Source organism: Rattus norvegicus, chromosome 1 (genome assembly GCF_036323735.1).
Source record: "Rattus norvegicus strain BN/NHsdMcwi chromosome 1, GRCr8, whole genome shotgun sequence".
In the NCBI taxonomy this organism is placed as follows: Eukaryota; Metazoa; Chordata; class Mammalia; order Rodentia; family Muridae; genus Rattus; species Rattus norvegicus.
The window spans coordinates 42,605,258-42,848,909 of NC_086019.1; the positions used below are offsets into that span (position 1 = coordinate 42,605,258).

The following is a 243,652-nucleotide window of genomic DNA, read 5'->3' on the forward strand; positions in this document are numbered from 1 at the left end:
GAGGGCTTGTTTTTTTGTTTTGTTTTGTTTTTTGTTTTTGCCCCCCCCCAAAAGACAACAGATTTAGGGAGGAAAAATTAAATTTCTTTTGCCTTAATTTGTTACAAAATCCCCAAAATGAGTGGTGTTCCTCTCTATACATAGGCACTCATTGTGTGTCGAAGTTACAGAATCAGCGTGGCTGACTGAGGCTGGAAGAGAACTGTTAACAAGAGCGAAGATTTTGGTAATTCAGAATAAAGTTAAGTTTTTGAGCAGTGGGTCTCAAACTTCCTAATGCTGCTGTGACCTTTAATATAGTTCTTCATGCTGTGCCCCAATCATAAATTATTTAGTTGCTACTTCATGACTGTAATTTTGCTACTGTTATTAGTTGTAATGTAAATATCAGATATACAGGATATCTGGTGTTTCACCCCTGAAAAGGGTCATTGTTCCCCACCAAAAATTACTCAATCCACATGTTGAGAGCCACTGTTTTAGGGGGCTTCGTGAGGTAGGACTCAGAAATTTAAAGTCAGGAAAAAAAGCTGGAAGAACACACACTGTTGAGAGCTAGAAATACATGGGCAAATGTGGCTATGGCAGAAAAAGATTTTATTTCTGTCCTTCCAAGGGTGAGATATATATATATATATATATATATATATATGTATATATATATATATATGTGTGTGTGTGTGTGTGTGTGTGTGTGTGTGTATGAATGATACAGATAATTCTGCTAGTCCTTAATTGATGTAAAATGTAATTTGAATATTTAGGGTAAATTCACTGAGCACACAACTCAACAACCAGTATATATCCAAAATATTTTGTTGGACCTTGCAGTGCAAGATTGCAATATCAGCACTTGGAACATTGAAGAAGAAGATCAGACTTTTATGAGCAGCCTGAGCTGCATACTGAGAATATATCTTTAAAAACAAGACAATGAACTGTTTACTCTTTTTTATTTTCTATTTTTATAATTTTCATGTTACTTATTTACTTATTTTAAAAATATTTTCACATATATATTTATATATCTTACTCTCCTCTCTTTTTGACACCCTCCTATTAGTATTCTTTGCTCCTCTAGATAATATTACTTCTACCTATTTATTATATGTATTTATTGTATTATATATTTAATGTGCATATATATGATTTCATATGACTATACAAAATCTAGGAATTACAAATTAAAGAAAATTTATGATACTCACAAATCATTATTCTTAATAATTCCTAACTGTATACTCTATTTTAGTAAATATTTTACTAGATACTTACTAAATATTTAGTAAATATGGACTTGATTTTATTGCTATCAGTGATATATGAATAAAATTTCCCTGGATTTCCTAATAAAGAGATTTGGAGAAAATGAGTTTGAGATACTTATTATTAATTAGCACATATCAGAAAATTCAGCTCAGTAGAATATTTTAGCAAATCAGCGAGTGTGGTCATTTTGCTTGAGGAAAGTATGTCAGAGTTGAATGATGACACCCTGGTGCTCACAGCAAGAACCTCCAACAGGACATGAACCCCTCAGGTCTCAGTTTACCAACACTTCCCTGTTACCATTCTGTTTCTCCTAGACCAAGCTTCATATACCTGCCAATAGATGCTCTCCTCTTTTATTATTAAACTCTGTTTATATTTCAGGTCCTTAAAAATGTCAATAACAGTATTTTTTTCCATTAAAAATAAACAGTCTGATGAGTTGGGGATTTAGCTCAGTGGTAGAGCGCTTGCCTAGCAAGCACAAGGCCCTGGGTTCGGTCCTCAGCTCCGGAAAAAAAAAAAAAAAAAAAAAGGAGCTGTAACGTCATAAAAAGTCACACAGATGACAAGAGCCACAGGAAAAATAAACAGTCTGGAGGGTGGCAGTTGATGAGATGGCTCAGTGAGTAAGTATTTGCTACACACACATGAAGAAACAAGCTCACATACCTCCTACCCATGTAAAATGTTGGGTATGGCACAGGATGGCTCAGCATGTGTTCAAGATACTTCTGGAGTTTGGGTGGAACACCTCTCTGTCTTGAATGAGGGTCTAAACAATGTAAAAAGTTCAAGAGACCCTTCTATCCTACCACCAAATAACAATAGACACCCCCTTCCATGTGGTAGCCTCCCCCGCATTTTCAATCAGCCAACTGACTCTAGAGGGTGTACTGATATTTGGTGGGGTTTTTCTAAACACATAATTGTTAAGAAAAGAAACATAGAGGTACTCACTCCCTTTTGCAAAGCCGATAGAGAAAATAGCTCCTCAAACACACTGTCAATGCCTTCCAAAAGAATCACTGTGGGAACAAACATTAATTTGTGAAGCACAAGAATAAACTGTCCAGCACGGCCTCAGTAGAATACCTTTAAGGCTCTTGTCATTGTTTAAATGGGAAACGTCTGTGAGAAGTTTGCATTTTAAGTCCATTCCCTGGCTGGGGAGGTTGTGGCATTTGTTTCTTTTGGTTTTTGTTTTTTAAGAGGTAGGGCCTGGCCGCTGGAAATGGCTCAGTAAGGCAGGCCTTTGAAAGTCCTATCCATTTCTGACCTTGTTCTGCATGTGAGCAAGTCTTCACCACAGGCTTCCAATGCCTTTCATCCAATTACTGTTGCTGCCTTGCTTTCTGTACACAAAGGGCCCTGTGAATCTGTGAACCAAAACGTTTTTCCTTTCTTGTTTCTGACAATGACCATGTTTCTGGACACTTGGCCTTTGCCTTCTTGGTTACCAGTGATGTGGAGTTTAGGTTCTTCTTGAACAAGGCAGGATAGCAGTGGAGAAGATTTGTATGTAGTAGGATTTCAAGCTTACTCTAGAATCCAGATTCCTTCCAGACTTCACTTTCCTCTAGCTGCTTTTAGGTTCAGCTGAGCAAGAGTTTAAGAACAACACACACTTCTTATTTTACCCTTTGCTTTGTGAAGAAAATACAGTTTGTACATCTTCTATCCAATCACAGTTTGGAGAGAAACAACATCCGGCTGAATCTATCCACCTGAATGCTATATTCAGTTGACTGCTCTGGGCTGAGGAGAATTTGAACACACTTCATCATACACACACTTGCTTTTTCTCCATGAGGCTTGTATTAAATACTTCCCTTCTAACCATGACAAAATCCATAACAAGATCAACTTAAGGAAGGAAGTGTTTGTTTTGGCTCACAGTTCAAGGGTACACTCTATCATGGCAGGAAAGTCAAGGCTGCAGGAGATTGAGACTGTACATTACCCATAAGAATCGGAGCAATGATTTTGGTGCTTAGCTTGCTTTTATTTTAGTGCAGCTCCAAAGCCCATGGAAAGGCGCCCCCACAGTTAGAATGAGACTTTGCACACAATTAATATTATCTAGGTAATCCCCCTCCTACATACCCAGAGATGTGTCTCCTAGGTGATTTTTTTTTTGACCCTATGAAGTTGACATATTAACAACCACAGTACATATTCCTAAAGTGTCACCATAGGCCCCTTACCATAAACTTTTACATGGCTAAGATACTCTAGAATGTACTTGTCTTAGAGACAGGGTCTCACTGCAGGCTTGGGTTGAACTAGCAACATTCCCATCTAAGCCTTCCTAGTGCTAGAATTGCAGGTACTACGGTTTCTAGAGGATTTAAAAAGGGGGAAGGGGTTAAGCCCCACACTTCTAAATTTGAAATTAAATTAGCTTTTTCCATTAAAAAAGTAGATCAATGTCACCTGGGCCTTCTCTGAGGAGTTCTATCTATATTCCAGGAGACATGGTTTTTCTGATCCTGCAAAATCATACATTCAATACAGTCACCATAAACGCCATAAAGGTTATCATCCAAAGTCATATAATTAAAGCATAGCATGATGGAGCCATTAAACCTGGTGAGGTTTGCAAACATCAACCCCCTCCTGTGCCTGGATGGGAGAATCTACAGCAGATGCCACTCTGGGCTTCACACTCCTCAGAATAGCTGAGTTAGTTGGTAGACTGGGAACCACCTGCAGAGCTGTGTTTGCATGCTGCTAGGCCTGGTGTAGCTGCATTTGGCCATACCAGCAAGCTTTCTCAGAGATCTGCCACTTCATGGATTACAGTGTCTGTCTGCCTTAATAGCTCTGTCTGAGGAATAAATAAGAAGCTACAGGAGACGTTTGATAATCTCAGAAAGCAAACACATTTCTTCTGGGCAGACATCTAATTGACAGACCTTCCTTGAGAGGAAACAAGGTATGATTTGAACATAGACCATGCCTGGGCTTGTCACTATCAGATCAGTCTAACTCTTCTGTTTCTGCAGCCCTCCGTTTCTGTGGGAGGGTGGGAGGCATGGACATGTTTGTGTGCAAGTTTTCCTGTGTGTGTGTGTGTGTGTGTGTGTGTGTGTGTGTGTGTGTGTGTGTGTTAATTGAAGCCCTTCTTTCATAAAAACTTTAAATGGCTTCTGTTTCTCCTTTTTGACCTTGACTGATACCAGAATATTAAGAATGCTTCCCAGCAAAAGACTTCTCCTGTTACCAGAAATGTTCCAGGAAAGCCCTTCCTTTAGTTCTTTTCCTTAAAGGGGGAAAAGTACAAGATTGCTAATATAAAATGCTCTGTGATAGCAGTCTTACAGCGCCTACATTCTGCTCCATCTACCCACCCACTCATCATCCAGCATCATCAATCTTTGAGTGTTGGGAGGGGAGAGTAACTGTTTGGGCACACATGGATGAATTAGACCCTCAAAAGAACAGTACAGGGGACCCAGGGGACACTGTTCTAATCATGTAAAGGGCAAGCAATATTTGCTTGAGATCCCAATGTGAGTTGGGTTCCTAGTCCATGCTTTGGCACACAGAATCAATGAGACTTTGTTGTTCTTTCTGCCAATTCCTGAATTCTGCCTCATTAGTAAACTGAGGCAAACAGGAAAAAAGAAGACTGAGAAAGAAATTTTATAACCATGCTATAGATACAGCCCCATAACTCAGAACTGTCACTCCCCAATGACAGTAGTTAGTTATAGAATTTGAAAGCAGAGTTTGTCTTGTCACTGGATTGGGATCTCCCACTGGGCTCAGACCTGCAAGGGCCTGAGAGGAAAGAATCAGAGAGTGGAGAACCCCAGCTTTGTTCCCTTCCTCTCTAAGTACCCCCCAGTACTCACCAAATGGCTTCTCTGAATCCTGGGTCTTAATAGAAGAATTAATGCCAACTCACAGGATTGATGTGGTATAGTCTTCCTGAATCCTGAATGGATATGTTCTAAAACTCCAAGTCAGTACCTGAAGTCAACCATATACAATGTAATATTTGCCATTCATACTTACCTACTGATGAGAAATAATAATTTATAAAGTATATTAAGAGAGTAGTGAGGGTCATTAATAAGATAGAACAGTTCTAACGATATACCATAATACAAGGCCTAAGTATCCTTACTCTTGGACTTCAGGACCATCAGTAAGTAAAGTAGGGGTCACTGAAACACTAGCACTGTGATACTATAGCAGCTGATCTGATGCATGAGACAGCTAACAGTGATTAATAGTGTATACAGTATATTTGTGCTGGCTTGTTTTACATCAAATTAATACAAGCTAGAATCATTAGAGAGGAGGAAACTTCAACTGAGAAAATGCCTCCATAGAATCCAGCCGTAGGCAAGCCCGTAGGGCATTTTCTTAATTAGTGATACGGAGGAGGGTCTAGCCCATTGTGGGTGGGTCCACCCTTGGGCTGGTGGTCCCTGGTGCTGTAAGAAAACAGGCTAAGCAAGCTATAAGCAGCACCCCTCCATGGCTTCCGCATTAGCAACTGCCTCCAGGTTCCTGCCCTACCTGAGTTCCGGCCCTGATGAACAATGATGTGGCCAAAAAAACCACATTCCCTCTGTGCTTTTCCTCCCCTCTTTGCTTTTAGTCATAGTGTTTCATGACAACAGTAGTAACTATACATTGGACAAAAGAATGACACCAAGTAGGGCTTTAAGAACGTGGACAATTTGAAAGATGAATTGTCTATTTATGGAAAAAAGTCTCACCCAGTACCATAAGAGTTCATAAAAGAAGCAAGCAAAGAGTGCATGGTTGTGCCTTACTAGACCTGGTGAAGCACAGGCACCTCTGATACACCTGTTTGAAAGGTGGCAAGTAGTATGACAAAGAACGTCACCGCGAAGGCACCTGTGGTAGAGATCCTGCTTTTATTGTCCTACCATATCCTTGCCTTTAAACATCTGGCTGTTGTAAAGATCTCAGCCTCTTTTTCCACTTTTGCTTTCTCTAATCAAAGGTCATCCTGTATGTTCTCTGCGGTGGTGGAGGTACGGATGCCTGAACTCAGTAAGCGCCCTTCTCCCCGTTTTTAGTGTTGCCACCCCACAAGCTAAAATGTGAAATTCAAGTTTGGATGCAAAGCAACCGTTTTTGGATCGGATTTCACAACGATCTAGGAAATGGCCAGGTCCAAGGCTTAGCTGTACCTGAACAGCCCGTAGAAGGGAAGAAAAAAGAGTGATGCATCTGTAAAAACAGTAGCAGGGATTTTTTTTTTTAAAGGAGAGAAGAGAGAAAAGAAAAGGGGGAAAAAGGAAAGAAACAGAGAGAGAAAGAGAAAAAAGAAAAAGAAAAGGAAAAGGAAAAGAAAAAGAAAAAGAAAGAAAAGAAAAGAAAAGAACCCCTCTCCTCCCCCAGAGGCTGTAATTTGATTGCTGTCTTTGGCAAAGTTCCAGAGAGCAAGCTTAATCTCTTTCTGAGCCTCCTCCTCTTCTGCCTGGTCCTCCCGCAGGGCCCCGTGGAGGCGGTCCGGGACGGCGACCCGCGGCAGCAGCAGCGGCCAGAGGAGCGGGGCGGGGCGGGACGCGCCGGGAGCGGAGTGGGAAAGAGGAAGTGGAGCCGGGCGTGCTGCAGGGCTCGGGGCCGCCGGAGCCGGCGCTGGAGCGCAGCGCACCGCGGAGCCAGGGCTCCGGAGCCGCCCCTCTCCGGTAAACGCGGCCCGGACTATTTCACGGACCAGACAAGGGAAACCGGGAACCTCGGCCACACGCGCTCCGAATCTGCAGGTGGGACCAGCGGGATCGCAGTGCGGGGCCCTGGGGTGGAGGGTGTCTCTGAGCGCTGCTCCAGGGAGGAGACTGATGGGGTCCCTGGCGGTGTTGCTCTCCGTCCCGGGAGTTCCCAAGTCCGCTCTTAGCCCGACTTAGCCTGGACCTGCTAGCCGGGCGCTCCAGCCTCTTGCTGCAGCCACCCGGGTTGCAGTTTGCAGCTCCGCGAAGTTTGCTCAAGCGCTCTGGGTACCACCCGCGCCCCCAAATCCAGCGGAACTGTCCCCAAATTGGACACTCTGGATCAACACCCCAAAAGCGGTACGGGCGCGAGGGCGGGGAGTGCTGTGTGGTCCAGTTAGGAGCAGCCCTGCGCGCGGGGGGGGAGGGCAGAAACTCGCGTGGGCGCTCCCAAATCAGCAAGTCAGGGCTTTATAGGAGTGAGCTGAGAAGTCTAGAACCTGTGCCCCATCCGACAACCGAACACAGGTTAATATCTAGCTGGGTACGATTGTGTGGACTCTTAGCCAGAGGAAAGGGTTGGTAGGGGTAGTAGCAGGCCCCAGGGTGACTGCTAGAGCAAGTCCCCTCTTTGTGTCCCCATGGAGTTTCAGAGCTCTACAGTCAGAAAAGTCAGGACGCCCAATGGATGAGAGGTGGTTGGTTTGCTCAGTTTCACAGCTTTGGTGAGAAACAATGATGTAGCTGATTGCCTTGGATGTGCTGTATGAAGTTGGTATGTGTAAAGCTGACCCTGTGTGCAAGCCAGGAATTTCATTAAGCTCTGGCGGCTCTTTGCGCTCTCTTTGTACCACCCTCAGGTGGCCAGAGCTACTGCACTTATTTTTGAAGCCCCGCCGGGGACAGCGATTTTATCTTCTCAGGAAGCCCAGTCACCCAGGGAGGGTTGTTTTGGGGATTTGGGGCACTCTGGATACAAACTGAATACACACTGGATACAAAACCCGTAGGATGCCAGGATGTTAAGTCTGGGTCCGATTTAACGTTTAATTGAATTCCAGGCTTAGATTGCGTTAAAACCTGTGGTCAGTTTCTGGAGTTTGCATACTTTCAAAGAATAGATGGATTTTTTTTTTTCCAAACTGTTGTAAAAACTTATCTAAGCCTGTCATGTCAGGGATCTAAAACCTCTCAACTTTAACCTTGCACTGTGGGACGTGAGCAAAAGCAATCCCGGTAGCTTCGATTCTTCCCTGATAAAGCAGTGTATATGAACCACATAGTTTTAACTGGTTTTACTCCTTCCTGTCCAGGGTATTTATTTATTCTACCGTAGTTAACACTTCTATACAAAACTGATGGGTTAGTGTTTGACCCTTTAACGTTTTTGAGTCTGGCTTCCTGATTCCTGACTTAGCTTTTTGTCCTCTTGGAATCATACCATGTCCAAGCCACTAAAACCACCAGGAAGAAACTTTATTTTCCAGAGTTCACCGACCTTCCTGGCTTCCTCCCCAAGTGGATCCCCACTTGGGGTCCTTGTGTGACCTTCTTACCATTTGCCTTTCGTGACAGATTCTCCCAAAGCCTTTTGCAAAAGGATAAAACAAAGTGAGAACTGGAACACCTGTTTGGTAGTCAAATTTGTGTCCCCAATCTGTCTTTGATAGAATTTTTCTGCGCCTGTCCTTCCCTTGAGTCCACGTTTCTCAATGCCTTTAGGTTAGACAATTATTAATATGTATCAATATATTATATTATATAATATAAATAATGTAATATATAAAATATAAATATAAAATATGTGTGTAAATATATTGATATATTATACAATGTATAATATATAAAATAATATATAACATATATAATTACATATGCATATATTACATAATACATTTCATATGTTTATGTATATATATTTTAAACTTTCCATGGGAGATTACAGCTATCATTCAAATGGTTTAAATGATCACATTGTAACCCATAGAAATTGCCAGCCTAATTTTTCAAAACCAAAGACAGCCAGTAGTATACTACTCTGCTCATTCACTGTTATGATTTCTTTTGGTGATTTAATTCAGCTTTACCAGTTTGTATGGGAAAAGAAAATGGAAAAATGATGGAGTAACCGCACCTTTTTGAGTTTTTATAGTAAACCAAAATGTTTCTGATCTATACTCTATTCTGGGTACTGCAATCCCCTTTGTTGACTTTTTCTTTTTTTTTAACTGCTGGTAGTTGGGTCTTTGAAACAATTGTCACCTTGTAATCCTGCTGCAGAGATGATTAGATCTCCAGGCTATTCAAACAGGACGGCTCTTGGATGATGTGGGCCAGCCTCTGAGTCTTAGAGATTTAGAATGATTAGGGACAAGCATTCTAGGATTAGCCCTTGATTGTATATGAAGCTACTGTCTGTGCCCCATGAGCTTGCAGACCAGGAGCCTACTATGGTTCTGAGCTGACATGGATCATTTTATGATGAAGGAAAGTAACAATTATATACAAACAAGCAACCAGACAAACATTATTTGGCTTTTTAAAACTCTTTCCTTCTTCGTTTTTGCCTCCTTTCTCCATATATTTCTGAAAGAATACCCCTTAGCTCCAGAGCTGGACTGAGGATTAAATGAAGTAATCCGTATTAAATATTTCACACATATGGCGAGCTTTGGAGATGCTAGTGGCTGATCAGCTGGTCCCTGGAGGTGGGGATTTTGCTCAACCCTGTTCATTGGCAAAGCTCTGGTTGAATTCAGCTGTGACTGACATTCCTCAAAGAGAGTTTCATGGGACACATTTTCCTATTTATAAACTGTTTGTTGTTTTCTTTGGGAGTTTTCTCACATTTTTTAAAAGATTTATTTATTTAATGTATATAAGTACACTGTAGCTGTCTTCCGACATACCAGAAGAGAGCGACAGATCCCTTTACAGATGGTTGTGAGCCACAATGTGGTTGCTGGGATTTGAACACAGGACCTCTAGAAGAGTAGTCGGTGCTCTAAACCACTGAGACATCTCTCTAGCCCAATCTCCTCAATTTTTTTATCTTTATTAACTTGAGTATTTCTAATTTACATTTCGATTGTTATTCCCCTTCCTGGTTTCCAGGCCAACATCCCCCTATCCCTTCCCCTCCCCTTCTATATGGGTGTTCCCCTCTCCATCCTCTCCCCATTACCTCCCTCCCCACAACCATCACGTTCACTGGGGGTTCAGTCTTAGCAGGACCAAGGGCTTCCCCTTCCACTGGTGCTCTTACTAGGCTATTCATTGCTACCTATGAGGTTGGAGCCCAGTGTCAGTCCATGTATAGTCTTTGGGTAGTGGCTTAGTCCCTGGAAGCTCTGGTTGGTTGGCATTGTTGTTCATATGAGGTCTCGAGCCCCTTCAAACTCTTCCAGTCCTTTCTCTGATTCCTTCAACGGGGGTCCTATTCTCAGTTCAGTGGTTTGCTGCTGGCATACGCCTCTGTATTTGATGTATTCTGGCTGTGTCTCTCAAGAGAGATATACATCCGGTTCCTGTCGGCCTGCACTTCTTTGCTTCATCCATCTTATCTAATTGGGTGGCTATATATGTATGGGCCACATGTGGGGCAGGCTCTGAATGGATATTCCTTCTGCCTCTGTTCTAAACTTTGCCTCCCTATTCCCTGCAAAGGGTATTCTTGTTCCCCTTTTAAAGTAGGAGTGAAGCATTCGCATTTTGGTCATCCTTGAGTTTCATGTGTTCTGTGGTAATTCAAGCATTTGGGCTAATAGCCTCTTATCAATGAGTGCATACCATCTGTGTTTTTCTGTGATTGGGTTACCTCACTCAGGATGATACTTTCCAGTTCCATCCATTTGCCTATGAATTTCATAAAGTCATTGTTTTTGATAGCTGAGTAATATTCCATTGTGTGGATGTACGACATTTTCTTAGCCATTCCTCTGTTGAAGGGTATCTGGGTTCTTTCCAGCTTCTGGCTATTATAAATAAGGCTGCTATGAACATAGTGGAGCATGTATCTTTGTTATATGTTGGGGCATCTTTTGGGTATATGCCCAAGAGGGGTATAGCTGGGTCCTCAGGTAGTTCAATGTCCAATAATCTGAGGAACTTCCAGACTGATTTCCAGAATGGTTGTACCAGTCTGCAATCCCACCAACAATGGAGTAGTGTTCCTCTTTTTCCACATCCTTGCCAGCATTTACTGTCACCTGAGTTTTTGATCTTAGCAATTCTCACTAGTGTGAAGTGAAATTTCAGGGTTGTTTTGATTTGCATTTCCCTTATGACTAAAGATGTTGAACATTTCTTTAGGTGTTTCTCAGCCATTCGGCATTCCTCAGCTGTGAATTCTTTGTTTAGCTCTGAACCCCACTTTTTAATAGGGTTATTTGACTCCCTGCAGTCTAACTTCTTGAGTTCTTTGTATATTTTGGATATAAGCCCTCTATCTGTTGTAGGATTGGTACATATCTTTTCCCAATCTGTTGGTTGCCGTTTTGTCCTAACAACAGTGTCCTTTGCCTTACAGAAGCTTGGCAGTTTTATGAGATCCCATTTGTCGATTCTTGATCTTAGAGCATAAGCCATGGGTGTTTTGTTCAGGAAATTTTCTCCAGTGCCCATGTGTTCGAGATGCTTCCCCACTTTTTCTTCTATTAGTTTGAGTGTATCTGGTTTGATGTGGAGGTCCTTGATCCACTTGGACTTAAGCTTTGTACAGGGTGATAAGCATGGATCAATCTGCATTCTTTTACATGTTGACCTTTAGTTGAACCAGCACCATTTGCTGAAAATGCTGTCTTTTTTCCATTGGATGGTTTTGGCTCCTTTGTCAAAAATCAAGGGACCATAGGTGTGTGGGTTCATTTCTGGATCTTCAATTCTATTCCACTGGTCTATCTGTCTGTCTCTGTACCAATACCATGCAGTTTTTATCACTATTGCTCTGTAATACTGCTTGAGTTCAGGGATGGTGATTCCCCTGGAAGTCCTTTTATTATTGAGGATAGTTTTAGCTATCCTGGGTTTTTTGTTATTCCAGATGAATTGCAAATAAATCTGTATAACTCTCTGAAGAATTGGATTGGTATTTTGATGGGGATTGCATTAAATCTGTAGATTGTTTTTGGTGAAATGGCCATTTTTACTATATTAAGCCTGCCAATCCATGAGCATGGGAGATCTTCTGAGATGGAAAATCTTCTGAGATCTTCTTCAATTTCTTTCTTCAGAGGCTTGAAGTTCTTATCATATAGATCTTTCACTTGCTTGGTTAATGTCACACCGAGGTATTTTATATTATTTGGGGCTATTATGAAGGGTGTCGTTTCCCTAATTTCTTTCTCAGCTTGTTTCTCTTTTGTGTAGAGGAAGGCTACTGATTTATTTGAGTTAATTTTATACCCAGCCACTTTGCTGAAGTTGTTTATCAGCTTTAGTAGTTCTCTGGTGGAACTTTTGGGATCACTTAAATATACTATCATATCCTCTGCAAATAGTGATATTTTGACTTCTTCTTTTCCAATCTGTATCCCCTTGATCTCCTTTTATTGTCTGATTGCTCTGGCTAGAACTTCAAGAACTACATTGAATAAGTAGGGAGAAAGTGGGCAGCCTTGTCTAGTCCCTGATTTTAGTGGGATTGTTTCAAGTTTCTCCCATTTAGTTTATTGTTAGTGACTGGTTTGCTGTATATAGCTTTTACTATGTTTAGGTATGGGCCTTGAATTCCTATTCTTTCCAGGACTTTTATCATGAAGGGGTGTTGAATTTTGTCAAATGCTTTCTCAGCATCTAATGAAATGATCATGTGGTTTTGTTTTTTCATTTTGTTTATATAATGGATCACGTTGATGGTTTTCTGTATATTAGACCATTCCTGCATGCCTGGGATGAAGCCTACTTGATCATGGTGGATGATTGTTTTGATGTGCTCTTGGATTCAGTTTGCCAGAATTTTATTGAGTATTTTTGCGTCGATATTCATAAGGGAAATTGGTCTGAAGTTCTCTTTCTTTGTTGGGTCTTTGTGTGGTTTTGGTATAAGAGTAATTGTGGCTTCATAGAAGGAATTCGGTAGCGCTCCACCTGTTTCAATTTTGTGGAATAGTTTGGATAGTATTGGTATGAGGTCTTCTATGAAGGTCTGATAGAATTCGGCACTAAACCTGTCTGGACCTGGACTCTTTTTGTTTGGGAGACCTTTAATGACTGCTTCTATTTCATTAGGAGTTATGGGGTTGTTTAACTGGTTTATCTGTTCCTGATTTAACTTCGGTACCTGGTATCTGTCTAGGAAATTGTCCATTTCCTGCAAATTTTCAAGTTTTGTTGAATATAGGCTTTTGTAGTAGGATCTGATGATTTTTTTAATTTCCTCTGATTCTGTTGTTATGTCTCCCTTTTCATTTCTGATTTTGTTAATTTGGACACACTCTCTGTGTCCTCAAGTTAGTCTGGCTAAGGGTTTATCTATCTTGTTGATTTTCTGAAAGAACCAACTTTTGGTTCTGTTGATTCTTTCTATGGTCCTTTTTGTTTCTACTTGGTTAATTTCAGCTCTGAGTTTGATTTTTTTTCCTGCCTTCTACTTCTCCTGAGTGTATTTGCTTCTTTTTGTTCTAGAGCTTTTAGGTGTGCTGTCAAGCTGCTGACATATGCTCTCTCCTGTTTCTTTGTCCAGGCACTCAGAGCTATGAGTTTTCCTCTTAGCACAGCTTTCATTGTGTCCCATAAGTTTGGGTATGTTGTACCTTTGTTTTCATTAAATTCTAAGAAGTCTTTAATTTCATTCTTTATTTCTTCCTTGACCAGGTTATCCTTGAGTAGAGCACTGTTCAACTTCCATGTATATGTGGGCATTCTTCCCTTACTGTTATTGAAGACCAGCTTTAGCCAGTGGTGGTCTGATAGGACACATGGGATTATTTCTATGTTTCTGTATCTGTTGAGGCCTGTTTTATGACCAGTTATATGGTCAATTTTGGAGAAAGTACCATGAGGTGGTGAGAAGAATGTATATCCTTTTGCTTTAGGGTAGAATGTTCTATAAATATCTGTTAAGTCTATTTGGTTCATGACTTCTCTTAGTCTGTCTGTGTCTCTGTGTAATTTCTGTTTCCATGATCTGTCCATTGATGAGAGTGGGGTGTTGAAATCTCCTACTATTATTGTGTGAGGTACAATGTGTGCTTTGAGCTTTAGTAAGGTTTCTTTTATGTATGTAGGTGCGCTTGTATTTGGACAATGGATATTTAGAGTTCATCTTGGTGGATTTTTCCTTTGATGAATATGAAGTTTCCTTCCTTATCTTTTTTGATGACTTTTAGTTGAAAATTGATTTTATTCGATATTAGAATGGCTACTCCAGCTTGCTTCTTCCGACCATTTGCTTGGAAAGTTGTTTTCCAGCCTTTCACTCTGAGGTAGTGTCTGTCTTTGTCTCTGAGGTGTGTTTCCTGTAGGCAGCAGAAAGCAGGGTCCTTATTGCGTATCCAGTTTGTTAATCTATGTCTTTTTATTGTGGATTTGAGACCATTGATGTTGAGAGATATTAAGGAATAGTGATTGTTGCTTCTTTTTATATTCGTGGTTGGACATGAGATTATTTTTGTGTGCTTTCCTTCTCTTTGTTTTGTTGCCAAGACGATTAGTTTGCTGCTTTTTCTAGGGTGTAGCTTGCCTTTTTATGTTGGGCTTCATCATTTATTATTCTTTGTAGGGCTGGATTTGTAGAAAGTTATTGTGTAAATTTGGTTTTGTCATGAAATATCTTGGTTTCTCCATGTATGTTAATTGAGAGTTTTGCAGGATACAGTAACCTGGGATGGCATTTGTGTTCTCTTAGTGTCTGTATGACAGCTGTCCAGGATCTTTTGGCTTTCATAGTCTCTGGCGAGAAGTCTGGTATGATTCTGAGAGGTCTGCCTTTATGTGTTACTTGACCTTTTTCCCCTTACTGCTTTTAATATTCTTTCCTTATTTTGTGCATTTGCTGTTTTCACTATTATGTGATGGGAGGAGTTTCTTTTCTCATCCAATCTATTTGGAGTTCTGTAGGCTTCTTGTATGTTTATGGGCATCTCTTTCTTTAGGTTAGGGAAGTTTTCTTCTATTTATTTTGTTGAAGATATTACTGGTCCTTTGGGAGTCTTCACTCTCTTCTATACCTATTATCCTTAGGTTTGATCTTCTCATTGAGTCCTGGATTTCCTGTATGTTTTGGACCCGTAGCTTTTTCTGTTTTACATTATCTTTGACAGTTGTGTCGATGACTTCTATAGAATCTTCTGCTCCTGAGAGTCTCTCTTCTATCTCTTGTATATTGTTGTAAAAAATAATAAAAATAAAAAAATAAAAATGAAACGGTAAATGTTTTTCTCTGGGTGTTTTACCCTGCCTGGGTTCCACACCTCAGTGCCCCAGATATCTGCTGGATATCTTGGCGGAAACACAGCCCAGCCACACACTTTCTTACACTGAGACTCTTACATATAAAAACACACCACACAATAATCTTAGATCCAATTGGTAAGATATAATTGCCCACTTAAACATACAAAGCCCGGTACCATCTATCCCTTGCACCTTTTATTTACCAAGTCTCCAGCTTCTCCTTCTCCCACAACCACTCCTTGCTTCTCCTCTCTCTCTCTCTTTTCTTTACTCACTCTCCCAAATATATCAACTCTTTTATTCTTTAGTTTCTCCTTCTCTTACAACGACTCCTAGCTTCTCCCCTCTCTCCATCTCCTGTCTCTTCTAACTCTTCTCAGTTCCCCATCCTATCTCTAAACCGTTCCCTTCTCCTCCCCTCACACTCTCAACTGTTCCATCCTCCCCCCCTCCTGCTCAGGTTCCACTGGCTCAACTGTCGCCAACTGTCCTCTCTAACCCTCTTCTCTGAATCTAGTCCCCCTCTTGCTCCTGACTTTTCCCTCTGTCCAAATCTCACGCTCTTGCCTTTATTTAACAAATTCAGAGAAAATTTCAAGGCAAACCAGAACATTTCCCCCTTTTTGTCCAGTTAAAAAACCTTTTCCCTATACATAGGTGAACTAAGCATTATTACCATTCTGCAATTTATAAAACCAACAATATGCTGATCACCCAGTCCATCAATTCTGTTCATTAACCATGTTATCTATATTATATCTTGGCAAGGCAAACCACAACACTTGTATTCTGTTTGTGATGCTTTTATCTATGGCTCCTTGTCTCTTCCTTTGGTTTTCTATATCCAGGGTTGTTTCCCTGTGTCCTTTCTTTATTGCTTCTATTTCCATTTTTAATTCCTTCAACTGTTTGACTGTGTTTTCCTGGAATTCTTTCAGGGATTTTTGTGATTCCTCTCTATAGGCTTCTACTTCTTTATTTATGTTTTCCTGCGTTTTTCTAAGGGAGTTCTTCATGTCTTTCTTGAAGTCCTCCAGCATCATGATCAAATATGATTTTAAATCTAGATCTTGCTTTTCTGGTGTGTTTGGGCATTCAGTGTTTGCTTTGGTGGGAGAATTGGGCTCTGATGATGCCATGTAGTCTTGGTTTCTGTTGCTTGGGTTCCTGCACTTGCCTCTCACCATCAGGTTGTCTCTGGTGTTACCTTGTTATGCTATTTCTGACAGTGACTAGACCGTCCTATGGAGTGCTGTAGACCTGTTTTCCTGTTTTCTTTCAGCCAGTTATGGGAACAGTGTTCTGCTTTCGGGCGTGTAGTCTTTCCCGTCTACTGGTCTTCAGCTGTTCCCGTGGGCCTGTGTCCTGAGTCCACCAGGCAGTTCTCTTGGAGCAGAAAAGTTGGTCTTACCTGTGGTCCCGTGGCTCAAGTTGCTTGTGGGGGGCTGCTTTTGAGCTGTCCATGAGGGCAGCAACCAGGAGGGCCTGCACTGCCTTTTCTGGGAGCTCCCATGCACCGGGGTCCCAGATGGCGTTAGGTGTTTTCTTCTGGAGTCAGAAATGTGCGCATAGTGTAGTCTTTTCTGGCTTCCCAGGCATGTCTGTCCCTCTGAAGGTTTAGCTCTCCCTCCCATGGGATTTGGGTGCAGAGAACTGTTGACTGTGTCCCTTCAGGTCCAGGCAGTGTGTTCTTTTCAATTTTCTTAAGCAAGTTTTCAGTATGAAGTTCACACTGGCCTTGAACTCACAATTCTGCCACTTTAACTGGGCTTACAAGTGAGTGTAACTACACCAGGCTGTTGTTCACTCTTTAAGGAAAAATATATCATCTTTTGATGTAGGGAAAAAAGTGATTTCTAATGCAAAGCATTTACATATTCAGGCAGAGACAGGGAAAAAAACACCAAAATAACTTTTTCTTTTTGACAGTCTCTCTATAATGTGCAGCAGGCATCTGAGGTTTTATCCCAGACCTCCTGTATCAATCTCTCTTGGTGAAATGAACATTTGACCCAAATCCATCGGACCATTCAGAATCATGGGCAGCTGTGCCAAGTAGAGCTCACTGACAGAAGAGGGAGCCCCACATGATTAGAATCTGACTGATGACATAGTTCGCAATGGATGCCTCAGCGAGGAGGCTAGGCATGCCTGCTGAGCTTCTGGCAGTGGTCCCTGGTTCATCGCTGCAGGGCTTGGCCCCTGGGAGCCTTAACGTGGCAGAACAACTTCATATGTGTCTGGCTAACCTTCTTGCCAGTGAATAAGAGTTCAATGGAACGCTAGCTCTCATCTTGGAGTCTGAGTATCTTTTCAAACTGTGTCCATAGGTTCCTAAATATTTTTTCCAATGACCTACAGACCAAGTAAAAAATTTCCCAACAACATCTTCCTTGGGTGACCAGAGGCGGCCTCTGTACCTGTGCATTTTTTCAGCCTTCGATAAACCCGCTCTTCACTAAAAGGATTTGTCTTTATTTCCAAAACACCCAGGGCCACAATGGCTTTGTAGCATTTGTACTGCACTGGATATTATAAGTAATTTAAGACATGTGAAAGCAATTTAAGGTATATAGGGAACTACAGAAACAAGTTGGTGGTTAAGGGAGCTCAATACTCTCGCAGAGAACTGTAGTTTGATTCCCAGCATCTGGTGGCTCACAGTTGGCTGTAACATTAGATTCAGGAGATCTCACGTTCTTTTCTGACCTCCTCTGGCACATGTATTCACATGCATGCATGTGTGTACACACACAAGTGCATACATACACACACTCCTAAAGTATATAGGAGACATTGAAGATGTAGCTCATTGGTAGAACATATACTGAATTCTCATTCTGGCCTGGGTTCAATCCCCCAGTACCCTTGGCTCTAAAATGGAAAATTTGTATAAACTGAAAGTTTCATTCAATTTTCTATAAAGGATTTGAACATTCATTGGACAATCCCATCAGAATACCAAAAAACATCTGTATTAAATTACTGTTTGACAGGAAACTAAAGCCTGCTAGATCCACGATTCCATAACCCTTCTCTTCCTCCCTCCCCAACAATCCAAGAAGAAAGTCAATTTGAAGAGAGTTAATGCCAGGGTAAATTTTTTTAAAAGAAATTCCAGCTACATTCACTTGTAATAACTCGATGGTGGTGGGGTGGAGGAAGAGCTGGGATTTTCCATGAGCCTTTAATTAAAAACCCTGTTTTGGTAGCTTTAACAACCACAGTGCTACAAGGGGCCACAGAAGTAGTTTATCAGCAGAAGCTAGGCTGACTATGATTTGGCTAAAAGTTAAGCATCCCTTTGACAGGAGGAGGGGGCAGGGGCATTCTTTCAAAATGTCAAAGGGGAAATGTTGGGTGAGTGTCAGTCTCCTGATAGCTAAAGGTTCAGAAGGAACAAGCAGACCCATGAGCTGTCATGCTATTGAGTTAGCTATAGCAATTACTATACTACTGAGGTTGGGTCACATGGGCACATGAGTGTAACCTGTGGCTAGACAGGCATAGATGAGGAACAGAAGGGCTGGATTCTACCTCTGCAAACTTTCTACACAAAGATAGCTTTTTAAGTATTTGGGGCTTTGAGGTTCATTAAGAGTCTCTGTCATGCGTTTCTAGGTTGGGGGGGATGTTTTGGTTGCAACCACCTGAAAAATGTAAAAACTGGTGGGTATAGGGGTTTGTGACTATAATCCTATATTTGAGGAGGATCATACAGAAATGTCGTCATGAGTTCAGAACAACTGGCTTGGAGTGAGTTCCAAGCTAGCATGGGATGCAGTCTGAAATTCTGTCTGAAGAAAGAAAATACATGAATACAAACATTTTTTCTTTTTTTTTTCCCCCGGAGCTGGGGACCGAACCCAGGGCCTTGTGCTTGCTAGGCAAGCGCTCTACCGCTGAGCTAAATCCCCAACCCCAAATACAAACATTTTTAAAAAGTGTAAAAACACACTTTGGCCATCAAACATATAAACGGGATATAGGCCAAGGAGATGTCTTAGGTGGTAAATTTCCTTGCCAGCATCAGTACTGGAGTTTGTGCGAGTTAGTAGATAGCACAGGCTAGTAGCAATCCCAGTGCTGGAGCAGCGGAAATGAGCTGATCCCTGGGGCTCGCCCTCCCATAAGCCTAACCTGCTTGATGACTTTCAAGCCAGTAAGAGACTATCTTAAAAGAGAAAGGAATGGAGGGAAAGAAGGAAGGGACAGGAGAAAGGAAAGAAAGTGGGTATATGGCACCTAGGGAAGATTACCTGGTATACATACACACACACACACACACACACACACACACACACACTCACACACACACGCACACAAACACAGAGGGAGGGGAGGGGGAGAGGAAGGGGGAGGGGAGATAGGAAGGGAGAGAGAGAAGAAAGGGAGAGAGGGGGAAGAAGAGAGAGAGAGAGAGAGAGAGAGAGAGAGAGAGAGAGAGAGAGAGAGCAAGCACAAGTTGTATTTGGCCTGTAGCTGTAATTTGCTAACTCTTCTGTATGAAATAGTTGATATTTTTAATATCATTCAATATTGCCATGGAGACACAAAGTAGGAAACCTCACAGAAACCTGAGTTGACGCAATACTGACTGGTATGAAATTGAGATCTTGTCTTCCCTCTGTCATTCTGTCTTCTCTTTACACTGGGGTTGGAAGTCGCTGCTGGACACTGCAGTCAGTTGGGACCTTGGGAATGGCCATGCTGCATTTCCTCATTCAGCCCTGAGTTGACATAAATGTGTGTTGTGCGAGGGTTGGTTGGGTTGAAATAAAGCTACATTGGACCCTATCATCAGTGACTCCATATGGAATATGAACCAAGCTCCTGAGCGTGACAGCCACCACTTGTGTACCTTCCCTTCCTTTAGCACCTTCCATGTATTCCTGTGTCCCCTTTAGTCAGCAGCACTTATAGAGCCCAGAGCGGGCTCTTCCTCACCTACACTGCAGCTTTTCATACACACGTAAGGGCGTGTAGTCTCTCCAGAGGCCTTGTTCATCACCCTAGACAAAGCTATGTATACTTTGTTTATCTCTCTATGCTTATGCAGAAGCCTGTAGTTGAAGAAGCTTTTAAGATTCCAGAAAAAATGGGATCCCTGTCGATAGGCACTTTATCAACGTTCTATCAAGACATTCTACCAAGCTAAGTCTTAACTCCTCCCTTCATTTGCTGTAATCTACTCATCTTTAAAACAAAACAAAACAAACCCCCCAAAAAAACCAGAGTTTCATGTAGCCCAGGCTAGCCATTAGTTACATTTAGCCACACTTATGCCTACACAGCTAAGGGTGGCCTTGAACTTCTCATCCTCTTGCCTCCACCTCCCAGGGGCTTGGATTTCAGGCATTCACCACACACTGGCTTTATTCAGTACTAGGGGTCCTACTGAGGTTGGGCACATGCTGGTCAGTCCACATTACCAGTTGAGCTAACCCTGTTTTCCCTCTCTACAGTAAGTGGCAATAGACTCTTGGTAGAAATGGGTGAGATTTCCTGCTGAAATGCATCTGTTCTCACATCAGGAGTTTATCAATCTCATGTTAGTAATGGATCAGCGAGTGTTCAGTTTTATTCGGCTCAGCTCCATTTATTGAAAACTTACCTATATCCTTACATCATTTGCTGTGCCTACAATCATGTCTGACCAACACAGACAGTCCCCATCATGTTGATGGTCTCCATGGAGATAGAATGAGGGTGATGGGAAATTCAGAGTGATGGATGGGCTGCTCTTTGTTGGTGGTCCGGAGTCCTAATAAGAGTTCTGGGCCGACACTTACTTTGGACCATAATGATAAAGAGTTCTAAGGTGTCTTTGGAATATACTGTATGATGTGCTGGAAATCAAAATGTGGGGTAGGCATTCCACCACTGAACTGGATTCCCAGACCCCAAATTACCATTTTCTATTGTTTTAAAAATTACTGTCCGTGTTTTGGGTCTTTGTAGGCGAAGGCAGCCTTAGACTCTGTGCCCCTTCCTACATTCGCCCCCAGGATCCTGCAATGAACTGTGGTTTTTATTTGTACCCTATGCATATTCATGGCTGCACAGTGACCCACTGACACCCGACATGGAGATGGAACTTTCTTTTCTGTCTCTTAGCTCTCTATGCTGACTCGGATGTGACAGAAAGTTCAACTCAATATTAACCTAGTAATTAAACATATTACACTACATCTATGACCTGATGTATATGTTTTAATAGTTTAAAAATTCACGTTGGAAGGGGTTGGGGATTTAGCTCAGAGGTAGAGCGCTTGCCTAGCAAGCGCAAGGCCTTGGGTTCGGTCCCCAGCCCCGAAAAAAAGAAAAAAAAATCATGTTGGTCTGGCCAATGGGTCTCAAGTGGATCCTTAAGTGAATCTGACCTACATGTAACTTGTAAAGGGTGAGGTTGAGTAGTTCCTACAGCAGCTGATTCCTTTGGCAGATGTCTGCAAATCCTTCCTGCACTGTAGCTGCCTCTCAAGCTCCAAAGGGGTGAGCTCCGAACTGCCTTTCTTCCATTTGTTTAGATTTTATTTAACACAAATTTTTATGAACACAAATTGTGTCTTTACCCCTCCCTATCCCAGGAGGCTCACTGTCCCTTGGACGGAGGTTTCTTTGTACAATCAAGCAGAGAAGGCTCTGCTTCAGCCAGGTCTCCTTCCCTGCCCTGGCAAGCCTCTGGGTTTACACACCAAGCTGACTTCCTTCCAATAGAGCTCCACCCTTCTCCTGGTGAAGGAGCCCTGTGCTGCTGAAATGTTTGTTTCTCTGACCACCCTCCAAACTCCCAGCCCTGGTCAGGACCTTTGCTCTCCACTCCTATTGGAGCCTGCTGGCTTCCCCAGTTCTCTCCCCAGCAATTGAGTCTTTGAGTCCCAATGAGCATGTGTATTTCCTTCCAGCTGTGATTAAATGCACCCTTGGGCTGGTTTGTTTTTCTTCTCAATAAGTTACCCAAGTCCCTAGCCCCCCACTGTCCCTCCTACCACTCTCTCCCAACCTAGCTGCTGATATCAGAGTGAAGTTTGCTTCTTGTGCCATGTCTGACAAGGAGGGTAGATCAGTGCCTGGCCTAGAAGGAAACAGAGTGCAGGTCTCTCTCCTCCCTGAGCCACCCTTGCCATGTGATTAAAGGTCCCATGTTCCCGGAGGCCTTCAGAACAGACAACCAGTCTGACTGAAATGTGAGTCTTTGGAAACAAGTAGATTAAAAACAGAAGTCACTCCTAGGCATTCGGGGATGCATGGTAAGCACAGTCCAGCCCGGATTGAGGTGACTTAAAGTTGTCACCAACCTGGAATGAGAAAGCCTGGGAAGAGCTGAGGCCACCAGGAAGAGAGAAGGGGCTGTGACTATAAGAGCTCAGCTCCCATGGCTGTGTGAATTACAGGTATCCTCCAAACCTGACATCGACACATCTCTGATGTGCTTGCTGCGAGAGAGTAAGACTGTAATCTGAGGCATAAATAGTCCCTTGAACCACATAACCCTGTTATTAGTCTAAGTATCTATATGGTGCTAACATGTTAGAGCTGCCTCAAAGAAAGAGACAGCTCCCATTCTGAACTGACTTAGTGTTAAAATATCCAGGGATCTCATACTCTTTAACCTTTGAGACCATTGAACACATGAATGAAGGAGTCCAAGACTGAGTCTAACTCAAAGATGTTGGAATCACTGAAGGGGAAGATATGTTGAGGGAATGTTTTGGGGGAGATGTAGGCTTTTTAAAAAAATGAATAAATTGTATCAGGGCCTTTCCTGCTCTATATAGGCTTAATGAGGACTAGTAAGGGTGGGGCTGTGACAGTAACGAGATAGTCTGGTGACAGATGGGACATGGGAATGTGGCAGGGTCTACTAGTATTGGCTCTCCTGAGGAAATTGCATTGGAGTTATTTGAAAACTTCTGGGACATATTTACAGAGGAAAATCTTGGTGGTCTTGGCTCTCGTCCACTTTTCCTTGCTATCTATATAAGATTATCCTCTCCCACATCATACGCATGAGGATTTAGAAACCAGAAGTCCGGAATTGATTGTAAAGAAGGCTGTTTGATCCTGGTCCTTCGTATCTGACCTCTAAATTAATACAACGATGAGAATAATATGAAAATGAGGACATCATGGCCCACAGGTGTGTCCTGCCACAAGGGCTCAGAGAGCTCGGGTGGGTTCTCAACAGTGTTTTCATCATGAAGGGCTCTTCCTTGTTCCTAATTGCTTCTGTTTTGAATTTACCTGAAATAGAGACAGATACTATGAGGTTATAAAAACAGCTAGAATGGGTTCCATAATTAGCAATGGCTTTCAAAATCCATAACACCCCCAGAGGGAAAAAGGAAGTCTCATTCTGTGTTTGTGATCTGTCATGTGTCAAAATTCTATCCAGACTAGTGCTTAAAGAATTTCTAAACTGGAAGTTAATATTACTTTGCTCCTGAAGTCTTATAGAACTAAGAAGGCTGTAGAGATGGCTCCTTGGGTAAAGTGATTTCTGGACCTGAGTTTGGATCCCCAGTGCACATGTAAAATATGTAAAAAAGAGAGGGAGAGAGAGGGAAAGAGAGAGAGAGAGAGAGAGAGAGAGAGAGAGAGAGAGAGAGAGAGAGAGAGAGAGGTGGGTCCCCAGAGCAGCATGACCAACTAGATTAGCAAATCAGTGAGCTCTAGGTTCAGTGTGTGACCCTATCTAAAATAGCAATAACAACAACAACCACAACCACAACACAACAATGTGGAGAGTGATTTCAGAAGACAAACAACATCAACCTCTGACCTCTACGTGTGTGTGTGTGTGTGTGTGTGTGTGTGTGTGTATACCTATATGTATACTTATACTTATGCAGGTATGTCCATCCATGCCTACACATGCATACACACACATACATACATATTTATACACAGAGAGAAAGACAGAGACAGAGAGATAAATAGAGAGAGATTCCTGCACTAGATATAGACATACTAGCAAGAACTATTCCAAAGTTATACTCAGTTTTAGGTTGCACATCTATGCAGAAAACACTTTGTAAATCATAAAAAAATAATCTTCCAGTGAGAAAATCCTTCCTACCTCAATGTTCACATCTAGTACCATTTTGCTTTATCTCTTCTTTATTGTGATCTAAATTATATGCTGCTTTGGGGTAATTCACCATGAAGTCACTACATGCATGCAAAATACATGTGTGTTCTCCTAATGTCTCAGTTAGAATTGGAATAAGTAACCTACTATATAACTCGAAAGGCCCATATGTCACTGGAAGGTTAAATGCCACCTAAACTAGAAGTTTATTACTACACAATAATGATTTTATGAAGCTGGACATGGTAACAAGCAGTTGAAATCCCAGCACTACGGAGGCCAAGGCAGAAAGAATCAAGGAGGCCAAGTAGTTCGAGGATAGCCTGGGCTACATGGGAAGATCCTGGCTCAAAAAATAGTAAAAGAGAAGAAGAAAAATAATGTTATGAGTTCTAAGTGCATAATAAACCCATGGTAAGGAGTGACTATCCTACTGCCTTTTCTGCACATCGTATTAGTTTTATGGTCTATTGCTAGATAGTTGGAGCAATAAACCAATGTGAAAATAACTAGGCAAGGCTATCTTGGTGTTATAAGATTATGCCTTGAGTTTCCTGAGGCAGCAGTCCACCTTTCAAGACAAGGAAGTGCGTTTGGTTTGTTGTGGTAGAGACATGATATTCAGGTTGCTAGTTTGCTCAATAGACATACTTTCTTAGTTCTGGGTATACAGTGAGCTGCAGAACAGACCAAGTCTGGGGGCTGAAAGGGTCAACTGTATATGAGTGCTTTAAAGGAAGTTGAATGGACAATTTGATGAAATGAAGTTTCAATTTGAGCATGGTGAGAAGGCTTAGTTGGAGGGTGCATATTACATAGCTGTTATTCTAACCATAGCCCAAGACAGTTACCTAAGAAGGTCTGTGATTGGTCAGCCCATCCCTTTGTAACCTCTGCTGAAGATGAGAGAAACCACAGGAGCAACATGTCTGTAGAGCAAAACCACTCATTTCACTGGGAAGCTAAACAAGCAAAGAAGGTTCAGGAAGCCTTAACACTTTCCTTTGAGGACATGACCCAGTTACCTAGCCAGCTCCCACTATCAGCCTTATCATATCACGATCCCATCACTTTCCAGGAGTGTCAAGCTGGGGCCAAACCTTTAACCCATAAACCCTTGGGAGTACTGTTAGTCACCTTTCCATCACTGTGACAAAATACCTAGGACCAGTAACTTATAATGAGGACAGGTTTGCTTTGGCCCACTGTGATTGGACTGCTGTTTCTCAGCATGTGGCAAGGCACCAAATAGTGGAACCCACTACAGGAAAGGCTGTTCACATTATGGTCACCAGCTAGCAGAGAGGGGGTTCCCCAATGTCAGCTGTAAGGGCATGTTCCCAATGACCTCATTTCCTCCAGCTGGGTCCTAATTTCTAAAGGTTCCATTATCTCCTAATAGCATCAGAGGACTGTTGGGAGACTTACAGACCCAGTAATTTAGGGACTAAACATCTAATACATGGGCTTTGGTGGGACACGATTATCCAAAAGGTAGCAGGGACCTTTGAGAGCTAAACCACAGCAGGGAGTAACCTCTGAGTCAAAGTTGAGTCAGAACAAATGAGAGATCTTGAGGTGATCTGAGAAAAGAATGGTCTAGGAGAAAAGGTAAGTATGGAGAATCTTATAGAGTGAGGGAAGAGCAGGGTAACTGTAAGTGAGAGACAACACTGAGGAGGGAAGCAGAGGCTAAGCTGTAACCATTTTGGGGATGTGCAAGATCTTTGCCGTGGTTCAGGATGTGACAGCAGGCTATGGGAGGGTTTGAAACAAAAGAGTCACATACCCTAGTTAATGACTAATTATTTCTTGGGCTGCTTTGAAGAAAACTGTATTAGAAAATTCTGGAGACAAGCAGAGCTGCAGTGATATAGAAGGAGGTCAATAGCAAAGGAATTGGTGAAGAGCAGGCAGCCTAGGAACTGAATGTTGTTCAAGATGGTTGCTCTAGTAGAGACTCGTGGGGTCATGAGCAGCATTGTCACTAGGATCTGCTTTGCCTGCCCAACTCAGGTTTCACTTCTGTTGCCCTCTGTCTCCACTACACAAGGTAACCAAAGTAGCATATGGTTGTGCATTAAGCTCTTCATGACACTGTAAGCAATCTCATCTCACCACCTACTCACAGGGCCAGTCTCTCTTTCTTTCTGTTCTTAGCTCTCTCTAGCCCATCACTTAGGATGTGGTTGTATATGTACATGTGTGTATATTTGTGTGGGTAATAAGTACATGTTCATGTGCACATGTGCATAGTAGACATGTAGTGGTCAGGAGAGAAATTTTGGTGTTGGTCTTTGGGTGCTTTTCGCAGTTGTCTGGTTGTTAGCTCTCTAATTGGCCTAGAACTTTGCCAAGCAGACTAGGCTCGCTAGTCAGTGAGCTTCCAGGGATCCTCCTGTCTCTGCCTCCTCTCTCCCATCTGTGGAGTCATGGCTACACACCACTAGACCTAGCTTTGAGCATGGGTTCTTGGGATTCAAATTCTGTTGGTCATGTTTGTGAGGCAGATGCTTGCCTTGCTGAACCATCTCCGCACCCCTTGTTGTGTCTATCTTGATGTCCATTTAATTGTTCATCTCTCTAGATGGCCAGCTCCTTGAAAGCAAATGCAAACCAACTCACTTTTCCTCCTACTAAGGAAATATTAGGAAAACAAAACTCAGTTTCTATTTCATGAATCATTTGAAGTCTGAGCAGGTAGCTAAAGATATAAATAAGAGAAAAAGGAGGAGGAAGAGGAGAAAGAGGGGGAGGGGAAGGGGAGGAGTGGGGGAATTAAGAGAGACAAGGGAGGAGGAGATGAGAGAGTAAAGAGAAAAAAGATGGAAAGAAAACTCACCAGGGAGATCCAAGCTCCCGGTTCATTAACAGTTCTTTAGAATGTGTTTTTGATCTACCAATGTTCTTTCTTTCGCAGGCGTGCTCTCTCAGTTTAAATATTTTGGTTTTCTATAGTAAAGGCTGTGCTTTGTAAGTGTGCCTGTTCATTGCCAGTCTCTCTTGTAGAACTCGGTCCTCTGGGCATGCTATGACCATTGCCATTTACCCACAAGAGACCCTCAGAAGGTCATGCCCACTAATAATCCCCCATAAAAAGGGGGAGGACACATGAGCTACACACAATTTCTTTCCCCTAACAATTGCTGTGGGGGAGTGAGGAAGACTTCCTCAGTACTCTAGCTCACCATAAATTGCACATGATTCTGTAAACAACCCTTAGTTCCTGGTCCTGTGAGTAACCAGCCTTCACTGATGCTCCTGTAACTGACCCTTCACTGGTGCTCTTATAACCAATTTCAATTAAACCCATTGAACCCATTGGTTTATCAGGCTAGCCTAAAATGAAGTCTTTTTTTAAATCTGTCTTTGACGCCCCATCTGTGAAATTTGTTCATCTCTCCTCAGGTTGTCATGTAAAACTACTTTTCCCTATCTTGCTGTAAACTTGCAAACACAACAGAGATTGCATTTATTCTGGAACAGAAGTAACCTCCAGAGATACTGTAGTGAAAAGAAATATTTCTAGTGCCCCAATCAACTGAGTGACTCTTGTACTATGAGAACTACTAACAATATCTGAATATGACACATTCCCTTTTGCATCTGGAGAAGCATCTTGAATCTTTGGTAAAGAATGTGTTTATTGGGACTTAGCAATCACTCCCAGTTTCTTCTGCTCACACCAGAGAGCAAGAGACTACCCTGTTGACCTTGAATCAATGGTTTGACTTGAACCGTCATATAGTCTCTGGTGGAAGTGTGTTCAATGGTAAGGTATGAAATAATATATGGTAATGTACAAACTGGAGTACAAGGTTCCTAACCTGTGAAAAGACTTCTTTTATTATTCTCAGGATCAGAATTAATCAGTCTTATTATAGGAAAAAAGTAACATCTAAATCAAACTGAAAAATGTTAAATGGTACAGTAATTACCCTATGATGTATAATCTCAGTTTGCAAAGACAGGTCTAAAATGCTTCTTCATATTTTTTTTCTTCCATTTTTATTAAATTGGGTATTTCTTATTTACATTTCAAATGTTTTTCCCTTTCCCAGTTTCCTATCCACTAGCCCCTAACTCCTCCCCCTCCCCTTCTATATGGGTGTTCCCTTCCTCATCCACCCCCCATTACTGCCACCCCCAACAATCCCCTACACTGGGGGTCCAACCTTGGCAGAACCAAGGGCTTCCCGTTTCACTGGTGCCCCAACAAGGCTATTCACTACTACGTACGAAATTGGAGTCCAGGGTCCATCCATGTATAGTCTTTGGGTAGTGGCTTAGTCCCTGGAAGCTCTGGTTGGTAGGAATAGCCTGATTCTAAAATAGGATGATCGAGTCCTTACTTCCAAGAAGTCAAAATAGGTGAACTTCTGATCACGCTTCTTCATATTAAAAGAGAATAGATTCTACTACCCTGGTTTTAATAATTATGTTAATTAGAAAAATTGCCAACTAACACTTCTGGAATATTCTGACAAACTTTCTGATTCAAGTAGTAAGTCTCAGTTGTGTTTTGAAATAAGTCAACAAAAAGAGGGAGACTCCGTGATGCCGTAGGTTGCCCTGAGCCTCCAAGCCCTTCTATTCTGATCTCTTCTGTGATTTATCTATCTGGCTTTTTACATAGCTGACTCAAAGTTACCCACCTAGAATTGGACTCGTAATCTCACTTCCAGACAGACCCCTAACTTCCTGTCCCTCCCCTCATTTTCCAATTATTTTTTAACAGCATCATAATCAATGGTTACAGCAAGGCATTTTTCTTCCCTTTCCTGCATGCTTTAGCCACTAAGCAACAACTTATATGTTCCTCAATCTATATTCACCCACCTGTGCCTGTTCCCCATCCTTTTAGAATCCCATCTTTTGCCCGGACTCTTAGAATACCTTCTATGGCCATACCAAAGGCTGCACCAAGACCAAATCTGAACAGTGAATGCATTTTCAGGGCTCTCTTCTGTTGGCTTAATTCCAGTGAAGTCTGGTGAGAAACATAAAGTAGATAGATCTAAAAGTCCCAGATGTAAGGCACTTAGGGCTTCTTGGTCATATCCCTCTCCTATAGCTGAGCCTTAGCCCATAAGAAAACACATAGGCTTTCTTTGCAAAGCCCCCAGAATCCAACTACTTTATCTGGTCTTCAATGATTTTATTTGGTAGGGTCACTGTCACCTCTCCCTAGGGTATTGCTGTAGGTCTAATTTGTCCTCTTGTTTATATATCAACTCTTTGTTTTCTGTACAGCATCAAAGTGACCCTGTTCACCGTTAGTTATGTCGACCTTCTCTGTGGGTCCCCGTCTCATTCATTCATAAGGTATTTCATAGAGCTTTGTAAGAGATGCTCCTGACCTAGTCTTATGTTGCTCTCATCTCATCTCATGTCATCTCATGTCATCTCCTCATCTCAACATCTCCTCTCCTGATCCTCTGTTGTACTCTCTATCAGCTTACCATCCTCCTTGTGACTCTCAGACATTCTAAGCTCCAGCCTCACACCATTTTCATGATCACTGCCTAGAACATTCTTGCCTACTTACCAGGGCCTTACTGTCCCTCTCTCTTGTTGGTTTCCTGCTTAGGTGTTCCCTTGCTAAAGAAATGCCTTCTCGGGGTTGGGGATTTAGCTCAGTGGTAGAGCACTTGCCTAGCAAGCGCAAGGCCCTGGGTTCGGTCCCCAGCTCTGAAAAAAAAAGAAAAAAAAAAAGAAATGCCTTCTCCCTTTTATACAATTAGAATTCATAAAACTCTTGCAAGCACATCCTTCTTGCTCCTACTTCATTTCTATGGCTACCTTTTATCAGCACGTGTCATAGGAATTGCTTGCCTTTTGTCTCTTCTTCAGAGCAGAGGTCTTGGTTGTTCACTGCTCTGTTTCCAAAGTTTTAGTGCAGCACCCATCATGGAGAGAAGGTTAAATGTTTGTTCATCAAATCGATGTTGCTTTGTAATTGATGTTGAATTACCATCTGTTTGGTATGTTTGGATTACATCTGTTTGGTATCTTCTGGTGCCCGATTCTTTTACATCATATTCTAGAACAGACACTAACGGCTTGGAATATTGTGCATGGTTGAATAGTAATGATAATGGAGGAGGTGATAATGGTAGTAATAATGGTGGTGGGTGTGCTGAAATTGGCAGTGATGGTGGTGACTATGGTGATGGTGGTGATGGGGGGTAAGGAGCTGGGTGTAGAAGTGAAACAGAAGATAGAGAACCCCTCTCCTGTGACTCCCCTTTCTCCATTCTTGGTCTCATGCTCTGGAGAAGTATCCAGAGGAAAACCTTGCCTCTATACTGGTGAGTTTACTCTCCATCCCATCTTATCTAGATTTTCTGCATCACTGCCCCATATCTGCCCTCTGTTCCATTCAGGCTCTGCCTTCTAGGTTCTCATCAAAACAAGCAGTATGAAATAAGGTGTGGTGGTTGAAGATTTCAACTCTGGACCTAGACCTAGGTTCAAAGCCAGCTTCATCATTCAGAGGTTCACTAGCCTTGGACAAAGTAGTCACCATGTAAGCCTAGGACATCTTACACACGGGAAATGCACAACAGCTTCCCTGGAGTTACAGTGGGGTCGAATTTGTCATCCTTTAAAATGCTTACAGAGCCCCGTCCTAACAGAGAAAAAGTTAAGTAAATGTCAGCCATTATTTTCTTCAAATTTCATTAAAGTAAATTTTATAAAATTCAGATTATCCTCTTATTTCTCAAAAACATATTTTTATTTTTATTGTTTCTTGGATATTAGCTGCTTACCTTAATATAGACTGTCAGCTTATCCATGTCTTATATTTGACAATTATATAGAATAAATATCATATGGATGTGCAAAGATTATGTTTATCTGCCCGCCTCTCGCCTCCCTTCTGTGATCTAATTGACGTACCATAAACTGCTATTTGTTTATTATCTTTCTAAGTTTCTTGGAGGGAGGAATGAATCCTCTAATTAGGGAAATTTCCAAACAGAGGTAAGCAGAGAACATACTGTAATGAACCCCCACATTCCCAACCTCAATGTTCAGCAATCATAAACTTAGTGCCAGTCCTAGTTCATCCACTTTCCCTCCCCTACTTTAAATGATTAAAAGTAAATACAAAGACTGGGGTGTAGTTCAGTACTTGTGTGTGCTTAGTGAGTGCAAGGACCGAGATTCTGTTCTCAGCCCACAAATACTTCAATTTCTGCCTGACACACTTTACTACCACTGCACAACTCTAATGAAAACAACCCAACTCCTTACTACCCACTTCTACCCTGTTTACAGTCTATTTGAATATTGTTAGAGCAAGATTGATCGTGTTTAGCTTATTGTTGGACCCCCAGCATGTAATAGGTAAGGCAATGATTAAATGAATCAATGAATGAACAGTTATATTCAAACCTAATTTTAGGAGATAGTGCTGTTTAAAAAAATAGTGCAAGTGATGCTGTGGTCTTGGGTTACTGCTTTTTGGTTCTTTGGCTAAGATGAAGGGGGACTGGTGCTGAATTGATGATGAAGGCCACAGGACTTGGATAGTGACTGAGGCTCAGCTGCCTTGTGTTGTTAACACCACAGAACAGACATCATCATCACCCAAGTGAGCAGATACTTTTCGAGTATTACCTTGGGATACAACATCCTTGTGCCTTGACTCAGGTGTAGTCCTGTCTATCTTCTCCATCTTGAATGGGGAACAAAGGTCACCTGGCTCTTGCTTTCTTCAGCTGGTTCAGAGCTGTGTTTTGCTCTGATCTGCAGTCTTATTAGCTGTTTCTTCACCCTCACGTCCGGGATAATTATACTGCTGGATAAGATTGTTCTGAGCACTTACCAATAGTGGCTAAAGTGTTCTAGCTTACTGCATGGCTTGAGCAGCGACTTAGTGAACTGTTATAAACATTATCTTATCTCGAAGCCACATGGTTAACAACATCCCAAGGCAAGAATTGTTGAGGCAGAGAGAGGGAGCCTTAAAGGAAGCTGTTGCCCAGCTGTGTCCTGCCATGGACTCCTTGTTCTTACATCCAAACCCTTTGGGGTTTCTCACGGTTGTAGAGGCCTGAAACCTCTACCTGCAACTATTATATCACCTGAACTGGATGGTTGCCTGGTATGGTGGAGTACTTCATGCAGACATGATCATACCAGCTTGTTGGGAACACATCAGCAAACCCTTTCCCATAGGTTTACACACAAGGTGTGTTTTGCCTTCCCATTGTTCACCTACCATGTAGAGATGCCCTTTCATCTTTTGAATTACTCACCTATATTTCCAAGATCACCCTTGAACTGAGGCAAATTAACTGCTATTTGAAACAAATACTGTGTTGGGTAATCTATAAACTCAGTCACCCTCTCCTGACAGGCAATTCCTGACCCAGATTATAGCACTACATCACATATCCCTGGACTGTTTCCCACATCACCTGTCTGAATCCCTTACATCAAAGAAACCCCAAAGGCCTCCCTCCCAGTGTTCTCCCTTGGCCTCACCTGCCCCTTCAGAGCTGGCATCTGCCATGTTTGCTCTCCTGCTAACCCTAACCCTAACCCTAACCCTAACCCTAACCCTAACCCTAACCCTAACCCTAGCCCTCTTCATCTTTCTGAATCTCCCCAGTAAGAAGCTTGTACTGTGCACTTTCTTAAATCCCTATAACAGCAAAATTATGTGTGTACATGTTTGTGTATATTTATATGTGTACATCTTCATGATATGTGTATGTATTTGTGTGTATGTATGTTTATATACCTGTATATATTTGTGTATATGTTTATACATATGCATGTATATGTGGTATGTGTGTATACATGTGAATATGTATATGTATGTGTAAATATATTTGTGTATTTTTACATGTATATATGTATGTATGCATGTGTTTATATGTGTGTATATATGTGTGTGTGTCTGTCTGTATGTCTATGTGAATTCACATGGATACCTTTGAGAAGAATGAGACCAGAAAGGGATCAGAGTGGGCAGGACCTACTGTAAAGAATAAACTGGAAGAGATAGGGAGACTGAAGAGACTAGGTATAGAGAGTCTGGAGTGAGAGGAGAGGGATGGCTAGGAAGTCTTCTCTCTCAGTTCCTGCTGGCCTGCTGAACATGGCTCCCTGTTGTACTAGAGAACAACAGGTACAGGATTGATGGACTGCAGGTGGGCATGGCAGTGATGAGAGGCTTTGCATGTAGTCATGAATTTCATGCTCATAAGCACTTTAAATATACACAGTCCATCATAGAGGAAGAAATGAAAGCACAAAAGTGTACATATGTGAATTCACAAAAGAAACCCAGATGATCCCCAGCAGTATGGATATCTGCATGTATCAGACTGGTCCAGATTCTGTGATCTTCCTAGATGTGATGCTGGGAGTTAAGGTGAAGGTGATGAGGAGAGATTGACATTTCCTCACAGGACTGAATTAGTTCAGGGCTAGCAACTGACCTCCACCTAAAAAATTCAAACTTCGCCTACCTGTCCTGAGAGATGACATGAGCAGACACAAACCAAGTTAAAATTCAGAGCTGTGTTATTGTGGACAGAAAGGGTGACCATTTGGAAGACAGTTTGTCTGGTAATAGAAGAACAATGAATCTTGTAAGAGGTGGCAGACCAGGAGGCACTGTGGCCAGAGTCCTTAGGCTAACCTCGTCAGGCTCTTATGAGCTGAGTCTTACAGACCTAGCTGACTACTGAGGTGTTTTCTCCTGGGTCAAAATTGTGTCTAAAATGTCTAACAGCTGTTGAGAGGCCATGCTTGAGGACAATTGAATAGTGTATGCTAGTGTTGACCTAAATACTGGACACGTGCAGCTAACACTTCACTGTGTTAATGACTCCCTATTGCCAAATTCAGCCTGGAGGGGAAACCATTGAAGATGAACCAGTCACCAGAGGCTTGCCAGTCATTCATGGTGACAACTAGAAGCACTTGAGAATCAATGTGGTGTTTCCCTCTTGGGTAACGTGCTATGAGGACAAGTTCATCTGAAAACAGCAGTCTAATACCCCGACAGTAGCTCTAACAGCTCCACATTTTAATTGACCTGATGAATCAGAGGCATGACTGAATATTCTCAATCTACTACAGTCAGAGCACCAATAAGGCCGATGTTTAGAATAATGGTTTGAATGGGGGAAGGTTATGGTTTGAATATTGAGAAGACAAGAAAGCAAATAGCCAAGATGAGAGAATTGAATTTTCACCGTGTATTTTCAGAAATGTTCATTCTCCTTTTTTCTTCTTTTGCACATTCCCAGTGAATTATGGGAAATCCTTGTAACAGGGTACCCTGGGTTCGGAAGGCTTGTTAGTTAGAAAAACACTCATTTGGTGGTATGCTTTTGGTGAACATGATAGAATCCATTACACTCCACTGATTCTGAAGAATAACAATCCATTTAATCACACTTGTTTTTGTGGTAGCCTTCAGAAGAATTGAGAGACTTCCTCTATGGAAAAAAAAAGTTTGTGTTAAAAACAGTACTTTTATCTGGTTAAAACTGTTGCTGCTATTGAAATTTCAAAATCAAATGTGATGTTCTAATGAAATTTAAAACTACTCAAGGACTTTTAATCAGTTAGTTAATTGCTGGCCTGGACAAAATTGACTCATACTTTCAGATGTACTTAAGTACCCCCAAATGTTCCTTAGAAGGGTGTCTGTGTTTTTATCGTGAACCTCTATACAGAACGCTCTATCTCTTTGGCAGTATTTTCCACAGAATCAGGTTTGGTCTGGTTTAAAGGTTATTTCTTTCTGAGTTGCCTAAGGAAGTTACAAATGGCAATGCAGACGGTGAGCTCTAAATGCAACCATCAGACTGGGTTAAGTCGGCCTGTGAGGCCAGGCAAGAGAGCCCTACCCATGGCTTGTAAATGCAGGGGTTTCCTTCCATTCTCTGAGCACGGACACACCCATTGCGCTCACGGGTGGTCATATAAGCAAGCATTGTTTCATGGAAGGCCTGGGGTGTGGGAACAGGTCTGCAGGGGACAGGGGCATACGTTCAAAGCCAGCAGCAGAAGAAAGTGGATGCAGGGTACAGCAGGCGTTAGGAGCAGGGTCTCTTTCTGTGATGTGGCGTGTCTGGAGGGTGGTTGTACACAGGAGACATACTGTAAACTACAATGACATGGAATGCAATTTTGAAATAATAATGAAAAGGGAGTGATTTTATGGCTATTTCTATTGATGCTTATTCAGCTTATATTCTGATTTGATATAAATAAGTGAATGTAATTTCAACATAAACACTGTTTTATATTTTCTTTTATATTAATGAGTAGGACAAGGAGCTGGGGACATAGCTTAGTTGGTAGAGTGTTTGTCAACTAAGCACAGGGCTCTGGGTTCCATTCCCAGCGTGGTATGAATCAGGTAGAGTGGCGCATACCTGTAATCTTAGCACTCAGGAGGTAGATGCAGTAGGGCCAGAAGTTCAAAGTCCTCCTCTGTTGTACAATGAGTTCAATCCTATCCTTGAGTACATTGGACCTCCATCTCAAAAAATAAAATATGGCAAAAGTGAGACAGGGAGGCTATTTTGAATCAGATCATAGTGTCCAGTGTAGTGTTTGATTTCTTCAGTGTAGCAGCTGCATATACTGCATTGTTTATGTTTAATCTGTGTTGTTGTTTACCCTGTTGCCTGCTGGGACATGAAGAAATCATGGGAGGATGCAGACCTGTGCTCATTCAGGTCTTTGACTGGCCCTAGTCAGGTGCCAGACATTTGTGGCAATCTTAGCCTAGCAAAAAAAGAAGTGGTTCAGTTCTGTGACTCCTGATCACGTTTAAGACAGATCTGGATAAGAGCTTGTTGCAGTCAGCTGGGCTGTCCTTTGTCTCTATCCCCAGTGCTCCTCCAGGATTTGTGCGGGAGTGGAAGGGTTCTGCATCAATACTATCATCCCCTTAGTGACCACTGTGCTTGCCCAGTCCTTCTTAACCTAAGGGGGGGTAAACCAAATATGTATCCTATCTCATGTGTTGTTATTTGTTTGTTCTATTTTTTTAAGATAATCTGGCTATGTGCCAGATTATGGTGCCATTGAACTCACAATCTCCCTGCCTTAGTGTCCCACATCAATGGCACCAGAGGTGTGGATACTGTACAGGTGACTTTTGATCATTTATGAAGTGGCCATCTCTTTTTCTCCTTGGCTTCCCTATGGGCTTTTCTTGTTTATTCCAGGGCTCAATCAATAGAGACAGATGCACATTTTCATTCATTAAATTGTCATATACCTTCTTATTTCTGTTGATCCATTCTTTGTGCTGGGTTCCTGGGGTGTAGGGCTGACTGAAACTGAGACCTCACCCTGTGGGGCTTATGTTCTGCAGAAGACCAGTTGTTTACAGAAATGATCAGGGCAGTGGAGAGTGGAGAGAGGAGTGAAGATTGGGGAAAAGAAAGCCCACCATGATGGTATATGCCTTTAGTCCTAGCACTTAGAAGGTGGATCTCTGTGAATATGAGCCCAGCCTGATCTACATAGTGAGCTCCAGGCTAGCCAAGGCTGCACAGTGAGACCGTGTCTTCATAAAACCAAAACAGAACCAACGATGATTAGGAAAGAAAGTTCCTAGATTTACCAATCCCACCATCTCATCGATGCTGAACCTCATCTGTTGGTGTGTAAGGTGGTCAACAACTCATTCATTCTGCTCCTGCCAAAACAGGAAAATCCCCAGACCCTGTGGATTGGATTTCTAATGCCTTTGTCACTTTTGGTCCCTTGGTTTTTTAATTTTAAAATGAATTTAATAATTCTGAACTCCAAATATAATTGACCTGTAACGATGCTCAAAGTATTTCTGATTTTGGAGCACTTGAGATTTAGGATTTCATAGTTTCAGATTAGGGGTACTCAGCTATTAGGAGTCATGCCATGCAAAATCCAAAATCCAAACAGCAGCAGTGAAAAAAAGCTTCCAAATCTCAAGCAGTTCTGGTCTAAGCATGTCAGATGAGGAATTCCAATTTGCAGTAATGAGTTTAAAGAGGCGCTAGGAAAAATAATGGAGTCAAAACCTGCAAGGTGCAGCCAGTGCCTAGTAAGCAATCCTCACACATTGATTCCAGTTATGAATGATAATGGTGGAGGTAACTGGTGCCTTTGGCTTACCCAGAGGCCTTGCTCCAGAATGGCCCATAATGACATTCTTCTGGAATCAGAAGAGCATGACAATCTCTTGGAACATCAGCTTCCTGCTGAAAAACGAGATCATACTAACCTACCTAACCTCAGACCTCAGATATTGTATCTGTGCATGCCTGTGTGTGTGCCTCTGTGTGTGTGTGTGTGTGTGTGTGTGTGTGTGTGTGAGAGAGAGAGAGAGAGAGAGAGAGAGAGAGAGAGAGAGAGAGAGAGAGAGAGAGAGCAGGGACCCAAACCAAGCAATTCAGAGACTAATTTCGGATGCTTTTCTTTACTTTGGTGCCCATTTCTGTTCTTGTGACATCTTGTCTGAAGAACATGTCATGATCTGATTCACAATGTCTTGCTATGTGGCATCCCATTCTGCCATGTGACTGTGGTTGACTTCACGTGGCTGATGGCAGAAGCATATTTGAATCTAGCTCACATTTCCATCTCCAGCCCTCACTACCTGCCTCAATACAACTTCCTGTCTACAGTTCCGGCTTCCTCTCGGATCTGTTTGCACAAGCCAGGCAAAGTTTCAGATTATTTGGGAGTGAACAGGCTAGTGAGATTATCACATGGCCAGAAACTGGGCATTGGTCAGAGGAACACATCTTGATAAAAGCCGACCACCGCAGGAGCATCGCTCTAGGTTCCATTCCAGACGTGGGAATGAATGTCCGCTTCAGCCCAGAGGTAAAGAATAACCAGTCTGTATGTTATACTACCCACCAACCCCCAAGGGAGACATTCCTAGTGACAGGCTTGTTTTCGAAATGTACAAAAGATGCAAATGAGGAGAGATGCCAAGCTGTGCTCGACATATGGGTGACTTAGTGAGTCCTCTGTCCACTGTTCACCCACATGGGTTAATCTTCAAAACCAAAGCTTTTCAGGCCCACGGAGCAGTACCCCAAGATTCCTCTGCTGTACTGCCACTTTGAGACAAGTGAGGGCTCGATCCTAGGGCCCACTACCACATAGACCATAAGCATTCCTGGCTTCCCCTTCTCATAAAATGGGTGTGGGACTCTCTGATCTGTCCCTTAGTCCCTCTCAACTAGTTTCCCTTCAGGAAGATCTTCACTTAAGGCATGTGCTGTGAGGAACACTCTTTCTCTACAGTCCCTGGTCACTCATGCTGCAGGTGCTCACCCTGACAGGAAACTGGATTCTCTTCCTTTAGACTGAAATAAGACATAAATTCAAGGGACTCACACATGCACACACTTCAGTGCCCCAGCCTGTGCTAGGACCTTTTATGGGATAGGAAACAAAGGGGGAATTTTAGAGGCGCACCTGATTCTCTCAAAGAGGAAAGCCTGGTTGCCAGTATTGTTCTCTTTGTGTCCAGTCGACACGGATTATTAATTAACATCTTTATTTTTCCTGTGGGAAATGAGCAAGCACCTTTCAGAGACTGTGTCTGTTATTTGTGTGAGGCATCCTGTGTCAGAACACATTCTCACAGTTTCGCTTTTCTTGACCCTGACCTTACTGCAGTGTCGCTCCTCAGATAATTCAGACGTCAGATCCATCCCATGCCATCGTCCTTTATGCCCCCACAGGAGCAGACAAAAAAAGAAAAACAAAAGGGGAGGCCTTTTGTTCTGTTTTCCAAGTTAAACAACCTTGACAGATCACCTGACAGCTTTGGAGAGCTGTGTAGTGAGGCCCTATGGCAGTCCCATTTGTAAGTAGGATTACAGAGTGCTGGATAGTTGAGTTCCTCCATTGCCTGCCTCTTCGTCGATGGAAGGTGGATGTTCATCACATGCCTAACAAATATTGCATGCTTGGCGTGTGTCTAGCTTGTCTACCACATTTTCCCATGATGATCTGGGAAGAAGAGAAGTAAGCTGACAAACAGTGTCTCAACATCAAGAGCCTCCTGGCCATGGCAGCCATTGCAAACATGACATCATAGCAGCTTTACTTGCCAGCACTGGGCCTGCACCAAACTGAGCCTGTCAACAGCTAATCACTGATGTGGAGGGGCTCTTAAGCCCCCTCCTGAACTCTGCTGTTCACACTCTGAATTATCATCAATGAGTAGATTCCAAGTAGGGAGAGGCTTTGCCTCCAGTTGTATACCAAACAGTACTGAACCCATCAAGCTGCAAGAGACAGTTCCAAAGGTGTCATGATTAAAGTCGGAGGGTCAAAAAACAAAACCAAATGACACAAATGGAGAAAGGAGCCATAGGGAGGGGGCGGAACTGACAGGGTAAACAGTAAAGAGAAAGTTCTATTATATGTGTACAAAACTGTCAAAGAACAGGCTTAAAACAAGTAAGCAAAGGGTGGAGAAAGAGGGAAGGAGAGGAAGAAGAGAAAGGAAGGGGAAGCAGGAAGGAGGAAGAAGAGAATAGAGAAGGATGGGGAAGGGGGAGGGGAAGGAGAAGGGAAGGGGGAAGGAGGAGGAGGCCAGGAAGGGGGAGGAGCAGCAGCAGTTGATTATCTTCACTTGTCACCTGGAGTGTGGCCCTCATTCCACTTGAGAAGAGGCAGTTCTATGAAGCCAGAACCACCCCAGGCCTTTCCTGTTTGGGTGTGCATCTGTTACCTCTGGCTTACTCTCCAGCCCTGCCTGCCTGTCTCCTGACTCGCTTTGCCTGGGAGGTGAGCAGTTTCCTGTCCTGTCCAGTTTGGTTTGGGGTGTTAGTGGTGTGTGTGTGTGTGTGTGTGTGTGTGTGTGTGTGTGTGTGTGTGTGTGTGTGTGTGTGTATCTGGGTATGTATGTGTCTGTGTGTCTGTCTTTATCTCTCTGTGTGTCTGTCTTTATTTCTGTGTGTGTTTATGTCTGTCTGTGTATGATTATGTGTCTGTGTGTGTCTCTGTGCATGTCCATTTGTGTCTATATGTGTCTGTGTCTATTTCTGTGTGTGTCTGTGTATTGTAAGTCTATGTATCTGGCTATGTGTGTCTATGTCTATGTGTGTCTGTTTGTGTGTACCTGTGTTTGTCTCTGTGTGTGCATCTGTGTATGCATCTGTGTGTGCCAGTATTTGTCTCTATGTATGATTGTGTGTGACTATTGTGCCTCTGTGTGTGTCCATGTGTGTGTCTATGTATGTCTCTGTGTGTGTCGATGTATGTGTCTCTTTGTGTCTGTGTGTGTGTCTGTGTCTGTCTTTGTGTCTATGTGATTATGTCTATGCGTGTGCCTGTTTGAGTGTGTTTGTGTGTGTGTGTGTGTGAGAGAGAAGGAGGGATGTTTGTATCAACAGAAAGGCATTGATTCAAAGACAAAAGCAGATTTTTAAACTTGCATCTTAACCTTGTCACTAAGCTGAGCAAAGTCAGCACAAACCACCCCAGCTGTTGAAGTGGATGGACAAAGCCAACCTCAGCGGTTTTCCTCTGAAAGGCCATGTATCCCCCGTGCCCACTAGTATCTATAGAATTTTTCACAAATGTCTCACTTGGATCTCAATCCCTAGGAAGAGACCCAGCCTTTTCTTCCAGAGCTTCCTTCCAATCCTGCCCCATCAAAGCCCCCTATATGTTCCTGGCATACGGCAGATGCTCAGGTCTTGACTCAAACACTCTCTGACTTTGCCCATCTCTCCCTCCTGTCCCCAGCCCCGCCAAGAATCTTCTGATCTCTCATCCCGATGCCTGGATCTCACTTCATTGCTTTACAATGTACACTTAGTATTATTGTGGAGAGCAAATTAGTTTCTAAAGTACACAGGACCATGAGAGACGTGAATCTTCATTGCCAATGTGGAAGGATTTAGAGTCACCATGGAAATGAATCCTTGGGCAAACCTGTAAGCATGTTCCCACATTAAATTTATTGAGATAGGAAGACCCATTACAGATGTGGCTGTACCATACCCTGGGTTGTTTAGAACTAAATAAAACAGAGAGGGAGCTGACTATTCATATCTTTCTGCTTCCTGACTGTGGTTGCAACGTGACCAGGCACTTCACCCTCACGACATCATGGTTTTCCTCTTGTAATGGACTCTATCCTCAACCTGTGAGCCATGTGAACCTGTCTTTTCTTAGGTAGCCCTTGTTAGTCATTTTGCCAGCTCAATGGATCTAACTCAATGTGAGCTCCATGCATGGCCCTCCATTACGATAAATGAAAGCATTTAATCATATGCCTATCTCCCGACTCCTCATGAACACACAGTCTTAAAGACTACTTCACAGAAGAAAAACCTCTTCATAGAAGTCTTATCCACCTCATGGTACCACAGTGTGGTTGTTGTCTGTGGCAACTTTACAGTGTAAATGAAAATTGTGTACAACTGTCATGCGGCCAACAGGCAGAATGGTCCATTCCTCATGGTAACTTCAAACACAATTTAGGATCCCTGTATAGGTTAAAGAATAAGATGGCAGTTACCAAAAATGTCCTGCCCACTGACACATCCATTTATTTGTATTTTTGTACTGCTTTTGCTTGCTGTCAACCATTGGCTTCGTTTCCATGGTGGCAGCCAGGAATAGCTGGTTTCTAATGAGAATGCCAAAGCCCAGGAAAAGGGAACTCTCTTCTGGGTACCTTACACCAAGGCAGGACTTCAAATATGAAGTGTGTAAGTCAACATTCACAAGACAGAGGGTTCTCTGAGGTGAAAGGGTCATTTGAGCCATCACAGATAGTAGGCAGAAAAGGACCAGCTTCTGAGACAGGGACCTCCCTAGGTAGTGGGAAAAATGCATTTCTTTCATGAACATTGGAGGAGGGAAAGCATGTGTGTGTGCAGGCCTGTGCTGTCTATGGGCAAGCGGTAAAGGGAAGCTCTGGAAAAGCTCCCCATCCATAAAAGGAGGGTCTTGTTGCTTCCAGCTTACTGGGGTTGGCAGTATAAATGTATGTAGGTTACCCCCATTGTCACTGTGATGGTATTACGTCAAAGGGACTTACTTTCAGGATTGTGAAAACAGTCTCTTGTTGGCTCCCCTACCTCCCCACCCACAATCTCTGGCTCTTACCAGTAATTTAAGATGTGGCAGATATTTTATTGCTATCAAAACCCAACTGGAATGAAATAAAGCCTGTGGATTTTTTTTCATAAAAACTAATGTAATAGATGATCTTGGACTAAATCTCAGACCAAAACTTTCACCCCATACCTGTAAAGTACCACCTCCAGTTTGCTATTGGTTCACTAGAGCCATCACAAAAAAGGACCAGAGGGAGGATGGCAGAAACAATCGAAATTTCCTTCTCACATTTCAGAAGGCTGGAACTCTAAGAAACATTGCTGACAGAGTCTGTTTCTTTGTACATCGCTCTGCTTAACTTAGCTCTTGTCTTTTTCCCCATCTTCCAGTAGTCTTTTCTCAGTGTTCTAATGTGTAAAATATCATCCAGTTTTCCTCCCAACTACTTAATTCCCAGAAATAGCAACTCTGAGACTAATCGCTTACTAGGTGCTTAAGCCATAATCTTCGGCTTGTTCTCCGAGTTGTTCTTAACTTACTGTCCTTTTATTCTAACCTGGGTTCAGCTATATGGTTGGTTTCCTCTCCTTGTCTTCTTACATCCACATCTTCAAAGTTCCTGGGGCAAATCTCTCCTTGCTTCTATCCTGGATTCAGCTACTAGCTGGTTTCTGCCCATCTCCTCCTCGGAATTTCAGGTGAAAATCTCCTTACTTTATCCTCCGAGTTTCTGCTTGATTCTCTCATGCCTCTGACTATTTCCCAGAATTTCCTCTATCCTTGTCAGATGTTCTACCTCCTATCTTCTGCCTCAGGTCATTGGCTACATACTTTTTTATTGACAAGTGATGTTTATAAGAGATTCTCTCTATAGTAATGTCTCCCTATAAGGACAGCACTTACATTGGACTAGGGTACCCTAATGACCATTTCAGTGGAGTCCCTCTTTAAAAAACCTATATTCATACAGTCATTTTCTCAACTAGTAGGGGAAAAGATGTTACATGCAAATTTTGGGAGACACAGTACAACCCAGGACAGACAGATGGTCAACTGGTAAATTCTGGACACAAATATTAGATGATAATATGGTGTAATCATGGATCGTGGTTCAGTAGGAAAGTGACATTTGGGTTCATGATGAAATGCATAGGGGGAGGAGGATGGAGAATCGCCCTTTGCCTTCAAATGTTCTCTATTAGCAGAACTATTTATGAGCACAGAGAAAACTGAAGTAATAGGATAGGATGATGGGAAGGTAATAAAACAGAGGTAACAGACAGAAATTATGAGAGAAGGGAGCATATATGTGTTTCCAGGAAGGAGTCATGTGCAAAGACACTGTGGGTTTGCTGAAAGGTGCTGCTGCTTCAGGGGGCTCTAGGCCGAGGCTCAGAGGGCTTTGACCTGTCTGTGGTCTCTCTTCAAGGCAGGCTGTCCATGCTGCTCTCCAAAACTGCACTGCTATCTGTGACCAGCAGTCAGTGAGCACTTGTGTGTCAATCTGAAGTTCGGGTTAGGGACACTCTGAAAGTCTCCTTCCCAAAGTTCTCAGGTGAAGGGACCATCCCCATGTTGAAACCGCCACTCTGACCCCATAGGGCTGTACATGTGCTTCACTGGTCTGTGTTTTCTTCTTTGGTGGTTTTGCTAAGCCTTATGGGCTAGGTAAGGAGGGGTCCAGGCAGAGGTGCTTAGCAACTCCAAAAGGCTCAAAAGCTCATGAAGAATGCAAGTCCTTTGTTTAGACTCTATAAAGATCAATAGCCCATCAGGTGTTATAGATGATCTTTGTTTCCTGAAACTGTAGGTATCTGTGTGGTTTATAGTTTTTACCCCAATGTAGGTCAAGGCTATGTAGAGCTATTTGAAGTTAACAATCCTTGTACCGGACTCTCAGCAGATCCAGGAAGGCTTATGAAAGAAAAAGTAACGAATAACTATTCTTTCTATTGAATGGAACACTCTGAGGAGAAAAGATGAAAAGCCATTGTCTAGACTCTGGGACATGGCCAGTTTCTTGTAATAGATCAAGGGAAGAGTTTGTTCTCAGGTTTCTAGAGCCATGATAAAAACTGGCTAAGTCAGTAAGCTTCTAACATTTATCTTTAACATTTCAAATTTAGGACAAAATATTTATTTAAAAGATAAAAAAATATCTAAGTCTTGAAAGATGTTTTTGTAACAGTCAGAGATGGAAGCGTTTAAGTCATCTTTCTTCCTGCCCTGTATTTATAAGCTACAAAAGCTGCTCCTTAAGGGACATGTGTCTGTGACAGGCTCCACTTGCTTCTTCATTTTCCTGCCTTTGTTCCATTTTCTGTTGTCACTAAGTGTTTCCCTTTGTTAAGAATAAGGGTATTTTGTTCTGTTAAGAAGAGTAGACCCTCTCAAAGTCTAGGGGGTTATCAATCTCACGGTGAAGAGAAATGAAATACAAATTAACAGGTAACAGTGCCTGCTATTATTTTCAAATTTCTTTATTTATTTACAAGTATGTATATGTGTGTATGTTAACGCCGTGTGTCAGAGCACCCAAAGAGACCAGAGATATCAGATCCCCTGGAGTTGAGGTTATAGACAGTTGTGAGTTAGGAATCAAACTCAGATGCTCTGTGAGAGCAATGCCTGCTCTTAGTGGCTGAACGATCTCCCCAGTACGCTGTATTATTTTTGTAAATTAAATAATTGTTTAAAAAAAACAAGTATTTCGGTTCCTTCAGAAAATTTAATGCTTTTATTTTTAAAACATTAATCTTAATTTTAAAAAGATCTTCATTATAGGCTACAGAGATGGCTTAGCCATTAAAAGTGCTTACTACTCTTGCAGAGGACTCAAGTTCAGTTCCTAGCAGCCTCGTGAGAGAGTTCACGACTTTAACTATAGAACACCTGCTGGTCCCTGTGGGCACCCACATACATATGGGCACATAAACACATGCACATTCATGCACATACAAAAAAACCTGTAAGTTTTTATTATCCTGCCTATAAGAAGATTCATTGTATCCAACATTGGCAGGTTATTTCAGTACCGTTACAGGGTTGACAATGGTGAATATGCATGAATCCTTCCTAAGAGGAACTTGTTGAGCCCCTTAGTGAAACAGGCAACTTTAGGAGAAAACTAATATTAAGACACCTCGAAAGCATCTTGTCTTTTCCTTCTGCGAAATAGTGATGAAATCTGTTCATGCCCAGAAATGTTTCTGTCGGCCATCTTTGACACAGTCAAAAGATGCCCCAAAGAGTTCCTGCTATGCTAAACTTTCAAATGCATGCTCTGTAGCCTTGAGTCAAGCATAAGCCAGAATGTATCCAGCATCTTTCATTCTTGGATTATGACTTTCAACTGAATGTGCTTGGGAATATAGTCTCTAACTCTGCGAATTTGGGAATGTGCCGGCTCTATGGTGTTTCTCCATACAAATATTTATGGGCTCTCTTCATAAAACTTTCCATGATGAAGGTCAAACCCCCAATTCAATACCCCCCATTCTCTCCCTACCCGACGCAGGGAATAAACCTATCTCCATTCATAAAAGAAACAATAATTTAAAAAAGGCCATTATGGGTCTGCAGGTATAAACTTAGATTTACTATAGCCTACACCACACATAGATTCCATCTTTTAGGCGGCGGGAAGTACATGTGTCTTGTCTGGAGAACTGCTTATAACGATCTTTGTCAACATCTGCCCCTGCAGTTAGGAAAGATCCCTGCCCCCTTCCTTGAACATTATTCGTGTTTATTGCCATCTGTGATCATTAGAAACTTAAATCCACAATTACAGAGATAATAATAAAGAACTTGCCCTCTTGGTTTCCAAAACATGTCTCCATGCAACATAAGGCATTTTATGGGCTGCGCGGCTCAAGCCTATGCTCTAAGAAGTGGTATAAAATCTATAAGGAACTACACAAAGATGGAATTTTTATAGAGAACCTGTTCTTGTAAAGGTGAGTGTCTTAAGTTTAACTCCTCCTCTGTCTGCCGTGTGGATAGCAGACCGAGTCCAAAACAAATGTTTTAGTTGTGTGGAAGTCCTGCAGGGGCCATCAGGGAGAACGAACAAACACAATTGCTGGGGTAATAATTTTGGCATTTGAACTACTACTTTCAGAGTTTGAATGAACTATGGCTCTAGTTGTAAGCTTCCCAGGGTGGCGTTGTGTGGTAAATTGCCACCACTGCTTTGTGTGTGTGTGTGTGTGTGTGTGTGTGTGTGTGTGTGTGTGTGTGTGATCCATTTCAAAAGGGATGTTGAGCTGGTTAGAAAGGCCCTGACTGTGGCGTTGTGTGGTAAATTGCCACCACTGCTTTGTGTGTGTGTGTGTGTATGTGTGTGTGTGTGTGTGTGTGTGTGTGTGTGTGTGTGTGTGATCCATTTCAAAAGGGATGTTGAGCTGGTTAGAAAGGCCCTGACTGTGGCGTTGTGTGGTAAATTGCCACCACTGCTTTGTGTGTGTGTGTGTGTATGTGTGTGTGTGTGTGTGTGTGTGTGTGTGTGTGTGTGTGTGTGATCCATTTCAAAAGGGATGTTGAGCTGGTTAGAAAGGCCCTGACTGTAAGAAGAGGGCAGAGTGGCAGCTTTCCACATCTAAGGCTTTTCTTTAGAGCCCACTGAGATCAGTTTTCACAGTGCTTTCAGCAAGTGGACATTTGTTTGAGGATGATATGTAGGTGAGAAAAACATGAAAACACAGACATTCAGACACACAAATACAGAGATGTACACACACACACACACACACACACACACAAATGTGTGCACATACATCATTGCTCTGCTATGTTGTATTATCCCCTCTCAGTCACAATTATGGCTTGACTTAGTCAATGGAATTCAGGGTTGAGTTCGCGTAGTTCAATGGAGTTAGATAATTTCCTGCCCTTACACTGGATGATATTATTTTTCAGGGAGAATAAAGCAGTTTGAAGATAATTAATTTATCCTGAAGGATAGCAATATGTACTGTAACAATATCCCCAGGTGATCAAGAAGCATCCTGGGGTGAAAGAAGCTGTGCCCTAGCTGTAGAGCATGGGCTGAGCATCATCATTATCTCTGTCCAAAGCTGCTGACGGTAGAGGACTGGATGGCAGCGGGAATGGAGATATCAGTCTGGGAGCATGCAAGAGGAAGGGAGAAGGGATCTGCTGAGAGGAGAGCAGGGCAGAGGCAAGCAGGGGACAGGAGAAGAGGGCAGTGGAGAGAACAGGTAGGAGGGAGATTTCTATTGAGACACTGGGATGAAGAAACTGGAAGACTAACCTCCTCTCCAGTGTTCTGGAATTCAAGCCTTGCGCTCACTTGCGTGTCTGTACACCTCTGGCACCACTTCGGAGCTCGTACCTTCAGCACATGCCAGCAGTGTTTACTGTGACCAATCTGAAAATAAGGGTTGGAGCTAGATTGCCTGGCAAGGTTTGAAGTAAAACCTTCTGGAAAACCATTTATTGACTTTTGATCCACTATTTTCATTTTGGGAAACACCCTGAACAAAGGAAATGTTGATACACTTGGTCCTAGTTATTATGGTTATAAGCTATCATAACATAGAAGTAACCCAAAGTATCAACACGAGAGGACAGGACAAATGTATGGCACATACATACACACAATTGTATGAATAATTGAGATTTCCTGGGAAAACCTTTAAGGTATATAAGAAAGTGTAATAACCAACAATTTTTCAAAAGTCATTACTATGTAAAACAATGATACAAAATTAACCCAAAATAGTAAGGAGACTAGTGGTCGTCTTTGGGATTTGACACTTGTTTTTGTTGTTGTTGTTTGTTTGTTTTTTATTTCTTGCTACTTCTCAGGATTTCCATATTATTCAAGATTTTTATGATCAGAGGAAAGTTACTTTATGTGTTCTGTACAAATTAAAGACACTATCTGGACAGCCTTTTCCTAGCAACAGTTCTTGGTACAATAGGCCATCTGAGAGAGTCATGGGTGCTATCTCTCTTCATGTGTAGGCTAGTATCCTTTAGCTGGGAGACAAGTGGAAGAGGGGTACCAGGAAACAGGTCCTGCTTAGCATGGCTTTGCTCTGGGTACCGCAGCCCTAGAGGAGCTGGAAGCCACCAGTGAGCATGATCTTGAATGTGAACGGAAAGCCACTGGCTTCTATGTGGTAGCTCCATGTCAGAGATACACAGGTATCCCTCAAGAGCTATTCCAGGAAGTGGGAGGTGGCTGTCACAGTCCAGAAGGGAAAGGATGGGAGCTCAGATCAGCAGTGGGAGAGGTTTTTACTGACAATGGAACCAAAAGTTTGTTGATAATCCAAGTTGTAGAAGATAAATAAATAAATAAATAAATAAATAAATAAATAAATAAATTGATCAAATTTAAAGAGGTGGAGCCAAGGATGTAAGCCTGAACATCTGAGGGCCATCAGCATTTCAGTATGTGCTGTTTGCTGAGGCTATAAATGTGGGAGAAAGACAGGTTCACAAGAAGTCTGAGTTAGTCATCTTGGCTCTTAAACAGGCCTTCGATGTGTGAACCCAGGATTTAGAAGAAAGTCACGGAAGGAAGTACCCAGGAAACTGTCAGCAAAGTGATATTTTCTATAACCCTGGCGATGATATCTCTGAGAGTCAGCACGGGGAGAGAGTGATTGATCCTAGATCACCTCCAGGGTGGGATGAGAAGGAAGACCTCATTCAGCAGAGGGGGGACAGAACCATCAGCAAGAAAGGAAAGGCCAGGAGTATGTTGAACTGCAGAAGCAAAGGAGAGGAAGCACACTGTAGCAGCTGAAGTGGGGAGAAAGGTGCAGGGAGCCAGCCATACACTTTGCAGCAATGAGGTCACTGGTGACCTGAATAAACCATTTCAAAGAATGCCAGGGAAGGATGAAAGGCTGACCCATTCCTCTTGCTCAGAAGAGGATGTGGAAATTCAAAACCCAACTAAATATTATGACCCAGAAAAAGAAGCAAAGAAGAACTCTTCTGTCCAAAGTTTATAAGCTTATAGCTTCTAGTTCCACCCTTTAGTGGCCACATCCTCAGGGTCCTAGACTCAGGTCATTGTCCAGCATGCTCAAACTAGATGTCTTCATGTCTGCATTTGTAGACACCTGCATTGTGTGGCATGATGATGGCAGGCCACCACACTATCTCCATCTAAGTAATTCTACTTGCCCTGAACCAGCCACATGCTCACCTGCATTCTGAGATGCTTCCAGATGATACAGAAGATTGTGAAGAGTGCTACAATGGGTGTTATCCCTATGCTCAAGGAATGTTAGAATGAAAAAGGCCCCACATAGCAGCCATATTGTCTTAGGTAGGGTTATTACTGCACAAAAACATGACCAAAAATCAAGTAGGGGAGGAAAGGGTATAATCGGCTTACACTTCTAGACCATAGTTCATCATTGGAGGAAATCAGGGCAGGAACTCAAACAGGGCAGGAACCTGAAGGCAGGAGCTAATGCAGAGACCATAGAGGGGTGCTGCTTACTGACTTGTTCCCCAAGGCTTATTCAGCCTGCTTTCTTATAGAACCCAGGACTACTAGCTCAGGGATGACCCTACCCACAGTGGGCTGGGCCTTGTACATTTGATCACTAATGGAGACAATGCCTTACAGCCAGATCTTACGGAGGTATTTTCTCATAGAGGGTTCCTTCCTTTCAGGCATCTCTAGTTTGTGAGTCAAGTTGACATAAGACAACACACACACCTTACACCCCATGTGGTTTGACCAAGCCTTGTGGGATGGACACTTATTCTATGATGAGGACATCATTAGGCCACCTAAGATACTCAATGTACCTGGAGAATGGCAGACAGTAAGAGTTCCAGAGAAATGCAAGTTCTAAGCTAGTGTTTAAGAACGCCTCTTCACCTGATATGAGGGAGTCCAGCACCCCTGCTCCTCCCTGCGCACTTCAGATAGATACTTCAGAGCTTGGCTAAAGGCTCCTGGAGAGGATTACATTGTTTGGATTTCTGTTACTCTAACAGATACCTGTGATAACTGACTGACATAGAGAAAGCTTCACTTGATTTCAGAGCTTTATGGATGTTAGTCCTGGTTAGTTGGCCTTGTTGCTTTGAATGTGACAGTATGGTACAAATAGTCAGAACCCATGGCAGGGAAAAATCACTTGTCACATAGAAAGAGGGAAAAGAGAGAGAGGCAGAGGAGGGAGAGAGGGCCTCACAGTGTCCCTCAAGAGCATCTCCAGTGACCTGGTGACTTCCTACTCTGTCCTACATCTTAATGTTTTCACCACCCCCTAATAGTGCCAACCTGCGGGTACCAACTCTTTAACACATAGACCTTTCAGTCCAAACCATAGCAAAGTGGGTAGGAGTGGGGTGGGACAAGGCCAGAGAAAAGAAAGCATGGAAGATGGAGGCTGCACAAAGAGTGCACATAACGAGAGATCTCTGGGACCTAGAATACAGAATGCTCTAAAGAGGAGCTTTAAGCAGGAGGTTTTCTGTCCCAGTTGTCCTAGGGTGGCCCTTCCCTGCCATTGTGCAAGCCTGCCTCCAGAGTTGTTCTGATCTCCTGCATCTGAGAATCAAGACAGTCCTACGGCTTTCAGAACTTTCTGGTTCTTAAGACAAGTATACCACATAGCTTCTTATGACGCTGCTTCCTGAAACAAGCATGTGGTATTTCTGACATTCTTGAAGAATTTCTTTGTTGCAAGTAGCAAAAGGTCAATAGTTGAAAGCTCTCTTGTAAAATTGCCTGTGCTACAATGTCCAGTGGGGGAAAAGGTCAGACAACAGCTAACACTTCAATTTCCATTATAAACCAATGAGAAAAAGTAGAAGGAAATTACCGAGGGATTAACCACAATCCTCTCATTTCTAGGTAGTGATGGCATTTTCCGGGTTTTCTTATTCTCTTGATCTTCTAGAGTGTGTCTATCTTATCATTTTGTTTGTTTGTTTGTTTGGTTGGTTGGTTGTTTTTGTTGTTGTTTGTTTTGTTTTATTTTTATAAGTTAAATGGTACAATTAAAGATTTCCTCACAGTTTGATTCTTTTTATCCAGCTACTATCTATATGCCAAGGGCAGCTCTTGAGGATCTTGAGTGCTGTGACAGGCAACCCAGAATGGATATGAACTGCACTGTCCTATAAAGGGTAGAATGTAGGAGGCTAGAGCTGTTGTACCAGCAGCAGCGGACTCAGAGACATCACTGCCCAGGATAACCAAGCCTGTTCCTCACCCCTTCCTCTGCCCCTTCCTTTTGTCCTCCCCTTATCTCTCCCCCATCCCCCAGCTCCTCATTCATGTCTTATTCCCAACAGCATGACCATGACAGGGGCATGTATTGACTGATGTAGAGGAAGTCCTGGGGCCATTTTTCAGTAGTGACATCAAAGCCAGGACTTATGTGGAATTTCTCATTCTACCTTCCAGCAGCCTGTGAAGTAGACAAGAAGGGTGCTCCTGCTTCTCAGTTAGGTGTAAGAAAGCTGACATCTGAGGGGTACCGCCTACTGTGAATTCAAAGCAGAGACCTATGTCCTGACCCCTTGTATGTTTATGATAATCAGCGATGGGTGTTTAATTCATCAACTCCACGTTGAAACCAAATTTTATATGGGAAAATAGGCATACATACAAAAATAAGTGAAGTTGAACAGATTGAGGTGGAAGAAAGAAATAAGGATTCCTTTCCTCTCCAAGGTGTTGGGTGGTGGACTCTTTTTGCTTGCAGATGCTTCAAGGAGCAAGGATAGAATCTATTGGTTAAAGCAGTTCAGCGAGACGAAATCAGAAGAGTAAGGAGTTAGGACAAAACCACAAAGTTAGGGGGCTTCAGATAAATTTAGTGATGGTGTCAAATAACCAGAGGAAACTTAGGCCAAGTTCAGCATTGTTAAACATTTTGGAGAGGTGAAAGAGGGTAGGGACCAAATAAGATGTGAACTTGGAATAAAAACAGGCCAGAGACATTGCTTAGTGCTTAAGAACACTGCTTGCTCTTCTAGAAAAGTCCAGGGTAGATTCTCAGCACACACATGATAGTTCACAACCATCTGTAACTTCAGTCCCAGGGTACCCAACATTGCCCTCTGACCTCTGCAGGTACCAGGCACACACATGGTGCATAGACACACATGCATGCAAAACATCCATACACATAAAATTTAATTTAATTTAAAATTTTTACAGAGGTCACTGTGAGTACTGGAGTTGTCTGGAATGGAAGGGCACTCTTCTTAAGGAAGTGATGGATCGGAGTGTGTGGATTTTTATGTTCTGTGCATGAGGACTCTTTGTCCCGTACATGTTTTCCTTGGAAAAGAAAGAGAAACAATTAGCTCAGTTAACGGGTGTTAAAAGAGTGTGACCAAGCATGAGGAATAATAGGGATGAAACTCAAGATGAATACTGTTTGAGCTACTTAATGAGAGTGAATGGGGAGATGAGACAGTGTAAGTTTTAACTGCCATGCTGACACAACCTAGAATCACCTGGGAAGAGAATCTCAGTGGGAAATTAGTAGATCAGGTGGGTCTTCGGACATGTTTGTGCACAGAGGGTTGGGGGTGGTTTTCCATTAAGTTAATTGGGAAGGGAAGCTCTGCCCACTGTGAGAGGTGCCATCCTGTAGGCATCTGTAGGATCCTGAACCACATGAGAGTTGAGAAAGAGAGTGGAGCACAAGTATGCATTCCTTGATCTTTGCTTCTCAGCTATAGATATAATGTGGTAACTTATCTTGAGCTCCTTTCTCTGATTTTTCCACAGTGATGGACTGCAGCCATAAGAGACTTGAGCCATGTAAACCTTTCTCTCCTCTAAGCTGCTTTGGCAAGGCAGGTATTTTATCCCAGCAACAGAAATACAACTATGAGTATATGCAAATCTCTGTGCTTTCAGAACCACTTTATTGAAGAGAGAAAGCCCTTCCTCTGAAAGGGTGTGTAAAGGTTCAGGCTTTGTTGAGGCAAAGTCCAGAGAATGCAGCTGAGGGCAGCACCTTCTCTTAACTCAGAGGAGACCACATTAATGGAAGGCAAGTACAGAGGAGGACACATACAAAGGTACTGAGGACCAGATTTCTTCCATGTGTTAGGAGTATTAGGTTTATCTGCTTGGGTTGCCATTGGGTTTTGTAGCTTCAGCAAGAGAAATTTACTTCTCATAGTTCAGGATGATGGCAGCCTGAGACCAGGGAACCAGCATGATAAACTTCCAGTGAAGGCCTCTTCCTGCCTCTTTTACTCTGACCTTTAGTGACACAGGCATGGGTGAGGGTGGGGGATGTGAGCCTTCTTCTTCTTGACCCTCTGAAAGGCTGAACCCAGGGCTTAGAATGATGGGGAGCTTCCTCCAGGGACCAGTCTGAGGAAACCTGATGCAACCTGAAGTGGGATACAACCTATTCCATTGTCTCTTCTCTGTCATTACTTTTAGAATGCTTTGTACAGTGCGTGAGTAGTGCAGGATGGTTAGATAGGGAGTTTAGAAAGATGGTGAGCCTTAGAGCAATTAACTCTCTTGTCAGAATTCCTTAAAACAGTTTGCTTTTATATCCTTTTAGATGTTTCCTACAAGCACATCTCCCCTCAGCCCCTAAAAAGTTTCAATACCATTCCGCAGCCTGCCTTTTATAATTAATAATGCTGATGAGCACACTGAATGTGTCATAGAGTCTCTGTCTTGACGTTAGTAAGTGGCTGTTTCATCTTGACACTCAGGGTTCTTTGTGATCCATGTCTCTCGATGTGTCGTCTGTGGAGAGACAAGAGAGAACCGAGATTCACCCTTCTTATTCTCTTTCAAGTGAGTGATGGGGACAGTAGAAAAACTAGTGATCAAAAGGCAAGGTGTTGAGGAATAACTTACCCTCAAGTTCTAATTTAAAGAATACTTTATAATTATACATATTACGCATTTCACTAGTTATAGGGCTTTAGGGATGTGCAGGTGGAGGTCAGAGGTCAATAGCAGCTGTCTTCCTCCATTGGCTCTCTACCTTAGTTTTTGAGACAATATTTCCCATTGAACCTGGATCTCTATCCAGTTTGCCACATTTCACCACCCATCCCAGCACTGGAATTGCAATATTTCCTGACAAACCTGGCTTTTTTGTGTGTAAGTTCAGGGAGGTGGAGTTTAGAGCCTCATGTTTGTACCAAACTCTACTGACTGAGTACTTTCTTTAGTCCCTAGGCATTGATTTTATTTACTAAAAAGCTTCAGGAGACCCTGGCTGAACTAGAAATTAGAGCGCATCAGGCTAAATGTCCCATACATTTCTAGTATGGATTCATTTGAATTCCTTTTTTTCTTCTTTCTAACCCAGTTGATATTTTGTTGAAAGTGTTTTCCTCTTTAGGGTTTTCAGCTACTCTGTGAAAATACTATCCAACACCTTTTGTGAGGGGTCTGCATGCTGTTATTAAGCTAAAAGGTAGGCTCTGTATCTGAAACAGTTGAATAATTATTATCTTCATTCAAAGACTCAAATTTAGTTTATCATATTTGAATGATGATGGCCCTGGACCCAGGGTCTAAAGCTGAGCAGTGGCTTCTGTCTTTGAGGATTTCCAGTTGCAATCAAAGAGGCAATTGTGGAAGGAAGCACCCTGCTCTTCCTTGTTGGGGCTGAGTCTTCCTTGTTGGGGCCAAGAATCAACCAAGTGGAGAAGGCAAGAAGATACTAAGAGTAGCATAGCACATCAGGTAGAGGCAAGAGTGGGATGGACTCCAAGGAACGGTTGTGAATGGGCACAACAGACAGGTCAGCACTGCAGGAGGAAGGGCCTGGGGCTTGAGGGAGTCATGAGTGCATCTGGCCATGATCAGGTAGAATAGGGCTTTGCCCTAGGCAGTGACTAGCCAGGAGCATGGCCTGGAACTGCTCTGCAGTCCCTGGGAATCCTTGACTGAAAGCTTTGGTTCAGGCTGATTCAGGAGGGGAGCCAGGTATGATGGATGCCCAGGAAGGAGAAGATCCACAATGGAATCCTTAAGAAGATGTGGTCATATTAGGAACACCATGGGAGAGTGTGGGTCATAGAGGTGTGGCCATAAGAGTTGCTGCTTAGGATGTCCTGTGGGTAAGCTAGAGCAAAATGTCAATGAAAGAGAAATTGAAGAAAATAGTATGTGGTTGCCCGCCCCATTTCTCAGTCCTCATCACCCCTTCCCAAACCTGGAATGAAATAAGAGAGCAGAAAGTCAGTGCTAAGACTCCCATAGCTCCAGTTGTCAAGAAACTGAGTCCAGCAGATGGCTTGAGGGCTGCCAGGAGGGAGCTTGAGACAAGCCCCGTGAGCTTATCCATAGAATTGAGAAGGAAGGGGAGAGAAGGGGGTAGGGGGAGAACAGGGAAGACAGAGGTGGGTGCAGACACGGAAAGTTCAGGAAATTGAGTTTCCTGCCACTGGCTTTACCTTCCTCAGCATGGCAAGAGATTCTGAAAGTAAAAGGGTTGGAGGATTTGAAAAAAGTGGAAGCCACTCCTGCTGCGGAGACAAAGTCTAGAAGGAGATGGATATGGGTAACAGCACAAGTTATTCAATTATCACCCAATAGTGACAGTTAATGACAGTGGCAACACGTTAATAGAGACTGTGGAAGAGCTTTAAAAACATGGTTGAGATTAGTGACCTGCACTTGTCCCAGTAATTTCATTCCGTGTATGTGGTTGGTCTAGAGTCTTCTCCAGCTGCTGAGATTATAAGTTAAAGCAGAGAAACAGACAATGGTCCAGCATTGTCTTTTGACATTTGTTTGTATTGGGTTCTTCTGGACAATTACAAACATACAAGGATGGGAAGAAGTGGGTCCAGACATTATTGTGACTGGTGCCTGGGGCCTTCAGATGCTAGGTCAAGTGGGAAAGGAAAAATGGCAGATTAGCCAAGAAAAGTATAGCCCACTAGAGGAAAGGAAGGTGGACAATGGGGGATGGGGGGCTGGAGAGACGGCTCAGCTGAAAAGACACTTGCCACACAAGCATGAGAGCAAAGTTCAGATGTCTAGCACCTGTATATATGCCAGGTAGGTGTGGTGGCCTGCTTGTAATATTAATACTGTAGAGACAGAAGCAACAGAATCAGGAACAAACAAGCTAGCCCAACTAGGTATATTGATGCGCTCTGAGATTAACTGAGAGACCCTGACTCAAAGACTAAGGTGCAGAGAAGTTGAGAAAGACTCTTGACCCCAGCCTCCAGCTCACCTGAACACACACATGAGCCCCCCTCACATGTGAGCATGCATACACACAAGGAAAGAAGGAAAGGAAGGAGTAAGATCAGGTGTGATAGATGACAGAGAAAGATGTTAGTAAGTGGCATTGTCAGGTTTTATGATAGCCATAATATATAAGTGTTCTCTTTTCTAAATTATAATACTCACTACAAATTCTACATTTTTATCAGGTAAAATGAGAAGCTGTCTATCTATGCTTCCAAAAGTAACAAAATTCAAATTAGAGGTACTATCCGTGAAATGATGAATGATGTCACTGGAAATTTTTGATCATATCATACCTGACATAGGTAGAAGGGACAGAAATTCCCACAGCAGGAAAAAAATCAAATCTCATAATCCCTTCCCTTTGAGAAATAGATGATGCTAAATTTCCATGAATCACATGAACTCACTCAGGCAGAGGCCTACTATGTGCAAATCACTGTGCCAAGTACAGGAACAAAGAGGGAAGAGAAAGACAGCCTAGCCTTTGTGATAATGGCTTCTATCTTTTAGCCAAACATAAAGCAGAAACCCTATGAATTTTGGATTTTCTTTCTTTAAAAATAATTGGCATATTTCAGAGATGGGACCAAAGTCTGGGCATGGAGTTCATTTATATTTTGTATGTATGTTATAGGCACAGCTTAAGTGTGATTTTGTACAATATTTTTGTGTGCTTGTGTTTTCACTGGCCTGTCATATGAAATGTGAAAATTTCCCCTTATGGCATCATGCAGATGCTCAGTTTTGGATTTTGTCATTTGGGTAAGAAGCGGTCTGTTGGCTAATGGTGCTGAGAGTAACAACGACAGAACATGTGGCCTAGGGTGGCCAAGAACTTGATGGACTTAGTGACATTTTAAACTGTAGCTGGAAATGGAAAGCGTGAGTAGTATGACCTCATAAGTTATCTAGCACCATACCAAAGGCACATAGTATGACCCATTAAGCTATCTAGCACTCTATCTGAGCTTTAAAAATTCATCAAGGTGAAGAACAGCAATGGGGAAAAGCTTCAGAAATGAAAGTGATTTTAACTTACAACAAAGAATAAATCATTTCTCCATCACCAGAGTAAATGGTTTCCATTCAGACATATGGAAAGATTTAACTATCAATCCTCAACTCTAGGCCTACTGCTGGGGCAAAACCCATTACAATAATGAAGTAATGAAACAATTGGACAGTAAACTTTGATTGTTGTGGAGAGTATAGAAAATGCTCGGAGGTATACCATCATTTTCATGCTTTCTGGTTATCCCAAACACCCGAGTCTTTGCCTGTGGTTTGTAACTGACTTTAGAGAGTGGATGGAATTTGTTGAATATTATCCTTCCAAGAACAGTTAGTATCATTGGGGTGAGTGGATGGGAATGCAAAAACTTAGTTTAGAGCATTTGAAGGACACTTCCCTGGAAAAATAACTGTCAAAATCCTGTCTGATCTGAGTACTGAACAGAGCAGTCACTGAAAACCAAAGAGAATGAATTGAGTGTGGGTGTGGCTCCTATCCTTCCAGCCCTCCCACCAGAAAGTTCCAGACTCATACAAATGTTTTACATTCCTTCAGCAAACTTACTCCAGCACCTTCCAATTAGTTTCCTGGAGAGCCAGTAAACTGTAGCCTTCACCAGCTTCTCTTTTTAATTCTGCGGCCCCCTTGCCCCACACACACTGAAGCTGTGGAATCTGCAAATCTTGCTTAAAATACATAGCAGAGAAGTGTCTTAACTCCCTGAAATAACGGAATGGGACTTTTAGTAGTTCATTCATTAAAATCAACAAATGTGGAGTCCATGGACAGACATTGTAATCCTGCTGTTGTTTCTTAAAACTCCAGAAACCGTGGCTCAATTATGTGCAATTCATGGTTGAGCACACTCACAAATAAGTGCTTGTTCTGTCTTGTTTCATAGTTTAAGGTTTTTAATCATATGTACCTATTTGTTTATTGACCTGTCTATCATCTATCATCTACTGTCAGTCTATCCTCTATGTCATCTATCTGTCTGTCTGTCTGTCATGGGGCAGGGCCACATGACACAGCTTACTCATGGAGGTCAGAGGACAACTTGTGGGAGTTATTTTTTGCCTTTCACCACATGGGGATGAAACTCAGGTTGTCCAGCTTCCAAACAAGTCTTCTTACTGGCTGAGCCATCTCACTGGTTCCCATTATTCTTTTCTCTCAGAGAATTATTTTAATTTTATTATATATAATTTATTTATATTTACATAAATATATATGAATAATAAAATTAAATTGTATATAACACATAAATAATAAACTAAAAATTGAATTATATATTAAATATATTAATTACATATTACAATAAATATATTAGAATATGTTGAATATAATACACACACATTTGCGTATCTGAGTGAGTGTACGTGCTTGTGTTCTGGGCCTTTCAGAGGCAAGGAGAGGGCATTGGATGCTCTGAAGCTGTAGCTGGAGTTACAGGCGTTGTAAGTCACTATGTGGGTACTGTGAACCAAACTATAGTCCCTGCAAGAGAAGCACGCCTAACCACTGAGCCGCCTCCCCAGCCTTGTGCTGTCACCCTTTTCTCCTTTTTAATGTCTGCAATCTGAACTCTCTTTGCTCCACTTACCTGCACTACAATTTCACAAACTCAAATATCACAGTTATCACCAGTCATTTACAATGAGCTGCATGCGTGTGTTTTCTTTTCCCTTCAGTTTGGGGATTAGCCGTGTGGGACATTTAAGATACACAATCGGTTTAACAGCTTTACAGGGAACAGAAGGGCACTCAGTCACACTAAATTTCATGTTAATTATGAACTGCGTAGTGCTTTCAGGTATGCTTTTAAGATATTAGGTACACCTTAAAATAAGGAAGTTTGATGGATGTCCAGTGATTTGGCAGAGTCCCATTGGTTTGTTTAATGTATGAGGGGCCAGCCATTTACGCAATGAAGGATACCAGGTTGGATTTTGATTATATGCTCCAATAGTTGGTGATTTGCAAAAGGCAAGACTGTAGCATTTTCTAGAGGAGATGTAAAATAAACATATCTCTGGGTGTTAACAGAGGGCAAGTTCAGGGAGAAGGCATAAAACAGTTATCATCTCTAGGTCTGAGTTATCATTTACAGATAAGCTGGTGACTTCCTGTGCAAACGACTGCTGAGTCAGCACACCTCTAACATTTATGCTGTCTGTTGAAGACACACAGAAAAGTCATCTATGAGTCCCTCTCTGGGGTCATTAGACTTCAGAGTGTTAAGGCTCATGAAAAGAATCATTACTTGGGGATTTTAAAAACTGAGAAGCACTTTAGCCTAAAATGGCATCCTTAATGACTGTCTTTGAAAATTAGACTAATGTTATAGAACTCTGAAATCCACACAGAGGGGTAAGGAGCATTGTGTACATCTCTGAGAAGCTTCCTCTCAGACAAACTCACGTTCTCCTAGCAGCAGTAGATCGTAACATGGTCTGGGGACCTGGTTTGTAGATTAACATGGTTCTGGGCATTACCGATGTCTTGCCCCTGCCCTTTCCTGTGTCCATCCACGGTGACGACTTACAAATGCTACCCCTGCATCATACAAGGAAACAGACCTTTCTGTCCTCGGCTTTGTTGATAAAGTTGTTTCCAAATGGGGTTTAGGTATTTTTTAATTCCCTATTGAATCCTTCCTGGTTAACTGCACATGACTCCAGTTTTGGAATATTCTTTTTGTTAGAAGTTAGATGCCTCACAATTACAAGTTGATTCTTCCAAACAAATATTTTGTTTTAAAGCTTGACGTGCACTGGGAAGAGATAAAGTCAAATGTAAAACCTCATTTTCCAGGCATACTCCCTGATGTTAATATTGGTGACAAGCATTTCTTCTTGAAAGCACCTACTGAACTCGGGTCAGACACAGGAGAATGCAGACATTGTTTGTTCTGTCTGGTTTGCACAGGACTTTCCCAAATTCACCTCTGAAGGCTCCCATCTGGGAACCCCCTGGACCCAGGACAGTCAGTCCATCTACCTGTGATACATCTGCTTCTTAAATTAACATGTTTTACAGTTCCACAGTGGAACACTGTGGCACTGGGCCATAGCTTTGATTGTGATTGTGTGCCATTTTGTTGGTGGTGGTGGTGGTAAAAAGAGAGAGCGTGATTTAAAGTCAATATGCAGATGACGTTTGTTGTCAAGTCAAAAACCCATAGGGCCTCTTCCTTAGCCACTGAATTTTGCTAACTCAAAATGGTTTTTACAGCTTGATTTCTTTGTAGACCAAGTTCTTCTAGTTTGGGGTTCTAGTCAACATCTGCTGTATCTTTTTCTTTAATTTCTTGTAGAATTATTTCTTCAGTATACTATTTCTTTTGAGTTATTTGATAAATAATTTGCCTGGGTGGCAGGCTCCTTTACCACGTGTTTGAAAAGTATTCTGCCCACTTGGTTAGTGATTTCAGTACCAACTCAAAATGATTGTTCTTTAGCTTTGAAGACATTGCTTCTGTGACTGAAGGCATTGCTTCTGCCACATGTATCATCTAGTGTAGCCAGTAAATCTGCTCTGAGAGTGACTCTTAAAACGTGTGTGTGTGTGTGTGTGTGTGTGTGTGTGTGTGTGTGTGTGTGTGTGTGTGTGTGCGTGTGTGAGTATGTGTGTTATGTGCAGTTAGGAGTTTTTTGAGACTAGGACTTGAACTTATAGTCCAAATTAGCCTTAAACCTATGTCCTCTTCTGAGATTATAGACATGTACAAACCATGACCAGCTAGGGAGCTTTGCTTTGGCCTAAGTTCTGAGATGTCTGAAATTTCACCATAGCCTATTCTCACTGGTCCTTTTTTTTGGATGTAGGGGTCTGCCATCTCCTTTAGATAAGGGTAATTCTCCACACTCATATCAGTGAAAGTTCAATCGACTCCAGGAGGCTCAGTCATCTCCTGGAATCGATTCTTCATGTCTTACCATTCTTCTTTTTCCTTAATTTTTGCTGTATATTATGAATATTTTTTCTTTTCAGATTAGATTTCGTAACCTACTGGAGGGGACTCTATCCTCGTAAGTGGTGTTAGTTCTCTGAGTCATCCGTAAGAGATCTGTTTGATGACCTCCTCATGCTCACTTCTCTTTCCAGGAAGAGGGCTGTGAGTGTCTTTGGGATTCATTCTAGTTCTTGGGAAAATACAGTTTCTCAAGGATGATCATGAGTTGCTTAGATGTGTTCTTTTCCAACATCAAGAACACTTATCTGTTAATTTTTACATAAAATGCCCTTCCATTGCCCTCACACACTCAGCTCTAAGAGCACAGGACTTTCTCCCTGCCTATGCTTTTTGTAGTCATTGTTGTTTGATATTCTTCCTGTCAAGCCCCCACCCCAACCCCTGCACAAGCTCTTCTGCTTCAGATTCATCTCCTTCCACCTCAAAGATTCTGGAACACTCCTATCAGCAGGTAGCCCTCTTCCCTCTCCTCTAACACCCACTGACCCTTGCTTGACCCTTTCTTGTCTCTCTCCCTCTGGCTGAGGGTCATCCCAGCTAGTTCAGATTCCTGAAATTAGGACAAATGAAAGTACTTAGAAGAACCATCTAGAATGTGATAGGGAGAAGAGGGGGATTTCTGCTAAGCAGGCAGCAACTCTCTTGCCAGGTATGTGTAAGAAAGGACTTGACGGCTTAAGTTTCTGCCTCTTACCTGGGAGTCTAATTTAATTGAGTTGGAATTTAATTTCTGAAATTATTTTATATTCCAAAAATTCTTCCAACAAGAATTAGTTAATCAATGACCAAAATAGAAGCTATGAAAAAAATATAGCAGGAAATTGAAGCATACAACCTGGGTGCATTCCTGAAATTTCACTGCGGTTTGGCTCCAGCAGATTACTACTTTACTTGCTGCTTAAACAATATATTTAGACTTAAGTTTTAAGCGTGGGAGCCTCGTGTCTAAACACCACCGAATACCATTCTTTTAATGGATGAAGGACACTGTTTTCCTGCTTCATTTCCTCTAGAAAGCCTGTATCTTTCGGGAAGGCTTAAACTCACATGGTACTCTCCTTAAAACATGGATGGTATTCACTCCAGCATATTTTAACCCAGCCACCAAATCACCACAATTGACACTCAGATCCCAATGCTAGAGTGGGCATGCTGTGTAAAATCTAGTCATCCACAACAGAAAGGCCCAGAAAATATGCCCTTCACTAATCCTGTAAGACCCAGAGTGCTGAGAGGGCCACCTTAAGGTTACAGATGCTGCTCGGTCGAATGACTTAAATGTGATGGGTTTAACTGGACCCTGAAGTAGCAAGAGGCAGCCCTGGATCCCACTGGCAAGGTGAGTGTAGGCACTGTAACAGGCAGCGTGTGAGAAACAGTATCCATGGTATTCTCACTCATAATGGGCAGCAGGGGCAAAGTGGTTTTTATGGTGGCAGGACTTGCATGGACCTTTGTTACTGGCTAATCAGTCATGGTGTTTCCGGGCACGAAACAGGTAAGACACCTACTGCTTTTGTTTGATCTGGTAGAAGCAGAAAAAATTAAAACAAATGAAAGAAAGCCTACATTTGGGTCCTGGCAAAAGGGAATCTCAGACTGTGAACCAACTTCTAGGCTTGAGTCAGTTTGCAGACCCAGAACCTCTTGAATGACAGCCAGGTCCTCCTGGGGAAGGATCTTTATAAAATATGTAAGAATTTTACTGTTAGCCTTTCCTACCCCAGTCCTTCTCCAGAGGGACCTACAGTGTTTTACAAAGGTAGCTGTGTACTGGGGGAAAGAAAACAACCTAGGTGTGGTGACATGTATGTAACTCCAGGAATAAGGAGGTAGCAACAGATGGATTCCCTGTGGTTCACTGGCAGGTCAGCCTGGTCTACTTCACTGTAGGCCAACTCCCTGCGTGACTGTTTCAAAAACCAAGGTGGGTGGTACCTGAAGAAAAACACCCCCAAGGTTGTCCTCTGACCTCCACACACATGCCCACATACAACATGCACACCTTCAGGCAAGTGTACACACACACACACACACACACACACACACACACACACACACACACACATACACACTTTATAGTAAATCCACTACAGTTAACATAGCCTATCTAAACTTACTATGCAGATAAGAGACAATTCCACCGGTTTCCTGAAAGAAATTAACAGCATTTTAGAGGAAGAATGATCTGTGAAGTTGGGGCTCCCTGACATATTTTTGAAATGATAATCTTATTAAATGTGGAGACTTGCTAAGATGAGCAAAACCACTGTGTGCTCACATGCCAGATGGAGAGTTTCATAGAGTTAACGATGCTTGGCTCTGGCGCAGGTTAAAAAGGCAGGGTTTTCTTGCAGTAAGTCCCTAGGTAAGTAAGTGAAATTATTCAAATTTAACATTTCCTTTCTTTTGGGAAGTGAAAAAAACTCATATTCACAAAGCCAGAGGTTTGCAGGAAGTCTTGGTGGCCCTGCAGCTGAAGGCCATGGGGATGAATAGTGACTGAGCAGTCACTGTGAAATGTGTTACTGGAAGTCAGCCCTTCCTCGCCATTCATGTTTCCTTTTTCTCCCAAATGCTCACTCGCTGAAATCTCAAGACGGATGTTAAATAAATACTCCATGATGGATTTGGTAGCTCACTTTTCCATCGCTAATATGTCAGAGCCTCTTTTCTTTGAATGATGTGGAGAGGTGGAGGAGGCCTCCAGGAGAAGGAAATTACCTTCCTTTCTATAACACTGGTGGGTGGTGGAGTAGACTTTCCCATGTGTTGCCTAAATCAGAGCAGTGTTTGTTCAGTCGCCTGCTTCAAATCAAGCCATCTCCTTGCTGTTAAATACACAGCTCTATGGGAACTTAGGTGGTTCCAGCCATTTCCCTGAATATGATTTTATTAAAGAACCATCACAGGCAATCTCTTTGCTGTATATAATTTATTTATGAGACAATCGAACTATTTGTGTTTCTGTACAAACACTGCTCTTATATGTGATATATGTGTATGTATGTGTATATATATGTATATATGTGTATAAATGCATATATATGTATATATGTATATGTGTGCGTGTATATGTGTGATATATGTTTGAATATATGTATATTTGTATACATATGTATATATGTGTATATATGTATATGTGTGTATATGTTTGTATGTATGTGTGTATATGTATATATGTTTATATATGTATATAAATATATACATATGTTTGTGTATATGTGTATATATGTATATATATGTGTGTATGTTTGTATGTATATGTGTATATATATATGTATATATGTATATGTTTGTGTGCATGTGTGCACATGCCTGTGCACATACATGTGGAGTCCAGAGGTCAATGCTAGTTGTCTCCCTCAACTGTTCTCTACCATACTCTTTGAGGCAAGGTCTCTCTATGAAGCTGCAACTCATCAATTTGGCTAGGCTGGCCAGAAAAAGAGCTTCTGGGATCCTCCTTTCTCTCTGCCTTGTTCCCCAACACTGTGGTTACATGTGCATGCATATGTCCCCTCTAGCTTCTTTGTGGGTTCTGGGAATCTGGAATCTGGTCCTCTGCTTGAAAAGCAAGAATTTGACCAATTGAGCCACCTCTGTGGCCCTGGGTCATTTTGAATACCACACCCAGCTGAATATTATTCATGATAAAGGAAATTCATGGTGTTCCATAGAGTGACTCCTCTTTACCACTTGGCTACAGAGGCTAACTTGCTTCACATTGTTGATCTAGTGAACTCTAACTCAGAAAAGATACTTCTTCAGAAGTGTGTCTGCTAAGAAAATGGCTATCAAGTTCCATGGCTTCCCCCATGGTATTATGTGTAGACTCTGAAAAAAAACTTCCCTTCACAACCACCTCCCCTTTCCTTATTTAAGTCATTCTTTGATCTCTTGGCAGTCATTTCTTACCCACAGTTCTCTTCCATTGCTGTACTACCAAGACCCTGCTTTTAATACTCTGGTTGCACTATTCTATTCTATGACACGTGGTTTCAGTTGCTTTGGACCTTGCCTCTGGCTAGAGGGTCCCTTAGAAGTACAGACTGCACATGGCTTAATCATGACTGTATCCTTAGTCTCTTCCTTGACAAACTATCAGTGCTCAAATGTTGGGGATTTTTGAGGTGTTTTAGGAGTCTGCCATGGGGTACAAAGACAGGAGACTTCCTGGAAGTTCTCAGACCAACTAGTTTGCCATCCATAGTAGGAGCAACCTGACTGAAACATCTGGGGGTCTCTGACTTTCACATGTGTGCCATGGTATGCAATCACAGACATTGACACACATAAGTGGATGTGCATGTGCATTCTCACACCAAACAGAGACAGACACACACATACATACACACCCACACACAAAGAAAGACAGAGACAGACAGACAAAGAGATAGAGATTGATTTTGCTTAGACTTTCCTTATTTGTGAAAATGAGAGGACCCTGCAGGGTATTTGAGGAAGGATTCCTCTACTGGAAACCCCAGTCTTCGATTCTGCACTTGAAAGAATAAACCCATGTTAAATCAGTTTGCTTACCATTAGTCCATTTTGCAAAATAAATAAAAATGGCAGCATTCTAATCCATGAATAGCATAGCTGTTTGATTTTCCTTTTCTTTTATACAAGCCCAGAGCCGGCATACCAAGAAATCTAACCCAGATTTGGGAAGCACCTCTATGTTCTCAACTTAATGCCATTTATAGAACCTCCATCAGTTCTACCTGATGCTCTTGAATGAGTCCATGGAAGCCAGGAATTGATATAAATTAGAGGCTGAAATTGCGTTAAAAGCTCAACTCATTTCATAAACATTATTTATGTATTGCATGCAGACCCTGGCGAGACATGCCGATCTGACACTTAATATCTATATTGAGTGGCTAGAACCTTCACTTTGACAAATTGTTCCTAATATATCTGTCAAAATGCCACAGAAAACAATCTAGTTTATTAAAAAACTGCTTGATATATGTAGGTTTTCTAAGAATACATCCACTGTCCTGGAGAGATGGACTCCTCAGAGATACCAGGCCCCACTGGACCTGGCACAATGCCTGGCACACATAAGGCATTCACTGCATAACTGGATGAAGCTAATAGATATCCCAGTTAGGAGAAATAAGAGCTCTTAAAAGGTTTCTCTGTTTTCCATAGTCTCACTTCCAGGTTCTAGATGGCTGGTAAGTTAGTGAGTCAGTTTGAAAGTGATCGAAACTCAGTAGGTTTCTGTCAAAAGAAGAACCAGACAGAAAAATAGAATATTTTTGAATTCTACTTATTTTTATAAGTTTTTGTTTATTTATTTTAGTTAGTCATTACCTTTTTAGGAAAAGCAGGATAACTTTTAGGTGATGTGTGTGTGTGTGTGTGTGTGTGTGTGTGTGTGTGTGTGTGTGTCTGTGTGTAAAGCATGAACTTGGAGCCTTGTGTATCTACTATTAACAGTGGGAAAATACAAATTTAAACCACAAAGACACCATTTTATTCCCCTCTAGATAGATGGAAATGAAACATTGTGGTATTGAGTGTTGGCTATATTATTTGATGCATAAGAACTTGCTCTGCATGGAATATAAACTGGTACAATCTGTCTAGAAAGGGGTGGTGTTCAACATGTGCAAGAACAATTCAGCCAGCGTGTTGAACAAGAACATCCAGGTAAGTGCAATATGGCATGTCCTGGATGTTACCACAGAGGACACATGTGGTACTGTTTACTTTGAAGAAACCCTGAAAACAATTGGAAGATCCCCAAAATAAGTATATACAGTCAGGTCATTGGAATATAGTCTACCAACTGTAACTAGGGCACACCCATCATCATAGCTATGGTATTGCTACCAGACGTGCTACCAAACATGATTGTGTGGTTCATCGGAGACAGAGATGTCATGATTCAGTGTTACTGTAAATAGATCTAGACTCTAAATTCTCTCTTGTTCACATCTATGGGGACCAGGGGGTATCTGTTTTCCAGGTGAGGCTTCATTGGCTTGAATTGGTCTGACTTGGGCAATGTAATTATCCATGAGCCAACCAATTACTGTAATTAAGGGGGTCAATCATAACTGATGGCATGTTGTGTGTAAAACTCTGTTACACATGGGCTAAGATCAGGTCAAGGAAAATGCTGGGTTTTTTTCAAGAACTATAAGAGGGTAGCTGGATGTTAGGCATCTGTAACAGCAGATAATATTATCCCACCAACCAGGTAAAGCATAGGTGGATATTTTATGGCCTACAAATGAAATAAAGTTGTTTGTTCAAAGGACACAGAGAAGGAAAAAACTGTTGCTATGTGCAGAGAGTGAGAGACCTTGGAAGGTTCAGTCCTAAATGAGATGAATTCATCAAACCCCTTTCCTCAGGTCTCAAGGAACTATGCAGAAGAGGAGAAACAAAGATTGTAAGAACCAGAAGGGACGGATGACACTAAGGAAACATTGTCTTCCAGACACAACAGGACTGACGAACGTTTGAACTCACAGAGGCTGGGGCCACATGCACAGGGCCTGCACATGTCCAAGCCAGATGGGGTCCTAGCACTGAGAGGAAAATAGACACAAGCTCCCATGCCTAGCCAAGAGGCTATCTCCAATTGCCATTCACTTGGGAGGAAAAAGATTAGTTTTCTCCAATGGAGTCCCACAGTGTACACAAGCCACACTAAGGCTCAATGGTAGATGTGCAACTCAAAATGAATTTAGTAGTATTTTTGGAGAGTGTGTGTGTGTGTGTGTGTGTGTGTGTGTGTGTGTGTGTGTGTGATTTGCTTTGTTTTGAGTTTTTTTGTTTTTTGTTTTGCTTTACTTTACCAATCTTTCACTTGTACATTGTACTTTCTGATTTTGTGTTTTATGGTGTGTGTGTGGGTGTGTGTGTGTGTGTGTGTGTGTGTGTGTGTGTGTGTGTGTGTATGTCTGTGGGTAACTATGTATGTGTGAGTGTGTGTCAATGTATGCATATATGTGCTTCTACTTTTCTTTGTTTCTTATTCTGATTTGTTTGTTTGCCTGTTTGTTTTCTAAAAAGAGAAAGAAAGTGTGCTATTGGATAGGTGAGAGGTGGGAGAATCTGAGATGAGACAAGAGAGGGAAAACCATGACTAGAATATATTATATGAAGTAAAATTTACTTTCAATAAAACATAACAATTAAATAAAGAAAGTGTTTCTATGTTGTAGTAGACCTAAAGTCCCAATATATCTTAGCAATGTTCCCAGATCTACAGGGACAGATGAGACATTTGTGAAATGGTACCCCAAGATAGCAGGCTGGGGGGAAAGCAAGACTCTAATCCAAACAGAAAGTCTTTGAAGTTTTCTGTGGTAAAAGTTTGTATCCCCTCAAAAATACTGTCTTTGTCTACTGGATTAACCAAGGTATTGGTTTAAAAATACTTTCTAGAAACTTAAAGGGCTATGGAGAGATTTTTTGTGGTCAGTTGGTCAGCTGGTTGGTTGGTTAGTTGGTTGGTTGGTTAGTTGGTTGGTTGGTTGGTTGGTTGGCTGGCTGACTGGCTGACTGGCTGGCTGGCTGGCTGGCTGGTTGGCTGGTTGGTTAGTTGGTTGGCTGGCTGACTAACTGACTAATTGACATTATCACCATTGCACTCTTCTGAAGCCCTGTCATTTCTGATAGATCCTATGAGTGTCCACCCCTGCTTCATTTCTTCATACATTGCTACCATATGTCTTACTCAAGAAAATAACAAATCCATGTCAAGTAAGTAATATCTTATGGCAAATGTGCATGCTCTAGGATTCTACACAAGAATTATTCTAATTAGAATCGATCTTGTTTAAGACCATGCATTGAGAGCTGTCTCTAGCAAGTCACATAACAGTCCTTTCATTTTGTCCTACATATAAATGCAAAGTTGGTTCCTTCCCTGGGCAATTTTGTCAGCATCCATTCTGGACTCTCTAGATTCAATCCTGTGTCTCTTACCACACAGCATTTCATCTCATGTCTGAATGTCACCTAAAATTAAAGGTGAGCTAGCTTATTTTAGACACTGGAGTTAAAAGGACGTGGTGCTATATTGGACTCACAGTTCCTCTTTATGAAACCAACCTTGACATTTTATTTATTTTTATACATGAACTCACATTACCTGCTTTTGCTTTTGTAACTTACTTTAAACATCACCTTGCTTGCCTTCCAGACTCTAAGCTTAGCATTGTGCTTTGGCCAAAAGCAATAAAATGAGACCCGTTTTGCTGCGCCTCAGCAAAGGGTGATCAGCATTTTCTTGGAACATATATTATATTGATGGCTATTTTATAACATTTGCCTAGCCTTCCTTCAGTTTTGGTTTCTTACATCAAATCCTATTTGTATTTAATGCCCTGAGCACACTCCATTAGTGGATTTTGCACTTAAGGTCAGATAATCAAATATTTTTGATTTTTTTCAAATACCACATTGAATTTATAGAGCAGCCAATGAGGTTCCCAGGTGTCCACCTATAAATAATCATGCTGCTCGTAAATGTCCCCTCCCCCACTTGCTTTGTATTCCTATCAGGCCGAAAATACCAGTGTGCTAGTTTACCTCATATTGAATTTCCTGACTGTATAGCACTGCTGTTATTTTGAAAAACAAATACATCTATACTTTTCTCCATTTCTCATGAAGAAACTAGTATTGAACTGAAAGAGCTCTGTTGCTGCCTTCCATGTGTCTTTTATGAGGGTAGTTTTTCTGAATAGTTCTCTTAGGAGATCATCTTCATTCTCAGTTGCTTGTGACTAGACTATTACTGCCATTGGACAAAACCCATTGTTTTTAGCATGTTCAGATTGTTGTATGAAACATCTACACTTATAAAGATATTTCTCTTGGAAGCCAGGCACTGTGATGAACCCCATACCCCCAGCATTTGGGAGATGGAGGCAAGAAGGTCAGATCAAGGTCATTTCCAGTGACATAGAGTTCAAAACCAACCTGGGCTATGGAAGACATTTTCTCACAACACACTCCTTTTGTGGAGGGCTGGGGCAGAAGATAATTTTCTCAGGATTGAGGCTAGATTAGTGGTAGAACATTAGCCACATCTGTACATGAGGTGCTGGGTTCCATAAAGTAAAGAAACTCTATTGTGCTAAATATTCAGCCTTGTCACCTATGGTCACCCATCTGCAAATTGCCTGTAACTGCTGTATAGTGGTCATCTATTCTTTATCTATATTTAAAGTGTTTTGTGAGGCTGTCAAATGCAGTAGCAGATACTGACGGAGCACATGATCCATCTGAGCTCTGGTTGTCTATTCATAACACACAGTATCTCTATATTTAAATATCTATAGAAGAATCTCTATAATGATATGACATTCATTGAAAACTGGACTTCTGAATGCTCTGTTTGGGATTCTTATGTCTTATTTAAATCGAGTGAGCTTTTTACTTTTCTTACATTGTACTAGATTTGGTGAGGAGGTTTCTGTTATGTTCGCAGAGTAAATTAGACAGCCTCCCTTTAAACTCTGTTTGAAAATCATCTGTTTTTTCAGCATTAACATTTTGGGTTCACCCAAACTCACCTCAGAAAACTGTTCTCTCTAAGATCTTCACACTGATTCCTGAAGATACTTTTCAGTACCCCTCTTGTTTAAATGTTTTGCAGGTCTGATGCATTACTTGAATAATTGTATTTTCGTGTCTTTAGTTTTTAAGGCTACATTTCCCGAAAACAAGTCTATGTAGTTTCACAATTTTCAAAGATGCAACTTTTAATTTTAACTGTATGCGCATACACATACACATACACATACACACACACACACACACACAGTACTTTTCTAACTTAAGTGAAACTAAATACTTAGTTCGTGTCTTTGCTTTCTCCAATTTAAAAAATAAACACCACCAATTACTTGATTCATAGACAAAATGGCATTGTTTTGACTTCTAAAATATGAAATAAAATTAACCTGCCCATTCCTTGTTTTTAATGATGTGAACTCGAATTTCAGTTTTTTCAAAGGTCTTACAACTTTACCCTTTTTTTGACTGTTCTAATAATTGTCATCCTTTCCTCCCACATCCTGCCTTCTGTGCTATTACTCACCAAGTACTTCTTCATTCTTACATTATATTGACACTTCCTTCATTCACCTAGGGCAATTTCTATCATGTTCATAAAAACATGGAATTGAGGACTAGGGCACTGTCTGCTCTTCCAGAAGATCCAGGTTCATGCCCCCATATGCACATGGTGGTTCAGAAACTTCTGTAACTCCAAAAAGAGAGGAGACATGATGTCACCTTCTGGCTTCTTCAGACACTGTACACATATGGTGCACATATATCTGTGTAAACAAAACACTATACATGTTAAATAAAAATAATTTTATTTATTAAAAATACACAATTGATGTTGTTTTTTCTTTTAAAAGTGACGATGGTGGCTTCAGTTGGACAGCACATGTATTGAATCTTCAAACATTGAAATGTTTACAGTTCTTCCTTTTCAAACACAGTGAAGAGATAAAACAAAAACAAGAACAAAAACAAAATACAAATTCAAAATCTTCCAGCTTACCTGTGGAAGATCCCACCTTCCAACTGCCTCACAGAGATGGAAGCTGGGAAGGATTTGTAGATAGAGACATGGAGAGAAACTCAAGGAACATTTGCCACAGTCTTGGGAGCTAAATCTTAGGAATGCAGCTTCTGAGACTGGCTGATGTCTTTACTCCTGCTCTATTTTAAGGCTCTGGGTTCATCCTTCCTCTACTAGGAGAAACACTTCCTGGTTTATGGGAAATGGTTGGGATTCTTTGCTTTTAGAACTACTGAAAGTTAAAGTCTTGAATTTTCTAAGACAAGGAAAAAAATCAAAGGTAGGTGGGCATTTATATCCTTTTAATACAGCATCCTATAAGATTTGTGGATTTTATGGTTATTTTAGAATAATTGTGACATTTTCTTGGGAAAATTTGGCCCTATGTCAGCTAACCTTTACCTTGCTGCTTCAAGTTTCTCATCCGTCTCATCCATGTCCCATTAAAAGAACATTCTAGGGCTGAGAAGATGGCTCAACATGTTAGTGCACTTGTACAGGTGTGAAGACCCCAATTCATATCTCTGGCACCATGTGAAAAGCCATGTTTGCCTCCAACCCAGGAGGATCACTTAAGGTTGCTGGACTCCTCTCTCAAAACAATGAAATGGAAGGTGATAGAGCAGGACATCTAGTGCCCTCCTCTGTACTGTATCCCTGTGCTCAAAGAACAGACATAGACACACACATGAATACACATATACACACACCATACACTCACAGACACACACACACACACACACACACACATACACACACCATACACGTGCACACACAGACATGAACACACAGGCATATACATATACCGTACATGCACCTGCACAGGCACACACACATACACCATACACAGGCACATATGCATACACACAAATATGTATAATTCTGAGAAATAGTATCTTTGCAAACTCAATTTATTTTTTGTGTTTCTACTATAGTTGAGGACCAACCTTGGGAGTCGTGGGTGAAGACATCAGAAGAGTGAGCTTCAACTTTAAAAGTAAGCTGTTTCCTTTTTTCTTTTTTTCCTAATCTGATGGGGCTTTTTGGCTACTTGACTGTGAAAGACACCAAAATATATATTAATACACCATAATATAATTATGTTTATTAGATATTTTATGAGTATATACTAAAGCCATTTTTAAATTCTCAAGTAGTTTTTTAAAAACTTTTAAAATAGTTTTTAAGTACTTTGCAATCCAGAATAACAACTATTGTTCTGAAAGTATATAAAGACAAGGCTTACTTCTCGATAATACACACATAGGGTAAAAATGGGGTCCAAAAGGAACCTTCCTAGCTAGACCTGCTTCTTCTGGTTAACCTGCTGTAAGCTAATGAGTTCATGTTCCTTTGAAGTGCTTTTCATTGGCCCGACAAAGTTCTGTTTGTCCCTTTAGCTTCCTTTTCTCAAGGTTTAAAAACCTCTCTTAGATGTTTTAGTGGTTGATGGTCCTTAAATGCTAGCTTAAAAGGTGAAGGGAGGGCCCATGCTAGTTTGGTCTAGGCACTTGTTTGACTGCTCCTTTCCATACTGTTTGAGACTATCAAACTCCCAAGACAATTAAGGCTACTTGTAAAGTGAAGAACACCACTCAGTACCACATTGAAATTCCATAAAATGATAGGAATGTATGAGAATTTTCTAAGCATTGGGTAAGCACAGTGTTCCAACTTTTGTGTGTGTGTGTGTGTGTGTGTGTGTGTTTATACTTTCAATTTTGTGACAAAATGAAAGAAGAAAAGAAACTGAACTTCAACAATTGCTTAGAGCAATGGTTCCTAGCCTTCCTAATGCTGCGACTCTTTAATACAGTGCCTCATGTTGTGGTCAACCCCAACCAAAAATTTATCTTTGTTGCTTCTTCATAACTGTGATTCTGCTACTGCTATAAATCACAATTTGGACAGTCTTAGGTAACCCCTGTGAAAGGGTCCATTCAATCCCCAGAGGGGTTGCAACCCACAGGTTGAGAACCATGGGGATAGTGCTTCGTGGTCTTAACCCACAAAGTCATAATGCTTCGAAGTAGTTGCACACAGTTGATGTGCTGAGCATTTCTAGAAGAGTTCAAAGGTGTCAGAAAGACCATTCTTCAAAGGAATCAAGCCTGTGTCTGAACTCATCACAGTTCATGAGGCAATGAGTTACCCCCTGCAAGTCTTCATTGTTGCCAGAAAATGTCCTATCAATTGCTTTGTTTAACTGTGTCTCTCTAGAAGACTCACTTGCTTAAAAATACAAGGGTTTGTGGTCCAAAATTGGTTTATTCATTAGCTCACAGCTACTTGTAGTAACCTATGCACATATTTTAATTTACTTCTTTAAAGTATAAGAAAAGGGGTTGGGGATTTAGCTCAGTGGTAGAGCGCTTGCCTAGCAAGCACAAGGCCCTGGGTTCGGTCCCCAGCTCCAAGAAAAAAAAAAAGAATCTGTTTTAAAGTATAAGAAAAATATAGTAATATATATTAAGGAATATATAGTATTGGATCTGAATTACATTTGTCTTGATACCAACATAACTAAGATACATCATTTCAATAATTTTTCTATGAAAGAAGGACTACAAGGGCCAATTAGGCCCAAAGCCTACAGGATCCATATGACCCCACCTGAGTCACACTCAGACACAACATCCTTTTAAGAGTTGAACATTTTGTGGTTTTGTTTGACATAGAGTGGAAATTTTCTTTAAAAATTATTATTTATGCACATGCATGTTTGTCCATGTAGGTTTATATGTACCATGTGCAACTGGGTGCATGTGGCGGCCAAAAGATGGCTGATCTCCTGGAACTAGAGTCACAAATAGTTGGGAGAACCTGAGTAGGTGCTAGGAACTGAATCCAGGTTTTCTCCAAAAGTAGTGAGTGTTCTTACAATAAATCTGTCTCCAGTCCCTTCATCTTTATCCTTGTTGTCTTCTTCCTCTCCTCCTCCCCCTTCCTCCTCATTCTCCTCTCCTTCCTCCCTTTCCTCTTCCCCTCCTCTCCTTCCTCCCTTCCTCCTCTCTTTCCTCCTCCTCCTCCTCCTCCTTTTTCTTTGAAAAGAGTATGTTCTCTGTAAATGAATCTGTACATTTTCTTCTTAAAGTGATACTTGGCTATGTCTACAAAGACAGAAAAAATGAAATATTGATACATTAGAATGTTGTGGTTATTCATTGTTTTCCTAAAATTAAATAACTATTTTCCTGTCTGGATATTCTTTGGTTTGTGATATAATGGAAACAGTAAGAGAAGAAAAGAGTGACATTTAACTTGGGGTCCCTTGGTTCCCCTTAGCTATATGGCACTGAAGGCTTATGCTCTGTGGGAACTGTTGGCCCACTGTGCCTCCTTGCTGCCATTTCAGGGAAGGGAGTCCAGAATTGCAGTTCTGGTGTTATGGATCTATATGACTAAGTGCAAGTACTTTTCAATGTCTGTGGCTCATCTGGTTTCATTTACTTTCAAAGACACATTCTGGCTTCATAGAAACTAACTTTGTCCTCACCTTTGGTGACTCCCAGTGATGCAGAGACCACCTCCTCAGAGCTGCTTGGTGACTCAAAGTAAGTTCATTGACTATCTGAGGAACCTGCTTCTCAAAGATCAGCTCCCTGAAGACCCGGATCTTTATGTGTTGTGCTGACTGCTCTAGACTTTAGGAAAAAACAGACATATAAGAGGAAGTCAAATGTTTCCTGGAAGAATGAGGTAATTTCCTGCTTTAGAAAAGTCAGGCCCTGCTCTGAAATAGCCTGCTGTCAAACTGGGTAGCGAAGAGCACTGGTCAGCCTTTGTTCTCTGATACTAAAGGGCATGCAGAAGTGTTTGTGGTCCCTTAGAAAAGAACAGGAACTTGGGAGCCAGGTACTTACAAACCACAGTGCTGCCCTCTTGGGGACTGACAATGTGGCTGCTACTTAAACAAACCAAATAAGAAGGGTCAGAGAATTGTAGATAGATGTTTTGCCTCTTTCTAACTACTGAAGACCAAAGACTAGGAATTAAGAAGACTGACCATGATGAGCAGGATTAGATTAGGCAATTCCACCATACAGAAGCTTCAAATGCCAGAGAAGAGTAGGTCTGGTATATATAAACTTAGAGTTTGTTTACTGGAGGAGAACCAGAAATGAATGTTCTTTTGGGTGGCATAATATGTATGTATGTGTTCAACTCAAAGACTACATTCTTTTTAGGTACCACAAAAAACAACAAAAACCACATATTTACTCCCCACCCCTTTTGTGTTATTTCCTCCGCTTCCTGCTTAGGGTTTCTCCTACCTAGGATATTTGATGAAATGACATTGGAGTCGAGGTGCTAAAAGAGTATGTTACTAAAGGGGAGCCTAAGGAATGAAAGCATGTCCCTTACTGTTGCAGGGTCACACCAGTTATCTTTTTTTCAAATATATATATATATATATATATATATATATATGTATATATATAGTAGCATCAGACACATCAGAAGAGGGCATCAGATCCCGTTACAGATGGTTGTGAGCCACCATGTGGTTGCTGGGAATTAAACTCAGGACCTTTGGGTGAGAGATAGTACTCTTAACCACTGAGCCAACTCTCTAGCCTTACCAGGCATCTTGATCAGTACTCGTCTGCTGGTATTTTCTGAGCCCCTTATACTATGGAGTCGAGCAACTGGTCAAAGAACTCCTTTTCAATAAAAGTGCTAAAGATTCTAGGTGATAGATTCCCCACATTAGTTAAGATTAAGTAACCAGCTGTAATGGTGATCAACAGTACCCATGATCCCACCATGCACCATGCATTGTCATTTCTTACATTTCTGTATGAGGTATTCCTCCATCAGGAGAGAGGGAGTACCACTCACTGAACCCACCCCAAGTCAGTAGCATCCACTGGGATACCTCAGTGGAAACCAATAATAGTTCTGCAGCTGATGTCTTTGTGGGATGTGAATTGTAGCACTTTAACCACTAAAATTTGCACATAGTTTGGTGAAAGTATGCTGGGAACAAAACAGACCCTGGATGCCTCACAGGTCTTGTAGGTGACCTTGCTACTGTGTTCCAAGGCCCTATCAGTATCTGACTCAGGGCTGATTGATTTGTCGGAAGTCAGCTAATAAAACAATAATCAGAGTCTACATCATTAATGATTCATATGATGAGTAAGTAACTCATTGTATCAGACTAGACATTGCCGATATGACCATCCGGTAGAATTCTTGGCAGACTGCTAGAGAACAGAAACCAGAATGCAGCGTGCAACCTTAAAAAGCCACCGAAGCACTTTCCTTCAATCTCGTCTCACAAAGCAAAATCTTCCAACTCTCTCTTGGTCTGACCTGACAGCATCATCATGATGATTTTTTTAAAGATATAAATATTAAAAGTATTACACAAACTAGATGTAGTAGATATAAAATTCCAGCAGAATTACATCATTCAGAAAAATATCCAGATTTAACTTTACCTACACAGTGGGCAAGCATCTCTTTTTCTTTAACATGGATTTGTAGGAACTTTGCAAGCAGAAGCTGGGGTTGAGCCCACTCTGCTGTAGACCTTTCAATTATGGCTGGGGAAGGATACAAAGTCACTGAATATTCTTCAAATGTAGTTTAAATTAGACAATTTAGGTTTAACATTCTCTGTTTGGTTGAACTTCAAATTTACTTTGAGCACTGTTTCTTTGCGTTGCCCGTTTCTTTCCTTTACAATGTTTGTCTTATCACTGGGCTTGCGGAGGAGTCATTCACTAGAAATATTGCTTAAGTGCTTGGGACTTTATGATGTGGCTTTATCATGTAGCTGATATGCACGAGGCCCTGGGTTTGAATCCCAACAACACCAAAAACAAAACACTTGCCCTCTCCTGAGAGGGCTATCTTCAGGGAGGGGATGCTAACACCTCTTGCTATCCTTGGCTTTGAGAATCAGCAATTATGGTGTTAGAAGTCAAGCTGGGGAGGGTGGGAAGGAATTTTATAATTTCATGGTCAAATGAGTGAAATGTATATTAAAATCAATCCCCTTTTCCGCCTTCTCTACCATGCTGCTCCGGACTGCTTGTGCTAAACAAGGAGGTGTTATAGGGAAAGCAGCTCACAATTCCTCAGTCCAGGCATTTCTCTCCTTTATAACCCATTTCAATGGCTCTCTGGGGAACTGGTTTGCTTGTTGCAATTCAAGGTCAGGCTCCAAACAGATCCAGAAATGTGCTCCAGGAAGAAATTGAGCTGAATCAAAGCAGTCACTGTAGGGAATAGGCATTTGGATGACAAAGCTCTACCTACAAGCCAGCTCCCTTTACTCTCTACCGGGCAACCAGTGATGGAGACTTGCCTTTTTACTCAAGTCTGACCTCGTGCTCCACATGTAAAATGTGAGGGGCATCTGGAAACACTTAGCTAAGCCACTGGCTTCAGCAGCTGTGAAGGGTGGCATTCAGTCATTTCAGAGCCTAAGAGAGAGTGTCCTCTTGCAACTGAAGTTCCTTCAAATCTGATGCCAATTCACAGAACCCAAATGATTTCTTCTTCAGCTCCGTAGGTAGAGATGGCGTAAAATTACTTGGCGTGAGTTGTTATGGATTCCATATTGTAAGTGACCTGCTTTGCGATTGTAAATTTCTTCTTTGTACTAAACACTGAGTTAAATATGAGAAAGATCCCAAGACAAGAATGATATTTTCCATCCACAGTGAGGTTAGAGAGTAAATCTGGGAAAGGAGCACATGTTCACACATGACCTTTCTATGATATACTATGTGATAAAAGAAATTAGAAGTTAATCAGAAAAGTAGACTAAGTTAAAACTTACCATCAACGGTGTTAGAAAGGAACCTGAAGAGTCTCCAGGCATGAGTTGTTTATTTATGAATATGCTTATGTCCTTGGAGATGAAGCAACTTTCTGTTGGTCTGGCCCAGAGCTGTCGGTTAAATCAGAATTGCTTTATCCTCATTCCTGACACGGAGATCTTTCTCTGTTTTACCTGCTATTCAGAAAGAGCCATTTATGGCTCTCCTTACATTAATAAACTGAATTTTCTTCTTTTTGTTTATTTTTCTCTTAACGCACTGTGAAGCTATCTTAAGAGTGAAGCTTATGAGTGTGCTGCTCATTCGTTTTAGACAGACACACGGTCACTGAGTTTTAGAAAGCCAGAGAGAATGTCATGACTCAGCCCTGCATCTGCATGGGATGGTGGTGGACCATTGGAGGTTTCCTGGTTTTGACACATGCAACCCATGTGACCTTACGTAGACCTGCTAGGGCCTTGATGAGGTGCCATGCTAACAGGCATGGAAAGATCATCACCCCAATGTCAAAAGAGCCAGATGCATCCACTGGAACCAGAAAGGAACAGATCCAGGCTCTACCAATTAGCCGTAACACTTGAAAAAACATGGTGGAAGCCCTTGGCCAGATGCAGATGTTCAAGAAAGCAATAAAACGAGATCACTACATGTAGCTTCAGGGAATCAAGGCCAGTGGTTTTGGCTCTGTGGAGTAGAGCCAATCTCACCTCCTCCTCTGCCGTACCCTTTCTCTTCTCATTCCTGAACCTAGTCATACCACCCCCAACTCCTGCCCCAACCCACTGTCCAGTGTCCACAAGGCATGAGGTTTAGAAATCTACAACTTGTTCCTCTCACCATCCCAAGCTTCCTGGGAGATTCCGAAAAGCTTGTTCTGTAGAGAAGTTAAGTGGTTGAAGAGGCCTTTGTAGAGTTAAAGCAAGGCAGCCCAGCCACCATTGTGATCTAAGTTAAAAAGACCAGGGGGATTGCAAATGATCTCAAGCCCGGAATTAAGTCAACTATTTTCTTTTAATATTCTTTATTTCTTCAAAATGCAGGATCTGTTCTCATCCAATGTTGTAACTTCATATGTAAACCTTTGATTCAGGAAGCATACTCATTCAGTAGGGAGTGGAGTTTAGTCATTTCCCAGATTCTCAGGGATGGAATATCAGAGCTACCGCTTCTTAGCCAAACCTTCACCACATCATGTTTCTCGGGTTTCCCCTTTCTCTCTAATCCCTGGGGTTCATTTCTAATCCTTTTTCCTGGTATATTTCACTGGAGATCTCTCAGAACCTTCTGGAATCATGTCTTCTTCCAGCTGCCTCACTACCCCACTCTCCTGTTGGAGGAAGTGAATATATTTTGCATAGCCTCATTGTTTAAGGCACATGGGCTCCTTCTTTCTCCCTGCCGCTTTCTACTCCTCCTCCCTATCCTCGAGACCAATGTTCCCACCAGATCTTACTAGATGTACCTCCTTCTCCTCCTTCTCCTATGGTTCCCAACTCTACTGCCTTCATAAAGGATAAAATGAGCATTTACTCATTTACTACATACTTGTTTGTGTTATCTGATTTGCGTCCTTTAGCCTTGCACAATTGCACTCATTATTGAATGATTACAGGGTAGAAGAGATTTTTGTTCACAGTATAAAATCAAAAGAAAAGTGACTGTGTGTGAGTATGTGAGTATGTGTCTGTGTGTCTATCTCTGTGTGTGTGTGTTTGCTTGAGTCTGCATGAGAATGTGTGTGAATATGTGTGTGTATCTGTGTGAGAGTGTGAAAGTGTGTGAGTGTACATGTGTGTATGTAAGTATACGTGAGTGAGAATTGTGTGAGTGTGTAAGTGTATATGATTGTAAATGTGTGTATATGTATAAGTGTGTGTGTGTGTGTGTGTGTGTGTGCACTCCCTCTGCGTGGGGGGTATATTGTGCCAGGAACGCAGGCGGCTCTGGGTACAGTTGGACCTGAATCTGTCTCTCTAACTCACTGGGAAACCTCAGTCAGATGATTGGCCACCCACATTCCCAAGAGCCTGATAATGAACTCACCTCTCCCAGTTGCAACAGGGAAGAGGGAACGTGCACTGGGGCCTGCTGTGGAAAGGACATGGCCTTGGCAGTTTCAATAGGACTGTAGATCAGCAGTAGTAGCTAGACTTTATCCTACCTTTCAGACTTGATCAGTTTCCTTCTCAATTTAAGTTGCTCTGACCTGATTTTATCTGCCCTGTCTCTAAGGTGCTGGATCACTTTGCCTCTGAAGGATTCACTTAGCAACTTTAATCACGAGTTGTCACCTGTCTCTAAAGAGCCTTAAATAAATCTTTCTTGAAATGCCTCTGAGTGGCTTCTTCCCTTCTGTCCTAATGGGCTCAGACCACTGGATGGCAGAGTGAGGCCTTTGGCAGGGCACACAGCCCAGTGCCTTCTGTGTAACTATTCTTAGCACATAAAATGTATTTTTAAATATCAGCTGGCACAAGACCATCAGGGGTAAAATAACTTGAAGCTTGGATGTAAAGGTGCCAATTATAAAGACATCCATACCCATATCAGTCTATATCTTAGGGCTTCTGTAAAACAGATTTTTTTAAAAATGTAGGTGTATATTTTTTTAAATTAATGTCATTTGAATCCATAAAAAATGTAGATCTATTTGTAGCCATGTGTTCTCAGGACCTTTCTAAATTAGGTAATGTGCTGGCTTTTCGTGAGTGTTATCTTCTAGGACTCAATTTCTTCTTCAAGTAAATTTCCATGGCTCTGTTTTGCCTCTTTAATCTAAAAAGGTTTTCTTCCCTCCCTTCCTAACAGAATTCTTTTAAAGAGTTTGGTGGGGAAAAGAAAACATACACGCCTGCAAAGGTGTACTTGCCTCTTTCACATCCAGCAAAAACGTAGTGGTGGTTTCATATGAACACAATAGTATTGTTCACTGTTGGGTTGGGTCAGGTCCCCGGCTTTGCTTAGGATCCTCACATCCAGAGGCAATGTTTAAAATTCCGACTCTCTTAATCAATTTAGGGATTTTCAATAAAAATCCGGGACACATGCTGTCATGTTTGTTCCTTTCTGAAGCCCATGGATTTGCCCAAAGTCTATTCTAAACAAAATACTTTTTATTAACTTAAAAATATTCTGTCTATAGAGAGGTTATTTGTTGAAATATTTGCCTGAGGAGAATGGAAGTCCCCTTGATCTGCCAGGCTTAACATTGCACTGTGCTGCAAGATCCTCCAAGGAGCCCCTCCCTAGGGAATGGTTTCCTTTCTTATTGGGGTCACGGAGGAAAGAGAAGCCCTATTCCCCATCTGTGAAAGGATGCTTTCCTCATGATGTATGAAATCCTTGAGTAGAGATCTCGGCAGACTGAATATCTGGTTGCTTTTTGTAGATCAAGTCTTAGATGAGAAAGCTTTAGGGTACCCTGGTTCAGCCTGAAGAGGCACTGGAGATCCCAAAGACCTGAGTTCGATTCCCAGTTCCCATCAGGTGGCAGGAGAGAACCAACTCCCAAGAGTTGTCTTTTGACTTCTTTTTTTTTTTTTTTTTTTTGATTTTTTTTTTATTAACTTGAGTATTTCTTATATACATTTCGAGTGTTATTCCCTTTCCCGGTTTCCAGGCAAACATCCCCCTCCCCCCTCCCCTTCCTTATGGGTGTTCCCCTCCCAACCCTCCCCCCATTGCCGCCCTCCCCCCATAAACTAGTTCACTGGGGGTTCAGTCTTAGCAGGACCCAGGGCTTCCCCTTCCACTGGTGCTCTTACTAGGATATTCATTGCTACCTATGGGGTCAGAGTCCAGGGTCAGTCCATGTATAGTCTTTAGGTAGTGGCTTAGTCCCTGGAAGCTCTGGTTGCTTGGCATTGTTGTACTTTTGGGGTCTCGAGCCCCGTCTTTTGACTTCTAAATGTGAGTTGTAGCATCTGCGTGTCTGCGCCTGCTCATAAGTAAATGAATGGATAAACAGATAGTAAATGTTTAAAAATGCAAACATTTGGGAAGCAGTTGCATATTCACCTTGAGAATTCTGTAGGGAAAACTGGGAAATGATAAGGATTCAGTCATTCAAACAATGTGTTTGCATACCGCCTAGTAGGTGCAGCCGATCTTCAGTGTGAGCCTGGGTTGTTTTCCAAAGATTCATTTGCGAACCATTTCAGAGTATATTAAAGCTGTGTGTAGCATGTCCTCTGACAAATTAAGACTCTTTAAACATGCCATACCTGAAGGTTGCAGACCCATGAAAGGGGGAGGAATGTGCCATTATTAATATCTCTCATTGTTCCATGGGCAATTAAAATGCTGGCATTTGTGGCCTTTTACAGTGTGACATTAATATGGCATAATGTGGCATAAGCATGTTATATTAGGCCCTAGATGTTGCCATTGGGACTGAGAGATATACTTAATACTTATTAGCTTTGACAATCAATAACATAGAAATGAACCTATGTAAAAATAACTCAAGAGAGTCTTAACCTACAAGTCCTTGGAATAAGACAGGCACTTTCTAATTACATAGCACTTAAAGTTCTGCAGATGTTGATGTGTTTTTCTAGTTTTAATTCTGAAACCCTGTTGAGATCCAGATGCAAACATGTTTATTTATGTAGGGGGGAAGCTGAAATAAACAGTAAGATAAAGCCCGAATCCTGACAAGAAGATGAGGGGACAATTGAAATGGCAGCCTCCATCCATCTTAGGGGGAAAGGGAGAAAAAATTAGTTCAGAGAAATGTTGTGTTTCTTATTAATGGGTCCTTCCTTGTCTTAGTTAGGATTTCTATTGCTGTGACAAAACACCATTATAATTAGAGTAAGTTATTACAGGAACTCAAATAAGACAGGAACGTGGAGGCAGGAACTGATCCAGAAACCATGGGAGGGTGCTGCTCACTGGCTTGCTCAGCCTGCTTTCTTGTAGAACCCAAGACTAGTAGCTTAGGCATGATCCCAGCCACAGCAGTCTGGGCCTTCCCACATCTGATCACTAATGGAGACGATGCCTTACAGCCAGATTGCGTGGAGGTATTTTCTAGCCTGAGGGTTCTCCTTTCGGGGGCTCTAGTTTGTGTGTTAAATTGGCTTAAGACTAGCCAGCACAGTCCCCATTCACAAATCCTGCTACTGTAGAGTCCTCAAATGTCACCTACACGTTTATGTGGTAAAGGCTTGACCTCTATAGAGGTACTGTCCACTGGGGGAAGGGAGCAGTGCAGAATTTAATAGGTGAAGCCGAGGTCTTTAGGACTGTGGAGTATGCTGTTGGAGGAATAGCAACATTCCAGCCCCTTGCTCCTCTATTTACCCGTGTGCTCTTGTTCATGATGCCTCACCACACCAAACCACACCCCTGAAACTGGGAGCCAAAACAAATGTGGCCCCACTGTAAGCTGAGTGTCTTAGGGATTCTCTGCATTGGTAGAACGTGAACCAGCATGTATTTCAATGGGGATATGAAAAAAGATGGATAATGTTAGTTTGAATATGATAAGTTGAGATCTTTGCCATTTTCATCTTGGACTGGTTATAGTTAACTGTTTAAGTACATTGTTTTAAAAGCATTGATAACTTATGGTTAGCAAGGTGAGGGATTTCTCCTCTCCCTCCCTAACCCCTCCACTCCTCCCACTCCCTCTCCCTCCCCCTCTTCCCCTTCTCTCTGTCTTGCTGTCTCTCTGTCTCTGTCTTTCTGTCTCTGTCTCTGTCTGTCTGTCTGTCTCTCTCTCTCTCTCTCTCTCACACACACACACACACACACACACACACACACACACACACACACACCACTGAAATCTGGAACACATTTTTCCATACAACCATTTCCTAAGAATCCTTTGGAACATTGTCCACTTTACAATTGATTCTGTCTGTGCTGTTGTCAAGAGAAACTGTAAAGAAAATGGTGAAGAGCTAAGTTCTCAGGGGGCATTTTGAGTTTTTCTTTTTTCTTTGAGATTCAACAAAGTCTTTTCCTACGTTGTTTATCTAGAGAGAAGTCTCAACTGTGCATTCTTTAGTAAACATTTTACAACTTTCAATACTTTGCGATTTCTTCTTACAAAAAGAGCTTTATTACCTGAGAAACTTGAAGCACTTATGAAAAAGATGCTTATGGGGTCACTTCACAGAGGAGAAGATAGTTGTAAGAGGTGACACAAAACTGTGTTAGGTTCCACTAAACTGTTGGGACATGTTAAATGTTATCATTTATCTTTCTTTTCCTCTGATGATCTTTAAAGACAGTAAGAAAGTCGTTTCTTCTGGTTAATTTGATAACTCTTCTGAAACCTAATTCAGACTTTTAATTTCAAAGATCATCCATGGTTTGTGAATACTGATTTTATATATCACAAATGTTTATGTGTGGAGAATTATCATTCCTATGATATTTAGGCTAAAGCCCTAGAGGAAAGCTAGTTTTATTTATTCTTATATACAAATGGTCACCGACACCATGTTTAAATGCATGAATTCAACCAACTGTGGACTGAAAATATATTTTTAATTGCAGTATACTATACAGAGCATATGCAGGTCTTTTTGGAGTTATTCACTGACAGTACTATATAGAATCTATGTGCATAATGTTTACATTAGGATGTTTAAATGTACAATGCACAAATGAGATAGTTTCAAGTGTATAAACAGGTTATATAGGCTACCTGCAAACATTTTTACATAAGGAACTTTATATCCTAGATATGAGTTCTCCAAAGATCTGAGAACCAACCCCCATGAATACCAATGCACGAATCTCTGAGCAAATGTTTTGTAAATGGACCAATGGATGTGGACTCTTGACTCAGGGAAATGTGACTCACAAGTAAACCATTTCAGAATCAAAGCATATGACATACTTGTGTTCTAAAGAGTTTTTGTGAGCTGGAGATGTCACTCAGTGGTACAATACTTGCCTAGCATGTACAAGGGCTTGCATTCTATCCCAATGCAAAACCCAAAATCAAAACAAACAAGCAAAACACATCCCCCACACACACATGCTCACACCATACATAAACACACATATACACATACACATATGCATATATACACACATACACATGCATACACACATCACACATCTACACATATAAGCATGCATATATACACTGCACATATACATACATACACACTCACCACACAAACACACACATATACATACATACATACAGATACATACACACATTCACACATATACACACAGACGCACAAAAATACACACACCATATATACACTTATATGTACACACATGCATATACATATACACATGCATACTCATATACCACACAAACACACACATATACTTATACATACATAATACATGCACATATTCACACCATACACATACACACATTTACAGACAGACGTGCACACACATACACAGTACACACATAGACACATATACACATACATACATACACACACACAAATGGATTTTATTTTCACAGATCACTATATATTCAGGAAGAAAAACTAGAAATATGGAAATCACTTTCTATCCTAGTAAAGTAATTTAAATTACTGCTGAGGAGATGGTGGAATGTTAGGTTCACTGATTCAGTGACTCACAAACATTATTTTCTGCTAAGCCATGCTTAGAGTTGACCTGTTCTTCTGATTGTCTCCCTTACATGGTCATACAATAGCTGTTGAACACAAATGAAATAACATATTCCCAAGTCCATCTTCACCAGGAAAAAGGAAGCCCTGTCCCTGGCCACAAAGTAGAAGCTCTTCTTTCAAACTGATAAGGCTGTGACTGTGAAGAAGCCATACACAGAGTGCCTTAAGCTAGTCACGATCCTCATAAAGAGCTGGGGTTGGTGTGAACCGCACTTCCACTATCTGACTGTGAAGAAAGGATGTATCAGGGAGGGAGTAGTGGGTTATTAATGCCACATGATCAACCAATGATGTCCATTAGTGTGAAGCCATTATATTTAATTGTTGCATTCTTTTTATTTCTAAATAAAACCAAATGTAAGATGATCTGTCAGTGCCTAACTCCCATCCCTACCTACTGTTGCAAACTCTCTGTTATATCTTATACTTTGATGGGGAACATGCCTCCTGTTATGACCAAGTATAATGTCACTTTTATCTTATGATCAAAGCATCTGCAGGCTCCTTGAACAGAAGGTACCTCAACGATAGCTATTACTGGATCCAGAACCTATTGTGCCAAGAACCTGGCCCAGGCCAGCAAAGTTTTTTTCTTTGTGGCCTGTGCCAGAGTCAACCTATATACCTTCTGAACAACTGGGATGCTTCTTCAAGGGAGAGCTAATGATAGTCACCATCAAAAGTGCTCTTTATTCATCTATTTTCAGGATTTGGGCAGGCTATGGGAACAAGGATAAAAGTCGGAGACAAATCATGAAGCTTCTGGGGTTGGTTGGAGGCTCAGATCACAAGGTAGAATGGGGTTGTGGCCCAGGACAGACTCATTACGGTATCTATGGCCTGTGTCAGCAGCTTGTGACCCTATCTTTCCCGTCTAATTCTTTGCTGATGGGAAGATCCATTCCAGACTCCAGACACCAAATCTGGACTCAGAGTGATTTAGGATACAGTCTTATGGGTTGGAAATTATTCAAGAAAGCATCAGTGTTTCACACTGGTTCATGAAAGGACAACATTGGTGTCTCCCATTCCTAATGATTTATATTATTAGATGAGAAGGCACTAAAAATTGAACTTTTCTTCCTGCCAGTCAGAGCTATAATGTGTTGGTTTAATCACTAAAGTTGAGGTTGGAGATTTGACTTTTCCTGCTATTGGACCATGTTATCTCAATTTCCTGAATGGACTCATAGACTAATAACAGAAAGGTTGTTGCTGCCCTTGGTTATAAAATATCACAAGCTGTCCAGCTCTCCTGGTATTAAGGTTTGGCAAAGGGACATGGACCAAGGTAGTGTGGAAAGCCCTACCTTGGAATTCACTGAATGGGCAAAAAGTACAGTTAAGCCTGAAGGACACTGAATACAGACTTCTCAGTAACCTGTCTGCTTCCAAGGCTGATAAAGAATGGTTCTCCAATAGGTGATCAGCACCACCCACCTTTCTTCCCTTAAAGTAACGAATGGTCTTACCTGAACAAAACTTTCCTATTAGAAAGCAAATATAGGGATTGAAGAGATGGTTCATCAGTTAAGAGCGGTTACAAACCTGGGTTTGGTTCCCAGTGCCCACATGACGGCTCACAACCCTCTGTAACTCCAGTTCTAAAGGATTCAATGCCCTTTTCTGACGTCTATGCACACGAGGCACACATGTGGCATGCATACAAACATGCGGACAAAACACTCAGGCACATAAAATGAATTAAATAAATCTCTTTTTTAAGCAAACAGTATAGCAGAGATCTGTGCTTCATTTGGAGTCTTTTCCCGATTCTAGACTTTGGTTATGTAAATAACATGCAACTTTCTGAACAGAATATATTCAAAGGTTAGATGGTTCACTTTCTACAAGTTGATGGAGTTGGCCTCTGAAATTAGCCAAGACACCCAAGTTGGACTGGTACCCAGGGAGGAAAGGGAGTTTAGAAACAAAGGTAAATTTGACCTTCTTCTCAAGCCAAGGTCATTAGAGGCTATTACCAGCTTCCAGCTTCAAGAGCCTCTGTGGTCTCTCTCTAATTGACTGTGCCTCCTCCTGTGTGTTTTGCCATCCTTTGTGCCTTCTAGTTCCCTCCATCCTCATCTGTGTCTGTTGGTCATCTTGCACTATCTTCCTTACTGGGGCCTGAGTCTTCCACCCTCCAGGCAACCTGTGAACTAGTGTATCTGTGCTTACCTCAGAGACAAGACCTGTCCCTAAACATATGCTACCTGTGAAAGAATTGAGATCTAGAGAAAATTAGTGACTCCATTGAAAAATGAACTGGAAAGAGGTATATGCAGCTCACTTTGTAGAGTGCTTGTCTCTGGGTTCAATCCCTAGAACTACTAGGCATTTCTGAGTGTAATTCTAGCACTTGGAAGGTGAAAGCAGGAGGATAAAGAATTCAAGGCTAGACTCAGCAATATAGCCAGTTCAAGTTAAGGCTTGCTACATCAGACCCTGTCTAAAATGAAAAACAACAACAACAACAAAACTGAACTAGAAGATAAAATTTCTAGCCTAGGACACTTGTCATCATATAACTGTATTTGTAAGATTCTCTCTAGTCTCCATAAAGGGAATAGAGAGAGTATACATCCAATGTGTAATATGTATGTGTCTATGTGCATCTGTATCCATCCATTACATATATTATTTAGTAGTCAGAAATAAAAACATGGCTATTCTAGTTTCATTTATGAAGCAGTGATATAACCTGGCATAAAGCAACCCCAGGGAGAAAGATTTGACTTTACTTCACAATTCCAGTTTCGAGTCCATCACTTTAGGAATTACAGCAGCAAGTTACACAGCCCAAGACAGCTTGTCACATCACATCCATAGTCAAAGGCCAAGACTGAATGGTTGTGCTCAGCTTGACTTTCCCACTTACGCTGTTCAGAATCTCTTTCTAGGGAATGGTGCCACCCACAGTCAGCTGGGTCTTCCTATATTAATTGACTTCAGTAAGCCCATTCCTCACAGAGATCCCTCACTGAAACTCTTCTCAAGTGATTCTAGGTTATATCAAATGGACAATTAAAGCTAATGATCACAATGGGTTATTTAAAATTGATTGACTACATCAGTCTGTTTAAAACTTGGAGTCTGAGAATTTGTGGAACCCTGGTGCACTGAAGCTCCCGGAAGGGGCGGCACAGGTCTCCCTGGTTGCTGCCGCTGCAGAGAGCCCCTGGGCAGCACCCCACGAGCGAACCTGAGCCTCGGGACCACAGGTAAGACCAAATTTTCTGCTGCAAGAAAGCTGCCTGGTGAGCTTGGGACACGGAAGCAGAATTTCTCTAGGAGGCACGGTCTGTGTTTACCGGAAGTCCCACACCCGCGGATCCCGGCCCGCAGCAGCTCTCTGCTCCCAGACCCGGTGAGAGAGAGACCCAACCGCCTGGTCAGGTGGGCACTCCTGAGGCTGCAGAGCGGAAGAGACCACCAACACTGCTCACCCCTGCCCACATCCCTGGCCCAAGAGGAAACTGTATAAGGCCTCTGGGCTCCCATGGGGGAGGGCCCAGGAGCGGCAGGACTTCTGCGCCTGAGACACCGCTGAAACCTGAAAGAAACAGACCGGATAAACAGTTCTCTGCACCCAAATCCCGTGGGAGGGAGAGCTAAACCTTCAGAGAGGCAGACAAGCCTGGGAAACCAGAAGAGACTGCTCCCTGCACACACATCTCGGACGCCAGAGGAAAAAGCCAAAGACCATCTGGAACCCTGGTGCACTGAAGCTCCCGGAAGGGGCGGCACAGGTCTTCCTGGTTGCTGCCACTGCAGAGAGCCCCTGGGCAGCACCCCACGAGCGAACCTGAGCCTCGGGACCACAGGTAAGACCAAATTTTCTGCTGCAAGAAAGCTGCCTGGTGAACTCAAGACACAGGCCCACAGGAACAGCTGAAGACCTGTAGAGAGGAAAAACTACACGCCGGAAAGCAGAACACACTGTCCCCATAACTGACTGAAAGAGAGGAAAACAGGTCTACAGCACTCCTGACACACAGGCTTATAGGTCAGTCTAGCCACTGTCAGAAATAGCAGAACAAAGTAACACTAGAGATAATCTGATGGCGAGAGGCAAGCGCAGGAACCCAAGCAACAGAAACCAAGACTGCATGCCATCATCGGAGCCCAATTCTCCCGCCAAAACAAACATGGAATATCCAAACACACCAGAAAAGCAAGATCTAGTTTCAAAATCATATTTGATCATGATGCTGGAGGACTTCAAGAAAGACATGAACACACTTAGGGAAACACAGGAAATCATTAATAAACAAGTAGAGGCCTACAGAGAGGAATGGCAAAAATCCCTGAAAGAATTCCAGGAAAACACAATCAAACAGATGAAGGAATTAAAAATGGAAATAGAAGCAATCAAGAAAGAACACATGGAAACAACCCTGGATATAGAAAACCAAAAGAAGAGACAAGGAGCTGTAGATACAAGCTTCATCAACAGAATACAAGAGATGGAAGAGAGAATCTCAGGAGCAGAAGATTCCATAGAAATCATTGACTCAACTGTCAAAGATAATGTAAAGCGGAAAAAGCTACTGGTCCAAAACATACAGGAAATCCAGGACTCAATGAGAAGATCAAACCTAAGGATAATAGGTATAGAAGAGAGTGAAGACTCCCAGCTCAAAGGACCAGTAAATATCTTCAACAAAATCATAGAAGAAAACTTCCCTAACCTAAAAAAAGAGATACCCATAGGCATACAAGAAGCCTACAGAACTCCAAATAGATTGGACCAGAAAAGAAACACCTCCCGTCACATAATTGTCAAAACACCAAACGCACAAAATAAAGAAAGAATATTAAAAGCAGTAAGGGAAAAAGGTCAAGTAACATATAAAGGGAGACCTATCAGAATCACACCAGACTTCTCGCCAGAAACTATGAAGGCCAGAAGATCCTGGACTGATGTCATACAGACCCTAAGAGAACACAAATGCCAGCCCAGGTTACTGTATCCAGCAAAACTCTCAATTAACATTGATGGAGAAACCAAGATATTCCATGACAAAACCAAATTTACACAATATCTTTCTACAAATCCAGCACTACAAAGGATAATAAATGGTAAAGCCCAACATAAGGAGGCAAGCTATACCCTAGAAGAAGCAAGAAACTAATCGTCTTGGCAACAAAACAAAGAGAATGAAAGCACACAAACATAACCTCACATCCAAATATGAATATAAAGGGAAACAATAATCACTATTCCTTAATATCTCTCAATATCAATGGCCTCAACTCCCCAATAAAAAGACATAGATTAACAAACTGGATACGCAACGAGGACCCTGCATTCTGCTGCCTACAGGAAACACACCTCAGAGACAAAGACAGACACTACCTCAGAGTGAAAGGCTGGAAAACAACTTTCCAAGCAAATGGTCAGAAGAAGCAAGCTGGAGTAGCCATTCTAATATCAAATAAAATCAATTTCCAACTAAAAGTCATCAAAAAAGATAAGGAAGGACACTTCATATTCATCAAAGGAAAAATCCACCAAGATGAACTCTCAATCCTAAATATCTATGCCCCAAATACAAGGGCACCTACATACGTAAAAGAAACCTTACTAAAGCTCAAAACACACATTGCACCTCACACAATAATAGTGGGAGATTTCAACACCCCACTCTCATCAATGGACAGATCATGGAAACAGAAATTAAACAGTGATGTCGACAGACTAAGAGAAGTCATGAGCCAAATGGACTTAACGGATATTTATAGAACATTCTATCCTAAAGCAAAAGGATATACCTTCTTCTCAGCTCCTCATGGTACTTTCTCCAAAATTGACCATATAATTGGTCAAAAAACGGGCCTCAACAGGTACAGAAAGATAGAAATAATCCCATGCGTGCTATCGGACCACCACGGCCTAAAACTGGTCTTCAATAACAATAAGGGAAGAATGCCCACATATACGTGGAAATTGAACAATGCTCTACTCAATGATAACCTGGTCAAGGAAGAAATAAAGAAAGAAATTAAAAACTTTTTAGAATTTAATGAAAATGAAGATACAACATACTCAAACTTATGGGACACAATGAAAGCTGTGCTAAGAGGAAAACTCATAGCGCTGAGTGCCTGCAGAAAGAAACAGGAAAGAGCATATGTCAGCAGCTTGACAGCACACCTAAAAGCTCTAGAACAAAAAGAAGCAAATACACCCAGGAGGAGTAGAAGGCAGGAAATAATCAAACTCAGAGCTGAAATCAACCAAGTAGAAACAAAAAGGACCATAGAAAGAATCAACAGGACCAAAAGTTGGTTCTTTGAGAAAATCAACAAGATAGATAAACCCTTAGCCAGACTAACGAGAGGACACAGAGAGTGCGTCCAAATTAACAAAATCAGAAATGAAAAGGGAGACATAACTACAGATTCAGAGGAAATTCAAAAAATCATCAGATCTTACTATAAAAACCTATATTCAACAAAATTTGAAAATCTTCAGGAAATGGACAATTTCCTAGACAGATACCAGGTATCAAAGTTAAATCAGGAACAGATAAACCAGTTAAACAACCCCATAACTCCTAAGGAAATAGAAGCAGTCATTAAAGGTCTCCCAACCAAAAAGAGCCCAGGTCCAGATGGGTTTAGTGCAGAATTCTATCAAACCTTCATAGAAGACCTCATACCAATATTATCCAAACTATTCCACAAAATTGAAACAGATGGAGCCCTACCGAATTCCTTCTACGAATCTACAATTACTCTTATACCTAAACCACACAAAGACACAACAAAGAAAGAGAACTTCAGACCAATTTCCCTTATGAATATCGATGCAAAAATACTCAATAAAATTCTGGCAAACCGAATTCAAGAGCACATCAAAACAATCATCCACCATGATCAAGTAGGCTTCATCCCAGGCATGCAGGGATGGTTTAATATACGGAAAACCATCAACGTGATCCATTATATAAACAAACTGAAAGAACAGAACCACATGATCATTTCATTAGATGCTGAGAAAGCATTTGACAAAATTCAACACCCCTTCATGATAAAAGTCCTGGAAAGAATAGGAATTCAAGGCCCATACCTAAACATAGTAAAAGCCATATACAGCAAACCAGTTGCTAACATTAAACTAAATGGAGAGAAACTTGAAGCAATCCCACTAAAATCAGGGACTAGACAAGGCTGCCCACTCTCTCCCTACTTATTCAATATAGTTCTTGAAGTTCTAGCCAGAGCAATCAGACAACAAAAGGAGATCAAAGGGATACAGATCGGAAAAGAAGAGGTCAAAATATCACTATTTGCAGATGATATGATAGTATATTTAAGTGATCCCAAAAGTTCCACCAGAGAACTACTAAAGCTGATAAACAACTTCAGCAAAGTGGCTGGGTATAAAATTAACTCAAATAAATCAGTTGCCTTCCTCTATACAAAAGAGAAACAAGCCGAGAAAGAAATTAGGGAAACGACACCCTTCATAATAGACCCAAATAATATAAAGTACCTCGGTGTGACTTTAACCAAGCAAGTAAAAGATCTGTACAATAAGAACTTCAAGACACTGAGGAAAGAAATTGAAGAAGACCTCAGAAGATGGAAAGATCTCCCATGCTCATGGATTGGCAGGATTAATATAGTAAAAATGGCCATTTTACCAAAAGCAATCTACAGATTCAATGCAATCCCCATCAAAATACCAATCCAATTCTTCAAAGAGTTAGACAGAACAATTTGCAAATTCATCTGGAATAACAAAAAACCCAGGATAGCTAAAGCTATCCTCAACAATAAAAGGACTTCAGGGGGAATCACTATCCCTGAACTCAAGCAGTATTACAGAGCAATAGTGATAAAAACTGCATGGTATTGGTACAGAGACAGACAGATAGACCAATGGAATAGAATTGAAGACCCAGAAATGAACCCACACACCTATGGTCACTTGATTTTTGACAAAGGAGCCAAAACCATCCAATGGAAAAAAGATAGCATTTTCAGCAAATGGTGCTGGTTCAACTGGAGGGCAACATGTAGAAGAATGCAGATCGATCCATGCTTATCACCCTGTACAAAGCTTAAGTCGAAGTGGATCAAGGACCTCCACATCAAACCAGACACACTCAAACTAATAGAAGAAAAACTAGGGAAGCATCTGGAACACATGGGCACTGGAAAAAATTTCCTGAACAAAACACCAATGGCTTATGCTCTAAGATCAAGAATTGACAAATGGGATCTCATAAAACTGCAAAGCTTCTGTAAGGCAAAGGACACTGTGGTTAGGACAAAACGGCAACCAACAGATTGGGAAAAGATCTTTACCAACCCTACAACAGATAGAGGCCTTATATCCAAAATATACAAAGAACTCAAGAAGTTAGACCGCAGGGAAACAAATAACCCTATTAAAAAATGGGGTTCAGAGCTAAACAAAGAATTCACAGCTGAGGAATGCCGAATGGCTGAGAAACACCTAAAGAAATGTTCAACATCTTTAGTCATAAGGGAAATGCAAATCAAAACAACCGTGAGATTTCACCTCACACCAGTGCGATTGGCTAAGATCAAAAACTCAGGTGACAGCAGATGCTGGCGAGGTTGTGGAGAAAGAGGAACACTCCTCCATTGTTGGTGGGATTGCAGACTGGTAAAACCATTCTGGAAATCAGTCTGGAGGTTCCTCAGAAAATTGGACATTGAACTGCCTGAGGATCCAGCTATACCTCTCTTGGGCATATACCCAAAAGATGCCTCAACATATAAAAGAGACACGTGCTCCACTATGTTCATCGCAGCCTTATTTATAATAGCCAGAAAATGGAAAGAACCCAGATGCCCTTCAACAGAGGAATGGATACAGAAAATGTGGTACATCTACACAATGGAATACTACTCAGCTATCAAAAACAACGAGTTTATGAAATTCGTAGGCAAATGGTTGGAACTGGAAAATATCATCCTGAGTGAACTAACCCAATCACAGAAAGACATACACGGTATGCACTCATTGATAAGTGGCTATTAGCCCAAATGCTTGAATTACCCTAGATCCCTAGAACAAACGAAACTCAAGACGGATGATCAAAATGTGAATGCTTCACTCCTTCTTTAAATGAGGAAAAAGAATACCCTTGGCAGGGAAGGGAGAGGCAAAGATTAAAACAGAGACTGAAGGAACACCCATTCAGAGCCTGTCCCACATTTGGCCCATACATATACAGCCACCCAATTGGACTAGATGGATGAAGCAAAGAAGTGCAGACCGACAGGAGCCGGATGTAGATCGCTCCTGAGAGACACAGCCAGAATACAGCAAATACAGAGGCGAATGCCAGCAGCAAACCACTGAACTGAGAATAGGTCCCCTATTGAAGGAATCAGAGAAAGAACTGGAAGAGCTTGAAGGGGCTCGAGACCCCAAAAGTACAACAATGCCAAGCAACCAGAGCTTCCAGGGACTAAGCCACTACCTAAAGACTATACATGGACTGACCCTGGACTCTGACCCCATAGGTAGCAATGAATATCCTAGTAAGAGCACCAGTGGAAGGGGAAGCCCTGGGTCCTGCTAAGACTGAACCCCCAGTGAACTAGTCTATGGGGGGAGGGCGGCAATGGTGGGAGGGTTGGGAGGGGAACACCCATAAGGAAGGGGAGGGGGGAGGGGGATGTTTGCCCGGAAACCGGGAAAGGGAATAACACTCGAAATGTATATAAGAAATACTCAAGTTAATAAAAAAAAAAAAAAAAAAAAAAAAAAAAACTTGGAGTCTGAGCATTTAAGTCATCATCATGAAAGCAGGGCCTTATTAAATACACTTTGGAGTTGGTTTATGTTTTCTTTGGTTGCCTAACTCCTAGATTTCAACCTTTTCACATCCCCCAAATATTTTAGGACTGTAGCTTTTCAATCCTGTGTTTCTATAGACAAATGAGATTCTTTTGATGAGTGATCAACAAATGGTACCAGGTTGTGTTGTGTTGTCCAAACAGGACCCTTAAAGGGAGTTTGAGATAGAATAGGCTTCTGTTTACAGTATACACTCTTTAACACACTCATGAACATTTCCAAAAGAGCATTTTCTTTTTTTATTTTTGTAATTATATTTATGTACAGAAAACTTAACATACATTTAACCCAGTTTAGTGGCCAGTTCTTTAGCCTTTGCCTTTTCCAGCTTGGCAATGCGAGCCACAGACTTAGGACCCAGGACATTGCCTCCCCAGTGGCGGCGGATCTCGTCATATCTGTCATTATAATTGGTCCTAATAGCTTCCACCAGCTTAGCCAGAGCACCCTTGTCTTCCGAGTTAACCTGTGTGAAGGCAACAGTGGCGCATGTCTTCCTGTGGACCAGGCGCCCCAGCCTGGCCTTTCCCTTGATGATGCAGTAGGGCACCCCCATCTTTCAACAAAGAGCAGGCAGGAAAACCACCAGCTCAATGGGGTCTACATCATGGGCAATCACCACCAGCTGAGCCTTCTTGTTCTCCACCAAGGTGGTGACTGTATTGACCCCTGTTCGGAGGACAGGCCGTCTCTTAGTTGGGATGTTCCCTTTGCCAGCAGCTTTCTTCTCAGTTCGGGCCAGCAGCCTTTGCTTCTTCTCCTGCTTTGTCTCTGGCCTGGACTTGTGGGCAGGCTTAAGCAGCTGAGTTGCTGTTTGCCTGTCCAGGGCCTGGGTGAACTGGTTGATGGCAGGAGGTACTTTGAGCCGCTTATAGAGGATGGCTCTTTGCCCCTGCAGCCTGATGTAGCAGGGCCATTTGACAAAGCGTTTGAGATCGCTTTTGGGCTGGATGTCCTGCCCAGTGCCGAAGTTCTTAGGCCTTTTCTCAAACAAAGGATTGACCACCTTTTTGGCCTCTTGTTTCTTGACCACAGTGGGGGCCAGGGCCACCTTCTTTCCCTTGGCCATTGGCCATCTGTTTCATTTATCTAGCTAAATGTCCACTTATTTCTAGAAGACAAAAGTATTTTAATCTTTTGATGACAGAGAGTCCACATTTTCCCCACCATTCCTGTTTTGAACAAAGTAATGCAAGACAAACCTTCTTTCCTTTGGGCATCTTGCCAAAAGAGCATTTTCATGATGATTCTTAGCCTAATCAAGTTGACAGTGAAGATTAAATGACCATATCCAATTGCCTGTTTCTATAGCATAAAGAGAAATAAAAGGAAATTCTTAAAAATTGCTTATATACAAGGATGTCACAAGGCTTTCTAGAGAGGTAAAAGTGAAGATTGTTGTTGAATGCCTATTTTCTGTTTTTTAAGTGAATTCTATTGGGTGTGGGAGCTCCTGTGTTCTAGGTGTGCCCTGCACACCCAGGTAGCACTGTGTCTTGGTGCCCATAGACTGGATAACCCTCATTGTTGTTTGCATCTGCTAAGGCCAAATGGAAATCACTGGCTAACCTATCTGTATTTTTTGCAAACAAAAAGAAAAAGTGTGTGTGTGTGTGTGTGTGTGTGTGTGTGTGTGTGTGTGTGCGCACACACACACATGTGTGCATAAAAATGGGGGGGGGGAGAAACAGAGACAGATACAGAGAGACAGAGAAAGAAAGAGAACATTGGAAAGCCCTTTGTGAGTTCTAGCATGTCTATGTGTGCATGGACACCTGTGATCTTCCACAATAAACTTTAATGGTCCTTTTGAGAAATTGTGCCCATATTCAGCCTAGTTTCTATTATTGGGAAGTCTGAGGCAATTCTTGAACACTGAACTGTCCTTTGATCTGTAGAAACACTGGTTTCCATGGAGCTGTGCTGGCTAATGATCAAGCATTCCAATGAGCTGGGTTCTATTTTCCTACCCAGGCCTGCCCTGAAGGATTTGCATAAAGACTTTAAAGTCATGATGTTTGCATGAAAGGAAGTTGGAAAGTGAGAGCAGAGCAAACCATTGGCCATCTGTTTCATTTATCCAGCTAAATGTCCACTTATTTCTAGAAGACAAAAGTATTTTAATCTTTTGGTGACACAGAGTCCACATTTTCCCCACCATTCCTGTTTTGAACAAAGTAATGCAAGACATACCTTGTCTTATTTGACCTTAAATGTAAGTAAAGTGAAAGCCAAATTGTCATGACCAATATATTCCCTACATCTGGCAATACTCTTTCTCAGAGCAATTGTTAATCCCGGCTTATTTTTAGACATTTTAGGCTGAGCCTTCCTCTCTAGTCTTCTTTCTTCCCCACCCAGTTTTGCAGAACAGCCAAAGGAGACTGCCAGCCCCACCCCAATGGTGTGTTAAATTCACACACCCGTACAGCCACACTATGGCTTGAGGAAGGACAAGGAGTTCCTGACTTGACAGCTTACCCTGATCCAGGAGAAAGAAAGTCTTTTAAAAAGAGAGAGAGAGACTTGTAGATAAGTGGGCCATGTGCCTATTGCAGTTAATAAGGTTAAGTAGGAGCCAAGAGGAAAGATGACGTTTGCCTGGGTGGACTGAAGCTGCAAACGCTTTGGAGATGACCTTTGATTTCTACAAAACCCAATCTATGATTGCTGGATACTTGGCTCCCTCTCCAGAACATCTGCTGGGATCCAGAGGTCTTGGGCTATGGGGACATTAACCCCTTAGCTAACATGTAAAGCAAATCATGAAATACTCTCTGGGGTCAGTTATTGTTTTCTTGAGACAGTGTTGCTTTGTATCCCAGGCTGGCCTTGAACCTCTAACACTCCTCCTACTTTGGTCTCTTGAGTGTGAGTGAACCACCATGTCTGGCTTTAAACTACATGTTTACTATTTGCACCACCTTCCTTGATATTGCAGTCTGTTGTTTATTTAATCCTCTTGGCATCGAGTCAGGAAGCTGGGAGACTCCCAGCCTGTAGTCTCTCACCCTACCCTTTCTTCGTCATGTAAATGTGGCTTTAACCCAGGTTGTGATCCGAAGATGTAATTCTGATTTCCATGTAAACCATTCCTGGAATAACTGAAGGGTTTGCATTCAAGGAAAACATTGACATTATTTTTATCTCTGATCCCTTAATGAGATAGTTATTTACTTTTGTTCATATATCTCATAGCTTTTAATGGAAGAAAAATACTGGGTTTTCCCTTGCATTTTTACACATGTTTATGCTTCCAAAATAAATAAACAAGGAAGGAGCAAAATCTGTTTTCAAAAACTAAACAGTACTCTGTGGGGAAGCTCTAATAAAAAACTGACTTAAGTAGATTTTCTTTTCATAGAGGATCACTTTTCTTACACTGACTTCATAAGGGATATGATCCCCTAAGTCATGCCTTTAAGATATGTAGGATAAACTTTAGGTTTGTAATAAAGAATATCTCATATATAAAGATGCATAGATGCTATCAAGGACCCACTACTTGTATAATTAATAAAGAAAGGATTATAAGAAGTCTTTATCTTAGTGTGTTTACTTTATATCACTACCTTTTAAAAGCCGTGCTGGGAGACCTGGATCTGCAGAGAATAAGAAAACCTGACTCTACACATGGATGCCTTAATGGTACCAAGAACTGAAACGTGCTCTGTCAAGTCTCACTGTCAGTTGCTGCCGTCCTCCCTGCTTTTTCTGATTTCCCAGGAGGCACCACGGGGGTTGGTTGTCCATTGTTTGCACAGACATAGAGATTAAAGATGATTCTACTATGGCTTTAGAAGTTCCATCCTTTGGGGAGGGACCTTATTAACTACTTAGTGTAACTACAAACGAATAAACTGACCCTACTTCACCAATAGTAGGTTTTAGGGGATATAGGAGAGTATCAGAATTATTTGATATTTGAAGATATGAAGAAAAGGGAAAGATGGTTCTATATTGTTTCTTTATAGATGTTTAAATTCCTTGCTACATTGTGGGGGGTGCTGCAATGTAAGAGGAGGATTCTTTTATTCACAGTAGGGAGGAAGACTGTGCATGTGTGGGTGCGTAGGTATTTGTGGAAGCCAGAGGTCTTTCTTCAGTCTCTTCTTTACCTCTTTTTTAAAGACAAGGTCTCTATTAAACCTGATGGTCACCATATTGGCTAGCCTGGCTGACCAGCAAGTTCTGGGATTGCCCTGTCTCTGCCCATCAGTGCCAGGGATACATATGGTTACCTACATGCTCCAGTTTATATACTACTGGTGTTGTAAAGATCTGAACTCAGGTCTTCATGCTTGTAGAGCACACTTTACTCACTAAGCCATCTCCCTGGCCAAAGAAGTCCTCATTTTCCAAGTTAGAAGAGCACCATGTATGGATAAAAGGAAGACAGCAGTAACTAGAGTAAGGAGCCCCTTTGACTACCGTCCTTCCAGCGCTCCTGCATCCCAGCCCCTCAGCATATCTGCTTCCGAGCACTGCAAACTAAGTATTTTAGCCCTTCTGCTGCATGTTAACTCTGTACTTATCCCCACACCCCAAATTACACATCCTGGCAAGATTTGCACTTGTAAAGCATTTAATTATTGTGTTTGGCAGTCGTGACTGGTTGCATTATGTAAACAAATGGCAACTTCAAACACCTAGGTTGATTTCTTTTTTTTCATAGCCTGCCAGAAAGCGAGACTATTTGATGTGCATTCTGAGGCTCTGTTTCTGGTTCCATAATATAGGTGTGGGAACAGGAATCTGGCTTGCTTCTGAGGTCCTAATGCCACAGAAAATTAGCTTTTAGCATCCTCAGCAGAATTGTAAATCACCACAGAGACATGTTCCAAAGACACTCTCGTTGTACGCCCCATTCTAGTGAAAGCTCTTTGTACCGTTTAACAATATAGACAAGTGCTGGATTATTTTCAGATCTTCTGTGTCGTTTGTGGACCCTGCAAAGTGTAGCTAGCATGCCACCATCTTATGGAAAGATTCCCAAGGTTTCTATGGAGGTGATGGTAGACACAGTTCATTATCTCCTCCCTATCTGTAGGCACTGATTGCTATATAATTTCTCAATATGATCAAGAGCACATCTCAGCTCAGTTGACTCTAAGATATGCTACATTCCTACACAGAGCCCTTAATGAACTAGTGTTGGAGGAGGGGTGCTGGAGCAATGAATCTGTAGGTAAAGTACATTTCCCATAAAGTCTTGAATTCAAACTCTAAAGGCCATGTCAAAAGCCAAGTGTGAAGCATAGCCATCATCCCAGTACAGCAGAATCAAACACAGTAGGTCCTCTGGAACCTACTTAGCCAGTCCAGCCAAGTCAGCAAGCTTCAAATTTACTGTGTCAAAAAAATGAGGTAGGAAGTGGCATCGATCACTGACATCAACCTGACGTTGACCACCAGCCTTCACACATGCTCATGCACTTACACACGTGCACCTACACGTATACACATATGCAAAAGAACTATTGTTTGGTCAACTCCATTGATTTAAAAAAAAGCATCCAATCTCCTCTCTCCCTATGCCCTAGAGTACTAGCCAAGAGGACTTGATTTATAAAAGAATTAAGAGACTACTGGGCTCTTCCACCTGTCTTCTTGGAGTCCAGTGTAGACTCCTTGTTCATGGAGCTGACCCTGAGGCTGAACAAAAGTCTGAATCATCACAGGAAGATTAAATTATAGTTCAGATACCATGCTTACTTATGGAGGTGAGAACTTCAATGACCCAGTTTAAAGAGAGAGAAAAATTAACAAGAGTTGAAAAGGAGGTTTTATGGTAACCCTAAAGTTATGAGAAGATTTAGATAGGCAGGTCCTCTCATCTCTTAATGTATCTGAATTATTGTTGCTTTACCATAATAGTGATGACTGAATAATCTCAGAGCATACCTTCTCTCCCCTCTGACTTCCTCAGTACCAGCCTGCTCCAAGGAAGGGAATATGGAGTCAGGCTTTTACCTGCTAGAATGGAGGTCACCCGCCAGCCAGGTTCCAATGCTTACTATCTAAGGTTGTATATTGGTAGGTTGGGAGGGGCCTGGTTTCACTTTTATTTCCAGTTGGAAATGCTAGACTATGTCTCAGACCCTCCTATAGAATGTGCATACAACTTGGGAATGCTTTACTGTCTGAAAATTCTGTGGCAAACTCAAAACTCACATATAAACGGACATAGTAAAGTGAGGTGGTTATAAAAAAGTGCAGGTGGCATGCTGGGTACTCAGCACATGTTAGTCAACAAAGGGAGGGGAGTCCTTTGTGTAAATCTAATCTGACCCATTTTCCCTCTCCCATCTGATAGCAACAAACCCTTGGTGAGGTCCTCCATTCTGCCTTACCCATTTATCACCTGCCTCATGGTACCATTTACTAATCCACAGTGGGCAAGGCTGTAAGAGTGCAGAGACTTATCCATGGTGACACAGCATGAGCAGCAGAACCAGGACTGGAGGGTGTGACACATAGCACACATGTGACACACAGTGCCCTAGCTGTTCAGCATCTACAGTGTGGTGTGGTGAATTTGGCAACATCGCAGCCTCCCCTTTTGGGTTTTAACTTATAGGATTGCAGGGGGTCTTGAATTGCTCATTCTCTTCCTAGCATAGTTTTGACCTCTTGTCTCTAAAGATAAAACTTCATTTTTCTAGTGGGAAATTAAGCACTGAGAATTACTCAAATAAGTTAATGACACCAGAGATAAAATAAAAGAGAACGTATCCAAAATTGAGACTGCATGTCATGGGCTGGATGCATGTGTGTGCGCTCCATAACTCCAGGTGTACACCCTTGTGGGGAAAACTGGAGTAACTGAAAAGGTGGTTCTATATTCTGAATTAAATTGTTTAGCCTGTTTAACGCCTCCTCAATGAGCCACCAGAATGATATCTTCTTTGATTATTCTGTTAATAGCAATAGCTACAGACAGAAAAATGTCTATATTCACCTCCATCTGGATGCAAAAGTTAGAACAAGTTTTGAGGACTGATGTAGCCAACGCAGAAAAGGAAGGAGAGGAGAGGCATGGACCACTGGAGTCACAGCAAAGTTCTTATAAAAAGGGATTTGCTCCTGTCTGGGGTTGTCCAACTTTGGTTTGCTAGAAAATTCCTAGCCAGCTGTCCATAACAAATGGACATTTAAACAGGAGTAAAGGGAGACTCCTCATACAGGTTTTCAATTTATTCCCATGCCTTTAAGTGATGAAGGTTGCTATGTGTGCTTACGGCTGCATTAAGACAAAATGTAGCCCCTCCCACCAACAAAAAGTAAATAGGGTTTCCACTCTTTGCAGACAAGTGTTTTTTAAACCACCCCCAAGGAGCCTAAATTGTCCAGCGTCTAAATAAGCTTTAGTAATCCCAGAGAGCAAGTAAAGAGACCAATTCCTATGCTTTACCCTCCACACATAAACAGGAGATCCTTCTTAACAGACTCATGTTAACTTCAGATGCACCAGCAAACAGGGTTTTTATATTAAGTTTAGCCTAAATTACCCATCTTGACCCAGTCTAATTGTTGTAAGTGGTAGGAATTAATTTTGTGCAGGCAAGGATGAAGGCTAATCCCAGTCAATCAGTGCCTTGTAATTAATCCACATACTCTTAAAGGAGAGGGCAAAAAGTTGGCACATTCTCTGGCTTACAGTTCTCTACCAACCTAACTCGGGGTTCCTGGGTTTAGTAGGGTTCAAATTTCAGGGTAGAATTACAATTAACAAAGGTTTTGCTAGAGAGATGGCTCTTTGCAGATGCCAAATATTAAGGTGTTGACCAAAATCTGTTCTAACCATGAGAGCCAAAGCAGTATTTGAACCAAATACATTTTCAGATGTCTTTGAAATGTAGCCCATTTGGGGACATCACTGTGGTCTCTGAAACCCTAAATCACTGAATGCCACTGAACTATAAACCAACAAGAAGTCTTAACCCACCACCTTCCATTAGTGTGAAAATAAGGAATAAACATCTGAAAAAATAAAAAGGCAAGCATATTATGAGAGGCTTCCTACAAAAATCAATATGTCAAACAAGTTCTTCCTAAATTTTATATATAAGGGAAGGTGATCTGATATGACACCTTTGATCTGTGATTTTCCTTTGATATGGCAGAGAAAATGAATGGAAATAATTTTGTAATATAATATTTTAAGGGTTGGGCTTTGAGATAACTCCATTCATACCCTTTAATTCTAAGTTTCTGTGCCTTTTAAAAGGTATTTACTTTTATGTGTGTGTGTGTGTGTGTGTGTGTGTGTGTGTGTGTGTGTGTGTGTGTGCCTGCATGCGTGTATGTGATGTGTGTTTGGTGTATGTGTGCCTGCATGCATGTATGTGTACTTTGTACATGTAGGTGCTTACAGAGGTCGGAAATGGGCATTAGAGTCCCTTGGGACAGCATGACTGACAGTGATGAATTATCTAACATAGGTGTTAAGAAGGATGTCTGGTTCTGCTTTGAGAACAGGACGTATTCTTAACCACTAAGCAATAGTTCTAACCCACTGACATTCTTCTTCCCTAAGATGAAAAGTAAACAGTTCTTTCATGATTTCATCTTTGATACTTTGACGTTAAAATGAATATTAAGCCACAGTTAGATTTCACAGACTCTATGCCTGTGTCCATAGCATGTCTAAGGACAGAGAAGATGCAAATATTCTACCCAAATTGGAGATAAATGTAAGCATCTCACACCTCACCTCAACTCTCTGAGGAAACCATAAAATAAGGAAACATCATCAAACAAATCATGTTTTCACATGGGAATGATTTGATAATTATGGGCTTTCTTTACCAGAACTTAGTATCTAATTATAAACAATAGTATGTTTCTTTTAAATTACTATAGGATGATAAAAATATCTTATTCACTAATTATACTAGTCTCCCATGCATAATAGTTGTTCATTCATTCATTCATTCATTCATTCAACAAGTTTTCATTGCATAGGTACTGAACTCCAAATACCAGTCCACAGTCTGGGGAAATTATGGGAAATAAATAAATAAATGTACACTCGGTGTCATTAGTGTATGCTAGACTAGAGGGTAAATGACTAGAACCAAATAGTTATTAGTTTCTAGGGGGAAAAAGTCCTCCTCAAGTGAGGAGGCAATGTCTGAGACGAATTCTGACAGATTAGCAGTAGCTAATGTGATATGGAGAGACCATGAGCCCTGGAGACTCTTAGAGAAGAGTAATGGATGTGGAGAGTCTTTGGATCAAAGCTGGGAAGATTAACGAGAAGGAATGGGTTGTGACACATTGATGGTTTTGATCATTATCCAAGAATCAATGAAAGGGCACAGAATCATGTCCAGGGTGGGGTGACATCAGGTTTGCAATTTGGAAGATCACGGTGCAATTTTCTGTCCCATTTAGGAGACAGGTTACTAGACCATTCTTCTAGTACAGGTGCAAGAGCCTGGTAGAGGTTAAGCGACAGCCGAGTAACAGAGAGTTGAGAAGTGAAAAGGTTGGGTGGAGGTGGTAAGGATTTGACTGGAGTGAAGGAGTAAATGTATGGTGGGTGATTCTTCCTGCAGACAGAGACCAGGTGGTGCCATTCTCCACCTGGGACGACTGTGTTCCATTGTGAGCATATTACATTGTCTTTCGCTACAAAATCTCAAAACTGGGATATGGGGCAGTCACGTGGCTATCCTGCCTCGCTCTCAGACAGTTAAGCTGAGAATGGCTGAGTTCCAGGTTGATGCTGCAAGGGAAATGGAGAAAGGACGTCAGTGGAGGTAGGAGGAGAACCAGGTTAGAGGGAAACAGTGGCCAAACTTGTCGGACGCTGCCAAGAAGTTATATGAGAAAGAGACTCATAAATACCAACTGGATTAGGCAGCAGCATCCACAGAGAGCTGTTGCAGTGGGAAAGCCAGGCGGGCTGGAATTAGATAGAGAAGTGCTAACAGCTGGGAGAAGAGGCCCCGAGTCAAGGGGAGGTAGGGTTAGACAGAAAGCTTGGATGGGCACACTCTCCCACCATTCAGGCAGTAGGAGAGGAGACTCTGGTGAGCACAACTGAATAATGCTTATCTGTGAGAGAATCTAAGGGAACTTGCAAGTGATTTTCCCCCAGATTGGTTTATGTGAGCAGAAACTTTTTGCATGTGTTCTTACCTGCCCTGTTTTTCTCCTGTGTGTGGCCATTCCACACTGAAGACCACAGTATGCTGGGCCTGTAGGAGGTAGTGTAATGATCAGGTGGACTTTGCACAGCAACTAATTCAGAACAGCTCAGCCCAAGCCGTGCCTCATATCTTTCTCTGATTTGAAAATGCTGTGTTTTCTTCTCCTCTCTTCATATGTGAGAACTATAGGCAGACAAATAGTTGTACATCTTGCTTTAAAGACGGGAGTACTTCCTAGACCCTGGAGCATTTGGGGACACGTGGCTATCATCTCTATTCTTTGGAGCAGTCCTTTGCCCCAAAACCCATTGCCAAGTCCAGGACAGAACTGCATTGAGAGAACTCAGCAAGACAGAGGGATGTGCAGCCCATTAGGCAAGGAAACTCACTGCTGTGGATGCGATTTCATTCCCCCTCAGTTTCCTACTGGCCCTGAATGCAGAACTGATTCCATCACTGTCCAGGCAGTTTGATGGATGGGGCATTTGACACTTAAAGTCCGGTGCTTGCTGTCCTTTGGACAGGGCTTGCTGCCCTGCCATACTGCCCATCCCTAGCATCTGTAAAACCCTGTCAAAATCAAGTTTCTTTCTTCATGACTTTCTCACAGGTAATGCTTTGATGGCTCTCTATTTGCTGCCCAAATCCCATAGCAGCATAGATCGGGGCCACCCAAAACAGCTGGAAAAGCCACCTGAGTGTCCCAGTACTAGGCCATACTACCCTTGTGAAACCACCAGTGCTGTGCTTACAGAGTAAGGCCTAAGTCCTTCTTGGGAGAACTTTAAAACCCATACAAGACTCTCAAGCTCATCATTCATGTCAATATCATCGTAAGCTAAATCCACTAGGAAAGCAAACACTGCACCTGAACTACCCACAGGCCACAGCAGAAGCCAGCCGCTAGAGTAGAAAAGCTCACTGTAACATATAACTGTTCAACATAGATTACCATGGGAAAAGCAAATGGCCCATGCTTACTAGACAACCTCTGCCAGAGGCATTCATCTTCTGGAGTTATTGTGTTCCTCAGATACTATGTCCAGAAGCCAATCTGTCAGGTGCTGGGGTCTGGTGTCAAAGCAGCAAAGACCTTTCCGTCTAATCAGATTTTGACCCAATTGGAGCACTGGAAACACAGAAAAAGTAAGGAAGAGATTACATTCCTACCTTTATTTTTAACTTTGACGGCCATGTCTTATGATAGGTAGGCATCAACATACTACTCATCCAGTAGGCCAAGCAGGAGTGTGACCCCCCCCCCCGCCTCCACACAGGAAAAGAACATTAAGAATTAAATCAAAGTGTAAAATGAAAACTAGTTCCCTGTTTTACATACACCTGTCCAGCTCTTGATTGCGGCCTCTAAGGTGTGGGGGAGAGGAACAGTTAAATAGAGACCAGGAACTCATATAGTACCAGCCCAAGGGAAACAAAATAAAATCAGTACTGGGCTAGAGAGATGAGTGCTTTTCGGGAGGACCCAGGTTCAATTCCCTGAACCCACGTGGTAGCTCGCAGTTGTTTGTAGCTCCAGTCCAGAGGATCTAATGTCCTCCACTAGTCTCTACAGGCACTGTACACTTGTAGTACACAGATATACTTGCAGGCAAAATGCCCATTCACATAAATCATTTTTAAGAAATCAGTACTAAGGAAGAAATATACCCACACACACACAGTCCTGCCCTCACTCCAGCAACTTCTCCAGAAATAATAGGAGGTCAAATATTTGCTAGAGACAGCAAGTCTACTTAATTCCAACAGCTTAGTTCATGTTTTTACAGTTGACAGCCACCTCATCCTGGCTGAGCCGGCATGCCTTCAGTCAGCATTTACCAAGTGGCCTCTGGTGCCCAGAGTCACAATAAGTCCTAAGGGATTTCCAAGAAGTACATGGCCTGATTCAGCCCTCATCCCCTGCAGAGGGTGAAGCGGTACTTAGGTCTATAAATCTAAAAGAGTGTTAATAGCTCATTATCACCATAGGAAATTACAAGAAAATGCCCATGTACATATACATTTGCATGTGCGTGTATGCACACATGCATGCATGCACGCCTAAATGTGCTCGCACACACACACACACACACACACACACACACACACACACACACACAAGCATCTGTTCATAAAAGAAAACAGATCTGGGGGGAGCATGATCTCATGTCCTTGCCCTATATCTTGGTGGAAGAACTCAGCTTTCCTGCAGTGTGACCTGTTTAAGGAAGTGTGTTTGTATGGACTGGGAAGGGTGGGGTTGACCTCCCATGCAGGATATTACCCTTCTTCCTCTTCCTGCCCTGTTTCTCACAGCAGTCATGGTCATTATCACTTGACTTCCTGTGGGGCAGATTGTGGATACTGAGGGTCTATTTGCTGCCACAAGCAAGTAGAGGACAGCATACTGCTGAGAACTGAGCAGTTGTCCCTATGGGACCCTTCCCAGTGGTATCGAAAGTAGCATTCCATGTGGAGGTGGAAGAGGTGGGACACTGTTGACAAACTGTGCTCTGGGATAAAACATCACAAGAATGGGAACCATGGGAAATATGAGGGCATGTGGAGCAGGGCAAAGACAAGTGATGCTAACAGATAGCACCTGCCACTGGGGTAACACCTAAGGAGGAAGCAAGCAAGGGCCCTAGAGAGATAAAGGATGGATGTAGAGAGACAAGAGCTCCTGCGTGTCTGGGCTATGGAATGGAGTCACTTCACACAACATAGCATGTGCTGGCTAGAGACATTATGCTGGACAAAACATTGATAAAGGTGATAGGCCCCAAAGTCCTGAAGATATTGTGGACCTCCTGGCACCATGTCAGACCATGTCAGAAGGAGCCCTTTTGGGGAAAGTCCTGAGAACCCTGTGAAATCTTTCTGAGGCCCAGCAAGGCTGGGGACGAACCAGTTGGTTGAGGCTGACCAGACGTAACAGCAGTTAACAGTGAGCCCAGCTTAGTGTTCCTGAAGTACTGTGACTGGATCTCTGAAGATGAGAACATGGGAGAGAGAGGGAGGTTAGGTAGGGTTAGAGAGCTGTTCTTGTCACATCCTCTGGCCTCGTTAGCTGCCTTCCTCATGTCCTTCTCTGTCCCCTCTGGTGACTGTCCACAGTGACTCTGCAGGGATCTAAATGTCTGAATTTGAGCAGTTTGCTATGCTTTTAAAAACAGCTTTGGCCACAAGCCCTCTGTATTCTCTGCCCTTTGGAGAGGAGCTCCCAGTGATACAGCAGCAGTGATGGTTAGAGAGGAGGCTCCTGGGAGCAAGTTAGTCATGCTCTCTGGGCTTACAAGTCAGTCATGCTCTCTGGGCTCACTACCTAGTCCTTTGCTTTTATCTCTTCCACCTCACCCTAAGGAGGGCAAAGGTAGCACCTCTGTGTATGGACAGTCTCTCTGTAGTGCTAACAGCTCCTTTCCCAGCCTATTCTGTCCCTTACAAATAGATCTGGGACTACAGAGAGATATATCTCCGGGTAACACACAGTCATGTTTCTGCCGCCTTACCCTGCCCTCTAATGAGACACTGGACCATGCCTCAGGGCCTCCACTGATGACCATCCAGGAGGCTCTAATGCCATTCTTCTCTGGAGGCCACCATACTTGTGCAGGTTGTAGCCCCATCAGAAGGCAGGTTAAGCCTGTCTCTGTGAGTCTGGGTGTGGCAGGAACTGAGATCTGTGGAAGCCTCGTCGCCCTTTTCCCTATAGGATAGGTAACATTGCCCTGTAAGTAGCTCTCTCGGAACCCAACACAGCTTAGCTCAGCACTCTGTGGCCAGAGCTGTCCATAGACCAGGGGATACCATCCCACAAAGAAATGGAGATGCCCACCCCAGGAGGATCACAGGAGGACCAGGACCCATACCTCCTATCCAATGTCCCTTTCCACCCCACTCTGAGACCTGGTCTAACCTGGAGGTTGAGGTGTGGTGTGAGTAGACCCCAGAGCTCCTTCTGTTTTGCATGCTGTCACAAAATGCCATCTTCCATTTCTACTGTCTTTCTATACAAATGATGCAAACATTTTATTACATTTTGGAAGGATGACACAGAAATGGCACAGCAAGGATTAACATATGTTAGTGATTGCAATGAAGAACAGGGCAGTATTGGATGAGAGTAAAAATAGTAGAAAACTGTAAACTAACTAAGTATGAAAACTGCACATGTAAAGTGTGCTCCCTTAAAACACTGATATGTGGTTATGGAAATACTGCCTTTAAATGGACAAACAAAGAACAACAACAATAAAAGCCCTCTGGCAAGTTCAAGGGATTTGTGTAATTTACCTATCTTCTGAGAAATCAATCCTAAGCTTATTTAGATTAGCTGAGGTGTATGTCGGAAAAGAAGAAATGTGAAAGTATGCATGGACCCTTCCACTCCTTAATCATAAAGGTCATAATGACACTAAACATCAGTACCTTTTGTGCTGCCCACATTTAATTTAGTCTTAGTCCTTTTCCACCTAAGCTGAATGAATATAGGGTCCAGAGGTACTTAAAGGATTCCAAATTCTTCCGGAACTACTTACCTGGTCCCTTCCTCCCAGCTCTAATGCAGTTTTGTTTTCACATCTGTGTGCACCTTGCATATTGACCAGTAGGGGGCACCTGTGTCAGCATGTGGTATTAGCATGGTCTCAGTACTCCGTAGGAGGCCACCCACCAGCTCATAAAAGGAGATCATCAGTCCATTGCAATGAACTCACTTTTGAAAAGGCTTTGAGAATATACATGGCTATGAACCACTAAACCTCTTAACCACTCCATCCTAAAAGACCAATATAATGCTTAAAGGAAACACTCAGGTTGTAAACCAGCTATGTTGTGGTGGAAGGATGGCCCCTTGGAGAATGGCTTAGATGGAAGTGATTCCAGTGTGGTAGAGAAAGATAGGCTGAGGAAAACTGGTAGAAACTCCACCTCACCTCTCACATAGCCAGTTTTCAATGTTGAAAATGTATTTACTTGTAAGGGGAAAAAAATCAAAAGTAATTCCATATCATACATACAGATAGGCACTTCTATGTGCTTGCCTCTGTTCCTAAGTCTCACTTTTAATTTTGGCTTATTGTCTGTTTTTTCTTGTCTCCGCTCCCATACTTTCCCTGAGCCTCCTGAGAGAGGTCTCATGACATGAGCAAGATGCGGATGTGGGTGGAGGACAGAGGTGGGAGGAACTGCCCAGGCCTGTCTCCCTTGGGTGGAGCACCTCTCTGGAGGACACAATACGATCCTCCTGCTGGTGGTAGCCTAGGAGGCTGCCCTTCACCCTAGCAAGACCACAGGAACATGTTGTCGACCACCATGGTGGGCACACTGGTCAGAGGGTGGAGGAATCGGAGCTCCCCTAGAAGAACAGAATTGAAACCACCCACCCCACAGAGACAAGGTGGAATTCGGATTCAGGGTATGTGGTTAATACTTTGATGTGACTGGGTAACTTTTTAAAAGGGAATTCAGGAGATGGCCACAAGCTTACTCGTTTACAAGTAATAGTTCTACAGTCTGTTTTTTCTTGGCTTATATAAATTCAGATAAATTACTCAAGGACCAGTGTATTTCTTTTCCTCATCAAAGACCAAGGGTCTTTCAGAGGGTTCAAAGCAAATGCTATTTATTCCTGTGCTTGTTTGCTTCAAAAGCTTCTATTTGAAAGTGGAACTTTGTTCAGAGGTCTGAGCGAGAAGTTATGGTACTGGCTTCCGGCAGCTTTTAGCCTAAATTCTATTCCATCACTACTTCTGATATGGGAAATGGACAAAGTGCTTAGCTTCAAGTTTTCCCACTAATTATCTTCATTTTCCATTTCATTACTATTGTTCTGGGGCAACAATAGAGCAGATGACAGAGATGCAGGCCTTGGGTTAACCTGGTTCAAAAGGTTTCTGCGGTTCTTTCTGAAATGAATGTTCACACACACACACACACACACACACACACACACACACACACACACACACAAAATGCTTTTTGAAATAAATACCTGACCTCATTCTATTCTGTCTAGACCTTGAACTTCTAAAGATGCTTACTTAGAACTCTCTGGTCTTGCTGGCTGACCCATGGAGAGACTCAGAGCCAGCAGCGGAAAGGAGTTGGCACCCAACAGTAACAAGCTCCCAAGAGCTTTCAGAGCTGGCTGGCTGCCCCTTGAATGGCTTCTATCTGACCCTGAGCCCCAGAGCTTCCTAAGCAGTAAATGGACTGACTCTGTTATCCCGGCACGTGTTGAAAGCGAGGGATTTCCAGATGTTTTTCCTAGATACGGTACAGTCTTGATCTACATGGCCCCTCTTCTCGTTTTGTTTTAGAACGAGTCTCTTGAAGTTACTAGCTAGCCCAGGCTTGTCTCAAATTCAAAATCCCTGTCTGAACTCCTACCAATCCCCATCCTCCTATACTGGGATTACAAGTGGGGACCATCAGATTCTATTTAACTATCAATTTACAGACATATAAAAACGAATTCATATAGTTGAGACATCGGCTTTGGCCCATGTTTCTTAGGGTAAGTATCTGCAAGAAGACTCAGACCAGGGTTGGGAATGTTGCTCAGCTGATAGAGTGCTTGTATAGCCCTGAGTTCAATCCCCCACACCACATAAACCAGGCACGGTAGTATATCCCTGCTATCCTTGTGCTTGGAGAGTGGGGTAGAAATCTTCCACTAGTTCGATGCCAGCTTGGACCATATGAGACTCTGTCTTAAAAAAAAAAAAAACAAAAGAACAAAAAAAACCCCCCATTTTTAAAAAATAGTCTAAGTATATTTATTGTAAGAGAGAAACTAATTCACTAATTCACTGTTTTAGCCAGATATCCAGAAGGCTAGAAGGCCAGTCCACATTCTAAACAGCTAAAGGGGACTCATTAGGAGTAGGAGTGTGAGTCACGGTGGTGCAAAGGCTGAACACCTGCCTTTGCTACTTTGTTTCCCAGCCTAGGAAGCAGAGCTTAGGGGAGGAGCCTTGGGAACTTGGCCTCTTTACTGGCCAAGCAGGCCCTGATGTAGGTTCCCATGCTCTAAGGCCAGCATTTTCTCTCTTGTACCAAACTCTCTTGACAAAATTTGCTAACTTTCTGTAATAGTATTCAGAGCCTGTGCAGCAACAAAACATGTCAGGGATGGAGATTTTTTTAATGAATATGTAAAAATATTTAGCTTTCTAAATATATAATTGTATATATATTTATTGGTAGCATGTGATGTATTAATATATGTGAGTAGTATACAATGGTCAAATCAGGCTGCTGTATTGTATTAATACACACAGGTAGTATATAATTGTCCAATCAGGCTGCTGTGGTTATCATTTCCAATATTCGTCACTGCTGTGCTGAGGACATTCACAATCCTCTCTGCTGGCTATTTTGAAATCTGCACTTATATGTTGTCAATCATAGTCGCCATACTGAACGTAAAACATTTACACTTTCTCCTCCCACCCAGCTCTGCTCTATACCTGTTTGGGTTTGGAGTCTATCTGAGGCATAACTCACTACTCACCCATTCGGAGTCACTAGCTCTGGTATGTGACATTGCTACTTTTGGGTTGTTGTTTTTTTTTTTTTTAAGTTGTTATGGAACACATCGAAAATATAAAATTTGCCATCTTAGCCATTCTGTGTGTATGTACAGTTCAGTCCCACAGCACCCATTATGTCCACAATAGGGTGTGACTATGACTGTGATTTCCCAGAGTTTGCCAATATCCAGGGCCATTCATCAATCCTGTCTATTCTTAGCTCACTGTGCCTTGGGTAACCTCACATCTGCTTCTTGTCTCTGAGTTCACCTACTCTATATACTTCATCTAAGGATAAGTGTCCTTTCTGGCTTATGTCACATAGCTCAATGTTTCAGGTCATCCCCTTGTCACAGAGATCCCTTCTTTTTCTAGCAACATGAAGACTCATTTAATCCACTTGTTTCATTCTTCCCCTTTAACGCCCATGCTGATCCCAACCCCCTAAATCCACTGATATTTTTATATTCAAAATATAAAGAGGCTCTTAGGTCTTTATTTTCAGTGAGTTCTGTAAATAGCCATGGATAAATCATTCTTCATGTGTGCTGGGGTAGGGGAGGGAGGAGCAGGGTGCACACATGTGGAGCTGGTGGATGCTAGAGGTCAGTGGTGAGTGTCTTTCTTCATCACACCTGACCTTATAATCGGGGATAGGAGTTCACTGAACCGGAGCTGAGCTAAGTGGGCAGCAAGCTCCCAAGGATCTGCTTGTCTCTGCTGTCACCCCCTAGGGCCACTGCCACACTGGGCTTTTATGTAGACTCTGGGAATTAAACGTGGGGACTCATGTTTGCAGCAAACACTCTCTCTGCACCACCTCTCAGCTCTATAAATCATCTCTTAGAATCTTGTCCTCTCTAAGGCATGGTCTAGATTTGGCAATATATTCCCTTGAGATAGATTGATTTTTTTTATTTATTTTTTACTTTGTTTTGCTTTTTTTTAAGACAGGTTTCCCTATGCAGCCTTAGCTGTCCTGGAACTCACTATGTAGACCAACCTGGACTCAGACTCACCAAGATCTGCCTGCTGAGGTTAAGTGCTTGTACCTCTATGCCTGACTAGATAAATAAATTTTAAAGTTTCTCTTAGATGCCAGGAAAGATATTTTAAATAAATGTGAATGTGCTCTTTATGCTTCAGTTTTTCCTAGAACAGAGATACTTTCTTTTGACATAAAAATAGAGAATGGTCATTGCTTTACACTACATATAAGAAAGCCCTGCGTTGGACTGGAGAGATGTCTTAGTGGTTAAGGGCACTGACTATGCTTCCTAGAGGTCCTGAGTTCAAATCCCAGGAACCACAATGTCACATGGTAGCTCACAGCCATCTGTAATGAGATCTGATGCCCTCTTCTGGTGTGTCTGAAGACTGCTACAGTGTACCTAGATATAATAAATAAGTAAAAAAGAAAAAGAAAGTCCTGAGTTCTGCAATCTTTCACTGTCGCAGATCAGAAGTTGATCCAGGATGGAGCAGGGCTTACTGCTCCTGCAAATGACCTTAGTTGGGTTCCTAACACACAAGCTGGAAACCCACAAGTTTCATAGCTGCTTGAAACTCCAGGTTCAGGGGGACCGGATGCCTCAGTCCTCTGTTGGCACCTGCACTCGCGTGCACATGTACAAGATACACACACATGCACATGCATACATGAACACACACACAGATATAAAACAAATCTTAAAAGGTTAACCCAAACAATCTGTCAAGCCTTTGCTCATTCCTTTAGGACAGTGGTTCTCAACCTTCCTAATGCTGGGACCCTTGTGTTGTAGTGACCCTCAACCATAAAATTATTTCATTGCTATGGCATAACTGTAATTTTGCTGCTATTAAGAATCATAATGTAAGTATCTAATATGCAAGATAGCTGATATGTGACTCCTAAAGAGGTTTTGACTTACCGGTTAAGAACAACTGCTGGGTGGGGGGGGATGATGGGGACGTCCCATCTGCTAAACTGGGCCACGTTTGACTTGCAGCAAGCTCTTTCAAATCCTGCTTGCACCTGGCCCTGTGTACTGGTGGTTCTTTTCTCAGTGTTAGACTTGGGAACAGTCACATTGAAACAGAATCTGCTACAAGTTCTGGGAGCCTTTTGAAACTCCTGGAATAAGGAGACTTAAAGCAATACTTCAGAAATTCTGTCTTCTGTCCTCCACATACCCTCTTCCAGGACCCTGACTCCAATGAACACCCAAGTAGGTTGTGGGTTCTATTGCTCAATATTAAATTCACCATATGCCGCTTGAATGACTTAGCCATCCTGGAGTGCCCCTTGCTCTATCTAGCTGACAGGTCCAGCCAAACCTCTGTGGCTTGATAAATCCACCATGGCCAATGCCCTACACAGGTGACATTTGAGAGCAGCCACTTCAGGACTGTGAGATGTGAGGGGGTATAAATCCAGGGTCCTGGGCTACATAGATGACCTGCGTAATCGTCTTGATGCTTTCTGAGTCACAACCAGGCACTTAAGTTATTATGGCCTTTTACATTTCAAAGGCTTGCAGACTACCATCAGCCCAAATATAAAATAGTCATTTCTGAGCTCAGAGTTGTATACCCTGTAGTCAGAAAAAAGCCCTTCCTTCCTCATTTTTTTAGTGACAGCCTATAATCATGTTGGAGTGATTTTCCAAGCTTTTTTTTTCCCCCTCTAAACCACTGTTTGCTTGGCAGCTGGGAGGAGTTTTCCCCTTGAGTCAATGGACTGGTTCTCCTTTCCCAAGCCCAGCCACCCACCTAGGGAGAAGGAATGGCTATAAATCTCAGCTAACAATTACACTAGGAAGAAAGTCAGAAGATAAAATCAGTTGATCCCCAGATGTTTTTTGAGGACCTGGGAGAAGATCTCATTAAAAGAGTGTGACTGAGCCATCCTGCATTCCTCCAAACCTCATCGTTTCCTTCAGTTCCAGGTAGGCTTAGAAGAGCTAGGAGGCGGGCGTGGTCTGGGTTCGTGTGCAGCCAGCTCTGGCCTACTTCCTTCTTCAGGCCTGGAAGCCTGAGGTAGCCCACTTTAGACATCCACAATCCAACTAGAGCTTTTATTTTCTTTTTTAATAGATGTCTGGGAACTTCAGACACAGGTGAAAGAAAGACAGAAAAATTATGTAATTACAAGCTGATATTTGGCTTGTTTCTAGGCTAGAAGAAAATTTTTTATCTTTGTAACCCAAAAATTAAATTAAATTAACCCTATTTTATAATTAATGGTAATGACTAAATGTCAGAATAATGCTTCTAAATGATTTACTATATCTATTACTATTTTCTGTTGGAATTTAATAGACTTATACTCTGACCTGTACTTATTTTAATTAGTTTAAGCCTAGTTGTATAATTCCTTTCCCATATGTCTCATAATTAATTATGTAATTACCATTTGGTAAGAGCCCCTTACTTTAATTGAAATAATCATGGGACTCAGATTCAATAAATATTCACTGAGCAACTGCTAAGGTAAAACTAATGAGCCAGAAATAAAAGGGTCCCTAAGGGTTACTATACTATTGACCTCACAGACCCAAACCTCATGTTTGGGATCTAGAGAAAGCAAATATAAAGATGCACATATGAATATATACATATATTTTAATTTAAAAATATATTTATAAATATACATGAATACACATGTATGGACATGTATACATCTATTAGATGAGTAAACAATTAAATTAAAGCTAAATGGATATCCAAGGAAGAAATTATTTTTTAAAAATTGTATTGACCTTCCCAAGCAAGTAAAATTTGAATTTGGTGTTTCCAAACTACTGAGAATATTGTCAAGTCTGAAATTAGAGCCAAGAGAAATTACATATTTGCTTTTGTCTCGCTCTCACTAATTTTTCAACTCATAAAGGTTTTTAATTCTACTGAAGATTTATATTGTTTGATATTCTATTCAATGGTAGTATTCAGAAATCAACACGTTCACAGATTCCAACTAAGTGGGCAGCACCCACGTTTACTGGGTGTTGGTGAGTTCCATATTTACCAGACATCTTTGGAACAGGCAGTGTTGTGAGCAAAGGTGTGGAGGAGTGAAGACCAGAGGGCATTGGTGAGGAATGTTGAGTTATAGTTCCAGGTCAGAACCTTGAAGGTCTCAGCACTAATGTAAGGAAGGAGCTTGGACTTGATCTCTAGAACTCATGAGCTCCATCAAACCTTCCTAGCAAAGCAACTCACATTCGGAGTATAGGAAGGCAGGGGTGGGGAGTAGTGGCTTGCAGGGGCAAGAGACTGGACTTGGCAAGTCTCAGGGAGGAAGCAGATTCAAACCTGGCAGAAGTGAGGATGAGAAGAAAGGAGGAGTGGAGGAGGCAGAGACAAAAGTGGGCTCTAGTATCGGCTTAAGAGAATGGTGTTATGGCTATTGTTTATTGTCTGCAGGGCTCGCATTTTCGGAGGAGATCGAATAACAAATGGAGACATTACTACTGCCTTTGAAAGATTTTATTATATTTCTCAAGAAGATAAACCATACCATACAATACCACACGGTCACATTTAGATCCCAGTGTCAGTAAGGAGGTTGGGACCTAAGGAAAAATTCTACCCAGCCAGAACCTGTCCTGGGGCTTATTAGAAAGGCATGGTAGGACAAGTGTACAACCCTACAGTTTGGTCATTAGGTCAGAGCAGGTGTCGGTTGTCTGAGTCCTGGCTCTGGGTTCATTTAAGGAAAGGATATACTGGCTTGGGGGTGAGATCGAATCGGGAGAATTTCAGGGCTTGAGCTGTGGGTGGCAAGGGAGTTGGAATTCGTTTGGATATGACTGTGGCTCTTCCATTATATGCACCAACTAGACAAAAACAAGCAGAAAGCTGTGTCCTGTGTAGTCGTCTGGGAGCTTTACATGCCTCACAGTGATCCTCCCAGCCCTCTGGTCAGTATTAAAAGTCCTGCTTTGCCCTCAGTCACATCAAAGGTCTGTCCAAGGTCACAGGAGTAACAGTGATGCTTGGAACCAAGATTCCAGCTTCTGGAATAGCTCATGACGCGTCCCAGTATTAGGGGTAGTGACTGGTGCACTTGGCCTTCTCTATTTGATTATGCTCTTCCATCTAGACACCTATGAGATGGAATAAGCTGGTGGAAACCGGTAGAAGCCTTCCAGGGTTTCCAGGACTAAGGAGCACGTGGTCTGCTATTTCCCTGAAAGTCCTCAGGTTTCTGCCTGCTTTGTCAGAAGGGCATAAAATGTATGTAGATTCCGTGGTCTTTGTTCAGTGTGTTTTAAGAACCAGAACAATAAACTATGTGGCTTAACCCCCATTTCCTCTTAACTTCTGGCTCCCCTCTTTGATTATCATAACTCAGGGACTTGGATGCTCTCGTGTCAGCAAACAAAGCCCAAATTACCCATGCCTCTGAGCTGCCTGGAAGAGACCCTGAATTCCTGCATCCGTGACCACCCTTCTCCTTGGTCATTCTCCAGTGTAATTCTTTAGTTCATGCCAAATGGGGCCCTGCGTGTTACATGGCCTCTGCTTGGGTTTTTGTTCTCTACATGTGACCACCTTTTAGCTCTGCTTTCTGCATATATTCACTAGTTACTTCTTCTGAGAACCCACTCAGTGCTTAGCCCCTTCACTCCATGTGGTATAAATCACATATCTGTGCCTAGAGAGCATCTATCTGTACAGAGCTATGAGGATTCAGAGTCATGGGGATCCCAGCTCAGGGCTTCAGGGACCTTGTAACTAGCTTGAGAGGCAGATGAAAGGTGCAAACAGCACTTCAGGAACATAGACGCTATGGTATGTGAGAGTTTGGAAGTCACTCCTGGCCCTATGAGTTTTGAATCTTTTTCTAGATTGAGACCATTAACTTTGGAGGATCCTCTGCCAAACATATGCAGCAGAAATTCCTGTTTTATAGGCAATCACTTGTGAAGTTCAGAGCGGACAGCTTCTCTCCTTGCCTGAAGGGCTTCACTAGAATTCCCTACAGAGCCCTCTGAGGTTTAAGAGCTGAACCATCAGAGTTCAAATACCAGTGTCACCACCTACTAACCAGGAAAGGTTCTTCCTAGGTCATGCATGCCTTTAATCCCAGAACTCAGGAGGTAGAGGCAGATAGATCTTCTTGAGTTTGGGGTTATCTTAGTCTACAGACCTAGTTCCAGAATAGCTAGGGCAACATAATGAGACTTGTCTCAAAAAAAAAAAAAGTACTTCCTATTTAGTGTCTTGTCTTTCTCAAATACAAAATAGGGATGACAGTAGCACCTGCCTTTGGAGATTCCTGTGAGAATTAAAATGAGCTCATGTAAAAGGGAAAGCTCAGAATAATTCTGACTTTGTAGGAAGTACTCAGTCCATGTCGTCAGTGCTGGCACATCAGCCTCGGTCCTTTAGGTGTTTTTCTGGGTAATTCCTAGCAACTGGAGCTGCCTTGCCCTTGTAAATTACTATGTATGTATGTATGTATGTATGTATGTATGTATGTATGTATGTATGTATGTATTATTTTCTCCAGTTTTGGGGATCAATCCAGAGCCTCTCCCATGCTCGGCAGGAACTCTACCACTGAACTGCACCGGAAGCACTAGCTTAGACATTCTGCTTGCATGCTAGTGAAATGTGCAGCATAAGCAGTTCCTCTGGAAGTCTGAGGCCAGGGTTATTTTATTATCCCTGCTCTGACATTTTAATAGCCGACAATGGCTTTTAAAAGAATTGGGAAGATGCACTGGCCTGTTGGTCTGCACCGTGGAGCCCTGTTGTACTCTTGTTTCCATGTGAACCATGGTAGTTGTTGTTGTTGTTGTTGTTGTTGTTGTTGTTGTTGTTGTTGTTGTTGTTGTTTTAAGTCTATCAGCTTTTGGCTCACATTCAGTGAAAAGTTTCTGTTCCAAAGAACAGTTTCTGGCTTACTGGAAAATCAGTCCTGGTTTCCATTTTTTTTTTTTTTTTTTTACAAAATGATTATTCAGTGCTCTAGGCTTCTGGGCCTTAAATTTAGCTTTTACAAACCTTCCATATTTGATGGTTCTGGAAACTTCTGAAAAGGTTTCAAATACGAAATGACCAATAGTTTGTCCTTATTTCAGTAAGGATGTAGAATACATTGGGAATTTAGTGGAGATATACCTTAGTCCTTCAGACTAGGAGCCCCCAGGGCTAAAGGTGTTTCTTCCTCATAGAGAAAGTGTTGGTCTGGTGTCCCTGACACTTTCAAATATAGGATGGTAGAGGAGGCAGATTTGGGTTGTGTACTGGATCCTCTGCTCAGATGGTGTAACCTTGAACTTGTTACATAGCTTTCAATTGCGCATCTTCACAATGAAGACTTTCTTCTGAGGACGGGATGAGTCTCTGTGTATCAGCTGCTTGCCTTGGTGCCCACAAAACTCCAGTTCCCAAAAGTTCTTTAGTATCATTTTCCAGAGTTCTGAAACAAAAGTTTCTATCATAAAGATAGAAGTATCTAGTCATTGCAATTTTATCAGAATAAAATGTGCCCACCTCGAATACAGGAAATTTTGTTCATAAATCCATATAGAGATTAAGTATGTTTCTTTACTAGGAAAGAAGGAAGAAATTATGAACATAATGCAATTTAGAATCGTGGCCTTGAAATGTAGATTTGTCATTATCCTTAACTGTGTTCCCAGGAGGTCAGCAGAGGTCCTTTTCTGTGTTAGTTCTGCTGTGAGTACAAAAGTTCCTGTCAGCCTAGAATAATGTCCGGTGTTCTGGCTGTACATGAGGTTTCAGTGCGGGAGCTCTCCGGTCACAGTGTACTGGAACATGCCTTTCTTCTACGAAGATGTTTAAAGTCCATGTGTCCTTTAAATCACTTCTTTGACAGATGACATGGGAAGTCCTAAGACTCCTAGCAGAAGCTTTTAGTGAAATGAAGGATCAGACACTAATGCCACAAACGTGAGTGGAGTGAGTGCTTCTGGCTGCATCATTGTCTCTGTCCCCAAAACCCTACCTAAGTCAGGGGGTGGCAGCTGCCAGCTCAGGAATAAAATCTTCCAGTTTTAATTCAAAGCCATAGGATGCTATTGAGACACTTAACGATGCCCTAAACACTTTGGACATCTAATTCACATCTTGTGAATGTGCCACACTTACTGCCTTAGGAGGTTGGTAGCTCTGGGTACAGTGGTGGCCTTTTCCCTGGCCCCATTAACCTGGCTTTGTGGCTGTGTGTCTGAATAGGAATGTCTCCATGTCATGTACACGGTATGCCTCTCAAAAGTTGAGGAATGAGTAACTGAGTCATGAGCAGAGTTTTGCAAATGCCTCAAGTTCAGACATAGCTAGAACAAGCCATCTAGGAAGAGTCCCAGAGTTTCTCTGTAGGAATGAAACTGAGTCCTCTGAGGGATTATTTACGTATTATGCATTCAGTAGAAGTCTTCACTGTATCACCAAGAAAGTATGAAAAATTATGCTATGGATAATAAAAAGTTTCTTGGTTTTAATTATATTGGTTTTATACATTTATATATATTTTCTACGTCTAAATATATATTTTCTATGTCTAAAATGCTATACACATATATACATGCATATATATGCATGAATTCTATACACATATATGCATAGACATATATACACATACATATATACATGCACATATGTATATGAATATACATACATTCATATTCACACACATGTACATATGTGGTAGAATGTGAGAACATGCTGCCTCTGGCTAAAGGTTGATTGAAAAGGTTGTAAGCCTATCCCCATGAGAAGTACTTTTTTAAATATGTGAATATTTTTAATGCTTTCAAATTTCTCCAAACATTAAAATAGAATACATGTGCTTATTTGATTCTGAAAATTAGAAAACGTGGGCCAGAGAGAAGGCTCAGTGTATACAGGCACCTGCCATACATCCTGCCAACTTGAGTTCAATCTCTGGAACCCACCTGGGGTAGAAAGAGGAAACCAACTCCACAAAGCTGTCCTCTGACACCCACATGAGTTCCATCTGATCATACACTTTCCCCTATTCCCTCCCACAGTAATAGCTTTTTTTTTTCTTAAAAGAGTACAAACCAGTACAGACAATTTGTAGATTCCTGACCCTAGAAAACAAAAATGAGTCTAGCGGTAAAATTTCAATTCCTGAGGTCTGTAGACGAGTTTGGTCTGTTGTAAGCAATTCAAAGTTTGCTGAACTTGGGCATGGGATAGCTACTCTCTCTTCTTTAGCCATGGGTGTAGCTTTCTTAGTTTCCTGGGAATCTTTGTGGGGTGGCCCAGCATAGTACATTTGACCTAGAGAGATATGAGTGGGGACAAAGAGTGGGGGTAGGTCAGAGGACACTCACATGGGTTGTGCTGTGACTTTGGTCCCTAGGGTTTGGGGAGGGGGCACACTATTGCCCAGAACAAATTTCTGTTTCAAACTCTTGCCTGGGGCTGGCCCTGGGATGGAGAGTCCTTTCATGAAAATTGTTCTTGGTCATTGAGAATCAATCCAAGTGGCCCCAGCAGGGTTGTCAGCTCTGTGTACAGCTGGAGAGGAGGTTGGCTTCTCCACCTATTGAGACATGTGTTTACCCTGGCCAGCCTCACTGGAGGGAGAGGATGCAGACAGTCCCCTAGAGTGTAAAGGAATGGGGCCATGTTTTGTTTTCTAATACCGGGGCAGCTTTCTTATAAGAAGGATCAAAAGTGTAGGGACATTTTTGATCTGCTTAGTGTCTGCTTAGGAGTGTAATCCTAGACCTTTTTATAATAGACTCTTAGGGCTTGTTTCTTGTGGACATTTGAGGTTCCTCCAGTTTTCTTTTCCCTTTAATATAATGTTATAAGTAAAGACCAAATGTTGGTAATGCATCAACTGGAATTCTGTGTTTCAGTAATTGGAATTTTGTTATTATAGCCACTTTTAAATCTATAAATTGTTTCTAATCATCCTTACTGTCTCACAATCAAGAATCACATTCTCATATAGATTCTTTTTTAGTTCTTAGAGAAACTGGAGATCAATTATGAGCGACATTATCATCAAAGCTATCAACGTTGATCATATTATGTCAGTGATGTTCATTAAAAAATCATTAGCATATTAATGATTTGACTCTTTAAGTTGACTATATTTTATGAAAATAAGGCATACAGTAAAATATTATGTATTCCAGCTCATTAAAATACCTAGCTTTATTATTCTCATATATACACACACAGATTCACAAACACACAAGAGCACATGTACACACACACACACACACACACACACAGGCAGAGAGAGAGAGAGAGAGAGAGAGAGAGAGAGAGAGAGAGAGAGAGAGAGAGAGAGAAAATGCTCCAGGAAGCATGTCTTACACAATTTTAGGAAGTTGGTTAAAAAAAATATGTATGCAAGAAGAGTAATGGTAATTGTTAAAGATTACTTGGGGGAGTGTAATAACATACACGCGCCTGTAAATGCCACTAGAAGTCAGACAATATGCAAAGTCCTAAAGCCACTTAATTTGCTCTTCCCTGACAATTGTGTATGATTGGGGGTGGGAGTAGGTGAGTTCTGATCCATGTGTCAAACTTGGGTTCAGTTCTTTGAAGACATGAAATGATTTCACTAATCACTCTCATTCCTAGAAGTATCTTGAAAACAAATTTATTTGATTAAGATTTGGTCATTATTATCAAGATCAGTCTCCTCCTCTGCCCTCCCCCCAAAATAAGTGTATTTTGGGCAATCTTTTTCCTGTAGCTGGCACAATGATACCGTTCAAAGTAATATCAGATAAGAAGGTGGTAATGCTGCCTTCTTCCCATTACATGTTCTTGTCATTACTCACAACCAAGGTGCAACTGGCATCGGAGCTGGTGGAACAGGAATGTGCCCTCTGAACTGGGTTGTTACCAATGTCTGCCATCATATGTTAGCTCTGTAAGCTATCACACTTGGAGAAACTCAGTGTGGGGTATAGGAGATGCTCGTGCATTTTTGAGTTGGTTTCATGTGGTGACAGAGAGGGTTCCGTGATTTATACTTATTTAAAAATGAAAGATACTCATCAAAAGCTATTGCCCAGAACCTGAGGACGTTGGTGCCTGGAAGATATTCAAGAAAAGATGTTGTAAATCAAGACCCAATGACGAGCATTCAGTGCCTGGAGGCTTCTGTATAGGGGGGAGCTTACTCCCTGGTAGGTGCTCCCTAAGTGTTCTGGGATGCTGCTGTTTCCAAATCCCTTCACCCCACTGAAGGAGAGGTTTGAAGTTATGATGTTTCTCGACCCAACTTGATCCATACCATTTGGCTCCTTCCAATTCACCCATGAAAATACCCAAGCCCTAGCCAGTGAATTCTGTCAGCACTTCATATGTGCTAGGCTCGGCATATATGCCTTCTACTCAGTAAGTCACTGAAGCCTCAGAATATTCCTTAAGCCCACAGAAAACTAACCAAAGTTAAACGTGGCAAGCCTAAACAATAATTAAAGCATATATTAATTAAACAGAAAATATTAATATAGAATAGTTGGTATTTTTAAATGTTAAAAATTAAAAATATTAAGATAATATTAAAAGTATATATTAATAATTAAAGTATCCCTGTGGATATTTTATTAAGGATATTAACGAAGGCAACAGGCCCTCACAGCTAACCAAATAAGCAAAAAAAAAATTCTTTTGATTTCTAATGTAAATAAATGAAAACTTTGAAACTGTCTAATTTCCTCCCCTTCTGGGGCGGATACTGGCATCTCTCCACAGCCCTGCTAGTTCTGCTAACTCTAATGTTTGGCATTGGTAGAGCCAAATTTTAGATCACAAGTTTTGATAAATAGCTCACAGTGAGAATAATATTTATCCTTGACAGTGAGCAGGTTTTTATTGTCTCATGTAGGCCACGTGCTGGGGAAGATCCAGAGGGTCTTGTAAAGTGTTAGATTGGATCATGGGACAGCAGACCAGAAGATGTCCCATGTGTCTCATCTATGGGAGAAGTCACTACACTGAAGTAAGCTGGCTCTTAAAGGTCTTTTTTGCTTAGCTGTCTCCTTCCCATGAACATGGCTGCCACCCACCTTCTATCTAAATGGTCCCACTGACTACGTTGAGTCTCAGAGTGCACCCTTAGGACTACAGGTGCAATCGGACTTTGTTAGCAGTTCTATCTCAGCCCAGTCCCTTGGCATTGCAGGCCCTGGAGTGAGACTATCTGTCAGTCAGTCAAATCTTGCAGGACAGTCTGATGCCAGCTCAGGGTTAAAAGGGGGATCCTTTTGCCAGACTTCAGTTTCCATTATAAAATGAAAAATGGATAGTAAGAAGGTTCATCCTATGGCTAGAGAGATGGCTCAGCGGTTAAGAGCACTGTCTGTTCTTTGAGAGGTCTTGAGTTCAATTCCCAGCAACCACACGGTGGGTCACACGCACCCATACTAGGATCTGATGCCCTCTTCTGGCATTCAGGTGTACCCACAGATAGAGCATTGATACATATAAAATAAATCAGGAGGAGGAGGAGGAGGGGGAAGAAGAGGGGAGGAGGAGGAAGAGGGGGAGGAAGAAGAAGAGGAATAAGAAGGAGGAAGAGGGGGAAGAGGAGGTTCATTTTAAACATCCCCCTCCCCCACAGCCCTATGGTTCATGCCCCAAGGTCTCAAAATCTACCCATCCATGGTGCAAATTACTTACCTGGCAGTGTCACACAGTAACTGAGAAGACAAACTCTGAAATCCCCCTGCCTTTGTTCAAGTTCTTTTTTTCCCTTGCTCTGCAGGTCTTTTGCTTATATACTGCGGTTTCTGATTTTGGGTTTTTATGAGATTTCTGTGTTTGCCGGTGTGTGAGTCTCTGTGCTATGAGTGTTTCTTGAGCTTTTTGGGGGGAGAGTTGTTTGTTTTTATCTCCTCCACCCCCTCCTCCCCCTCCTCTTTCTCCCCCCCTCCTCCTCTAGGTTGTTATTTGTTTTTTAATGAGAGGGAGCAAGAAAAGATGTGGATTTGGATAATGGGGAGGTGGAGGAGGATCTGTGTGGAGTCGGGGGAGGGAGAACCACAGTCAGGTTATACTCACCATCTAAAGCTGCTATGCACTGAGCTCTTGCTAATTAAAAGCAATACTTCCTATGCCTAAAGACGACAGTGAGGAGTCTACAGCACCCAGAGCAGAGGCCGAGCATTCACAGTCAGCTGGCTGCAAAGGTGCCTTTCCCTAAAACATTCTGAAACTTCAGAGATGGAAACTACATTGTTTACAGCTTCATTTCACATGCTTTTGTGACACATTTTAATACATATTAAGGGCTGGGAGAATTGGCTCAGTAGAGCTTAAGATTATCTCTTCCCCTTGTAAAGGATTCAAGTCCAATTCCCAGCACCCACCAGGTGGCTCACAACCATCTGTAACTCCAGTTCCAGGGGGATCTGACTTCCCCCATCCGCCTTGAGATGAGATCTCTCAGTGGCCTGGAATTTGCAAGTAGGCTAGACTGGCAGGCCCAACAGTCCTTGGGGATCTACCTGTCTCTGCCTCCTCCGTGCCTGGATTATATGCCTGTGGATCCAACTGCCGTTCTTACATTCACTTTACCTACTGAGCCAGCTAACTTCTTATGAGAATAGCAGTCCTGTTGGATTAGGGCCCCCACCCTTGTGACGTCATTTAATTTTAATTACTTCCTTGGGTGTTAGGGTTTTGGCAGCAATGATTCAGTCTATTGAGGGTTAGATCATACCTGGAAGAAAAGCTGGTGGGAGTGCATGTGTGTCTGCCATTGGCAATTGCATTCATCAAGCATTTGATCTGCGGTACCATTTACAATAACTGACGTAATAAAATAGGTTAAACTCTAAATGTCTACAATAGAATGGAATGCAAGGTCCATTTTGAAGGTACATTTGAGGGCTCATTTTCACAGATTATAAGTGGTTTAGCTCATCTTCAAAATCACAGTGATATTTATCCATGTGATAGATATAAAGAACTCACCAGCCTGTAACTTTTTCTTGGCCCCTGGGTTGCCCTAAGGCATCTGAAGAGGGAGCATGTGCAGAAGGCCAGGCAACAGTGCTCCAGCACTCTGAGTGGGCCTATCTACCAGTTGTTCCACTTTTGTCTTACTGTATAAGAAGGAGGTGCGGGGGGGGGGGGGGCACTGGGGATTTAGTTCAGTGGTAGAGCACTTACCTAGGAAGCGCAAGGCCCTGGGTTCGGTCCCCAGCTCCGAAAAAAAAGAACCAAAAAAAAAAAAAAGAAGGAGGTGCCGGGGGCACCCGAAGGAGATGGCCTGGAGCCCTGTGGACTTTTTATAAACCTCAGGATTGGGGAGAGAAAATGCATATGCTGTAAATAGTCTGAACTCAGACTGGTTTGATCCACAGAAGCCCAGAGAAGCAAGGGCTTAGATCTCTGCTTTTTTCTTTCACACCAGCATTAGGGGAAAGTGGTCAGGTTTGTTTGTCTATCCCCCTCCTACCCACCCCCTGAGCTCCTGAGGGAAGATATCACATATCAGAGAGGGCCCTATGTCTGAGAATCCTCTCGGAGGCCTCTGTGCATTTGGATTTTTATCTTCAGAGTTCAGAAAGATATAAACACGGGTATGGGGGACAGCACAGGACTTTTCTCCTCTCTAGGAAAAAACGTAGATGATGGACTGGTGCCTCCAGCCACCCTCTGAAGGAACTGGAGACGAGACTGGCAAATGTTCTTCCAGCCCTCTCAGGCCTCCTTTCTCCTTGCCCCAAAGCCCAGTTGTGCAACCCTGTTTGTTTTGATGGGATTAAAATCTCCATTTCTAAGTCCCTTCTTCAATCTGTTGTTTTTCAGAAGGGACCAGAGACTGTTGGGAAAGGAAAGTGATGTGCCGATTCTGGCGTTTACAACCAGTGGGTCTTGGCTTATTTTTCAGAAGAGCAGCAAAACCAAATCCCCCGTCTAGTCCTGTGTCTGTCAATTGTGTCTACAATGCTGCTTCCCTCTCCCTGATTTTCATAGGCCTTTTCACTGTTACCAGGCAAGCTCCTTGGCAGCCTCACTGGACACAAACGCCCACACAGAATCTATTATATGCGCCTAAAATTAAAACCTGAATATGACCGTTAGATGTTGAGAGGATTCTCTTTCCAGGGGACATCTTAGCCAGGTCCCTGGAAAGCCAGCTGCAAAACCAGCTGTAGAGCAAGAACAGCTACAGAGCTTCCAGTCTCACTCATACAGGGCACCTTACCACATATCACAGTGACTTTGTTCTAACTATTGCGACTGATGGGATGGGAGTACAGACACCCTGGTATGGACTCGCTGGAGGACTTTGAATCAACCACACGCTATCTTCTGAGAGCATCAGTTCTGGATTGTAAGCTGCATCTAGCGCAGCTCCAAGGACAGACCTGACTGGGGAGGCAAGGCCGTGAAAAAGCCGTGGGACTGGGTGAAGTGGGCTTTCTGACAGAGATGCTGCAGTCCCACTGCAAACTCAACATGTTTGTTATGTGCAGTTGAACAGGGAGGCAGGGTTGCTTCCTATGGCTGAACAAGGAGGTGGAGTTATTGCATACAGATAAACAAGGAGACAGGGTCATTATGTACGCTTGAACAAGGAGGCTGGTTTAGCTAATCTCCGTAGGAGGAGACCCTGTAGGAAGTCATCTTCAGAGTATTAAACACCAATGGGGAAATGTGGACATTCTTTATACCCACTAACAATATTCACACCCCTACCAGGAGTGAAGGATTTGCCATTCCCTGAACCTAGCCCGGGGAAGGCTTTGCCATTTTCCCATGAGTCTTAGGCAATGGGGTCCTTGATATGGCCGTGCCCATGTCATTAAGACACATTCACTGAGGGATGTATACTCACTCAGGGCTTCCTCTACTCTGTGCATTTGTTAAGGTTTACCATGAGCTATGGTCGCCCAAGCTGGCCTCATGGCTCAGCTCTCTGAGGGTTCATGAGAATAAATTTTACAGATGTATCGTTGATTCAACTTCAGTTTTTTTAGATTTATTTGAGGGTGGGGTGCATGCCACATGTATCAGGGTGCCTGTGGAGGCCCCAAAAGGACACTGGATCTCCTGGCTCTGGAGGTACAGGTAGCTTTGAGCTGCCTGGTATCAGTTCTAGGAGCCCAGCTCCTGTCTTCTAGTAGATCATCAAATGCTCCAACACCACTCAAGCCTCTAATTAGTTCAGCCTCTGTATTCCTGCCACCTCAGGGATCTATTACAGCAAGTACTTGGTTGGGAAGTAGCCACAAATTATGACAATACCTCTGTGCTGAAGTGAGCCTCTTTTGCTAATCCTCTTTATTATTTGGCTTTTGGAATGCAGTTCTGTAGACAGTTAGATGATGCCAACGAGCAGCCAAACCACGACGTGAGAGGCAGACACAATAGATGGTCAGTTGATGCTGAAGCCTTGGGAGGGTGTTTTGCTGTTGCTAGGAGTTAAATTAGGATTTCCACTTCCTGCTGGGCAAGGAGTCATGGGTACTTTAATCCAGTCTCTGTATACCACATATCCCTGACTCAGGCATCAGCCATGGTTACGGATGTTGGTGGGACCACTCTTAAGAGGTTCAAGTTGTCTTAAAGCCTGAAGGAAGATAGTCTGTGGCACTATCAAGTAGGTCATGATGCCAACACATCACCCAGAATTGTGGGATCTTTGATTCCTACCTTTGGAAATGTGGTTTTGAAGGCCAGAAACTCCAGCTCTCTTGTCTTAGTAAGTTGAGGTGGAATCTAGATCAAAGACATGGCAGCCACTCAGTCAGGATGACAGACATGTCCAGGAGACCTGGGCTCCACACATCCCAACCCCTGATCTTCATTTCGTACCTCTTTTCATGTGCAATAAACTACAATGTTGTTTGGACAAAATAAATTTAGCTTTGGGGATGTTTTGTGTTACTAAATCAGTGAGGTGATAACTGATAGTAACAGGGGAAGCTCAACTCCTCTTTACTTTTGGAGTGGCTTAATTCACTGAGCCTCACCATTTTGCTATGGCTAATTCATTTAGACCATTAAGTCTGTGATCTGTCCAAACCCATATTAATAACTGGGCAGTTATCTCTGGCTTCAGGTCCCATAGCACAGGTGACTAACTAGATACACAGGATCACTTTATGTGGTCCCTAGAAGCGTCTAGACAAAATGAGTAGACTGACCATCTACCAGTACATTCCTTTGTGACTCCTTCTCTTTAAATCAGTGATGTTCATTTTACTCTGAAAGCACTGGGTAGGGAAATTTGAGGTGCGGTATATAGTTATGAAAAGACTCTGTCCAAGTGGTCAGACAATAATAGTCCCGGTTACTGTCTATGCAGCTCTGCCCAGTGTTTAGAATAGAGCACGAGCACACGCACACGCACACACACACATTTGGAAGGACAGTTTCTAAAAGAGGAACTGTTAGAATAAGCAGTGCTTTTAATTGTGCTGTGTAACTGCGTGATATGTACACACAAGGGGAAAAACCCAGCTTGGGTGATCACCATCTGTATGAATATCCTGTGCCTACGGTAAGTACGGATCCTTACAGACGGACCTTTTCTCCCTAACTGGTTCCTCTTACCTGCTTCTTCTCAGGTTCAGATGCTGGCTCACACATCTCTTCCTCTGGAAAGTCCCTCCAGATTTCTTCCAGCAAGCCCCGCCCCTCCTCCCATGCTCCTGTGACCCCTGTGCCTCTTGCACCAGATGCACTTCTCATGAGGTCACCTGCTCAGATGATGGTACTGAGTCTAACTCCCTGGCTGAACTCTAGATCGGCAAAAGATAGAGTATTTATTACCTAGATGGGCCTTAAAAGTGGTATCTTCTGTATTTTATGGTGGTAGGTTGGCCTGAAGACTGAGGCAATTCTAAAGTCCTCTAGTTGGAAGCAATAGGAAGCCAGAGTCCTGAGGCATGGGGAGAAGGTGGAGTGAAGAAGGTAGAAATGGTAGCCCAGGCTCCCCAGAGCCAAAAGGTGCAAGTGTCCTTCTTGCTCTTTGCCGTGAAATCCTGCCTCCAGGAGAGTTTGTAGTAAATATTTGTATCCAGAAGTAAAGATGCATAGAGCCCTGAAAGAAAGTCTCTAATAACTAAAGAATCACATGGGAGAAAAACCAGGGTTGTTTTGTGTTTTCCTGTCATGGTGGTTGGGCATCAGTCCAAGGTAAGAATAAATACTATGAAGGCTAGGAAGGTGCTTAGTCAATAAAGTGCTAGCTGCCCAAGCGAGAAGATCTGAGTTTGGAATTCTAGCATCCAGTAAAAAGCCAGCACGTAGCAGTTATAATCCTAACATTGAGAAGGAGGACATAGAAACATCCATACACTTTTCTTGCGAGCTGATTTTGCTGAACCAATACACTCCAGGCTGAGTAAGAGACCTTGTCTCAAAAACTAAGGTGGATCTCAACAGAGGAAGACACTCAAAACTCACCTCTGAACTCAACACGCTCGCATGCACACGTGACCGCGTATGCGTGTGTGTGTGTGTGTGTGTGTATGTGTGTGCACACACATATACACACACCCAGTCTCACACACACACACACACACACACACACACACACACACACAGTCACACACAAACACACACAACAGGGTCTGAAGGGCTTTGCAGGTAAAAGTACTTGCTACCGAGCCTTGTAGGATGGCTCGGTACCAAGAAAGTAGAAAGAAAGATTATCTCCCGAAGGTTTTCAGTTTTTTTTATCTGATCTCTACATCCTGGTGTGTCTCCACACACAATCACACACGGTTTTTCAATATGAAAGAGAGAGAGAGAGAGAGAGAGAGAGAGAGAGAGAGAGAGAGAGAGAGAAAGCAGCAAGCGAAAGGGAACCACAAACGTAGAACTCTCTCCGAGTGGGCAGGTAACCTGAGCCTAGGACATAGTAAGTTCCATGCAGTAAACTGCATCCTCATGGTGAGGTGTAAGTGGCCATCCAAACCAGATGAGGAATTATGTTAGAATACCTCAACAGTACTTTTCTTATACTAATAGGATATGATCAAAGGATTTTGTTGGTCTGCCTGTCTGTGTTCTGCTAGAAAGTAAGTTTCAGGAAGGCAAGCTTCTTGGTGCTTTATTCTCACCTATGCCTTTAGAGCCTGATACTCAGCCCATGATAACAACTCAATAAGTACTGGTAAGTAGACATATCAGTGGGCAACAAACATGAAATACATTTGTGAAATTAAGCATTTATTTCATTAACTAGACTCAAGCAAGTCATAAGTAAGAAACACTACCATTTGGCATTAGACCTCAGAGTAAAAACCCAAGGATGATATTCTGAAGAAGCCCATGAGCACAGTCTGCCTTTGGCCTTTCAGACCAAAGATTCCAGAATCAGTATGTCAGGCCAGCAACTGCAAGACACTGGACTCACACCCCTGGCTTGCAGGAAGGGTTTAATGGCAATTTTCTTCTTAAAGAAGTAGGAGTGGCTAAGGGAACCTAACCAGAGATGCAAACAACCCACTGGAACCTTAGAGGAACCAGAGAATAGCATCAGGTAAAGAGAGCCCCAGCGAGGAACTGCTCAGATGCAGTCATGGTTGAGCCTCAGACTCTAGATCCACAGACAGGCGGAGGAGATGCTCCTGTTCCCCTCTCTTCTTCCAATTAGTCAAACCTGTCTGGACAACAGAAGGGAAGGACACGTGTCCAGCCCTAGGGACTGAACAGGGTCATGGAAAGCTAGGGCTGGCATGCAACTGTGTTCAGCACATAAAGTTTGCTATTGTGTGAATTGACTTTGTCCCTTTTGTATTATTGTCACGCCCCAAACCATAGTCATTAACAAGAACAACAACAACAAAAGCAGAGATAACAAGGGAGAGATAAGAGTTGGCTGCTTCCACAGCCAAAGGTTAATGCTTCTGTGTGGTCTCCCCCACCCCTTCTTTTTCTCTTCTTGTCTTTGCACACATCTGATGGGGTTTTATTTAAGATGAACCACCATACATTTAGCTACACTTGTTTTGGGACCTAATTAAGATGGACCTGTGTTGGAACAGAGATCTCTCTCTCCCGTCCTTTGTTCTGTTACTGTAAACAAGTTACTTCATGTGCCCCTGTGGGAACTGGGATTAGGCAAGCACTAGGGCTCCCTGAGACTTTCAGCAGGTTTGAGTCTCAGCGTGGATCCCAAGTCGTTAAGAATAAGATGAAAGATGAACCCGACCAGTCGGGTTTCCTCCGTGAGGCTGCAATGGGAAACATGCTCCAAGGCAGCCAAAGAGAACTGGATTTTATTGTCCAGAGTAAATCTTGTCTCTCTCTTTCAATATTAAATGAAGGACAGCTTGAGAACATGAGAGAGAGATGAGCTAGAAAAACAGAGCAGATAGATCGTGTGTACAGTCACGATCTGTTCTATCTGCGTTCTATCTGCGGCAGGCTCCACAGCTGGCTCTCTGCTGCTCATTACACTTGTCATTACGGATTTGAGGCTTGTCCCGTCCTGCTTGTCAAGAGCTTCCAGGAAGGGGAAACGGGTGTCCAGGAGCAGCCTCCAGTGTGAAACGTAGGGCTTAGTGGCTGCCTCTAAGTGAAGGCCAGCGAGGGACAAGGCTGTTAAAGTCAAGAGAAGGGGTTCTCAAGCCGTTGCTATGTACTCTACTCTGCCATCATCAGGGTAACGCACGGGTAATTCCGATTGCTGCAATCACAGGCTTCGACCTACGGTCCTCATTACCTTCGTTAGTTGAAAACAAACTCTCACACACTTTACTCTCTCAGGAGGAAGGTCCACTTTTCTGGGGTACATTATGTTTCTGGCCAGGTATACATTTTGCCTGAGTGGGATTGTTTTCATGGTCAGAATGAAATGAACACATCCTCCAACCATCCCTCTCCAGTCCTAGAAAGCAGGTAGTGCCCCATGACATTAATTCATTTGCTTGTAGGCCATTCATCGAACTACAACTACCCTGTGTCATTTGTACTTTGGGGTTGGTTGCAGGTCTCTGCTGCCCCGCCCACCACCCCCACCCTCGATCCCACCCCCACCCCAGGAGGTGATAGAAGGGCAAAGGGCTTGAATGGGATCCTGCACTGAACTTTGTTCCAAGCAGCTTGCCTGTGTCACCCGGCAAGCTTATACCCTCACCTCTGCTGTTCTGGTAACTGTCTCTGAAGCTACCTTCAATGGGTTTATGCAACAGTTGGGAAGCAGCTGGCCATGGAGTCTTCCTCTCACTCCAGTGTACCTCAGGGAGCTGTGTTGGCAAGGAGAGGGGGAAGCTAGCAAATAGGGGCATGAAGTGGGGGCTTCTCTGAAACTCTACAGATTCTTTTTAACTTGAGTTTTGGAAATAAAACTATAGGGTTTCGGCTGCACACCCAAGCCCCTGCTCAAGTTCAAGTACATTGTGTCAGTGTTTGCAGAAGGATAGATTGTATGGAATGCCTCTGGCTCTGAATGGGTTTGATGTATGTTATCTCCTGGGACTGGGTGGGGAGGGATGTGTCTAAAAGCCAACTGCATTCTCCAGGGATAGTTCTTCCATTGTGCTTTGTAGGGCGAGTCCTCCAGAGGTGTTGTCCTTAAAGATGGGCCTGAGAGATGACTGAAAGCAAGAAGCTATTTGTAACATATTTGCTTACTTGCTATCTGAAAACTGCTTGGTTCAGAAATAACTAAGACTTTATTTCAATGCTCTGGAGACTAAAGGACAATGTCCTAACAAAAGGAGAATGCAGGGTAGCGCCTTAGCTTGTCTTCAGCCCAGAGACAAGAATTTGTCCAGACACCTGCAACAGAGCAAGATTTGAAATTCCAGAAGCAAAGTTGGCCACCACATTCCCTGCATAGCGGATCATGGTAGGAGTGGAAGGGAGAAACTAAATCCTAAGTCAGTTGGGAGGGTGGGCTGTAAAACCCAGTGTTTGAAAAGAAGCGGGTGCTGCAGATTTTGTTTGCTCGATGTTTGCTTAGTTTTGTTTTTTGAGACAGGATTTTTCTGTGTAGCCAAGGCACGACTAGACCTCGCTCTGTAGCCCAGGCCAGCCTGGAGCTCAACAGACATCCACCTGCCTCTGCCTCCCAAGTGCTGGGATCAGGTGAGTCCTCCAGAGATGCTCTTAAAGATGGTGCAATGGGAATTTGGGGGAAGGAACTAGACTTTTCCGTTGATTGACGTAAGTAACTAATGTGCGTGGTTCTGTTTCTCTCAGTGGATTTAGTTCTCAAGCGCAAATAGAAAAAACTTTCACATTTCTCCAATAGGCAGATGCTTTACATCCATATCTTCTACTGAGAGCAAATAATTCAAAATAGGAAGAAACAAAGTCAGATGCCATTTCAACTTACAAACAGCCCTTTGGAAAGAAAATTGCCAAGTCGCCCTTTGTTTGATCAACTATGTGGTCAAACACACCCGTGTAACCACCATAAGGCAGATTCATACCTGGGGATATTTTCTGGGCTTAGAATGTAGGCAGAGTTTCTGCAATGCACAGGGGGTGAGTTCACTGCCACTCGCCCTCAGGATAATGTTGGTGTACTCTTCAAAAGGACTCCTAAGCAGATGTGGGCTGTTTGGGAGATGCTGTTGACTTTCATGTTTGTCACATTTTTTTTTCTGTGATGTATTCAGAAAACGTAAAAATATCTACTTTGCCTGTGTGCCGAAGAAAAACTTCTAATACACTAAACACAAATTGGGGATGCATTGTGAAAGCCCGCACTTCAGAAAGAGTTGATTTCGTTGGCTGTCTTAGAAAATGGGGAGATGGTGGTAGTATCTAAAACCAAAGAAGGTTCTTCCCTGCAAACCTCTCCAGCATTCGGCTGTTATGCTTTATATAGCAACTATGACATATGCTTTTAAGTGTCTGCTGCAACTTCCGGCTGCTTTATATCTGAAACCATGATGCAACTTTATAAATTTTTCTGACCCTGTATGGTTTGAGACCAACTCCTTTCTTAAGCCCCCTTTTCCTTTCCTGGCGTCTCTGGAGCATCCCTTTTCTAGCTTCTTGGCACTGTTAGCTGGCTTCAGAATTTGCAGTGTTTCAGTGGGGCCAGCCTTGAAGCCTTGCTGGCTATACTGCAGGCATACTTTCTCTCGTTATCCCAAATAACTGACAAAACCACTGTAGTCTCATTGCTAACACCCCAGGGTAGTTCTTAGTAGAATGGGCAGGCTAATTCTTGGCACAGGGACAATAACTCCATGATCCTTTCCTACAGGAAGCCTTAGTTTTCGCTCATAGCTTTTATCTATACTAAGAAAGACTTGAGATATTTCTTTCTCTTTTTTATCATGTGCATGCATGTGTGTGCGTGTGTATGTGTGCGCGCACATACACACACATGTTCCTGGATGAGTCCATACACATGTGGATACCAGAAGATCTCTCTGGGTGTCATTTCTCAGGCACCTTCCTACCTTTTGCTTGAGATAAAGTCTTTTATTGGCCTAAAATTTGAGGAACAGACCCGCAGCTCACCAGTGAAGGACAGGGCCCCACCCACCTTCTCCCATCTCATATCACTGAGATTGTGTGCACGTATCATCCCCGCTAGAGACTGAACTCAGTTCTCATACTTGCAAGTAAAAGACTTTACCAATAGAGCCATCTCCCCAGCTCAAGTCTCAATTTCTAGCATAGGTTATATACCCTACTCTGAAATCCTGACTCTGAAATACTTGGAAGTCAGAAGAAACAGGCAGATCTCGAAATATTTGGACTGTTGACATGATGTCACAAATGGAAAATTCCAGATCACAAAAACTTCATCTCCTGCACCAAAGTATGACAAATGATGTCTAGAATTAATTTCAATCTATGCACGCAGGTGTATATGCTATGAAAATGAAAACATTGTGTCTGTGTCCATGATAGATAATGTATATATGAACACTTCAAATCCAAAACATTCTGAAACCCTATTGATCCTGAGCATTCAGGCCAGGAATAAATCACCTTGCAGTGGGATGGATTCCAAGCTGTGGCAAACTCTAGGAAGGGTTTTGTATTTTTACTGATGGAGGACTTTCTCACACTGCTGACTTTCAGACCACCTGCTGGCCCAAGTGTTCCTTTCTTGTGAGCTTATGTTCTAGTTACTCTAGATATGTCCGTTTTGTGTGATGAGTCTCCATCCCTCATTCCAGATGACAACTTGGAAGAGTCCCCTCTTCCTGGTTGCACCAGTGCTAGAAGTGCAAAAATGTGTCTTTATCCACTAGGGACGATACATGTGTATTAACATGTGACTAAGCTCACTGTGGCTGGAGAGAAAGTTTGCTGAGCAAATCTTACCTCTTCATTTGGTGGTAATGTTCACAAGCGAATTAAGCAGCAAGAATTGGCAAGGACAATGGGATGCCTTCTTTTCTTGCTATGTGCACAGAAAGCAGTGACAAGATAGTAATCTCCTTCCTAGAGCTGTTACCAGTCTGGCTAACTGGTAAGTGCACTGGGAGCTGGAATGCAAAGCCTTTGTTCGAGTGGAGTGCAGCTAGACTGTAAGAAAATGGGATCAAGGGGTGAAAGATGAGAGGTGAAAGGCCCCTGACTCTCCAACCTTAAGATGTGACTTTTTCCGATTTCTTCTTTTCCTCTCTGCTGTTATCCATTCTCTGGCCCTATATGCTAGGAACCTGTTAACTTCATTTTGCAAAAGATTGTGATCCTGGGATAAATAGAAAGACACAAACTGTGTGGCGGTGTGTGTGTGCAGTATGTGCGGTGCATGCATGCACGTGTGCATGTGTGTCTTCAGAAAACAGGAGTTGTTGATAACTTAGCTCAGGACTGCCCCATAGGAGTGGCCTGGCCTGTACTTTCCCTCAGATCTGTCACTTGTCCAGCAGGTGAATGTAGCAAATTGCCTATTGGGCACACACAAAGCAGCTAGACTGTAATGTTTCCTTGTAACTCATACAGCAGCTCTTAGAAATATTAAAAACAGCAACATGTTCAGGGAAGGGGAAGATCCAAGGGCAGGAACATTCTTTTGGAAGATGGAAGTCGTTAATTTGATACCTGAGTCTACACACAGACATCTGAGCCAACAAACACCTCTGTATATTTCATCTGTCTAAGAGTTTAGAATCTACAGGATGGGAAAATCACCTACTTCCCTCAGTTGTGACTGTCCAGGAATGGGAGAGAAGACAAAAAATGATTAAATCCGAGACTATGCAAAGCTTACTCTGAGTGTAGTGAGCAGCTGTTCGGCCAGGAGGAACCACACACAGTGAGGGTGGCTGTGGAGACTTAGATAGGAACTTAATTGTACGAAGGAGGAGGATTTGGCGAAGTGGAAAGGAGGATGTATCTGGGCTCTGGTGTGGGTTCGCAAACACTGATAAGGACAAAGAGACCACTATGGTGGTCAAACAAGGAAAAGTAAGGCAGCTTCCCCAGGTGGGGTTGGGAGAGGGCCCTCCTCTCACCAGATCTCTAGCATCCGGGCTTCACGATGTCGATGTCAGTTGGTCTGGTTAGATGTGAGAGAGCGAGCATCCCACTGCAATGTCTTCCAGCTGTCTGAATCGATGGAGTGGAGAAGCCTGAATGCACACAGACCCATTCAAAGGAAACAGGCATTAACACAAATTATCCTATTATGTCGTTAGCTCCAAATCACCTAATAGGCACGATAGAAATTGCTGTATTAGAGATGATCTTCAAGTGCTGGTTCTCATAACCACAGCTTTCAGTGGAAAGTGCACTGAAAAGCGTGTGATCGTTTTAGGTTAAGTATGAGATGAACAAGATCCAGTTTTGAGTATAAATGTATAAATATAAATATAAATATAAATATAAATATAAATATAAATATAAATATAAATATAAATATAAATATAAACTGGCATTGGAGTTTTATCTCAGGCTACACATAACATTTTATTTAGCTTTATTGTATATATGTGTGTGTGTGTGTGTGTGTGTGTGAGAGAGAGAGAGAGAGAGAGAGAGAGAGAGAGAGAGAGAGAGGTAACATTTTTAAAGACAAGTGGCCCTAGGGAAATTTAAAAATCTCAAATAAGTCCAATTTACTGAAGTGTGGGAATTAAATTATTCTGTATTTATTACTTAGTATTTATACATATAATAGAATTTAACTTTTTCCAAAAAAAAAAAACAACCCACTCTGTGCATTTTGATTTTACGCATTTGCCTACAGGCAGAACCTTTAAAACTCTTGTTTAAAGTCTAGTGCAAATGTATCCCAGTATAACTGCTGACTGAAATGTATGGGATATTAGCTAGCAGACTAAGGTTATCCAGGGCACCCTGAACTGGGTGCTAGTCAGCCCTGAACACCCCTTTTAAAAGCTCTGTTAAAGTTGCATGATTCACTTTCAAACAGGCTTGTAAATCAGGAAATGAACTTGAAAAATATCTGACCGCCAGAACTCCAGCTCATTTTAATATGGGGCTTGTGGAGAACTGTGGCCAGAGCCAGAAGGTAAAAGCCAAAGGGCTTTCAGGCTGTGGGCTGCATTTGATGTGCACAAAAGAATGGAAGCCGTAGGGTGTCTCTCAGAGAAGTGTTCAGTTTTCGACTTACCCACAGTGGGTGTCTATTGTCCTATTTCTCAATTGAATGATGTCATGTTTCATTTAAGGCTCTCTGTGATGCTGAAGTCTGTGGTCTATGCACGATGGGGGGAAGGCAGCCAGAAAGTTGCGAATCAGGTTTTTTGTAAAGCCTTTGTGTGTCGGGTTTGAAAGATAAAAGCTGACTCATGCAATATTTCAGTGCAAGACGGTGCACAGACTAGTAAGGGCTTCTTGTCTTACCTGACTGAGCGCCCAGTGCAGCCGCTGCACCAGCTGAAGACAGCCGTGTTCAGCCTCGGTGGAGAGCAGGTAGGTGCTTGTGGAGGTGTTTGCAGGGAACTAACCCCAGTTTCTTCCCTCTCTGAGCAGCTGAAGCAGCAGCCACTGCAGAAAGGGGAGAAACTCTCACAGGGGGGGCTTTTTTTTACAACACTGTAAGGACAGAAGCTTTGGGGTATGCGGCACACATGTCCCGGTGTAAACACCATGCATGCCCTGAAGTTTTCTGACAATGGAATTCATCCAGATTATTCTTCTCCCACCCCTTTGCATCTGAACTGAAGTCTGTGTTCAATTGTTTTTGCTTGTTTGGGCTTAGTTTGGCTTTGATCTCCCCTTAAAGTTAGTTTGAAATAACTGAAGAGCTCATGTTCTCGACTCAGAGGAGAGACTTCCAAGCGTGCATTGAATGCTACACACGCTTTAATATCCTTTCTTACTGAGGTTCTGGTGAGCCGAGCTGGAGGGGATAAAATGAATGCTTGCGGACTTTATGCTTTGCAGCTGCAGCAGTGCAGCTCAACCTGAGGCACAAGGCAACCAAAGTGAACGATGGAGATGCAGTTTGTTTTTGAGTGTTCTATTGGTAGGGAAAAAAATACAGCTGGGCTTGTATTCAATGTTATTATCTGGAATTAACTTTATACGGTCCTACTAATTTTCTCAACTTTGTGATGTCAACGTGTTTAATGTGTACAGGCTTAGATTTATCATATTTTTGCATATGAAAATCAAATTGTTTTCATTTAAAATGTTCATATATTTGATACAGATGGGGGCTGTGGTTTTAATTCCCTTAAGTAACTTGGGCAGATTTTGGAAGGTTATTTGAAAGGTTATTGAAGAAAAGAGATATTTTTAGATAAACAGTCAAAGAAAAGAACGCATTTCTACTTGGGAAAAGTCATGTTAGTATTTTACAGTACATCCTTTTTTGTGGCAGTAAGTTGGTATCTAAAATTTAAATTTCAGGTCACATTAATAAACCATTCATCTTTCCTTGGCCATGTATTTTGAATACCCAGCGTCCTCTCCCTTTAAGGAACACAGAGGACCTGACATGTAATCATTTTACATTGTGCTGTCTGTAAGGTTTCTTTACTCTGACCCCTATTGTTAGGAAGTGCAATCTCTCTTCCTCCTTTTTCGTGAAGAAAGTGTTTAATGTACTTTGGGGAGGGATTTATTTGCCAAGGGCTATTGTCAATCCCTTGGAATTCCATCCTTCCTCCTCCTCCTTTAAGAAAATGTTATTTTGTTTTGTGCCTCCTTGCAAACAACAGCAATGTTTGGGGACAGAAGTGTGCTCCATGCAGATAAGACTGGTGTATGGTGCTTGTTCACTTACTGCTTGAGACCAGGAGTTCCATGCTAACAAGAAAGCGCTGTTCAAAGTGAAACTGGAATTTTTTTTCTTTTCCATTGAAATTAAAAATAGGGGTTGGTGGTTTGTTTCGTTTTTCCACAGCAAAGTCAGCAATAAACTTGCCTGGCCATATAGCATGTTGCTAACATGAGGTTTTTACTTGTGCCTGACTGCAGTTAGGAATGGACAATGTGGGCATCAGCTAGTGACCTTCTGGTTACTTCCGTGTTGGAGTCACACTGAGGAGGTCGTATGGGACTAGGGAAGGCCACCTGTCCAGCTACTTCACTATCAGGGAACGGAACCAATAATTGTGGTCAACTAAAAGGACATTGAACCAGAGCAAACACACGCATGCTCTGACTGGAAGAAAATATGCCACGATTCAATTTTTGTCCTACTGTTTGATCTTTATCTGTATGTATAATAGGAGATAGATTCATACATACATAAATATGTACACACACATATTGCACATACCACAAATACCAAACACATATGCATTCACACACACATGCACACACACAAACACACACACATGCATCCACACACATACACACACACATACCACACATACCTCACATATCACAAATACCAAACAAACACATATATCACACCCACCACATATGCACACACACACACACACACACACACACACACACACACACACACACAATGAAAGCCTTCTGGGTACAGATACCAAGTGCTTTAAATAAGTAGCTTAGGATGTGTTCTCTATTTTCTCACCTCCAAACTCCTTTTGCCCTAATAGTTTATGAATCCCTGTGGCAAACTAGAAATCAGACTGTAGTCTCTGTTTCATGGTCCAACTATGGTCACTGTTGAACCTAACCTCTCTGAGGTTGATTCAGTTCTTACTCTATCTTTATGAAACCTTGTAAACATGATGAAATACATAAACTTCGAGGATTCTGTGGGGAAGGCTATGGGCAATCTTGACGTATAGTTTTTATTACAGCAGGTGAATCTACTTAGGTAATCTCTACTATAAACCAAATCACTCCCAAACCTCGGGAGTTAGAAACAGCGATAGTCGTTTATAACTCTCAGGGTTCCTTGAGCTGAAAACTCAGGAGACACTTTGCCAAGTGCTTTCCTGACTTGGGTTCTGTGGGGTTGTTCACTGGACATGGTGGGAATGCATGGGCTTCTCATTCACTCCAGAAGCTGGGACTGGAGCAGCGAGGGCTTCCGAACACCCCTGGACTTCCCAGCGTGTCTCACTGCTGCTGCCCCCAGCATGGCAGCTCTAGGAAGTGAGCTTCTTCCTATGGTGGTTTGGAAGCTCCAGTTCCCTTCCTGCTCACCATGCTGGAGGCACTAGAGTCATTGTGCTTACATCCAGAGTTAGCAAGCCTCCAGGACCCTTACAGATGCTTCTCCCACAACTACTACAAGCTCACCAGAAGATGCCTGGCCATGACCGTGTGGGTAAAACTGGTTTATTTCACAGTAGTAATGGCCAAAAGATCAACTGGATGCCCATGAGTCAAGTTCTCCAAACCTGTCTAATACTAGTCCTCAGTTTGCGATTTGGGAAGAGAATGAAGCTCCAGGAAAGAAAGCAGAGTGGTGTACACATGTTACTCTTTCATTCAAAGCAGAGATTCCACCTGGTTCAGTTTGCCATGGAAAATCAGCCACTCCACTGGGTTCAGAAGTTTTCGCTCCCTCTCTTTCTCCTTACTCCTAACAATATTTTACATGCATGAATACAGTCATAAAGAAAAGGTTCCCATCATCCCATTCACTGTTATCTGAGCCATGGATACGCATATAAATGTAAATCTTTGAATCAGTATAATTTTAAGTTATGTGTATGTGTGTCTGTGTGAGGTTATGTGCACATGTGTGCAGATGCCTACAGTGCCCAGAAGAGGACATTGGATCTGCCAGAGCTGAAGTTATATGCTGTAGAAATGTTGAATCCAGATCCAGGGGTTCTACCCTGTCTTTGATCATTCAGTTCTTGAACAAAAGATGCACAACTTTATTACTTACAATAAGGCTTAAGAGCACAAGAGCAGAACAGAGATCTGCCTGTTTTGCCATTAAAATCTTTTTCCTATCTATAACCCCAAGTTATTACTTACTATGTTTCTCATCTGAGGTACTCAACTACAATCAGCCAACCCTCAGGGCCATGCTTCCTTGACTCACCTAACTCATTCTTTCCTCCTCCTCCTCCTCTTCCTCCTCCTCCTCTTCTTCCTCTTCCTCCTCTTCCTCTTCCTCCTCTTCCTCCTCTTTCTCTTCTTCTTCCTCTTCCTCTTCCTCTTCTTCATATCTCTCTCCCTCCCTCTTCCCTCCCCCCCTCCCCTTCCCTTTGTCATTCTTTTATGGTTCTTCTCCAACCCCATAAGCCCAGTAACCCTCAACCCTTGTGTCTTTTCTGCCCAACTATTGGCTCTTGGCATCTTTATTTACCAATCAAAAATATTTTGGAGGCAAGGTCACATAGCACAGTTTGGACTCTCTCCTCTCTGGGGCAACCAGGTCCTGGGGGCCCACACTTAGCATTACAATACACAGCAAACAAACCCCACAGTTACCCCTGGCTGTGAGTTATCCAATGTGGGTGAGGGGAACCAAATTCAGGTCTTCTGCAAGAGCAGTATGTACTTCTAACCACTGAGCCTCCTCTCCAACTCCTAAATCTTACATATTAATGCAGTTATCTAGATGATTTCAACATAAACTTTGTTTGATAAAAATATGCACAGGCTATTCATAGGGTTTAAAATTTGCTAGTAGTGACATTTACAAAGGCAAAACGACACCGGTAAAAGTTTAATAAGATTATTAAAAGTATCTCACTATTCTAAAATACCATTTCAACAGATGATCAAAATTATTAATGAAGAATTTGATAATTTTTTTCATATTGATGTTTAAATCCAACATACATTCAATATGTTCTGCTCACCTCAATTCTGGACTACCGGGGGTTGGGGATTTAGCTCAGTGGTAGAGCGCTTGCCTAGGAAGCAAGCGCAAGGCCCTGGGTTCGGTCCCCAGTTCCAAAAAAAAAAAAAAAAAAATTCTGGACTACCCCATCTCCAGTGCTCAGTGGTCCCACAGAGCTAGTGGCTATGTTGAGCAGCAGAATTTTATAAATCTTAAATCATTGAAGATTTACAATAGAAAGAAGAATCCAGACAAAAGAGATTGTTGATTATTTTGAGGGAGGTGAGAGCAAGACGAGACAGTTCTTATGAGGGATTTTGCCTTAAATGAGAAAAACTATAATTACCTTCTGAGCCATAGTCAACATAAAAGATGCTGCTCATTAACAAGTACAGCCTCAAATCACATGCTATTATTTGGGCTGATTTTAAATTATTTCTGTCTTTGGGAGCTTTGGAAGATACTTAACCAAGTAAGCTTGGCTGAATACTATAGATATCTGCAGGATTCTGTTGTGTAAGGTATCTCACTAGCAATTACACAATAGGCTGGTGCCAGGGGCTTCGGTGGTCTGGTTTAGGAGCATCCTTAGACCAGGACCCATTCATGTGTCTGTTTAAGAATGACCGAGGAGCAGATATATGTCAGCCTCATTGTCACTTACCACCTTTTCCTACCTTTGAAAATGTCTCAAAGGTGCTCCCATCCATAGTGGCACAACTTAGACTCCAGAATCAACTTTATCTCTGCTCATCTCTCAGAGTGATAGTCAACAAGGGAAATGATAAGAAAGAAATAGGGTTCTCTGTTGTATTCATTCATCATTCATCCTGTTAACATAGTGGTACGTGTCCTATGACTATGTTAAAGACTGGTTTCAAGACCAGGGAGAAAATGATTCTTGCCTAGTTAGTAAGTGGGGACTGGCCCTGAAAATCACCCCTTCTCATCTAGAGGGGTCAATTTTTTTACCTAGAACTTTCCAGATGTCCTGACCTTTGGTGTTGAACATAGCCAATTTATATAGACTCATAGACTCATTGGACCTTTGGGACCTTAATTTCTCAAAGAGAGTAGCCATTCCCTACAGTGGGATCAATATCAGGGTCACAATTATGATAGATACCATTGAAAGAAATCTGACTGCATCTACAGTTTGTAAGTATAGGAGTGTGTGTGTGTGTGTGTGTGTGTGTGTGTGTGTGTGTGTACATGTGTCTGTTTGTATGTGTGACTGTATTATGTGTTAGTGTGTGAATGTGAGTGTGGTTTATATGTTTAAGTATGCATATGTGTGTTGCCTGTGTGTTTGAGTGTGCGTGAATGTGTATGTGATGTATGTGTGTGTGTGTGAGTGTATGTGAATGTATAGTGTGAATGAGTGTGAATGTGTGTGTGTGGTATGTGTTTGAGTATGTATATGTCTGTCCCTGTGTATGTGTTTCTGAGTGTGTTTGACTGTAGTGAATGTGTATGAGTGTAAATGAGTATGAATGTGTGGTGTCCGGTTAAAATGTGTGTATGTGTGTAAATATGTGTGTTTAAGTATGTGTATGTGTGTGAATGTGCATGCACCTGTGTGTATGTTTGAGTGTGTGCATGAGTATGTGTATGAATGTATATTTGAGTATATGCATATGTGCCTGTGTGTGCATGTTTGAGTGTATGTATGTGTGTTTGACTGTGTATATTTCTGTGAATGTGTGTGTGAGTTTGGTATGTGTCTGTCTGTCTGTCTGTCTGTCTGTCTGTCTGTCTCTCTCTCTCTCTCTCTCTCTCTCTCTCTCTCTCTCTCTGTGTGTGTGTGTGTGTGTGTGTGTGTGTGTGTGTTTGAACCTGCACAGGCCAAGTTAGGTGGCCTGCAAATTTACAGAGACCCTTACCTTCCATCTCACTATAGGATCTTGAGTGTTATAGACACATACTACTGTGTCAAGCTTTATGTGGCTTCAGAGATTCAAACTCAGATCTTCATGCTGGCACAGTAACTGTTTCTACCCACTGCACTATCTCCCCAGCCTATCACATTCTAGATTTTCATAGAGCAGCTCTGAACTTTGGCAAGTGTACTCTGCAACAAGTGTGTCTGAATGCATGGCCACTTCTTGGATCTTCGCCACACTCAAGTTGGATCAAGCTTTTTGGGTCAAGTGCATTTTAACTGCAAACCAATCCATATTTTATGGGCTATAAAGTTGTTACAAAGCAAGCAGAAAGCATATTTCAAAATCTTTAAAAATTCACAGCAAACTCACACCATGTGCTGGCGGCCATACTGCATGTGTTCACTGCCTAGGTATTTCTTATCGTTCCTTGGTGTCAATGAAAGTGAGGACCTTCGGGTTGTATTCGCAATTTTAACATTTGACTTTGTGAGTTGGCACTAATATCTTCTGTACACATAATCTAGAAAAAAAATAGGAACAAGAAGGACTTATAGTCTTAAAAGATTGATACCAGCTGTTTGATCTTTACTACAGAGTCAAAACAAGCTCACATTCCTATCAAAAATGAAGATTGATCTTATTCTTATATATCTGTCATGCTATAACCTTTCCAGCATAAATCTCCACAACCACTCTCCTCAGCGCCACTCTCATTTCTAATAAAACCTCTAAGCTAAACAGGGATTTTTGTTAGTGAGGTGACCTGACAGTTTCATTATCAATCAAAACCCTTATCCTAAGTTGCAATCACATTAATATGAGGCAAAAATACTTTTCCTGTCTTGACAGCTGAAAAAAATCTGGATTCTCGCATGTTTTATAAGAATGATTTTTGGAACGTCTAAGTTCAGGTACAGCCCATTTTGAACCTAGGATAATTCTTCTGTACCACATATATTGACACCTCTCCGTTTGGCAGATAGTCTCACCTTATGCTGTCTCACAAATGGTAACAACCCAAATGTGCTTCATGTTGCTAGCATTTAGTCCCTAACTTAAAAGTGTTGTTTTATGACTTTGGTGTGTGGGCTGCCGGAATTATTCCAATAGCTCTTGGATATTGTCACTTGAGAGATGCAACAGGACCTTGTCTGTTTTTCTTAGGTTGGCCAGTTTTCTCATGACACGTTTATTTATTTATTTATTTATTTATTTATTTATTTATTTATTTATTTACATTTGAGAGAGAGCGCACACTATAGGAAGAATGATACAGTGAGGTGCCACGTGACCATTTTGAAAGCATCTTCTGGGTCAGTTGGAAATGTGAGACAACTTGCAGAGTCAGCTTTCTCCTTTCTTGTGATCCTGGGCATCAAAGTCAGATTGTCCATTACCAGGTGATCCTTACCAGCTGACCAGCTAGCAGGCCTAAGCACCCTCATTTAAGAAGGGCTTTTAGGTGAAGGGTCTGTTTTGCAGAGTGTCAGTGGTATTATTTAGTTTGGGTTGTGTGTGCGTGCGTGTGCGTGCGCGTGCGCACGCGCACGCACGGGTGCCTTGCTATTAGAAAAAAAGAGCCCCGAATCTCTATTTTCAGTGCTGAGATGGAATGAAATGTGTGTCAGTCAGTGTCACTTAAACCAAGTCTCCAGGACCCAGGCCCCTTGCTTTAAAATGGTGAAATTAAGTCTAAAACAACCTTTCTCAAGATTCTGTAAGACTGTCTTCTTTCTCTGCACTTAAGAACCACTCGTGATATTAATTAAAGTTGCCTGTTCTTCATGTCCTGACGAGGAGCCTTTAAGCCTGTACATCTGGACTCACCTGCTTATATAAGTCAGTGCAGGTGGTCACACTTAGACAGAGGATGCTGTGGATGTCCTGCTTCTCACCGTCTTGGGCACCCTGGCTCACTCTGCAGTCTGTTAGGTTGCAGATTCAAAGTCAGGAGGTCTGGGGAAGAGCCTGAGGCTGCCTTTCCAGCAGCCTCAGAGGATGCAAGGAAGCAGAAGCTCTCCTCAGCATCGCAGTCTGCCTTTCCCACTTAACTTGCTGCCTCTTGGTAATGATGCTCTGCGCCTGGGGTGGGTTTTACCCTCCTTCTGTTGAGAGGACGATCACTGACCTTTCTTCTGTCTTTTCTATCCTCCTGCAACGGAAGCAGATGGGCACCGCCGTTTGCAGCTGGAAGTACCATCAGCTGTAAGTCGAGTTCCAGATCCAAGGACCACAACTGAACCCTCTCAGTGCCCAGAACGAAAAACTATGGAGCTTTCCGACAGTGACCGACCCATCAGCTTCGGCTCCACCTCATCCTCGGCCTCCTCCAGGGACAGCCATGGTTCCTTTGGCAGCAGAATGACTTTGGTTTCAAATAGCCACTTGGGCTTATTTCACCAGGATAAAGAAGCTGGGGCCATAAAGCTGGAGCTGGTACCAGCGCAACCATTTTCCAGCAGCGAGCTGCAGAAGGACAACCCCGCCGGGCCACCAAACATGGATGGAGTCGGTGAGAAGCAGCCCAGGGCTCCGTGGAGAGTGGACACGAACGGCACACCGCAAACCACTGCAGACTCGGCCACCAGCCCCAAGCTCCTCTATGTGGATAGAGTTGTACAGGAAATCCTGGAGACAGAGAGGACCTACGTGCAAGATCTAAAAAGCATCGTGGAGGTAAGGCAGACTCTAAAGACTTGTAAATTTGTCAAGCAGGAAAAATAGGCTTGCAAAAATATAGAGAAAAGCAAAGAATTGCATTTGGGTTGGGAGTGATGTCTTCTATGATGCGGGAGGAGGACTGTAAAACAAAGGAAGAGAAACCTACTGTAGTCACCTGGTCAATGGAGCAGTTAATATTTGCAGAGCAAACCAGCAGTGTGTCGGGAGCAATGATGATGATGCTGTGCACGTAGTCAGCCAGCATACTGTTCCACAAAATTCCACCCCAGACATCTCAGGGTACCTCTCAGCTAGACGAGCAGATGATAATTAAAGGGAGGGGACCCCAAGCTTCTAAGTAGATGATAGATGTAGCTAAACTCAACTGTTGTCACCTGTACCACAACTGTCTGTGTGTATCTAGAAGTTTCTGAAACTACTGATAGCTGGATTCTGCGCGCACACACACACACACACACACACACACACACACACACACACACTCCAGTTGTGATTTCTGTGTCCTGGAGTGTGGGGCCTGCAAGGTAGGCCTTGCAAAGCCCCCCCCCCCCAGCTGATTACATGCGTTACCTAAGGCCATTGTTCTGTGCTGGGCCCTCATTTGCTTGGAGTTTGGAGGAAGAGAGTGAATGGGGAAAAGAAAAGTCCTGGGACTTGTCTTGTTTTTCTTTTTTGTTTACCTTTTTTGCATGATTTTACATAAATTATTACCATATGAATTATTCAAATAAATTATTCAGTGGGAACTTAGCTCAATTATATGGCAAATCACATCTCCTGGAAATTGTTATTAATTTGGCTATGAGTTACCATTCAGACTCTAGGGATAAATATTAAATAGAGTTCAGATGTTATCTCATTGTTAGGAATATTAGTATTTCTAGGGTAATTCTATGTATTACAAAGTTACTCGTTTTGCTGCCTACTGATAGATCAAATACCTTCTTTTTTCTTTTTTTCAGTACCTAAAGCCTGTTTTAGACTTTTTTTTTTTCTGGCCTCAAACTCCTGATCTGAAACAGTCCCCCGCCTCAGTCTCTCACACTGGCACTTACAGGTGTGTGCCACATGCTAGCTTCTGGTTTAGACTTTCAATCAAAAATATGCTTCAGAATATTGTGGAATATTTGCCGATGAGCACATTCTCCACCAAATACACACATGCTTCCAGCTTTAGAAAAAAAGACATTCAGAAGCGTGATCGTGTGTCAAGTTCCACAGATGACAGAGCCAGACACTGTCCTAAAAACAATTATGACATCACTCGCAGTAAAAATAGAAAGTCAACTAATGTTCAACCAGAACAATATGTGGTACCAATGGAGACCAAAGAGGCTCAATTTCTAACTTTCAACCATGATGTCATTGGTACAGTACCTCTGAAACCGCCAACAATTTTACAACCTCTGGGGAAACTTAGTGTGATTAAAGTTGTTATTGGTTTGTGCTGGGTTTATTTTTTTTTCTCTTCTATCATTTTCCTAGTAACTTTCCCATTTAATCAAAACTCATCTTACTGGGAGAGAAACCTGGAGTTTACTCAACTATCATTCCATGAAACTCTTGGTTTTGTTTTCTTTTGTCAAGGTTGCTTGATAGAACAGGGAGAGAAGAAATTAGATACAGATGAGCAAGCAGACAGGGAGAGGTGTTTTTTCCTATCCAAGTTTGACCCCGTCAGTGCTGTTTGAGGCAATCCAAGCATTCTTGCCTCACCTCTGCAGACCTTAACCCTCTCTGCACACAGCACGACACAGGAAAGAGGTTCAGCTTTTTGAACCCAGCTTACATCTTGTACTCTTTTCTGTATCATGAATCAGTAGCATGCCCAGGTGAATGAATTTTTCTGGGGCTGGGTACATGTTAGCCGTGTAAACAGAACCTCTACAACTCACATGTAGGTTTTCTTGTTAAGATTTGTGAACAGGGGAATTTTTGTGAACATCATTGATTCGGACACTGCTTTAAGAGACATTCGCAGAAAGCAGTTAGATTTGTCCCAGCTAAGTGATTTCTAAGAAGAGAACCTTCTAACCTGGGTGGTTGGGTTCTACACGCTGGTTATATAGACAATACCTTCTGTCCCATGTGCAGAGACATCGTATTAAACTAATCCAAAATACATAGATGAAATTTTTCCTTCTCTTACCAGATAGGGACTCAGTCATGATGACCTCCACATGTCATTACTGAATCCTAAAGCTTTTGGAACATTTGACAACATGCGCCGGCCTTCTCTCCCTATTATTTATTCCTTGCATTTTTATTTTCTTCATGACTCTCTGGACCCCTTGCCATTGTCCACAGTGACTGCCTTATCCTCTGTGGCTTTCCTTTCGGCATCTTAGCCATTTCATGGCTAGCATTCGAAAAGGCAATATGCGATTTTGACTGTCACCCGTACTCTAGGGTGCAGTCGATGGTTCTTCCCATCCTATATTTTCCTATATTTTCATCAGTCACCAATGAAGTGAGAAAATAAACACTAAAACAAGTTGAAAGGAAAATAGCCAACCGTACACCTTGTGGAGAAGTGGACTCCATAGCCAGAGAGTCTCTTTCATGTTTAATGCATCTTTGACTGACTGGTCAAAGGTAGGATTCTTTTAATCTTTCTAAATGATTTATAAAAGAGCCTTTGAGGGCCTCCTGAGATTAGACCTCAGATAGAATTCACAGCCTCTTTCACCCTTTTGGTGAATTTTAAAATAGTTCAGGATGTTGTATAATGCTGGGTAATTGGGAGTCACATCCCCCTACCAATGGTGTCTTTGAACTCTAAGGTGACAAACTAGGTCATCTCTGGGGATGTACAAAGACATGCATATTTAGTGCGAGGTGGGAAGCCGATAAAATAAGTATAACCTTTTCCTCCTATTATATACCAGAGACTTAAAATGCTTTTCAAATACCTTTATCTGTAAAGTATGTTAAAAAAAAACTTATTACAGCTTTAATGTCCAAAATGTTAACAGTCAAAGCCTTGGAGTATTGCTTGTAAGGGCTGGTGAGATGGGTCCAACAACCTGAGTTCAATCCACAGGACCTACATAGTGATCTACTTATAGTGGACCAACTTATACAATATGCTATTGATCATATAAACTAACAGGTTTTACCATGACCTTTTCATACTGACATAATAATAATCTTCTTCGTTCATATTTGTTCCCCATTACCCTCCCTTGTCCGCCTTCCTTTCCCCCAAATAGTTTCTCTTCTGCTTTCACGTGTGTACATGGGGGCAGGAAATGGGAGAAAGAGAGAAAGATTGATTCTGCATATAGAAAAATTGTGACATTTACCTTGGTGACTCCAGCTATCACTTAGCATGATGATCTCCAGTTCAATTTCCCTGCAGATGACATCATTTTATGCTTTTTGTGCATATATGATGATGTATTTTCTTTTTTTTTTTTTTTGTTCTTTTTTTCGGAGCTGGGGACCGAACCCAGGGCCTTGTGCTTCCTAGGTAAGCGCTCTACCACTGAGCTAAATCCCCAGCCCCATGATGTATTTTCTTTATCCATTTATCTGTCGGTGGGAATGTGGATAACAAACGCCACAATAACTTGCATGCTGTAGGTATCACTAACAGACAAAGCTTAAGAATATCTTCATTGGAAACACTCAGCCTTGCTCAATGGCTGTACCTCAGTGGGTAGAATATGAGCCTAACATGCATGAAGCCCTAGGTTCAAGCCACATCACCACATAAAAGCAGATGTGGTTACATATGGCTGTAATCCTAGCCCTTGCAAAGTAACGGCAAGAGAATGCAGATTTCAAGATCCTTCTTGGCAATGTAGTGAGTTCGAGGCCAGTCTGGAATTCATGAGATACTGCTTGAAAGAAAGAAAAGGAAGAAAGGAAGGGAGGAAGGAAGGAAGGAAAGGGAAGGGACGGGAAGGAAAGGAAGGAAGGAAGGAAAGAAGAAAAGAAAGAAAAAGGAAGGGAGGGAAGGGAAGGGAAGGAAGGAAAGAAAGAAAGAAAGAAAGAAAGAAAGAAAGAAAGAAAGAAAGAAAGAAAGAAAAGAAAAGAAGAAAAGAAAAGAGAGAGATAGGGAGGGAGGGAGGGAGGGAGGGAGGGAGGGAGGGAGGGAGGGAGGGAGGGAAGAAGGAAGCAAAGCAAAGAAAAATAGAATAAAGTAAAAAGTTTTAGCTGACCAAATAATTTTCCAGAGTCAACTTTTACTTATAGTACATTTGTTTATTGAGTAGATAGTGTCAGGACACATAAAGAAGGAAGACTTATTTCCATATCGTACTGACAGCAGATTCATGAAAAGCTACTCTGCCTGGCACTGTAGCTTAGAGAGAAGTATTAGTGGTATCACATTGGTCAGAAGGACAATGAATAGCACTCCTTTCTAGTTTAGACAGAATGAAAGAAGAAACCCAAGCCCAGGCCTGGGGAGCTTGTGTAGCACGCTCTGTCCAGATGCTGTGCTCTGGGCCTTTCGAGGCATCTGTAACTGGGACAAATGGAATCTGAGATGGCCCTTGTTCTAGGACATCCTGCCCTTAAGGACAACAGTGTGTTATAGAATCTGGAGACAGTTTCTAACAAGGCTTGGCTCTAAGTGATCCAGGGGAAGGCAGACTTATTAGGTTTGGAATGGCATGGTCTGTCTCTACCATAATCAAATGGCTGTGTGGGAATTCTTTGGAGCAGCCTATGCCCTACATAGACCCCAAAGGAGAAATGGCTAAGGACTGAGGTAGAAGGCTGAGGTAGAAATGGTAAAGGAGAAATGGCTGAGGACTGAGGTAGAAGGCTATCCAGAAAGGCTGTCAGAGCTTTCCTTGTCATTTTCTTTGCTTAGGTTCTTTTAGGTTGGAGTCTTTTTGAGTACTGAGGAGGAAAATCTGCTCCCTCCTAGACAGTAGAACCTAGAAGGGATAATGTTTTTTTAATGAAAACCTATTTTGTGGGTTGATTTAATAAAGAACTTGTGCTGTAATACTTGGCATAATCTCATCAATGTGATGTTGCTTAATGTGGTATCTGAGTGCCTTCAGGTGGGTGCCTCTTTTCGATCTGTCTTCTAAGAACTCTCCTCATAATGAGTGCATGGGGTCTTTGTTAAAATCAGTTGAGACTCATGATCCTTTAGAAGTGAAGCTAACCATGCCCTGCTTGTGTAGAAGATACTTCTTCAGTGGTATTTGTCATAGAATGTACTGCACACAGACTGGACTTTGTGTCTGTCCTTCATTATTGTCACTGTCATCTGTACTATTGTGAGAGTTGACTCATTTCTGAAAGTAATTTGTTTGCTTAGAAATACAAATAATTTCAGGAAAAGTTTTCTTTTTGGATGGATTTGCCCAATTTGGCTGACTATTCTTGGGTCAAGTACAGTCTTTCCTGCCTCAGAAATTGTTGGCACACCAGGAAGACTAAATTTACCCATGAACTTTTGATAATCAAATATTTCCCATATGTGAATTCAGAAGTAGATGAACTGAAGGAAAAAACAGTCATGGGAAAGTAGACATTGAGAGATGCTGTACTGGTCTCTGATATAACTGAGACATTCCATTTGCCCAATTAAGTGCTACACAGTGATTACAACTAAAAGGTCCCTTTCTACTAATATGTCTGAGCCTTTATTTTTGAATTTTTCCCTGAAATGAAAAGGTATCTTAAAAACTTAAAGTAATGCAGGCAACTGAATAGCCGCTTTTACTGGTCTACGAAAGGGTCACTCATTTCAAAGTCTGCCTATGGGCAAAGCCCTACTGCAGATCTGCTGAATCAAGTCCTTTCTATTGGACTAGAGTCGTGCTACCTTTCTGGGTATGTGCCATCTTGAATATTCTGTTATAGTGAGTAAGGGAGAAAATTATAAATTTCAGGAGATTACGTTCTGAATAAACCAACCTGCCTTTGGCTAGATGGGTCTGCCAAATAAAATGTGTTGCTTGCACCTGGTGAAATGAATTATGGGAGAGAATTCACCCAGCTCATAAGAAAGAGCTGAAGACAGTGCAAGTGGCCAAGCAGCCCCACTCCATAACACAGACCGGCTTTGTCTATTATGTGTCTTGTCTCTCATCTAGGTGCTTTAGCATTAACTATTCTCATTTCGTTTTCAATACCTCCCTTCTCCATGAAGCTCACTTTACCACTTAAAACCAATGATGCCTTTCGACTCCACATCTTGAATAGAACTGCTAAAAAAAAATCATTTTAAATGTTAAAATATAAACAAAAACCCTTTTGTATACACTCCAAGTACCTGAGGGCGGGCTAAAGGGAGAAATGGCTTATTTTGGCTCACAGTTTTCAGAGGCATTAGTCCAGCATGGTGGGAGAAGGGGTGGCAGAGCAGAGCCACTTAGAACCAAGTAGAACAAACTAGAAGCAAATGCCTCATAGGTACCCGTTAAGGTGAGCCCTCATGAAGACTCATGAATGAAGTTTCCCAGAAGCAAGCTATTTTTCTTGCTCAGTTCTCTATGCCTCTGGCATTAACAAAGAAACCATAGAGCATGGATATGTGAGAAAGAGTTTGCTGTCCTGTCAACCTTTAGTGAGCAAATCCAGACTGTAAGGCAGAGGAATCCATGTTTAGGCTCACTCCTACCCCAAGGTGAGGCAAAAGCAATCCACAGACTACCCCTCCCCCAATAATTCTACTGTAGGTCACTTTTGAAGTGAAAAGTTACCTTTCCTTCCCCTACAAGACCAGGTCTTTCCACTGGCCAACTAGCTGGTCCCTCTGGAGACCCATTTTTCAAACCTCTATTCTGAAATGGGAGCCACCTGCCAAGTCCCAAGTCCTATTTAAAGCAAAAGAGGACAAGAAGGACTCTGTTAGAATATGGAAAGTTACCCGTATCCAAACCATTCAGAATGCTCAAAGCTGACGTTGTGTCAGTCCCATTTAGAGAAAATTCCCACTTCAAAAACAGGAATTAATCAAACATCATAATGACCCTTCATGCGATGTGGGCAATTATTGGTCATCAGCTAGATTCATACCTGGGATAAAGAGCCCTCATAAACAGTTCAAAGGGGCTATTACTTGAGCAATTAAAAACTATCACTTGAGAAATCTGGCTTGGAGGAACAACAGAAACCTAGGCGGGGTTTTTCTAGTACCGAGGTTGCTCAGGAGGACCATGGAAGCATCCTAGCTCCTGGCCCGACGAGAGCTGCCGCTGAGACTGATGGGATACATCCGTGAGGCTGAGGGAAGTTTTCCTTGATGGTCCTCATAGTCCAACAGTCATTCAGCATAGAGGTCCGTGGTCCTTGGGAGATTGTTGTTGTTGTTGTTGTTATAGAGCAAACAATAGCTTTTAAAGGCAGTATATAAATTACCCCCTCATCCTCATGGAGTGCAAAAAAAAGAAAGAAAAGATAAAAGCACAGGCTTTCAAAGCTGCCAGAATGAGGTTGACCCTTGCTTTGCCACTTGCCAATGGAACCCACAAGTTGCCAAGAGTTTTAAAGGATTTTTTTTCCCACCTGAAAAATGGGATCAGGAGTATGAAATCCAGCATGTACAATGCTTACACAGTGCTAAAAATACAATCAATATTTTAGATAGAGTCATCATTCTCACTAAATTATTAGTCATGCAATTAGTTCCTCTACAAAGTCAATTGTTTCTAGTAGACTTTAGAGATTTGTATATCTATATCAAAATTTTCACTAAGAAAATTATCTTAAAGCCAAGCCTAGTGGCCTATGCCTTTATAATCTCAGCACTCTATAGGCAAAGGCAGATGGATCTCTGTGAGTTCAAGGCCAGCCTGGTCTACATAGTAAGTTCTAGGGCAGGCAGAGCTACATAGTGAGGCCCTGTCTCAAAACAAAGCAAAAATCTTAACTTTATACTTTAACTTGTGTGTGTGTGGTATGTGTGTGTAGAGAGGTCATAAAATAAGGAGTCTCTTCTCTTCTTCTGCTTGGTTCCCAGTGATCAAACAAACTCAGGTCATCAAGCTTAGCAGCAAGTGCTTTTAGCTGCTGAGCTATCTCACTGACCCTTAAATTTGTACTTTAAAAAGGGAATGTTATATGGGCTGGAGAGATGTCTTAGTGGGTAAGAGCAAATACTGCCTAGTATCCACACTGGGCAGACTACACCTGCCTATAACTATAGGTCCAGCAGATCCAACGTTCAACTTCTGTCCTTCCAGAGAACCTGCAGTCACATACACATACCTACACACACATAAACACACACGCACGCACACATGCGCATATACACACCGTGTACACATACATACCAAATTAAAATTAAAAGTATTTTTAATTACAGGATACATCTAGTTTGCTGTACTTTTGCATATACCTAACATACCTGTATGTAATTGGAATTCATTTCTAACAAATGAAAAGGATTTCATAGTGAAATGAATCCTTTCTTTCAGGGTTTTGACTTGGGTCAAGTCGAACTGGGGTTGATTTAATGGACAAAGCTCTGGTCTGGACTCCAGGCTCATGTGACAATCAGCTGTGTGTCCAGAAACAAATGGCCAGTCTGATCTCAGCCTCTTCTTCCATAAATGAGTCTAATTCAGAAAGCCCCAATCTACAGATGACTGGTGATCGCATCCCCACCAGCCTCAGCTCTCAAGAATGCAGCCCAGACACAAGTGTGTCTTTTGAGCTGCCAAAATAGATATTTCAAACACTAGACAGTAAACCCTGTGTCTTTGCCCAAGAGGCCCAGGCTGTCACTAAGAGCCCTTTTACCCTACATGTCTAAAATAAGCTTAATTACTTGGTTTCGTAGCCTACGGCAAGTAGAGAGATGTGCCAGCACCAACAAGCCAGGGGAAAGACTTCCTCAAATGACTAAAGTAACACTCTAAGGTAGAGCTTCTCAACCTCCTTAAGGCTGCCACCCATTAATTCCATTCCTCATGTTGCGGAGACCCCAAACCATAAAATTATTTTCACTGCTCCTTCATAACTGTAATTTTGCTGTTGTTATGAATCTTATGGACTGGATATAAAAGCACCTTGATAGTTTTGATGAATTTTATTAGAGAATTAAGGCCCAGATATGACTGGACTTTTTTCTCTTTTTAAAAAGAGTTGCTTGTTTTATTTAATGTGTATGAGTATTTTGCCTGCATCTATGTATGTGCACAACATACATGTGTGCCTCATGCCCGAGATATCACACCATGCCAGTGTGTTAGATCCCCGGGAACTGTGTTGTTGTAAAACTATAAAAAATAAAACAAGTAAGGTTGTCTTTTATCCCCACTAGGTCCGGCACCACAGTGCCCCAAGATATCTGTTAGATATCTTAATTCTCAGTTAGCAAAGTGTCTCACCCGCTCTGCTCCATCCCATATCACACTGCCGAAGGCCTCTTTCTGAGCCTGGCAGAAATCTCTCTACCTGTCTAGTTCCCAAGGCAGGTTTCCATGCCAGAAACACACATCCCAACTCTGTGGCGGCCCAGACCAGCCGCCGCACACTATCTTACATTTAAATTGCTACATGAAAGACTACACAACACAGTAACCTTTGGCCCAATTGATATAATTGCCTACCTAAACAAAGAAAGCCCAATCCATCCCTTAAAAACATTCATAATGACTTGTAAAGGTACAGCGTGGAATCTTAACATCACCCGCCATATTGTCCTACCACGGCTTCTCTCCCTGTCCCTCCTGCCTCTTCTCTTTTCCGTTCCAGTCTCCTTCTCTTCCTTCAAACTCTTCTCCCAACCATCCTTCATTCTCATCCAATGACAGGCCTCCTTCTGTCCTGTTACTGCCCCTCACCTGTATTTTACAAATTCAGTGGGGAGAAGGTTCTGGTGAAGTCACCTGAGTCCTGAGTACATGACATGGCAGCTGTCCTTGGGGCAGCGAAATTAGCATCAAAATACAGATAACTCCAGGGCAGACCACATCCATAACTAGAGTTATGGATGGTTGTGAACCACCAGGTGGGTGCTGTCAGCCACACCCAGGCCCTCTGCAGGAATAGCGAAAGCTTGTAACTGCTGCCATCAACCCAGGTCCCATTTCTGATAGAGAGAAATAGCAAGAAGCAATGGCTGCAGTGTCTAAAATAAGTTGTCTGATGTTTGTCTTACATAAACAAAATGAGTCCTTTAATTAACTTTTTAGAAGACTCTTTAGTGCTAGTAAAGTAGACACACCCAAGTGTTTTATCCACACACACACCCATGACAGCAGTAAACAAGCTTACAATGTCATGTGGACATCACTACTATCCATTTCCAGAACTTTCCTCTCATCCCAGCCAGAAACTCTGGGCCAGTTAAACAGTAACTCCAGAGGCCGAGGTGTCTCAGTAGGTAAGAGGGTTTACTCCGAGAGTATGAGGACCTGAGTTTGAATCACCAAAGCCAAGCACAACTGCACATGCCTGTAACCCTAACACAGGAAGATGGAGACAGGAAGATCCCAAGGGCTCTGCAGCCATTGGAGCTGAAGTAGCAAGCTCGAAGTTCAGTGATTGACAGAAACAGTAAGAGTGATCAAGGAAGTCACCCAATAGCCTGCTGTAATCTCAAAGTATACATAGTACATGCATATGTACATACATTCATATACATACACATGTATACACATATACAACACACATACATAAATATACACATACAGACACATACATATGTACATACATACACACATATACACATACAAACATGTATACATACATGCCATATATACATGTATAAATGCACATACACATGTAATGCACATATATACACATATATTTGCATGTATACACATACATACACACAGATATACATATATACATGCATATACATACATATATTATATATAGATGCATACAAATACATACATATTTACATACATACACACATACATACAGATAATCAGACGGGCAGAAAATATGTTATGTATGTGTGTGCGTGGATGTGTGAGTGTATGTGTAGATGTGTGTGTGTGTGTGTATGTGTGTGTGTATGTGTTTGTGTGCATGTGTGTATGTGTTGTGTTTTTTTTGTGTGTGTATGCGTTTTGTTTTTGTGTGTGTATGTGTGTGAGTGTGTTTGTGTGTGTGTGTTTGTGTATGTGTGTATGTGATGTGTGTGTGTGTGTGTGTGTGTGTGTGTGTGTGTTGAGTTGGGAGAGGCCACTCTTTACACTTTAAAATATTTCCTTTTGTTATTTTTAATTAACACAGACAAACAGTACCCTGCTGCTGTAGATTATGCTTTCTGCATCACAGGGGTTGGTGATGTGGGATTGGAGCTGTAAAGTCCTTGCATTAATATTAATCTTTCTGGAACTAATTTCAAATAGCATTTATCATGAAAATAAAGCTACCTGTATTTTAATCAGGAGGATTAGTGAAACTTGTTTAGAGGTTAAATTTTTTTTCTCTTTCTGTGTCAACAAGAAAAGCTACCGAATCTCTTTTGTTTTTGAGCAGGCCTTGCCTTTGTGATTGCACCCAGGCCTCCAGCAATCTGTAAGTGGGCGGAGAGTAAGGCGGGGTCTATGAGCTAGCCCACGGTTAATGCTGAGTTGCCCAGCCCAGGGCCCCTTTTGTTCTGTTTTGCACAAAGCAAGGGATAAATCACTCCCCCTGGGGTCTGTTTAAGGCCTGGACAGCAGTGTTGCAAATGCAGTGGAAGGGTGGGAGTTAATCTACTTTTGATTAGAAAAGCATTTCTTTTCTTGCAAGAGACAGGAGTTCCGCCAGTGTGGGGGAAAGTTAAAAAGGAGGCTAGCAGGCTCTGTTATCTGCCAAAGATGGCGTAGTAAGAACTGTCCACTGTGACAAAGGAGGGAGAGCAGAAGGAATGTTGAGCTGGGTTGAAAGTCCATGCAGCTCCTGACACTGACACAGAGTGACACCCCCACCCCCGCCCGCCCGCCCACCCGCCAACCCTTGCCTGTCTGGCTCTCTTTATCCTGGTAGCACAGGCTCACATTACAGAGACTAATTCTGTCCATCAAGGTGGGTAAGCTGGAGCATGGTTCCTAGCATTGCTCTCATTATTCTGTGAGAGACTTGCTAGCTAGCTCTCCTGAGGAATGTCCTGGAACCACTAAGGAGAAAATCCAATCCACTGAGATACCGGAGGAGGATGGAGGATTCCTGAAGATGAGTTAATCCTGAGTTAAGTATTTTAGTAGGCTTCCTCCTATTGCTGTGATAAACACCAAAAACTAAGTAACAAAAGTCAGGGCAAGGACCCAGCAGAGTCCACAGAGGGATGCTTGCTCACTGCCTCCTTCCTCAGGCTCACATTCAACCAGCTACGTCTTATACTTCCCAGAAACACCCATCCAGTGTGGTGCTGCCCACAGAGGGCTGGGCCTTCCCACATCAATCATTAATTAAAATAAGTAATTGATTGATTGATTGATTGATTGATTGATTGATTAAAAGCCCCACATACTTGCCTGCAGGTATCTCAGTCCTTAGAACTTAAAGAGACAGAATGACAGAGACAAACAGAGATGGTGAGAGTGAAGGGCAGATCTGCTCACAGGACAGGGTTCTTCTGAGTGATATTTTGAAAGGTTAGATGGACATCTAAAGCACTAATTTATTGTTTGTTTGAGCTGCTGAGGACTGAACCCAGGGCCTCGTGGGTGCTAGGCACATGCTTTACCACTGAGCCATTTTCCTGTCTAGCTCTATTCTCTTTTTGTGATCTGAGCAAAAGCAGACTGCATGCTTTTCAGATAACTATAGTTTCCATCTTTTACAAGACAGGAGATTTATGTGAGAATGAAGGCCAGAAGGTGGGGCTCACTATGGAAGGTCCTGCTTTGTGTGGGTTCCAGGTACTATGTGATGCTTGCACACCCACCCACCAGTCTCATCTTCTGAGTCCTGAGGTATGCTGCTGACTAACCTCACATAGAGACTCCATTGCTTTAGCTCTTTCGTGGGAACTATATAAAGACAAACCTTCCATAACTGACCACTGCAGCTCTGTTCTAGGTGTCTGGAGTCCAGTACCAGACACTCCGCATCCATGCCTATCTGCAGTAGCTCTAAGTTCAGTCTTCTGGCTCTCAAGTTCCTCCTCAAAAACACTATGAGGTAGGACAAACCACAGCCACTTTTCGTTCAAAAGCTAACAAACTCTATTTGCACATTGAAAATTTCTAGTAAGCTCTGCCCCACCCTCTCTTCTGTTACTAGTGCCAACAGCAGTAGTGACATACTTGCTGTCAACCATCTCTGGTAATACAAGGTCCTGTCATTATTGGGAAGACACAGCATAAAGAGCCCTGTTACCATCTGTGTGCCTCTGTAAGTGGAAAGTTGAGCTATCCTCTTCCAGATTTTTCCTCTCTCTAAATAATTTTAGTCAGATAGCCCCAACTTTGGTGGCCAATTGAAACCTTAGTTTGTGTCACAGAGTTCCAAGATATTTAGCACTAGCAACATGAGTCTTTATTTCTTTTTAAGATTTATTTATTTATTTATTTATTTATTTATTTATTTATTTTGTGTATATAAGTACACTGTAGCTGTCTTCAGACACACCAGAAGAGGGCATCAGATCCCATTATATAGATGGCTATAAACCATGTGGTTGCTGGGAATTAAAGTCAGGACCTCTGGAAGAGCAGCCGGTGCTCTTAAGCACTGGGCCATCCCTCCAGTCCACGAGACTATATTTTTAAAGCCTGTTTCTTCTCCATCAGATGAACCCCGAGAGTGTGCTCTTGGAGAAGCAGCTATGTTGCTATCACAGGCTTTGTAATAGTTGGGAGGTGTTCTAATATATGACATAGCTGATGTGATTCATCACTAAGTTAAGCATGTGACCATTGGTAACATATATGTAGGAAAGCTATATACCTCTTTGAATGGGCCATTACTTGGTCTCTTGATTTCAGTGTTTCCAGAATTAGTGTCTGGGTAGGCGGTAGGTCATTCTTGGATTTGTGACATGGGAATATTTTTGCTTCTGGAATCCCTAGTCATTTTTCTGGCTGGTGAAGCTTTCAGGCCACCCATGTAGCAAAGTGATATGCAGAGCTCTTGAAGGGAGTTGGAACACCATGAGAGAAAATATGAGAAGGTGTTGTACGCAGTCTGCATTCCACTGAGAAGTTTACGGCATCTGTGTGCTCCTATGTGACACAGTGCAACACACCAGTACACGGTGGCATGATGCTTTTGCATGCTGGTTCTGAGCCCCATATATACCTGTCCACTTCAATATGGCAGCACCTCCTTTTGGCCAGAGCTTTGCTTCCAGTGGTGGCAATTCTGTCTTTGCTCTGGGAATCTCTGAATCTTCAAGAGGAAAGCCTAACCCTCCAGCCTCAAGACACAAGAGTTTTCGGGCTCTTATAGAATCTTAGAACTGTTTTGGTTGGTCGGTTGGTCTCTTGGGGGTGAGGGCTTTGGTGTTTTGTTTTGAGACTTGAAAATTAGCACAGTGCTGATACTGTACTTGGTAGGTAGAGGCAGCTGTATGTTGTAAAGGAGTTGAGAGCAGTCATGCGAGCAAAGGAAACAAATGTGTGAGCCACTCTGAGGACACAGTAGAACCTGAATGGTAAGTGGTACGGAGCACAAAGCAGATTTGGTGGAACTTAGCTGATGAAAATTCATACCAGGAATGAGTGTATATGAACATCTGATAGCAAAGAGTTGGATGCGTAAATGGGACTGGCAGTAATGTCTTACAGTCTGTAGTCATTTCAGCACATGACAGCTGGCTTCTAAGTGAAGGTGGTTGTGTCTGGTAGATTCCTAATAAAAACTACATTTAAATCCTAGAATAAACCAGTAGCAAACTTCCCTCTTGCTTAAAGATATATGTTAAAGAATAAAGCCTTTGACATGGGATGCAGGGTGTCAGTGCTTGGCTGGTCAGTGAATCCTAGTGTCCACATCACTTCAGTCATTTATTCTCTGACTGACTGGGGAAAATGATGCTTCCAGAGAGAGGGGGTGAATACTAGCATCCACTGGGATGTGGTGCAGAGTAAATGTAAAGACATATGTAAAGTAAGGAGTCAGTACCTAGCAGTAAGTCTGAGGATACTGATGATGATCTTAACCAATAGCCAGGAAGGAAGCTAAAGTTTAATTATCTTATAATGCATTCTTATTTACTGGTGTGTAATTTTTCTACACTATAAAAATCCCTTTTGAGGAATTTGTTTACTTTTCCCTAAGTACCATTATAGGGACAGTTCTGATGCTAAGATCCTGTTTCCCAAATAGTTCTTGATCTATCAGTAAAGAAGTCATGGGCCAATTGCTGGGAAGGAATAGGCGGGACTTCTGGGTCCCTAGAGGTAAAGAGCCAAATGCAAAGGGAGTTTGCCATGCTTTGGTGAGAGAAAAACCAAGCAGCCATGTGAGGTCTCAGGGAGGAATGGTGGCCTGTAGGTAGGGTGGTCAGGGATGTTAGCAGGGACTAGATGTAACTAGGCACTAAAGATTAGGGCAAGCAGGAATGAGGAGCTAAGGGCATGCTAGCAGCAGGAGTTTAGTAATGCCCAGCAATTGTGCCAGGAAGGCAAGTTGAAAATGAACAAGTGTATGTGTGTGTGTGTGTGTGTGTGTGTGTGTGTGTGTGTGTGTGTGTGTGTGTGTGTGTTTCTGTGGATTCAAGGGAGGCTGGGTCGGGGCTGGTTGGGCCACCCATTCCTGGAGCTAGGCAAGGTAGCTGAAGCTACAAGCAACGTACCATGATTCAAATAATGCCAGTTGCCCTCTGCTTGTGGGTAAGACGAGTTGGCTTTTTATTTTCAGATACTTACAGGTATTGCCAACACATTCATCTTTCCTATATGTCCTTGGGCAGCCACACTTTCTCTTGTTCGGATGTAGCCTTTTCTAATTGCATCTGTCTGTTTTCTTATGTAGCTCGGTGTTGAGAAAGCCAAAAGCAGTGTAAAAAAAGATGCTATGTGAAGTCAGCCAGGTAAGGAGGAAAGAAAGACACAAGAAGGGAGAATCAGGTGGTAGATGGGAGGCAGAGGCAGGTGGATCTCTGAGTTTGAGGCCAGCCTGGTCTACAAATCAAGTTCTAGGACAGCCCAACACTACATAGAGAAAGCCTGCCTCAAAAACAAACCAACCAACCAAAATAAACAACAAATAAATAAATTTAAATAAAATGAGAAGGATGAATCCTGAGATTGTAGTCACTTAGCTTCTCTGTCAAAAGGTGAAATTATAATAAGCTTGCTTTGAGGCTCTTAATTGGTTTTGATTTGTGCAGTGAGAACCAGCCACCACCTTATTCTATAAAATGGAAAGTGTTTCTGATGAGGTTGCTTTTATAGACAAGAAAGGGCTGAAGAAAGCAGAAACAGAACAAAAGCAGGTTGTTTCAAAGTTACTGCCCTCATGAATTCAAAAGACCAGTTTGTATCATGTGCGCTGGAGATCTCCTGGTTCAGTGGGAAGCTGGGTCTAGCAGGAATGCCTCCACTCTGGTCTGGTCTTACCTACAAGTGACTAGGACTGAAGCATGTCCTGTACAACAGCTGCCAACAGATGTGTTCTAACACCTGTCTGGTCAGTGCTCACAGGGTACTGGGTCCTGTGCCTTTTCTTTAGGGAGTTTTACTAGACATTCTGGTAGCCCATTTTGAAAAAAAAGTTTCAATGTCATATTAAACTCTATCCAAAGGTATATAGACTGTCTAGGAAAAGCTTTCCTGTTTTGCATTGGTTTGTTCTGTTTTTTTGATTCAGTCATTAGTAGGTAGAAATGCCAATATGATTAAAAAGAATTGTAGTTTGTGGATATAGAGGCTGATTGGCTCTTCAACAGTATTTCTCCAAAGTGCCATGTGTCTACCCTTATATTAACACATGAGAGTGTGGTCCTTGCCCTTTGAAAACTTTTAAGTGCATTTTAGTCAGGGAGAGGGGTATTTACATGTTCACATATGTTTTTGTGGGAAGGAAGGTGCATACATGTGCTTACACATGAGCCCAGGGATCAGCATCAATGTCTTCTTCAATCACATTTCACCTTTTTTTTTTTTGATCAAGGACCTCTTACTTAATCTAGAGATTGTGAATCTGCTAGACTGGATGGCCTGTGAGCTCCAGTGATTCTGCAATGGTCATAAGAGGCGTCCATCCTGAGCATAAAGAAGTCTTAACACAGACAGAGCCAGCCGCACATTGTATCTGTAAGGTGCACTGCCAGGGAGGCTGAGGCAAGAAGATTGCAAATTCCAGGCCAGCCTGGGCCGTTATCCAAACTGTCTCAAATGCTACATGAAGAGATGAATGGTTGAATCAATTTTTAGAAACCTTGCTCTGTGGACTCAGTTCTGCTTAAAGGCTTTAGGAGAAAACCAATTCAAACATTCCTGGCTCTAGTAATTGTCCTTCTTCTCAACAGATCTGTTTTTAACAAAATCCATGCTCTTTCCCCCTTCCTGAAACTTCCGTTCTGGGGAGAGCTGCTGGCTCCCTTACCTGCCCACTCCCCACTCCCACAGGTCTGGTGTCTGGTGTCCTCACTATGAAGAGGCCTTAGCAACCATGTTCAGGAGGATAAAGGGAGACAATAGAGAGCCCTGAGCAAGCACTAATCATTTGTCAAAGCTTGACTAGAGGGCCATTCCTTGCATTTTTCACTGGTTTTGTGTATTGAAAAATCTTTCAGAACTTAAATGAGGCGAAACCTCAGAGTTTTTTATTCTTTTATCAAAACATCTCCGAGTCCTTAACAGAGGTCCACATACTGTCAATAGGACCAGCCTCTGTGCAATAGATTAGGAAACCTGAAATAAGACCTGAGCTCCTGTCAGCAGGAGGACGAGCTGCCTCTAAGTCTAATGTTCTGTGTGACATCCCCCCACTCCCTCCCTCTTTCCCCTTTCTACTCTTTCAGTCCCCCATTTTTGTCTTTCATTTTTCCTGTTTTTCTTTCTACCACCCTCTTCTGCTCCTCTTTCTCACTCTCTTCCCTTTCTTTCTTCTTCTCCTCTCCACCCCCTCCCTTCAGAGACACTTATAGAAAGATCTTTGAGGTATTCCCTGACAACAGCGCTTAAAGCCACCCTGTTCTCTGAGGATGTGTAGCATTGTCTCCATAGTGCCAGCTTTTGTTTGGGGCCTGATAGGGCAGCTGAGAACCTACAAGCTCTCAGCTCCCATTCCTTTGACAGTGCCCTCCTCCCACAGAAGCATTGGATAGAGAAAGCAATAGACAGACATCAGCCTCCATATTAGAACTTTCAGACTTTATCTGCCAACCACTGCAGGCATTTTCGCTCTAAGATTTCAGTGGTTTATTTGAAGAAAAGAAGATTAAAAGTTTATCTACTTTGAAAATGGTTCAACACCTTGTAAATAATGTTTATCCCACTCAAATTGCCATACCCGTGACCTAAATTTTAATTGTTTGTTTTCCTCCTCCTCCTCCACCTCCTCCTTCTCTTCCCCCTCCCCCTCCTCCTCATCTTCTTCCTCCTCCTTCCTCTCTCTCTCTCTCTCTCTCTCTCTCTCAGGATATACTGTCATTTCTGAACATTCTTCTACCCCTCTACACAGGACATAAAGCACAGCATGCACCCCCAAGCCGTTACTGAGTACATTATAATAGAGTTATTATACATTATAATAGAGTTATGGGTGGCATCTTACAGTTTCAAGATTCTTTTTCCTGCTTCCTCCTATGTCAATTAATCTACTACCCTTCTTCCAAATTGATCAATAGCCCCTTCTAGGGTTAGAGTTAGACATCCATTCCTACCCAACCTTCCTAAGATTGTTTCAGGGATAAGCGAGAGGCATCATGGGCAGCTCTATACTTTAAGACCCTTATAGTCCAGGGAATCACCTCTTCCTCATCTTTGCCCAGGTCCTGGTCTCCATCGGGGTGTGCACTGTATTCACCGCTACCCAAATTCTTGCATCTCCTTGCTAAGCCTCTCTTTGCAGGAGCTACAGTAGCTATTCCTCCTATGGTAGAGGATGCCTGGGTGGCTCTTTCCTGCTAGTGTAGAATGCTGGTCTGCTGAGCTTGGAGTGTGCTGGCCCTGTGATCCCCTTAAATCACTTAATCATAGGCGGGCACTTGCTGTGGTCACTGACCCTGAAACATAGGATAAGCATTAGCTCCCACTTTCTATCAATAGATTGTCTTTTAAATGGACCTCAACTCTTCAGAGATGAGCCAGAACTCCCTTGGCCAACTATTCATGGGTCACTTCTGTCCTGGTGATCCCTCAGTGATGTCCTTCGGTCACCACAATCTTAACAGGTCCAATGTTGGTGTGTTATCTCTACCCCTAGGCTAATGCTACCTTCCATTCCATTCCCTTAGGAACAGAATGCCAAGGTGACCAAGTGGGGATTCAGTCAGAGGCCTGAGGTTCTAGGCTAAGCCTTAGCAGGCATAGCCATCCCCGGGCATGCTCTGCAGAGGACAGTGGCTACAAAACAGAAGCCCTATTCAGAGCTTGGCCCCTGATAGGGGCAGACTTACAAGACTGAGATACTCAAAGCCCTACTGTCTACTTGTGACAAGTCAACATAGGCTGTCTCCTTCCACCACAAATCCTCAGAGATGTCACAGAAAGATCGTGTTAGAGTGGGGAAATTTCCAGCCTGTCAGAAAGATCTATAACTACTTACTTTGGCCTCTGCAGGCTGACTACCTGACTAAAACTAAAAGGGAAGAGGGAAGATAGTGGGTGCCTAGGCCCATAGTCCAGCTGACTCCTAGCAATGACCCAACAAAAGAGGAAGCCATGGATCCTGGGTACTCAGTGCCTTTCAACCCACCTGCTACCTCAGTGGACAGTGAAGTGTCCTGTAGGGAACCAGTAGAATTGCTCATTCCTCCTCAGTGACAAAATGTGGAAAAAGAAATTAAATCCTGACTTCCTCCCCTGGAGACCAGCAACTGCTAGGCCAGTTGATCAAAGCCTGTCTCTCACTGGACACACTCCCTACCCTCACCCCCATCACTTGTTAAATGCCCCCCCTCCACTGCTCTCAGGTTTGAGTAGTGCTCCCACATGTACTGGCTCTGGTCTACCAGCCTTCCTATGGTTGCCGTTTTGGCACTGATGCTGGAGTATTTATCTCATTGCATCCTCCGATTGCTACCACTGTTGTTAGAGAATTTGGAGTGGGCTCTTTTGGATTGTTTGTCTGGATAGTTTTGCTAATAAAAGAACTTAGAAGTAGACTTGGAAGGAAGCTCCAGGACAATTTTATTAGTGTTTGGGAGGAAAACCAAGACAGGCAAGCTGTAAATCTCAGCAGCTGCCAGGGAATCGGAGACAGAGAAGAGGAAGACAGGCATGCCATTTAAGTTAGGCCAGTGCGTTATGCAATGGAAGTCAACAGGCAGCTGCCTGGCAGAAGCCAGGTGTATATGGCACAGAGAGGGCAGCAGCCGGAGCTTCAGAGGACAGGTGGGGAAAGCCAGGGTGCCTGGGAAAGTATTCTTAGACTTCTGGCAAGCATCCAAAAGAAAAAGAAATCAAAGGAAAGGAAAGGGAAGAGTTACAAAAGAAGAAAAAGTTAGGACTTGGAGGGGAAAGAGGCTCTGTACTGCTGCCTGATGGAAGTGAGTTTGCAGCAGGGGGTTTTGGTGGCATGAAGTATATGTATAGGTATATATGTATGTACAGTATATGATATATATGTGTATGATGTATATGTATATCTCCCTATCTCATATTTTCTCATATATATAACCATATGTATGTATGTATGTATGTACATACACCCAATGTATGTACTCAACCCCAGTGTGGAATTCTGGTACAAGCTTTTTCCTTTGTCATCCATTATCTGGTAGCACAAGTGTCTCTCTTTAAAAAGATCTTCTCTCCTCCCAAGGGCTACAATCCCTTCCTGGAATGGACCACTTCTGCCTTTGCCTGTGGTTCCTTCTCTACTGAATATGTAGGTCCTTCTCTCCTGGACATTTACTGGTCATTTAGCATTTAGTTGCCTTTTCAGCTAGCCAAGGAGTCAGCTCCTTGGAGGAAGGAACCCTGTGTAATTCAGTTTGTAAACTTCTAGCTTGTAAAATAGAATTTGGCACGCCCTCGGAAAAGCAGGAGGAAGACTGGCTGAGTGGAAGGGAGTGTGCTTCAACACTGTAAATCAGTATATAAATGTAAGTCACTCTGGTTTCAGTGGCATCCCAACACAGTATCAGATGGTGACCATTCTGCAAAATGGAGAAGATGCTCTCTCCAAAAAAAAGACCTTGACAGGCCCTAAGTTAGACTGTACTTTGATACTTTCAAATAAAAAGCCATAGGAGGACAGTCATGTACACGCCATCCAATGAATCTTAGGCACATAGACTACTTAAAAACTAGATGCTCTAAAGCACATTTTACAGTTTCAATAGGGAAACTGAGTGGTAGGAAGTTCTCTTTCTGAGTGACTCTGTCAGTTGTCTCCTGTCTCAAGTACAGTGAATTCCTTTTTAGCCAAGAATTCTTTCCTGTGCAGACATCTTGTGTGGATTGGTGATGAGCTGTGTGATGGCCATAGGTGCTGACATGAAGCCAGTGAAATTAATAGGCAGTGTGATGGGCTCTTGGAGGGTTTACTGATGTCCCCACTCCGTCATTTGGGCAGAGACTGAACTGTTATTAGGCTGAGTTTCCAGTCTCTCATTTTGGCTGTATGATTACAGCTACCAGGACAGCACACGCTACACTAGTTTCCAGTAACTGGTTCAGGGTTAATGTCCCCTATTTAAAAGACTTAATTTTGGTCAGAACAGGGAACCAGTTGTAGCCAGTAAACTTTGATCTGTTATCTAGAGTGACCTACAAAAATGTGGACTCCTAGTGGCCTATTTTCTCAACAACATCAAAAAAGCAAGCAGCTCTTAAAAATACGGGGTCTCTGCCATGGACTCTCAGGGTTTCAAAGCACTTTCCTTCAGAGATCTGATGAAAGACTTTATCTATTATAACCCCGGTGAAGTTTTTCAAGGCTCTTGACTGGGTTCTTCATTCACAGCCTACAGCAACCATTAATGGAATCTAGCAGCTCAGTCGCCATCCCAGCTGTGCCTCTCAGCTTGATATGTTGATAGGGGCCACATTCTCTAGTTTACCTTCATTTTACATGCAAACTGCCCCCTTTAAAATGTCTAATTAGTGTCTGGAAAGGTGGCTCAGTGGTTAAGACCATTTACTGCTTCTTCAGAGGACCCAAGTTCAGTTCCTAGTACTCATGCTGGGCAGTTCACAACTGTTTGTAACTACAGCTCTAGGGAGATCAGATACATCTGGCTTCCTTGGACACTGTGTGAGTGTACACACACACACACACACACACACACACACACACACACACACAAATATAAAAATAACAAAGAACTTTAAGTATCTAATATCATACTAAACTACTATCAAATGTTTATATTTTTAACATATATAAAATTTTTGTTTGTTTTGTTTGGCATCTATTGGAGGAGGACCATGTGCCATGGCCTGAGTGTGGAGGTCAGAGGAAAACCAGCGGGAGTTGCTTCATTCCTGCCAGCATCAGGGTTCTGGGGAGGAAACTCGGGTCATCATGCTTGTCAACAAGGGCCTTTACTCACTGACCCATTCCAGAGCTCTCAGTGAATGTATTTTGGATGAAGTTCAGGTTGGACCTGTTGTTCTAAGTGTACTGTTAGGTCTGTCATGCTTAGCTGCTCCTGGCTCTGCACATACACAACTTTTACCACTGTCCCATTTGTGATGGTGACAGCAAGCTTTACCTGAGGAGTAGGGGTTGATGCTAGCTACACTAAAATCGTGTGAGCCCGCTTTCTTATGAGATGTTCCAGAAAGAGAGGGAAGGAGAGAGGAGAAAAGAAAAGCCATTACCAATAAAGCTTGCTTTAAAAGATAATAAAGGTCATGTGTGGCCACACTTTTAGGAGGAAAGAACCAGAATGAAAACCGATGGGGGTAGACAGCGATCTGTGCTCCTCCAGGAAGCTAGCAGCACAGCCTTTGCTTTTCAAGAAAGGAACAAAGACTAAGAAGGAGCACGGCTTAGGGAAAGAGATAAAAACCGAGAATCAGATGCGTACAAAGTCACAGCTTCTCCTTCCATGGATTCTTCTGCACAACATCTCCTGTGTTGCTGGGAAATGGGATCCCTGTCACTTTGTGATTGTGTTGCAGCCCACCTGCCCCCAATACTTGCAGATTACATCTGGTATGTGGGAGGAAGTAGAGCTGCAATATAGTCTTGGGGAGGGACTAGTTTTGTTTTTTTTTTTTTTGTTACATTATTTCAACTGTTCTCACTTTTTTCTGTACTCTGTCCCTGCTTCCTACTGAGTACATTCTTCAGTAATGCTGAGAGAGAGGAATACTGAGTTATAAACTCTGGAGCATACAGTTTCCTTTTTCCTGGCAATTCAAACAGCTCCTGGGATATGTTGATTTAACCCTTGGGGGTCTAACAGATGTGGAATATATCTGAGAAACATTTAAATGCTAGACATATAAATTTATTTCCATTCCCAAATCCATTAATATAACTTAAGACTTAACGAAAGTGAGTAACATGCTGAGTTTTTAAACTTTCCTAAATTATCATTTGAAGGAGAATCATGTCCTATATATAAGAATCTGATGCCTTTATATCTTAAAGACTTGTCTAACATAACGCTATCGCACTTTGATTTTTTTCATTTCTGATTTCCCATTATATGCGTACTGGCTAGGTTTGTGTGTCAACTTGACAAAAGCTGGAGTTATCACAGAGAAAGGCGCCTCAGTTGAGGAAATGTCTCCATGAGACCCATTTGTAAGACATTTTCTCAACTAGTGATCAAGTGGGGAGGGCCAGCCCACTGCGGGTGGTGCCGTCCCTTGGCTGGTGGACTTGGGTTCTATAAGAAAGCAAGGTGAGCAAGCCAGGGGAAACAACTTACTGTAACATCCCTCTATGGCCTCTGCATCAGCTCCTGCTTCCTGACCTACTTGAGTTCCAGTCCTGATTCTTTGGGGAAGAATAGCAATGTAGAAGTGTAAGCTGAATAAACCTTTCCTCCCCAACTTGCTTCTCGGTCATGATGTTTGTGCAGGAATAGAAACCTAAGACAGTATGAATTTCAAATGTGTTTGAGAGTGAATGGGAAAGCCAGAGGTCAACCTTGAGTGTTGTTCTTCAAGTTCTGTCTGCTTTGGCTTTTGAAACAGTGTCTCTCATTAGCCTGGGACTAGAACGTTAGACTAGGCTGGCTAGCCAACAAGCAAGCTCCTGTCTCCAGTACAGTACAAGCATGGGCCACCATCACAGAATTGTTCATGCTGGTTCCAAGGCTTGAGCTCAGATCCTCATGTTTGTACAGAAAGCACTTTCCAATTGAGCTATATCCTCAGACCCCCTCGAGGTTTTCTTAATCATGTAAAGACACAGGAAATGATATCCTGCCCTAACTGACATTATCATTAACTGGGATCAGCCTCCACAGAGGGAAGAAAGCTCTGGTGGTTTGGGGTAGGGTGAATTCTTTAATGTCTGCCACATATTCTGCTTGTACTCCTTAATGGGAGAAAATTTGTTTGTACCCCAAGATGAGGTAATAATTGTGTTAATATCATAGGTTATTTAAAATAGATGTTGATGTTCATCTCACATATTAAAGATGTCTTAGAGAAGACCAGGAGCCCTAAGGATCCTTGTTCGTTGATTTCACAGGATTACCTGGCATGCATCCGGGACCAAACCAAACTTCCCCTGGGGACTGAAGACAGGGCGGCTCTTTTTGGAAACATTCAGGATATTTACCACTTCAATAGGTGAGTTAATACACAAAATGTCATTCTAACATAAGAACACTATGGATTTCTCTCAGGTGAACACACCGAAGAAATCTTCACCCATAGTCTTTGATTCAGTTTCACAAATATTGTCGCTGTCTGTTCTACTGGCTCAGAGAGTACACTCATGTCCCTGGTAGAACATCAACCATCTTTTGCCCATAAGAGAATGCAAGCTGGGTATCCAAGTATCACACTAGCTTGGTCTCCAGAATCTACCCCTATGCTGGATTTTCAACACGCTTTTTTCTACCAATTATTACAATGTTCTTGAGTTTATTTGTGGTGTCTGTCTTTGTTTGTCCATGTGTGTGTGTGCACGTGCGTGTGTGTGTGTGTGTGTGTGTGTGTGTGAGTGTGTGTGTGTGTGTGTGTGTGTGTGTGTGTGTGTGTATGTGTGTATGTGTGTGTGTCTCAGTGAGAGAAAACTTGCAGGAATTGTTTCCTTCCTCCATATAGGTTCCAGAAAAGTAACTTTGGTCACCCGGCTTTGGCGGCAAGTACCCTTTCCTGCTGAGCCATCTTGCAACCCCCAGTTCAAATAACTTAATTCGCATAAGTATTAAGGAGGTCCTGGGTGGTAAACATGAAGCTAGAAAGTTATACTTGTAACCAAGATTGGAAGCTGCAGGGGATGGAAACAGATATATAAGCTGTTGTAATAGTTTGTAGCACAGCTTAGAAGACACAGAAGTCAGACTAAAAACACAGGTACTGGTGTTTGTCATTTCATCTGGCCCATGGGAGATATCCACACTTTTATGAACAAAGATTCAAATACTAGGAAATGCCCCCTCCTGTGGCTGTGGTGAAGCTCTTAGCTGACATACTTAAAGGAACAAGTCCGTGTCATCGTGGAGCAAGCACTAAAACATTCCCACTGGAGGTGTGCCCCTTGACACAGTGAACTGCCACTATACTTGCCATTGCTCCCTTGTTCTGTGACTCAACTGTACTACAAGCTAAGTCCTATCCCTCTTTGCTTATTTGGACCAATAAAAAGCTCCCCAGAGGCAGGATCCACCCCCATCCCCTTCATCTCCTTTGTTCCTTGATGTGTAGCACCAACCTGGCTTGTAGGAGACAGGATCCTCCCGTTCTGACTATCTAGTTCATAGGAGACACCTGACCTTGCAGACTCTGAAACCATTTTGTGTGTTCCTGAGCCACCCACTGATGCATCTGGGAAACTCTCTTTAAAAAGCACAGTGAGGGTAGTGTAGGGTGCTTGCCAAGCATACCTGAATACCTGGGTTTCATTCCCAGCTCCAAATAAAAACATAGGTGATGGACTCATCTGCAGAGACAGGAGGATCAGAAGTAGAAGGGTCATCCTCAGCCACACAGTGAGTTCAAGGTCAGCCTGGGCTCCTTGACACCCTGTCTCAAACTAACAAACAATATCTGGCCCTAAATGGGATCATATCACTTCTTTAAAGGCCCCAAGGTTTATAAAGGGGAACAGAGAGATTGTAAGAGCAAGAGGTGGTGAATGACCATAAAGAAATAGCACTTTCCAGACACAGCAGGGCTGATGCACATAGGACTGTGACTGTGCTCACAAGGTCTGTGCAAGTTCAAGCCAGACAAAATGCCAGCATGTAAGGGAAGTGGGCACCATGTCCTGCCCTTAACCAAGAAGCTATTTGAAACTGATCGCTGGTGGGAGGGGCAAAAGTTCAATGGAATCTTCAATAAAATGACATTAGGTATATCCATCATACTCCAGGGTGGACCCAGTGCTCAGGAGTAGTCAACCGACACAAATTGGACTGTGGGGCCTGTTGTTGTTTTTAAGAGAGAAAAAGCAAAGTTGAGTGGCTAGGGAGGTGATGGGATCAGAGAAAAGTTAGAGGAGGGAAAAATGTGATGAAAATACACTGTATAAAATTCTCAAAAAACATGATTTTTATTAAAGGCAATATCTGCATCCTACCCATAGAAATTGACTCATTAATCTGGGATGGGGCCACAGCATAGAATTTTCTAAAAGGCCCTCGGATTTTTATGATGTGGAGACACAGCCAAGAAACACTATTGAAACACTATCTAGATAAATCAGCCCAGCAATAAGATGGTGAGAAAGACATCAAAAACTGCAGAAGCCACATGCTCATTAGTGATGTGTTGGTTTTAATGCAGGCCCCTATTTAGCAATTCCACAAGTCCCTGGATAGCATCAGTTTCCAGAGCCCACTAATGAAACTGTGACCCAGAAAGATGCTAGATGCTGAGAGGCCCCTGGCCTAGCTCTTCTGTGGTTTGGCTGTAGATTCATGATGACAAGAACTTGTGGAGTGTTTCCTTTGTGCCAGAGGCCGGGCAGGTTTAGAGGCATCATCCCTTCATACACGTCATCAGGGCTCACTCAGCCATGTGCCCTCCCACACAGTAGGACCTTGTGCTTCAAGCCCTTAATGCACACCAGGAAAGCGTGGCTGAAATCAGGAGAGAGTTTTCACTCCTTGAAGTTTAAATGTTCATGAGTCTCCTAGCCTAAGGAAAGATAAAGGAAAGTTAGCAAGAAGGCACTTGGCAGTGAGGACCACTTTGCCTAAGCTTGATGACTGGGAAAAGCTCTCTGTTCTCCAGTTTGTTCTTTGTTCTTTTCTGTTAGACGTCCATTGACCATGAAAGTCATTTCTGTCTAAGATATGCCTGGGTCAGAGTGAAGGAATACCCTGCTGATGATGTTAGACAAGGCATAGATGAGGTCACACGGTGGCAATCCATCAGGTTCATGCCAGGGGCTGTAGTGATCACATTTGTGTAGTCACAGTTCATGCAGTGCCTTTATCCTTTTAGCAGCTCTGCAAGTTGGAATGAGTGCAACAAGACACACCAATTTCATACATGACGAATCAGCCTTTCAGACCAGGAAGTCCTCTGCTCAGTAGCCCTGAGCCACTTTGGATATTACTTTTGCTAATTTCTAATATATTCCTTTGTTTTGAAAAGAATATTTGTTGTTTAACTTTACTGTCGAATTGTCTGGGTTTTGCTTGCTTGTGTATTTGTTTGGGACAGGGCCTCACTGTGTATTCCAGGGTGACCCTGAACTCACTAGGTAGCCCAGGCTGTCCTCAAACTCATCGTCTTTGTGCGGTAGCCTCCAGAGTGCTAGGGTTGCATTGCCACACCCAGCTACATACAGAAGAACCATTGCTTGCTTTGTCCCCATTTGTTTCGATTTCCATGTTCTCAGACCTAGAATCTATATTTATAGTTGAGATGACCCTGTGGTTGTTAGAGTTGGTTAAGTAGGAACATTAATGCAACCTTTTATGTCATCACTCATGCATCTTTAATGGTCCTCCAATTGATTTCCAAGATGCAACCATCCATCGGCAAACTGGTAAATCATGATGGAGCTTTAAATAACAGTCTCCAAGGTACACTTGTTAGCTTAATTCTAGGTTTTTCAACATCAAATTGTAATATGGTGTTTAAGTAGGTAAACAAAAAGTCTTCTGAATTAAAGGGCTGGCTGTATTAGCCTGAAATTTTTCAGCTGAATTGGTTCTTTTTTTTTTTTTTCCCAAGACATACAGATTGAGCATCCCTTAAACCTGAAAATCCAAAACGTTCCAAACTGGAAACTGGAACACTGTGGCTGATGTGTTCCTAAAAGGATAAAGAAAGGAGGAATATGTTTTGTAGAGGTGTGGTTAGGTTTGAGGGAAAGATGTGCCCATGCTGAGGCATCCCTTCCCCGTGAGGGACCAGCCACACGATGGTATAGTATAGAATAGAGCTTATTCAGGGTATGGGGAGGGGAGTCAAGAGGGTAGTAGAGGCTGGCCATGAGCACACGGAGAGAGAAGGGGGAAGGGAATGGGGAGAGGGAACAAGAAGGAAGGAGCAAGAGCAAGAGGAGGGGGCAAGCAGCCCCTTTTATAGTGAGTCAGGCATGCCTGGCTATCACCAGGTAACGGTGGGGCGGAGCTTAGACAAAATGCTAACGGTGGCACCCCTGGAAAATTTCCACATCTAATCTCATGTATCATAGACCTAACACAGGTCTACTGAAAACTTCAAGATTTCTTTAAAGCTACAAGGATAAGCTGCAGAGGAAACAACAGAATTTTGTGTGTCATACTTGAGTCTCATCTCCAAGATATTAATGCACCATGTCTATGCAGAGATTTCAAAATCAAAAAACACTTCTGGTCCCAAACGTGTGGGTTAGGGAACTCTTGACCTGGATTTATATATATAAAACAAACCCAGCTTCTTCTAAGCTTTTTTGTACCATGTTTACTTTCTAAATTCTTTCCATTATAAAGGCATTAAACACCTCACTGAAAACCTTTCATGTGTCCTCCCATGTCATTGTGCACTGTGTAGAACAGACACACACATGCTGGAGAACCAGTTCTCTGGCACAGCATCAGGAGAGAAATCTGGACTTGACTGTGATTGCCGGGTTCTGTGACACAAACACTCCTATCATGTATCATCCCCTCATATATTAAAAACCAGAGAAACAAATGTCTTAGATATCAATATTCTGTGTCATCACTGAAGGAAGAATGGGAAAGAAGCATGACCAGTTACAATTATACCAGTTTTTCCTGGATCCATGTTTCATTGTAATTCACTATCCAAGCTGGGTTTGTTTGTTTTCCTGGTTTGTTTTCCTGTGGTGATAGCATCCTTGTTTCTGGGGATGGTACCCAAGGCCTCACACACAATTACACATATGTGTGCTCTACCACACATGTGGTAGAGGCCTAGGGGTAGAGGGTTTGGAGTCATCAGATGTATTTATTTGAAATACATATGCTTTCCCTTGGCTCAGACATGGCATAAATACTCTTCCATATTTCTTCCCACTCAACATCAGTTTTGAGTTTTAATGCTCTAGTTTGTGTGACCGCCATTTTTTCCCCCTTGCTGGCCACTGAGATTTCTTCTGTGACTTTCCTGGCCGTATCCATCACCTGTTCTCATGTTAGACTTTCTTCTCTCCTCTCTTGGCCTTAAAAGAGTTGTTGATAAATTCTGCGGACCATGGGTGTGGCAAGTATCTCCTAGTGTGACACATGCCCTGAAGGGGCTTCTCAGTAGACGAATCACAATTCACAAACAAAATACACTTTCAAAAGTAGGACACTTTGGGGTTGGATAATAAAATTATCTCCTATTCTTGGGTGATAAGCGCATTCTTTTTTTTTTTTTTTTAGACTTCTAAAATGGGGGGGGGGGGTTACATTTGTTTTTAATCTGCCTGAAACTGCTGGTGGTGGACTGTTTGATGGTAGACCTAAGCTCTGATTTCACATGCCTAGGCAATGGTCCCAACTGATTGAAATACACAAACTCTCCACACTAAGCTGCATTTCCTGTTCTGTGTATGCCAAGTTTACATGAATGTGTGGGACTGAGTTTGGGCACTGAGTCCTCTTTAGTCTCCTTTTCCCAGTGTACTGGTTCCATGCTACCTTTGATGGCAAGTCCTCTTTGCTCCCTGTCAACTCTGAATTAATTTCTCTTGCCTTAGCCCTGTCAAGTGGTTTTGTTACTGTCTGTTAGTTTTTCAAAGTTCATGCAGTACTCCGCTGGAATCTTTTTAAGTCTAATATTTAAAATGACAACTTTACATGACCCAGTCATCACATCTATAGCCATGTGCCTCTTTGACCAGTGATTTATTTACTTACTTATTTTTGAAACAGAATTTCATGTAACCCAGCCTAGTCTAGAACTCACTGTACAACCAAGGATGACCTTGAACTCCTAATCCTTCTGCCTCCATCTCCCACATTCTGGGATTCCAGATATTCACTGGGTCCCATCTACCATTTAAAATGTCCTCTAAGAACATTTAACAAATTTTCTCCCACATGATAACATGTAGCTTTAAAAATCCACTCCTAGAGACCTTAAAATGCTAACATTTTGATTAAAATGTTTTTCTATTTTTTTAATTAATTATATATTTTCAACTAGGTGCTTTGGATTCTTATTCATGTTGTCATAATCAAAAGAACTCTCCAGGCTTCCCTGTGAGGTCTAACAATGGCTTGTAGATGCTTCTAGAATTCTATGCTGTCCTTCTGAAAGTGAGGTGACATATTTTGTGTCCTTGTTCAGATCTTCTTCCCGTTGTGACCTCTTCCTACCCCACTGCTCTCAATCAACCGTCTCCCACAGTGCCACCTCCTTGTCTTCATCAGAAACATTTCTCTACTTATAAACTAAGCACAATGAAACTTAGAGAAACACCTCTCCATTTTTCTAGTTTCAGAAATATTGTGGGTATTGAATATTATTAAATGCAGAGTTTGGCTTTAATAAATAGCATATTACTTTACTTCTGTGCATATTGAGTGAACTTCTTTGGTAGACATTCTGATTTGAATCATGCACATGTATCATTACTAGAATAAACTGCACATGCCCATGATGCTTTCTATGTTCGTATACTGATGAAATATTTTATGCTTGCGTGTAGATGATATTTTTGTTCTTTTGTTGTATCATGAGATTTACACTTTTATATCTCTCATTAAGAAATCTAACTGGAACCATTTTGATCTACTTTTTAGTGGCCAGATCTCTTACTGTACAAACTTCCCCACCAGCCCTGAAATTTAAGCCTCTAGTTTGTTGTCTGGAATAAATCTCCAAGTGGACAGAAACTGGGTTAGTTAAAAGAAACCACTTGGCCCTAAAATCCCAAAGCTTTAAAAAAAAAAAAAGTATTCCCAACCAAAGAAAAAATGCCAGTACTCTTGGAATAGAGAAAAGTTGTCTGAATTGTAACTTGAATCTTTCCTTAGGATAAATCATGAGGAAGTGCAGGCAGTTCCTCCAAATTGGGTTTTTATGTCTGAATTGATTCTAGGCAAATTAAATCATCAAAGCTCAGAGTGAAAATTTCCTTGCTGCCTTGATCTTTGACTTCACTCAGTGTTACCTGTGCTGAGCCTTTACTTCATGCAAAAGGCAGGGCTGGGTCTTACGACTCAGATGTGAAGGGTGACACCCATGTATAGAAGGGCAGTAAGCCATATACTCCAGGAAAGAACAGGGTGCTCTGAAGGAGCTGAGGACCATGCAATTAATTTTGTTCAAGGGTTTAGTGAAATCTTTGAAAAGTAATCTAAAGGTGCGTTAAGTTCAAATACTTACCTTTGGCTATGCTTCCTTTTAATGTAATTTTAATGCTACATAATGATTCATTGGAACACATAACAAAGCAGAGAGAGCTGGGACAATTTCCATTTTAGTACATTTTTTTAAATGTTTTTTATTGGATTTTTTGATTTACATTTCAAATATTATTCCCTGTCCTGGTTTCCTGTCCATAATCCCCCTACCTCATTCCCCTCCCCCTTCTTATAAGGGTGTTCCCCACTCCAACCAACCCCCCTTCCCGTCCTCCCCGCCCTGACATTCCCCTAAACTGGGACATGGAGCCTTGGCAGGACTAAGAGCATCTCCTCCCATTGGTGCCCAACAAGGCCATCCTCTGCTACATATACAACTGGAGCCATTGGTCTGTCCATGTGTACTCTTTGGGTAGTGGTTTAGTCTCTAGGAGCTCTGGTTGGTTGGTATTGTTGTTCTTATGGGATTGCAAGCCCCTTCAGCTCCTTCAATCCCTTCTCTAACTCCTCCAATAGGGACCCTGTTCTCAGTTCAATGGTTGGCTTCGAGCATCCGCCTCTGTATTTGTCATGCTCTGGCACAGCCTCTCAGAAGATAGCTGTTTCAGGCTCCTGTCAGCATGCACTTCTTGGCTTCATCAATATTGTCTAGGTTTGGTGGCTGTATATTTATGGGCTGTGTATGTATATATATATATATGGGCCCTTAATGGCCTTTCCTTCAGTCTCTGCTCCAAACTTTTTCTCTGTATTTCCTCCTATGAATATTTTTGTTCCCTCTTTTTTTTTATTTAGAGAATACTTTATTAGTTTTTGTAATCAAACCCACGTAGATAAGACACTGTATTGTGCGTTACCCCTGTACAAATGGAAAAAACTTAAGTTCAACATTTCTAGACCAATATGGCTGTTAATTTCTGTACAGTGCCAACTCAACACAGTAAACGGGGATACTTTTTTCCAAAGTTGACAGCACAGCTAAAGTTTCCAAAAATTCAAATTATATATCTGTATATATATATTTATATTTATATAAAAAGACCAATAATAGCAGTGTGTTATGCATCAACAGCAGCAACAGCTTTTCCAGGTTCTGCAGTCATCTGAACAAAACTGTAGAGACATCCAGCACACTCCATTAAAAAAAAAAAAAAAAACAAAGTAAAAAAACAAAATCCAGAAAACAGCACAGTTCTGTTACTCTTGTGGTACCTGGCACCATTTTTTTTAATTAGCTTCTCAATCATCATCTGGAAAGAAAACATTCTGAGCAACATCATTAAAAACAGCTCTGATAAAGCACGGTCACTACTATGTATCATAAAGCAGGTACAAGCTATTTTACATCCACAGAGGTATGATACAGTTTGTTCCCTCTTTTAAGAAGGACTGAAGCATCCACACTTTGGTCATCCTTCTTCTTGAGCTTCATGTGGTCTATAGATTGTATCTTGGGTAATTTGAGCACTTGAGCTAATGTCCACTTATCAGTGAGTACATACCATGTTTGATTTTTTTGTGATTGGGTTACCTCACTCAGAATGATATTTTCTTTATTTTTTTATTTTTTTATTTTTTTTATTTATCATGTATACATCATATAGCTTTCTGCCTGCATGTATGCAACTACAGGCCAGAAGAGAGCACCAGACCTGATTATAGGTGGTTGTGAGCCACCATGTGGTTGCTGGGATTTGAACTCAGGACCTCTGGAAGAGCAGTCAGTGCTCTTAACCACTGAGCCATCTCTCCAGCCCCAGAATGATATTTTCTAGTTCCATCCATTTGCCTGTGAATTTCATGAAGTCGTTCTATTTGGTTGCTGAGTAGTCCTCCATTGTGTAGATGTACGACATTTTCTGTATCCATTCCTCTGTTGAAGGGCATCTAGGTTCTTTTCAGCTTCTGGCTATTATAAATACGGCTGCTCTGAACATAGTGGAGCATGTGTCTTTGTTGTATGTTGGAGCATCATTTGGGTATATGCCCAGGAGTGGTAGATCTGGGTTCTCAGGTAGTACAATGTCCAGTTTTCCAAGGAACCTCCAGACTGATTTCCAGAGTGTTTGTACATTTTGAACAAGCCACCTCAGTGACTCTCAGCATTGTACACTGGTGGGAATCCCTTTATGGGCAGGCTTCTTTTTGGTCAGCTGGAGCTAAAGACTAATGTATCTAGCCATGAGTTCCAGGACAGTCAAGGTTACAAAGAGAAACCTGTATGTAAACAAAACGAACAACAAAGCCTAATGTATCTGTGAGCAATTTTCCATTCCTATATGCACATAAGTTCTGTGGAAGCCACACATTAAAGCAGCTTAGTAGGTAGTGGGAGAAGGATGTGTCATCTGGAATCTACGCCAGATGGAAGAGTCAACCTAAGTCAGCATGACCTTGAAGTCACAGTTCCTCCCTTCAGGGTCAAGCAGAGGTCAGAGAAAGCACCACATAGAGTTCTCTCTTGAAAGAGAACAAAGCTATTGCTCTTGTCTACTAGGGCAAGTTCAGAGGCCTGAGCTCAAGAAGGAAGTAATAGCATTTTCTTGTTCTGATCCCATTCAAAAGAGAGAAGTGATTCAGAATAATTAATTACTCAGGGTAAAGAGAATGGATTCAGATGATGAAAGCAAGGTGGCAGCAATCTGAATTTAATCTGAGAGAAAACTCTGACAATCCATCCATCCTTTGCATGTTTCATTGACCACTGCTCTGCTGAGGCCATCTCTATGGTCATTGACCTGGTAGGCTATAATTCTGGGTGGGCAGTTCTGTTCCTGGTGATTGATCCTACTGCACTAAGACACACACACACACACACACACACACACACAGTATCCCACAGTCTTTCTCTTCTTCCTCCCAGTTACCTGTCTCCCTGAATCCCCACATTCTGGCAACCCCTGGCCACAGCGGGTTCCTTTCTATATCTTACAAAAGAACATTCCAAGCTCATTCTGTCTTTAACTTGGAGCCTGATTTCTTAAATGATTTCTACATGCCCTCAAATATCAATCACCTCAGAGAATAAACTTTATGAGCCCCCCAAACCCTCCCCCAATTCTCCTCCACTTCAGCTTCTCTCCTTCATTGACTTCAGTTAACATCGATCACCTACAATCAGAAAATAGGCACATGAATCATAAATAGGACTTTTGCTTTGTCTTTTTTACCTCAGCACTTCTCATCATGCCAGACAGGGAAGTCTCTCAGTCACCCAGATAGACTACAGAAAATTGAACTCAGAAGTAGGTAAGAGAACCCAGCTGGAGTTAGATATGAGAAACAATCAAAACTGTAAAACATGCTCCTCTGTTTTGTATAAATTGCAATGAAGGAATATTTATATTAATATAATTATCTTCTGTATAAGTTGATTATGATCAGTTTTAATTTCTGGTATATATGTGTGTATATATAACATATATACAATCCACTTTAAAGATATTTCAGGGTGTAAATAAGTCATGTTGCACAAAGTATTTGAATACCCTTCCCTGAGACTGAGGGTCACTATGTGATAAGCTTTATCTTTGCACAGAGATTGTCACCAACATCACGGTGTCCCATTTGCTAGTATGGGTATAGAAGAGTCACTACTTCTAAAATAAAAAACTACTGTAACTAAAAGCTACTCGGGGAGACAGGGTTTTGTTTTTGTTTTTTTCCTTACATAACCTGTCTACTGAGGAAACCAAATCAGGAACTCAAACCAGTTGGGTTCCTGGAGACAAAAGCCAATGCAGAGGCCTCCTTACAGTGGAGGGTTGCTATTTACAGGTTTGCTATCGTGGCTTGCTCAGCCTGCTTTCTTATAGAACCCAGAACCACCAGTCCAGGGATGGTCCTACCCACAATGGACTTGGCTCTGCCCCATCAGTCAGTAATTAAGAAAATGCCCAACAAGCTTGCCTACAGCCCATTCTTGTAGAAGTGTTTTCTCATTCCCTCAGATGACATTAGCTTATGTCAAGTTGACATAAAAGTATCCAGGACAAGGAAAAATTCCCAGAGGTTTTTTTTTAGGAGAACCATTGAATGGATAACAGAAGCAGAAATCATCATGCAGAGGAACAAGAGCTCAGCACAAGACAAAGAACAGCCAGGAAATGTCACCATCATCACCTCCATGAGCAGCATCAACATCTCCATGTCCTTGTACTGCCTAGCAGAATAGTCTATGCTTGAGAAATAGGAGCAGAAGCATAAACATCCAAATAGCAGGTTCAAACAAGGACAGCCCCAAACCCTTCAAACTCGAGTGTAGTGGTAGAAATAAAAAAAAGAAAAGTGTCAATAGATGAGAAATGAAGTTAAGATATCCTAGGAGCAGACTACCAGCAACAAGTTGAGAAAAAGAAGAGGAGAAAATGAGAAAAATTAGAAGATCAGACCAGCAGATCTAAAGTGTGAGTAGAGGGACCTCTGCCAGCCACCGGCAGAGGGACAGATGCATGGAACACATGGTTCCAAAACAGTAGTCTCTAACTTTTGGTCCCAGGATCCCTTACATTCCTGCAGGTGGTTAAGACCCATAACATACTTGCCTGCATTTTATTATGTTTTATTTACCATGTTAGGAGCTAAAGCTCAGAAATGGCCAAAGTACCGATTTATTTTATAAAGACGATCATAAACCCAAACGACTTTATGACTTTATGCTTCGTGATTTTGTTTGGGAACCATTCTACATTTTTGAAGTTCTCCTTGCTATTTAACACCATAGCACACACCGGCATCCCCATGTCTGCTCCTGCTTTCTGTGAAGCAAACCAAGTCCCACAGCCTCTGGCAAAACTCACTGTATTCTGAAGAGAAGATGGAATGGAAAGCAGTGTCCTGTATGTGTCCTGAAGAAAGGAACTTTCAATGCTAAAGCTCAAGATCAATCCAAACTAGCTATGTACAATAAGGGACCAGACCCAGAGCTGACCCACACAGAGCCTCGGAATTATGTTAGCAAGGACAAAATTCTAAAAACCTTACAGAAAAATAAGAAATCATATAAGGGATCAGTTGGGGAGAAAGGTGGCACTAAATTATCAACAGCAGTATTTTAATTCATGGGGCTCCATGAATGTTCAAAGAAATCACTCCAAGCAAGAGTCCTGTGTCCCAATGCCATTTTCAGGCCAGTTGAAAGGAGGACATTTACTGACTCAGAACATAGACATCTGGTCACCCTCACTTAAGAAGCTTCCAGAAACTGCCTTCTCTAAAAGGAGAGAATCTGTGGGAAATGGTAGGAAGTGAGATACCCAACACAGGAGGCAAACCAGGGTGATGGATCACCAAGAGAGTTGTAGAACTGCGGAGCAGCAGGACAGAGATCCATGTTGGCAGAAAAGCAGACCACAGGCTCCAAGACAGAAGGCCCCCTGCAACACAACACCCCAGAGAAAATGTTTGCTTGCTTGAGATTTATCATCCTCACACAGTTTAGCAGGGAATTAGAAGGAGACATGTGGAAATGAGAAAGTTTTTGTGACTTTTTTTTTCCAAATGATACAGGTATGAAGAGGTAACAGGTCTCCCTTTTCTTCAACCATGGGTTTTTTTCCCATTCATCTGCATAGAAGTAAATGATTTTATTAATGTCATACCTAATGATATAAAAACAAGTCATCAATTCTGGGAGAGATTATTTTAATTCCAGGGAAATCACAGTTCTACAAGAAAGGAAAAGGAATCCTGGTACCTGCTAATGCTAAACTAGGAACTTTATTTCCATAGTATTCTCATTGTCTTAGTGATGTAAATATGGACATTTAATCTAATCAGATTGCAAAAGACACTTGGTTAAGAAAATTACTGGTGGGAGATTAATAAAATGAAAGAAACAACAGCTAAAACTGGAAAGATGACAACGTATCATCAGCGCACGTGGAAACAATAAATACTTCTCAGCAGAGGCTGTCGAGAATTTGAAGTGCAAAGCATGAAACGATTTTAATCTAATTCCTGTAGAACTGTCTTTTTCTTAAATATATGGCATATACCATTTAAGAATAAGCACCTGCCTGGCATTAAACTACACATTATTATAATGTATGAGGACGCAACTTGGAAATGTGTCACTAAACCAAGAATATCTAGTGAACAAGCAATTCCACTTTCAGAATTTTGTGCAATGTTGGGAGATTAAATGGCTGAACAGATAGCCATGCAGTGCAATGGTCCTGTCACCAGAATGTGATGAGTTTACCTTTGAGCAGTGATAGCTCCTCTCTTGGTGTATCTGTCCTTGGAACAGTCTCCCCGTGAACACTTCCTCTGTTGGTAATTTCATTGGGGTGATTTTTAGAGCATCGTATTTTTCAAATGCATCTAATTCATTGAGACAGGGGTCATGGTGTATGTGATTTTTTTTGTACCTTAGACTGCATGGGTACCTAAGCATTTCTTCAATGGATAGGTGTGTGTGAACATGTTGACAACTGGTAACAGATGTTCAGGATACTTAACTCTTATGCAGGCCTTATCTCTGGTGGGAGAACTACTGGTCCACTCTGTGTCTAAACTCTTATTTCACCCATGACCTTGAAAACTCTTATCTCAGCCTTGAACACAGTGACAGTAGACCTGTGACCGTATTGCCTGATTCCTTGTAAATACCGATGGAAAGGTAAATTTTAAGTTCCATAAAATGTCCTAAAGACTACAATCTGATACTTACTTGCTGTGTGTTTTGTTTTACTAGCGAACTTCTTCAAGAGCTGGAAAACTGTGAAAATGATCCTGTGGCCATAGCAGAATGTTTTGTGTCCAAGGTAAGCAGAAAAATTCATCTTTTGGGACAAACCAAGGCAGAAAGAGAGTACAATTTGTTTTCATTTTAAAGTTAGAAAAATGATTATTCAACATTGAATTAATCTAGCCAACTAATCATGCACGTTTTTTGTTTTGTTTTCATAGGGGTGTGTGTGTCAGCATGCACACACACACACACACACACACACACAACTGTAATAGAGAGGAAAGAGGTGGATATTAGCTCTAGTATGCCTAGAGTGTGTACAGTAGTTAAATAATGTTATTCATTCTTTCCTTGGAAAGACTTAAAGTTTGAGAGGACAAATCCAGACTAGAGAATGTAAAGGAAAAATATCTGTATAACATACCTCTAAATCCATTCTAAAAAATAAAAATAAAAATCACAAGAAACTACATGTTCTGAGTGTGATATGCGTGACACCAGAATAGTCAGTCACTGCTGTTACCTTTCAAGGAGTAAAGAACAGTAAAGCTAACTCCCTGCCTCTTAAACAGCCCAGAGTCTCCTATATTTTTCTTACCTGTCATTAGTAGTTTTAAAAAATACAAGACATGAGTCTGACATGAAGCACATTCATGCTCTGAACTTGGAAGGCTGGCATTCTGCGATATCCCGGGCAGTAGGCATTGCTGCTGTCTGACACACACAACACCCTGTCTTATTCAAGTTTTGTTTTGGGGCTCTGGAAAAGCTCCACCTAGAAGAACTTGTCTTGCAGAAAAACCTCATGTGATTTCTGGGAATGTAGGAAGGTTTGAAGGTTTGAATGGACCGGGTTGAAGTAGAGTTCATAGCAATGCTTTGGAATCAACCATCAATCAGCACCTCATTTAGAGCCCTGACGTCCAAGATGAACTAAGATGTTGCTCCATCCATTCCTGGCTCTACACTTGTTCTACATGGTTGGTTCTAATGGCCGCAGACCTATCCACGTGGCTGGGAATTCAAACCTATCAGCTCCCTGGGTTTGATGGAAACCACTGAAAGTTAATCAGCAGGCCTGTATATAACTCCTCCTGCTTTTTTTAGAGCTGTGTGTGTGTTCCCATGCATAACGTTGGTGCAGACATGCTTACACATGAAACTACATGTGTAATGGATTCTCATATAGGGTAGGGATTTTTAAAAGACAAAGAAATCGGAGAACGGGAAAAGGGTGTGAAAACAAAGAGATAGGCTGAGCATTTCAAAGGTATATTAAAATAACTACTGCGCATGCACAACATTGACAGCACATGCGCAGCACTGACATTTCAGAAAACTTTCGGCTTTACTACTAACTGTAATCACAAGCTGATTAAAGAGGCTCCAGTGCTCGCTTAACTCTGGCTTAATTATTCACATAAAAGTTTGTTTATGTACATCCCTGCCAACTCCCAAATCTCATTTTTCATTGTAATATTGCCAAGTTTAATTAGAAGACCAACTTCAGCACTCGGCACTTTCACATGGGAGCTGGAGTCTGGAGGGCGTGCCAGGCTCTGCACTGCCTGCTTCTCACTCAGCACCCTGACATTTAGATGAGGTTACATTTTGCTGAACTGCCACCAGCTGCTCTGCTCTGAGAGGAATGGAAAATTGCTTTAATTGAGAGGTCATTAGCAAAAGAGGCTGACAGTTGATTTTTGCTGAATCGCTGGGGCTCCCACACACAGAGTCATCTTTGACCTGGGTTACTTTTATGGTATGTGTAGGCTAAGGAAGTCCCTAACCTACGAAAGAAAACAATGTTTTGCCTTACTGACTGTTTCTACATGACTTGAGGAACAGAACGAAGTATTCACTACTGGGCTTGATACCCCGTGTATACTGATCTATAATCAGGGCTCTGGAAGCATCTTGAAAGACTTGAGTCTGTCCTCAGATTGCCTCTTAGCCACCCTCGTGCTCATACCTCATTGGACTGTCAGTAGGGCTTACTCTGGGCAGCATGCAGGAGAGAGTGAATAACTTCCCCTTAGCCTCTTCTCTCTCCGTGCCCAGTCACCTCCCATGAGGGCTTCCCTTCCTTCATAACTGAGGAGAATGAACACATATACACAGAAAAATGCAGCAAACACTCACTACACATAAATACATGTGTGTACATAGACGACAACACACACACACACACACACACACACACACACACTCACCACATATTGGAATTATCATCAAGAAGTTGCTAGTGTTGAAAACTTATGTCAAGCCACTGTCACATTCCCCATGTGCTACCTATGTACTGTGTCCAAGAAAACATCCTTGAAGTCAAAGACTATAAGGGAGAGAGTGATTGGTGGCAGAAAAGCACTAAAATCCCAGAGACATCTTTTCTCTGCCACCCATTCGGCAGCCAGTGGGTGTCTTGGGTGCTCTCTTTGGCAGCCCTGTACCTTATAGCTTGGGTTTTTGCATAATTCCCTCATTTCTGCGTCCTCTCTAATTAGAATCTGATAAAAACTAGATAACTAGAAAGTGGTTACTACTTTTTTCTAATCTGTATAATATATTCCTATAAATGCATCTTTAAAAGGATTTGGGCCAGCATTATACAATGACTAATGACATTTGAGCATTAAACAGGCCTAGGAACTATTGGTTTGTTATTGTTGTTGATGTAGTTGTTGTTTTAATAAAACCATTGTTTTTAAGGTGTGCTGATGCTTGCATATCTAAGCTCAAACCTGCATTTAATCCTCAGTTAAGGATATGCTACAGATGGAGAAATCTCTAGAACAGGAACATAGTCACCTGTGACAAAATTGAGAATTCCTATGGCCTTATTAGGGACTAGAATGTACAGGTTGATTATATGACTGTATGCAACGTATCTTTATGAAGGCCATTGTTTTCAGTATGACTGTTCCATGATCCTAAATGTCTCAAAGTGTGAGGAAAGGTAGCTGGATATTCTTCTATCCCAGAGTGTAAAAAGACCAGAAACTCTGAGTCATCGAGGACCACTGGAAAACTCCTGTCTACTGTGCACTTGCAGAAGGACCTGGGCAAATCTCTTTGCTTTTCTTATCCCTGGAGCCAGGACTGTCCTGCACAGTCAATAAATGTCTAACTTAATATCTTGGGGTTTCCATTGCTGTAAAGAGATACCATGACCAAAGCAACTCTTATAAAGAACATTTAGTTGGAGCTAGCTTTCAGATTCAGAGGTTCAGTCCATTATCATCATGAAAGGAAGCATTTCAGCATGCAGGCAGACATGGTACTGGAGGAGCCAAGAGTCCTACATCTTGATCCAAGGGCAGTCAGAAGGGGAAGGCTGTCTTCCAGGCAGCCAGGAGGAAGGTCTCAAAGTGACACACTTCCTCCAACAAAGCCACACCTACTCCAACAAGGCCAGACCTCTAATAGTGCCACTCTCTGGGCCAAGCATCTTCAAACCACCACACTCAATGTGGAGGAGCCATTTAGAGGGTACAGGTGTTTGCCATGTCCTGCAGGTCCATGGAATCTGTACTTTTTCAGGAGAAGCAAAAAAATCAAATTATTTTTCCAGTGCTTAGAAGTTGACAGCTGACTTAGAATTTGTAAAGTATTATACTGGAAAATGTTCTGGGTTTAGAATGCTGTTTAGGCTATAAGGAAACAGATTCAAATTGGCCCAGAATCTCTGAAGAGGAATCTGTCCAAATCTAGTTTTTAGAAATAGGAATTTACCCAGTCACCCACCAATCCTACTTCCAGAAAGCTACCCATAGGATAAAATATCAGTCAGTCTGATATGATACTTGGCAGTACTAATTGATCCTCCAAGGGCTAGAGACAACATAAACAAAAAGCTGCTTGAATAATCTTTTGTATATTCAAGCAAATAATGAAGTACTGTGGAACAGTGCAAGCCAATGAGGAACACCTCCATAGACTGCCAGGGGGGAGGAGCAGTTAAGTATGCCAAACACAAGCTTCTGAAAGCACTGTCCCTGTACCTGCAACACCAGCATCACAGGGGAACTGGCTAGAAACACTTGCAGCCAACTAACTGAAAACTCAGGGGCGCCATCCAGAAGTCTATTTTCATAAGCCTTTCAGTGGGGTCCACTGCAGTTCACTCCTACAGTGTGATTCCCTTAGCTGATGAAGGAATGTCTGTGTTTAAAAACAGGATAAGAGATAAGATAGAAGGACACCGGTATAGGCGTGGGCCGGCGTGTCCTTGGGCTAGAGAGTGGGACGTCTGTCCAAGAGTCTGATCATTTGTGATGTTGACCAGCCCAGACCGAATTTAAAATGTGTGATGTTGAAAAAGGCAAGAAGATTTTTGTTCAGGAGTGTGCCCAGTGCCACACTGTGGAAAAAGGAGGCAAGCATAAGACTGGACCAAACCTCCATGGTCTGTTTGGGCGAAAGACAGGCCAGGCTGCTGGATTCTCTTACACAGATGCCAACAAGAGCAAAGGCATTGCCTGGGGAGAGGATACCCTGATGGAGTATTTGGAAAATCCCAAAAAGTACATCCCTGGAACAAAAATGATCTTTGCTGGAATTAAGAAGAAGGGAGAAAGGGCAGACCTAATAGCTTATCTTAAAAAGGCTACTGATGAGTAATTCCACTGCCTTATTTATTACAAAACAAATGTCTCATGGCTTTTAATGTATACCATAATTTAATTCATGTTGGACAGCCCCGATTTAAGTAAAACTGACTTGTCATAAAGTGGATATGATCTTTTTTAAAGTTAAAAAAAAAATCGGAGAAAGGAACTGGATGTGGTAATGTGAGGCTGAAATTCCTGGAGGGTCAGCAGTTCAAGGTCATCCTCAGCTACATATCAAATTTTGAGGCCAGCTTTTGTGCTCATAAGACTCTATTTCAACAAACAAAACAAGCTGAGGGAAGGAAAGAATCACCCAGAATGGAACAGAATGAGTAAACATCTCTTAATATGTGTTTATTTGGAAAACCAGCTCTGCATCTATATAACTGAAGGCTCAAAAAACAGGCTGTATATACCAAGAGAAACGTGAAACAGACACAAAAAGGTGTTCATACAGTTGGTAGGCAGCCATGCAATGGACATTTTAATTGATTTGGAAGGTGCATGGTGGCCAAAATACAGCCAACACATTTTTATGGTGGCATTTCTGTTCTTCTGTGAAAAACTATAATGGAGTGTGCTGTGGGATAAAGCACTGAGGTTGCTGCCCTTGAGAAGTGAAATTGTTTAAGAGAAATAAACTATACAAGCAGAAATGCCGCGGACTAAATGTTGTAGTCCACATGTTACCCTGATTCCAAACACGCAGGACCAGAAGTATGTCAGATGGTTTTAGGTTTTGGGACTTTTCATATATAATACAGTGTCTTGGGGAAGAGACGCAAGTGTGAACACAGAGTGCAGGAATGCTTGCATGATGCCTAGGCTAGCAGGAATGCTTGCATGATGCCTAGGCTAGCAGGAATGCTTGCATGATGCCTAGGCTAGCAGGGATGCTTGCATGATGCCTAGGCTAGCAGGGATGCTTGCATGATGCCTAGGCTAGCAGGAATGCTTGCATGATGCCTAGGCTAAAGCAATTCCGTACAGTGTTCTCAGTGCAACTCAGTGAGTCCACTGGGTGAGTTCAGGTGTGAGGTCTCCTACTTGTTGCATCATGCTCATTCTCGAAGATTTAGATTTTTAGCATTATGGGTTTTTGTATTGTATCAGTATATACTGTACTAGTATGAACCAAGCCTCCTTTAAAATCTCTTAGAAAAGCCTGGCATAGTGGCATACAACTTTGATTTCAGCACTTGGGAGGCAGAGGTGGACAGATCTCTGAGTTCCAGGCCAGCGTGGTCAGCAAAGTGAGTCCAGGACAACCAGGGCTTGTTTCACTGAGAAACCTTGTCTTGCAAAACAAAACAAATAGTGATATTTTGACTTCTTCCTTTCCAATTTGTATCCCTTTGACCTCCTTTTGTTGTCTGATTGCTCTGGCTAGGACTTCAAGTACTGTATTGAATAGGTAGGAAGAAAGTGGACAGCCTTATCCACTGCCTGACTTTTGTGGGATTGCTTCAAGTTTCTCTCCATTTAGTTTAATGTTGGCTACTGGTTTGCTGTATATTGCTTTTACTGTGTTTATGTATGGGCCTTGAATTCCTGAACTTTCCAAGACTTTTAGCATGAAAGGGGTGTTGAATTTTGTCAAAGGCTTTCTCGGCATCTAATGAAATGATCATGTGTGGGTTTTTTTTCCCTTTGAGTTTGTTTATATAGTGAATTAAGTTGGTGAATTTCCATATACTGAATCATCCCTTCATCCCTGGTATGAAGCCTATTTGTTCATGATGAATGATGGTTTTGATGTGTTCCTAGATTTGGTTTGTGAGAATTTTTTTGCATCAATATTCATAAGTGAAATTGGTTTGAAGTTCCCTTTTAGTAGTGTTCCTTCTGTTTCTGGATTAATTTGAACAATATTGGAATTAGGTCTTCTGCACTAAACTCATCTGGTCCTAGGCTGAAGTGCTTGCTGACAAGAGCCTGAGAGGCTCTGCCAGATGCAGATGCTTACAGCCAACCATTGGACTGAGCATGAGGACCCCAATGGAGGAGTTAGGGAAAGGACTGAAAGAGCTGAAAGGGTTTACAACCCTATAGGAAGAACAATACCAACCAACCAGACACCCCAGAGCTCCCAGGGACTAAACCACCAACCAGAGACCAGCTGCATATGTAGCAGAGGACGGCCTTATCTGGCATCAGTGAGACGGAAGGCCCTTGATCCTGTGAAGGCTTGATGCCCCAGCCTAGGGAAATGCTAGGGTGGTGGGGCGGGAGTGGGTAAGTAGTGGGGAAGCACCCTTGTGGAGGGAGAGGGTGTGGAATGGGGCCTTTTCAGAGGGGAAATTAGGAAGAAGGATAACATTTGAAATGTAAATAAACAAAATAACCAATAAAAAGAGTAAAAAAGAAAGAAAAACAGAAAACCTCTTAGAAAAGCAATATTTCTAACTTTATCCTTTGAAAAGCCCTAAAAATAATGATTAAGCCAGTAGCTAGAGCATCACTTAATACCCAGACTCCTAGACTGGTCTTCAATTACTGCTTCCTATTGAGGATCATGAGTGTGGGTGGTTGAGAAATACACAGATGGTAAGGAATGTCTTATCATACATAATACATGGAGCTTCTGGAGATGATAGGTCATGTCACAGACATAGAGAGGCTGGTACCAGAAGTGGTACCTACTAGACAAGATGGTGGCAGTCATTTGAACACCAGACAAGCTGGTGGCTTTTCTTGGTTGTCAACTTGACCACAGCTGAAATGAGCTATAACCCAAGTGGCTGAGTACACCTGGGAGGATTTCTTTTCCTGAGTTAAATCATTTGAAGTGGGAATACCCGCTTTTAATCCAGATCTTTTGAAGTGAGAAGATCCACCTTTAATCTGGGCCACATCTTCTGCTGTCAGCCTATGTAAAGGATGTAGAAGAAGAAAACTTGCTTTCCTTGCCTGCTTGCTCTCACTCTCAGGCAAGTCTATTCTTTCACTGGCATTAGAGCCTACTTTTTTGGAATTCTGGAGTACACTGAAGACCAGCTAAGACATCCAGCCTCATGGACTGAATAACTAATACATTTTTGGACCTTCTGTTGATATCCAGACAGCCACTATTGGACTAGCTGGACTGAAGCCTGTAAGCCATTCTAATAAATCACCTTTTAATAGGTAGATCGGTAGATAGATAGGTAGGATAGATGGATAGATAGATAGATAGATAGATAGATAGATAGATAGATAGATAGATAGACAGACAGACAGACAGACAGATCCATTCTATGAATTCTGTTCCTCTAGAGAACCCTGACTAACACAACCAATAAAGCCAGTTAATTGAAAACAACTGAAACGTTTTAGATAAATATGTTTCTATTTATGAATTTATAGTGGCATTAAAAATCAGAAAGGCTCATTATAGGCTATTAAGAAACCAACATGGGGTTGGGGATTTAGCTCAGTGGTAGAGCGCTTGCCTAGGAAGCGCAAGGCCCTGGGTTCGGTCCCCAGCTCCGAAAAAAAGAACCAAAAAAAAAAAAAAAAAAAAAGAAACCAACATATTATTCTGAGGATAATGAATAAAGAAGGAATAACTGAAATAGAAATATCACCATTGGTAACTCCCAATAGCAGACCTATGCAGTAATCACCAGCTTCTGTTGACATCACAAAAAAGACATCAGACTTTGCAGCTCCTGATGGGAGCATAGGACAGCCCTATGGTGCATCTTGCCAAATTATAAAACCTCAATCTGAACAAACCTCTGGTAACGCTCAGGAGTACAATGGACAGGATGTAGAAAATAGACCTGTGTCACCAAGACTCCAGAGACTACGACCATATGGGCTGAATGAATGATCTGGTTTCTCCAATAACTAAATCAAAAAGGGAGAAACAGTGAAGAGGATGAAAAGCTCAATGGAGGGCAAAGGATTTGCCTGGGACACAGACACTCCATCCCAGTGCTACAAACCAAGCAAGGAAACACAGTCAAACAGTTGATCATCTTTGCTTTGTGTGAACCTTCTTTGGGCTTCAAATCAAACAGTGAAACATGAAAGGAGTAGAAGTCAGGAAGAGAAGGGACTGTCAGTAGTTACAGGTAAACTTTATATCATGGAATTAAGTGTGATCATAGAATTGTGATGCCTATTGATTAAAATGCTTAGTGAGAGAGCGATGGCTCAGGGGTTAAGTGCACTGGCTGCTCTTCCAGCAGACTACCCCATAAACATCTGTAAATACTGTCCCAAGGCAGATCAGGCCTGCTTCTGGACCCCAGGGGCACCATGCTCACATGTAGTTCATAGACATCCTTGCTGACAAAACACCCATACACATTAAAAATAAATAAATCTTTTAAAATGCTTAGAGACATGTAGTAAAGCATTTATAAGTGGCATTGATATGTTGTCTAGAATTTGTTTCAGAGTAACGGTGGTGAGGCAAGAGGAACAGGTAGGATATAAATCTCAAGGTAATTATTGTCAGGTTGGACAGTGACTACCTGAACAGTAACCATGCCATCCTCTCTAATCTTCTATATACTTAAAATAATAACTCTATATATGCTTAAAATAATTTCCACAATTAAAAAATATATATTGACTTAGTCCTACTTGGGTTTAACAGAGAAGATTCTAAATAGATACCAGGATGAAAAATTAAAGGTAGCAACACCGGAAATATTTGTCTTAGAGATGCCTGTGAATCCTGCATGAAGCAGTTTAAGAAGTTTGGAAATGTGGATTTCCAGCTCTTGGTCAGTTTTTTTTTCTTCAAGGTCCCAGGTCAAATTTTATTCCAGTCTTTGGAATCTGAGAGGCAGACACCAGGAATGGCCCTGAGAAAGCCTAGGAAGCCAACTCCCCAGCCGCAGTTAGGATGGGCAAGACCTAACATGTCTCTGGCAGGAGTCCCTCCTGCAGCGGGGCCTGTCTCATGGCTCAGTGGCCGAGGACCAGGTTCAGTCAGGAGGGTTGCTGCTTTGACTCTGGATGAGGCCTGTCTTCTTGTGGGGGACACTGAGGAAGTTACTCTTTGGGAATGGGTGGGCTGGTCAGCGATGGAGACAACAGTCTTGCTTGGCCAGGTCAGCGTCAGGGCCGGTTATACAGATCCCAAAGAGAGCAGAGGAGTCCAGGCCAGGTAGGTAACCCCCTGCCTTTGCAGAGAAATGTTAATCCTGTGTGCGATGCCAGCTGCTCCAAGGACCCTCCGAGTACAAATGCAGGGTCAGGGTCCATCTGCTTTTCTCTTCTGAGGGGACACTGCTGCCCTGGCCTTTTTGATGGCTGTCCAGTCTTCCAGGATGCCGATCTCCTGCAGCATGTACACAATGTATGGGCCAGAAATGAGTGGTGCCTTCTTTCTCTTGCTGGGTGGCACCGAGCCCCAGGTCTTCAAACTGCCCCTGCTATGTAGGTTGTCGTCCCACCACTCAGAGCTTATGTTCAGGCTCTGTCCTCCTCCAGCCTCTGGGTCCCCTGCTGCAGCTCCCCACGCAGTGTCATACAGCAGCAGCTTCTCACTCTCTCTCGAGGTGCTGTTCGGCTCCCTGTAGTTCACATTCATACTTACTCCTGATCACATCCAGACAGGAGCCCTTGTAGATCCCTGCCACCTGAATACGAACCTTTAGGCTCTGCTGCAGCCCTCCAAGAGGCTCTGTATATTCTGGGGCTCTCTCGGCCCCCACTTCCTCCAGTTGTAATCGCAGCTCGCTCAGCCATTCTCTGAACAACTTCTTCAGCTCCAAGAACTGCTTTTCCGGGTCCAGCATCTCACTGACACACTCACTGTCCTCGTCATCCATCTCTGAGCTCTCCTCCTCTGACTCAGTCTGGCTGCCTCTCCATTCCTCCTCACTCTCATCTGCCTCCCCACTCATCTCAGCTGCTGAATCGCCTTCTGCCTCCATCTCTTCTGTTTCTTTGCCTGAAGCCTGGATGGGCATCTGGGCTCGCAGAGACTGGGGCCTCCAGCCTCACGTCCGAGACTCCTGGAGAGCTGTCGGACACAGGTTGTAAACGCCGCAGCCTTGGTCTCCTGAAGAGAGCTGCGCAGGTCCCTCTTTCTCCAGAAGGTGTCCACGCTTCCGTGTTGGCCAGTTTTTGTAAGAGCCAGTTATTCTTTGGCTTGAGTCACTCATTCTGACCGTTACCCAGTCAGAAGTTTGAAACCCTAACTGTAGATATATTTCTTCCGTTGGTGGTGTAAAGTCAGAACAAACACACACACATACATACACACACAAAACCCAGTGGGTGTCACCAACTGTTTTCTGTTTTATTCATCCCAATTGGTAGTTCAGTGGGTTCCCTGCACTTTTCCCTGAGGGTGTATGGAATGTTTTTCATCTTTGCCAATTTTATGGAACTGAGAGCAGTGCAAACAGTTCTTGTAAATGAATGAGGGTGATAGATGAACCTTCACTCTTCTTTTCTTCCTCCTCCTGCCTCTTCTTCCTCACCCACTATCCATCCTTCCTCTCCTCTTCCTTCACCTCTTTTTTCTCTTTCTTCTCTTCCCCTTCCTGCTGCACTGTCTCTCTCTCTCTCTCTCTCTCTCTCTCTCTCTCTCTCTCTCTCTCTCTCTCTCCTTCTCTCTCTCCCTCTTTCTCTCTTTTCAGAAGTCTTGCTTTGTAGTCAAAGCTGACCTCCAGTTCACAGGCTTCCCGGCCCAGACTTGCATCGTCGTGATTGATTTGACAGTTTATTTCTTCCCTCCCCCAGTCCTAAGAAGGAAAAAAGGCAGTTTCCTGTCTCTTTGTAAAATTTGTGTCATCCCTCTTCTGTGAGCACACCTCAGTGCACTCTCTTTTGATCCCAGTTCGTAGCACCTGTCTGATGTCCTCCTTAATGGGTGAAATAAGACAAGAAGCAATGCTTGTTTTGTGGTTGCAAGGAGTTTTGACCCTACATTTTTAAAGAATTGTCTGAATCAGCCAGTATTAACATGTCATTTTCTGTAATATGAATTCACAGCTGAAAGACTCAGATAGCTTCAGAAGTGAGGATTTGGAGGAGGGTGATAGGTCCATTTGCTGGTCAAACCATTATTGCTCTTGAGACATGGCTGCTGTACTGCCTGCATGCAGGTGAAAAGACTTAGCCTGTATTCTCAGGTGATGTTCAGTAGAAGAGATAGGTCAATAAATATTGTCTGTCAGGCCCTGACATATTGTAGCCATAGATGTTATGACCCCTGTCCTGATCACTATGAACCAGACAGATAAACAGACAGCATCAGTATCATTTGGTCAGTGCTCCCAGACAGGTAGATGCAGGATATGGTGGATGCTCACAATTAGAAACGGTGGCTTAACTCACGAGCTCAAGGAAGGCTGCTTAGAAGAAATACAGCCTAGATTCTTCTTCAAGGCAGACCCAGTGAGTATGCTGCAAGAACAAGAAGGATGACTATGGTCAGGGAGAGCTACATTTGCAGGACTTAAGAGTATACAGCAGCCTCCTGATCTCCCATACATACTCCAACATATTCTTACTGTGTGATGTTTAACTATAACCTTCTTCCGTTTTCCTGATGCATATACATTCAAGATGATTGTAAACACCTGGGGGCAGAAACTTTATTTTCATCCTCTTCCTAGCTGTCTTCAGATTCACTGGGACCCAGCAAGTGTTTATTGGACTTAAGTGATTTCAAGTTATGTGGATTCTGGTAAAGAACAGTGGGCACAGATCTGGCCACACAGGCTCAGGGGGTAGACCAATGCATCTGGAACAATAAAAGCCTGGTTGCGATCTATTTCTTAACTTTTCTTTGAATGAATGTTGTCTGTGCTTTGGGGCTCACGGAAGTCTCTTTTGTTTCTTTGTAGAGTGAAGAGTTCCACATTTATACCCAGTATTGCACCAACTACCCAAGGTATGGTTTAATGGCTTTTTGTTTTTGTTTTGAATCCTTACATGCAGTTTTGAGCTCTGTACTGTTGACTTTAAAAGAGCAAAAATTCCGAGGACTCATATATTGGTTGATGCCTTTGGACTGGCAGGCTCTGAAGCTGAGAGAGAGAGATTCATGAAAGGCCCTGAAGAAGACCGGAACATCACTGCATATGTCTGGGGGATGGATAGATCCACATTGTAACGTCGGGCTATCTACTTCCCAGTTAGCCCACTTGAATGCCTGCCACATTTGAAAATGAGTTTGTGTGGCTCAGCTGGGAAGAAAATATGTTCTGGTTTTGCTTGGTGAGCTTGATGAGCTCTCTAAGTTTTATAAAGTTCAGAAATGACAGATCGTGAGGAGCCAGCATGAGGAAGGGGGTCTCCTGTCTCTCTGGGCTGTGGGCTCAGTTTTGCTTGCATCAAAGGTTCAAGGGCAGCCTGAATGTGTACTAAGCACTGAGTGAGAGGCAGAAGACAACTGTCCACAATGCTGGGCATTCCTGTTTCTCTTCACAAGACATTTATTGGGCATTCGACTCTTGAATAGTGTTGAAATCTATAAAAGACAAACACTGAATTAAACATCCATAGTAGCAGAGAGATTCTCAGGGATTAAAGGAACACAGGATGCCCACGCCAGTGCCAGGAACCCAATGGAGTTCCATCAAATGCAGTTCATTACCATCTGCCTAGTTGGAGTTTCCATTGCTGTGAACAGACAGCATGACCAAGCCAACTCTTATAAGGACAACATTTAATTTGGGCTGGCTTATAGGTTCAGAGGTTCAATTCATTATCATCAAGGTGAGAGCATGGCAGCCCCTAGGTAGACATCGTGCAGGAGGAGCTGAGAGTTGTAAATCTTGATCTGAAGGTAGCCAGGAGAAGATTGTTTTCCAGGCAGCCAGGAGAGTCTCAAAGCCCATCCCAATAGTGACACACTTCCTCCAACAAGGCCACACCTCCTAATAGTGCCACTCCCTGGACCAAACCTATTCAAACCACCACACCACCCCTCCCTTCTTCCCATCTTGTGAATGACCTTGCTGAAGGACCCATGACAAACTGACTCCACAAGGGTCCTACAGCTGATGAATGGCTCACTGAGGATATCAACCATGTTTCTCCAGCCCCAGGCCACCTGCCACCCTATTTTTATAATGTTTTGGAGCTTTGCGTGAATCTATGATCAGCAGGCTCTTACAACCCAGCCAGAAAGAGGACTGGGGAGGGGTGACTTGCATCATCAATGTTAGCAGAGGTGGAATACAGTATCAGGTAAAATCCTTGCAGCTGCCGAGGGAAGGAAGGATAAACACTCCCAACCTCCAACACAGGAGTAGTGCTGAAAGACTAGTATGTGGTAAGAAGCCTGAAGTTCAGAATTACTTAACAATAACTTCTCATTGTAGCATTTTCCTATAAACAACAGTCAGGATGTGACGCCGTGGTTATCCATTTGATAGACAGTCATGCCTTTCCCAGGTTTCTCCTAACAACAAAACAACAACAAACAACAACAACAACAACAACGCACATGCTTATTCAGGCATTTGTCACAATCCTCCTCTATAAACACACCCCTAGTTTGTAGGGTTACATTTAAGCATGTTCTCTTCTGATGCAGTGTGAACTATAGGATACCCCAACTAAATCTCATGGTCCTTAATCCAAAACACCACACAGCAGGGGAACTGTAGGTAAAGTCAACTCACACCTCTCCGTAAAAATAATTCCCAAGCGAAAGGGAAGGTGTTCAAACTGACAGATCCGCAAGGTTCTGGGTCTGGTGATCAGAGAGGCTGGCTTGGGAGGGTCTGTCTGTGTGCATTTCACTATGAATATACATCCAAAGGCATAACCTCATTGTAGAGACTTGTTTCCAGTCACAAATTCAGGTTTTTCTGACTTACTGATCAAGCTTTGCCATCGTGGGCTGTTTTGGGATCCAGCAGAAGTGAACTCCTAAGTGGAAGGAGGATTGTAAGAGCTCGTCATTCCTGCAGCACTGTCCCGTACTTAGTGCAGGATCCAAGCAGCCCGTACGCTTTGGAGGAACAGAACACAACTAAATACATCCGTGAGGTCGATTAATAGGGGAGATTAGATACCTGATTGGAATTAATATGGCACGGACTTGGGGCCATGCAGTGGAAGCTCAACACAAAATAATGAGAAATGACCCTCGTGGGAACAGCTGAGGACAGTTTCCCGGAAAGTGTGTCTTGATTTTGAGTCCGACTTTAAGGAAGCCCCTGTTAAGAGAAGGATGCTCTCAATGAAGAAGGCGTGCCTGTAAGTGTCCAGTGTGTGACTTGAGTGTCCTCGTGTCCCCAGGCAGTTTGCTCTGACACCGACTCCATCCGCCCTGTTTTAGCAAGCCAAGAGTACTAAGATTCTTCTCTCCCCTTGAGGAGCAGTCCGGTGGTTGTAAACCTGGCCGGCCGCCTTGGCAAGTGACTTCTTTCTTCCTTCAGGTCACACCCAAGTGATTTCACTGTGAAGAAGCACAGGTCCCTCCCTCCTTCCCCCAGGGACTGGCACAAAGGAGGTCAAGCCATTGTCTTCAGATTCCTGCCCGATTTCAAAGATTTCTAGGAACCTAGAATGCCTTGTGCCCCGATCTGTAGTAGATTCCAATCTTGAGCAAGAACTTGGGCTGTCAGTCAGCCACCAGGCTGCTCAGCAGCTGCACCTGATGACAAGAGACTTCAGAGAAATGCCTCAGTCACACGATGAAGAGTTTCAAATCAGGACTCAAGGGAGAAATAAATCCGACTGAACGGATATTGTCTAAAGCAGAGGCACGGCTGGATTCTAACAGCTTAATTACAAGACTTCTTTCACTTCACATCATTCTAAGGAGTCTTAGTTTGTTGTTTGGCTCCGTCTGATTGTCTCAATTAATTTTGAAAATATAGCAAAGACACAGAAAGAAAAGAATAAAATGATTCCTGCCTGTGTCCAAGTTACACAGCATCAGAATTTTAATCTGCACGAGTATGTGATAACCAATCCTATTAGCTAGCTTGACGTGGAAGGGACATGCATTGTTCTGATTGTAGCTTTAAGATGCATAACTAACCTGGACCCTTGGGGGTACCCAGAGACTGAATCACCAACCAGAGAGTGAGCATGCGCTGGACCTAGGCCCCACGCACATGTGTAACAGAGGAGCAGTTTGTTCTTCAACTGGAACAGGATGGTTCCCCGAATTTGTTGCCTTCCTGCCTGCCTGGAGACCCTACTTCCCTAACTGGGCCACCTTGTCTGGCCTCAGTGGGAGAGGACTCACCTAGTCCTGAAGTGACTTGACATGTGTGTGTTTGGGATGGGGAGTGACTAAGGGGAAGCTCCCCCTTCTCAGAGGAGAAAAGGGGGGTTGGAGGGGAGGATTTGTGTGAGGGGGTACTGGAAGGTGAGGGAAGCTAATATTGGGATATAAAGTAAATAAATTAATTAAGTAATAATCAAAGATGTGTCAAGGTTGTGTATTACTTTGGGGGCTGCAGAAGGGACTCTAGCACCCTTTTCAAATGTTCTGCAGTGAGACTATCAAAAACAGAGAGAGAGGAACTATTCAGAGTTTCTCTGCGAGAAGTCACCCCTGGGAAAGTCGTTCAATGGGTCATACACTTCACAAACCATCGGGGTTGGGAGTATGACAAATGCCATAGTGCAAGGCCAAGTCTGTGATAAAAAGAAACTGTTTTGTCTCAATTCAGGGATGCTGTGCCTTATTACCTGACTTGTAGAAACTGAATCCAGATGTGCAGGATGAGCACTGTACAAAGACATCTGGATGGGGCATGTGTAGGGGCTAAGATTCAATGCTGTGTCTCTTGCCAACCTCCTGATGTAGGGCTGTGTGCCCTTGAAGCCAGAGCCCATGGTTCTAAATCTCTGAACTCAATTTCTTCTTCTAATTCAGCCCATCCAAAAGACAACATTTTAAAACTTGTCCCAAGGCATCCTAGCCAGGAGCTAGCTCTGTTTCAGTCAGGGAGCTAGCATCTAAATAAAAGGCACATTCGTTTTCCCTATCCCACCCATTTTAGGACGTTTCTACTGAGACTGACATTTAAACCTCAAACACCCATGTAAAACACAGCATCACCATGATGAAAACCATGCACTTCTCTTGAAGGTCTGTGGCTGTGCTAACTGAATGCATGAGGAACAAGATGCTTGCCAAGTTCTTCCGGGAGCGCCAGGAAACTCTGAAACATTCACTGCCCCTAGGGTCCTATCTCCTGAAACCAGTTCAAAGGATTCTCAAATATCATCTCCTTCTACATGTAAGTCTCAGCCTCTGCTAGGACATTTGTCAAGGGATGGGGTTTGGGGTGTGTATATTAAATTGGGCTTGGGGAGGGGGGCTTTACAACTAACTGGTTTTCTATTAGGAATCACAGACATGTGTATGCTGGGTCTTACAGCCCCACTGATGACAGGCACATGAAAGGTTACTTTAAACTTGGACAGTGACAGAGCTAAGGGATGGGTTGTGCTGGACAGGGTCAGTTTTCAGGCAGGGAGCTAGCATCTAAATAAAGAGATGGCTCAGACGTTGAGAGAACTGATTGCTCTATCAGAGGTCCTGAGTTCGGTTCCCAGCAACCACATAGTGGCTGTCAACCATCTAAAATGGGATCTGGTGCTCTCTTCTGGTACACAGGCATATATGCAGGCAATACATAATAAATAAATGTTTTTAAAATGTCTTTAAAAAACCGAAGGAGATTTTTGAACTAAGATGCACCTAGATGTCAGATTCTCCTTTCTCGTCCTCTAATGAAGTTCGTAAACATGGGGAAAGTTTTATTGAAGATAATTTGTGATTTGCTTAGCTTTGCAGTGGGGAAACATGGAACATGGGGCTTGAGATACTGAGCACTGTGGCAAGTCTGTCTGCCTGTCTGTCTGCCTCTAGATCCTATAGGCTCACTGTGGCTCATAGCCATTTAAAACAAACAAAGCAAGATAGTGTTATTTTGTATACCAGATTAGAACTCTTACCCTAAAGGGATTTTGGAGGTAGAGGCAGAAGGATTGAGACTTAGGTATCCCCTAGACACAGTGTTTGAGACTTTCCTATACTACAAAAGACTCTACTTCAGCCAACCAACCAATCAGTAAGCAAATAAATAAAAATTTTAAATAAAAGAATTTTAACCCAGAGCCCCATTTTATCAGCATTCGTGGTATCTCTCCCACACAGGCACTAATCAGGCACAACCCTATCTCGCTTCCAAGATCAGATAAGATCAGGCATGTTCAGGGCAGTGTGACCATTGACTGACTGTGTTGTCTCTTTTGAAATGATTCTAGGTTTCTAACTGGGGCTATCATTTCTGGTTTGCTGAGTTCACATGTGTAAAATTTTACCAAAAATTTATCTACTTGCTTAAGAATTGGAAGAATTCTTGGAAGAATTTTCTGTTGTCTTATGAGACCACACTGGAAATCATTCCTTAACTTTTAAGTTAATTCCAAGGACCTTCTAGATTTAGTGGGATTAGTTTGCTAAATCAGTGTCCAGACAGTTGTTAAAAAGGGAAATCATCCCCAGAATACATCTCTTCTAAATTGTGTTAATGTGACATATAAGATATTGTCTTCTAGACAATATTTCCATCAAGAAAATAATCTAAGATCTCAGCTTCTGCAAGTAATCAAGGTCTTTACAAACACTTAGTTGATATTTATAGCTTGTATATACATAATTTGATTGTTATAGATGCCTATGGATAAAAGGAAAGGGGAAGAATGGAAGCTGAACCAATACCAAATTAACTTCTTGTTTCCTTTGAAGTATTTTTGCTTTTACACATAGCTTAGAGTATCCCTCCATGACGCACATCAATTCAGGGTTGAACCACAGGTACGAATTCCCCACAGGACTATTCCCACAACTTCTCTGCCTGTTTATCACTTGACAAAATTGACTCTTAAAGTAAAAGAGGAGATTAATTCGGACCTTAATTTTATAGTACATTTTCCTAAGACTTTTTAATAGGCGGGCCTGAGAGTTGAGAAAGAAAATGTAGATTCTACCTACAGCCAAGCTAGATGAAAAAACTTGAATATTCAATTTTTAACAGTGTTACTGTAAAGTAGGAGGATTAGTCCTTAGGATTATCCCAAAAGCTCCAGTGTCTGCTCTTTAGATAGGCATGACAGATGTCATAAAGCATTTAATGACCAACCTCTTACTTCTACAGATAGTGTATCCTGTAGTGTCTACAGTGGATTGAGTCCAGGTCCCTCCAAATACCGAACTCGGTAGATGCTCAAATCCCTTTACAAAATAACATAGAATGCCATAATGAAACCTATTCCTGTAGGTAGTACGTTCTTCAAAATAATAAAATCAGAGAATTATTTGCAAATAATTCACCTACTTTCCCCCATACATCAGGCTCTAAATAACCTCTAGGTTGCTGATATTATCTAATATAATGTAAAGTGTTCAGCTATTAAATTCATTGGGGAATATGATCTGCAGTGAGCATCTATAGGTGGGTTTTTTGTTTGTTTTTGTTTTGTTTTGACATTGCTCCCAAACAGTATGATATCTATCAATATCCTCAGGTAGATAAAGCTATTCTCAGTCTACCACTGCTAGACCCATGGATGTGGAACCCATGGCCATGGGAGCTCCCTGTATTTATGTAAGATTACTCTTTTTAAGAAGGTGTTGCTTCGAACTAGTAAGCATTTATTGAGGCTAGAGGTGTAGCTTAGTGGTAGAATACTTTTCTGGCCCAAAATTTGGTCTCTAGTACCAAAAATAGGAAAAAGAATTTTCTGACAGCATTGATCTGTTAGGCACAGTGGAGAAGATAAGAAAGAAAGCAAAAGACTGGTGGTAACTCTGTTTGGAATCTTCCGGAGTCTGAGGGCTTAGCAGCAATAAATAATTATAACATAGGTTGTATCCTTTCTTCCTCCTTGGATTGTGAAACTCCATGGTAAGATGTATGGCAGTGCAAACTGCCCTGAAAGGTTCATTTCTTAAACCATGAACTCTTTCTGAATGACTGTTAGAAAAGCCCCCTCTATTTTTCTCCCTCTCTCCACCCCTCTTTCCATTCTTCCCTCTCTGGCTGAATGCTGAGGATCAAATACAGGGTCTATACACACTGAACACACATTCTACCACTGAGCTTTGAACAGAATGTCCCTATGTAATTTTAAGGAATGTTTTTATATCTGCGTGGGGTTTGGTTGTTTGGTTAGTTAATTGGTTGTTGGTTGGTTATTTGGTTGGTTGGTTGGTTGGTTCCTTGATTGGTTGGTTGGTTGGTTGGTTGGTTGGTTGGTTGGTTGGTTGGTTGGTGGGTTGGTGGGTTGGTTGATTGGTGGGTTGGTTGGTTCCTTGGTTGGTTGGTTGGTTGGTTTTTTTTGAGACAGGGTTTCTTTTTGTACCTCTGGCTATCCTGGAACTTGCTCTGTAGACCATGCTAGCCTTATGTTCAGATCTGCCTGCCTCTGGCTCCCAAGTGCTGGGATTAAAGGCCTGTACCCCTACCACTGGCTAGCTAAGCAATGTATTTTTAAAAGATTTTCATCTTTGAGCATGAGAACTATATTATTTAATACTCTCTTATGCTGGCCAACACTACAACTGCTATATCTCCATGTGGCTTATTGTAGGCTTTGTACACTTTATACTGGGACTGTAAGAAACTTTCATCATTCCTGCCCATTTTGTGATTTTTTTGAATGATGGCGATAGATAAATAAATGGTGTATGTGTGTTTATGTATGTATGAAACCAAACATAGAGAATCCCTTTTGCCTCACTGAGTACATGAAAAAAATTTTATAACAGGTTATTTTTTATGTTTTGAAAGGAAATAGAGAATCACCTTGATAAGGATACAGAAGGCTATGATGTTGTGCTGGATGCTATAGACACAATGCAGCGAGTGGCCTGGCACATCAACGACATGAAACGGAAGCATGAGCATGCTGTCCGCTTGCAGGTGAGCACAAAGACAGCATCAGTACCAGGCAGGTGCTCTGACACATTGCTGTTTTCCAATGTGTCAGATGATATATACTTTTCATATACTCAAGGCTACATAAATAATATTCTTCATTTATGATCCTCAACATAGTTCTCCCTGAAGATGGGTCGAATGTGGATAGTGTTAACTGTCTGTTAGAGTAGCTACATAGGACCATTACTTTTAAACTAATAGCTTCTTATAGCTCCTTTGATGAGTGATTAAATATGAGTCTCCTGGGGGCTTTATATCATTATGAATCAATAATTCTTGCTGAAACCAATTTTCTCTAAACTATTTAAGGACTTCTAAAGCCCCTATTCTCTCTTACTAGTTTATACAAAATGGCAGCATACAGTGTAAGAGTAGTCTTAGGCCAGGCGACTTAATTGGGAGGCTGGAGTAGCTCCTTTGTATTTCACTTGAGACATGAGTGCCAAGCACATTGTTTTAGTCTCCTCAACTCTAAAATGTTAACAGTACAGTGACAGGTTTGCTAAGGTCCATCCAGTACCAATATGAACCCTAAATTCTCAGGAACCTTTTCCCCCCTCAGGAACTTTTGATTATGTCCCTGCCTCCTCAAAAAGAAAAAAAAAAAGAACCACTTAAATACATGGGATTGGAGAGGGGGCTCAGTGATTAGGAACACTTGCTGCTCTTGCAGCGGGGAATCGGGTGCATTTCCTAGCATCCACACAGATGGAGGCTTACAATTGTTCATAATTCCAGTTCCAGGAGCTCTGACACCATCTGAGGGCTCCATGAGCACAGGCTCACACATGATGTATGTATGGACGCAGAGGTAGTCAGGACACTCATACTGAGAGTAAAAATAAATCTTAAAACAAAGAAAAAAGAAAGCACATAGCCAGGCAGCTCATTCCAAACTTGTTTGTGACCCTACAAGTAAGACAGAAAGGTGCAGCGAGAATCCACCCAGTGCTCCAGTCAGGAAAGGACGCACCTTTCTCTTTGCAAGTCAGAAGAAAGTCGAGTCACCCTGTAAACAACCAGAGTCTGGTGTGATATGGAGCCTGTCTTGTGGGGCCTCAAAAGATCACAGCATTCTATTTCCAGGAGTTTCTGTTGTTGTTGTTGTTCTTGTTGGTTGTTGTTGTTGTTGTTGTCTTCTAAGCATTAGCAAAAGTTTAATTGTTCAAGGTTTTTTTGTAACAAATATATTATCAGACATCTTTTATATCATCAAAACCAACCAAATGGCTAATTTTTCATGCTGTCTCAAGCTGTGTGACATTCTGAAGATCCTACTAAATCCTGTCTCAAACTTTACTCCATATACACCATTTCTATTTGTAGCCAACAAAGGTAATTTTGTTGGTTTGATTTTGTCCGGTAGTAAGACGAACCCAGGGGATTGCACAAAGTACACACTCTACCACTGAGCTACACACCCAGCTTCCCAAATGAAGACTTCTGCCATTTTGTGGCTTTTCTCAGGTGGTGCTTGTGAATATCTTCAGTTTTCAAAGCAATGAAGTCAGCTTTCTTAAAATTTGATGTGCAACAAATCCTAAAGAGATGTCATATCCCTAATTCATATTTTCTAAGTTCCATACTAAAACAGTGGCAAAGACATGCCACATCCTTTCTTGATAAACAAGAGAGGAGTCTATCTTAGATGACGCCATACTGCTGACTACCCCATGAAGCTTTAGAAAGGTCTAACTGCTGCTGCCACCGCCGGCTATGACACTGGACCATTCAGGAGTGACAGCAGCTGGCAGTTCAGCAACTAAAAATTCAGTCCATTTTGGATAACTCTCAACTAATGGCCTTGCCCCATAAACACAGATATGTCAGTCACTGTCCTTGAGATCCAACAGCAGGCCACTGAGTGTATGATATCTTGCAGTTTGCCTGGTGCTCAGCTCTGAGAAATTTCACCTTTTTTTTCTTTTTTCAGGAGATCCAGAGCTTGTTAACTAACTGGAAGGGGCCAGACCTTACCAGCTATGGGGAGCTGGTTCTTGAGGGAACCTTCCGCATCCAGAGGGCCAAAAATGAGAGGACGCTCTTTCTCCTGGACAAGCTGCTGCTCATCACAAAGAAGAGAGAGGACACATTTACATACAAAGCTCACATCCTGGTGGGTCCTCGTGGGGGGCTGGCATGGCCAAGCCTGGGGGTGGCTGTTTCTGTCCCGTGTGTGCCTCACGCACTGTGCTCTCTGCTGCAGTGTGGCAACCTCATGCTTGTGGAGGTCATACCAAAAGAGCCTCTCAGCTTCAGTGTCTTCCACTACAAGAGCCCCAAGCTTCAGCACACCGTTCAGGTAACAGGCGGACCACTCCTGGGTCCCCAAGCGGGAGAGGTGTCCAGACCCAGCCACCATCTCTAGGTTGCTTCAGGTCTCACTGTTTAAATCTCCCCCTGTAGGCCAAATCCCAGCAAGAAAAACGCCTCTGGATTCTGCACCTGAAGAGGCTGATTCTGGAGAACCACGCAGCAAAAATCCCAGCTAAGGTGAGAGAGAAAAGTCAGCCAGTACACCAAATGTAGAGAGGGCCCAGACCCGAGCTGAGTCTGACAAGAAATACGGCCTAGCTTCACAATGGAGCCTGAAATCCCACCACTCAGGAGGCCGAGTCACGAGGATGGCCAATTAAAACCCTGTCTGCAATAGGCATTTCAGAGGTTACATTGTCGTCGAATTGACAATAGGGAGTCAATGGCACCCACTAAATACTAAAAATTAAATAAAACACACACACACACACACTCACACACAGGTGTGTGTGAGTGTGTGTGCGAGAGAGAGAGAGAGAGAGAGAGAGAGAGAGAGAGAGAGAGAGAACTGAAAGACCATAAGGAAGCTTATAGAGAATAGAAACTACTGGGAACCCCCACCCCCCACTTCCCCAGGAGCCCTCAGTCTCGGTGGTTGTGCTGGGTCCTATGGGAACAGGGCGGGTGGGGAACAAGCCCAGTTTGGTGGGGAAAGGAATTTACCAGCAGAGAGCCAGCTGCCCGCCTAACCCAGATCTGTTTGCTGGTGGCAGGGAAACAATAGTGTTGAAAGCCAGGTGGCCCGGGGACAGAAGGACAAAGCGTTCAGCTCTAGACAGTGAGGGCAGGAAGGAAAATACCTCCAGCTTTCTTGAAGTATGAGGAATGTCCTTATGAAGTTGGGGGTGGGTGGGGGTGGGGAGCGGAACCAGGCTGAGATAACAAAGTCACAAAAACAGAAGTGACACCCTGTTCACCAAACACAGCTGGTGTTGGGACAGGAGGGCCAGGAAGTAGGGCAGGAGTGAGGCTGGGGAAGTGGGAGGTGCCTGAGTAACCTATGAAGCAGAACACGAGGCGCATATGCAAGACGGGTCACCCAGGCAACGGGAACAGACGTCACCCTCTGACACCGTGCTTGAGTTGTGGAAGAGCTCTGGGTTGGGAGTTAGCCAGACAGTTAGGTGGGAGCAGAGAAGCATCTGGCAGAGTGAATAAAGGTGGAAATTCAGGTTCTAGCAGCCCAGGATTAGGAGGAGTGGCAGTGATTGAGGCCCTACAGTTTGGCAACACAGCCCACAAGAATGTATAAAGGAAACAAGGTTTCTCTTCTGTGAGGAGAAGGGGGAGGGGGAAGGAGCAGTGATGGCGGGAAGGGAGGGAGAGGAAGAGGAAGGGGAGGGGGCTTTGATTGAGATGTCAAGTGGATTTTTAAAAAATTATTGGGAGAAAAAGACAAGGAGTCTTGGGAATTCCAGCAAGTCACCTGCTGGGGGAGGGGCACTTGGAACCAGAGAGACCGGTAGAGACCGGTAGGATTACAGTAAAGAGCAGGAGAGGACAATGATGAGGAAGGAGGGGACAAACAGATGCAGGGTGTGGGTTTGACAGCCAGGATATTTGCAGTGGGTTGAAAGAAATTAGAGAACAGGCTGATGCGGACCCCACCTCCCAACCCCACAAAGTTCAAAATGGTGCAGTTTAGAGAACAACTCATCAAAGCAAGTCTCTCTATCTGGGTGAAAGACACAGTGTAGGTTTCTGAGCTGTCTGGGGAGACTAGAAGGCAAGAGGATGTGGAAGGGCGGTTTGTCGGGGGAGGTGGAAGAAATAGGACCCATAAACATAGGGATAGTAGAGGCCAGACTTGCAAGGAGTCTGGAGGGCAACGCTGAGGGGAATTAAGAAATCATGAAGGGTCAGAGACACTGCTGTGACTGATGACACAGGAATAGGGTTGTCCTTGAAAGTGGAGAGGGTCAGATTCCATGCAAAGGAAGTCTGTCACCGGAGGTGACTCAGGTCCCTTCTGGAAGATGACAAAGACCTGCCTGGGGCTGCTACATGAATCAGTCTGGCGTCATAACAAACCACTTAGCAGTATGGGAACTGCCCTAAGGGAGTATGGCATCCAGGATTCCTCTGTGGGGAGGGGGCAGGTGGAGCTGGGGAACAGAGAACTGTGCACTCTCATGAGCCTAGACCTGCAGTGACTATGAGCAGGGAAAAGAGACTTCTGGTCTGTGATCAGCCGGTTCTGCGGGAAATATGGAATCTGTAGTTGAAGACAGTTCCTGGTACCCTATCTGGGAAGAAGGGCAATTCTGGTGCGTTCATGTTCTGGGATGGCCTTATTACCAGGCTGCTGCTGTGAAGTAGAAGAAACAGTTATTAGAGATAAAGTAGCAACAGACTAAAATGGAGGGGTGAGTGGCCATCCATGAGGATGGTGGCATGTCTATGATGAGATCAGGAGGAGGGAAGTAGGACAGGAAGTGACATCAAGGTCATAAGAGTGGTACCGAATGGGAAAAATCGGAAGGAATTCTGGGAAAGGAGAGTTTTGCCTTTGGTTGGTTGGTTGGTTGGTTGTTGGTTGGTTGTTGGTTGAGACAGGGTCTCACTATATAACGCAGGCAAGCCTTGAACTTGGAACCCCCCTGCTTTGCCTGTTGAGTGCTGGGATCACATGTGTACCCTGTATGCCCAGCTTACTTATCTTCTACATAGTTTGAAAAGATTTCCAGGCTGGTCTCTAGAGTCTGTGCCAGTCGTGGTTTTATGTTCAGGAAATGATTGTGCAGAGAGGTGTGTGCTTGGACTCAGGTGTGAATTTCACTTTATCAACTGTTGTGGCATAGAAGGGAGCTCATGCAGAAGAGTGGTCATCTTCTTTTATGGTTACTCAGAGGCAATACCCTTCTGCAGGATGGCACTGTGTCTTTGATATGCCCCACCCACTTTTCACAAGAATCCTGGGAAAATCAAATTGCTTAATTAGATTCTGAAAGACAATTATAGTCAATTATCAAACGAGACAGATCACTTGCCTACCTGCCCTCTTCCTTCCATTCTATGTATTCCTGGTGGGTTTCCCTTAGTGCTTAAAACAATTAATACAGCCACAATAAAATTATTCTTTATTAGTTATTAGTCCATTTTATTCTAGTTATTAATCCATTTAGAATCTAAAATGGATTTTAATTTACAACATATTTAACACATACACATTGCGAAAAGTATACTGCATTCTTATTTCACACTCAGTAAAATATCTCAGAGGTGGATTATGTTCTTCCTCTGATAGAAATAAAACAGGGTTCAGAAAGAGGAAGTAAATTGTCCACGTTTTACAATTAGTGTGTCTGGCGTAACAGATTCAGACCCAATCATTTGACTTCAAGGAGCCTCTAAATATATTTCTCCCACTAGAAATTAAAACAGACTTAATATACTTTATCCACTATAATGTTAAAAGTAATTCTTTGCTCTATTTAAGTACAGTTATTAAATGAAGGTTGTTTTTTTAAGATCTTTCATCAAGACTACTCAATTGTTTTCTTAAGGTTTTCCAAATGTATTTATTTCTGTGAAATCAAACAAGTGTGTAATAGGACACTTTAAACAACCAGACCTGTATACCCCATCCTGTGATGTCAATACAATCTCCCATGAGTCACTGAGTTCTGCCAACCGCTAGCCAGACCTCTAGCTCCCTAGTGGGCCTTGGCTGACACCCAGTGGACAACCTGAAAAGAGTTCTTTTCTGAAGTAATTTACAAGACTTGAGGGGATTAAGCCTTCTTATGGAATAGCTTTGTTAAAGGAATTTCTTGGAACTTGTCACATGCCCCATTTATATACATACTGAGCCAAATTAATTGAGCATAAAGATGAAGTAAGTGCTTTTATGTGTTAAATGTTAAAGTGCAACTTAGCCACTTTCCAGAGATCAAGCTGTCATTCGAGTTTGAAATTAATTCCAGCTATGATCTCAGTATAAAATAGGAAGATAAATATATGAAGTAGAAAACTATTTTCCTCAAAATTAAAGAGACTGTTACTGTTTTATTTTCCTGTCTGTGCCTCCATTTTTTAAAATTCTGATTATCTTTCAGGCCAAATAGTTTTACATGATATCGCAGACTGCAGCAAATTAGAAACAAAATCATTTTAGTTAATATAACAGCGTATGTCAATTAAATTATATTACCCTTGGGGAAAATGTAAACAGCATTGGAAAGGAAGAAACATCACCTCAACTGATTTCCTCCCCTGAATCAATTGGTAAAATGATGGATTAAAACAACCTGTCTATGTCTAAGCATTAGCAACATATAGCAACAAACCTCAAAGCATTCTGGGTAGAAGTGCCAAGTGTGTGGAGAGAGGAAGCCTCAGGCATTGGGCTCTATTCCCCAGAAGGGTAGAGACAGGGGCTGTGCCTGTGCATGACAGTTGATCCTAATGGCACTGGGAAAGGTAGGTCCTGTTACCACCCCCCCCCCCACCTTACAGCTGAGAAAACTAATCCGGAGAGGTGAGAGAGCTGCCCCCACGGGTTGCTCTTAGACATAAATGATTAAACTGCAAGTGTACGTAGTATGCTGCAGGTTGTTTCTGCTTTTGCTTTTACTCCTCTAAACAATACAGCATAAAGCTTATCTATAAGGCCTTTACCTGGGGGTATTATAAGTAATCTAGAGCCAATTTAAAGTTTATAGGAAGACATGTACAAGTGCCGTATAAATGCTCTATCTCTCTATAGAAGATTTGGGTATCACAGTCTTGTTCTTGCCTCGTTGCTGTGATTCCCTGAGGAAAGAAGCAGCTTAGGGAGGACGGGTTTGTTTCAGCTCACAGTTCCAAGTTACACTTCATCATAACAGGAACATCAAGGCAGGAACTTAAAGCCAGTAGTCACATTATATCCAAAGTCCAGAGCAAAGAGAAATTAGTACCTGTGGGCTACTACGAGCTCACTGTCTCTGGAGTAATTAAGGACACAGCCCCAGGGTTATGACACATACCAATTGGTTTTCCCATACCAATTAACAAAATTAAGATACCCACCCCTAGATATGCATACAGGTCAACTTGATCTATGCCAGAGAGTCTCAACCTGTAAGCCAAGACCCTTTGTGGGGTCAAATGACCCTTTCACAGAGGTCACAGATCAGATATCCTGCATACCAGATATTTACAATATGATTTTTAACAGTAGCAAAATTATAGTTATGAAGTAGCAACAAAAAAATGTTATGTTTGGGGATCACCACAGTAGGAGGAACTGCATTAAAGAGTCGAAGCATTAGGGAGTCTTTCATTGAGACTCTGTTCCCAAGTGAGACTAAATTGTGCCAAAGTAACAGTTAAAACTAACCATCAAGTCTTTGCTGTAGTGGATCAAGTGGACAGCGTATGCTAATCCTCATCAGGATAATCTTTGAATCTCCTGAACTATGTATTAATGCCTAAAAGAAATAGTGAGGGTTTGAGGGTTTTCTTTTTCTCTAAAATCCATTTATTTGGGTATGATAAGATCTCCATCACACTTGTTCATTTAAAAAATTAATGGGAGGAAAAAAATTAATTCTATCTACATTTTCTCTCTTTCAGGCCAAGCAAGCAATTCTTGAAATGGATGCCATCCGTAAGTTTGTTGTTGTTGTTATTGTTGTTGTTGTTGTTGTATTTTGTGTTGTGTTGTGTTGTTGTTTCCTTAGTATTCTTTGAGATACTGTTGTTCATTTGTGACCATTTCAAAGCCCGTACATTGTCATTTATAAGACACTAGCAGCAGTTCACCCTGCCTTAGCAGCTGGAGCAGACATGACCATCCCTTCCTAAGATACTCATTTGTTTCTGCTCTGAGTCTCTGGTTTATCTGTGGGGCACTGGATGGCTAGCCACACTTCTGGTTTCTGTAGATCCTAACACTGTCAGAGCTGCCTCCACAAAGGGCTCAGCTTTACAACATACAGTTCATTTATCCTTTTATCCACTCCTTAAAAAAAACAAAAGTCCCTTTTGATTATTTACAAGAACAGCGAAACATTTGTAATGTAGCACCAAATTCTGAAAATTCCAGCCACCCTGTACAGTCACTACCCTTCACTTGCTCCTGTGGTTCTCTTGGCAGACCATCCAGGCTTCTGTTACGATCCTAAGGGAGAGGTGAAGACACCATGTGGTTCAGCACCACATCGGCTGAGGCGGAAGTCAGGTAAGCAGGATGTTATCATCAAACTGTAATGCCAAGAGGAACAGGAAGTGAGTACTTTCTAACCGATAGGCATTTTCTGGCTGCTTGTTGTGTGAATACAACCGAGGCTACCATTAAAAAGATAAACAAAACAAAACCAAAACAAAAAACCTCTCTAGCTTTTCTTTAAAACTCCTCTCTACTTAATTTTCTCCTAGTGAATATAAAATATGTCAACCAGCCGGGTGTGATGACTCTGTCTTTTGTCCCAAGCAGAGGCAGGCAGATCTCAATGAATTGGATGCCAGTCTGATGCTATATAGTAAGTTCTGGGCCAAACAGAGCTCCACAGTGAGACTCTGTCACAGGCAGACAGCTGCTTTATATGACACCTTGCCAATGACAAATACCCCCTTAAGGCCTGTTTGCAGTTGCTTGTGGAAAGTATACCTTGTGATTGACACATACAGCATCTTCAAGCTTACTATTCTGATATGTGTTTGCTAAGTCAGATGTCATGTCACATGTCGTATTCTCTTAACTCTCAGATTTTGGTTTTATATGATGCTTACCAAGTCCATTTTCCCCTTTACTATTCTAGGGTAGATAATGCCTAAGATTTCTGCTTTTAAGGCCCTTTGTGAAGGAGACCAAAAAAAAAAAATTAAGGAGTAAACAACAGTCTCTTTGATAAAGCTTTGGCACGTGTGGATAGAAAAGAGAGTGGAAAGATAGAAGAGAGAGATTCCAGGAAGAAGAAAGATTTCACAGAGCCAAAGGCTGGTAAATACCCTTGACAGAATGTGAGGCCAAGGCAGGTAGAGCTGAGATCATCCAAGCACAGCCCTGGGACCTGAACCAGCAGCCCTTGGGACAGACAGGATACGCCAGCAGTTCTGCCTGGCTGGAGTGAGGGAAGGAGCTGAGGTGGAAGAAGATGAGGCACAGTAGAAAGATGAGGAGGGAAGGCTGCAGATAGGAGTCTGACCATGAAGACTCAGCAGGCCGTGCATGAGTGAAGACAGCAACTTGATGGAGACCAGCAGCCCTGCTGGTCAGAAGTGACAAAGGCCTGGAAGCAGAACAGTGACTTGCATCAGGTTTAGGGATGCGGAGTGGTAACTTTTAGTGAGCTAGTGCATCCATTGGGGGAAACCAGAGAAGTTGAGAATGGCATCACGGTCACTAGCTTGATAAACTGGCAGCAAATAGAGGTGAAAGTTCAAGAGGAAGAAGTGAGCTCTGACTGGGAGGAGCAAGCTGGCATAGCCAAGGCATGAGTAAGCTGTGCAGCCTAGAACATAACACCCAGTTACCAGCTCAGAAGCTGCAGTGGGACGGAGTCCTTCCAGAGGGTGGTGAATTGGTACAGTAGCACCTGCTCTTCCCTTCTGACTCCTGACCCTTTAGAGTTTATCCAGCCATTTCAGCAGGGTGAATGGCTGGTACCTGAGTATCCCTGACCACTGAGAATTTTGATAAATTCAACAGAGCTTTAATACAGCTCAGGGCTGTGGATGTTGCTCCATTGATAGTGTGCTTGCCTAATATGCACGAAGCCCCGGGTTCCTTCCCCAGCTCCACATAGGTGGGGCTCATGCCTGCAATCTTCAGGTCTGTAATCTCTGTACTGGGGAAATGGAGGCAGGAGCGTTGGGAGTTCAAGGTCATCCTCAGCTTCTTAGCAAGTTCAAGACCAGCCTGAGATGCATGAGATCTGTCTAAAACAAAAGGAAACTGTCTAGAACTCTTAAAACATCAATAAGATACTAATTTATTTATGAGGGGAAATATTGATTTGCAAATGATGGTGGCTTTGCTCTCTCCTCAGAGCCTTCCTCTCGATCACACAAAGTGTTGAAGACCAGTGGTAAGTCCAAAAATAGTTACATTTTTCACTCTCATTAATTCTGAGTCAAACGTAACAGAAGAAAATTGTGCGTTAGGTGCACTGTAGATTGGTGAATTTGTTAGCCCGACTGCAGGAAGATTAGCTATGTCTGTAAACAAAAGAGTCTTTGCAAACAGTCAATTGATGCAATCTGATCTGACAGACATAATTACCATCTATCAGAAAAACAGAAATACTATCAACAAAAACAAGAGGGAAAAACCCCTTAAATGTATATATCTAATATATATGCTATATATGTCTAAGCACATACACATGCTCCAGCTTCACAGAAGAAACAAAGCACCAATAAAATTTAAAATTTGAAACATCATCTGCATCCATAATTAGAAAAAACATTCATTTAAATGAGAGAAATAGGGGCTGGGGATTTAGCTCAGTGGTAGAGCGCTTACCTAGGAAGCGCAAGGCCCTGGGTTCAGTCCCCAGCTCCGGAAAAAAAAGAACCACAAAAAAATAAATAAATAAATAAATAAATAAATAAATAAATAAATAAATGAGAGAAATAGAGGCAAGGAAGCTATGAATTTGACCAAAAGATACTGCAAAACTCTTGTGGAGGAGGGTAAATTTTTACAGCTTCTTCTAAGAAAATTTAGTAATTCCCATGTGTGTTCAAAGCGGGCATTTGCCTTTGACTCAATTTGACCTCTAGGCCCATATAGATGTGTCAGCAAGTATGACTAGAACCCTGCCTGGACTCTTCACAAGGCGGGAGAGTCTCACAAGGGGCTGGGCCTTGGTATGGTGGAGGCCAAGTCTCATTCCACATGCTCAGAGCACTTGGTATCACTCTTGTGTTCCTCCTGGTACAGAACAGTAACTGCAGAAACTATCACTATATGATGGTCATCCTCAGCTTCATAACAAGTTCAAGGCCAGCCTGAGGTACACCAGACCATGGCTAAAAACAAAAGGAAATAATGTTTCTTCTTCTTTTCTATATAATTTAAACTACCTAGCTCTTTTTAATTTTATGTGCACTGGTGTTTGTCTACACCTATGTCTATGTGAGGGTGTTGGAACCCCTCAAATGGAGTTACAGACTACGAATTGCCATGTGGGTGGTGGGAATTGACCCTGGATCCTCTGGGAAAGTAACCAATGCTCTGAACCATTGAGCCATCTCTCCAATCCCCTGTAGAGCTCTTAAGATGTGAATAAACTACTAGTTCTGTACAAGGAATACTTGACTTGGTGGGGTTTTTTGCGACATTTTAATAGCGCAGCATAAAATGTCTATCTAGTAGGAAGTGGTCTGTTTATGCACATGATAGGATGTTCTGTTGTTAAAAGTCAGTCTCTATCTACTACCAAATGCCTATAGATTTAGCAGAAAATATATTGAGGTGTATTGCATCTTTATTTAAAAATAAACAGAGCAACTGTGCCTTGCAACAAGCTGGAGAGAGTAGTTGTGGGATCCAGAAAGATGAGCTGAACTGTCCCACTATAGAGATGGTTCTCAACCTGTGGGTCATGACTGTCTTGGTGCCCTTCTATCTCCAAAGATATCTCCAGTATGACTTACAACACTTAAAAAATTACAGTCATGAAGTAGCAGTGAGAATAATGCCATAGAGGGTATGGGGGTCATCACCACAATATGGGGAACTGTATCAGAGTCACAACATTAGAAAGGTTGTGAACCTCTGCTCTAGGAGGAGGAATTTGTGGGGAAAGAAGTCCTTTTTATAAGCTTGCATAACTAAACAACTCTTAAAGGTGAAATTTGTATCATCGGGGTATCTATAAAATACAGGCATGAATCCCTCTCAATGACACGGCTAAGGAGACCTGTGGATAAAGACTTCATCTTCATTTAAAACCCCCAAATGTCTAAAAACCAACAGAAGCCTCCTTGCATCTACAGGGGACTCCCATGGCCTATGGCATGGGTTTTCTTTTCTATGTTTTTGTTGGGAAGTTTAGGGACCTATTTCCCATGAGCTGTTGCCCTCGGGGATGCAGGAGACAGCTTTGGCTCTCAATGTAAAGTGACCCTGCAGTGGGAAAGGATGTAGAACATACATGAGGGACCCAAAAGGCTCAACGCTCTTAAGGCTCAATTAGTAGCAATACATATACAAGCCATGTAAGAATATGAGTGCTTACCTATGTATGGGATAAACTTTAAATTCTCAAACTTAAAACATTTGTATTTACTTTTCAGAAACCGCACAAGATATCCAGAAGGTAAGCACAGCCACATTTCTCCTGAAGGGTTCGCTGTGGGCGCCTTTCACCTTAGCGTCTATCCTTATTGGTCAGGCCCAGCCTAAAGTGTCAACATTTACTTTCCATTTTGACCTTCTTATTCAATTTGCATGTTTATCCTTGATTTAAGGGAAAACTAATTCTTTTCAACTTATTCCCTCCCTGTCGCACCTCTTTCAATTCAGGCATTTCTACCCATCTATCCCTACGGCTCACCTCTCTCCTTAGAAGCTGTGCCTACCCTTAGGAAGTAACCCTTGGGTAAAGCTAGTGTGATTGGTCTATTACCTCTGTTCATGTTAAAGCCAGCTCCTGACCTCCTAGGTATAGCTCCCTTCCCAAAGCACTGGCTCAGGTGACCTTTTGAATATGGTCCTAAGGCAGGTTCAATAGCGCCCAAAGTCCCTGCTACTTGGGAAACAGAGGCAAGAAGAGTACATGAATTCAGGAGTTTAAGATCAGCCTGGGCAACATACTGAAACTCATCTCAAAAAAAAGAAAAAAACCAAAAAACAAATATATATATTTATATTCCTTCTGCTGATATAGCAAGTATGATGCGTAGAATACAATGAACCTTTGCTACGCCAAGTTGTATCAGTCAGGGCTTGTATTCCTCTGACAAAAGATTAGGAGGTGGGAAACATTCCCTAGTAGAGCTGCGCTTGCAACCTAGCACGTCGGAAGTGCTGAGTTAAAATCTTACCAGAAGAGCTGGAGCAATGGCTCAGAGGTTAAGAGCACTGGCTGGTCTTCCAAAGGTCCTGAGTTCAATTCCCAACAACCACATGGTGGCTCATGACCATCTGTAATGAGATCTGGTGCCCTCTTCTGGCAAACAGGCATACATGCGGGTAGAATATTGTATACATAATAAATATAAATCTTAAAAAAAATCTCACCACTAAAGAAAAAGAAAATAGTTTAGTCCTATTGAAAGCTATGTGCCCAGATTTATCACTTGGAAAGAGGAGCTGTGAGTATCCTGACTTGAGTGGCCACTGATGAGCTGTCTTAATGAACAGACAGTTCCTAGGGTATTTATTGTAGTTTCTTATGTAAAAGCTAAGGATCTGTCCTTCTTATCCAAGAGGGCATGGGCCTGGCAATCTCTCCTCCAAATCCCTTTTACATTATGGTTTAGTCCAAGGACAGAATGAGCTTGTTTATAAAGGCTGTTGAGGGGATTGTGGAGGGTGGCTGTTTTCTCATTTTAAAACCCTAGCACTTGGGAATCAGAGGCAGGAGCATATCAGTGAGTTGAAGTGAAGTCTGGCCTACAAAGTGAGTTCCAGGCTAGCCAGGACTACACATTGAGACCCTGTCTCAAAAAGCAAAAGCAAAAACAATAACAAAAATAACAACAATAACAACAACAACAAAAGAAACCCTACTTCAAATTGTCTAAAAATCAGCTTCAACTTCTGAGGTGATTTCAGTGGCTCTAAGATGGACTCATTTTTTTTTTCAGATACTATTGGTTTTCATTTGGAAACATTTGAAACGTTGTAACTTTATTGATTCATCATTATAAAACCTATTTTCTGAGCTCCGCTTAAATTGGGTCAGTGAAGAAGGTACCCTGCCCTTCCATGTAGCTGTGGTAATCCTGGAGCCGAGGCTCTCTCAGTACCTAAGTAAATGTTAAAAGTAAAGCTTTTCCATCTCCGGAACTTTCCAACAATGCTCAACAAAGTCCAGCCAGGAAAGTCCACTTAGGAACTGCTACACTATATGAAGACAAAAGCAACAAGGAAAAGCAAAACAAAACAAAAACTACCAGTGTGTTGCTTCAGTAGCAAAATTCCATCTCCTAACAATAATGTGCTGAGTGTAAGAACAGACAGACCTGTTACTTAATAACAGTTGGGTATTTTTTCCAGAATATATATCCTGGACCCTTCACCCTCTGTCTACAGTGACTAAGCTCATATATAAACTTGGGTTAAGACCTGGATTCAATCTACTTTTGCCATTTATAAACACTTCTTGCTAGCTATTTAACATTACCAGGATCTAGCTTTCTACTTTATAATATTATTATCAAGACTTACTATGATAATATAAATTTTTTAGAATTATTTATTACACACACACACACACACACACACACACACACACAAGCTATCTTCAGACCCACCAGAAGAGAGCATCAGATCCCATTAAAGATGGTCAAGAGCCACCATGTGGTTGCTAGGAATTGAACTCAGGACCTCTAGAAAAGCAGTCAGTGCTCTTAACCACTGAGCCATCTCTCCAGCCCTATAATATAATTTTTAAAGATGCTTAATACAATATTTGGTAAAAGGCAAATGTATCCACCATAAATGATAGCTGTTATCAAGTTAATAAACACCCAAAGTAGACTTTGTGGAAAAGCAAAGAAAAAAAAGGTCACTTTGGTCCTGGTAAAGGTTTCTGGCTTATATTCTATGCTGTGACCAACAAGACATTTATTATTTTTTAATCTTAGAACCTCATCAGGTCTCTGAATGACATATTGGACACAACGTTTTAGCTTCAAAAAACACTGCCATCTTTGTTCATTTTAGGTGTTATTAAGATACAGATTAACATCAGGTTTCCTAGTAACCCAAACCTCTGGGACTTCTGGGGATGGACAAGCTCCAGAATCATTTTTGGTGCAAAAAACAAAGCAATTTTATTAGGCCTTCAAAGGCTGTCATGACTTAATGAGTGAATATTAACTTAGCTCCATTATAAGTAGCTTCTGGGTCCCTGTCTTTTACAAGCATCATCTCAGGAAAAGATGTTAAAATGTCAGATAAAAATATTTATAAAGGCAATAAAATGATACACAGATATTTTCTGTGTGTGAAATTTTATTTTAAAAGATTAAGTGATTAATTAATTATTAAATGATTAATTTTACATTTTAAAGTTTTAATAGAAAAGCATTAGGAGACGTTTTACTTCTGTACTACCTACTCCTACCTTTCCTGTTGTGCTTTCTGTTACTACAGACTGACAAGTGATAAGCAGTCCTTGCTAATCTGATGTTTCCAATAGGTTACTTGTAGGGCTTTAGTCAGAAACATGTCTCTCTGTGGTCCTATTTAGTTTGAACAAGCTGTAACTACTTCAGCTCCTTGAAGCTAGTTCTTCTGTGTACAGAATAGTATCTGGGCAATATCCCCTCCAGTCTGCAGCTCCCATTGTAAGACCCGGGCCAGTCTATTCTCCTCATACATTGATATCCTCAGGAGATGGAGGTTTTAGGATACATTTAGGATGTAGGATACATTTCTACATGTAGAATACATTTGGTTATTTATTTTATGTGATTATACTGTAGCTGTCTTCAGACACACCAGAAGAGGGCATCTGGTCCCATCAAAGTCCATTGTGAGCCACTATGTGGTTGTTGGGAATTGAACTTAGGACCTCTGGAAGAATCATCAGTACTCTTAACCCCTGAGCCATCTCTCCAGCCTATAGCCCAGTTTTTAAGTAAATATCCCTGCCATGTCTTCCCCCTTTTCAAAAATCTGAAGTGTTCTTCAAGTCAGTGAAAACAGACAATGTCTATTGGTCATTTTCTTTAAGAATGTGGCCATCTGGTTGCACAGGTGGCTGCACAGGTGACATTCCCCAGTCACCTGTGGAATCTTCCTTGTGGTATAATCATTCAGTTCATATGTGTCTGTCTGATCCAGGTTTCTAGAGAGGAAAGCTCTTCCCAGCTAACTTCTGCCGTACCTGCCCAGAGGAACCGCCAGCCCGGCAACGCTGCAGTCCTCAATATGCTTCGCGGGGGAGGCAGTGTTAGAGGCCTGTGGATGGATCACCACATCCAGCAGCCCTTCTTTCCAAGCCGCCGGACTCCACAGGAGAATGAGGACGATGATGATGATTACCAGATGTTCGTCCCGTCCTTTTCTTCCTCGGATCTCAACTCCACCAGGTTGTGTGAAGAGAACACTTCAAGCCGCCCTTGCAGCTGGCATCTGGGACTGATTGAGCCCACAGAGATCTCCAGCTCTGGTCACAGGATAGTCCGACGGGCCAGCAGTGCTGGTGAAAGCAACGCCTGCCCTCCTGAAGTAAGACTTAGGGACAGTGATGGCTCCCAGTACTGTCCAGGGAGAGAAATGCAGAACAGTCCTCAACCAGGAGGACAGGGAGGGATGACTCCCTTTGGGTCATCCGTAGAGTTAACTATTGATGATATAGACCATGTCTATGATAACATTAGTTTTGAAGACTTAAAGTTAATGGTTGCTAAGCGGGATGAAACTGAATCCTCTTTCTCCAAATCATCCAGAGACTCTGTTCGCCCCAAGAGCACCCCAGAGTTAGCCTTCTCAAAGAGACAGGCTAGCCACAGTACAAGCTCTCTCCACTCAAAGAAAGAGACAGCCTCCAGCGGTCAAGAGGCATCCAACCAAAGCATACATGAACACCAGGAAGTGGAAGAAAACATCTATGACACCATAGGTCTTCCAGACCCACCATCGCTGAACTTTCAACGCAGCAGCCTTCAGCAGCCCAAACGGAGCACCTTCCTGGGTCTGGAAGCTGATTTTGCATGCTGTGACAGCCTGAGACCATTTGTCTCCCAGGATAGACTCCAGTTCAGTGAGGATGACATATCTTACCACCAGGGACCCTCGGATACTGATTATTTGAGTTTGTTATATGACTCTCCCCGCTGTAACCTGCCTATTGCAGATAAGACTCTGTCGGACAAATTGTCTGAAGAAGTAGATGAAATCTGGAATGACCTGGAAAATTACATCAAGAAAAACGAAGACAAGTCGAGAGACCGTCTCCTTGCAGCCTTTCCAGTGAGCAAAGATGATGTGCCAGAGAGGCTGTATGTCGAGAGCACCCAGGAGCTGAGCAGAGATGCAGGACGTGCCACATCTATGCTGGCCCTGCCCGGAAGCCAGACTTTCCTCACGCCTGGGGAAAGCAGGGTTGTCAGAGCTAGCAGGGCCAACTGCTCCCTGGAGGATGACCTTATTTCAACAGAAGGCTCCTTCCTAAGTCTTAACCAACTCTCTCTGGTCAGTGACGAGCCTTCTGAGGACAATCCCTATGACCTGGCCAGCTGCAGCCTGCCCCAAACAGACCCGGAAAACCCTGACCCTAGGATGGAGATCACAGACAAGACCAAGAGCAGGGTCTTTATGATGGCCAGGCAGTATAGTCAAAAGATTAAGAAGGTAAATCAGCTTTTGAAAGTGAAAAGCCCAGAGTTGGAGCAGCCACTGTCCAGTCAGCATAGGCCCATTCACAAAGATCTGGTGGCCATCTTGGAAGAGAAGAGGCAAGGAGGACCTGCCATTGGTATGTTCCATACTCTATTCTTCCTTATCCAGAATCATGTGTGGGAACAACTTCCCAATTCTTACTGTCCTTAGAAGGAATACCCCCATGATGACACTGCCATTCAAATCTCAGACCACAAAGGCCACAAAGCCACTGTTGGCCCTTCCCACTTTACCTCAGTTGGATCGTGTCCACTAGAGCATGTTTGGGCCTCAGGGTTTGGTACACATGTAATATTGCTACAGAGTTGATACTTTTGGGAAAACATTTCTCAAAAAGAGCCAGAAATGTAAAAGAAGTTACCCATTTTAACCTGTGCAAGAAACATAAGCATTTTCCTATGAAACACATCTACAGTGTGTTAGGGAGCAGATGTGCCTCAAAACTGGTAAGGTTCAGAATCAGCTAGATTGGGGCTGCTGTTTCTTACAGAACATCAATGAAAGTGCTCACCCTAGTATGAAGTAAGGGGATGGCTCAATTGGGAAAGTGCTTGCCAGACACAAGACCCTGAGTTGAGCTTCCCAGACCCCATGTGAGTGAAAAGCCAGCTGTGTGGCACATCTGTCACTCAAGGCTGGTGAGGCAGACACCAGGAGGGTGGGTCGCTACAGCTGGCTGGCCAGTCAGGCTGGGCTCACTGAGACCCTGTCTCAGAAGATAAGGAAGTGAGCAGTTGAGGAAAACATGTAACATGGGCCAGGCCTCCACAGCCACAGACATGTACGCACAACCCAGAAGTTTCCAGTCCTGCTAGCAAAGACAAAAAAAAAATTATTTACTTCTATCTTCTGTGTGTACAGAAGCACTGACCTATTTGTATGCATTTTTCCAAACTACCACATCTGCAATTCTTTGGCACCCACCTAGTTCAGCCACTACTGGGTTACTTTAAACAGCAGCTTCCCTTCGGTCAACAGCATCTCACCTGGTCCCATCACTTAATGCTTACAAGAAGTTTGAACTCTTCAATCGGACTTCCTTGGTGGGTATAACTGGGATTTTAGATGTGACATAGGTGAGATCAGGGGTGCAGCAGCAAGTAGGTCACAGTGTGACATGTTTAAGGACTGATCTCTGAAGCTCTGAGCTGGGAAGAAAGTATACAGCTTAATGAAAGAAAACATAAGAGGGACGTTCTCCTTGGGGGCTCTGATCATCCCCAGACTCTGATTTCTTGGGTTGGAGCCAGGAATCTGCCTCTTTTATTCTCTTTTGACAGGGGGGTCTCACATAGCCCAGGCTGACCTTAAACTCTCTGTATCACTGAACATCTTGAACTTCTGATCCTCAAATTCCAACCTCCTCAGTGCTGGGATGATAGGGGGATGTCACAGATACCTCATTTTATGTGGTGCTGGGATTGGACTGAGAGCTCTCTGTGTAGCCTTCCAGTTCAGCCACATCCATATCCCCCGGGATGTGCACTTTAAAGTCCATCTTGTTCTTAGGAACCTTGCTCTTGTCATGCCTTGTGACACAACCTGAAACTCCAGGCCTTGGGGTGTGGAAGCAGGGAGCTCTATAAGCTCTACCCAGTTCCAAGCCAGCCTGAGCTACGTAGTGAGGTTCTGGTTTGTTTGTTTGTTTGTTTGTTTGTTTGTTTGTTTAAGGAAGAAAGAGAAAGAAGAAAAGCAGAAATCCTCCTATTTTTCTGACAAAACAAAAACAAACAAACAAACAAACAAACAAAAAAGACAGAAACCAAGTCAGACTCCGTGTTGCACACATCTAATCCTAGCACCCAGGAGGCCAGGGCAGGAAGATCTTAGTTTGAATCTAACCTGGGCTACATAGAAAAACCTTGTCTCAAAAACAAAAATCAAAACACAAACAAAACAAAACCACCTAAATCAGCCTCATGACAAGGCACATCCATGCACATAACACCACTTAGACAAGGGGATGTTACTAACCTCCTTTCTCTAGATTTGAATTCTTTCTCTCAGTGGAAACCAATCAGTAGGAAGAACAGATCTACATTGTAAGTGAGTGCAATAGATCAATGAGGAAAAGAGAGGCTTCCCTTTCAATGGCTTCCTAGCAGACCTGGAAACCAAGGCTTGCACTTGGTTTCTGAAAGGTTTCCCAGGCTCTTCTGAGTTCTTCTTTATAATTAAAATTAAAGTAAAATTTGATCTCTGAGTGGCTTCGAGAGAGACCAGAATGCTTTGTGTCCTGATAACGCTAAGTCATTTACATTTCCTTTCCAATGCTTGTCTTGCCACTTGTTTTATACAGGAAGTGACTTCAGGGGGACTCTGGGGGCAGGAATAGGTGGCCTTGGAAGCTGTTGCACAGCAGCAACCTCAGCCAATGGTGGAGACAGACCAGGCCCTTGTTTTCTAGATTCAGAGGAAATACACTATTAAGGTTTCTGATGACGACAATGTTAATGGTGTCAGCAGACTATAATTTAGCAATAATATCCAGGGCCGGTCCACCTGGTTTATGAACCAGCCACTAAGATGCAAATCTCTAGAGCTCAGAACAAAAGAATTTGAGACCTGTAACTTCTGTAAATAAATTTCTTTTTGCCCACCTTTTAAGTATCGTGATTGCTGGTTGGGGTTCCTTTTGCCATTTTTACTTCTGGTTTGTCCTGCTGTCTTCTTGGGGCCCCGTGTCTCTCCTCAGCTTTGTATCCAGGTCTTTTCTGGACGTGCTGGGCCACTAGGCTACTACTGACTTCCTCCTCCAGCAACAAGGAGCATCCGAGGTGCTCTCAACACCCCCCAAGGTGTCTTCTTAGAATGCCGATTCCCCAACACATGGCAGGAATGTGCCCCTGGGGCCTGCCATCTCTCAGCCCTGGCTCTATCCAGGCGATCGAGGCCACTTCCTGTGCCCACTAGGCTTTCCATCCGTTGACAATGTGACTCCTTTTCTCTCTCTCGTTTATCTGGGCACAGGACGTCGTAATCGACTGGACCGATTCTCCAGACTTCTGCGCATGGGCCTTACCACTTTGCCAGGAGCTTGCTCTCGGTGTTGTGCGGAAGGAAGAGCGCCCTATTCACCTGCTGAAACCCTCGAGCACCTTTATTGAACTCTGTCCCCCGGGTCTACCGGCCCCGGGTCACATGTCCACCTATAAATCACCCAACCAGGTCCAGTTGCGCCCACCGTTAAGAGCCTATTGCAGCATGTGGCCAAATTGTTCAGTGCTAGTATTCGAGACCAAAGAGGCTGCTTGGGTTTCTGTATCTTGGATGATAATTCTATATAGAATTGAGAACTCAGAAAAAGTAGGGAAGGCACATTTCTATGCTTCTATCTGAGCAACATCAGAAATATCAACATCTTTCTAACCCTCTGTCTTGGAGACAACATGTCTGATATTTCCCGCCCCAAGAATTATTTCAATTTTTGTCTTTGATAACAAGAACTCCAATTTTAAAACTTTCAGAAAAAAATAAACCAGAATTAGCCTGATCTTACCATGTAATTGTTATGTTTATGTCCTATGTAGATAGTAAGATCACAGTCAAACTTTGACCCAACAGGACTTGCTCCGCTTGAGAGACCCCCTTCCTACACATCTCGCTAACAGGGTCTATTTAGTCACAACTTGAGCTCTGAAAACTTGTCTTTTTCCTATTGGCATCATGCAAGTTGTAAACTCTCTCATGTGGGAATATTGAGACAAGAAATAACTGAAATACATTTCCTTTTCTAGTGAGATACATCAAATTCAGAACTGTATACGGCCCTCTCTCTTTTATCTAAAGATTTGATCCAATGCCATCTGTCTGCCTCCCCTTTCCTGCTGATGTGGCCTGATTTCTATACTATCTTGACTCTATTGGGTGGTCTCAGGAAGGCCTATGCTCAAAAGGAAAGGGGAAAAAAACCCATATAATGAAATAATTGAGACCAATTTGTTTCTAGAAGCTTTTTGGTTCTCAGAGCAAAGTGTACAACATTGTTCTCTATAACCAAAAACTCACAGGCTATCTGCAAAAATAAACTAAGCTATAAAAGTGATTAGCTGTATGACTTTTCAGTGTGTGTGTATGTGAATATATACATATAAGACTTTTAAAACATTTATCTTTTACATATGTATAAAAATATGTGCCTGCATATGTGTATATATACCATGTGGGTGCAGGTGCCCTCGGAGGCTAGATAAGGGTGTTGAATCCCCAGAAACTGGAGTTTGAAGGCAGTTGTGATCCACCCAATATAGGCATTCTGGAAGAACAGGAAACACTCTCAACCACTAAGCCTTCTCTCTAGCCCCACTTAGAATTTCAGTTGGGGAAAGGGTTTTGAGTAGAGTAGGGACTGTGGGAGATTTTGAGGGATGGATGAGACTTGATCAAGCAAAGAAGAGGATGGTATGAGAGGAATGGCTTGAGAAATACAATGGATACCTTAGACATGATGAAAGTAAGGAGCCATGTCCTCCTATAAGACATTATGGGTAAATTTATACCAGAATACTTTTATTTGAATTGTGAATTAGCTCTGTTCTCCCTCAAGTTATTGTCTCTTTGTCACCTTGTGGAATTTCAGTGCTCTCTGACTAGTTATAGGTCAGCTCAGGGCTACATACAGCATATAAGGGATGGCATGGGCTGAATCATATATATGACTTTGCCTAAAGCCCCAATTCCCTGTGGTTTGGTGTCATAGTTAATGCAACATACCAGGCTTTGGGAGAACAGTGACAGAAAATGTTGAAATGCACTGGATGGTTATGCAGTGTCTCTTAAGGCTCTGCTACATTTGAATTCATGTCATGAGTCTTTACTATGCTACTTAAGGAGGGATTTGCCAATGTTTTGCTTCTAGAATTCTCTGAAAAAATAATCTCTGACCTTAAATGCACTCTGAAGTTTGAAACCCAAAGCATCTAACTGTAAACTCTAACGAGATGTTATACAGAAGCTTTGATTATCAGGCAGTAGGGGTCAAGGGGTGACAGGCTGGAGGGGTTACACCTAAGAGCACATGATACTAGTGAGGTGATTCCATCTTCGAGGAATGTAGACTGGAAGAAATAACAAAAGTTCCACTAAATGCATATCTCATTGCAATTAACAACAGGTTACCAACCATCTAAATAGTTCATACACACACACACACACACACACACACACACACACACATCATATATATGTATATATATATATGATTTATATTTATATATATATATATGATTTGCTCATTGTCATAGGCGGGCTTGACTTCCTTCACTAATGTCATACAGATGAGGTCTAAGCAATACATGGGTTCACGGTGTTCTTCAATATTAGAAAAGTCATGTGGGCCAGGATCATAGCTGGGAACTGCTGGCCTAAGAGAATGACCTCTCTTAAATAGCAAGATCTAGGTCATGTCTTTAGAGATGACTATATTCTGAAGTGAGACAACATGGAGAATGTGCTGCTGCTTAATTTTCTTGGCAAGTGTTTTTGTGAAAGTAACTGTCAAATCCTGTCCTTCAGTCAGTGCCAGAGAGCATTCAGCTATGGAGTCTATGAGCATTGGTTCTTGATGGTTTTGAGATAACTCTTGGCTTTGGAAGAATGGACAAGGATACATGAGCTAGTCTTTACTTGTGCTAAAGGAAAGAATTCTCCTAATGTTGGCTGCCAGGCAATGGCTACAAGGTTATCTGGAAACCAGGGGTGTTGGAACAGCTCTCAGGAGCCAGCTTCTCTAAGAAAAACTTGTCAGAGGGCAAACGAGAGTAGTATGAAGCCAGGAGAGGCTACAGCATTGTGGTCCTGCTTTTTTTAGGACATGAGGTATTTTTATGCATCAGAATGTAAATCCTGGCATTCTCATTTGACAATGCTTGTTTTGCGGACTAAAACCATTTTGTGGGTTAAAGGAGTTTTCATGACATGCTCTGTACTCTTGCAGATCTGCTGTTCAGATCAAATAATGTAAAATCCAATCAAAGGAAATGAACTCTTTATTAAACTGAGTTATTTTTATTAGTGTGGCATTCAGTGACTACTCCCCCTTAATCTTAAGTCTTTTTTAATAAGTCGTTTTGGGTGTTGTAGTCTTAATTTAATCTTCCTATACAAGGATAATCCTACGTGTATTTATTACTTCGTTATCTACCTTCCAGGTGCCAGGATCGCTGAATATTCCCAACTGTATGACCAGATTGTGTTCAGAGAGACACCCCTTAAATCTCAGAAGGATGGCTGGACCAGCACCCAAGAACCCGCACTCCATAGGCCTGCATCACCTCCCCAGGTCCAGGGCGCTGGTGAGGACTGGCTTTGGCATTCGTCCTACAGTAACAGAGAGGTGGCAGATTTCTCTCCCCAGACAGAGCAAGACTCAAAATCAAAATACCCCGTCACGTTAGAGAGCATCACAAAAATTATGCCCAGACAGTTGTCTGCTGCTTGTTCAGTACCTTCTCTCCAAGGGTCGGACCCTCTGCTGGGCTCTGTGCAGCAGCGATGCAGCGTAGTGGTTAGCCAGCCCCACAAAGAGAACTCCGGTCAGGGTCATCTTTACAACTCGCTGGGTCGCAAAGCAATCAGCGCCAAACTCCAGCCATATAGTAGACCCCAGTCATCTTCCTCAGTCTTGATCAACAAATCTCTGGATTCCATCAACTACCCCAGTGAGACAGAAAAGAAGCAACTGCTCTCTTTACAAAAAAGTCCCAGAGGCGCGAGCCAGCAGGACTTGCTGTCGGGGCTGGCGGACTCATGCCAACAGGACACAGGCAAACAGTCCGATCTCACGCTGCAAGACTCACAGAAGGTTCTGGTGGTAAATAGAAATTTACCCTTAAGCGCCCAAATCGCGAGCCAGAACTACTTTTCTAATTTCAAAGAGACCGAGGGAGATGAAGACGATTATGTGGAAATCAAGTCAGAAGAGGATGAAGTGAGACTGGATCTCTCTCCAAGGCGGAACAGGAAGTCTGACCCAAAGATCCCGGACCCTGACTGTTCTGATAACATCTGTCGCCACAACACGCCTTACTCTTTGAAAGAGCCAGTGAGTGGCAGACTTGGGCTTCCTCCTTACCTGACAGCATGTAAGGACTCTGATAAACTGAACGATTATCTGTGGAGGGGGCCATCACCCAATCAGCAAAACATTGTCCAATCTCTGAGAGAGAAATTTCAGTGTCTTAGCTCAAGCAGCTTCGCCTAGGTTTCTAGAACTGTCCGAATTAGCTCCTTAGCAAGTTACCAATACAAATGAGATTGGTTTTGCTGTATTTTTTTTAAATATATGCCAGTTTAAAACAATTTTGTAATAACAAGAGGGTAAATGTGCTTTCCTTTATAGCACAACTCTTTGAGTGGCTGACCATGACAATTACCCCTCCACATCCTGACAGTAGCACCCACTTTTAGAATACCTTCTCCCCACATCCCAAGGAGTTCTATACTGTGACTCAGAGGCACTGCAAGTGAGTCTCTCTCACGGTTTTCAAAAAGAGAAACTAGAGTTATTTAAAGAATTATGCTTATATGCAACACCTCTATATTCGTGACAAGACTCAGAATGACACATGCCAGGGACCGCTAGATAGCCTTGTCATGTATTTTAAGGAAACCATGCTGGTGTCCCGATCCCATTTCCTTGAGATGCCAACATGCTGTGACTATTGAAAAAGTTTAAAAAGTTAAAATGTAGCCCTAGTACTGACTTGCTCTTAGGAAAAAAAAACAGTTTTTACTTGTGTTCCAGGACAAGGCCCAGACGGTGTGCCACTACTTAGGATAATTCTACAATTTCTGGGGTAAAATAAACTCTTTCATGGCTTAAAGGAAGCCAGTCTTAATAAAATGCAAGCCAAGTTGATTATTAGATAAGACAGGGAGAGTTCTGGAAACACCCTACTTCTTCATATTTGCAAGAGAAGCAGCATCGCCCCTGTAAAAACAACAGAACAAAACATCCCGCTGGACGGACTACTGTAGAAACCTGTCTCTTACTGATAGAGAGTAAAAATGCACTTAAATGACCCATCTAGAGCAGTTCTTTGTAGACACTTCCTTGAGCTTGAACTTTCCTGAGCTTGCCCTACTGGAGGAGTCCTTGCCAGTAATGGGCAAGACTGTACTTTCTAAACAGCTGGTAACCCAGGGCCTCTCTCAATGTTTTGGAACATATAGAACAGAGACTCTGGTAGCTGGGTTCCAACTAGTAACTTTACACTGTCCTTACGGTCTCACACAGCACTTCCCCGTGACAACACGCAGGATAGATAGGAACAGAGGATGAAAAGCAAGGCGCTGTGATACAAAAGAAAAAGAAACAAAGGCGAGTTTGATGCTACTTCATAAAAGCATCTTATTAAAGACTCCGTGAGTGTCCTTTCTGTTCCCATTTTATACCATGAAACATTCTGGACTCTTCCCTCACCCACTCAGTCTCCATTTTAACATTTCTTTTTATTAGAATTAAACAATCTGTTCCATTTAAAAAGATATGACAGTAAGCATAGAGAAAGATGTCTGGCCTTTCGTGTAATGGTAAGCCATAGCTTCCCACAATTCTTTCTCTCTCTTTAATTCCTATTCCCTTTTATTCTTAACTGGACAACATAAAAAATGTGGCCATCTTTATGTCCCAAATATGCCTCTGAGGGTTTTTTCGTTTGGTTGGGTTCTTTTGTTTGTTTGTTTGTTTGGTGGGGGAGTATTCTTGGGGGGTTTTTGTTGGTTTTGTTGTTGTTGTTGTTTCGGTTTTTTGCTTTTTTTGTTTTTTTTTTTTTAAGAATTTCTTGTTTTCAACCCTGTACTCTTCCTGTCCAAAGTGTTTGAGGCTGAAGGAGACATTTGGTGGTGGAGCCCTTGCCCAATGGTCTGAGAACCTTGACTTTTCCCCAGCACTGAATGATGTGGCTCTGAAAACATTCCCCCCTTTTCTCCATTGCTTCTTTAAAACATGACATAAGGTTTCCAGATCAAGCAATAGCAAAAAAGATTAGAACGCTGTCCTTCGAATTTGCTAGACAAGTATGAACAGTTGTATCACTTGCTTTTGTTTGCTTTTTTTTTTAGTTACTTAACTCTTATCCAAGAATGTAGTTTCCTGATTTTTTTTTACTTTTAGTTTAAATGAACCACATTCCAATACAGTTCATGTTACTGTTTTGAGTCTCAGAAATTAGCAATTCTTCACACCAGTGTTTTGTCACATGGTTTGGTGTCACCTGCAAAGGAGAATGTCATGTTGTACAAAATATCTTATGTAAGTGGTCCTTTAGGTTCTAGGATAAATCTGTAGCTTTCTTGATCATGTTTGTAGACCAAGCTGCAGACTTTGAGAGCCTGTGTCTGTGTGTCTGTGTGTCTGTGTGTCTGTGTGTGTGTGTGTGTTTATGCATGCACACACCCTTAGATGCTCCCTCAATGTTATCAATCTAGTGCTTTTGTTTAAAATAGTTTCTTCTGAAGGTGGGGGTGGGGATGTATATAATTGGGAACATTTTCTGTACTTAAATGTCCTTAACTGGGTTCCTGTACTGAAGGTCCCATCATTTTTTTTTTTATAAGTTCACTTTTCACCTACTTTTTTTCTTTGTGGCGGGGAAAGCAATGTGTCTTGGAAAACATAGTTTAAATACTGTATATAAGACAATGAAAGTTAGTAATGTCCATTATTTAATAAAGTTTGTAAACTGGAAAGTAAATTTTCATTTGAATTAATGTGTTTGCACTAGAACATTCTGATTTTTTTCCATACTGCTTGGCTATCATACTCTTTCTTGCCTTGTGAACTACAGAGAAAATGATTCAAAGTAAAAGTATGTCCCAGGTAGCTTTATCAATTTTTGACCCATCAAAATTCCCTAGAATCATCTTATAGGAATACCTGTGGGCAAGTCTCTGAGGGATTGTCTTCCTTACTCATTGATGTAGGAGGGTCCAGCCCACTGTGGGTGGCACCATCCCTAGGCAGGCGGTCCTGGGTAAGAAAGCTAGCTGAGCATAACTTGCTGCCTTGTGAGCCAGAGAGCAAGGTAGCAAGCCACATTTCTCCAGTGGTTTTCGTTTCAGGTTTCTGTCTTAAGCTCCTGCCTCAACTTCCTTTAAATGATAGACTGTGGGCTAGAAGTGTAAGCAAGTAGAGATAAGCCCTTTCCTCCTCTAAGTTGATTTTGTTCATGGTGTTTCTCACAAGAGCAGAAAGGAATCACACCAGAGGATCTCTTTGACTAATAAATTTTCCAGTTTTGGATTGCTTTTGAAGTAGTAAGCTTAGTGTCTGAAATGGTTTTTGTTTTCTTGACAGGAGTCTAAAGTAAGTCAGTCACTAAATTAAATCTTTTCATTGAAAATGTAATAACAAGACATCCCTTTATTATTGAACTGAAAAGTTAGTCTAAATTTTTGCTACAAAGTAAGGCTTATGTCATACAACTTCATATTCCAGCTTTTCTTTGTTAAAATTGCAGAGACAAAGCCAGGCCGGTGGTGTCACACAGCTTTAATCTCAGCATGTGAGAGGCAGAAGCAGGGGGATCTCTGTGGGTTTTAGGCTAGCCTGGTCTACAGGATGAGTTCCAGGGCATCCAGGGCTACAGAGTAAAACCCTGTCTCAGAAAACAAAACAAAATAAAATAATAGAAAGAGAAAGAGACAAAAGAGAGGGAGAGAGAAACGTGCTTCTATAAATGGATAATTATTGATGCTTTTTAAAGCAATCCACTTCCAAATATAAACCTAAAGCCCTAGCCAATTGAGGTGAAAATACAGGCTGCCTGTTCCATCCATGGAGAAAAGCTGTCGAGATTCTTTCTCTGGAGTACTTCTAGGCATTTCTGAGCATCATGCTGAAGAGGCATTTGATCTCCCTGATTGTGATGACTTGCTATAAGTCATGGGTTAAATTCAGACAAGCCAATGGCAACAATGAACCAATGCCATGTATAAATCCTCTGCATTAACTCCTCAGAAGAAAGAGGCAAATATTTCAATGTCTACTAAGTTGTATTTTGATGTTAGGAAACAAAAACAATATGAAGAATAAATGTTAATAGTCCTTTATGTACCCCAAGTCCACTGTGTGACCTATGGCTTTCTCTAGCTGGCCAGATATGGCTATACTCAATTCTTTCACCCAGGAATGAGAATTAAGTAAAAGAAACGGTTGCTGGATTTTCACAATTTTTATGTCAATGTGGTTGTAATTAGAAACCTTGCAAGCATGAGATCTGAAGCCTTATTGTATATATCAATTTTTACTTTTAAAAGCCTCAAGACGTAAATACAATTTCGGGTTTGTCTTCTCACCTCCCATCCCCATAACTAGGTTACAGCGATGGAGCTCCGAAGCTACTGGGGCACTGTGTTACATTTAAAAATTAGATAAATGCAAAACCTCACTGCACAATGTAGAGGAGAGATTGTCTCTTTCTCCCCTCTTGATCCTTACCTGGATACTCCGTTTGGATCTAGGAGTCCAGTAAATACATAACCAATTAACATGAGAAAAATATTATTAGTTTTGCATAGACATGGGATACTTCCAAAAGAAGAAGAAGAAAAAAAAAGAAAGAGTGGTAGTTTTACACATCAATAACTGAAAGAATGCAAGCACGGACAAACAGAGCTTCAGGCAGAGCAGTACATTTGAGAGATATGAACAGATATGAAGTCAGAGGTCAGGTGGCAGATGTAGAGTCTAAGGGAAATGAGGGATGCTTCACAGCTTTATACAGGTTCACCAGTGACCCGTCTCTGATATCAAGGTTATTCTCCAGAAGAATCTATATGGCTCATTGTAGTTAACACAGGCCCAGTGCCCCACTCCTGAAGTTAGAAAAATGTCAACTGATTTTACCTTAATCAAAACAATTAAGCATGTTCTAGAATGGTACAACCTTCGCTCTGTCCATCAACCTATATAACTAGACTAATTTAGCATGTTTGCTCTACAATGTATTTGAAAGTTCTTTTGCAAGAGCTCAGTGTTCCCTTTCAGATAAATGTTCTCCATGGTAGCACACACACCTCTTGTCTTCTGATACGCTACGATGCTTTGCACCAGCTCTGCCCAGAATGGGGCAGTATGTACTTGATCAATGAGTATTTGACGATTGACTAAGCAGAGTTCAAAACTTACAGAAGCCCAAAGCAGGAGATTATAGTTAAATTAGGGCAGACTTGCCCTAATTTAATTGGAGACAAGCCTGCATAACAAATAATTAGCTTTTAGGAACTCATATCTGGGACTGGAGTAGTGGCTCAGTGATGAAGAACAGTTGTTGCTCTTGCAGGGCACCTGGGTTTCAGTTCCAGCACCCACATGGCAACTCACAACTTTCTGTAACTCCAGTCCTAGCAGATCTGACACCCTCTCTGACCTCCATCATCACCAGGCACACATGTGGTGTACATACATACATGCATGCTGCGGTCAAAAATAAAAATCGGCGGAACTGGTTCCTGGGCAGATCTGCAGAAGCTGGCATTCCAGCTGTTTCTCTGCCATCCGCTTTCACACACTGACCCCTTGGTGGGTAAAATCAGAGTTCCAGAAACTTGTAATTTAGCAATTAGATTTATATGTTAAATACTCAATCCACAATACATCCACACAATAAATTCACCACCAATTAATAAAGGTTTAAACCGCCCACCTACACAAGATAAAATTGACCTAGTCCACCTGGATCTAGACCATCCTGTTCCGTTGTCTCCATCTTGATTTCTCTCGCTCCTCCACCTCTTCCCTCCTTCCTTCTCATCCAATGATAGGCTACACCTTATCCTTGACCTGCCTTGTTGCATAAAGACGTCATCCTACAATGCATGCAAAACAATCATGCACATAAAATAAAACTAAGTTTTTTTTTTTTAAGATTCATAGCACCATGAGTAATAGTGTCACCCTATCATAGGAAGGTGGTGTTTCACAAGTCCTTTGCTCTTTCCTAACTCTTGGATTCTGGAGATGTCTATTCTTTAGAATTCCAGGTGCTCTCAGCTAAACATCAATGTATCAGGTTGGTACCTCATACTATTCTGGGAGTTTCATTTGGATAAAAGCCTTTCCCATTAGTTGCTTCTGGGGATATAAAGGAAGCACAGAATAAGCTATCACATAGATTCAGAAAGAGAAGTCAGGTCGGGGGGGGGGGGAGAAAAAAATCCCAGGAGTCTGGGGGATCAAAAGACATAATTGCCTAATTTACTATGGAGTCCATAACACAGGCAAAGTCCCCTTTCTAGATTAGAAACAAAGCCTTATTTCTCAGACAGTGGCTTTATTCACATACAGCATGCAATTCAAGAGAACAGGAAGCAGTCAGACTCACTAATTCTAAAGCCATGTGATTTTAGCATAGCACAAAAGAACAGGACCTTGATAGTGATCAGAACTTCTGCTGGGTGCGGAAGTGCAGGCCCCAGATGCCTTGTTGGCATAGCAATCTGCAGCTGTCCACAGGGCTCTCGTGGAACCCTCAAACAAGACCATAATGTAAGCAAATTCCTTCTTCCATAGACAAGTTAAGTTGGAGGCTATCAACTGCTGACCCACAGCCTGAACGGAACTTGTACAATGTATAAAGGAATTTAAAAATAAAAATCCGAATTTCCAATTTGGCTAGAAGAAGGAAAAAAGAGCAGAGGGTGGGCTGGCCCAGAATCTGAGGAGAAGGTAAATGGTGAAGAAGCGTCATTAGTGATGGTCACTTGCTTTGACCACTGGAGGAGTTGGTTCCTTTATGGCCTTGGTTGGCAGCTTGAGTACAGATGTTCTAGATACATAATAAAGGATCTTCTCTCAAGGGAAAATAAGTGCCTATCTCGCAAAGCATGAAGAACATGATGCTCCTTGAGGGAACTTTCCACCCAAGCCAACTCACTGACAACTCCTCTCTGCCCAGCCTCTGCAATTGTCCATAGGCTGCTGGTTTAGGAGATCCAAGAATCTCCCTGACTGCAAGGAATTCATACAAAGGTTAGACGACTATTCATATTCTGTTTCCTAAAGTCCCCTCTTTAGCTTAGTCTCCCGTCTTGAGGGACAGGAGGCTTTCATAGTTCCCCACCCGAAGAGTCCAAAACTGATGTCACTTCCTTGGACCCCTTGTGCATTCCTCTAAAGCATCCTCCCCATATGCAATCTTTTCTTTGAGATTACCTGGACATTGGCGGTCTGGCAACTGTCTCCTCCACTCTTCTAACATGCACATTCCTCCCCTTCCTGATAGTAGCCAGCATGGTATGTCTACACACAAGCATGATGACATCATCCACCCAGCTGTCTGTGGTCTGTCTCTCTACCTGTTTGATCTCTCCACATGCTTGATCCTAGCCCCGAACTCATTGCTAAGAAACATGAAGGGAGTTCATGTGTTTGCAAGCTAGTAAGTTAGCCTGCCTTGGTTTCCGCAGGTCAGGGGTAAGGGCATTGCTACACATCCCTGCGGGTAGAATGAGCTTCACATTTGCAGTGGCTCTTCTTCCTCCAGACTCACCACAGCCCTGGGAGGTGCCACACAGTATTGAGTTTATTTCACAGATGAGAAATGCTGTGTTTAGGGATCCCTAGTCTTAAAGGGTCAACTATCAAACCTGCCCTAATAAAGGAATGGACTTGGCTGGAAGAAAGAACCCAATACCCCTTCCATAGGTTCATCTCTAAGGGCTTAAATTCCTCCATGTAGGTCTCGACTCTTAAAATATGCCTCCATCTCCCAAACACCCAAGCTGGTGACCAGGTTTTTAATATATGCATCTTTGGGAAACTTATCCAATCCATAGCAGTGAGCAAGACTGAGGGCATCCTGTAAGGCAGTGTCTGACTCAACTCCATCATCGGAACTTTTCATAGTGAGTAAGTTTCTGTGGCTCTGAGTTCCAATTAGGTGCATTTTTTTTCTCTTTAACTTTCTGGGCTGGAGAGATGGCTCAGTGGTTAAGAGCACTGACTGCTCTTCCAGAGGTCCTGAGTTCCACGTGGTGGCTCACAACCATCTATAATGAGATCTGATGCCCTCTTCTGGTGTGTCTGAAGACAGTGACAGTATACTTATATATAAAATACATAAATAAATCTTTAAAAATAATTATTAAAAAACTAACCTTTGGAACCTGCTTGGCCATTCAATTCAAAAGCCTGATCTCTGTGTGTCAATGAGGTGGCTCAACAGGGATGGGCATTTGGGCTGGAAAAGGGAATAGTTCCACTCACTATCACTTCTAGTGAGCCTCTAGGAAAATCTTCCTGACCCCACAACTCTAGGTTCTGCTGTCCTAGAAGTTTTGGTTCCAGGGTAGGAAGTGCTCCTACCAGGAGCCACAACAAACATTCCATTGAACTGTAAGGTCAAACTTCTCCCTGGTCATTTTGGGCTTCTAATGCCCTTAAAAGAACAGGCTAAGAAAGGAATAACAGTGTTAGGAGGGGTGATAGATCCAGATCACCATGGGAAAATTAGATTGCCTCTCTACAATGGAGGTAAGAAGGATTATGTCTGGAGTAGAGGAGATTCTGCAGGATGTCTCTTGGTACTACCATATCCTGTCTTTAAAGTCAATGGGAAACTACAGCAGCCTAATCCAAGCAGGATGACAAAGTATGTAGACCCATCAGGAATGAAGGTACGGGGTCACTCCTCCAGGAAAAGAGCCAAGACCTGCTAAGGTGCTTGCAGAGGGTGGAGCAAATACAGGATAGATAGCAGAGGAAGGGAGTTATAAATACCAGCTAAGGCCACATGACCAGTTGCAGAAATGAGGATTATAAGTAATATGAATACTTGTTTTACTTTGGAAGAACACATTGTCTTTCTTTCAATTTCTTTAACATCAGTTGGTATTTAAGTTGAGATACTAAAAGAATGTTCCCAAGGGACATTGTAAATTTTATTGTAATTGCATTGCCCCATTGTAAATTTACAAACGTGTTTGCAATTGTACGAGGAATAGTTATATCATGGTAGGCATTTCATGACCTTGTTATTGTTTCTTGTGGACATGAGATATTATTTGTGTCACGTTGAGAAGGGGTGATTGTAATGGCTATTCCTGGTTGTCAACTTGACTATATCTGGAATGAACTACAATCCAGAATTGGAAGGCTCACCTGTGATCCTGATCTTGAGACTGGGAGAAACAAGTTTCTGACCTGGATCTTGACATAGAGATCTTGAGACATAGTGGCTATGAATCCTAGGAGACTAAGGCGAGGAGATCTTTGGGTTCAAGGTCATCTGGGACAGAGCAAGTCCCAGATATAGGTGTGGTGGTACACACCTTTAATCTGGGCCACACCTTCCGCTAGATACTATACAAAGACATTAAAAAAGAAAGACTCTCCACCTGCTTGCCTTGTGGGACTGAGCAACTGCTAGATCCTTGGACTTCCATCCATAGCTGCTGCTGACCATTGTTGGGGAGTTGGACTATAAACTGTAAGTCATCAACAAATCCCCTTACTATATAGAGACTACTTACTATAGAGTTCTGTGACTCTAGAGAATCCTGACTAATACACTGCCAAACTTAAGAAGTTGAGTTCTATCCCCAGAACAATCCCTCCGCCTACCACCCTAGCACACTGCTACTGCCCTCAAGATAGAAACAGAGAACTGCCTTGTTCATGTTGCCCTATCCTTCCCTTGCTCATGGACACAAGTAAAATTAAAAAGAGGAAAATAATTAAAAGGAGGAAGAGGTGTAGGAGTTTGGCAGGCTCACAGCTCTGCCAACAAACCAAATGACTTCTCTGCATCCCAAGTTCTCCTGGTGAGAAATCAGACGATGTCACTAGCTTTCTTAACATCTGTTGATGTTCGTTACATCTGTTGGGGTTACTTGGTATATCTTTCCAGCACAGGGCAGGGTGAGCAATCCAAAAC

The 243,652-nt window shown here is 42.3% G+C and overlaps 2 protein-coding genes and 2 pseudogenes across 12 annotated transcripts; 2 read left to right on the plus strand and 2 right to left on the minus strand.

Moving 5' to 3' along the window:
* Positions 1-6,765: 6,765 nt before the first annotated feature.
* On the plus strand, positions 6,766-236,470 carry Plekhg1 (pleckstrin homology and RhoGEF domain containing G1). Of its 11 annotated transcripts, none has more exons than XR_010057385.1 (18): positions 6,766-7,025; positions 73,243-73,304; positions 149,382-149,890; positions 174,530-174,630; positions 188,464-188,533; positions 200,870-200,916; positions 205,087-205,237; positions 208,799-208,930; positions 210,882-211,064; positions 211,155-211,250; positions 211,355-211,441; positions 216,824-216,857; positions 217,347-217,430; positions 219,241-219,279; positions 221,495-221,517; positions 225,216-226,851; positions 229,746-229,943; positions 232,925-233,154. XR_010057385.1 is itself a non-coding variant. In XM_063273314.1 (18 exons), exons 4-18 carry the CDS (start codon positions 149,483-149,485, stop codon positions 233,974-233,976), a joined length of 4,143 nt encoding a protein of 1,380 aa, XP_063129384.1. In that variant the 5' UTR covers positions 40,060-40,242; positions 69,382-69,465; positions 73,243-73,304; positions 149,382-149,482; the 3' UTR covers positions 233,977-236,470. The 11 variants fall into 11 exon arrangements, 10 of the variants coding, with proteins under 10 accessions (XP_063129395.1, XP_063129377.1, XP_063129369.1 ...); XM_063273314.1 differs by lacking the exons at positions 6,766-7,025; positions 229,746-229,943 and adding exons at positions 40,060-40,242; positions 69,382-69,465 and having other exon boundaries at positions 232,925-236,470; XM_063273325.1 differs by lacking the exon at positions 232,925-233,154 and having other exon boundaries at positions 229,746-232,758.
* On the minus strand, positions 96,860-97,689 carry LOC108349517 (60S ribosomal protein L7a pseudogene; annotated as a pseudogene).
* Cycsl1 (cytochrome c, somatic like 1) lies at positions 192,751-193,209 on the plus strand. The gene has a single exon (XM_063280809.1). The coding sequence runs from the start codon at positions 192,763-192,765 to the stop codon at positions 193,078-193,080; it is 318 nt and encodes a 105-aa protein (XP_063136879.1). The 5' UTR covers positions 192,751-192,762; the 3' UTR covers positions 193,081-193,209.
* On the minus strand, positions 197,605-201,532 carry Brms1-ps1 (BRMS1, transcriptional repressor and anoikis regulator, pseudogene 1; annotated as a pseudogene).
* Positions 236,471-243,652: the final 7,182 nt, after the last annotated feature.

Coding starts and splice junctions, on each gene's coding strand:
- Cycsl1 (XM_063280809.1), top strand. CDS start 192,763: ATGTGTGATGTTGAAAAAGGCAAGAAGATTTTTGTTCAGGAGTGTGCC.
- Plekhg1 (XM_063273307.1), top strand. CDS start 149,483: ATGGAGCTTTCCGACAGTGACCGACCCATCAGCTTCGGCTCCACCTCA. Junction 205,238..208,798: donor AATATCATCTCCTTCTACAT/GTAAGTCTCAGC, acceptor ATGTTTTGAAAG/GAAATAGAGAATCACCTTGA. Junction 219,280..221,494: donor CAAAGTGTTGAAGACCAGTG/GTAAGTCCAAAA, acceptor TTTACTTTTCAG/AAACCGCACAAGATATCCAG.